The 288,358-nt window shown below is 38.4% G+C and overlaps 5 protein-coding genes, 2 long non-coding RNA genes and 2 pseudogenes across 29 annotated transcripts; 6 read left to right on the top strand and 3 right to left on the bottom strand.

Annotated features, from left to right (window-relative positions):
- Nucleotides 1-18,193: 18,193 nt before the first annotated feature.
- LOC119231412 (lupus La protein-like) lies at nucleotides 18,194-19,391 on the top strand (annotated as a pseudogene).
- Nucleotides 19,392-57,902: 38,511 nt separating this feature from the next.
- Nucleotides 57,903-76,574, bottom strand: RMI1 (RecQ mediated genome instability 1). Of its 7 annotated transcripts, XM_054689842.1 has the most exons (4): nucleotides 75,900-76,058; nucleotides 74,945-75,049; nucleotides 70,960-71,012; nucleotides 57,903-60,537 (listed from the first exon to the last, which is right to left on the bottom strand). In XM_054689842.1, exon 4 carries the CDS (start codon nucleotides 60,504-60,506, stop codon nucleotides 58,632-58,634), a length of 1,875 nt encoding a protein of 624 aa, XP_054545817.1. In that variant the 5' UTR covers nucleotides 60,507-60,537; nucleotides 70,960-71,012; nucleotides 74,945-75,049; nucleotides 75,900-76,058; the 3' UTR covers nucleotides 57,903-58,631. The 7 variants fall into 7 exon arrangements, with proteins under 7 accessions (XP_054545817.1, XP_054545818.1, XP_054545816.1 ...); XM_054689843.1 differs by lacking the exons at nucleotides 74,945-75,049; nucleotides 75,900-76,058 and adding an exon at nucleotides 76,419-76,574; XM_054689841.1 differs by lacking the exon at nucleotides 74,945-75,049.
- A 106-nt stretch (nucleotides 76,575-76,680) lies between these two features.
- HNRNPK (heterogeneous nuclear ribonucleoprotein K) lies at nucleotides 76,681-87,631 on the top strand. 7 transcript variants are annotated; one of them, XM_037495367.2, is made up of 17 exons: nucleotides 76,681-76,819; nucleotides 78,699-78,775; nucleotides 78,879-78,963; nucleotides 79,369-79,466; nucleotides 80,075-80,131; nucleotides 81,629-81,672; nucleotides 82,549-82,621; nucleotides 83,128-83,199; nucleotides 83,699-83,812; nucleotides 84,115-84,243; nucleotides 84,623-84,930; nucleotides 85,035-85,089; nucleotides 85,336-85,419; nucleotides 85,686-85,701; nucleotides 85,779-85,861; nucleotides 86,221-86,390; nucleotides 87,154-87,631. In XM_037495367.2, exons 3-17 carry the CDS (start codon nucleotides 78,906-78,908, stop codon nucleotides 87,182-87,184), a joined length of 1,392 nt encoding a protein of 463 aa, XP_037351264.1. In that variant the 5' UTR covers nucleotides 76,681-76,819; nucleotides 78,699-78,775; nucleotides 78,879-78,905; the 3' UTR covers nucleotides 87,185-87,631. The 7 variants fall into 7 exon arrangements, with proteins under 7 accessions (XP_037351264.1, XP_037351262.1, XP_037351265.1 ...); XM_037495365.2 differs by having other exon boundaries at nucleotides 87,094-87,631; XM_037495368.2 differs by lacking the exon at nucleotides 76,681-76,819 and adding an exon at nucleotides 77,099-77,177.
- Nucleotides 87,632-97,194: 9,563 nt separating this feature from the next.
- On the bottom strand, nucleotides 97,195-101,019 carry LOC129144935 (uncharacterized). Its single transcript, XR_008549778.1, has 3 exons — nucleotides 100,459-101,019; nucleotides 100,143-100,273; nucleotides 97,195-97,433 (listed from the first exon to the last, which is right to left on the bottom strand). It is a non-coding gene; the product is annotated as an uncharacterized LOC129144935 (long non-coding RNA).
- LOC119232345 (40S ribosomal protein S12-like) lies at nucleotides 99,530-99,895 on the top strand (annotated as a pseudogene).
- Nucleotides 101,020-101,567: 548 nt separating the features above from the next.
- On the top strand, nucleotides 101,568-117,186 carry QNG1 (Q-nucleotide N-glycosylase 1). Its single transcript, XM_037494116.2, has 4 exons — nucleotides 101,568-102,115; nucleotides 102,617-102,876; nucleotides 108,526-108,721; nucleotides 115,743-117,186. The coding sequence occupies exons 1-4, from the start codon at nucleotides 101,779-101,781 to the stop codon at nucleotides 115,973-115,975; spliced, it is 1,026 nt and encodes a 341-aa protein (XP_037350013.1). The 5' UTR covers nucleotides 101,568-101,778; the 3' UTR covers nucleotides 115,976-117,186.
- A 7,180-nt stretch (nucleotides 117,187-124,366) lies between these two features.
- On the top strand, nucleotides 124,367-205,550 carry KIF27 (kinesin family member 27). Of its 4 annotated transcripts, none has more exons than XM_054689534.1 (18): nucleotides 124,367-124,446; nucleotides 128,215-128,599; nucleotides 137,995-138,195; nucleotides 141,814-142,772; nucleotides 144,868-144,996; nucleotides 149,288-149,494; nucleotides 150,935-151,104; nucleotides 151,591-151,694; nucleotides 152,847-153,002; nucleotides 157,856-158,061; nucleotides 162,182-162,379; nucleotides 175,624-175,734; nucleotides 178,036-178,212; nucleotides 183,504-183,719; nucleotides 189,678-189,884; nucleotides 192,244-192,442; nucleotides 194,865-195,029; nucleotides 201,995-205,549. In XM_054689534.1, the coding sequence occupies exons 2-18, from the start codon at nucleotides 128,302-128,304 to the stop codon at nucleotides 202,477-202,479; spliced, it is 4,188 nt and encodes a 1,395-aa protein (XP_054545509.1). In that variant the 5' UTR covers nucleotides 124,367-124,446; nucleotides 128,215-128,301; the 3' UTR covers nucleotides 202,480-205,549. The 4 variants fall into 4 exon arrangements, with proteins under 4 accessions (XP_054545509.1, XP_037350809.1, XP_054545508.1 ...); XM_037494912.2 differs by having other exon boundaries at nucleotides 144,868-145,011; XM_054689533.1 differs by lacking the exon at nucleotides 124,367-124,446 and adding an exon at nucleotides 124,636-124,710 and having other exon boundaries at nucleotides 144,868-145,011.
- Nucleotides 181,661-216,326, bottom strand: LOC119232721 (uncharacterized). 7 transcript variants are annotated; one of them, XR_008549713.1, is made up of 7 exons: nucleotides 216,312-216,326; nucleotides 214,449-215,929; nucleotides 213,920-214,032; nucleotides 185,423-185,504; nucleotides 183,715-183,791; nucleotides 183,423-183,597; nucleotides 181,661-181,930 (listed from the first exon to the last, which is right to left on the bottom strand). It is a non-coding gene; the product is annotated as an uncharacterized LOC119232721 (long non-coding RNA). The 7 variants fall into 7 exon arrangements; XR_005122185.2 differs by lacking the exon at nucleotides 216,312-216,326 and adding an exon at nucleotides 201,507-201,784 and having other exon boundaries at nucleotides 181,714-181,930; nucleotides 214,449-216,142; XR_008549716.1 differs by lacking the exon at nucleotides 216,312-216,326 and adding an exon at nucleotides 201,507-201,784 and having other exon boundaries at nucleotides 181,714-181,930; nucleotides 213,977-214,032; nucleotides 214,449-216,142.
- Nucleotides 216,285-279,164, top strand: GKAP1 (G kinase anchoring protein 1). 2 transcript variants are annotated; one of them, XM_054689537.1, is made up of 13 exons: nucleotides 216,285-216,298; nucleotides 217,189-217,322; nucleotides 234,962-235,214; nucleotides 241,066-241,209; nucleotides 245,870-245,947; nucleotides 250,667-250,790; nucleotides 260,239-260,261; nucleotides 264,650-264,802; nucleotides 269,462-269,563; nucleotides 272,923-272,986; nucleotides 277,119-277,189; nucleotides 277,717-277,794; nucleotides 278,860-279,164. In XM_054689537.1, the coding sequence occupies exons 3-13, from the start codon at nucleotides 235,005-235,007 to the stop codon at nucleotides 278,905-278,907; spliced, it is 1,095 nt and encodes a 364-aa protein (XP_054545512.1). In that variant the 5' UTR covers nucleotides 216,285-216,298; nucleotides 217,189-217,322; nucleotides 234,962-235,004; the 3' UTR covers nucleotides 278,908-279,164. The 2 variants fall into 2 exon arrangements, with proteins under 2 accessions (XP_054545512.1, XP_037350807.1); XM_037494910.1 differs by lacking the exon at nucleotides 216,285-216,298 and adding an exon at nucleotides 216,595-216,744.
- The last annotated feature ends 9,194 nt before the right edge of the window (nucleotides 279,165-288,358 follow it).

Here is a 288,358-nt window from a genome sequence, read left to right as displayed (position 1 = left end):
GTGCAGCAGACCTCTCGTGTCTTTCCCGCTGCTCCCCTCAGCAGTGTATTTCAGTCAGTCTGCCTGTTCTGTTCCCCACTCTGTCTCTGGTGAATCCTCTCACACACACCCCGACCCCTGTGCCTCTGGCCTGTGCCCCAGTTTTTGTATGCATAATAAATAAGTCTCTAAAAAGAAGGAGCTCAGGGAAAAGTTACAAATGAAAAAGAGCAGAGGGAAACAAACCAAAATGCCTGATACTTTAACCAAATTAAGCAGCACCTAAATTCCTCAGGGAAATAGGCTCAAATAGTTGAGAAATGTCCATTCTAGAGTCATTAACAAAAATATCATAATTGGGACCTCCCCAATGGCACAGTGGGTTGAGCGCTGCCCTGTGAAGCTGTCCACAGCCTCTGCAGCGCGGGTTTGATTCCCAGCCAGCAAGGGAGATTCCCACATGGCGTGGCAGACCTCTCCTGTCTCGCCTGCTGCTCCTCGCAGCAGTGCTTTTGGTCTGTCTGCCTCATAATTTTCTAATTATGAGTAAAGGGATAAATTTTAAATAATCTACCTATTATGCACAACAAACAGACCAAAGTTAAATTAACCAATCTCAGAATTAAATTTCTAATCTGTGAAGTGTGGGTTAACAGTAGCAGAATGAAACCTATATGTAACAGTAGATCCTTCTCTGGTACAGTGGCAGTCACAGGAGCTGCAAGGTCAAGTTGAACAATGAACACAACTTTCTGTTTAGTCTCTTCCAAACCAGAGCACTACCACTGAGACAACATCTTGCACATAGTAAGCACTCAAATGTTTGCTGACAATAGCAATTACACAATAAATGTTTATATTCACTAATAAAAAAATATTTGTTTTGGAATCTTAGAGTTTAAAAGCACATTTGTTCTCTCCTGAGATATGCCCAGTAACTTTGTAAATACATTACTTAGCATAAACACTACCTTTTACAGCAGACGCAGCTGCCCCTCCTATTAGATAAGGGATTAGGATGGGGGAAGGAGCACTCAGACTCTTCCCTGGGTTCCTCTAGCTTCTGGTCTCAAACACGCATCTCCCTCATACCTCCTCATACATTATTCAATATTAATTTTACAATTTTATTTTCTTTTTATTTTCTGTATGAAGAGCCCGAGAATGATCTCTAACAACCACTACATTTTTCAAAATATACCCAGGTCAATTTTTATTAGAAAGAAATTTTCATTAGATGCCAAGAGAAACCTAAACAGAGGTTTCTGATCACAGTTGTGTGTGTGTATGCACATGCATGCACACGTGCACATGTGTGTATGTAGCAGGTCCAATAAAAGAAACCCAGATACTGCCTCATAGAGAAATCTGAGTAAGAAGATAGTTCTAATCATGTCACACATCGAAACGGCAACTAATTTCTGACTGAAACTCTTTGGATATTTGTTTCTACCTATTGCATGAATATAAAATCATCCTGGCACATTTCTTCCCTATCAGCATAGTCAATCATCTTTACTACCACACCCCAGAAAAAGAGTATCTTTCATCAAGTGAAAATAGCTATTCATTATTGGTTTTATAGAAGGGTTAATAAATGTCACATGTGGTATATATGTAAGGAAATATGTAGCAATACAGGCCCACATCAAGAAACAAGAAAGAGCCCAAATTAACAACCTTGTCTCTCATCTCCAGGAACTTGAAAAAGAAGAACAAAAAATATCCAAGAGTCAGTAAAGGAAGGAAATAATAAAAATGAAAGCATAAATAAATGATATAGAAATGAAAAAGACAGTTCAAAAGGTCAATGAAACTAAAAGCTGGTTTTTGAAAAAACAAAATAGACAAATCCTCTGCTAGGCTTGCTAAAAAAAAAAAAAGAGGGAGAAAACTCAAATAAATAGAATTAATAATGAAAGGGAGAAATTACAACAGATTGCAGAAATTCAGAAGGTAATCAGAGATACTATGAATATTTACATGCAAACAAGTTCGACAACTTAGACAAAATGGACAGATTTTTAGAATTATACAATCAACCATGATGAAATGGGGAACAAATAGAAACTATAATCAAAACAATCACAAGGAAGGATATTGAAACAGTAATCAAAACTTTCCCAAAAAACAAAAGTCCAGGTGAATTCTACCCAACAGTCAAAGATGAACTAATCCCTATCATGCACAGAGTCTTTCAAAAATTTGAGAAAGAAGAAAGACTTCCAAATGTATTTTATTTTTTTTTTAAGATTTATTTATTTATGCATACAAGAACTTGGGTACAGGCCAGAGGTGTGGTGGGTGAGAGGATTCACCAGAAACAGAGTGGGGAACAGGCAGATCGACAGAAATACACTGCTGAGGGGAGCAGTGGGTGAGGCAGGAGAGGTCTGCTGTACCATGTGGGTTGCTCCCTAGCCAGCAGGGGATCAAACTTGTGCTGCAGTGGCCATGGACAGCCTCATAGGTTGCATCTTAACCCCTTGCGCCACCAGGGAGGCCCCCAAATGCAACCAATATTACATTAATACCAAAACCAAACAAAGGCAATACAAAGAAAGAAAGAAACAAACTAATCTTCTTAATGAACACAGATGCAAAAATCCTCAATAAAATCTTAGCAAACTGAATCCAGCAGTACATTAAAAGGATTATACATCATGACCAAGAAGGATTTATACCAGGAATATAAAGATGGTTCAATATCCAAAAATCAATCAATGTAACTTAGCATATCAACAAAAAGAAATTAAAACCATATGATCATATCAGTAGATGTCGAGAAAGTATATGATAAGGTAAAACATTCATTTATGAGGAAAGCCCTTGAAAAAACTGGTGAAAATGGATCATATCAGCATAATAAAAGCCAAAAATAATAAACCCACAGTTAGTATCATTCTCAATGGTAAAAAACCTTAAAGTCTTTTCACTAAGATCAGGTACAATACAATGATGTCTTCTCTCACCACTACTATTCAACATGGCATTAGAAGTCCTAGCTAGAACAATTAAACAAGAGAATTCTGAAAAAGGATCCAAATTGGGAAGTAAGAAATAAAGCTATCATTATTTGCAGGCAATATGATAGTATACATAGAAAATCCAAAGACTCCATGAAAAAACTAATCAAAAACAATAAACCAGTTCAGCAAAGTGTCAGGATACAAAATCAACACACAAAAATCAGTTGCCATCATATATTCAGACAATGAGGTAAAAGAAGAATAAAATAGGAAAGCCATTCCATTTACAATTTCACCAAAAAATAATTAGATACCTGGGAATAAACTTAACAAAGGACATGAAGAACCTATACAAGGAAAACTATAAAACATTGTTGAAAGAAGTAGAAGACACAAACAGATGGGAAGATAATCCCTGTTCATGTATAGGAAGAATTAACATCGTCAAAATGATGTCCTATCCAAAGCAATTTACAGATTTATTGTAATTCCAATAAAAATCCCAATGGCATTCTTCAAAGAAATGGAATGACTATGAATGAAATTCATATGAAACCAGGAAAGACCCCAAATAGCCAAAGCTCTTGTCAAACAAAGGGGAAGGAGTATCACATTTCCAGACTTCAAGTATACTATAAACCCATAATATAAACACAGCATGAGACTGGAAGAAAGATAGACATACAAACCAATGGAATAGAATTGAGAGCCCAGAAATAAAACCACATATTTATAGAAGACTAATGTATAATAAAGGAGCAAAGTATATAGACTGGAACAAAAAAAATCTCTTCAATAAATGGTGTTGGGAAAACTGGACTGCCATATGCAGAAGAATGAAACTAGACCACTATCTCACACCATACATGAAAAATCAACTCAACAAATATAAAAGACTTGGATGTAAGACCTGAAACCATAAAATACATGGAAGAAAACATAGGCAAAATACTCCATGGCATAAACCTCAGAAATATCTTTGAAGATTTGTCTCTAGAAGCAAGGAAAACAAAGGATACTATAAACAGTTGGGACTATATCGAACTAAAAAGCTTCTGTACAGTAAAAGAGACAGCAACTGAAATGAAGAGACACCCATTGGGGAGGTGGGGGGCAGGAGGGGAGGGATTGGGGTCAGAATGGGGGGGGGTTGCAATTGTATGGGGAATATAAAAATAAAATTTATTATTTAAAAAAAAAGAGAGAGACACCCTACTGCGTGGGAAAAAATACTTGCACACCATACCGTTGATAAGGGACTGATAATAAAAGATTTACAAAGAGCTTACGTAACTCAAGAAAAACAAACAAACAATCCAATCAACAAATGGGCAGAAGAGCTAAAAGGATACTTCTCCAAAGAAGAAGTACAAATGTCCAATAGGCATATGAAAAAATGTTAAACATCATGTATCAGGGAAATGCAGATCAAAACCACAATGAGATACTGCTTTTCTCTCCCTTCTCTGTAACAGTCTATATTGATCTTGGACATCCAAGGGGCATACAAGTTTTGGCCCCAAGTCACAAGACTCTGAGTGTAGTGTCCCTCTCATTAACTGCTAGATGATTACCTTGGGAGTGAAGCAAGGAACCTCCTCTGATGCCATATTGGGAATAAAAATGCAATAGATAATGTCATTTGTAATGCTCTAATATTTTAGATTTGGGGGCAAATTTCTATCAAAAGAATGTGGTATTTTCGTTGAAACTGTCTAGTAACCTGACTTCCATTGATAGAGTAAATAAACCAGAAAAAGACCCAGTGCAAATGGAGCAGAAAAACACAGTCGTAGTCAAGAGCATATTTATTCAATGCATATTTTTTTAGTGAAATTTGTTTTCAGCCTATTATGTGTTTCTATGCAGGATGCTAGCCAGTCCAAGTTGAATTAGCCATGGGAAATAGAGAAAAATCAAACAGAAAAGAAGGAAAGTAAGCAAGAAGCAGCAAGTCTTGGGGGTAACAGAAGTAGCTTGACTTTGAAGAACTTGGAAAGAAATTCCTCGCAAATTATTTAACAATACAAATTAAAAGAGCAGACAGCAGGGCTTGCAGAACACAAAAGACAACCTGTGATTTTCTTTAAGAAGAAAATCAATCTAGAATAAAAGGGAAAAATACCTCCAGGATTGAAAGCTTTACTAATTTGGGGGCAAAAAAAGTATTGCATGACTGCTTTGTTGTTCACACTTGAGTTATTTACCAAGAGATGACGATAGTGAGTTCCATAGGTTTCTTTTAGCTGATTTGTAAATCTTTATTGTGTTTTGAGCAAAGCAATAATTTCCTTTCATTTAAGATCTCTTCAATGCCCGATACTGAATTGAGTTGCTTATTTTAAAAATAAGGTGAATCTTTTCTGCTCTCAGACCTCTAGTTTGAACAGGCATGTTGGGGATGTTAAGTGATGGGTGGTATTTGGTGTGTGTGCAATGAAAATATGAACAGTAAGTGGGAGCACATGTCTTGTGTCATGTGGACAAAATAATAATGTTTAGGATGGTGCTGACAAGACATGAGTCACTGAGTACACCTGGGAAGATAATAACTTTCTGGAGACAAGAAATCACTTGGGGGGAAAAACTGCTTCTGCCTTTGCTTTGTTAATTAGTTTGCTAGAAGGACAGGCACATCATCCAGCCCAGGGGTTGGACAGCTGTGCGTGTCTCACTCTACCTTCTGAGGAAGCAGCAAATGACCACAAGGCTGGATGACATCAGGGACTGGTCAAGAAAACAAGTTCTGGGGCCTTTGGGACCAGCACTCTGTTAGCTCCATTCCCCAAAGCTCACGTCTGGCATACACAGTACAACCCTGAATTAAGTTCTGGTTCTGAAAAAGGTCCTGAAATCCAAATAATAGGGCAGGACTCAGATTGTCCTGCAGGAACACAGTAAGTGCCTGATAGCCTATCTCTAGAAGAATGAGTTTATATATTTGTAAAAGAAAACAAAAAGAATCATTATTTAATCAACTTCCCCAAAAACCAATAGTTTTCTTTCTTTGTTTTCATTTTATTTTTTTCACATCTACCAAAAGATATATCATATTCACATTAATCATGGTAATTGTAAAGAGGGAAGGGAAGCTAAGTAGAGTGTGAAGAAGTCTTTCCCTCTGACACCCTTTCCCCTCCCACCCTCTCCCCACCACTAAGATTTACAGTTGTAAACCAAGCATCATTAAGCTTTTCATAAGGAGCCTGTCCATCCAAAGGAGTCAAGCTCTAACAGTAATTACATTTAATTCTGTGCCTTTAAAGGAGGCCCAAGAATGGGGTCACGTTGCTGGAGGAAAGGCACTCCCGGATATGAGAGCACAGCCTGAGAGGCCCACAGAGGGAAGCTCAGAGTTTGAAAGAGGCTCAGGAAAGAGTGAGGTTTTCTGAAGTTTGGAAGGGAGGTAATAAACTCAGTGCCACAGCACATTAGGAAGCCAATAGGCAGAGTTTGACTGCACTAAGGTAAGACATGGCCAAAATAATGTACTGCTTGAAGTAGACTTCCCCCAGAAAAACATAGGGGGAAAAGGGGGGCTTTTTTCATCATGAATAGTCTTGTCATGATGTGTCTACTCAGTTTAAGAATTCTTTAACTGTTAAAATTAACAGTTGACTGAAGTTAAAAAATGTCTGCTCCACGAAAGACAAAAGCAAGGCAAGCCACAGACCAGGAGAAAATACTGGCAAAAACCACCTCTGATAAGTTACTGCCATGCAAAATATATAAAAAAACTCATCAGTGAGAAAATAACCCAATTGAAAATGGTCCAAAGACCTTAACAGACACATCATTAACAGAGATACATAGATGACAAATGAACATATGAAAAGATGCTTGATATCATATGTCATCAGGGAAAGGCAAATTAAAACAATGAGATACCACCACATACATATTAGAATGGCCAAAGTCCAGAACACTGACAACATCAAATGCTGACAAGTACGTGGAACAATAGGAAATCTACTGTAAATATCAAATTATTCAAGAATTAAAAGTTTATTTTTGAATATTATGATTTGACACTTTTGGTGGCTAGGCAAAGTTATCTGAGAAAAACTAAGGAAAGTTCATTTCTAGTGTCCTAATTCTTATTTTCAATATTTTAAAGTGTTCTGGAATATTTGTACTAGAAATACAAAGCCAAGCATTTTATGTGAACCAAGATAAACTTCTCACCTCCATTGCTCCACTAAAATTCTAGAATTCTGTAGCAGACTCCAAAAATGGCCACAATTATTCACCCCTCCTTATATTTTTTTTGCAACACAACATAGCAAATACTACCATCAAAAATCTACTTTTCTACCCTGTGAATCAGTGTGGGAACTCATGACCTTCAATGAATGTGATATAAGGAAGGCACAATTTCTGATCCCAGGCTTTGAGAAACTTTCATATTCCCACTCTCACTGCTACCATCATTGGAAAAAATCCAAGCTCACTTACTGGGGGGTTGGAGATGACATGGAAAAGAGATGAGTCAACCAGTGGGACTTCCCTTAACAGGCCAACTGCCAGCCAAGCCAGCTGTTGCCCCCAGATAGTATGTGAGCCCAGCCAAGACTAGAGAACCATCCAGCTGATCTCTCTCTCTTTTTAGAGATTTATTTATTTATGCATACAAGAACTGGGGTACAAGCCAGAGGTGCAGGGGGTGAGAGGATTCACCAAAGATAGAGTAAGGAACAGAACAGGCAGACTGACTGAAATACACTGCTGAGGGGAGCATAGGCAAGATAGGAGAGGTCTGCTGCGCCATGTGGGTAGCTCCCTGACTGGCCAGGGATCCAACTTGTGCTGCAGAGGCTGTGGATAGCTGCACGGTGCTATGCTTAACCCCTTGTGCCACCAGGGAGGCCCCCATCCAGCTGATCTCAACCAAAAATGCCACCCTTAAGATTCATGAACAGGGCCTCCCCAGTGGCGCAGTGGGTTGAGCGCAGCACTGTGAAGCTGTCCACAGCCTCTGCAGTGCAGGTTCGATTCCCGGCCAGCCAGGGTGATACCCACATAGTACAGTAGACCCCTCCTGCCTTGCACACTACTACCCTCAGCAGTGTCTTTGGTCCGTCTGCCTGTTTTGCTCCCAACTCTGTCTCTGGTGAATCCTCTCACCCTCCCACACCTCTGGCCTGTACCCCAGTTCTTTTATAAATAAAAATAAATCTTAAAAAAAAAGATTCATGAACAATAATACCTGAGCACTATTTTAAGCCACTAAGTTTTGTTTTACAACTACATCTTACTAACACAACCTCACATACATTAGGGTTCCTACTGCTAAAAAACAAAAACAGAAATTAACAGGTATTGGCAAAAATGTGGATAAATTGGAACTTTGCATACTATTGTTACAGCCACTGTGGAAAGCAATATGGTTGTTGCTCAAAATATTAAAAATAGAATGACTACACAGGTTAGCAATTCCACTTTGGTATACACCCAAAAGAAGTGAAAGCAGGATTTAAAAGAAATATTTGTACATAGCAGCATTATTCACAATAGCGAAAAGGTGCAAGCAACCCAAGTCTCCACTGGCAGATGAATGGATAAACAAAATACAGTGTTCATGTAGACAATGGAATATTAATCAGTCTTTAAGAGGAAGGAAATTCTGACACATGCTACATCATGGATAAACCTTGGGGAATGGAGACAGAGGAAACTGTCCAGAGGCCAAGGCCATGGTTTTATTTTTTGAGTAGTGCAGTAACCCCATGTAACCTGACTGAAAGGGCTGATTCTAAGAAAAGGAACAGATCAGGAAATGACTAGAAATATTTGTTACATAGTTCTTGTGAACTAACATAGATGAGATTTATATTTAATGTTTCCTCCCAGAAAGCGCAGCTCTTAAAATTAAAGTCCAAATGAGTTCGACTCGGGCCTCCCCGGTGGCGCAGCGGTTGAGCGCTGGGTTGCGAAGCTGCCCGCGGCCTCTGCGGCGCCGGTTCGATCCCCGGCTGCTCCCCGGCCACCAGAGGAGGGTCCCACATGGCGTGCAGACCTCTCCTGCCGCCCGCTGCTCCCCTCAGCAGTGTACTTCGGTCCTTCTGCCTGCTCTGCTCCCCGCTCTGGCTCTGGTGAATTCTCTCACCCTCCCGCGCTTCTGACTGTACCCAGTGCATGTATAAACAAAACAAACAAACAAACCAGCAAACAAATAAATAAAGCATGCCTCTATAAAAAAAAAAAAAAAAAAAAATGAGTTCGACTCAAGGTGTTTTCAATGCAGCTAGATCTGACATTTCTCATCCCACACAGAAGAAAATGAATAGTGGAATCATCTTCATTCATAGAAACACCAATTTCCGGCACTCACTCTATTGGATGCCACCTTCTGATTACAACACACAGCCTCAACTCACAATCTGAGGAGAGGAGAAAATTCTATTTCCTGAAACACCTAAAGGGAAGAGAGAAAAATTCTCCTAGTACCTTATCTAACAAAGGAAAGGTCAGCTGTCTCCCAACACTTTGTAAGAAATGTTGGCTTCAATTATTAATTTCAATAATTCCTTAGCAGGTGATGTCTGCCAACTCTCCCATCCTGGCGCTCCAAACCTCCCTCTTAACCTCTTTGTATATACTCCAGTTACTGTGAATGGCTTACAGCCCCTTAGCCAGAGCACACCAGCCTATGTGCTCCCAATGAGCCCCATCCACCCTCCACAGCCAGAAATGGTCTGCGCTGCCCAATTACCTGGGGTGCCTTACAAATGTTACCTTTCTCTCAAGAATCATCACTTTGTAAAATTTAGAAAGTACTCCCCTTTGTATTTTGTTTGTTGACTCAACTGTCCTTTCTGCCTGGGAATCCTTTAATCTGTGACATTTCTACCCAATCTTTTCAGATTCGGATCTGAGCATCTGACTTCCTCCTGCATGAAGTCTTCTCACCTACTCCACCATTTGGTATATGTTAGGTACTTCCTTACCCTCTGAAATACCCTCTGGATCTAGTTTTCACATACACCATCTAATATTATATGCAGCCACTACTAAGTAGTTCACCCATTAGATCTTGATTTGATGACAAAGTGCTCGTAATTGCTATTCTACTCTTCAATGAAATTAGCACAAGTTTTGCAATAAGCTGCTATTAACCAAATCTGTCTCCGGCAAATCTCTTTTTCTTCAAGGCCCCTTTCAAGGTTTCACCATGGTGATATCCTCCCTGCCTTATAAAAGCTCTGGTGAGAGCACTCTACACATACTCCCTCATGACCCTACCTGCACTGTGGTCTGGCTCAGTGTGCCCATCTTCTCTGTCTCACTAGGCTGTACCTTCATTGGCACCAGAGCAAAATGTGACTTATATTTATATGTCTAACACGGACAATGCCTGAAACAGGCACCCTCCATTCCCTCAGTGAACATCTTTCTTCCCAAAAAGATGCACCATAATTCTAGATAAGTCACCCAGAAGTAAAGGTCTGTTGACATTTTTACTGCTTTTATAAACCTTTTTTTTAATGTTTTTAAGTTTCTTGCTCCATCCTCTAAACCAGTGCTTCTCAACCTTAGAATGCATCAGGGTCATTTGCACAGTTTGTTAAAACAGATTGCTGGGGCCTCTATGGGCAGGACTGGACAACCCGGAAAAAGAAAACGCCCCGGTACCCTCAAGAAGAGGAAACCCAGGTGGAGTCTGATGAGGACGACTTTGTTCTTGAAGCCCACATGGACCGGATGTCAAGAGTTTGCTTTGATCCTTTATGGAGTATTCCAACAAAGCAGCTAAAATTGCTGTTTAGTTATTCTGCCCTGTGATTTTATGCAAAAATAGGTAATACGGTTTAAAAGTAGATTTGGTTTGCAAGCTTTTGCTACGCTGTTGAAACAATTGAGATAAAGGTTGAGAGAACCTGTTTTTGTATAAGGTGAATCAATTTTAATATTTTTCCTGTGATTTGATACCTTTGCTGTTTTGCTTTGGCTAATGCCTCCAGATGGTTTTGTTTTGTTTTGTTGGGTTTTTTTTTTGGCTTGGACTGATAAACTATTTCCCAGGAATGGAGGACTTTTGCTTTCCACAATGGACAATAATACCTGGAGAGACTGGTTTGCTTTCCAATGGGAACCCTGAGAAAAATTTTCATCTGAGAGTGTACCCCAGCATCCATACATTTGATCTTCAACAACATGGAAATGGTGGCAAAAAGTGAAGCTAACTCCATACAGGCTTTGTGGATGCCACCCCCACTCCATCAAGACACCAGAAACTACAAATCCCAGGATTCCCAAAGGGAAGTGGCAAGAACTTAAGGGCGGAGTTAAGCAGCCATTTTCTCTGTTTGTGAATAAAAACCAGCCATGTTAATGAGGTCGGGCACACTTGGCTCCCTGCTCTTGGCCAGGCAGGTTTGGTCTCAGCGGGTCATTTGGGATTCCAGGTTGGTGGAATGGGTAGGACACATTTAAGAATTTATCTCCCTCTTTTCTCCCTGAGTTGTACATTTCTTCATTCCCCTTTCCTTGTAAATAAACTTTTTGTTAACCTTTAAAAAAATAAAAATAATATAAATAAAAAAAAATTTTAAAAAGACATAGTACAGGAAAAAGTACAAATGGCACCTAAAACATGAAAATATGTTCAGCCTCCTTCAGACAAATGTATTTATATCTGTCTCAGCAATCCAACTACCTCTGAGAATTTATTCCATAGGTACCCTTCTACCTTATGACTCTAAATATGCATATCACAGTATAGCACTGTTTGTATTAGCAAGAAATTAGTTATACCTGTTGAAGTGGTGGATACAAATATGGCAGATATTAAAAAGAATGAAAAATCTTCCGAGAGACTGAAATGAAAAGAACTGCCAGTTGCAGAACTATGCTATCTTTTTGTGTAAAACTAGGAAACTTAAAATATGTACTTTCTTTCCTTCCATTGTTATAAAGAAACTGAAATAAAAATATCACAATGTTAAAAAAAAAAAAAAAAAGATTGCTGGGTCATATGCCCAGACATTCTGATTCACAATCTGAAGCGGGCCCTAAGAGTTTGCATTCTAACAAGTTTTCAGATCATACTAATGCTACAAGTCCACAGATCATATTCAAAGCAGTCTTACACACTGCATGTCATTAGAAAACCCAAAATGATCTCTGCCAGATCCTTAATGAACAGTCATCTGACCCTGGACTGAATGCATAATCTTAAGGAGAAATGCACCATATAGTATATATATGTACAGGGTGAAAAAGAAAAAGCTCTCATTGTTTTGCACCAGCATTTTTATCAGTTTTTGTCACTGTTGTTTTTTTAAGATGACTCAAAGAGAGAAACAGTCAGTAAATACTATGAGAGACAGACCAGGTACAGAATTAAAGAGCACAGTCATTACTGGAGCCACACTTTCTGAAGTCAAATCCTGGCTCAGCTTAGTATCTGTGCTTCATTCTCTTCTATAAATTAGGAATAATGGTAAACCTCCTATGTATGGTTGCTGTGTAGCATCAAGAAACTGATATGTACAAAGTGCTTAGCACAGTGTCTGACACTTTTAAGTAATGCTCAAAAAGCATTAGCTTACATCACTATTAGTACTCTTAAACATTACTGTTTTCACACACACTGTCTAATTTAGTCTTCACTGCACTCTGTAAACAGCTTGTCTAAGGTGGGACAATTTTTAAAAAGCTGATGCTGGGATAGAAATCAAGGTTTGATTCCAAAATTCATGTTTCTCTTTCTAATCATTCACATATTTGAGGGTTTTTTAAAGGAATTTTTCCAAGTCCCAACCAATTGCCAAGATTCCTATCCCAATTCATTGGGAACCCAGAAATCTGCATTTTAAACTAAAATCTCAATTTATAAATACTTTATCTGATGTTCATGGTCTAGGGATCTTTCCCACACATTGTCTTAGAGGATAGATATTAGAATTAGTGAGAAGATTGTAGGACAGGGTTGTAGAAACTAAATACTACACAATTTTTTAAATTTCATTATTATGTTATTAATATTACATGTTATATATATTATTTTGTTATTATAGAAATAAGTCAAGCTAAATCAAAATCAGGGGAAAAAATGTGTTAGAACACAGATAAGAATTAAATTGCCCAGACTACACCTGAGGGGGTGGGGGGAAGCAAATATTGTTTAAAAATGAACAATGATGTAAAAAATAAAAAAGAATTAAATTGCTCTAGTTTATTCCAGTAAATGAAAGATAAAGTTCTCTCAAACCAACTGATTTTGCAAGGATGAAGAACTCAGTTTCTGGAGTCAGATATAATTAGTTTAGCTCCTATTATGTAATGATGAACAACTTATTTCATCTCTCTGAGCCTCAATTTGATCATTCTTAAATAAAAATGCCTACCTCGTAAGACTATTATAAATAGTAAATGAAATAATGCATGTAAAGTACTTGATACTGTGTTTGGAACAGAACATATACTCAGTATGTTTTGTGAGTATTCCTATTAATGCTAACAATCAGTTACAGAAGTTGCACCAAAAGGAAAGAAAGGAAGCAAGGGAGGAGTGAAGGGAGGGAAGGCAGGGAGGGAGGGAAAAGAAAGAAAAGAAAAAAGAGAAGGAGCTGAACTGGTTTTCTTTTTTTTCTTATTTAAGTGTATTTAGGAATTTTTGAGTTCTCACCATCATTGATAACAAACACATGTAAGTCTCAACATCATCAAATCTTTATAATACCTGTAGAAATGTGATGAGTGTGCGCACTAAATATTCCCTTCCTAAAAAGATTCCCTTCATGGTCCTCAGAATATACTGCAGAAACGGATGTGGGTACCTGCTCCGTAATTGCAGAGAAAAGAGAATCCTTCTCAGAATGCCTTTCCACTCACTATGGATTTCTTCTCACTGAAATCCTCTTCCTATGACCACTATCACAATTCATAAATACCCCATAAACCTTTGGGAAAAGCCTGCTACCCACCAGACTCCACTGTCCCCTGTCTTTGGGTACAGAGGAAAAAAACGTGAATAAAAGAACCCTTAAGCAAGAGAACTTACTACATCTATTTGGTTAACACTGCCTGCATGCAAATTCTGAGCCCAGGAGCGTGGTGTGTGCGTGTGTGTGTTACTATAGAAAACAAAAGTGTGAAGGTTAAAATTGATTCCAAATGCTTGAAAAGCATGAGCTGACGATTTTTAAATACTACACACTGCTGGCATGTCATCAAAGTGATCTGTCATGAAATATCCCATTGCAGGAAGAACAGAAATGTACTACTTCTCCAAAGACAAAGAATTGCTTTGTGAGATCACCCCATCTGTCAAGTGAGCTGGACTGCCCATTGGACACAAAAGACTCTGTTTACCCTAATATTCTAGAATTTTAAGTTCTTACTTGTTAATATTGAGAGAGAGAAGTATATATGGTACGCATATATATTTACACATGAAAATATATAAATTGTAATTGGCTCCATTCATATGACAGAATGCTATAGTACTATTTAAAACTCACCAAAACGCTCCCATTCTTAGCACAAAATGCCCTATTCTTAGCAGGAACCTCCTAGCAAATAGAAAAAGGAATTTATTCAAAAGTAAAAATCACCCGGAAGGAGCATTTTGGATTTTGTTAGGTTGAAACGCTAAGTTAAAATTCTGCAAGAGCTGCCATGAGGAACTTGAAAAATGTTATCCAGTTTTTGACTAAATGTCATATGCCATCTAATTTATTTACTTATATAACAAGTAGATTTTATTGTGATTTTTTTTTTTTTAAGGAAATGTCCCTCTTCTAAAAGCACAAACACATCTTAAACTGGAAGTGTCAGCGGGGCACTTTCCCAAAAGGCGCGCAGGCTGTCGATAAACCCCAGGTTGTCATTGCTTCCTAAAGGAGCTGCCGCGTCACCCGGGCCCACAAACCCAACCCCAACCTCAGTCTTCATTCAGTCTATCAAAGCAATTCTCTTTGCAACATGTGAAAGGGGCTGGGGAAGTGTTGGTGTTCCAGATTTCTCTTAGGGCTCCTGCCTGGTGGGGCTCGGACCTCTCCCGCACCCCGCGGCTGATACGCGCCAGAGAAGGGGATGCTTCTCCGTGCTTCTTCCCCTCTTCACTGTCTGCAATGATGGGGCATGAGTGGGGGACGGCACAAGGGTCCCCAGTGTGCAAGCTGTCCGTGGGCGCTTCTTTTCCTGGGCGCAGTGGCTGAAGGGCACGGTGGGAGCGCCAGGTCGGAGTCTGCCCAGTCACCTGCACTCCTGCGCGGGCAGGACAGGCATGCTGACCTGGGCTCGTTAAGGGCAGAAAGCTAGGAGCTCTTTGACTGGACGGATCGCGAGGTTGTTGTGCCTGAAGAACCCGAAACTGCCCGGTACAGTTCGTGGTTTCCAGAGCTGGTGGTTTCCAAGCTCCCAGAGCGTGGCTGCCTTTCCCGCGGTTTGCAATGTCCCGGCGGGTGCCCAGGTAGCAGGAGAGTCAAGCTGAGGCTGTTCCTACGGTCACGGCGCTTGCTGTCAGCGTGAGGGCTCACGAATCGCACCGTCAAGAAGCGCTTTCAACTCGCCCGGGTTCTGCGTGCTGCGGTCCATCATATCGTGGGACCTACGGTCCTCCTCACCCCAGCTAGCTCCCTCCTGGTGCAGTGAGTGTAAGAGGGGCTCCAAAATACTTCAAATAACTGCTTTATTTTTCAACTATCCCTGGAATAAATACAAAATAAATAAACTTATGTAGGGCTTGAGAGTGGGAGAGACTATTCTCAAAGCAAATGCTATTGTGCTTTTTCAATGATCTCTACCAAGCCTCTGACCTCTACAAATGCCTAAGCAATTGCTACCAGAGATTTTTTTTTCCCTGTGGAGAAAATGGAAGGAGAGAACCTAAAAAACAAATAAATGTTAGCTGTAGTTTCTCTTAGAAGATGACCAGCACAGAAATCTTTGTTTTCTGCACATTTTCCATAAGAGCGCTCATACCCTTCTGGCTCCCTTTCTCAGCAAACAAAACATTTGATCAAGGAGGCAAGAATGAACATTCGTTTCTTAGTGTGGGAAACCGGTTTTTCTTTATGAACAAGTGCACCACATCCTTGCCTGGGGGATGCTTAAATCTCTAATGTTTAATAAGAGTTACCCAGGGCTGAATTACATGCAAATAAAATAAGAACTCTGCATACACTCAGACTTAAAAAGGAAATGATAGGGGGAAAAAAAAACTATTATTGTTTTCCATATGGATTTGGGACTTCTTTCATTCCTGATTATCCACACTTTGTGTTTTCTAGAATATGTTTTGATACATGAGAGATATTTGCGAAATTTTATTAAATGTTAGCACTGAAAGGGACTCAAACAAGTCACTCATTTAGCTAAACTTCTCATCTTTGCAAACTTCCTTTCTTAGGGAACAGAGAATTTAAGAAATTGTGGATGAGAATGAAATTCAAAAAATATAAACAACCTTTGAAGATAAAGAAAGCAAGATACAAACATTCAGGCTGCCAAATTAAAATTCTCTAGGTAGCCCTGTTCCATGGAAAGGAATTAACCCAGGAGCCTAAGTCCCAATAAACCGTTGTGTTTAGAGTCCTTCCTCTTTCGTATTCCCATCTCCTGAGCACTGGCCCTACAGCTTTTTCTTAGGCCCATCTAGGAGAGTGGAGGACTAATGTAGTGGGATACCGTCCCTTAGTAGTCCCATATGCACAATGTCCACTTCAGCTAACCCTCTTAACTTGCAAGAGGTAGCGAGCTTTTCTTGAGTGTTAATAACATATGTGGCCCTGGTAATGAGAGCAGAACTGAGAAAGGGTAATGAAAAGCAATTTCAAATCAAAGCAAAAGCAGCCCTTTCACTCTCGAAAGGCTCAAACCAGGAAGTAGCCCCTGTTTGGAGGCAGGAGGAAAAATCAGGAAGAAAACACAAAAGGGAAAGCCTCTCTGATGGAGTTCTATTTATTTTTTACAAAGGTTAAAGGACTTCTTTTGAATGGGAACCTAGTATTTAAGCCCCTACCCCAAATAAGACATGATAGTCTCTGCAGACATGATCTAATCCTCCACTGTGTAATTAATATTCATTCAAAAGAGGGGGGATTTCTCTTAGAAGACTAATTCTTTAATATGTTTTAAACTTAGATGATTTTGGCAACTCTCCTGCCCACCTGTGACTACTCAGACACCTCTCTTTTTCCTTTCCCTTTTCCTAATAAAACTGCCCTTTTAAAATGTAAAAAAAATAAAATAAAATGAGATGATTTTGCTTTAGGTGAGAAGAATTAGAATGCATTAAAAATAATTGGTTTCAAGAAACTTTTTGTTTTCTTCTGCTAATATTTTAATATTTTTTTGCTCAGAAATTGGACTCCTTCTGCATAAGAGATCTTTGACTTTTGAGAAGCCGGTGTTTACCAGCTTTGGCACTACACAGTGAAGTCTTTTCTCAAATGAGACCAAGGTTTCTGAGCCTACAACACCTAGGTTTCCAGCAGACTGCCTGAATCTCTTTCCTTAAATCAAGTCAGCATGTTAAGGCCCAGCTTTTAAAGGTTTACTCCAGTAATTCATTATTGTACTACATTTAGAAGTGTAATTCATTTACTCACTTTTTTAAAATAACCAAGTGGGCTAATGGAGAGAGTGGAAATTAGTAAAATCTCCTGTGCGTCCCATCAGTTCTCTGCTAATCTATGCTTTATTTTTTTTATTATTATTTTTTTTAATAATAAATTTTATTTTTATATTCCCCATACAGTTGCAACCCCCCCTTTCTGATCCCAATCCCTCCCCTCCCGCCCCCACCCCCCAAAAGTGTCTCTGTTTCATAGTTTTTTGTTGATTCTGATTTTCACTTTCTTATAGTTATTCATTTTCCTGGTCCCTTATTTAAGTTCTCTAGATTCCTGCTATGAGTGAGACCATCCGGTATTTTTCTTTTTCTTTTTGGCTTATTTCGCTGAGCATGATCCCTTCCAGCGCCATCCATGTTGCTGCAAATTGCATGTGCTTATCTTTTTTGAATGCTGAGTAATATTCCATGGTGTATATGTACGACATCTTCTTGATCCAGTCATCTATTTTTGGGCATTTGGGTTGTTTCCAAAGCTTAGCTATTGTAAACAGTGCTGCTATAAACATAGGGGTGCAGGTGTTCTTTGGAATTGATGTTTAATCTATGCTTTAAAAAAAAAAAAAAAGTAAGAAGACGCTGGGAAGTGGAATTGTTGCTGTTGCTGTTGCTTTAGTGATCCCGGTGGCAGGGCCCCAGGGCACTGAGACCTGAGACCATTTCAATGGCTTAAAATGGTGATAATAAAAATACTGCTACTGCCCTAGAGGCCAAAATCTGTCAACAAATTGAGTATTATTTTGGTGATTCCAGTTTGCCATGCGACAAATTTTTTAAGGAACAGGTCAAACTGATGAAGGCTGATTTGGAGATGATAAAATTCAACAAGTTAAACCATCTAACAACAGACAATATAGTAGTAGAAGCACTGACCAAAAAAAGGAAATAAGTGAAGATAAAACAAAAATCAGAAGATCCCTAAGCAAACCCCTCCCTAAAGTGACTAATGAGTATAAAAAATGATGCAGAAACAGATCTGCTTATATTAAAGGTTTCCTATCTGGTAACCCTGATGACATAAAAGAACGGTTAGCAGATACAGGTCAGGTACTAATTATTCGCATGAGAACATTGCACAAAGCATCTGGGGATCAATATTTGCTGTGTGTGATAGCACTGAATCTGCCAAGAAGTTTGTTGAATTCCCTGGCCACAAGTACAAAGATAGGGACCTGCTGATACTTTGCTAGGAAGGTTGGTTGGCCAAAAAAAAAAAAAAAAAAAAGAAGAAGAAGAAAGCAAACTGGAAACCAAATCACAAGCCAAACAAAAGCAAAGAAAAATCAAACAGCTGAAATGAAATCTATTGGAGAAAAAAATTGAATGTTTGTTGAAATATTCCAGGGACTTAGATGATCAGACCTATAGAGAAGATTTTTGCACATGCTTTTTTCAAATCATGGTAAAATAAAATGGATAGATTTTGTCAGAGGAGCAACATAAAGAATAATTTTATTTAAAGAAAAAGCTAAGGAAGCAAAGGATAGAGGCAAAGATGCAAACAATGGTAACCTACAATTAAGGAACAAAAAGTGACATGGGAGCATTAAAAGGAAATGTGGAAAAGAAGCATTGAAAATAATCATAGGAGATCAACAAGAGTTCATAAACAAATGGAACTCAAAAGGCTGCCCATCTAAATGGAAATAAAGCTGCCCAAACTGGCTACTAACATACAATTTCAGGGCAAGAAAAGTAGATTTGATGTGAATGATGAGCATAATGAAAATGGTGCAGCTGGACCAGTAAAAAGAACAAGAGAAGAACTAGGCAAAGGCAGACCTGTATCAAAACAACAAAAAATGGTGCTAGAGATGAGTAAGTTTAGCAAACAGATTTTTTTAATTCATTTTAATATTTAGGTTTTAGGCTGCTTTTGTCTTTGAAGACTTTTAAAAAGAAAATTGAATCGGGTACACTTCAATGCCCATCTCTGAGAAAGGGAAAAAAATCTTTTGCTGCTTAACTTGTCTTTTTTGTTGTTATCTAAATGGGAGTCCTGTTTGTGTTATTTCAAATAAATGAAGATCAGGGCCTCCCTGGTGGCACAAGGGGTTAAGCACCGCACTATGAAGCAATCCGCAGCCTCTGCAGCACGAGCTTGATCCCCAGCCAGCCAGAGAGAGGCCCAAAGACACAGCAGACCTCTCCTGTCTCGCCCACTGCTTCCCTCAGCAGTGTGTTTCGGTCAGTCTGCCTGTTCTGTTCCCCACTCTGTCTCTGGTGAGTCCTCTCACCTCCTGCATCTATGGTCTGTACCCCAGCTCTTGTATGCAAAATAAATGAATCTTTCAAATAATTGAAGATCAAAAGAGAGTTTCTTCCCCCACTGAATTGTAATATGAGAAATGTATTACTACAAACCAATAAAATATACTCTATCTTAAAAGAAAAATGATAAAAAATAAGAACAACAAAGCTTCATCTAAGTACCCCAAAAGGTTACATCTTAGGGCAGAAACATTTAAAGCAGGAGCATTTATCAATCATGAGAATCATATACAAAGTTTCCAGAAAGTTCAAAATTAATAATGATCTATTTGCAAAACCAACCTCTCTTTTGAGCACCACAGTCAGAAGTGGTACATTTCTGATTTAGTTAATAAGAGTCCAATTATATTTGAAATGTAGATTAATTCTCCTAAAAGCATTAATCCATTTGGCAAGGACACCTCAATAGTAATGCAGTCTCTTTATTGCTTCCATAGTAAGATTATGCCCCCGTAATCGTAATCAGCTTATTGATATAAATACCTCTTCCATTCAGTTAATTCAAATAGAACATTTCATCGGTACTTTGAGCTGATGGGATGGCAAATAATTTTTAGACTAAAAGTTGAAGTGGATTGATTAGAAGCAATTTTTTCTGTTTTGCACAATAAAAAGATGAACTACATGGTTCACCAAACCAATTTGCAGAGCAACCTCTCCTCTCTAATTGCTGCCAGACTAATGTAGCAGAAGCCGAGGCCTAGGAAGTAGAGAAATCCATTTACCCAGCCATGACATTTAAGGAGCAAACACAAGTACTGGATTTTTCCATTACCCTTCATTTCAGCCCTGCTATGTTCCACCTGTGACCCTTATGTGACGAGGGCAATGTGCTTTCATACAATTTGGTAACTATAATAAAGGTCCACTTCAAAATGTTTGAGAGCAGAGACTAAAAACATTTTTTAGAAAAGCATAATTAAGTCCATAGCCCAATCTCACTAATTCCTGCTAATGTATTGGAAAATCAAATTATTTGATAAACAACCTTATAATGCACATTGTACCTGGCCAAGGGGAGGGAATAGCATATTTCCTCTATCACAGATAACACAGTGTTTATCACCAGCTTTGTATAGTGCTTTTACTCTATAGAAGACTTTATATCAGCAACAAGAAACAGGCAAGTCCCAAAAAATAACCTGTTGTGTATTTCACCAAAAAGAAATGGAGACGCACCTTCAAATAGATTTCACATTGAAACACAAGGCAAAGAAAAATGGAAGAACTCTGTACCTTACTTTTTCATGACTCTACTAAAACATTTTGATCTCAGCCATTTTCTTCAAATAAATTATCATCAAACTTACACAGAGAATTTCCCGGGGATTTGTCTTTCTGGGCCATGGTCACTATACTTCCTGATGCAGGATCAGTACCTGGAATGGAGAAGACACCCATAAATGTTTGCTGAATGAAGGGTGAATGTCTATAGGGTCCTTGAATGTGGAGGGTAGGGAGAAGACCAAAGTAATATATATATAATTTTTTTAATAGAGGCATGTTTTATTTATTTGTTTGTTTGTTTGTTTATACAAGCACTGGGTACAGTCAGAAGCACGGGAGGGTGAGAGAATTCACCAGAGCCAGAGTGGGGAGCAGAGCAGGCAGAAGGACCGAAGTACACTGCTGAGGGGAGCAGCGGGCGGCAGGAGAGGTCTGCGCGCCATGTGGGACCCTCCTCCGGTGGCCAGGGAGCAGCCGGGGATCGAACTGGCGCCGCAGAGGCCGCGGGCATCTTCGCAACCCAGCACTCAACCGCTGCGCCACCGGGGAGGCCCCAAAGTGATATTTTTTAATGGAGCAAAGTAAATCAGTTTTATTATGTTTTCTTTTTCCCCCAAAGGTTTACTTGTGACCTCCAAAAAAAAAGAAATAATAAAAGAGAATTTGGAATTTTTACCTCTGATTGAAGTTTCTTCAGTTAATTCATCAATATCACACTTGAAATCAAAGCATTCTTTTCAGGGTTGAATTCAGAAGCTGATTCTACAAAAAGTCAGCCTCAAGTATAACCTCTACTGCTTCAAGCAATTCTGTGCAGTACCTCAAAAAATAAAGGACAGTCCTTGCAGGATATGTTATCTGAAAACTTAAATGCTTTACCCTTTTCTTTATTTTTGCTGTTTACTTAAATTGCTTCGGTAAAAGATTTATCTGTTAGAACTCTTCCTACTACAAATTTAATAACCTAGATATCAAAGCCATCAAGTTCGAGGTTAGAGAGGAAAACACCAACCTTGATTCTTAATGACAGCTGTCCACCCAAACTTGCTTAAATATCAACAGTATCCTTGATGATTCAAAAGCAATTAGGTGTGCCAATCTCAAACTGAAAACAATTTTAAAATAACACAAGCATTAAGTCCCTGCTTCTTGACAAAGTAGTGATTTGTTCTGACATGATTTAGACACTGTGCATGATTTCTGCAAAGTAATTTCCATAAGGCAGGGGGACATAAGCTTAGGAAGATTCATATTACTGTAGCTTCCATTTTTTTCCTCCCCCATTAAAAAGTAAAACTGCATATAATTGACTCAGCTTTCAGTTTCTACCAAAACTTCACCACTGTAGGAAGCGTTGATATTACCAGCTATATGCTAAAAGTTAATATTTATTGGTCCTTGCTTCTGACTGTATTGATGTGGAATAGTGGAGAAGGGTAGGTAAAGAATTTATAGTGAGGAATTTTCCTCTGGGAGAGTACACTTAAATGGAGATTATGCTAAAGGTCAGAGATAGGGTCAAATACCAGTGAGACACCAGCAACTGTAATAGGGGAGAATGAGCAATAGCTAAACCCAGAATGAATTGGGAAGACAATGTCAAGGTTATTATCACCTGAACAGCTGTGCCTATGCGGTAGGGTGGGTTATAAGGTCCACCAAGTGGTCCATTCCATCCTAGAGCTCAGGGACAGCCCATGCCTGATTGAAGATCTGTATTTGAGGGAGCTCATTTAACACAGATAATACAAGGTAAGGAATGCAATGGCAAACAGGAAGGTGTGACTTTGGCTGAGGTGTTCCACAGACAGACCTTTCAGTCAAACTAAGACTATGTGGATGTAAAAGTAGCTCACGACTTTACACTTGTCTGGAATCAACATGTCTGGGCAATCATCAAAAGTTTGAGATTCTACATGTTTTCTCAAAACTGTAAGAAGAATACAACCCCTTTCTCAGATGGGATAATTTGACATTAACAAAATCCACTTTATTCACATTCAATGTAGACAATACTTCATGCTCTGACATACACTTTTTTTAAGATTTATGCATACAAGAACTGGGGTTTAGGCCAGAAGTGGGGGGGGGGCAAGGGAGGTGAGAGGATTCACCAGAGACAGAGTGGGGAGCAGAACAGGTAAGATCGACTGAAATACACTACTAAAGGGAGCAACTGGTGAGACTGGAGAGGTCTGCTGTGCCATGTGGGTCAGCTTCTTGGCCAGGGATCTAAGTCATGCCACAGCGACTGGCAGTAGCTTTACAGCACTGAGAATTTAACCCCTGTGCTACCAGGGCGGCCCATGGGATCCACTTTTTAAATGCCCTGTTGCTTTTTCTAAAAAGTAGTCATAGATATATAGCTTATCTTCATCAACAAAATCCGAAGCAGCAGGGTAAAGGTGTTAGAAGCATAGGCATCAGAGCCAGACAAGCTGGGTCCGAGTGATGCTTCTGTGCATACTAGCTATGTAACTTTGGGTAAGGCAATCAACCTCTCTGAACGTCATATGTAAACTAAGAACAAGTAGTTTGAGGATTAAATAAGATAAACTATGTTAGTATTTAGCACAGTACTGAACACTGTGGGTGATCCAGGAATGACTACTACTGTTGTTATTAGCAGGCAAAAAAGTGCTACACTGGACAGAGAACTTAAACCTTACATTTGGGCCTCAAAAGGTCTAGTGTTTCCAGTGTGAGCCACAGCTACGATTCTACCTCAAAAGTTTTTTGGACTACATTTAGCAAGATATAAATAAATAATTGAGTAAATGTTAAATTTTCTGATTCTGAACATATTTTATTTCCTTTTGGCTTCTGCCCATGTTCCAACTATTTCTAAATTGCCTCTCCTGGGCCTCCCTAGTGGCACAGTGGGTCAAGCGCAGCGCAGTGAAGCTGTCCGCAGCCTCTGCAGCGCGGGTTCAATTCCCGGCCAGCCAGGGAGATTCCCACATGGCGCAGCAGACCTCTTCTGTCGCACCCGAGGCTCCCCGCAGCAGTGTATTTCAGTCAATCTGCCTGTTCTGCTCCCTGCTCTGCCTCTGGTGAATCCTCTCACCCCCCGCCCCCGCCGGCACCTCTGGCCTGTACCCCAGCTCTTGTATAAAAATAAATAAATCTTTAAATAAATAAATAAATAAAAATAAATTTCCTCTCCTTAGAAGCAGTTTGATATATGTACTCTAGAGAAGAATTTAATAAATTGTTTTAACTTTTTTTGTTAAATAGTTAAAATAAATATTTAAATGAAAGTTCAAATCAAATATAATTAGTAAAATATGCTTCTGAGGGAAAAATTATCTCAGGTATTTCAATGCCAGCCATTTTCATTTTATTACTTTGGTTGATGCCTTCACCAGTTTATTGAAAAATAACTGCATGTTTAGCAGTGTATACATTCAGGAATTAAAATGAGTTTATTGTCCTTTCAAATGAGACAATGCCTGTCCCTTCAGGGAAAAGTTATTCCACCTCAAATACTCATTACTACTTTAATTTGGGTCTTTTTTTCCTCATGAGTTATAAAATTCATAAGTGCTGGTTCTATCAAAATGTGAGGTTTTGTCAGAGTAAGATGCTATATGTCTGGTGAAGTAAAATTTGTATGGGGAAAAAAGATCAGAAATAGAGAGAAAAGGGACAAGTAGAAAGAGAAATAGAAGGTGACAAATGATGGTTAGTCCTGACCATGGCTACAGCTAGAACAGGCAGCAAGCTACTGCCAGGCACACTTTAACAGGTAGCTGTCCTGGCTACTAAACAATGCTTAATAATATCTAGGAGGGAACATCAACATAAAATCCTTCCCAGACATCCAGATTGCAGGAAAGGGTTATTTCTTGAATGAGCCCTGAGATTCTAAGTTTAGGGAGAGTTCTCTGTTAATTATCCTAGATGTTGAATGTGTATTATGATTCCAGACTCTGAGTTTCATTCTCTTTGACTTTGACCTTGGTTCTTGGCTTTGTTGGTGTCCACCTTGGGAAAAAATGAACAGAGCTTGCTAGAGCTACAAAAGTGAGAGTATTAATAGTTGGAGTAAGAGAGTGAAGGGAAAAGTAATTTGGATACACTGTACACCAGCATTCAGAGACAAAGCTCTAGGTATGATTTTATCATCACACAATATTTTAATAAGTTTAGAAAAAAAGCTGTTTCAAGATCAGCACTATGGAAACACACCGAACTCTTCTCAGCGATGTGTCATACAGGTAGAGAGGACATCTATTTTTAAATGTTCGGCCACATAAATTAGTGTGGGTCCCAGACTAATTTTGAAAGAAAATTAGACTGGAACTAAATAATTAGAATACAAGTGGAGAAAACATTTTAATAAAATTCCATAATTTGACTCACTGTTCCTTGAGCCATTAGTACTCACTCTCATTAGCTACATGATTACCAAATGGTTGGTGAGTATCAGCTAATAATCTGAACATTTGTGGGGCCTTTTTACCTATGCAAAAGCTGATTATATTTATTAGAACTACTTTCATCCACCTTCCCCAATTTGAAGTGTTCATTCATCCTGTATGTCATTTCCTACATTTAAAAGTATTATTTTTATATTAGTACACATATCAAAAATAACAATACCATACATTTGTATGGTGTACTTCACAGAGGACTTTCACATCTACATTATGAAGCTTCAATTTTAAAATAAATATTTCATTGTAAATCACCAGAAAATAATGACTATGTAAATTCTCTTGGTATCATTTTTACGAAATAATGCTTTCTGATAATGATTTTTTTAAGATTTATTTATTTATGCATACAAGAGCTGGGGTACAGGTCAGAGATGCAGGGGTGAGAGGATTCACCAGAGACAGAGTGGGGAACAGAACAGGCAGACTGACTGAAATACACTGTTAAGGGGAGCAGTGGGCGATTCAGGAGAGGTCTGCTATGCCATGTGGGTTGCTCCCTGGTGGGTCAGGGATTGAGCTTGTGCTCCAGCGGCTGTGTATTGCTTCATAGTGAGGTGCTTAACCCCTTGCACAACCAGGGAGGCCCATGATAATGATGGTTTTTTAGGATAATGATGAGGTTGTTTTTTAAAAAATGCACCATAAACAAAGCCTTACCAACACTACTCACAATATAAATTTAAAGGACAATGACTTTTTCAATTTCATAGGAAAGAGTGGTTAATATTAAAGAAGACAGTGAATGAAACAGACCAAGGCAGCGGAGACTGTAAATTCTACACTTTAGATTTATTAACAAATTTAAATATTTTGATAAATACTTATTAGTTCTCTGGAAATTATTAGTTCAATGGAATCAACTTGCCTTGAAATTATTAAGAGATATTTAATTGAGCCAACTTGAACTAAGAGAACAAAGTTAAAACACTTCGCATTTAAAATAACTTGATGTTTTATAGCTTGAAAAAGAGGAAAATCATTTTAACCCTATTTGCCTGGTCAATAAAAGCTTCCTAAATAGATGAGACCAATTGGGAAAATCTGATTCAGCCCCTACTGCTGTTACCATATTTATTACCTTTGCAAACACTTAAAAGCTATACCAAATATACTAATCTCCCTAAGTGTGTACAAATGTTAAATTTTCATTTCTTTATAATTTTCATTTTCTTTGTAGGTGAAATAATCATTATATTCATGTTTAGGTTTCATATTTTAATTGTTTTTAAGATATATTTATTTATGTATACAATAGCTGGGGCACAGGCCAGAGATGCAGGGGATGAGAGGATTCACCAGAGACAGAGTGGGTTACAGAACAGGCAGACGGACTGAAATACACTGCTGAGGGGAGCAGCGGGCGAGACAGGAGAGGTCTGCTGTGCAATGTGGGTTGCTCCCTGGTGGGCTAAGGATCAAACTCATGCTGCAGAGGCTTTGTATTGCCTCAAAGTGCAGTGCTTCACCCATTGCACCATCAGGGAGGCCCATATTTTAATTTTTAAAATGGTAATATGTTCACATGGCTCAAGAATCAATTAAACTATCAGAGAAAAGGACAAGAATTTACTAAAGAATTAGCCTGTTTCACACTCACTATACATTTTTATGCAGAAGAAAACTAAATGGGAATATTTGTGAGCCTATGATAAGGCAGATTTTCTTAAACCAACAGTACAAAAACCGAAAAATTGGCAGATTTGTCTCATAAAAAAGAAAACCCAAAATAACAAAAAAAATATCATAAACAAAGTTTAAATGCAAATGAGAAGCAGGAAGAAAATATTTCTAACCTATAAAGCAAAATATTAACATGACAATACAATATACAAAATTTAGCAATGGCCAATAAATATAAATATCTGAAAAATGCTCAACCTCATGCTCAATCACAAAATGTACATTAAAACCAATGGGTTCTTTCATTCTTTCTCTCACTCTCTTTCTTTCATTCTCATCCTTTCTTTCATTCATTTTTTCTCTCATTCTTCCTAAAAAAGAAAAAAAACAAATGGATAACTTTTTTTACTCATCAGATTTATTTTTTGAAATTTTAATGTTTAAATTATTCAACAATCCCTCTTCTACATCTTAGAGAAATGCCTCCCAAAATGTTTGAAGTGGAATGAAGAATTTTGTTATACTATCATTTATAACAACAAAAAGCTGGAGACAATGTAAGTGCCCATAGAGAAAAGAATAGTTAAATAAACTCTAATATACCAATATAATGGAATATTACATAGCAATTTTTTAGGTAGATCTATATATACTCCACGGGGAATCCTCCAAATATATACTGAGTGAAAAAAGTAAGTCACAGCATAAGATATGCAGCATGATCCCATTTATATATATATATTCATATGTGATTTTTAAATGAATATTTATATTTCTGCAAGGATATACATCAACCTGACAGATGAGGCTTTTTTACCAAGAAGAAAGTAAAATGGTAATACAGAAGGAAATGTTAAAGGGGAACATTTTCCTTATATAATCTGTATTCTTTGAATTTTTATAGAAATATATACTGTATTAGTTATAAAATAAGAATTATGATGGAATTTTTTAGGAGTACAAATTAATAGCTTAACTTTTGGGTTCTGGTTCTGCATGTAAGGAGCTTGGAAGTCACCACTCCATTCTAACAAGTAAAGGTGGAGCAGAATGAAAAATTAACAACCTTCTGGGATCCCTAAGAAATCAGATCCACATAAAGAAAGGAAGATCATTGAAGAAGGAATAGTGAAGGTAAAATAAAAACATATTTTTCTTATTTTTAGTCTAACAGATAATAGTTTGCTTAAAATAAGAACAGCAAAGCATAGTTAATTTTCTGTTGACTGCAATTTGCTGTTTAGCAAAAGACAAGAGAATGAGAATACATGCCATAGTCTGGGAGAAAATATTTATTAAAAGACAATTATTGGGGCCTCCCTGGTGGCGCAAGGAGTTAAGACACAACCTATGAAGCAATCTGCAGCCTTTGCAGCACAAGCTAGATTCCGGGCCAGGGAGCTACCCACATGGTACAGCAGACCTCTGCTGACTCGCCCGTTGCTCCCCTCAGCAGTGTATTTCAGCAATCTGCCTGTTCCCCCACTCTATCTCTGGTGAATCCTTTCACCCTCCCACACTTCTGGCCTGTACCCCAGTTCTTGTATGTATAAATAAATAAATATTAAAAAAAAACCACAACTATTAAAGGACTGCTATCAAACATTAAAAAACAGGGCCTCCCCAGTGGCGCAGTGGTTGAGCGCTAGGTTGCAAAGCTGCCCACAGCCTCTGCGGCGCCGGTTCAATCCCCGGCTGCTCCCTGGTCCCGCATGGCACGCAGACCTCTCCTGCCGCCCGCTGCTCCCCTCAGCAGTGTACTTCGGTCCTTCTGCCTGCTATGCTCCCCACTCTGGCTCTGGTGAATTCTCTCACCCTCACGTGCCTCTGACTGTACCCAGTGCTTGTATATAAATAAATAAATAAATAAATCTTTTTAAAAAAAATTAAAAAACAGAACATTTAATCAATAAGGAAATCAACAACCTAATTTTAAAATGGCCCAAAGACCTTAATAGACACTGTACCAAAGAATATATACAGATAACAAAAAAGAGTATGAAAAATATGTTCCACATCATAGCTCTTTGGGAAGCGCAATGTAAAACAACAATGAGAGACCACTACATATATATGAGAATGGATAAATCCAGAACACTGACACCATTAAATTCTGGCAACAATGAGAGCACAGGGACCCTCATTCATTGCTGGTAGGAATACAAAATGGTATAGTCATTTTGGAAGACAGGTTAACAAATTTCACAAAACTAAACATACTTTTACCATATGATCTCATAATCATGCTTCTTAGTATTTATCCAGAGAAGATGAAAACTTCTATCCACAAAAAAACCTGCAGGTGGAGGTGTACAGAGGCTTTATTCATAATTGTCAAAACTTAGAAGCTACCATATGTCTTTCAGTAGGTAAGTGACTAAATAAACTGTGGTCACCTGAACAACAAAATATTACTCACCACTAAAAACAAATGAGAGACTAAGCACTCAACTGTTGGTGCCTCCCAGCAGACCAGTGTCTCAGCCTAGGCCTTGCAGGACCTTGCTCTACATCAGGGAACCTCAGCAACCATTCCGGTAAACACTCTTGAATCCAGCACCACCTGCTCCTTGAGAGCAGACATAGGCCTGAGTAATAACATTGCAGGGCCTAGCTATTCATTACAGGCCTATATCCACACTAGGAAGGGTATCCTATTCAGCGTTAAGCCACAGTGGGCCTGCTTCTATGTCAGGAATCCTCAGCAACCCTCTGCCCTCCTACCTTACAGAACAGGCCCTGTGCCACTGCTCCTGGGCAAGGCAAAGTCAACATTACTTTAATACCAAAACCAAAGAAAGACTGCACACACAAAAAGAAAACTACAGACCTAATGAACACTGATGGTAAAATCCTCAATAAGGGCCTCCCCTGGTGGCGCAGTGGTTCAGTGCTGGGCTGCGAAGCTGCCCGCAGCCTCTGCAGCGCCGGTTCAATCCCTGGCCTCTAGCGAGGGTCCCACATGGCGCACAGAGCTCTCCTGCAGCGCCCACTGCTCCCCTCAGCAGTGTACTTCATCAGTCTGCCTGTTCTGTTCCCCACTCTGGCTCTGGTGAATTCTCTCACCCTCCCACGCTTTTGACTGTACCCAGTGCTTGTATAAATAAATAAACCTAAAAAAAAAAAAAATTTAAAAAAAATCCTCAATAAAATCTTAGTAAACTAAATCCAACAATGCATCAGAAAAGATTGTATACCATGACCAAGTTGGATTTATTCCAGGGACACAAAAATGTTTCAACATCCAAGAATCAGTTAACATAATTTACCATATCTACAAAGAGAAAAAGAAAAACCTTACGGTCATATCAGTAGATGCTGAGAAATCATTTGATAAAGTTCAACATCCTTTTATGATGAAGTTGAAAAAGTTGACATAAAAGGAGCATATCTTAACATAATAAAAGCCATATATGACAGCTCACATCATTCTCCATTGAGAAAAACTGGAAACTGGAAGCATTAAGATCTGGAACAAGAGAAGTATGTCCACTCTCACCACTGCTTTTTAATATAATACTGGCAGTCCTAGCAGAGCAACTAGGCAAGAGAAAGACATAAAAGGAACCAAATCGGGAAACAAGATGTAAAACTATCATTATTTACAGATGATATAATATAGAGAGAACCTTAAAAAATTCACGGAAAAAATAATTAAAACAATAAACCAGTTCAATAAAATAGCAGGTTACAAAATCAATACACAAAAATCAGTAGCCTTCGTGCATGCATACAATCAGTCTAAAGAGGAATTCTGCCTTTCTAGTGCAGAGAGAGGGAAAACCAAAGAAAGTTCACACTGCAGTGGGCCTCCCTGGTGGCGCAAGGGGTTAAGCACCACACTATGAAGCAAACCGCAGCCTCTGCAGCATGAATTTGATCCCTGGCCAGGGAGAGACCAACATGGCAGGGCAGACCTCTCCTATCTTGCCCGCTGCTCCCCTCAGCAGTGTGCTTCAGTCAGTCTGCCTTTTCTGTTCCCCACTCTGTCTCTGGTGAATCTTCTCACCCTCTCGTCTCTGGCCTGTACATCAGCTCTTGTATGCATAAATAAATAAATCTTTAAAAAAAAAAAAAGAAAGTTCATACTGCAATGCATTTTAAAAAGAGAAATACAGAGTGGTATCCAGGAGAAATCAGATATGGGAGATTGACCGTACTCATAAACAGGGTCGATTTTTCTGTGTAGACTTGTACATTTATGGAGAGAATGTCATGCTGATGTCAATCTTTATTAAACCACTGATCAATTCTTTGCAGAAGCACATTTCTAAAAAATATTATTTCTATTGTTCACTTCTGCCTTACTCTAGTAAGACTATTTGCACACTGAGTGAGAGAAATAAAAGAACAGCTGAGTGAGAGAAATAAAAGAACATCTCTTAAACATGAACCCTAGTAGGCACCCATTTTACTAAAAAGAAGTCAGTTTTTAGTTTTACAAGAGAGAAAACCCATTTAAAAGGAAATTATTAAGAATGCCTATTTAAATGCAAATCTAATTACAGCATTTACATGGGTCAATTAAAGTCCCTAGAATAATTTTCTTAAAATAGTAACATTTGTTTGTGTGGATTTTTGTTTTAAAGAAAGAGATTCACAATTAAAAGTTGTTCTGAATATCAAAGGCAGTTGCTTGAAAGTAAATCATTACCTCTGTAATATTTTACATAAAGGATTGATTTAGTTTCCGCATGATAAACATGAGGTCTCTTAGCCCACCCAAGAAAGGTCAATTTTTACACCCCCTTAGTCAAAAGAACTAAGTGAGCAAAAGTGTATGCAAAATATATATCTAGGGCCTCCCCTGGTGGCGCAGTGGTTGAGCGCTGGGCTGCGAAGCTGCCCGCAGCCTCTGCATCGCAGTTTCGATCCCTGGCCACTGGCGAGGGTCCCACATGGCAGGCAGAGCTCTCCTGCAGCACCCGCTGCTCCCCTCAGCAGTGTATTTCGTCATTCTACCTGTTCTGTTCCTGGCTCTGGTGAATTCTCTCACCCTCCCGCACTTCTGACTGTACCCAGTGCTTGTGTAAATAAATAAATAAATAAATAAATAAATAAATCTTTAAAAAAAAAAGTTTCTTTAAAAAAATATATATATATCTAACAATAGTAGATTTTTCGGCAGATAATATTTTTATGTGAGAAGAGGAGGAAGGTTAGTAAATAACGGAACATTTTCTGCCACTGTTCAGATTTCTGCCAGCGCAATTTCCTTCTAGACTTAAACATAATAATCTTCTGAGCACAGCACTCTAATAATAGTTGACAAATGTGATTGTATCTGAATAAAGAGATGCAAGAATCATCCTGCATGAAGAGATGAGTGTCATGGGGCTACGGAATTTAGGTAAGGCTATGAAAAGGGGAGGCTGTGATCCCTATGCCACATTTGACCAACTTCTCAATTTTGCTTGGGATCAACTAGATTGACAACACTGCCCACAAAAGGCAAAACTTGGCAGGTATTGTAGAGGTACAAATGTAGTGGAGGGTAAGTAAGTGAGCTGCTTCTGTAATAGCCGAGATTTCCATTGCCATTGGAATAGAACCAGTAGGTCAAATGTGTTGCATATATTTACCACAAAAACTTTCATGGTAGTAAAGTTCCTGCCCTAGGATGCTGTAGATCAAGCTAAAAAGTTATATATAAGAGTTCCAACTCCAGATAAAATGGAATAAGCTCACTCCTTGCTATCTCAGTCAAAGAAAGTAGATATAAAGCCTGGACAGAATGCATAGAACAGCTATTTTGAGAATTCTGAAAATAGTAGTTGGCAGATGGGGCCGGGGGATGGAAAGATCAGAATCTGAAGGACCACCAGATCAGTAGGGGGAAGGCAGGAGAGTTTCTGCTTTTCCATGGGTATCTCTAAGCCCAGACAAAAAGCAGACCAAAACCCAGAAGTAGGTACCAGGGAAATAACAAAGACAACTCTAGGAGAAATTCTCTTAGCCTATGATCAAGGAATGGGAAAAGAGACCCTTAATACTTGGAGAGAATGGAAGAAATTCCCTATTCTTTTTTCTTTTCTAATCTCTAGTATATTATGTCCCAGCCTCCAGGCTATCCCACATTGATGATGGTGGTAGTGGTGGTAGTATCAACAGCACATAAAATTTGTGTCCACAAGCACATGGTATTCCCATAGAATGGAAACTTGCCCATCAGTGGAGTTGTTGTCCCAAAAGGATGGTTGAATTCCTATTGATAACTTTTGCTCTCTCTGTCCTCCTGATGGTTGGCCCCAGATATGGGTGTGATAATGAAAATGATATGGCATACAGTGCTAACAAAAGCTCCACATTTCTGGCTAGAGAAACAAAAAGCGGGCCAAGGAACTAGAAAGGACCAAAGACATTACAAATGGAAAGTATTTCAGGAAAGTGACCACATTGAGTTGGTTATGAACTTTTGGTCTTACCCCCAAACTATATAAAGCATATCATAGACTCTGAGAACTAAACTATGGGGGAGACCACCAACCAGCTCCCACATTGGCCACAGAATGTTGCATACATGACACACACCCAAATAACATTTCAAAGCCTTTGAAAACTGAACTAATATTGAAAACACAGAGGACAAGTCAAAATGTAGTCTAAGTCAGACGGTTGAGTGCCTACTATAACAAAAATACCAACATTTAAACAAGACCACGGATGTCATTCAAAATTTCAACTTCAAAATTTCCAAGATATGGTCCAAAGTTAGTTGGCATACAAGATTTCTGGACCTACTAAACATAGAGCTTCCATATGATCCAGCAATTCCACTCCTAAGTATTTACCCAAAGGACACAAAAACATTAATTCCAAAGGGCACCTGCACCCCTATGTTTATAGCACCACTGTTTACAATAGCTAAGCTTTGGACACAACCCAAATGCCCAAAAATAGATGACTGGATCAAGAAGGTGTGGTACATATACACCATGGAATATTACTCAGCATTCAAAAAAGATAAGCACATGCAATTTGCAGCAACATGGATGGCGCTGGAAGGGATCATGCTCAGCGAAATAAGCCAGAAAGAAAAAGAAAAATACCAGATGGTCTCACTCATAGCAGGAATCTAGAAAACTTAAATAAGGGACCAGGAAAATGAATAACTATAAGAAAGTGAAAATCAGAATCAACAAAAAACTATGAAACAGAGACACTTTGGGGGGGTGGGGGGCGGGAGGGGAGGGATTGGGATCAGAAAGGGGGGTTGCAATTGTATGGGGAATATAAAAATAAAATTTATTATTAAAAAAAAAAAAAAAGAAATCTCCACACAGCCCTCCATGGTGGTTGGACCAGTTTGCACTCCCACCAACAATGCAGGAGAGTTCCTTTTTCTCCACACCCTCGCCAACATTTGTTGTTGCTAGTTTTTTTAATATGTGCCATTCTCACTAGTGTAAGATGGTATCTCATTGTAGTTTTGATTTGCATTTCCCTGATTACAAGTGATGTTGAACATTTTTTCATATGCCTGTTGGCCATTTGCATTTCCTCTTCAGAGAAGTTTCTTTTTAGCTCTTCTGTCCATTTTTTCACTGGATTATTTTCTTTGTTTTTGTTGAGTCTCATCAGCTCTTTGTAGATTTTTGTGATCAGTCCTTTATCATTAGTGTTGTGTGCAAAAATATTCTCCCAGTCAGTGGGGTTTTCTTTGTTTTAGTTATTGTCTCTTTTGCTATGCACAAGCTCTTTAATTGATGTAGTCCCAACTGTTTATCTTTGCCTTCACTATCACTGCTTTGAGTGATGTGTCTGTAAAGATGTCTTTGATGTGTGTATCATGTAGTGTTTCGCCTATCTTTCTATGTATTTTATGGTTTCAAGGCTTATGTCTAGTTCTTTAATCCATTTTGAGTTGGTTTTTGTGCATAATGTTAGGTAGTAGTCAAGTTTCATTCTTTTGCACATAGCGACCCAGTTTTCCCAGCACCATTTATTGAACAAACTTTCTTTGCTCCAATGCATATTCTTTGCTCCCTTGTCAAAGATTAGTTGACCATAAATCTGTGGGTTTATTTCCGGATTTTCTATTTGATTCCATTGGTCTGTGTGTCTGTTCTTGTTCCAATACTATGCAGTTTTGATGATTATGGCTTTGTAGTATAGTTTGAAGTCTGGGAGTGTGATGCCTCCATTCCCTTCTTTTTTTTTCAGGAGAGCTTTGGCTATTCGGAATTTTTGGTGATTCCATATGAATTTCATCAATAATTGTTCTATTTCTTTGAAGAATGACATTGAAATTTTGATTGGAATGGCATTGAATCTGTATATTGCTTTTGGCAGGATGGCCTTTTTAATAATGTTTATTCTTTCAATCCATGAGCAGGGGATGTCTTTCCATTTCTTTGTGTCTTCTTCTATTTCTTTTATCAGTGTTTTATAGTTTTCTTTGTATAGGTCCTTTACCTCTTTTGTTAGATTTATTCCCAAGTATTCGATTTTTTTTTGTTTCGATAATAAAAGGGATGGTTTTTTTGATTTCTTCTTCTTCAGATTTATTGTTTGTGTATAGGAAGGCTACTGACTTTTGCGTGTTGATTTTATATCCTGCCACTTTACTGAACTGATTGATGAGTTGAATTAGTTTTTCTGTGGAGTTTTTGGGGTTCTCTATGCATATTATCATATCATCTGCAAATAGTGATAGTTTGACTTCTTCTTTTCCTATTTGGATTCCTTGGATGTCTTTCTCTTGTCTTATTGCTCTGGCTAGGACTTCCAGTATTATATTGAAAAGCAGTGGTGAGAGTGGACATCCTTGTTTTGTTCCAGATCTTAATGGAAATGCTTTCAGCTTTTCACCATTGAGAATGATACTGGCTGTTGGCTTGTGATATAGGGCCTTTATGATGTTGAGGTATGTTCCTTGTATCCCAAGAATTTCAAGGGCTTTTATCATGAATGGGTGTTGCACTTTGTCGAGAGCTTTCTCGGCATCTATTGATATTATCATATGGTTTTTATATTTCTTTTTGTTGATGTATTGGATAACATTGATTGATTTTCAGATGTTGAACCATCCTTGTGTCCCTGGAATGAATCCTACTTGGTCGTGGTGAATTATCTTATGGATACATTGTCGGATTCTGATAGCTAAAATTTTATTGAGGATTTTTGCATCAGTGTTCATTAGCAAGATTGGCCTGTAGTTTTCTTTTTTTGTGTTGTCCTTGTTCGGTTTTGGTATTAGTGTAATGTTGACTTCATAGAACGTGTTTGGTATTATCCCTTCCTTCTCAATTTTTTGGAAGAGTTTGTGAAGAATAAGCATTAATTAGTTTCTGAACGTTTGGTAGAATTCATTTGTAAATCCATCAGGTCCTGGGCTTTTGTTTTTGGGAAGGTTTTTGATTACCATTTCAATTTCGCTGCTTGTAATTGGTCTGTTTAGGTGTTCTATTTCTTCTTTATCTAGCTTTGGGTGATTGTAGAGTTGTAGGAATTTGTCCATCTCCTCTAGATTGTTGAACTTGTTTCCATATAACTCTTCATAGTAGTTTCTGATTATTCTTTTGATTTCTGCTGTTTCCGTTGTGATTTCTCCTCTTTCATTTGTGATCCTGTTTATTTGTGCTTTCTCCCTTTTTTCCTTTGTGAGCCTGGCTAGGGATTTGTCTATTTTATTTATTTTTTCAAAGAACCAGCTCTTGGTTTCATTGATCTTTTGGATTGTTTTTTTAGTTTCAATTTCATTTATTTCTGCTTTGGTTTTTATTATTTCTTTTCTTCTACTGGTTTTGGGTTTTTTTTGTTGTTGTTCTTTTTCTAGTTCTTTGAGCTTCGAGATTAGGTTGTTTCTTTGAGTTCTTTCTTGTTTCTTGATGTGAGTCTATATATATATTGCTATATATTTTCCTCTTATTATTGCTTTTGCTGCATCCCATACATTTAGGAAATTGGTGTCCTCCTTGTCATTCAATTCAAGGAATTTTTTAATTTCTTCTTTGATCTCCTCATTAGTCCAGTGGTCTTCCAGTAGTGTGGGTTTCAATCTCCATGAGGTAGGAGAGTTCCTTGCCTTCTTTTTATGGTTTATTTCTAGTTTGATGCCTTCATGGTCAGAAAAGATGCTTGGTATGATTTCAATCTTGGTGTATCTGTTGATGTTTGTCTTGTGTCCCAGTATGTGATCGATCCTGGAGAATGATCCGTGTGTGCTTGAGAAAAATGTGTACTCAGATTTTTTGGGTTTAGTGTTCTATAGATGTCTGTTAAGCCCAAGCGCTCTAGATCCTTATTTAGAGCTTTAGTGTCTTTACTTATTTTTTGTCTCGTTGATCTACCCATTGTTGATAGTGGTGTGTTGAAGTCTCCCACTACATATGTGTTTTCTCTGATGTCTGTTTTCAAAGATAACAATAGTTGTCTGATATATTTTGGTGCTCCTTCATTTGGTGAGTATATGTTAATGAGTGTTATTTCTTTTTGAAGTATTGTCCCCTTGATCATAATGTAGTGACCGTTGGGGTCTCTTTTTACCTTTTTGAGTTTGAAATCTGTTTTATCTGATATAAGTATAGCTGTTCCTGCTTTCTTTTTTGGTCCATTTGCTTGTAGGATTTAAACAATACAATTCTAAATAACCCATGGGCCAAAGAGGAAATCTCAAAGGAAATTTAAAAAATATTTTCAACTGAATTAAAATAAATATAAAACATATCAAAATTCATGGGATGAGGGTAAAGCCATGCTTAAGGAGAAATTCCACTCATCAAATGCTCAGATTAGAAGAGTCTTTAATTAATAATCTAAGTTTTTATCAGAAGAAGAAAATTTTAAAAGATTTAAAAGATTAATTTTACTGATCGAGTGAAACATAAATCCAATACACGTGGAGGGATAATAAAGAGAATAGAAGATGAATAAAATTGAAATATGTCTGGCAAGTCTAATGAAGAAGGTCAATAAAACTGATACATATCTATCAAGACTGACAAGGAAAAAAAAGTCACTAATTACCAATATCAGAAATGAAAAAAGGATACTACAGACTCTATGGAAATTAGAAGAAGTTATGATAAACAAGTCTATGCACAAAATTTCTACAATTTAGATAAAATGGAGCACTTCTACACAAACCGTAAGCCATCAAAACTCACCCCAGGTAAAACAGATAACCTGAATAGTCCCATAACTGTTAAATAAATTTAGTTAGTAGTCAAAAATCTTCTGAAAAAGAAATCTCTAGACTCAGATTTTCACTGATGAACTCTATTGAACAATTAAATAATACAAATTCTACACATTTTTCCAGAAAATAGAATAGGGAATACACTTCAACTCATTATATAAGGCCACCATTACCCTGATTCCAAAAACCAGACAAAGACATTAAAAGAAAATACTATACCTATAAATGAATATTTTTGCTAAAATAGTCATTAAAATGTTATCAAGTTGAAACCAACAATATATAAAAATATTAATATACCACACCTGGTTCTATGAAAAAAATGAAAGGAATCTTTTATTTTAATAATCTAAAGAAGAAAAATCATGTGACCATATCAACTTAGGCTAAAAAAAATCACTTGAGAAAATTCAACATTCACTCAACAAACTGAAATAGAATGAACTTTCTTTAACTTATAATAAAATGTACTGTTATAGGTTGAATTGTGCCTCCACCCCAAAATTTATAAGCTGTAGTCCTAACCCCCACTACCTCAGAATGTGATTGTATTTGGAGACAGAACCTTTAAAGAGGTAATTAAGTTAAATTGAGTCTCTAATCTAATCTGACTATGTGCTTATGAAAAGACAAAATTTGGACACATGGAGTCATACAACAGAGAGAAAAAACCACTGGACACAGCATGTGCAAACCAACAGCTTGATCTAGGACTTCCTAGCTCCAGAGCTACTAGAAATAAATTCCTGTTTTTTAAGTCACACAGTCTATGGTATTTTGTTACGGCAGCCCCACAGAATCAACAGATACCTACAAAACACAACTAATATCATAAATTTAAGTGTAAAAGATTCAGTGCTTCTCCCCATCCCCCATACCCTAAAGATCAGGAACAGGGCAAGAATGTCTACTCTCTCAGTCTAGGGCAAAAAGGCATAGAAAGAGAAGAGATTAGTGATTTGTCAAAATAACTCATTCTATAGATGTTTCTTATCTCCTCACCTCAATAACCCCACCAGAACAACTCCACCACCAACCAACTACACAGACATGTAGAGATAAACACACACAAACACAGAAAAATCACTGATTATCTGAATGTCTTTGTTAAAATTAATTTTCATCCAAATTACCAAATAGTTACCTCAATTAACTCTGAGTATATAGAAGCAAGCTTGGGCATAATGAGGGATGGGAACAGGGAATCAAATTAACAGCAACCACCTCCCTGGTGGCACAAGGGGTTAAGACGCATCACTGTGAAGCTATCTGTAGCCACTGCAGCAAGAGTTCAATCCCCAGCCAGGGAGTTACCCACATGGTGCAATAGACCTCTCCTGACTTGGCCCCTGCTCCCCTCAGCAGTCTATTTCAGTCAATCCACCTATTCTGTTCACACTCTGTCTCTGGTGACTGCTCTCAACCCCCCCATACCTCTGGCTTGTACAAATATGCATAAATGAATAAATCTTTAAAAAAAAAGATTATGAGAGCTACATAAAGGAATATTCAAAAAAGAAAAGAGAAGTTCTAGCTCATATGTGAAAAGTACAATCTATACACCCCTGTCATTTTATGAAGAATCGGGATACATTTGATGGACATGCTAACACCATTGTGTTCTCTGGTCATTTGTAATATCTGTGTCCTAATTAAAGAGGAATAAAATATGATAATTTTAAAAAGCATACAGCTTCTTAGGAACCTCTATTTATGATAGTTACTTAGGGTTTATTTTCTACCCACATTTAATGTACCAGAGCAATTTAGAACTGCATCTAATAAGCCTCACTTCATGACAACTCTTGAAAGAAAATGTAGAAATTGCAACTGGCAACATTATGTATAGACCTATGCTGGGGGAGAAGGACATGGAAAAAAGTTGTTAAAGGAAAATACAGATTATGATCTGAGGTTGTGTTTTTCCCTGGGGCTCTTTAAACAATGCCTTTTCTGTCCCCTGTTTTCCAATTGTCTTTTCCAACTGATATGGCAAATAATTTAGCAGTATTATGTGCTGTCTGTCACTTCTGCATTAGTAAACACCAGGACTTACTGAGTAATTACAGAATAACCTCATAATGAAATGCAGTAAAGAGTTCTAATTAAATTTTAATGTTGCTTAACAGCTATTCTACTTTAAAATGAGAAATTTCCAGCCATGTATCCTAATGAGTTATCAGCATATATTACCACACACACAAAAAAAGAAGAAACTGCAAATGAGAAGGTAAACATAGAATATTACCACCAGTGAGAATGTGTGTGGGAACATTTATAATCAAAATTAATATACTGCATTACAAATGATTAATAATAGCACCTCAAATGGTATAACAACTATGAGGCAGGATTTTTTTGAAAGTTCATCTTTCACTCTGAAGGGGATGGGAAGAAGTGCTATTGATACATTATCCTCCAACAGAAGAGTTAAGCTGTCTTCTTCTGAACATGGGACTAGCATAAGTCAAACTACAAATGTCCATACCTTCTTATAAAATCAGACATAAAAAAAAAAAAGTTCATTATGGAAACAAGGTCTTTCATTTATTTTATTCTTTTAAAAATCTGCCTAGAAGTGATACCCCTCCCAATTCTATTGATCTGTCTTCATATATACAAAGTCCTTCTGAGCATTTATGTAAAATCCTTTTGATACTGACATGTATTATGTGGACATGTGATATGGTGAAAATCTGTTACCTACTATTAAAGACTTCTGACAAGTATCCCACTTAGATCTCACTACTTAACAATTGAAAATTCAGGTAGAAAGTCTTCTTTGTTGACTTTTCCTGTTTCTGCCCATTTCCATCCATTCATTATGACCACTCTAAGACTAACTGCTAAAAACTTGACCTAAAGGGTCTCCCTGGTGGCACAAGGGGTTAAGTCTCAGCAACATGAAGTTGTCCGCAGCCACTGCAGCAAGAGTTCAATCCCCGGCCAGGGAGCTGACCACATGGCGCAGCAGACCTCTTCTGTCTAGTAATTACATACTATATTCTTTATACTATGTTCTTTTATAATGTATGCCTTTTTATACACATAATGTTGGTATTTGGGTATTTTTTTAAAGATTATTTACTTATGCATATAAGAGCTGGGGTGTAGGCCAGAGGTGTAGGGGGTGAGAGGATTTACTGACAAAGAGTGGGGAGCAGAGCAGGCAGAGGTACTGAAATACACTGTTCACGGGAACAGTGAGCAAGAAAGGAGAGGCCTGCTGTGCCATGTGGGTCAGTTCCCTGGCCGGGGATCAAACTCATGTTGTAGTGGCTGGTGATAGTTTGATAGTGCTATCTTTAACTCCTGCAGCACCAGGGAGGCCCTGGGTATTTTTTAAAATTTTGAATTTATTCTAAGATTTACCCAGAGAATTATATGTTACATTAAAATAACTCCAGTCGAGAAGTATTTATTTAAAAATGTTTTCTAGGGCCTCCCTGGTGGCGCAAGGGGTTAAGAAGCAACCTATGAAGCTGACCGCAGCAACTGCAGCACAAGTTCGATCCCCAGCCAGGGATCAATCCAGATGGCGCAGCAGACATCTCCTGACTCACCCGCTGCTCCCCTCAGCAGTGTGTTTCAGTCAGTCTGCCTGTTCTGTTTCCCTCTGTCTCTGGTGAATCCGCTCACCCCTTGCACCTCTTGTATGCATAAATAAATAAATCTTCAAAAAAATAAAATAAAATAAAAATGTTTTCTAATCATATTTACACATACACACCCCTCCATTTATGACCCATAATCAATTATCTAACTATTGTTTTCCCGTTTTTCTGGCTTTCTAATGAAAGTAAAACAACTTTTCTTATGACATTAGTCATTTATATTTGTCCCAACAATCTGTCACAGTCACTGGGGATAAATGGCAGAGAGTGTGGGTAGGAGGAAATTCTGGAGGAGAGTGATTGAAGGAAGAAGGTTGCTAGGATGACCCTCAGCCCCTGGCTTAGAACCCGGCTGCCTGTTTCTCCCAGGTGTGACTGCTTTGTTTGCACTTCCCTCTCTTTCTCCAGGGCGAGACTCCACCTTTCATAAGATGGTGTTACTTTTTTAACTAAGACCTTCTCAATAATTCAATCTAGAGTTACAGGTTTTCCTTGCTATCTGAAACTAGAACATTGCAATTTGGTAAATTATTTGGTGGAGGAAAGTGGGTTTTTGAATGCTCAGAAATGTTTCCATTTAAATTAATGGTAACATGGGGCCTCCCTGGTAGCACAGAGGGTTGAGCGCCACGCTATGAAGCTGTTCGCAGCCTCTGCAGCATGGGTTCAGTTCCCAACCAGCCAGGGAGAAACCCACATGGCAAGGCAGACCTCTCCTGTCTCACCCGCTGCTCCCCTCAGCAGTGCTTTCATCAGTCTGCCTGTTCTGCTCCCCACTCTGTCTCTGGTGAATTCTCTCACCCTCCCATGCTTCTCACTGTACCCTACTTCTTGTATAAATAAATAAATCTTAATAAAAAATTAAACAATTAATGGTAACAGAGTCCTTTGACCCCTCCCAAAATAACTTATCAAATAGAAAAGTTTTACTTTCAGATAGAAGGGGAAACCTATACCTAAACCAGAAGGGCAAAAGATCCATAGTCACAACCCTGACCCACACACATACAAAACAACACCTGGGTACAAAGCATATTGTTAAATAAAATACAGAAATTTCTGGTTACATGAAATCAATACACAAATTACCATTATTATCAATTAACTTTGATGTTTGCAGTTATTAACCAGGGCTTTTGCTGAGAACTTTACTTGCATTAGTTATTTGAGTCCGCATGGAAAAAAGTACTGAATAATTGCTATGTGATTTAGCAATGGAAAAGAGTAGAAAGTTACTGGTCAAAACCTCATCTTTTCCTGAATTTCCTTGATTTAAGTGAGAACACTTGTATTTGAAAATTCAGTACTGATTGATCCTAGACTTCTTTTCCTTCCTGCAGTCACACAAGAATCACAGAAATTTTTGAGATTCTAAGAAAATATAAATAATCCTCACCTTTAGAACAAAGTGGTCATTGCTTCTATCTCCAGGTTCACCTGCTCAAAGATAGACAGTTTCCATGCCAAGCTTGGGTATTCTGAGGGCCCGTTAGCATTTGGTCTTGAGATGCCATGCACTTGCCTCTGATGTCTCCCCCAGGTCTTAGGTCCCCTCTGGGAGGAAGCAATGAAAGAGTCGCAATTTAGAGCATAGGCCAAAATCTGGCCCACTGGAGGCTCAGTCCTGGCTTTATACCTTGCTGGTTATGTGACCTTGGGCAAGCAGCTTTACCTGTCCACAGTTCAGTTTCCTCATTTGAAAACTGTTGAACAGGGCCGCCCTGGTGGCGCAAGGGGTTAAGTCTCAGTGCAATCAAGCTATCTGCAGCATGAGTTCGACCCCCAGCCAGGAAGCCAAGATATATGGCACAGCAGTCCTCTCCTGTCTCACCTGTTGCTCCCCTTAGCAGTGTATTTCAGAAGAGTCACCTGTTCTGCTCCCCACTCTGTCTCTGGTGAATCCTCTCACCTCCCCATATCTCTCGCCTATACCCCAGTTCTTCTATGCATAAATAGATAAAAATAAATCTTTTTAAAAAAAGAAAACTGTTGAATAAAAAACAGTCCTTGTTTCATTAGTAATACTGATATTTTCCCATTTAATAACTACAATAAATCTTATGTTTCAGATGAGAAAAATAAAGCTTTTTTCTGAGATCCACAACCTGGTTAGTAACAAAACTAGGATTCATACCTAACTCTTGACAATTAGAACCTTACGGAGCCAATAAAAATCACTAAGTTGATCTAAAAGTTGTTCAGCATAGTCTTTCTGTTTTTGCATAATGTAATTTTTTTACTGGGCCATGAAAATCTGTAGTAATGACAAATTTCAAGAAATGTATGCCAAATATTTACTGTAAACATATGATCATATTGACCTGGTCCGAGCAGTGGACAAGCCCAGTAGGCTATCTGGGATGGTCCTTTCTGACTCTGTAAGGGTGGTTGCTGCCTGGGCTTCCAGAGACACTCTTAGGTTCTAGAGATATAAAGTAACCATCAGTATTAAGAGATTTGCCTAGTCAGGCTCTTAACCAAGAATTTAACCCAAATCCCTTAATCACAAATCTTTCTACTACATCCAAGAGTGACCAACACATGCTGATTTGTCTGGGGCTGTCCTACATCCTAGGGTACTCCTCATTCCTGGGCACACAAGGATAGTTGATCAACCCTTAGTCCCTCATATTCAGGAGAGAGCAGACGATCAGAGACAGGTGGATCAAGAGAGAGAGAGAGCAAATGACTATTTTGTTCATAAAGGCTGGGTCACATTTGAGAAATTCTGAGATTGTCTCCATTCTAATCAGTGCAAAGAAGCAAATATATTATGAAATCCATGGATGTTAATTTTACAATTTAGTAGCTGGTGAGAAAGTGAGACCAAACATTAGAAAAACAAGAACTCTAGCTTTACTCTAGGAAAAGGCAAGAAAAAGGCAGCGGGCAGTTAAAGAGAAGAGAATTTTATTCTGTCCTCACACCTCCAAACAGAACAGACCTTGTTGTCCTGCTGCCTTTTGAACACTGTACTCCATGACCATACCTGAAAATTTTTTATTGAACTTGCAGGCACGCTTCTTGTTTGTGTTGGATCTGTCCAACATTTATAAAACACCACTGAATATTTTGTATGAATTCAACTTAACAAATTTTTGTTGAAAGTTTTGGGACTAATGAGAGTGGCAGAGTGGTATTATATAATCTCTGCCTCCTAGGAATTCTTGTCTACTAAAGAGATCAGATTTGCATATACATGAAAAGATTAATAATAGATTATATGTAAAGCAATACATTGAATGTGTCAAGGGCACAGAAAATAAATGACGATACCCTTGATTATCATTCTCTTATCTGTTTCCCATTATACTGTGAGTACCTGAGGATATATTATTTGTAACCTCAGTATCTGCTTTTCTTTTTTCTGTTTGCTCTCTTAAATACAGAATTTTTATTGTATTCCTTTTATTGCGGTAACAATGATTTATAACATTGTATATAATTTAGGAATATAGGTTCACCCTTCTTCAGGTTATATCCACCACCAAAGCACCTGCTTTTCAAGAGACATTTGATTTTTATTTTTTTTTAAAGTTATTTTTATTTACTCATGCCTACAAGAACTGGGGTGTAGGCCAGAGGTGTGGGGGGTGAGAGGATTCACCAGAGACAGAGTGGGGAGCAGAACAGGTGGATCTACTAAAAGACACTGCTGTCGGGAGCAGGAAGCGAAACAGGAGATGTCTGCTGCGCCTTGTGGGTTAGCTCCCTGCCCGGGGATTGAACTCATGCTGCAGATAGCTTGCTAGCGCTGCCTTTAACCCCTCTCCATTAAAGAGGCCCAAGAGACATTTGATTTTTAACTTCCAAGGTGATTCTGATGTACACCGAACTTTAAGAATCAGTATCATAGACAATTCAGAGGGACTGAGGAATTTGGAGCAAGAGAGCATCATGATACAAGCGTCTGGTGAAGAGTCTTCTAGTAGAGTGTAAGATGGAAAAGGGCATAAACTATGTGGGGGCAGAGTATAAGCTGCTGCTTTTTTTCATGCATGAGATCATAAAAACTAGAAACATGAGGAATAGCATGAAAGAAAAAGGCAGGGGTAGGCCTGGAAAACACTGAGCAGGAAGAATCACCAAACTTGGTGACTGAGTGTTTGTGAAAGAAGGGGAATGAAAAAATAACAATATCTCTAACTTAAGGAACTGGAATGAAAATAACAAGTGAAATGCATTCATCACTGCAGCAGTCACTATGGCATGGCTACCTCAACTACCATGTCCAGCCCTCTCCTTTCTTGCTCATCTCCCACTACAGAGGCTGGAAAACTAGATAGTCACTTTCCTAGTCGCTTTCAAAGACAAGGGTGGACATATGAATAAATCTTGGCAATCAGATGTAGAAAGAAGTCTTTTGGAAGGCTTTTAGGGAACTTTTTTTTTTCCTTACAAAAGGAACAGATGATGTTGGCCCTGACCTTCTCTCTTTCTACCTTGAATTTGGATATGATGCCTGCAGCTGCAATTGCCTGGTGACCATAAAGTGATAACCATGAAAATGAAAAGCCAACATATGAAAGGTGGCAGAGGGCAAAGATAAAAAGAAATGGGATCTTTATGGTACCAGTGAAGTGCTTGCTGCATCAGACCTGGAACTGCCCATCTCCAGAATTCTAGTTATATAAGATAATTAAAAGGATTTATTGCCTGTGATATTGTTAACTGTTGTTTTCTTACTTGAAGCCTAATACAATCAAACTGAAGCAAACAGTGATCATCTGTTAGGGTCTGGTCTAAGCAATTTAACTCGGCGTTCACACCTTGATGAGGGATGTGCTACTATTATCCCAACTACACTGATGAGGTAATTGAGGCACTGAAAAGCTGAACAATTTATCCAAGTGTGCACACCTAGTAAGTAGTAAGTACTACTTACTTATTAGGTGTGTCCAAGTAGCAGAGATTTGAAACCAGGCAGTCAGCCTCTCAAGTCCTCAGTCTTAACCACTACAGATTCAGTCTCTCAATAATGGTAATGGCATTGATTGCAATAAGGAAGTTGGGAACAGATGTTAACAGCTAGAAATCCCAGAGGAAATATCCATTTGGTAGAAATGCAGGATCTGAAGCACAAGAATACAAAGGATATTATCTACAACAAAGAGTTGAAGCAGGGCTATGTAGGTACTATATACCATCCAAGGACAGTGCCTAATAGAGGACAGGTCACTCACTGTCTATGGGTTCTTTACCAGCCTGCACAATTGCAAGATCACTCAGGTTCAGGAAACAACTCCGTTTATTCAACAAACGGAGCAAACAAAGAGTTACTAAGACCACAAGTGGCTGGCTATCTCACTTTAGTGTTCACAGTGTCCAGAAGTCCCAAACAAAAGGCAGCTTCTCTAAGATGGCGCCATCACGCCAATGAGGGCCTGGTGTGCAAGGCAGCCAGAGGCAGCTAACGGAGCTCAGTTCATGGTGGCAGCTCACAAGCGGGACTGCTGAGATTACACTGCAGCAGCCTGCCGCACAGTCTAAGGTCCAGCTGAATAGCACCGGATGCTGGAACAGACAACAGCAAAGGCAGCAGCACCAAAAAGCAATGGGCCACTGTCGCCACTATCGGATCCGAGACTCCAGAGGCCAGCTTTCAGTGCTCTTTCCAGGCAATTGCAGGAGAAAGACCAGAGGCAGTTTCAGGCGCCCGGTTACCTGCAAAACTTCTCTGCTTTTCTCCACGAAGTCAGCCACCAAGACTTCTTCCTTCTTTCTTCTTCTCTGAGGTCAGGTACAGAGTACAGCGAGCCCAGGCTGCCAGTTAGGGACTAGGGAACCCAGGGACCACTGCAGCATTTCCTTCTTCAAGGCCTCCCCCAACCCTTGATATCACTTCTAGGATTTCCCCCACCCTCGATACCTTCTGATTGGACCAGTCACCCAGGGTGGCGCCAAAGGGAGGGGCTGCCCACAGGCAGAAAGTTCAGGTTCAACGGGAAAACCCGCCAGTTTTGCCCCTCAGTTTTCGCTCCAGTGTGCCAGTTACAGAGTCATTTTCATGCATATAAGTTGACTTAGAAGTTAAAGAAGTTCCATATCTACAAGGTGAATTGAACAAAACCAAATACATAGCAACTCTAGCCTGGCCAAATACTGATTCTTTGTTGACAGCATGCCTTTGACTATCCAAAAGTTGACTCTTGTTAGTAAGGCATCTAAGTTCTGGCTTGTGAGGGCATCGATTAAAGGACTGTTGTAAAGTGGGCTGCTCCAGGGTTACTCTTCACTCCTCACTGCCAGGGAAGGTAACTGGTACGCAGAGAAATTCCCCAGTGTAGGCTAGTACAGAACTTGACCTCAATCTTCCAGGCAGCTGCCACTTTTCAAGGCTGTGCTGACCTATCTAAATTACCTAGAATCTGGAGTAAGGCTTCCAGGACTGCTGACTGTGTCCTATACCTTCAACACCAGGGCAGCACATCTTTAGAAAATGAATGTGGTTTACCTTCATATCACTTTGATTCAGAAGGGCAGATGCTCATGAAGATTCAAGTAGGAGAAGTATATGGGTGACATTCATTCCAAATAATAAAAATAATGGCAATCAGAGTTTGCTTTTATTGTACACTGGCCTGTGCTGAGTGCCTTTCATGCATTATCTCACTTGAAAGAAGATAATCAAGCTAAGCTTATATATTATAGAATCACAAAGTGTCTAAAGAAATTTGTTGTTAATCATTGAAGATACCTGGCACTTGCCAGTTTGGTTTGATTTTATTTTCCAACTTCTCTCAAAGGTCTTACAAAGATCAGCAGGAACATTCTACTGATGCCATTGATACTGTGATAATTCTCATGCAAGGCTGACAACCAGAGCAATAGATCAGTCCTGTTGAAGATATAGTGTCCTGTCCGGGGCAACTGAGAGGTCACTAATATGAAAAACATGCATCTAGGAACTGCCTATCACCACTTTTGAAAGATTGTTATTTACATGGCCCTAGAAATGGAGCCAACCTAATAATTACTGATTCAATGTAAGATTATTAATGTTCTGCTGCATTGGGAAAGGTCTAAAGAAGAGGAAGATGTCTGTTATACAGGCCAGGTATTGGTCAGAACGTTTAGTCCTTTCCTTAGTGAAGAGCGTCAATTAACCCAATTCTGATCTGGATGTGCTAATCTTCATCATAAATCAGAGATGATATTGGAACAATTTCACTGTTTTTAAATACTTAAATGATGTTACAATCACTTAAGCAACTAGAGTACACGTATTAAAGCTTTAATTGATAATCCTTTTGCCAAAGCACTTCTGTTAAAATTTAATTTGCTTCTCTAGACTCGCCACCCAAATCCAATCATATCAATTAATTCCAATCTCCTAAATCAAGGACACATGACTGTATTTATTCTCTCTACAAGTAACGGAGATTATAAATGGTCGAACAGCATTACTGCTCATGATTGTGATCAGTTGTTCCCAGGTCCCAAGTCTGGGACCATTTGCCTTGGAAAGGCTATTTGAAAGCTAAACAACTCTATATTCAGCTACTAACAATAACCCAAGATTTTTAAAAATACTCATGGAGCTTATTACAGAGATAAGAATGAGACAGGCTGAGTCACCACTGAAGGGGTCAGTAGACTAAACCACACATGCCTCATGACTGAAAGCCTCAAAGTGTTCCTCTGCCAAGTCCATTGCCAGAGGGCAAGGGGTCAGAACAGCAGCGCTCTCTTGGAGAAGTGGCTCAGTCTGCATCAGTAGCTAAGTCTAGGCAGACCAAAATAACACCTGCCAGCAAGATCTGATCTAGTATGTAAAAGCACACAGTCAGGAAAGCAGTTAGCAAGCCCTCTCACAATTCCATAAAAGTTGACTTTTTTGGTTTCAAAAGAGAATGAAGGGGAAATTAATTCCCTCCTCAAGGACTTCAGACTCCTTGAGGATAAATATATAATTGGAGTATCTGGCACACAATAGGAGATTAATGAAAGTTTGTTGGAACTGAAATTAACTGACCTATCACTGCATAACTACCTAAATATGTGTTGTTGTCCCTATTTTACTATGAAGAAATTGAGAAAGATCAATGTAGAAAACTGCTAAAAAGGTATAAAGTCGGGACTCAAACTCAGTCTCTCTGGCTCCAAAGTTACTATTCTTTCCATTACATCATGATGCTGCCAACAACGTGTTGTAGTAAATTAACAAAACCCTTCCACATTCCTAATTATAAACTTTATAAAACTGTCCTATAAATGTAAAATCCACTTCTATTCTATCTTCTTATTCTCTATGGATGATCTCCTCCTATCCCAAATAGCTAAAGCAATTCTGACAAAAAAGAATAATGGAGGTGGCCTCCCCGGTGGTGCAGCGGGTTGAGCAAAGCGCTTTGAAGCTGTCCGCAGCCTCTGCAGCATGGGTTCAATTGCCCGGCCAGCCAGGGAGATACCCACATGACACGGCAGACCTCTCTGTCTCACCCGCTGCTCCCCTCAGCAGTGTCTTCGGTTGTCTGTCTGTTCTGCTCTCCACTCTGTCTCTGGTGAATTCTCTCACCCTCCCGTGCCTCTGGCCTGTACCCCAGTTCTTCTTTTTTAAGATTTATTTATTTATACAAGAACTGGAATATAAGCCCGGCTGCTCCCCTGCCATCGGTGGAGAGTCCCGCATGGCGCGCAGACCTCTCCTGCCGCCCGCTGCTCCCCTCAGCAGTGTACTTCGGTCCTTTTGCCTGCTCTGCTCCCCGCTCTGGCTCTGGTGAATTCTCTCACCTCCCGCCCTCCTGACCGTACCCAGTTCTTGTAAAAATAAATAAATAAATCTTTAAATATATATAGTGTGGACTAGGGAATGGGCAATCGGGAGGGGAGAGGCCTCACCAAAAGTTCATCACTTTCTAAAACTCTCTGGAAAATTCATATGAATTTGAGAAATGAGAACCCAATTTTTTGTGATTGAGTTTTCTAATGCCCAAGAAGGATAAGAAGTTAAAGGCAAATTAAAGATATAGGAGAAATTCTGTACAATAGAAAACTGTCTTGTTTTGAGAGTCCCCCTCTTGGTTATCTGATTCTGATCCTATGGAGATTTTGCAACTCTAAGTTGTAGATAGCTGATAGCAATGCACATCAATTGTCCACATACATGCAAATTCTGTCCTCATAAGTTGTTATAGATACACCTTGTGGAGAGGAAATACAATTTTCCCCATCCCCACTTACATGCAGTTACCTTGCTATGAAGTGTATTTCCCAAGCAGGGGAGCTACTGTAAACTACGGGCAAGTGAACCTATATAACACAGAAGTCAGGTTTATGTCAATAACTCAGAATTAACTGCTGCAGCATATCCAACACAGAACATTTAAAGGTCAGTGTCTCTCTCTCCCACTACTTCAGTGCTACTTGGTACGAACATGCTGGCTGAAAAACAATGGCAAGGAGCCAGTAGAATGGAAAATCTATTAGAAAAGGTATTACCTGAGCATCTTTGATCAAAGATGTTGATGGAGAGAAGTGACTTTATTGGAGATATGTTAAAGAGGCAATAAATAACGTTGTCTTTTATCAACCACTGGCATATATACATAGTTTGTTTACTTAGTAGCTATCCTTCACCTCTCCCCTTTAAAAACATTTTAATTGTGAGAAGAAATAATAACTGTTCTTAACCCATGTATTGGTCAGAACTGGTCAAGAATGCAGAACTTCATGACAAGTAGAGATTTAATGTGGAGAACTAGCTACACAGGAGATGAAAATACCCAAAAGCCTAAGAGGGAATCTGGGAGAAACCCAGAGATGACCGACAGGAAGCTGCTAACACACCAGAGCAAGAGAGGACAAGACAGGAATAACCTAACTGAAAGTAGATGGCAAAGGGGACAATTCATTTCCTACTGCCATGTACAAATTAACACAAACTTAGTGTGTTAGAAACTATATTACCTTGGCCCTCCCTGGTGGTGCAAGGGGTTAAGACAGCACTATGAAGCAATCCACAGCTACTACAATAGGAGTTCAATCCCCAGCCAGGGAGGTGACTCACATGGCAAGCAGACCTCGCCTGTCTCGCCTGCTACTCCCCTCAGCAGTGTATTTCAGTCAGTCTGCCTGTTCTGTTCCCCACTCTGTCTCTGGTGAATCCTCTCACCCCCGACACCTCTGGCCTGTACCCCAGTTCTTGTATGCATAAATAAATCTAAAAAAAAATATATCTATTACCTCAAAGTTTCTGTGGGTAAGGAGTCAGACACAAATTAAAGGAAGGTATCCTATGCTTAGGCTCATAAGGCTACAATCAAGGTGCTGGCCAGGACTTCTGTCTCATTTGAGGCTTAACTAGTGAAGAGTCATTTTGCTGTTTAAAAAAAAAAAATTACCCAAACTCCTGGCAAAAGTGGAATGAAGTCTGAGATAGTAGTAATTTAACAATTTTATTTCCTTATTTTGATGACTATGTACATTTATAAACGTAGGAAATACATGCTAAATAATTCAGGGTGATATAGCTATAAAGTTTGCATTTCCTTATCAATTTTTTCACAATCACCCATAAAATGTTTTAATGAGAAAATATAACAAATAAACATGTTTTCTAATTGAAACATCGCATTGTAACAAAGTTTCAGGTGTCATTAAAATCAGTATCTGTCTGTACTATATGAAGTTCATGAATTAAAGTCCAATTCTATCCCTCACCATGCAATTGACCCCTTTGACCCAATTTACTCACCCCCACTCCCCTTCCCTTCTAATAACCATTTATGGGTCTTAAAAATTTTAAAAGTTTATTTTTATTTAGCTCATTCATTTGTTTTCTCTATATATCCTATGAGTAAACTCACAGAGTATTTGTCTTTCTCCATCCAACTTACAGGAAGCATAATGCCCTCAAGGTCCTATCATATTGTTACAAATAGCAGGATTTCACTTTTTATCACTGCGTATTCTACTGTGTATGTATACATCTTTATCCCATTGTTTCCTGTCTGTGAGCACTTAAGTTGTTACCAACTCTTGATCATTGAGGAGGCACATATGGTTTCAAGTTTGCATTCTACAGGTATATACCCAGAAGTGGGATAACTGGCGCAAAATAATTTCTACTTTTAATTTCCTAAGGAATCTCCATACTGCTTTCCATAGTGGCTACACCAATGTACAAATTCCTAACAACAAAGTACAAAAATTACCTGCTCTTCACATACTCTCCCAAATTTGTCATTTATTATCATTTGGGTAATAGCCATTCTTACAAGTGAGGTGACATCACCAGACAATATTGTATCATAATTATCAAATTTACTACAAGCTTAGAACTAAATTATTCCAACTACTCTTTAAAAAGGACAATTGCCTAATATGACAGAAGTGCCTACAGTGGAATCATATTACAATATATAAATATATTAACATGTACACCTTAAATTTATACAATATCAAATATATTACAATAAAAATAAAAGTGGTATCTGATATTCTTATGCAATTGTAAATAGTTGTTTCACTTTTCATTTTGTCTGTTGTTGGTATATAAAACACAACTGAATTTTTTTTTTTTTAAAGAGGCATGTATTTTTATTTATTTATTTGTTTGTTTGTTTGTTTATACAAGCACTGGGTACAGTCAGAAGCGCGGGAGGGTGAGAGAATTCACCAGAGCCAGGGCGGGGAGCAGAGCAGGCAGAAGGACTGAAGTACACTGCTGAGGGGAGCAGCGGGTGGCAGGAGAGGTCTGCGTGCCATGTGGGACCCTCCTCCGGTGGCCGGGGAGCAGCCGGGGATCGAACTGGCGCCGCAGAGGCTGCGGGCAGTTTCGCAACCCAAGCGCTCAACCGCTGCGCCACCGGGGAGGCCCACAACTGAATTTTTTTATATTATCGCATATTCAGGAACCCTGCCGATCATACTTATTACTTCTCATAGTTCACAGACTTGGGAGTTTCTACATAGGCAAATAATAAGGCTATTTCTTCCTCCCCGACATTAGCTTTTGTTTTTTATTACCTGGTTTATCACCAATTTCAAGTGTGATGTCTGCTGTAGATTTTATGTACTCTTTTTTTTAAAAAAAACTTTTTTTTTAAGAGTTATTTATTTATTTATACAAGCACTGGGTACAGTCAGAAGCGCGGGAGGGTGAGAGAATTCGCCAGAGCCAGAGCAGGGAGCAGAGCAGGCAGAAGGACCGAAGTACACTGCTGAGGGGAGCAGCGGGCGGCAGGAGAGGTCTGCGCGCCATGTGGGACACTCCCCCGGTGACGGAGGAGCAGCCTGGGATGAACCGGCGCCGCAGAGGCTACGGGCAGCTTTGCAACCCAGCGCTCAACCGCTGCGCCACCGGGGAGGCCCCCTTATGTACTCTTTATTGAAGTAAAAATGCTCCCTCTTATTCTATTTGGTAGGGTTCTTTTTATAAATTTTATCAAGTTATTTTTTGTGTGTATTGGAATGGTCTTACAGTTTTTATCTTTTAATGTTATTTATATGATTGATTAAACTCTCCTTGAAATAAACTTGTGTTATTGTAACAGGGTGGTCCCCAGGAAAGGGGGAGGTTCCAGGTTTCCCGCCCCACCCAAAAGGAGGGTGGAGCTGAGCAGGGAGAGAAGAAGCTATAGAAGGGATGGAGGAAGGAAGGAAGCAGGATGTAGAGCCAGGAGACCTGGAGGAAGCACATGGAGCCAAGACACACATGAAGAAACTGCGCTTGCCTTTTGGTCGTGGGCTGGTTGAAACAGATGTGGGCTAAGAGACCCATGGGGAGGTGACAATGGCGGTTTTTGTCTTGATTTTGATTTTGCTCTTTTCCTTCCATACTTGTCTGGTTGTTCCTGATCCTTTTCTGTGGGTCCCCACTGGAAGATGGCAGGCTTTGGGGCCTTGCTCTGGGCCAATCCTGCTTGGGTGGACTTTTACCCATGAGGGGACGGGTAACTTTGGGTACTTGATTTAGAAAGTATTTTCTTTGCCTTTCCTGTATTGTTTCCTAATTGTATTAAAGTTCCTTCCCATTAAAGTCTCATATGTTTTGTGTTGATGTGGCGGATGGCAGAACCCATTTAGAGCAGGCAGGTTTGCGGGGTCTGGGGTGTCCCTCTCCCTGCCCTATAACATTGATATATTCTTTTTATATTTTCAAATTTAAGTTGCCAATATTGTGTTAAGGATGGATTTATATTTTGTTATTCTATTCATGAAAAGATGTGGAATTCTTTCAATTTCCAATGCATGTTCAAAGTTGTGTCAGCCTAACAGTATGGAAATGGTCTCTTGTCCAGTCTCTGGAAGAATTTATGTAGTGACATTATTCTTAATGCTTGAAAGAATTCAGGAGTGAATTCTGGAGTAGGCCTCGAAATGTGGGAAACTTAAATAATGGATTTATTTTTGTGTTTTATTTTTTAAAGATTGATTTATTTATTTATACAAGCACTAGGTACAGTCAGAAGCGAGGGAGGGTGAGAGAATTCACCAGAGCCAGAGCAGGGAACAGAACAGGCAGACTGAGGAAACACACTGCTGAGGGGAGCAGTGGGCGTGGCAGGAGAGGTCTGTCATGCCATGTGGGACCCTCGCTGGCAGCTGGGGATTGAACTGGCGCTGCAGAGGCTGCGGGCAGCTTTGCAGCCCAGCGCTCAACCGCTGCGCCACCAGGGGAGGCCCTATTTTTGTGTTTTATACACCATAAAATCCACCCTTTTAAAGTGTGCAACTGAATGGTTCTTAGTATATTCATAAAGCTGTGCAACCATTACCACAATCAATTCCAGAAAATTTAAATCATCCCCAAAAGAAACCACAAACCCATTAGCAGTAACTATAGTCCCTGGTAAAAACGAACTCCTGTTGCCATACATTTAACTATGATGGTTATTTCACATAAGGGGGATCAAACACTATGTGGTCTTCTGTGGTGTGTCTTTGAATTTATAATGTTTTTCAAGATTCATGCAGTGTGCATGTACTTCATTCCTTTTTGTGCATGAATAATATTCCATTGTATGTATGTACCACATGTTGTCCATTTATCAGTTAATGGAATTTTAGGTTGTTTCCATTTTTGGTTATTATGAATAAATTCTGCCATGAACAAGTCTTTGTGTAAGCATATGCTCTCAATTCTCTTGGGTAAGAACATAATTACTGAATTATACAGTAACTCCATGTTAACTTTTTGAGGACTACTTCACAAAGTGGCTGCACCATCTTACAATCACCTCAGCAACATGAGGGTTCCAATTTCTCCACATCCTCACCAACTGTCACTTTTTCTAATATTTTTCTAATTATTACTAATAACCTAGTGGTTAGGGAGTATCTCATTATAGTTTACAGTTGCAGTTGTTTTCCTATCACTTTGAAGATTCCTTTACCTTCTTTCACTGCTTTATTGTGCCACTTCATGAAAAAAATTTTGAAGTGATGTGACATTTTTCTCACCACTCTAGACCCTTTTTAAAAAATTTTCAATAATATTGGTAATATTTGCATAGGTATGATTTTCTCTAAATATATTTTACTTGTGGGGGCCTCCCTGGTGCCATAGGAGTTAAGTCTCAGAGCTATCATTTCTGAGTTTGAGCCCCAACCAGGTAGCTAACCCACACATGGCACAACAGACCTCTCCTGTCTCACTCACTGCTTCCCTTAGCCGTGTATTTCATTAGATCTGTCTGTTCTGCTCCCCACTGTCTCTGGTGAATTCTCTTACCCTCTGCACCTCTGGCCTACACCCCAGTTCTTATATGCCTAAATAAATTATAAGGGGTTTGAAAACTGTTACTTGATAATTTTCCCAAGTTTTAGGAAATTTTTAAGCATTCACTCCAAGTATTTTCTATTTCTTCTCTTTCTGCAACTACAGGTGTATTAATGTTAGCCCTTCTCTATATTACATTGTTTTCTGATTCATTCCTATTCTTCTATGCATCATTCTTTTCTCACCAAATTTCTTCCTTTAGGCCTGTTTCTTCTGGTGTTAAACTTACTCACTAAATTCTTAAATTTCATCCATCATATTCTCTTAGTTTAATTCCCAACTCTCTATTAAAACTTTCAATCTCTTCTTTTTCTCCCGAGAGCGGAACACATGGCATTTTTAAACCTAAACATGTCTAAGTGCTCCACACAGTGCCTTCTAACTCCAGAATTGGATAGACTTACCCTTCCCAGTCACAAGCAGTGCTGGATCAGGGTAAAGAAGTAGTAAAGAATATGCACACTATGAAAGCAGAGTCACTCCCAACATAAGTGATTATTCTTTTCCATTTCTTTCTGCCGGTTGCCTGTAGGATCACTTTTTTATATTAAATTCTCAGTTGGAAAATAAGGTAAAAGTGTCTGCCCAGTCTCACATAAGAGAACTAGAGTTACAAATTCTCAGGAAAAAACCGACAATTTCCAATGACTAAAATTTACAGGCACACTAGGCAGATAGGGAAAATGGCAAAATGAGGATAAAAAGGAAGGGAAGAGACATTACAAAAGACCTAACTAGATAAAGAGTTTATACTTCATCCTGTAAGTAATTAGGAGGAGGTTGATAATTAAGGTTAATGATGAGAAACAAGATGAAATCCATTCTAGAAAGAAAATGCAGATAAATTATGAAAAAGATTTGAGGACAAAATAAGGCAAAGACCAGTTAGAATAATCTAGGCCAGGGAAGACCAGAGTCACAACCAAAGCACCAAGATAAAGAATGCATTTTATCTGTAAAGTCATATATCTTGTCTTTAGCTAATGACTATGACAAGAAAATGAAATTTAATCCCAGCTTTCAAGCACTACTAATAGAGTATAGCACCCAAACATTTCAAAGACAGACAATAAAAGGTAGTATCTCATTTATATATCTGGTAGTAAAAAGCTAGGCAACTATATTGAAGAGGTTACAATTAAAGAGTATGTATCAGCAAAATTCACTTTGTAACTTGAACTTTGATTATTATCACCCATCAAAGAACAATGGCAAAAGATTTTAAAAATATTTTTCAATGATATCATTTTAATATGTAATTATCTTCTAGATATTTTCCTATTTTAACTAAAGTAAGACACAAAAATGACTTCATTTTATTATTTAATATTTTTAAATTTAAGACTACTTCAATTTAGGTTTCTTAAATACAAAATTTAATGAAAATAATTTTACCTCTCAATCATAGCTTCTTAATACAAAGTGGAAAAGTGGCAGTCTTCCTTAAAAAAATAAAATCAGCATTTCCAACAAAACTAAGTGGGTTTATATGTAGCTAGCTCAGAAAGGGATATAATACCTAAAGACAGGGATAAATACCTATTTTTAACCCGCCCAAATGAAATATTTACTAGAGTTTAATGTTTTAAATATGCCATTTAAAATAAATTATCCTTGAAAAATAAGGTTTTTAACCACTTAATACAATCTCTGAAATGGTATCTAGGTAATAGAATATCTGCCTTAAATGCATTAGGCAAATATTTACAATCAGCAAAATAAAAACCAGCAAAGCAATCTGCACCTGAATACATTAATAATTATTAACATTTCAACAATGACTCACTATATGATCCATCAGTAAACACCAATACAATGCTTTAGCAATTATTTAATGTGAATGACAAGAGGTGAACGAATTTCTCAGTAATAGTGGCTCACCAAATTCTTTCTTGCAACAGGTACTACCAAAGTTAATTTGTTTAAAAAAATCTAAATACACAAACACAAGTAAACTTTTTAAACTAAAAGTTATAAAACCTCCCTTTCCCCAATTACAAAGTTTCAAAAACAAAATAACAAATTTAGTTCTAAATGTTTCCTGTTTTGTTTTCTTACAGTTTTTATAAACTATTCAATCTCTTCTTCAGATTCTCAAGGTGTTCCGCATTCACATCCTGTAATGCCAATACCATTGCTTTAGACAAGGAGGGATTGAATGAAATAGTCATTAGACAGCACAAATCTATTAGATCTCTTTGACATTTCTGCAAACCCTCCAGAAACTTCTGGTATTGAAGAGGGTTCTTTTTTAACTGTTTCATTTCTGATACTGAAAACCCTATCAGACTAGTAAGTATTTCATCTACAAAATCTACATCTAGATATGCAGTACCATCAGAAATTTTTGCTGTTATACTCCAAATGCCACCAGAACTTGAGAGATTTCCAGTTAAGGTTACAATGAAAGCTTTGACTGTCACCGTTGTTACTTCTTTTGGCTTGTTAGCCATTAAAACAGACAAATACGTAAACGGTGGAGAATATAAATCCATGGCGATAGAATGATTAGTGCTATTCTCTGATGATCTTAAAGAACAAGTCTGTAAATTGGGATCACTTTCATTAGAAACTTGTAAACTGCTTTTTGGAACATAATTGATCAACTCTCTATTTAGTCTTTCATTTTTTAAGGACTGTCCATCTGAAATGTTGATGGCTTGTTTTATTTTATTATCTATCTCTGAGTTCTTATCTTTGTTTATAAAATCATAAGATGGAGGCACATTATGAAGTGAAAAAACACTGTTTTGGTCTCCAGCAGTTGGACAACTAAAAGAGTTGTCTTCATGAGACATTTGTTCAGATATTTTCTCCTTCCCATTATCACTTCCATTTTTGCAAAACAAAGAAACATTATTCAGAGTATTAGGTTTACATGAAAATCTCTCTATATTTGCATCTGTGTTTCTGTTTAAAGTCAAAGGCTGCAATTCTTTGGTCTCCATTTGTTCTTTCTGAACAGTTTCTTCTAAAAGCAAGGCCTCTTCCAGAGAAAAGTCATCTAATTCCCCATCAGTGAACTGCATACACTGATTTGGTAGTTTCTTCATTGGTATTGGAGAAATAACAAATCCTCGCTCAACACCTGACTCTTTTGGGGGAACAGTATTTGAGGCACTACCTATGCTGCAGTATCTTTCCAAAGAGGCATCATTATTTGCTGCAAGCTCATCATTTTCTTCAAGACTTGCCAAGAGTTCTTCATCAGAAGGCCCCAACGCAGGATCTAGAACATCTGCATTTCTGGAGATGCTTTGGTTAGAAATACTTGGTATGACTGAAACTATGGGATCAGGCTCCCCAATTAATCTTGCAAGTATTTTTTCTTGGGCATAGTCCTCTAAAAGAGCATCTACTTCTCCTCCCAATACCTTCACATTTTCTGGTTTCAGTAAGAGAACACCAAGTCGGAAAGAAATATTTCCATAAATCAAAATTTTTGTACCTGGAGGAAGATTACAATGAAGACCTGGAATAGACTGATATTCCATTCCCTGCATTTGTACAACTCCATCAGTTAGCTGTAACATCAACATTCGTGAAGGTTTTGCTTCCCAAGGTTTTTGGGTTACTTGTATATCAGCTGTAATTAGGTCATTCGTTGTATTCTTTCCTCTCAACTTTTGTATCTGGGAATATGCAGGTTGACTTACATCGACCAGTGAATTAATCTGCAGCGCAAAAAACCCATTCAGTTCTCCTTTTGGAACTTCCAAAATGCCATCAGGTAAAAGAGGATACTCCAAATCTCTTAGATCAGTAAGGAGCCATTGCTCAAACACTTGTTTATTCATTTGTGCCTGATTCATTTGTATATTATCATTTTCTTCTTGGATCCAGTTAATACAAGCTTCCAGCCACGTTAGAGGAACTTTCACATGCCATGTAGCTAAAAGCCACGTCTCAACTCTCAATGCAATACTAGTTATACTCATTTCTTTTTAGTAAATACTACGCATCTATTACCTGAAAACAAAACAAAACAAGAAATCAGTACACTTAAATATAGTTTTTGTAATTCTCTACAATGCACACACAGGCATAATCGAACCCTTTAGATTTTTTTTCTTTTCAGCATCTTAAAGTTCATTGACTTTCCATGTAGCCAAAATTCAAATACTACCAAAATCAGGGCCTCCACGGTGGCACAGCGGTTGAGTGCTGGGCTGCGAAGCTGCCCGCAGCCTCTGCAGCGCCGGTTCAATCCCCAGCTGCCAGGCGAGGGTCCCACATGGTACGTAGACCTCTCCTGCAGCCCGCTGCTCCCCTCAGCAGTGTACTTCATCAGTCTGCCTGTTCTGCTCTCCGCTCTGGCTTGGGTGAATTCTCTCACCCTCCCACACTTCTGACTGTACCCAGTGCTTGTATAAATAAAATAAATATCTTTAAAAAAAAATCGACTAATTCTCAACAGCAAGGACTGCTCAGCAAGTCCTACAGGGCCTGCCTGGTGGCGCAAGGGATTAAGACGCAACCTATGAAGCAATCTGCAGCCACTGCAGCATGAGTTCAATCCCCAGGCCGGCCAGGGAGAAACCCACATGGCGCAGCAGACCTCTCCTGACTCGCCCACTGCTCCCCTCAGCAGTGTATTTCAATCACTCTGCCTGTTCTGCTACCCGCTCTGTCTCTGGTGAATCCTCACCGCCCCCACCTCTGGCCCGTACCCTGGTTCTTGTATATGCATAAATAAAATAAATCTTTAAAAAAAAAAAAAAACAAAAACCAAGTCCTACAGGTAAATATACTTCTGATTTTCTCAGTATGGCAAAACACTAATGGCAATCACTAACTCTAACCCTATATTCACAAAAGTGTATCATTACCTTTCACTGATGAAGATACTTAAGAGCTAAAATTTATAAAAAGTTTTAATATGTTCCTAAGAAAACATGCCACTTGGGGCCTCCCTGGTGACACAAGGGGTTAAGATGCAGCACTATCTATCTGCAGCCACTGCAGTAGGAGTTCGATCCCCAGACAGGGAGGTGACCCACATGGTGTAGCAGACCTCTGCTGACCTGCCCTGTTGCTCCCCTCAGCAGTGTATTTCAGTCAGTCTGCCCATTCTGTCTTTGGTGAATCCTCTCACACACACCCCATACCTCTGGCCTGTACCCCAGTTCTTGTATGCATAAATAAATAAATCTTTAAAAAAAAAGAAAGAAAGAAAACATGCCTCTTGGAACAAGAGCATAAGATTTGATAAAAAGATTTGGAAATGGGGCCTCCCCGGTGGCGCAGCGGTTGAGTGCAGGGTTGCGAGGTTGGCCGCGGCCTCTGCAGCGCCGGTTCGATCCCCGGCTGCTCCCCGGCCACCAGAGGAGGGTCCCACATGGGCGCAGACCTCTCCTGCCGCCCGCTGCTCCCCTCAGCAGTGTACCTTGGTCCTTCGGCCTGTTCTGCTCCCTGCTCTGGCTCTGGTGAATTCTCTCACCCTCCCACGCTTCTGACTGTACCCAGTGCTTGTATAAATAAATAAATAAATCTTAAAAAAAAAAAAAAAAAAAAAAAAAAGATTTGGAAATGGTTGCTCAGTAAAGTACTTGCAAACTCTACTGCACAGAAATGGCCCTGGGCATTAAGACAAGAAACATTAAGGGTTATAAGAGGAAGCTGCAAAAAGATTCAATGCCCTATTTTAAAAAATACAAGAGTTTGATGGTACGACTTTATTATCAATCAGGATAGAGTAAAAACATGAGGGTAAGACAGAAACAAGTGACCATGAGAAACTGACACACTCGAAGCCTGTATCCTTATCTATATATTTACCTCACAGGACTAATGTGAAAATTAAGGAATACAGGGGAGAACCACAGGCAGGAGACAATCATAAGGACAGATGTTGGAAGGCTGTGTCAGCTGACCCAAGAGCAATCTAGCTCACTTAAGTAACTCACCCGAGCCTCAGTCACCATCACCATGGCCAGTCGGTCACAGAGCAATGAAGCAGATGCAGCAGGCCAAGAAGTGGGTGACCAAGGTATCTGAGGCCCAAAAGGGAAAAAGAACTGGAGGCTTAAGAAAGCCCAGGTAACTGAGGCTGAAGCTCCATTTATACTGCCTACAAATGGAGAGTGTTCATGGCCAAAGAAGCTGTTGTGGGAATCTACTATAGGGGTACCACTGAGGTGTCAGAAAAAAATCATGCTTCAGATCTACTTCAGAACAGGGATGAAGTAGTCCTGGATAATCTCTTGTGCTTTTTCCGCAACATTCAACAGAAATCCATGAAAATTACCTCACAAATGAATAGGGGAATAAGAAAGAAGTGCCTGTCCAGAGATGAGCATTTTTGATGTCTTCATGGAACACGAAACTTTAGCAAAGCTTGAGTTATACTCTTATGAAAAGGCATTACAGGGCCTCCCCGGTGGCGCAGCGGTTGAGCGCTGGGTTGCGAAGCTGCCATTAGCCTCTGCAATGCCGGTTCAATCCCCGGCTGCTCCCCGGCCACCGGAGGAGGGTCCCACTTGGAGCACAGACCTCTCCTGCCGCCCGCTGCTCCCCTCAGCAGTGTACTTCGCTCCTTCTGCCTGTTCTGCTCCCCGCTCTGGCTCTGGTGAATTCTCTTACCCTCCCGTGCTTCTGACTGTACCCAGTGCTTATATAAATAATAAATAAATAAATAAATCTTAAAAAAAAAAAAAGGCATTACATTACTTCTGTGCATTACAGAGTAGGTCCCATCATTTGGAGAAAAGCAAATATTACTTCTTGGTACAAACTTAAAGTTCATCCAAAAATTTCATTCCCCCCCACCCCCGATATTTCTTAGAAATTTAATGGTATATTGTCTAGTTTCCTATATTTTTTAGCTCAAGCAACACACATATATGTTAATATATGCCTATATATCTTTATTAGATAGAGTAAAAAATATATATCATTATATATAGTAAAAAAATATTCTTTTTAAAAGAGGTTAAATTTTTTTTGTCTAAAGTTTTCTTAAAGGTTAGGGCTTTTATCTATCAAAAAACAGTAAATAATCATTTGTAATCTGTGTTACACAACAGCCAACCTTAAAATAGTCCTTTCTAGCTAAGGGTTAGTTAGGATAATGAATACTACACCTACTAAAATGGTTTAGGCTGCTTTTAGATTCCCTTAATCAAAACTACTACATGATAGAATCAAGACCTTGTTGCATGTTATTGCTTGGCATAGTGATAAAGACTCTTTTTATCATGTGAAAAAATAAAGCAGTTAGGACAGCCAGTATATAATCTAATGATTCAGAGTAAAATCTGGTACCAAATTATCTTCCACTCACAAACTATGTCCCTAAACAAGTAGTCATATTATTAATTTAATGAATGGTTAAAATTTAAAGGAGGAATTATATCTATTGTGAAAGTTACATGAATATTTTAAACAAGGAGTTAAGAAGGTCATTATAATTATATATATACAGGTGACTCTTTATATTGAAGAACATGACTGAGTATAGTTTTTTTTTTAATTAGAGATGAAAAACAATGAAAAATTCAAAAGCAGAAAGTACCTGCAAAGGGAGGGGAAATAATCATGGAGAAAATTTTAAAAATTAAAGAAATAAAGAAAAATTTCCAGTATTCAGATGGAAAGAACCTAGCACAATGAATAAAAATAGATATACAACAAAGCTTATATTTATGAAACTTTAGATACAGGGACAAAGACTCTGCAAGCATCCAGAGAGGGAAAGCAAACAACAAACAGGTCACATTCAGAATATCACAAATGAAAATGTCTTCACATTTCAGTGTACACTAGGAGGAAAAATGATCAATTCATTCAAATTTCTGAATGAAAATTTTTCCAACCTATATTTACCCAAGCAACATATAGATCTAGTATGAAATGTAGTGAAATAAAAATATTTTCAAGATAAGCACTGTCTAAAACAATACTGTCTAACATAACAGCAGAATACACCAAGAAAAAAGGAAAACATGATAGCCCAGATCTTACATAGAAGAAAGGCAAAACATCACAGTTAAGAGTATTTACAGGATGTTAAAGGTAACCATCCAGAAGCCCTGAGGAGAAATCATTATCCAAGAAGATGAAACTGTGTAAAATCACTGTGTCCAGGACTTCACCTCTTCTCTTTCTTGGCTTATACCTCTACACCTTAGTTGGGGCACTGATATGTATCTCAATGTAGAGCAGAAATTTAAATAACTTGTAGAGTTGAGTTAAAATGATGAAAATATATACAAAAAAAGAATTCAGAAGGAAACAAAATGTTATACAGGATAAGTTTTTGTTTTTTATTTTCTTAAAAAGAACTGGGGTGTAGATCAGAGGATTCATCAGAAACAGAGTGTGAAGCAGAAGAAGCAGATTTATTGAAATACACTGCTAAGGAGAACAGCATGAGAGACAGAAAAGGTCTGCTGTGCCATATGTGTATTAGCAACCTGGTCAGGATCCAACTCAGGCAGTTGCAGTGGTAGTACTGAGACTTAACCCCTGAGGCCACAAGGGAGGCACTGAAAAAATAGTATTTGTATACTACATGGCTTAGTTGTAAATAATGCATATATAGTCATGGCAATACAGTAACAAGATAGCAAAATACGTGTGTGGGGATGGGGGTGAGAAAGGTAAATATAGGAGAGCTAATTCCTATCTCCATTGTGAAAGTCAACAGAATGCCTAAACAAAAACAACAAAAAAAATCTAACAGCGTATCTGTGTACAGGTGTCCAGAGATACAGATGTAAATATTAAAAAAAAAAAAATCAGCTATAAAAGTTGCTTCTGGAGAACAGGAACAAAGGGGAGGCAGGGGAGTCCTATTTTTCAAAAAAAAGTTTTAACATTTGAGACTTTATATGAACAAAATTTTTATTTGATTTTCTATATTTCAGTGATTTCTCTGTACTGATAACTAACTTCTGGGGAAGATTTTTCTTAACTTTAACTTCTCCTCTGCAGGAGTATTATTCAGAAATTGGAACCACTACTGAATTTTTCATTTCTGCTACTAATAATGAACAAATAGTATAAGAATATGTATAGTTTAGCACAGCAGACCTCTCCTGTCCTGCCTGCTGCTTCCCTTGGCAGTGTATTTTCAGTAAATCCATGTGTTCTGCTCCTCATTCTGTGTCTGGTAAATCCTCTCACACTACCCCTCTTCCCCACACCTCTGCCCTACACCCTATTTCTTCTATGCAAAAAAAAAAAAGAATATGTTTAAAATAAAAGATGTAGAAAACAAAATGCTTTCCCCTTAAGATAAATAAGGCAAAGACATCATTCAACACTTCCACATTGTACAGTAGGCCCTCGGCAGTACATCAAGACAAGAAATTAAAGTTACAGAGGTTAAAACAGAAAAAATACCATGTAAACAGACATACAAACCTATGAATAGAAAGCCCAGAAATAAACCCTCACATATATGGTCAAATGATCTTTGACAAGAATGACAAGATTACACAATAGGGAAAGAATAGTCCCTCCAACAAATGGTGTTAAGAAAACTTGATAGCTGGGCCTCCCCTGGTGGCGCAGCGGTTGAGCGCTGGGTTGCGAAGCTGCCCGCAGCCTCTGCAGTGCTGGTTCGATCCCCGGCTGCTCCCTGGCCACAGGAGGAGGGTCCCACAAGGCGCACAGACCTCTCCTGCCGCCTGCTGCTCCCCTCAGCAGTGTACTTTGGTCCTTCTGCCTGCTCTGCTCCCTGCTCTGGCTCTGGTGAATTTTCTCACCCTCCCGTGCTTCTGACTATATACCCAGTGCTTGTATGAATAAATAAATAAATCTTAAAAAAAAAAAAAAACTTGATAGCTACATGCAAAAGAATGAAGATGGATCCTTATTTTAAACCATACTCCACAATTAATGTAAGACTTAAAACTATACAATTCCTAGAAGGAAAGTTTCATGACATTGTAATGGGTATTGATTTCTTGGATAGGGAACCAAAAGCATGGGTAATAAAAACAAAAAGTTTAACAAACTTTAAAATTTCTGTGCAACAAAGGAAATGAGAGAAAAAGCAACCTACAGAATGGGCAAAGAAATTGAAAAGGCATTTTTCCAAAGAAAATACATATAGAGGGCCTCCCTGGTGGCAAAAGGGTTAAGCACTGCACTGCAAAGCAATCCGCACCTTCTGCAGCACGAGTTCGATCCCCGGCTGGCCTGGGAGCAAGCCACATGGCGAGGCAGACCTCTCTTGACTTGCCTGCTGCTCCCCTCAGCAGTGTATTTCAGTTAGTCGGTCTGCCTGTTCTGTACCCCATTCTGTCTCTGGTGAATCCCCCACCCCCTGCATCTCTGGCCTGTGCCCCAGCTCTTGTATGCATAAATCTTAAAAAATATAAATAAAAACTTTAAAAAGTCTTAAAAAAAATACATTTAGAATACAAAAAAATAACAATAAAAGCAAAGCCCAAAACTAAACAGCTGAAAACCTTCCTTATTGGCTTCATATTGGATAATAAAGTAAGGTTGTTTTTCTCAAAAATTTAGATAAACAATTTCAAGAAAAAAAAATTACTGTATACAAATGGCCAAAAACCATATGAAAACATGTCCACCTCCACTAAGCAGAAGAGAAATGCAAATCAAAAGCAAAATAAGATCTCATTTCACAAAAAAAAAAAAAAAAAAAAAAAAGCCCAAATATGGGCAAAGATGTGGCAAAAGAAACCTTTGTGAATTGTTATTCAATCCCTAGCACCTAGGGAAAACAATATTGAGGGACCTCAAAAAATGAAAAATAGAACTATCATACGACCCAGCAATCCTACCTCTGGGTGTATATATCCAAAGAACTGAAAATAGAATCTCAAAGAGCTATTTGCATATGCATCTTCACTACAGTTTAGTTCACACTGATAAGATGTGGGAGCACTCTAAATATCCACTGACAAAATGGGTAAGTAAAAAGTGGTATATACAAAGGAAGGATTATTATTCTTTTTTTTAAAAAAAAAAGGAAATTTCACCATATGCTATAGGGTGGCTCTTACCAACATTGTGCTAATCACAAAATATGAGCTATCTAAACTAATCAAAATTGAAAATGGAATTGTGGTTGGCAGAGGCTGAGAAGGAAAAACATAAAGTTGTTGAATGGATACAGAATTTCATTCATGTAAGATGAAAAACTTCAGAGATCTGTTGTAAAACAATCTGTATGTAGTTAACACCATAATGTATACTTAAAAATTGCTAAGAGAGGGCCTCCCTGGTGGCGCAGCGGGTTAAGCGCAGCGTTGTGAGGCTGTCTGCAGCCTCTGCAGTGCGGGTTCCATTCCTGGCCAGCCAAGGAGATTCCCACATGGCACGGCAGATCTCTCCTGTCGCACCCGCTGCTCCCCTCAGCAGTGTATGTAGGTCATCTGCCTGTTCTGCTCCCTACTCTGCCTCTGGTGAATGCTCTTACCCTCCCCAGTACCCTCCCCTATACCCCAGCTCTTGTATAAAAATAAATAAATCTTTTAAAAAAAATTGCTAACAGGATAAATTTAATGTTATGTACAATTAAAAAGACACAGATCAAGAGGACAAAAAATTAAATTATTCCAATTTGCAGATTACATGAATGTTTTATGAACAAAATACCAGAGAATCTACCCAAAATATTTTATCACTTGATAACTGAGTCAGCAAATTGTATCTTTTTTGTGCTCTATTTAGCACCATGTTTTTCACACTTTGGTGCTTTTTGTTGGTAATTTAACTGCTTAAAATGGTCTCCAAACATAATGGTGAAATGCTATCTTCTGTTCCTAAGTGCAAGAAAGCTGTGATGTGTCACATGGAAAAAAATACATGTGTAAGATTAAGCTTCATTCAGGCTGAGTCATAGTATCACTGATCATAAATTCAATGTTAATAAATCTTCAACACATATTGAATAAAGTGTCTTTAAACAAAATACATGTAAAAAATGGTTATATAAAGACTGGTTCATGAAAATGTGGTAAGAGGTTTATGAGAATCTTACACTGTTTCCCCTATGAGCAATGGTTCAGTATTTCTTTTTTTTTTAAAAAAGATTTATTTATTGGGCCTCCCCGGTGGCGCAGCAGTTGAGCGCTTGGGTTGCGAAGCTGCCCGCGGCCTCTGCGGCGCCGGTTTGATCCCCGGCTGCTCCCCGGCCACCAGAGGAGGGTCCCACATGGCGTGCAGACCTCTCCTGCTGCCCGCTGCTCCCCTCAGCAGTGTACTTCGGTCCTTCTGCCTGCTCTGCTCCCCACTCTGGCTCTGGTGAATTCTCTCACCCTCCCGCGCTTCTGACTGTACCCAGTGCATGTATAAACAAACAAACAAAACAAAATAAATAAATAAATAAAAACATGCCTCTATTAAAAAAAAATTTAAAAAAAAAAAAAGATTTATTTATTTATTTATTTATTTATACAAGCACTGGGCACAGTCAGAAGCACGGGAGGGTAAGAGAATTCACCAGAGCCACAGCAGGGAACAGAACAGGCAGAGTGACGAAATACACTGCTTAGGGGAGCAGTGGGTGTGGCAGGAGAGGTCTGTCGCGCCATCGAACCAGTGCTGCAGAGGCCGCAGGCAGTTTCACAGTCCAGCACTCAACCGCTGCTCCACCAGGGGAGGCCCTGGTTCAGTATTTCTTAATTAAGTGTTAACTGTAAGTTCACAGAACATAACTACCATGAAGAACAGACTCAATTATAGTAGCAGTTAACAAGCAGTGCAATTTATAATAGCATCAAAACCTTAACAAAGTATGTATAGACTATGTACCCTGAAAACAACAATCAGTGATGAAAGAAATCAAAGACAACATAAACAAAGGCCATGTTGTAGACTCTAATCTATTAAGGCTTCAGTTCTCTCCAAACTTACCGATAGATTCACTATAATTTCATTCAAAAGTCCAGCAATCTTTTTTTGTCAAAAATATAAGGCTCACAATTTGATTTTAAGACTTAACATAAAAATATAGTAAGGTGGAGGGCATCCCCGATGGTGCAGTGGGTTGGGCGCAGCGCTGTGAAGCTGTCTGCTGCCTCTGCTGCATGGGTTCGATTCCCGACCGGCCAGGGAGATTCCCATATGGCGTGGCAGACCTCTCCTGTCGCGCCCACTGCCCCCCTTAGCAGTGTATTTAGGCCGTCTGCCTATTCTGCTCCCTGCTCTGTCTCTGGTGAATCCTCTCACCCTCCTGTGCCTCTGGCCTATACCCCAGCTCTTGTATAAAAATAATAAATCTTTTTCTTTAAAAAAAAATATATATATGTAGTAAGGTGGAGCATCTCTGATGGCGCAGGGGTTAAGTCTCAGTGCCAGCACTGTGAAGGAAGGCCCACTGCTTTGGCCTGAGTTGGATTCCTGGCCAGGGAGCTGACCCACATGGTGCAGCAGACCTCTCCTATCTCACCTTCTGCTCCCCTCAGCAGTGTATTTCAGTAGATCTGCCTGTTTTGCTCCCCACTCTGTCTCTGGTGAATCCTCTCACCCCACCTATACCTCTGGCCTATACTTCAGTTCTTCTATACAAAATAAATAAAAATCTTAAAAAAAAAAAAAAAAGTAAAAAGACAAGCCATATACACATGTACAGAAGATAAACTATACATTTTCAAGAGAAATGAAAACGTACACTAATTAAAAATCTGTATGTGAGCTTTATAATAATCAAAACAACCCACACTGACTTCAATCTGAGTGGCTAAATGGTGGTACAGCATTACAACTGAGCACTCCTTTGTAATAAAAAGGAATAAACAGTCTAAACAAGTACAATAACTATAGACTGTCAATTCGCACCCATTTTATATTGAAATTTTAATATCTAATGTAATATTAAGACGTGGGGTCTTTGAAACTACTTTAGGTATTGAGATGAAAGGAATTAGGTCTCTTATAAAAGAGACTCTTCTCACTTACAGAGTTACTTTATCCTTTCCTCATCGTTGGTTATAATGAAAAAGCAGCCACTCATGTACCAGGAAGCAGATACTCACCAGACACTAAATTTGCCTATACCAGACATTATACCTGTATCTTGGATTTAAATTAAACACAAATTAAAAAACCTAAAGGCAAGCACCAAAGTGGAAATATAATATCTAGCAGCTCTTCTGCTGGCCTGTGACTATGCAAGTGTTTCTTTTCACAGAAACTTTGCCTTTGCATAGCAGCAGTGGCAGTGCTCCTGCCCTCCTGTCACTGTGCTGGTGCCTTTTTCTCCTTTTCCTAATAAACCTGTCCTTTTAAATGTAAAAAGAAGAAGAAATATATTAACTAACTTTCAAACCTGAAAACATGAAAAAAATCCATGAAAAGAAAAAAATCCAAAAGGCACAAAAGGAGCAGGCAGGTACTATAAATAGAAATAATGTTAGAGATAAGTCTAAACATTAAATCCATCAGCAACATAATGAAAAAAGATTTACTCACCCTTTAAAAGATAATCTCAAATATACCAAAATCCAGCTATGTTTGAGACAGACCTAAAACAAAATAACATCAAAATATGAAAATTAAAAGAAAGGTATGTTAAAACTTCCAAGTATGATTCCATGAGGCCACACTTAGTGAAATCTTGTCCTCGAGACTGCAAAATCTCTATTAACGTATTCTTAGATTTTTAAATGCTATTTTCACTGCATCTGCTGTTAAGCTCAAAAATTATGACAGATCTATAGCTTAGCTATGTTCATTCGATAAGTTACTTATTTCCTCCACTAAAATCTAAACATTACAGAGCTGGCAAATAGACCTAGTATAATATGCAAAGGTGTTGTAGAAATATGATGACAGTCATTAAGTAAACAGAAATTAGGACAAACTGTACTTCCGGTAAAGTTATAAACTCTTGTCTCAGTGAATTATTGAGGATAAATGTCACAATTACAATTAAAGTTGTTTGCAGGATGCTTTATATTATAAAATCACTCTGGATACATTCCCCTAAGGGTTATATTATTAAATCCAGTCCTATAATACAAATGCTATTTTCTACTGGAACCTGTTAAATATTAGTAAATAAAATTGCTGATACTCCTAGGAAACCACCAGTAAGAAAGTAAGACTGGTTGCGAACTGACTATTTTTAAGATTTTAAATTTTTTTCATAATACTTTTACATTTGCACTATTATCTAAATATCAAAAGAACTTATGATAAAAAGGGTAGTTACTATCATCTATTTGAGAAAAAATAAAATGGAGACATACAAATTAAGACAAAGATCATACCTATTAGCAGACCCAGAACTACAGGATAAATTCTACTAATCTTCCTGTTCCTTTTTCTAGACCTTGTTAACTTGCATGTAGCCAGTCCCTCATTTACATAAGTTACTCACATATTAAGTCCACTTATAAATGGTCATTTTATAAGAGCACTACAATGCTATTGCAATAAACTAATTGCAAATCCTATTTAAATAAACTCATCTATTGGTTTCTAAATTTCATTTACAAAGTCAAATTAAAGAAAAACACCACCACCAAGTGCATCTATGTTAGTAACTGCTTCAATGTTATTTCCTTTTGCTATAACTCTACTAAAATAACACATAATTTTAATTTTTTTTAAAGTTATGCATACAAGAGCTGGGGTACAGGCCAGAAATGTGGGGGGTGAGGGGATTCACCAGATAAACAGTGGGGAACAGAACAGGCAGACTGAAATACACTGCTGAGGGGAACAATGGGCGAGACAGGAGAGGTCTGCCATGCCATGTGGGTTGCTGCCCCGCCGGCCAGGGATCAAACTTGTGCTGCAGAGGCTGCGGATTGCTTCATAGTGTGGTGCCTAACCCCTTGCACCACCAGGGAGGCACAATAATTTTCATTTTTAAATATTACAAATTGAGGGCCTCCCTGGTGGCCCAAGGGGTTAAGTCTCAGCACTATAAAAGCTATCAGCAGTCACTGCAGCACTAGTTCCAATCCCCTATCCCCAGGGAGCTATCCCACATGGCACAGCAGACCTCTCTGATCTCACCCACTGCTCCCCTCAGCAATCTATTTCAGTAAACCACCTTTTCTGCTCCCCACTCTGTCTCTGGTGAATCCTCTCACCACCACCCCCCCACACCTATGGCCTACACCCGAGCTCTTATGTGCATAAATAAATAAATCTTAAAAAAAAATAAATATTACAAATTGATATTTTAAGACTTGCAGCATTGTATTGTTACTTAATTTTTTATTTACTTCTAACACACTTTTCCTTATTTGTGTTGTTGAACATGGCAAGTGACAAAATTTTCAAATGACAGTTGGAACAAATTCTGAAAAACACTGCCACACAAAATGCAACTATTCTAATGTGTGGGTAGTCCTAATTAATAATTCTCTCAAGTACTATCTCCACTTTTGGAGCTAACTGACATACTGTAATTTTACAATAATGTTATTATAACTAGGCAGAGAAAACAATTCTAGTGACTAATCCCCTCATCACCAAATGTTTTGAAACACTTGCACAAGCATTCAAATACAGCTATTCTCAAATATTTTACCAAAAAGTCAACAAATGTGACTGCTATATGCATATTTGTTAAACAGAATTTATTTGACAGAAAAACAAGTGGAGGATATATTGATCTGAGACAGATACAGTTGCCACAACTGCATGTTATAATAATTATAACTAAAACATGATTCCTCTAAGAGGCTTTTTTTTCCTACAGGTTAGAAAAATTAAAAACTCATATGGAAAAAAACATTATCATCTGGAATCTACATAATAAAGTTGACACTGGCTTTCAATAATCAAGAGCCTTAAAAATTTAGTAAATTGTATTATTTGTATCTACCACTTCAGAAAATTCCTAAGGTTTCCTTCCTTCCTTTCTTGACAAACTGAATAACCATAGTCACTGCAGGTAAAAGCAATTTAGAGGGGAAGTGTTAGCTAGGCTTCTACAACTCCCCATCTGCTCATACACAAAGAACAGCCTCTCATTCTCAAGTATATCACTGTCCAAGAAAATAAAAATGATATGCTTTTTAGATTATACTTTTAAAAAGGTTCATACCATATAATCCATTTATCACAAAATGAATCAAGACCACCAGAAATGAGGGCAAAGATTTATCAAGTGTTGATCATTATATTTTTATAGTGTAGAAAAAAATAGCAATCTAAATGTTAAAAAATGGGAGGGGAAAGAAATATAGTAGATTCATGAAAGGAAAAATGATAGCCTTTAAAACCGCTGCTCCTCTTAGTAGTGTATTTCAGTAAATCCACCTGCTCTGCTCCCCTCTGTGTCTCTGGTGAATCCTCTTAGCACCTTCTGCACCTCTGGCCTACACCCCAGTGCTACTATGCAAAAATAACTATTTTTTAAATAAGCAAATAAGAAAAAGGGACAGGGGTATGTGTATCATCCTATTAGACACTATGTCTATAGCTGAAACAAAGTGCTAATACTTAAATTATAACCTATTTGAATCATAACAACGCCATGCTTCCACTATTGTCACCTAGAAAATAAGGGTAAGTCTGTGAATTGGCTCATTGGGGGTGACTTCAAGGTAATCCCAGAATTTTGAGATGGTATTCTTTGAAAATTAAGGCAAAAAGTTTTATTTAATAACTGAAATCAGAAAGAAATCATCAGTGTGCTGTTTATTGATCCTCTGCTATGTGAGATACATATTTCTTAACTTCTTTTAATTTTAATGTCTTCAAAGACACAGAGTCTGGAATATAGTGGGAAACTCAAGAACTGGTAGATAATATTTAAAGCTAATACCAGGGCCTCCCCGGTGGCGCAGCGTTTGGGTGCTGGGTTGCGAAGCTGCCCGCAGCCTCTGCGGAGCTGGTTCGATCCCCGGCTGCTCCCCGGCCACCGAAGGAGGGTCCCACATGGCGCGCAGGCCTCTCCTGCCGCCCGCTGCTCCCCTCAGCAGTGTACTTCGGTCCTTCTGCCTGCTCTGCTCCCCACTCTGGCTCTGGTGAATTCTCTCACCCTCCCGCGCTTCTGACTGTACCCAGTGCATGTACAAACAAATGAATAAATAAATAATAAATAAATAAATAAATAAATACATGCCTCTTTAAGAAAAAAAAAAAAAATAAAGCTAATACCAGTTCTAAATTCATTAGGAGTCCAAAATGACCACACAACTAACTACACCCAAAACAGGAGTCGCTAAATGTTTCAATTAAATTGGCAAGTCTTTAAATGAGCACAAATATGAGTTTGGTTGAAAACAAGAGATTAAAAGATGGTGAAAAATAGACTTAACTTATTTAAAGAATAAACCTAGAGGAAAGCATATTTTAAAAGGAAGGAAACAGGTGGGAAAAGAGTAAGAGAAAATCCAACAATGGCATCTAGAAAAGGTAAAACCTTTCTTTCACCAGAGATGAGTCAGAAGACAATGAAACAGGGAGGGAAGAAGTTTCTAGACAGGCTTACTTGGCATCCCTGCTCATCACTCATTACGAATAGTCAAGGCGGAATAGGACGGAGGCAACTAAAACACCGGCTTGAAAGAAAGCATCATTAATACAGGACCCATATCTATGGAGTGAGTGAAACATTCCAGGTTTTAAAAGACAGATTCAATTAAATGTTACAAATCCAGACGGGCAGATTAAATCTTCATAATCCAAGTATCCCAGCATTTACGTAAATTCGTAAATTCTTGAACATTTACGAAAAAGGTGAACGATGTCTCATAAACCCAAAACCTAAGTTTTTGCTCGCCAACATGATACTCTTCATGATGTGTGCCCTATATGTGTGTGTACATCCATTTAAATAGGCCTTTTATAAACTCCACAATCCCAGACGATACTTGTTAAATATCTTCTTCATCAGTGACTTGGTGATTCAGTAAGTTCTTAGTTTCCCCCTAAACAAATTTTCTTTAATCAGGCAAATAAAAGATGGCTGGACAGACGTAATCATAGCCATTTAAAAGATGCTAGTGACATGTTTTGCAAATTATCCAAAAATGACAATAGAATGAATCGGTACAAATACATTATTACAGCAGATATGTCCGCATTCTGTTAGTTAGGGTGAATTAACTTTACACGTAAATTATAACACGTTTGGAATTATGGTGGATGGTTGAAGAGTCAGGATATGAATACTGGGCACCGCCAGGCCTGGGGATTTCCCGGGTTTGTCTCCAATTCGGAACGACCTTAGAACTGCCTTAACAAAAGAAATCAAAGCTTGACACAGAGGCCTTAGGCACATGTTAGCAAACGCAAAGCCAGTGTAAGCTGAATTAAGCCCAAACAGTAACCCATTTGAGGGCAAGGTCGTGGCTCTGTTTTAACCACTGCTGCAGCTTGAGACGTACGCTTTAAAGAGCTGAAAGAACAAAAGGCGGAGGGGCTACGAGTATTTTGCGATTTACATTCATTTCCGATCAATGCAATTCTTCCAGAAACTTCTCAACGATCAAATGCAGCGACACTAACAAAAATTCCTATCACCGGCGCCCGTGGCTCAAAGAATGCGACGAGAGGTAGGAAAGGTGTCCTCCGCTCGGTGAGCCCTGCAGAGACGCCCGGCCTCTCACCCGCCTGCAGGCTCAGAACCGACTCCCACAAAAACCGCTGGGCTCTGAGGGGCGCCCCGTCCTAGCCCGGCCAACCCGGCCGCGTTTCCCGGGTTCCCGCCCGAGCGGACGGCGGGGCGCGAACCGCCGGCTGCGGCCTGGGCCCGGCTCCTCGGCCGAGCGCCGCGGCCCGTTACAAGCAGCGGCGTCCTCCGCGGGGCCCGGCCGGGGGCGGGCGGGCTGCACTTACCCACGCGCAGCTCGCCCCGCACCGCGCGCCCGGGCGGGAAGGGGCGGGAGGGGGGAACTAAGAGGGCGGGAACGCGAGTGTGGACTGTAGAAATGCCGGGGCGTCCGCCTGGACCTAGCACCGACCTGGGTGTCCCGCCTTCCCCTCGCGCAACCGCGGCTGCCGAGCCACGCGACAGTAAGAACCGGAACTGTCGCGGCGCGAGCCCTAATCCCTTTTTTGCCTCTTCCCGCCGGAATTGCCGCGCGCGCACGCACGCACGCCCGGCCTCCAAACCCCACAGACGCCTCTTGCGCGAGGAAACGCTCCGCGCCGCCGCCCCCCCGCCCCCACCGTGCGGGTGCACTAGGGACTCAGTTCTCGCGAGAAGTTTTCTCCCCAATCCCCTCCCCCTCGGTAGTTGGTGCGCGGACGAGAAAGGAGGAGGGCGCTCCAGGCGAAAGCACTGCAGACGCCATTATTCTCTGTTTCTCTGCTGCACCCACCTCGACGTCTTGCCTACGTCCCGCTTGTTGGCGGCCTATAGGTAACTGGAGTTATTGGGTTTGGGTAATATGGATTCAGGCCGGAGTTTGGTCCCCCTAAAGGCTGCGTTGAATTTTTCCAAGCTCGATTTTTCTCGGGCCCTTAGCGGCCTTAACAGCCTGAAGGGAGGCGCCGGCGGGAGGCGGGGCAGTCGCCGCCTCCGACGCCTTGATTGACTCGGCCTTAGGCCAATCGCTTCGCCCTCGCGCCACCGCTGAAGCCCGGGCCGCCAATCGGGCGCGACGGCGGAGTAGGAGAGCGCGGAGAGGTGGGGAGGGTGGCGGGGGCCTGCGCCCGTTCTCTGTCGAGCTGTGACCGGCTGAGACGGCGCATCGGCGAAAGGACGGCGGCTTCGCGCGGTGAGGAGCGGGGCTGGACGAGTGGCGCACGGGGGTGAGGGTCGGGAAGCTGTTTTTCCGCTTGGGGGAGGCGTTTTCGGGGCGGCTGGGGGGTTGGCTGGCTCTCGGTGAGGGAACGTGGCCCGGTTTCCCCTCCCCCCACCTCCGCCATTTCCCTGAGCGTAGCCCGCAGTCCGCTTAGTGGCCTTAGAGACTTAAGGGATGGTTGGGCCTGCGCCTGTCGGATGAGTCGGGGGTCTTGTGGTATCGGGGATTAGGCACACGGAGTGGGAAGGTGAAGGGGCCGGCGGGCGGGACTGGGAAGAACTGCCTCTCTTTGTGCCGGTCCCGCCACCCTTCAGCTTGCGGGGCTGGGAGCGGGGAGCTGGAACGCCCGGGGCTGCCTCCGTTGCTTTGTCTCTCCCGCGGTGGGGGGAGGGGCGGGGGACGAGCTCGCGGGACCGCGTGGTGGGTGGGGGAGGGGGCTCGCGCTCGGCTCCGCCTAGTAGCACGTAGTCGCCATTACGCGGGCCGCCATTTCCTGTCGGATCCGGGGCAGGCGAGGTGCGGCGCTTCGGTTCTCGCCCCAGGCTTTTTCTACTGCTGTTACTCCGTTGTCGCCGTACCCGGTATCGGGCTTGGGGAGAGGAAGGAAAGGGGGGCCAGGTTTGCGCCTGACTGGGACTGGTCGAGCGAGATTGAGCGCTGTTCTCGGTCCGAGAAAGGGTGACTAGAGGATCCGAAGGGTGAATCTCGGCGACGGTCTCCCCTACAGAATAGTTCCTGCTCTAGAATTCAAACAACTTGATCCAAATCTTCCGCCGCGCCTTAGTACTTCGCTGGGTGACGGGCCACAAGACTGTCTTTTCGGTCAGTCGTTGGTAGACGAGGTTAGCGACACATGAGACTGGAAGGCATAAATGTTGCCCCTTTTTTAGTTGTAGCCTGGCCATCATCCTTCTTTAGCTGGGGCCCCCGTTCGCCTCCTGCCAGTCCTGAGATGGGAGCTTGTGTCGCATCACTCGTCGGGTATTACATTGTTAGGTTACACGGTTTTTATAACCTGTTTTGAAATAGCCCGTTAGTGACGGTGTTAGTGTTCAAGGGCTCCTAGCCGCAGCGTAATCTGGTAGTTTGGGTCTGTGTATCGGGTTTTGAAGTATATCCCACGGCAATTTGACCTGATAGTTGCGTTTGCCCTGTATTGGTAAAAACGAGAATTCAGAAAATAGCATGGCAAGTAATGGGGAAAAACCAAAAACAGTTTAAAATTACAATGTGAAACTAGTTCTGTGTAGCTCTGTATGTTTTCGGGGATAAAATTTGGATTCGTGGATTTGTATGTCGATGTTGGAGCCTGTAGTTTGAAAATACGTGTTCGGTGTTGGTCTGAAGCAAAAAAAAAAATAATCAAGTAAGGTTTGTGTTTTTAAGTCCCCCAAATGAAAAAGTCAAGTACTAGAGAAAGTAGCTCTTCGATTTTATTCTTAAAATTCCATGAGAAACCAAAAAAAACCCTCTGATTTATGTCGATTTTTATAGGCTACTGAATCAGCACTTGTCACTTGGTCCCGCCCAGAACACTTCAGTTCTCCTCTGCAAGGATATATAAGTAACTGGTACGTTTTAGAAGCCTGGTCATTTCTTAGCCGCTTTTAATTTTTAGCAATGCACAGCTTACTTTCCTAGCCAAATGCACTAGCTTTTTCTACTTTTCTACAGATTGGTGTATCCATTTAATACAAGAAAATGGAAACTGAACAGCCGGAGGAAACCTTCCCCAACACCGAAACCAATGGTGAATTTGGTGAGAAGATACTGTACAAACTTGCTCTCTGTTCTGTTAATTTCATTATTTTGTGATCATATGTTTAGTCTGAAATACTTGTCAGCTGCATCTTGGCTTTTATTTATGGACTAGAATTTGTATGGGAAACTAAGCCAAAAAGGGGGCCCAGAAAATATTAAAAAGCTTTTCCGTGTATTGTAGAATTTTTAATCCTTCCAAGTATTTTGTCCTGGTATCTTATATCAGGAACATGCTTTGAGTCTCATAAAAGTCCAAGGGAATTGGTTATTTATAAATACGCTTGTTACCCAAAACAGTATGCAGTTGCTTTTTCTAACTATGGGTTAAAACTAAAATGAAAGTAAAAGTGCATTTTCTAAAGATGCTGGTGCCTCCTCTAAAATCTAAACCCTTAATTTCTAGGTAAGCGCCCAGCAGAAGACATGGAAGAGGAACAAGCTTTTAAGAGATCTAGAAACACTGATGAGATGGTTGAATTACGAATTCTGCTTCAGAGCAAGGTAGGTGTTTTCTTTAAAATTTGAAGGTGGTTTTAAAGTAGAAATTAAAAGTTCTGCTTTGACCCCCTAAGAAAACCTTCAAAGCGTAAAGGTTGAAGAGTTAAGATTTGTGTGATTCTTTCTAAACAGACTAAAAGGGCATCTGACTTTGCTCAGCTAATAACTGAAATGAAGGCTTTTAATACAGTAAGCTTCACCCAGGATGGGTCAAAATAAAAGGGTTTATGTGATTTTTAAAGCACTGGATTAAGGATAATCTTTTATATTGTGAGCCCATTAGACAACATCCTGTCGTGTAGGCAGTTTACTTGGTAACATAGCACAGAACAAGTGTACCTGCTAATTTGTTCTATAGACGGGTACTGTGAAATTAGCACTAAAATACATTACACTAAATATTTCTGGTATTCTGAGATTTCCAAAACTCAGTAGTGTTGACTCCTAAATCACTTGGATTTTTTTAGATTTTGGGTTTATTTGACCTGGTGTTTTTTATAACTCCAAAATAGATTCAGACTAACAAAAAAGAGGTTAGAGGGTGTTTTGTCGTTGTCGTTTTGGCTTAAAACATAGGAAGACAACATTAATAAGTTTGTTTTTACCTTCAGAATGCCGGCGCAGTGATTGGAAAGGGAGGCAAGAATATTAAGGCTCTCCGTACAGACGTAAGTATTAGAGAGTTTAAACTAAAAAACTGGACGCTTCGATTTATGTGTTTGTAGAAATTTAACAATTTGTATCAGAAATCATTTATAGGCTAGATACAAGCCATTTGTAGTAATTGACTACGTAGATGATTTCAGGTTTATGATTCCTGATTTAACAAAGCCCAGATTAAGTCTGGGGGGTGGTGAGCTATATTAAACCTCTTCACTTTCTAATAATTTTCCACCAAATTATTCACTTTGAGATAACATCTTAATTAGAAGTAGCAACAAAGTAATTAAAAAAAAACCCTTAATTGCACCATTTCCCATCTGTAGATCAATTATAGTATTGAAAACCGTTGCAGGTGGCTGATTAAATCCAGGAATTTTATTTCTTTTCCTTTTTTTTTTTTTTTTTAAGTTTGTCCATCTGTTCTTTAATGGCTTGCACGTGGAGCACAAAGAAAATGTTATGGTTGCATGATTTAAATATGGGTAAAGACTAGAATAGGCATTTAATCTTATGACTGGGAAACCATTTGTCAATGCCTATGATTTGTTAGAGTCTTCATATTTGATAGTGGGTTGACTCTTGTGATTAGACACATTAAATGTTGGTATCACCAGAAGTGTGAGCATATTTATAGGACTTGTTTACACCAAAATTTCTAAATTTTTTCCTCATAGTGTGCATACTCTTAATGTTTCCTTGCTAAAGTTGAGACAAATAATAACTCTGTGTTGAATACTTATTTGACAGTATATTTCATTTCTCTCTTGGTCGCAGATCTTTGTATGTTCCTCTTGATTACTGTAAACTGAACTTGAAAATTTGTTTAAAAATTTACAAACTCGCCTGTTAGGATCTAAGAATGCATTTTAAACCTCCAGGAAACCAAACTAGTCTTAAGAAATAGGGTTTTCGGTGGTGTGGGAATTTTTGTTTTGTCTTTTATAAACCTCTCTCCTCTTAATCCAGATGTTCTGTATAAATTATCTGGGTTAATGTCCCCATTTCCTCAAGAATATCAGTAAACTAAGTCAAGACAGGTTTTGTGTCTACCCTCATGAGCCAGCCTGCTACTGAAACATCAGTTGTTTCTTTTCTTTTTTTTTCTTTTTAAAGCTAATACCATCATTTAAGGTCCTTAAATGTTAAGCCACGGTCAGATATAGAGAAGTCCATTATTGTGTTAGTCTTCAGAACAACTTAAGCTTGTTTCATTAATTGAGAGTATGAGTATAGTTTGTATTAAATTAAAATTTATTGCTTTTCCCCCTTTTCCCTCTCCTTGTTTTTTTGGCCATATATCTCCGTTGCCCATGTACTGGATCGACTTACCCCTGCGTTGCCCACCATGACGTTGGCCCATCCGCCCCTGAACGCCCATGTGAAAACCCTGGTTGGCTATGCCCAAAAATGTGCTCGTTGCCAAACGGGTACCATACTTGACAACTTCTGATTGAATGCCCATGCCCAATGCCAACATCCACGAACGCCAATGACCAATGCAGTACAATGCCAGTGTTTCAGTCCCAGACAGCAGTGGCCCCGAGCGGTATGTCCCAACAGTTTATGCCTCACTGCCTGATTAGAAAGAGAGAAATGTATTTTATTACCTGCCTTTTATATAATTAAATAGTATCCCCTTTAGACGGTGTATTGTTTTTCAAGTTTCTGTCTTATTTTCCCCATTAAGTCTTTTTGTCACTGAACTTTTACCGTGAGTTGCCCACCCAAACGATCCACTAATTTTATTTCGATGGAAGGAGCACAGCTTCAAGTGTTGCATATTTGCTGCATTGTAAATCAAATTGTTTACCAAAATAGTCTCTCGCTCTGTCTTTGTGGCCCACCTTGCTTCCCAACATTGCCTGTTCATAATTTTTTCTGATGAAATGCTAACTCTGGTTCACTTTCCTTCACTTCTCATTTGTGTTGTCTTTGTTTTGTCTTGCATTTGTATTTGTTTTCTTGCAGAGCCCATTAGTGATCTAATTTCTAACTGGTATCCATAACCTTACTCCAGATACAATGTTCACCACTTGCATATCCCCCCACTTTGCCTAAGAGAAGGTGTGCCAGTTTTACCAATGTAACAGCGAGGGTATCCTTAACTTAGTGGTGGCGGGGAACATAAATATTCAACTCTGCTTCAGTTCTGGTCAGTTTATTGCCCACTTAATCTGAGCCCTTCCAAAAGCCCATTCTTTCTGTCTCTCTGCAAGTCTCCTAATATTGTTACCATGTCTGTATTGGGCATAAAACAAAATGCATGTGAAAAAATCTATAAATAGGTTACTTTAAATGGGGAATATTGAATAATTGTATGTTACTTCTCTGTAAAAGTTTGTGTGAGTACTGGTGACGGACACAAAACTCATTTTTTCTTTTCCACCTTTTTTGTACTATCTGGTATTGTGATGTTTGACAGCATATTGAGTATCAGTGCTGATATTGAAACAATTGGAGAAATTCTGAAGAAAATCATCCCTACCTTGGAAGAGGTAGGCTCATTTTTTTATGTATTTAGCACTTGAGGGGGGTGTTTAAACTCTGTTCTACTGGGGGTGTTTTGGGGGAGGCGGAGAGACAGAGGGTTTAAGTTTGTAGTAGCATTTTATGGCCTAATGTAATGTTCAGGGTTAACGTATCTACATTTAAAATACAGCCTGGCCACTTCGGAGTAAATATGAACTACCTGTGGTCATCGGCATTTTCATGGGTTCAGCATGTATTTATGGGTATTAGTTTTAGGGGAATTGGTATTTTAAGAAAGAATGTCAATTGTGGGAGCTATGTTGGAAAGGAATATTTGAATGGAGTTTGACAATTTTAAAGTTTCATGTAATATACTAGGTGGAGGAAAGTATTTTATATTCTTAGTGTAGATACTCAGTTTTTTGTTAATATTATAGATGTGAAATGTGTTGTAGTAGCTTTACCAATATATGCGACAATAGCCTGATCACAGTAGACACTTAACCTATTACTCTTATTTTTCTACTTTCAGGGCCTGCAGTTGCCATCACCCACTGCAACCAGCCAGCTCCCGCTCGAATCTGATGCTGTGGAATGCTTAAATGTATGTCATAGTGCCATTGAACCCCACTGAAGTATGGAGCCTGGCCCATAGGATCAATTTTATTTTTACCATAGTGTGCTTTTCCCGTCTCTATAGAAAAAGGCTTAAAAACATGATAAATGAATGGTCTTACAACTCACTGTTGACCCTGCTCCATGCTGCAGTGGGAAATAACTACATTTGCAAAGTGCTTTGCAGTCATTTTTTATTATGGTGTTATTTGAATGTTAATAATAATTTTGTGGTAACAGCGACATGCTAAATGGCTGCAGTGTGGGTATGGTGTTGCAGGACCTGAAAATAAAATAGTTTTTTAAGGTGGTGCAGAATGTCCTTTTTGGGCCTGGCTATTGAGGATAATAAGCACATAACTGGTAAAGTTATTGAAATATAAATTCAGGTTGCTCACTGCAACAGTATATTGTTACGCTTATAGCAGATAAGTGTATTTAGAGAATCCTTGACTTGAAACTAAAATTTTGTAACTCTCCCTCTGCAGTACCAGCACTATAAAGGAAGCGACTTTGACTGCGAATTGAGACTGTTGATTCATCAGAGTCTGGCAGGAGGAATTATTGGGGTCAAAGGTGCTAAAATCAAAGAACTTCGAGAGGTAAAGGCGTTGTTTCTATCTCTCTGTTTGTTATATTATTGGAAAATACTTTTTACATAGACTACAAGTGGGCTTCTCTTCCCCATTTTGAGTTCCTTTCATAAGATGCCTCATCACTTCTGTAACTATTTTATCATTAAAACAAATTGAATCAGTTGTTTTGCCAAATGCATTTTTATCATTGCAAAGTTCTGAAGTTACTAAGGTTTGTAAATTGGGAAATTTTTGTTGGATGTAAATTTAACTGAATTTTTGGGAAGGGAGCATTGTTTTGATTAATTCATTCATTCTTTTTACTACAGAACACTCAGACTACAATCAAGCTTTTCCAGGAATGCTGTCCTCATTCCACTGACAGAGTTGTTCTTATTGGAGGAAAACCAGATAGGGTTGTAGAATGCATAAAGATCATCCTTGATCTTATATCAGAGGTACTTTCATTTTTCTTTGCATTTAATTTCATAAAATACGGATGTTTATTGAAAGGTTGGTTCTTCAAATGACGATTCTGTAGTTGCTCTATGGTACTATGTTGCACAACTTCCCAACTGGTATGCCTCATGATGGTCACTTTTAATAGACTCCACTGTGATGTGAAACATGTTTCAGTCTTTTTTGTTTAGGACTCAGTACTGAAGCTTTTTGTGTTTTGTGTTTTTTGTTTTTAATCCTTAACCTTCTTCTCTTTACCTATATTGTCCCTATCTCAAGTACGTCAAAAAAAAAAAAGGAACTATTTTGTTAAAAGATGGTTGGTGTATGAATCAAGGCTCTCTTTCCATCTATAACAGTGCCGTATTTTTGTTTTAGTCTCCCATCAAAGGACGTGCCCAGCCTTACGATCCCAATTTTTATGATGAAACCTATGATTATGGTGGTTTCACAATGATGTTTGATGACCGCCGTGGACGTCCCGTTGGATTTCCTATGCGGGGAAGAGGTGGTTTTGACAGAATGCCTCCTGGTCGGGGTGGGCGTCCTATGCCGCCATCTAGAAGAGATTATGATGATATGAGCCCTCGTCGAGGACCTCCTCCCCCTCCTCCTGGACGAGGTGGCCGTGGTGGTAGCAGAGCCCGGAATCTTCCTCTTCCTCCTCCACCACCACCCAGAGGAGGGTAAGTTGCTACTATATTTGGGTGTGGAAAGAGTCGGGTCTTTTTTCATTTGATTGTATGACATCTCAACACAGCTGAACTGACAAAAAATACTATGCTTACAGAGATCTTATGGCCTATGACAGAAGAGGAAGACCTGGAGACCGTTACGATGGCATGGTAAGAACTTTATGGCTTTAAGTTAACATGTTACTGAAGATTAATTGAAAGATTTTCTTACAAATGAAGTTCAAATTTAGGTAATGAACTTCAACCATTTCAGTTTACTGAAACTTCATTTACTGAGTCTTCATTGCCAGAGTGGTTTCCCCCAAAATGTGACTGCTGCTGATTTTTAGTTTAGTGTTGTGAGATAAGAATTGGGCAATATATCACAAGTTTGTGGTAATTCTGTCTCTAACACAGGTTGGTTTCAGTGCTGATGAAACTTGGGACTCTGCAATAGATACATGGAGCCCATCAGAGTGGCAGATGGCTTATGAACCACAGGTTGAGTATTAAGGGTTTGCATTCGTTATGGTAGTAGTTCAAGATGCTAGCTTATTCACTGACATGTTTCATTTCCCCTTATGTCATATTTTTGGTTCTTGATCACCCAAGTGATTTCCTTCCCTAAGGATTGCCCTGTAATTATAAGCAATAAATGGGGAAGATGAGGGAGGGCTTTAATTCCAAAAGTTGAGGGATTTTAGGATATTAAAATGTGGAAGTAGTTTTGAAAACAATGTAATTTTTTCCCCCCTTTCTACCTTTAGGGTGGCTCTGGATATGGTAAGTTTTCTTCTTTGTGATATCAAACTTTATTATCATGCTTTCTAAATGAACTTAATGCTCACTATTTAAATCAGATTATTCCTATGCAGGGGGTCGTGGCTCATATGGTGATCTTGGTGGACCTATTATTACTACACAAGTAACTATTCCCAAAGATGTGAGTATTTTTATTATTACAAGGAACATTAATAAGGCATTTTTTGGGTTTTGGTGAAATCTTTTAACAAGAATACCCCATTTTAGCATTGTTAAGGACTTTAGTGAGGTATTTTTCTCCAGTTTGAATGACATTCAGTACTACTAGAAAGAGTTCAGAGGGTTTTGAGCCCTCCCCTCCTCATATTTTTTAAAAGAAATGTTGGTGTGTGATATAAAGATAATCCAAATCTTAACTAGTTAGGAAGAGTTAAATAATCAGAATAAATAGTTCATTATTTTAGTGTCATTGGAAATATAGATGATATGGTTTCTTTTAAAGTGTATCATAAATACTTGTTTTTTGAAAAATCTTTTCAGTTGGCTGGATCTATTATTGGCAAAGGCGGTCAGCGGATTAAACAAATTCGCCATGAATCAGGAGCTTCGATCAAAATTGATGAGCCTTTAGAAGGATCTGAAGATCGGATCATTACCATTACAGGAACACAGGACCAGATACAGAATGCACAGTATTTGCTGCAGAACAGGTCAGTTTTAAGTTTAGCTTTGTGTACTACACATACTAAAACTTTAAAAAGCTTTTCTTCTCAATTGGTTTTTCTTTTAGAAGCCATGGTGTCTCAACCTTTTGGGGACCTAACTTCTAAACATTCTAATAGCTTTGCTTTAATTTTCTTCTGCTTTCTGACTAAAAATGAAGACATTCAATACTAATCTTGCTGGAAGAAGCCTTAACCAAGCAAACTTCTTATTTCTCTGGTGAAAACTGCTGCCAAAACCACTTGTTTATAAATTATACAGAGCCTGTAGAAAATATAGAAGAATCAGTGGATGTTGGTCTAGTTCTGTGTGGAAGACTAGTGATTTTGTTGTTTTTAGATAACTAAATTGACAACAAATCACAGTCTGCCATATGGCACAGGCCATGCCTCTACAGGACAAATGATTGGTGCTGTAAAAATGCAGCATTTCACACCTTACTGGCATTTCTTTGTCTTTTCTACCAAATAATAACTTGGTTTCACTTTCTTAATTCTGCTCTACTAATGTCTGGTTTACTATTACTCACTTTTCCTTGATTTTTTACATTGCTCTAATTTGTAATCGCTTATGTTTTAATTCTAATTGTAATGGACATGTTTATCATTTAGCATTGAAATTGTCTTAATGTTGATTAAGATGTTACGAACAAAAATTCTAATTCGCACTTTTTTTTCTTTTCTTTTATAGTGTGAAGCAGTATGCAGATGTTGAAGGATTCTAATGCAAGATATTTTTTCTTTTTTATAGTGTGAAGCAGTATTCTGGAAAGTTTTTCTAAGACTAGTGAAGAACTGAAGGAGTCCTGCATCTTTTTTTTTTTATCTGCTTCTGTTTAAAAAGCCAACATTCCTCTGCTTCATAGGTGTTCTGCATTTGAGGTGTAGTGAAATCTTTGCTGTTCACCAGATGTAATGTTTTAGTTCCTTACAAAAAGGGTGGGGGGGGAGGGTGTGCAAAAACTAACATTGAAATTTTGAAACAGCAGCAGAGTGAGTGAATTTTAATTTTTGTTCTTCGTTGATGGTTTAAAAGAAATAATTCCCCCCATGTAATTATTGTGAACACCTTGCCTTGTGGTCACTGTAACGTTTGGGGGGTGGGGGGCTATAGAGGAAACAAAACCGAGGCCTACATTTCCCTGGCATCTATTCAGAGCAGTGTGCAGAATGTAATGCTCTTTTGTAAGAAACGTTTTATGATTTTTAAAATAAATTTAGTGAACCTATTTTTGGTGGTCCTTTTTTTTTTTTTTTTTGAGACAGTCATTTTTCAAATGACTGCATTCCACAGCCCACCCCCAAACTAAACACTAAGTTTGATTTTCAGCTCCTCTGTTGGATGTTAATGCATCTCTTCTTGGACATAGGCAAAATAATCTTGGCAAATTCAATTCTGGTGATTTCTTGATTTGAAAATCCATTGCCTGGGGAGGAAATGTCATCATACATACTTAATGCATATAAAATAAGCTGAGGCGGGGAATTGTTTTTGCAAATGCTTGCCCCTACTTGACAACAGTTTTTCTATGTTAGCAGTTGTGAATAAGAACCAAGGGCGGGGAACAATACTACAAATTGAGTAACGGTAAAAGTATATACCCAGAAGCCTAATGAGCAACAAGTTTTATCCAGAATATTGCTTGGTTATGGAAGTGACTGATGCTAAATAAATTCTTATTATTTTTTACTAGATAATTTCTCACGTATAGACTTAAACTGTCGGCCTGTTAGTGTCTTATTAGTTACTTTGTAAAATATATATATACTTGTTTTTCCATTGTATGCAAATTGAAAGAAAAAGATGTACCATTTTTCTGTTGTATGTTGGATTGTGTAGGAAATGTTTGTGAACGATTCAAAAGATGAAAAAATAGTTCCTGTGGATGTTTTGTGTAGTATCTTGGCATTTGTATTAATAGTTAAAAAGTTCACTTCCAAATAAAACTCCCTTAATACTAGATTCAGTGTGTGCCCAATTTCAACAAAGGTTGATTGACACCTGTAAGATTTGTTAAAACGTTCCTCTTGTTAGGAAATACAGTAATCTTAAATTACATATTTTTTTGTGTGAAGTGTTTTTCTAGCATAAATGTAATTGTGGGGGTTGTAAATTTGAAATTTCAGTAGTTTGATTTGCTAAATAGAAAGTCTAACATAATCCGTTAGTTTTAAGTTCTATTTCTCATTGCCTATGGAAAATTTTGAGTTTCTTAGGTTTCTAATTTTAGAATAGCTTTAGTCTGATGTTTTGGGAGTATTGACAGATGATGTCAATTTAAGCCCAGGGTATGTTCTCACTTATTAGAACCTTAAAGTACTGACATGTTAAAAACCAATTGTGCTTTTAAGGATTATGCAGAAAGGGATTCTTGGGGCCTCCCTGGTGGCTCAGGGGTTAAGTCTCAGCACTATTAAACTATATGGACAGCCACTGAGGCATGAGTGCCAACTCACATGGCACAGCAGACCCCTCCTTTCTCACCCATTGGTACCCTCAGCAGTGTATTTCAGTATACGTGCCTGTTTTCCCCACTCTGTCTCCGGTGAATCCTCTCACCACCCACTGCCCTGGCCTATGTTCCAGTTCTTGTATGCATAAAAAAATAAAAGTAAATCTTTTTAAAAAAAAAAAGGATTCTTGGGGCACAATTCTACTTTTTGATCTTTAGGAAAATTAAAACGAAATGTCAGTTTGGGGGGCTGATATACAGAAGGTGCATGTGCAAATGACATTTAAGGTAATTGAATTTTGGTGGCACTCCTTTTTACATAGGGAGAGGAGATGGTGTTCTTGGTGTGGCAGCATTACTTAAAATCTTATGTTGATTGTGATATGGTTTCCCCAAAGACAAAATTAGGCTGAATTGTTGCCATGTGGGTGTTTAATAGCTTCCCCCATGGGTAGTTTAAATAAGGTGAGTTGGGGTTGCTTGTGTTACAATGAACCCTTCCCCTAGAGAAAAATTAACCATAAAGATATTTCAGTCAAATTGTTATTCCTACTGGAGAAAAGTATCCCTGGGGAGGACACTTAGCTTTCAAAGCTTTGGTCACTTAAAAATTAGTTGTGTGAATACATGACTTTTAAGTTCTAATTTTACAGATCACTCACCCTACTAAAGATTAAATATTGGTGGGAAATAGGTTGACAATTAACCTGGCATTGATATTTTGGGAGGGAGAGACCTTTTCAGCATTGCTGCCACTGGTAAACCATGTTTAAAATGACCTGAGGGAATTCCCTTAAACATCACTGGGCCTTCTTGGTGGCACATGGAGTTAAGTCTCAGCCACTGCAGCACAGGTTCCATGCAGGCCCAGGGGGCCACCCACATGGCACAGCAGACCCCTTTTGTGTCGCCTGCTACTCCCCTCAGCAGTGTATTTTAGTACATCCACCTGTTCTCCCCACTGTCCCTGGTGAATCCTCTAACCCATGCACCTCTGGCATATACCCCAGCTCTTCTATGCAAAAGTGAAAATTAAAAAGATATCTGGGCCTCCCTGTTGGTGGAAGAGGTTAAGCATAGCACTGAAGCTATTAGCAGCCTCTGCAGCAGGAATTTGATACCTAGCTGACAAGGGAGTTACCCACATGGTGCAGTGGGCCCCTCCTGTCTCACCCACTGCTCCCTTCAGCAATGTATTTATGTCAGTCTGCCTGTTCAGTTCCCACTTCGGTGAATCATCTCACCCCCACACCTCTGGCCTGTGCCCCAGTTCTTTTTTTTTTTGAAAAGTTTCAAGATAACTATTAAAACAAAAAAGATACCTATTAGAAAGGGTTCAATCTTGATGGTGGCTACGTGTAAGTAAAATCAATCTAAATGCTGTATCATGCTGCCCTTTACAGCCTTGAAGTAAAACACCCAATTTCTTGATCGTGGCACTTCAGAACTTTCTAAGACAAGTTCAAAATCAATGGTGTTGGTTAAACATGCAAATTCTGGACCACAGCTCAGTCCTGAATCTCTAGAGGTGCCAAAAAATCCCTTCTAAGTTAACAGCTGAAAGACCATTGTAATATAGCAACGATTAGTAAGAACCACAAATTACATAACTTCATTAATTCATCAAATTCCAAGTGTACAGGTACTTGGCAGGTTCTAAGGATGTAGTGGTTAGCAAAAACAGGCTATTTGGAGAGATAATACAATACTTAAGGAAAAAGTACAGTGTGGTATGTTTAGAAAACCACCATACATATGTGTATATTACTTTAATACACATTCACAAGGATGTACTTGAAAAAGCTCTCTAGTTCAACTAGGAAAATCCCAATGCATTATTCAAAATTCTGCCCTCTGCTTTTAGATTAAACAAAAAGTCTGAACTTGTATACACTGATGGACATCATACACCCAAGCCAACCATTAGCATTACCAATTGGGATCTGACCTGCAGGAAAGGAAGGAATTACCTGGAAGAGTAAACCCAGGGCAGTTAGATGTTTGTATTTAAAATGAGTTAATTTGCTGAGTCAAGGTGGTTGGATATACAAATACACGTTGGAAAATGTAAGATACAAATGTGTGTGATTGGGGTCCCTTGTTTGCCAAATGAGTAGCAGCTAGGAGAAAAGGTTTGGGGTGTAAGATAGACTGGCTATCCTAAAACCTCATACCTTTTTTATCCTCCACCTCATTTTTGTCCAGAACCTATGGTTTTCTGTCCTCCCATTCAACAATTCCCCTATTTTCTCCTGCTTCCCTAAACTTAGACCTTTAACCCCTAGACCTGTAATTGGCCGGGGGAGGGGGAAGATACCAACAAAACCAAAACTCAATACCTTTTATAATCCTTTCAGAAATACTTTCCTCATGGTCATCTATCACCCTCTTACCCCCTTTTTACCCTGAAATCTTTTACCATAAGGGCAGGCTTCATGGAATGGAGGAGCCAGTTTGCCTAGAACAAAAAAAAAAAAAAAAAAGTATTTAAGAGAAGGGGATAGCATACGACAGCTACTTATATTAGACCGAAAGGGAATGGATGGTGTAGGGGAAGGGCTCATTTTGATAGGAGAAATTTGGCATGTAGAGAGCAGAAGATGCCACATAGGTCTCTGAGACCTCCCTAGGATTCAACCTGGGATTAGGGAAGTGAAGGTTGATTAGTGAGAGCTGTAATTTTGGATAGGTTAAATAGGAAGTCAATAGCAGAGAGCAAGGTTGAAGCCCCACTTCTATTTGGAACCCTGCAAAGTGTTCCTATAACCACATTGAGACATATTTCAGGAAAAACCCTGAGATTTTTACATATACATACTCCACGGAACATGCCTTGATTCCCATTTAACCTGAGACACGCGTTGAGTGCTAACAAGCTTACCATGGAGGTCACCATGGTGCAGAGGATGGTTACTGCATAGGAGAAACTATACAGCACAGCCAGCAGCTGAATGTAGACACAGCACAATCTCAAGATTATCAACTCCAGTGAAAGCAGAAGTAAATCTAAGTAAGCCAAGGAAAGAGACTGGTTTCAATGGTAAGAAACCAGACCACTAGTTAAACTAGCTTTGGTCATTCAGTGGTAACTCTAGGGAGACTGTAGTCCAAAATTCAGACATAGAGCAGACTACATCTCAGCCGGAAGTCAGAGGGAGCCTCCTAACAAAGGCTCTTTCCTCCATTATCAAAACACCTTAATGCTTTTGCTCCCAGAAGACATCTTGAAAAAACAGATGTCACTTAAAAGACATTTCTCCAAAGAGGAAATGCAAATGGCCAACAGGCATATGAAAAAATGTTCAACATCCCTTATCAGGGAAATGCAAATTAAAACCACACTGAGATACCACCTTACACCAGTAAGAATGGCACATACCAAAAAAAAAAAAAAAAAAAAAAAACAAATGTTGGCAAGGATGAGGATGTGGTGAAAAAGGAACTCTCCTACATTGCTGGTGGGAGTGCAAACTGGTCCAACCACCACAGAAAGCTGTCTGGAGGTTCCTCAGTCTACTAAAATTGGAGCTACCATACAACCCAGCAATTCCAATACTAGGGATCTACCCAAAGTACACAAAAAATTGATTCAAAAGAACACCTGTACACCTATGTTTATTGCAGCACTATTTACAATAGGTAAAACCTGGAAACAACCCAAATGCCCAAAAATAGATGACTGGATCAAGAAGATGTGGCATATATACACAATGGAATATTACTCAGCAATCAAAAAAGATAAACTCATGCCATTCGCAGCAATGTGGATGGAACTAGAAGGAATTATGCTCAGTGAAGTAAGCCAGAAGGAAAAAGAAAAATATCAGATGGTTTCAGCGGTTGAGCACTGGGTTGCGAAGCTGCCCGCAGCCTCTGCAGTGCCAGTTTGATCTCCAGCTGCACCCCGGCCAGGCCACCGGAGGAGGGTCCCATATGGCGCATAGACCTCTCCTGCCACCCGCTGCTCCCCTCAGCAGTGTACTTCGGTCCTTCTGCCTGCTCTGCTCCCTGCTCTGGTGAATTCTCTCACCCTCCCGCGCTTCTGACTCTACCCAGTGCTTGTATAAATAAATAAATAAATAAATAAATAAATAAATAAATAATTCTTTAAAAAAAAAAAAAAGACATCAGTGTAAAAAAATAACAGTATAAAACACAACAAAGCAAAAATGGACAATTATAAACCAGAGACATCCTGCAGGGGAGGAGGAGGGAGAGGGATCAGAGGGAGGGAGGGAGTAGCACAGGGGACTGAGGTGATGGTGCACAGGCTCATTGGGGAAGGAAACAATGGGGACTACACCTGAGGGGGTGGGGGGAAGCAAATATTGTTTAAAAAGGAACAATGATGTAAAAAATGAAAAATAAATATTTATTTATGCATACAAGAGCAGGGGTACAGGCCAGAGGTGAGGGGGTTGAGAGAATTCACCAGAGACAAAGTGGGGAGCAGAACAGGCAAATTGACAGAAGTACACTGCTGAGGGGAGTAGATGGCGAGTCAGGAGAGGTCTGCTGTGCCATGTGGGTCAGCTTCCTGGCCCAGGCTGGGGATTAAACTCATGCTGCAGAGGCTACCACAGCTTCACAGGCTGCATCTAAACCCTTGCACCACCAGGGAGGCCCTCAAAGATCTTTTTTGAGAAAACAGTCTTAATAAAGGGTCTGACCTTTAAGTTAACTTAATAATTATTTCCCTTAAGTGGACTGTTTAAAACTTGGAAGAGACCAACTTACTTTTACTTGGCAAGTAAAAATTAAAATTATAACCTTTGTTTTTTCTACCATGAATGGGAATGGGAACTCGTGAGAAAGTTCAAGGGTGTGCAGGAATTTGGGAACCCTGAAAGTCCCCATAAAAGCAGAATAGTGAGGGCCTCCCTGGTGGCGCAAAGTGTCAAGTCTCAGCATTATGAAGCTATCTGCAGCCGCTGCAGCATGAGTTTCATTCCCCCACAGGGAGCTACCCACCTGATGCAGCAGACCTCTCCTATCTGCCCACTGCTCCCCTCAGCAGTGTATTTCAGTGGATCTGCCTGTTCTGCTCCCCACTCTGTCTTTGATGAATTCTCTCACCCCACCCCCCACCCTGTACCTCTGGTCTACACCCCAGCTCTTCTATGCAAAAATAAATTTTAAAAAAAAGCAGAAGAGGTGAAGTTAACATGATTAAACTGTAAATCCTAGGTGTAGGTGGCTCTAGTTGGGTTGCAGCCTTCATAAGGTAGAACAGGTAGCTCTTTTATCTAGGTCATCGATTCATGCTTGTATCTCAAACTGGCACCAATTCTGTGTACAGATCAGACTGAAGAACTACTTGTGCAATCAAGTTTATACTAATCTCCAGTTGAGACCAAATCATTTCTTTTTTTTTTTTCCTTTTTTTTTTTCTTTTTCTTTTTTTTTTTTTTTTTGATAGAGGCATGCTTTATTTATTTGTTTGCTGGTTTGTTTGTTTGTTTTGTTTATACATGCACTGGGTACAGTCAGAAGCGCAGGAGGGTGAGAGAATTCACCAGAGCCAGAGCGGGGAGCAGAGCAGACAGAAGGACCGAAGTACACTGCTGAGGGGAGCAGCGGGCGGCAGGAGAGGTCTGCGCGCCATGTGGGACCCTCCTCCAGTGGCCGGGGAGCAGCCGGGGATCGAACCGGCGCCGCAGAGGCCGCGGGCAGCTTCGCAACCCAGCGCTCAACCGCTGCGCCACCGGGGAGGCCCGACCAAATCATTTCTTTATAAACTCCCTGCCCTATCCAGCTTCCCTCACTCTTCACCTGAGGGCGCTCCCCCAGTCAATCAATAGTACATAGAATCTGTGCTCAGTCTCTGCTTCTATGAATCTGACCTACAATAGTTAAGCTGGAACTACAGCAGAAATTTGTTACCCACACATCCTTCACTTAGATTTTGATGCAATAAGCAATGAGACTTTGAGTTACCTCCTGAAAAAGTGGTGCAGTTTTAAGAGGAATTACTGCAGTACACTGGCAGGAAATTTTGGGTTTTTTCCCTCGATTTTATTGAGATATAAAAGACATGCAGCATTGTGTAAGTCTAAGATACATACAGAGTGTTTCTGAAAGTGTTTGTATGGGAAGAGAACTGTTTGGATGCTGAAAAGTCATGTGATGAATTATAACCTTTTGTTAACATAGCACTCATTTCCACTTTCTAATAATACCCAGTTTTCCTTTTGGAGTTTTTCTTGCCTAGTTGTTTGTACACTTGATGAGATAGAAATCCTAGTCCCCAGAGATTATTCACCACCCAAGAGGGTGGGTATTTGACCCAGACTTGGCCAATCAGACTCTTTGTCTGGGAATTTGACTCTTAAGTAAAATGATGCAAGCAAATTGCAATGACTATAGTTAACTTTTTCAGCAGCACCCCTAGAAGAGAACTTTGGGCAGATTCTATTCTCAATACTCTCTAGAACAGTTTCTGTTTACAGGTCTAGAATCCCAGTGTTTCCTTCTACCATATGAGCTTCTTAATAACTTTTAAAAAATATTTAAATTAGCTAGTCACTAGTAAATGCAACCCCTCCATGGGAGAGACTTATGCAGGCAGCATTGTTAATTTCAGGGAAAGCAGTAACGAAATGTAGGTGACAGCTGCTTTCTCCACGTTGAGTGCCAGTTAAAGTTACTTGGGCTTTCACAATTATGCCATCTGGGGCATAAATTATTTATTTTCTAGGGACGTGCCAGGCTCTATCTCAAGGCTACTACTGAACATGGAAGGCAATCAGTACACGTCCAGTTTCTAGCTTTTTGTCTTCTTTTCCCAATTTCAGCTTTTTATCTCCTCTTTCCAAATGCTATACCTCACAGGCAAGGGATCTGATTTCCTGAGCAGCCACTAAAATGATTGAATGATGCAACCTAAATAGCGGAGAGTCAACATCCAGTGGGGAAAAACTCTTACCAAAGGGAATAAATGGGAGAGACGGACCACCCCCACCACGGGACCTCTCTGACTCCCAGGCCTCCTGAGGCAGGCAGCCAAGGCTGTCATGCTCAGTGTTGTTAAAGATACAAAAAAAGAAGTATAAGACTACAAAAGAACTGCATTGGTGTTTTTGAAATGAGCCACAAGTCATCAGCTTTCACTAAGATTAATAGCACAGGGTCTCCCTGGTTGCATAGGGGTTAAGTCTTGGCGCTATTATCACTACAGCCTGAGTTCTATGCAAGGCCAGGGAGCTAACCCGCATATGGAGCAGCAGACCTCTCCTGTCTTGCCCACTGCTCCCCTTAGCAGTGTATTTCAGTAGATCTGCCAGTTCTGCTCTCCACTGCTCTGCTCTCCACTGCTCTGCCAGTTCTGCTCTCCACTGCTCCAGTGCTCTCCACTGTTTCTGATGAATCCTCTCACCCCTTCCGCACCTCTGGCCTACACTCCAGCCTTACACACACACACACACACACACACACACACACACACACACACACACACAATTAATAACACAGACAATCTTGTGTGGGAATTGTTAGCTGTTCCAGATGACTACAAGGGGATTTCTGAGCAAAGAGTTGGATCATTAAGCATTTCAGTGCTGCCCCTTAAGCCAGATTGACCTGAAAGTCGGCAGGTGTGCCAACTGTGTGGTCACAGGAGTTTCAGCTAAAGCTGCAGAAGACACCAAAAAGTTTGGGATTGTGGAAGTTATCAATGAAAATTCCAGATCCTGGGTCTTCCCTGGTGGTGCAAGGGGTTAAGACGCAACCTACGAAGCTATCCAAAGCCACTGCAGCATGTGTTCAATCCCCAGCCAAGGAGCTACCCACATGGAGCAGCAGACCTCTCCTGTCTCACCCGCTGCTCCCCTCAGCAGTGTATTTCAGTCAGTCTGCCTGTTCTGTTCCCCACTCTGTCTCTGGTGAATCCTCTCACCCCCACATCTGTGGCCTGTACCCCAGTTCTTATATGCATAAATATATAAATCTTTAAAAAAAAGGAAAAAGAAGAAAAAATTCCAGATCCGGACCTCCCAGGTGGCACAGGGGGATAAGACACAACCTATGAGGCTGTCTGCAGCCTCTGCAGAACAAATTCGATCCCCACCCCGGAAGCGACCCACATAGTACATCAGACCTTTCGTAACTCACCCACTGCTCCCCTTAGCAGTGCATTTCAGTCAGTTTGCCTGTTCTGTTCCCCACTCTGTCTCTGATGAATCCTCTTGCCCCGGCACCTCTGGCCTATACCCCAGTTCTTGTATGCATAAATAAATCTTTAAAAAAAAGAAAAAAGAAAATTCCAGATCCAGGTCCCTAGAAGCTCAGCCCACACACCTCTTATGAGTAGTACAGCACAAAAGAGACTGCTTTGAATGGAGTTAGATTTTATGCCTGACACAAGGGAGTGGTGCTGGTTTGTGAGCAGTCAGTCGGTGTTTCCAAGTGTGGTGTGAGTTTTGCTGGCATCCAGAACATTGGCTCTAAAGGTTTCACAGTGGTGATCATCTAGGATGACCTGCTGGGGTTCATGCTCAGAAAGTGCTCCCAGGTGGTGCAGGTCAGGAACAATTTGTTGAACACAACTTAAAGCTTCAGCATTTATGCCATGGGTTTGATCCTGGAATGAATTAAGAACAGTGGTGAAGGACCTCCCCGGTGGCGCAGCGGGTTGAACACAGCGCTATGAAGCTGTCCGCAGCCTCTGCAGCACGGGTTGGATTCCTGGCCAGCCAGGGAGATTCCCACATGGTGCAGCAGACCTCTCCTGCCTCGCCCGCTGCTCCCCTCAGCAGTGTCTTTGGTCATCTGCCTGTTCTGCTCCCCACTCTGTCTCTGGTGAATGCTCTCAACCTCCCGTGCCTCTGGCCTGTACCCCAGCTATTGTATAAATAAAAAAAAATCGTTTTTAAAAAAAAAGAAGAGTGGTGAAGCAGCCATGAAGAGGCTTAGTTTCATCAAACCTCAGATGACATTGATAACTCACAAGAATTCTATGCAATGTCCAGTGAATCCCAGAACAGAAGCAGGACAAATATTCCATTCTATACTGTCAACACCAAAGGAGATAGTGCTTTAAAAAAAAGATTTCTTGATAAAGCTCTTGAACTCACTATCATCTTGAAAAGGCATGGGTCTGTGGGAGGCATAAGGTCTTCTCTGTAATGCTAGCACCATAGAGAAGTGCTGGCAAATATCATGAAAAATTCCTTGAAGATGCATCAGCTATGAGCACATTCTAAGCAGAAAGACCTCAAAATTCTATCCAAGAGTGTGAAATATCAATTCAAAAAACTATATGCTTTACAATGTTTATTGCAATAAAGCCTGCAATACTTGACACCAAAGCAACCTAAATACTCATTGATAGATGATTGGGTCAACAGGATATGCTATGTCAATGTTATGGAATACTATTCCATAAGGAAAGACAAAATGTTCACAGCATAAAATGGAAGGAATTTGAGCGAATTATATGTAGTAAAGCAAATTAGAATGACAATGACAAATATTGAACATTTACAAAGTAGATGATTTGACAAAGTAAAACACTTTTTTTTTAAAAGATGTATTTACATGTGTGTATAAGAACTGGGGTGTAGGCCAGAAGTGTGGGGAGGGTAAGAGGATTCACTAGAGACAGAGTGGGGAGTAGAACAGGTGGATCTACTGAAATACACTACTGAGGGGAGCAGTGGGCCAGACAGGAGACGTCTGCTGCACCATATGAGTTGGATCACTGGCTGGGGATAGGGTATTGAACCCTGCAGTGGCTGTGGATTGCTTCATAGTGCTCATATGCAACCCCTTGTGCCACTAGGGAGGACTAAAGTAAAACACTTTAAAAAAAATAGTGGACATTAAAAAATGAAGTAAAGTTTCTGAGATTAAGAGGAAGGGCAGGGGAGGAGGAGGGAGTAGGATCAGAGGGAATGAGGAAGGATCACAGGGGGCTGAGGTGATGGTGCATGGGTGCACTGCGGAAGAAGAAAATTCTATGGAGACTACACCTGAGGGGTGGGGCAGCAACTATTGTTTAGAAATGAACAATGATGGGGCCTCCCCTGGTGGCACAGGCGCTTGAGCGCAGCACTGTGAGGCTGTCTGCAGCCTCTGCAGAGCCGGTTCGATCCCCGCAGGCCAGGGTCCCACATGGTGTGGCAGACCTCTCCTGTCTCATCCACTGCTCCCCTCAGCAGTGTATTTTGTTAGTCTGCCTATTCTGTTCCCCATTCTGTCCCTAGTGAATCCTCTCACCCTCCCGTGTATCTGGCCTATACCCCATTTCATGTATAAATAAATAAATATTTTTTAAAAAAAAAACAATGACGTAAAAACTTAAAAAAAGTTTAAAAAAAGAGAAAGGTCAGAGGGAGAAAGGATCAAAGGGGATACAAAGGATGTAAATAAGTCAAATAAATAAATGCAAGTTATGGTTAAAAAACTATAACTAGTTTTGAACTACAGTGATAATGTTAATTTTATATAATGGAAACAATGTATTTATTTAATTGTAACTATTTTAAATTAGAAATTGCGATATTTAAGGTCAGTTTTCTCCAGAAAGAGTCCATTTTGTCCTTAAGTCGTAGCCCGTAGAAGGAACATTTTACAGGCAGTAGGAAGCTAGCCACAATCTCTTTCCTCATCACCACCAAGTGGCACAAAAGTAGAGTAGTTGCATTCAAGATATGCCTTCACCAGTAATCCACCACCATGGCCCAGGAAGGCATTGCTGCTGAAAGTATGATGGGTGTCAATATTACTTTAAAAAGGTGTGAAGACTTCCCTTATTACTAGCACAAGGAATTTGAAAAGCTGCCAAAGCCCCAGATACCTACCAAGTCCATTTGTGTGTTTGCATCTTGCTGTGATGAACCTATGTATGTCAAGTTGGTAGGGGCCCTTTGTGCTAAACATCAATCTAACTAGGTTGATGACAAGAAACTATGGGAATGGGGAGGCCTCCGTAAAATTGACAGAGATAGGAAATCCTGTAAACGGTTGGTTGCAGTTGTGTGGTAGTTAAGGACTATGGTAGAGTCTCAGGCCAAGGATGTCATCGAGTGATACTTCAAATGAATAAATACAAAATTTGATTCTTAAAAAAAAAAGCCTCTAATGGTGTTAAGAAAATTAGGAAAATAAAGCATTAAAAGCCAAAAAATGAATTTCAAGGAGCTGATCAAACATAAAATGCTAAACATGGGGCCTCCCTGGTGGCGCAAGGGGTTATTATTAAGTCTCAGCACTATCAAGATAAAGGCAGCCACTGCAGCAGGAGTTAGAGCACCCTCCCCCCCTACTCCCTGACAGGGAGCTAACTCACCTGGTGCAGCAGACCTCTCCTCTGGCCCACTGCTCCCCTCAGCAGTTATTTTAGTAGATCTGCCTCTTCTGCTCCCCACTGTCTCTGGCGAATCCTCTCACCTCGTGCACCTCTGGCCTGCACCCCAGTTCCTGTATGCATACATAAATAAAAATAAATCTTAAAAAAAAAAAAAGACTTAGAAGTGCTAGGGAGGACAGGAGAAACCCAGAGTCAACCGATTTACATTTGTTCAACAACTGTATTAGGATCTTGCCTACGAACCTTTTCTGGAAAAGCAAATCATAGCGCTGAGTCCTTAAAGTGGAAAACTTACCAAAAAAGGAATTGGAGAATAAAGATGGTCCCTTCTGTAGGGGTCCAGCTGCCACTTATCCAAATCCTCCAAAAATTCCGAGATTCTTTATTGTCAATGACTAGTGGTGATTACTGATGTTATTTTCAATAGTTGAGTTTCAAAAGGTGTGACTATGTCATATTATTCATGGAGGTTTCCGAAGGAGGAAAAAAATGTTTCTATAAAATTTCATCACCAGGCAAATTTGGACACTAAACTGACTCCTGTCCTTCTCTCCTAATCCTATTTAAAATATCTTAAAATTTGGGGCTAAGGAGTGATACTGATTTCCTTCATTTATTAATGTCTCTACATCAGGGTCATTGACTTAGTACTTGACAAGTAGACCACATGGCACTGGTGAGCTTGGCTCCGAAAGTGTCCTAGACTTGGGGATCAGACAAAAATCTTCTAATCTCGGTCCATACCACAGCCGCGTGCAGGGGTTAATCACTGAACCACTCTGCTTCGTTTGCAACATGGGGATTGCAGTCGTCGCTTTGGTCACGACCAAAACTAAATGAGATCCAGTAAACACAATTCCGGGTGCACAATGTTAATTTAAACGTGTTTCATCATCCATTTCTCCAAATGTTCTAATACTTTAGTTCACTCGGACTCCACACGGACCAGAAATTTTAAAGAAAAAAGGGGGGCTGCTGGGGGTGAGGTGGGGGTGGGAAGACCGCCGCCCCGGGTGGCAGTCTGGGGTGGTACAGCCCTCTGCCCCGCTGAGCCCCAAGGCTGGCCGCGGCGCACGGACCCGGGTGTGGGGTGTCTCCGAAGGCGTTCGGGGCGGACTTCGCCCTCCAGGGAGGGGAGGGGGGGCTGAAGCCCAGAGAGCCCGCGTTCGGAGTCCTCGAGACCCACCACGGCGGAACCGCAGCGCCCCCTGCCCGCAGAAACTAGGGGCGCAGGGCTAAAATGGCGGAGCCGCGGGTCTCAGAGCGGGCGACCCCCGACCCCCGCAGACGATTTCCCGACCCTCGGAACCGGCCGGAAGCGGGTCCCGTCTCGTCCGGCGGGGGTGGGCGGGGCCGCTCTCCCGGAAGTGCCCGCGGGGTTGGCTGCGCGCGCGGCTTCGCCGAGTCCACGGCGGGAGGGCGCGGGCGGGAGGTCAGGCCTAGCGGCGCTCTCGGTGTTCTAGGCGGGCAGGACCCTGTGAGGGCCGCTCTCCCACGGAAGGCAGGAGGGGGTGTCGGAGGGGACCCCCTGACGTGCACAGCTCGAAGAAGGAAGAGAGTTTTGACTAGCCCGCGGGCGAAGGCTGCTTCTCCCTGGCTCTGAGAGAAGGGCGGGATGGACGGGCTCCTAACTCCCCGGGAGTCCGCAAAATTCATTGCGGAGAACAGTCGGCAGGTGTTCATTGATGGCGGAGGCGTGCGGCGGGTGGCCGAGCTGCTGCTCCCACAGGTGTCGCGCCCGGAGCTGCGCGTGGAGGGCTGGAAGGCCCTGCACGAACTGAACCCCAGGGTGGCCGACGAGGCCGCGATCAACTGGGTATTCGTGGTGGACACGCTCAATTTCTCCTTCTGGTCGGAGCAGGCCGACCACAAATGTTTAGTGGGGTACGGGGGGAAAACGTACAGTGGCTACTGGTCTCTCTGCGCCGCGGTCAACCGAGCCCTGGACGAAGGTTTGTGGCCCTTCAACCGGTTAGAGTCGGCGGGCGGCCTTGCAGGTTTCAGTTTACTGGGAGGTCCCAGGGAGTGTGAGGGAGATGGAATAAAGCACTTATATGGGAACTTGAAGTTCTCCCTTGCCGGTCCCTCTGCTTAGAATGAGGGTGAGAAGCTGACATGTAATCCTATTCAGTGAGAGGTGATCCTAATATATCATTCCTGCAGCTTAAAAGTCAGTCAGTCTTCTAAAGAGCTCCACTTGGAGGACGCCTGAGGTGCAAAGGGACAGATTTCAAGGGCAAAATACGTCAGATTAGCATTGCAATCGTTAGAAAAGAGTGAATAAATACAAGCAAATAGAAAACGGATTCTGCTGATTTTTTTTTTAACGATCCATTTTTAGTGCATCCTTTTAATACGCGTTAGATTTCATATCAATTGCATGGTGTAAAAGCAAGGATCTAATGACTAAGAGAGTTTGACTTTGTTCCTCTGGATTTTGTTTTCTCCCTAAGGCATACCAATAACTAGTGCTTCATACTATGCCACGGTGACTCTGGATCAGGTTCGTCATATACTCCGTTCTGACACAGACGTTGCCATGCCTTTGATAGAGGAGAGGCATCGGATTCTCAATGAAACTGGGAAAATTCTGCTTGAGAAGTTTGAAGGCTCTTTTCTTAATTGTGTCCGGAAAAGTGAAAAAAGTGCACAGAAGCTATTGCACCTGGTAGTTGAAAACTTTCCTTCATACAGAGATGTGACTCATTTTGAGGTGAGTTGCTGCTCTTGGGGATTGTAGAATTTTTAATCCTCTTTTTTTCTTTTTTATTTCCAGAACTGTGTTTGAGAATAAAAACTTTAGAAGTTCGTTCCCTATGGACAGGGGACAGTAAAAAAAAAATTTATGTTTCAAAGACATTACTTTAGTAAGTCTTCCTATTAAAGTGTCCTTTTTTGTAGTTTTGTCCTTTTTCTCTGTCCTTTTACAGTTTCAAACCTAAAAAAAGACCTACAAAAAATTCATTGCATGAAAGTCAGCTCAATTCTCTACTAAAACGTATTTTCTGCAGAGTTCTAATCATGTGTACTATGTTTCTTTTTCATACACAATGTAGGTTAGCAGTGATTTTTGCTTTATGCTACAAAAATGTTAATAGATATCTTTTTAAAATGGTGAACATTTTGTATACCTTCCCAGTATGTACCTGGATTTTACTTTAAAAACATTTTTTAGAATCCTTTGTCACTATATATTTTAACTGTGATAAAATTGGAAGCAACTTCAGAGAAATCACATAATAAAAATATATTGAATAAGTTAATACATTAATTGAAATTTTATACCAGTCCTTTTGTAATCACACACAGTTCAACAACTAAAACTAACAATGTTTAAGTTAATTTTTGTGTTTACAAGGTGATTGTGCATACAGTATTGTTTGATCCACAAAACAGCTCTGTGGCCTGAGTACTGGAACACTATTGTCCTGTTTGCAGACTAGGAACCAAAGTCTGAAAGAAAGATTTAACATTTTACTGTAGGTCATTTTGTCAAGAAATAGCCAACATTTAGATTTTAATATGAAAGGAGAGATGTCTGATTATGTAGATTACGATTATTTTAATTGCAAGTGACACAGTGCCACACAACTAGAAAAAATCATAAGCAGAAAGAATTTTTGGATGGGTATCAGGAATACTTGGATCAGTAACACAGTGCCATCAGGATTCAGTCTTTCTTCTTTGCTTTTTTTGGCTCCATTTTTCTCTTACTGCAGACTTACTTTCTCCACCAGTTTTGTATCTTTTGCTTGAGACTCTTTCAGTTCCCTTTCTAAAACTCCTGGGCAAGAACATGACTGAGCATGGATTATGACCAAGTGTGCTTATGGAGTAGGGATGGGGCAGAGACAGTTCTTAGAAAAGAGGCCCTTGACTGTTGTTGAATTTTTAAATGTGTGCCAGAATATAAATTAACTTTAAGGCTGCTATATCCTTGGACGGAAATTAGTATCTGAAACATTTCCCATGATTGCACATTTTTCTCAAATTCATTTTTAGAGAAAAATCCCAAAGTGTTACAAAAATCATACTTAAGGGAGGCTGAAATGGATAACGGGGCATTTATGTGGTGGTGCATGGAAACTAAACTTTTAATGGTGATAATGATATAGTGTATACAGATGCGAAATAATAATGCTATACACTGTACACTGAAAAAAAAACTTAACATATTCTTAAAGGAGTGTTATACTTTTTTCCTTTACTTTTCTTATGAGGTTATCATTAGTGTTACCCAAATGCACTTTATGTCTGTAACCCCTATATCATCTAACATAATACTGGGTAACATGTTATTGACATAATATTAGCATACATAATGGGTGCTCAGTGCTTTGATTATTCAATTATTGTATTTCCATTTAAAAGACACATAAATAATGGAAGTAGCACTTGGTACAGTTAATTCCAAATCTGGAGGAATTCTAATGAAACTTTGGAGCAGCTTTTGAAATCTAGAACATATTAAAATGAAATATATCTTCTAATTCATATTGTAAATCTTTCTAACTGCAAAACTAGAATATATTAATTATAGAATTTGGGAAGTATAGGAAAACAGTTTCTATTCTACCAGGAGGTAACTGCTGTTGACAGCTTGATCTTTTTCTCTGTGTGGATGTATTTTGTGTGTGTGTGTGTGTGTGTATGTACATATGGAGAATTAGGACCATGCTATAAAACACTTTTAGAATTTAACAAATTATGAATACTTTGCAATAAATATTCTTTCACAGAACAGTTGGTTTTTTTCATAGTGCTGTATTTTGACAGTGTTCCACTGTATGGATGTGCAATCCTTTAATTATTTATCCAAGCTATTTTACCACAATAATTGTGTTTGGTACACAGTTTTGTTTTTTAAATTGAATTTTTTTGCCTTGTTTTATGTGATTATAAATAATACTGCTTAATAATTTAACATCCACAACTATTTTTTTTTTAATGGATTCCTGTTAGTGGAGTTGCTGAGTCACAGCATGGCCAGAATTTTCAGTCTTCTAATGCATAAAAATGGACTGTTCTCCAGAAAGATGGCAACAAAGATGATTAACAGCAGCAAATGAGAGTGCCTTTTTTCTAACCCTTCATAACATGGTTATGATACAGGTTACTATATTTTTTTATTTTTTGATAAGTTGCATAAAATAGTGAAAAAAATTATTTAAGATTTATTTTCTTATACAAGAACCGGGGTATAGGCCAGAGGCGCAGGAGGGTGAGCAAGATTCACCAGAGACAGAGTGGGGAGCAGAACCAACAGATCTATTGAAATACACTACTGAGGGGAGCAGTGGGCAAGACAGGAGAGGTCTGCCACGCCATGTGGGTATCTCCCTGGCTGGCCGGGAATTGAATCTGCACTGCAGAGGCTGTGGACGGCTCCACAGTGCTGCGCTCAACTCACTCTGCCACTGGGGAGGCCCAAAAATTATTTTTAATATGTACTTATTCACTGAGATTGTCATTCAGTTTTAGACATTTATAAACAAATGAATAAAGTGAGAAAATATTATTTTAGACTGATTTATATTAGTGATCTACCAATCTGACTGTGGCCTAAAATGAGTGATGAAGCTTTAAAATACAAATATAATTCCAAAATGCTAACCTCAAAGCTTTTGATCAATAGATAAAAGAAGGAGGGCTATTTTTTTTTTTAAACTCTGCAACTGACTCTGATTTAGAGTATGAGTCTAAATCAGCTAAACTTTTATGAGTCCTAATAAATCAGCTTCTGAAGGCTATTGTATCTGATATATTGATAAATGTACATCATAAACATACATATCAATATCTGACATACTGATGAATATACATGGAAAACATGAGCTTTTTTGGTACTTTTATCAATAACATTTTATGTTACTCTTAAGCATTTATAATTCTGATTTGTTCATGGTAAATTTGTTGAAGAAAATCAGCTTAAGGGTAGAGGTTTTCTTTGATAATTATTTTATAAAGGTAGTATTTTGAAATTTTTTTTTCCACAAAGCAATATTATGAAACATAGAAGTTGTTATTTTGGGATTTACTTGTATTTTCAGTGATACCAGTTAGTATTTTAAAGACATAAAATTTGATTACTAAAATCATTTGCATGTAAAACTACATAAGCATATGAAGAAAATGTTTTATATGTTTTGAATTTACTTTGATTCCTCACTTGAATCTTATTATAAATATTTTTCATTTTAAGGGTATTATAATTTTGTACTAATTGGCTACCATGGAAACAATGGTCATGATGTGACAATTTATGTTTTGTTAGATACTAGATTTTGTTATATACTTCAGGTTTTTCCAGTTTCCTCTGTGAATCTTTTTTTTTTTTTTAAAGATTTATTTATTTATACAAGAGCTGGGGTCCAGGCCAGAGGCACAGGAAGGTGAGAGGATTCACCAGAGACAGAGTGGGGAGTAGAATAGGCAGACGGACCGAAATACACTGCTGAGGGGAGCAGCGGGCAAGAAAAGAGAGGTCTGCTGTGCCATGTGGGTATCTCCCAGGCCAGCTGGGACTTGAACCTGTGTTGCACAGTCTGTGGACAGCTTCATAGCGCTGCGCTCAACCCACTGCGCCACCAGGGAGGCCCTGCTCTGTGAATTTTATTAAAAGTACCAGATAGGGGGCCTCCCTGATAGTGAAGGGGTTAAGTCTCAGCACTATGAAGCTATCAGCAGCCACTGGAGTTTTATCCCCAGCCAGGGAGCTAACCCACATGGTGTGGCAGACCTCTCCTATCTCAACCGCTGCTCCTCTCAGCAGTGTATTTCAGTAGATCTGCCTGTTCTGCTCCCCACTCTGTCTCTGGTGAATCCTCTAACCCCTCGCACCTCTGGTCTAAAACCCAGGTCTTTTTTTTTTTTTTTTAAGATTGATTTATTTATGTATACAAGAACTGGGATACAGGGCAGAGACGGGGGGTGAGAGGATTCACCAGAGACAGAGTGGGGAACAGAACAGGCGGATCTACTGAAATACTGCTGAGGGGAGCAATGGGCGAGCCAGGAGAGGTCTACTGCGCCATGTGAGTTTCTCCCTGGCTGGCTGGGGATCGAACTCGTACTGCAGTGGCTGCAGTCAGCTTCATAGGTTACGTCTTAACCCCTTGCGCCACCCGGGAGGCCCAATGTTTGGTTAAATTTCTTTCGTTCATATGTAATGTAATTGATTAGCTTGTTACATGGACTTCATAATTGAATTTGACTATTTCTACAAATAGTAGACTTGATAAACTCTGTTAGTCAGTTATGTTTTTATCCTTGAAATAAATTAATCATTTTACCTGAAAGGAAAGTTAAAAAATGAATGCTGTGATTCTCTTTAGAGATGAGTCTATTGTTTTTTCCTCTTCTCCTGCAGAGATTAGTTTAATGGTGATTATTTTCTTCTTTATACTCTTCTGTATTTTATACAATTAATGTGAATTATGTTACAATCAGGAAAACACACACATATTTTAATTTAATAAACTCTCTAAAGGAAAAATATCTGGCCACCACAAGTAATAAGCAATGGGTTACAGTGATACAGAAGTATGTGTATGAAATAATGCCATTGGGAAAAAACTCAAAATACCATGATTCTGTAAATTGTATTTTATTTATTTGTGTATTAAAAAAATGTATATACACTTCTTTTTTGTACAATGTATGCTTTCTCCTCTCAGGTGTAGTCCCCATATAATTCCCACCACCAGTTCACCCATGCACCATCACCATAGTCCCTTGTGCTCTTCCCTCCTGCTCTGATCCGTCTCCCTACCCATCCTCTGCAGTGTCTCTGATTTATAGTTGCTTGTTAAGTTTGTTTTTTAATTTATTATATATAAATTGTATTTTATATGCCTTAAAAATACAGGAAGTGGGCCTCCCCGGTGGCGCAGCGGTTGAGCGCTGGGTTGCGAAGCTGCCCGCAGCCTCTGCGGCGCCGGTTCGATCCCCGGCTGCTCCCCGGCCACCGGAGGAGAATCCCACATGGTGCGCAGACCTCTCCTGCTGCCCGCTGCTCCCCTCAGCAGTGTACTTCGGTCCTTCTGCCTGCTCTGCTCCCCACTCTGGCTCTGGTGAATTCTCTCACCCTCCCGCGCTTCTGACTGTACCCAGTGCATGTATAAACAAAACAAACAAACAAATAAAATAAAAAACAAAAAAACAAAAAAAATGCCTCTATAAAAAAAAAATACAGGAAGTAAGTCTGGAGTGATAAAGATAACTGAATAGCCATTAGAACTTCCTTTTTTCCTGTAAAAGGTTTTAAATTCTTACCAATTGAGTAATGTAATGTGCTTTTTTTTTATAGCATGCACAAAACTCAAATCACACAGGTAACATTTATATTCTCTTCATTCATCAGGGGAAAAGAGTTTCCTTTTACAAACGGGCCCAAATCCTTGTGGCGGATACATGGAGTGTATTAGAGGGAAAAGGAGATGGCTGCTTTAAGGACATCTCCAGTATCACCATGTTTGCTGACTATAGAGTACCTCAGATTCTTGCTCACCTGGGAGCTCTGAAATACTCTGAGGAACTGCTGGAGAAACTTCACAAAGGTTTGCCATTCAAATTGTCATTCTTTGTTGTACTATCAATTATTAAGTCCCTGTCTAGTTTCTTTCACCAAAGGTCTCCTTTGTTTAGAAAGCACTATTTGTTGGTAAAAGCATATGGAAAGAAAAATGCAAGAGCAATTCAGCTATAGAGAAAATTGCCTTTTATTTTTATTTTTTTTGCTGTAGTATATGGATATGGTGGGAAATTACACATATGGACATTATAATTTCAGAACCTCATAATAAATAAAATGAAACCTAAATCTATGTTAAATGAAGGTGTGCAACACTGAGAGAGTCCATCAGGTATAGCATTTGAATTGTGTTAAACAGAAGAATACACTGCACTGTGGCCTAAAAGGGGAGCTGAGAGGTAATATGTGCTGGATTTTAAATTACAAGTTTCTAAGACATGCCCCTGGGTTGTCTTACACAAGTCACTTTTCATTATTACATTCAGATTATTGCCCCTCAAGAGTGGAAACCTTATTATAATATATGAGTATAGATAGTTATGTTCGTGTGGAAATTAACTTTTTGTTTTTTTAAACATTTCTTTGCATAAGAAAAATAATTACATTGCATGCTTTTCATGTTAATTTCTGGAGTGCCTTATTTTCAGCTTTTTCTTTTTTTAAAAAAGAAGGAAGTTGTTTTCATTGAATTTTCTCTTGTGAAATAATCATTCAAAATAAGAATAACACCTAGGGCATCTCTGGTGGTGCAAGGGGTTAATTAAGTCTCAGCACTCTGAAGCTATCCACAGCCACTGCAGCACAAGTTCAATCTCCGGCCAGGGAGCTACCCACCTGGTGCAGCAGACCTCTCCTGTCTTGCCTGCTGCTTCCCTCAGCAGTGTATTTCAGTCAGTCTGCCTGTTCTGTTCCCCACTCTGTCGCTGGTAAATCCTCTCATCCCTCCCTCCCCACCTCTGCCTTATACCCCAGTTCTTGTATACATAAATAAATCTTTAAAAAAGAAAAACAAAATAAGAATAACACAGAATAAAAAGTACCATTATTTCTATGATTGCTTCTACCAGGTCTCTATGCTGCCTTGGGTAATCCATTTTGTCCCTATTTCCTGACTTGAAAAATAACAAACTATTTTATGTTTTAGTACTCATGTCGGGTATTAATTGTTGTATGTCTTTTTAAAATATTTTTTTGGTTAAAGTAACATTGGTTTATATCATTGTACATGACTCTGAAATAAAGGATCCTGCCTCTTCAAATGTGTGTTACCACACCACACCCACTGCCAAGGCTCCAAAGGGACAACAGTTAGCAGTCATATATATATATATATATAATAAATGTATATTTAGCCATATTCAGCTGATCCTTTTTTTTCTTAAATATTTATTTATTTATACAAGCACTGGGTACAGTCAGAAGCACGGGAGGGTACAGTCAGAAGCACGAGAGAATTCACCAGAGCTAGAGCGGGGAGCAGCACAGGCAGAAGGACCAAAGTACACGAGGTCTGCGCGCCATGTGGGACCCTCCTCCCGTGGCCAGGTAGCAGCCGGGGATAGGTCTGCGCGCCATGTGGGACCCTCCTCCCGTGGCCAGGGAGCAGCCGGGGATCGAACTGGCGCTGCAGAGGCTGTGGTCAGTTTCGCAACCCAGCGCTTAACCGCTGCGCCACTGGGGAGGCCCCTCAGCTGATCCTTTTTTTTGGCTAATATATACACTGCTCATTTCTTTCTTTCTTTCTTTTTTTTTTAAAGATTTATTTATTTATGCATACAAGAACTGGGGTACAGGCCAGAGGTGCGGGGGGTGATTCACCAGAGATGGAGTGGGGAACAGGCGGATTGACTAAAATATACTGCTGAGGGGAGCAGTGGGCAAGTCAGGAGAGGTCTACTGCGCCATGTGGCTGCTCCCTGGCCAGGGATCGAACTGCTGCAGCAGCTGCGGATAGTTCCATAGGTTGTGTCTTAACCCCTTGCACCACCAAGGAGGCCCTACACTGCTCATTTCTATCTCTAATCATTTTTTTGCCTGGTATCCTTCACCCAAATCTTTTTTTTTTTTTTAACTCACATCCTATATATATCTGCTAAGGCTTATCTAAAATGCTACCTCTTCCAAATAGCTTTTCCTGACTGTTCATGATTTGTCCATTTCCTCCTGAATTTTTATAGCACGTAATTGTCTCTGCCACTGTGAGAAAAATCCTGGTAAGAAAGGATCCTCTAGTATATTTATAGAGTTGTCTGAATTTTCTTTTTCCATTCATTCAATGGCAGCGGCTTTTTCCCAGATGTCCAATTGCAGCTGTTAACTGCCTCCATTTATGTCCAGCTTCTAAAAATGGCATTCTGCCATTCTTTTTTTTTTTAAAGATTTATTTATTATTTATGCATACAAGAACTGGGGTACAGGCCAGAGGTGCGGGGGATGAGAGGATTCACCAGAGACAGAGTGGGGAACAGAACAGGCAGACTGACTGAAATACACTGCTGAAGAGAGCAGCGGGCGAGCCAGGAGAGGTCTGCTGTGCCATGTGGGTAGCTCCCTGGCCGAGGATTGAACTCGTGCTGCAGTGGCTGCGGATCGCTTCATAGGTTGCGTCTTAACCCCTTGCGCCACCAGGGAGGTCCTGCATTCTGCCATTCTTAGCTAGTTTTACATAGGGTGAGGAAATTCCTTTGCCTCTTAGTTTATTTAAGTAAAATTGCCACCCCCACCCCACCACAAAAATACTTTACTAGTAAACTAAAGGAGACACAAAAACTATAAATCTAAAGCAGCATATATATATATATATATATATATATATATATATATTTTGTTTGTTTGTTTGTTTGTTTTGTTTGTGGGACCCTCACCGGCGGCCGGGGAACGAACCGGCGCTGCAGAGGCTACAGGCAGCCTCGCAGGCCAGCATTCAACCGCTGCGCCACCAGGGAAAGCCCTTTTTATATATATATATATATATATATATATATATATATATATATATATATAAATTATATATATAATTTATTATATATATTTATATATAATTTATTATATATATTATGTATATAAATTATATATATAATTTATTTTTTTAAGAATTTTTTTTTTTAATAGAGGCATGTTTTATTTATTTGTTTGTTTGTTTGTTTGTTTGTTTTGTTTATACATGCACTGGGCACAGTCAGAAGCGCGGGAGGGTGAGAGAACTCCCCAGAGCCAGAGCGGGGAGCAGAGCAGGCAGAAGGACCGAAGTACACTGCAGAGGGGAACAGCGGGCGGCAGGAGAGGTCTGCATGCCATTTGGGACCCTCCTCCGGTGGCCGGGGAGCAGCCGGGGATCGAACAGGCGCCGCAGAGGCCACGGGCAGCCTCGCAACCCAGCGCTCAACCGCTGCGCCACCAGGGAGGCCCTATATATATATTTTAAATAAATGTCCTATGTGATTTCTGAAATCAGGTTGGCATATTTAGATGAGTTAAAACCTTTATTAACTGGCTTCCAAAAATACTTCTTCCAAACACGAGGCTGTACTACACTTATATTCCTTTCCCTTTCCCCTCTTCAGGGATATTTTGGGAATAGCTCTTGGAGGGCCTACCCAGGTTTCTCTCCACTTTATTTATATTTTGGAATTTTAGTGGACATTTATCCCAAATCCTTGACATAAGAAATTGGTTTAGTTTGTTGCATATTGAATATCCTGAGATAACTTTTTGTTTTTGCTTCTTCATGCTTTCTTTTTTAGCTGTCACCATTGTCAGTATGCTTGTAGGATATTAACATATTCCCCTTAATTTTTTAACTCATCTGCTCATTAAAGGCATATTCCTTAGCCTTTAATAAAAGACTGATGGGCATCCCTGGTGGTGCAAGGGCTTAAGTCTTGGCACTGTCAAGCTATCAGCAGCCACTGCATCATGAGTTCGATTCTTGGCCAGGGAGCTAACCCACATCATGGGGCAGCAGACCTCTCCTGTCTCGCCTGCTGCTCCCCTCAGCAGTGTATTTTAGTCAGTCCGTCTGTTCTACTTCCCACTCTGTCTCTGGTGAATTCTGTCACCCTTCCACACCTCTGGCCTACACCCCAGCTCTTGTATGCATAAATAAATAAAATAAATCTTTAAAAAAAACAACAACAAAATACTGACAATGTAGTATTACTAATGTAGATTTTCGCTGTGATTCTAAGGCTGACTTTTGGGCCCAATCTTCTCTGACTCTAATCTATGTTTGTTAGTCCTCTCATTTGGTTTCAGTCTTTTTGTTTCAAATTCCATGCTCTATTCCATTATGTAAGTTGCTGTCTTAATTTTATTTGTTTCTTAAGGCTAACATAAGGAATTATCATAAACTGGGTGGCTGAAAAGCCACAGAAATTTATTCTCTCACAGTTCTGGTGACTAGAATCTGAAAGCAAGGTGTTGGCAGGACCATGCTCCCTTTGGAGGGTCTTGGGAAGAATCCTTCCTTTCTTCTTTGTAGCTTCTGGTGGTTCCTTGCCTTAAGCAAATCCTTGCCTTATAGCTGCATCACCCCATCCTTCTCTAACTATGGCTGTGTGTCTCTTCTGTCTCTCTTTGCACCTTCGCCTTTTCTTATGATGATACTAGTTATGGATTTTAAGGCCCACTCTAATCTAATGTGACTATTTCTTAGTTTGATTATGTCTGCAAAGGTCCATATTTACAAATAATGTCACATTCACAAGTCCTAGCAATTAGGATTTGAATGTATCTTTTTGAGGGACACAGTTCAACACTATAGATATTTATTGCTGTGTAACAAGTTAAAGGCTAAAATTTAAAGGCTTAAAGCAAATATTTATGATCTTACAGTTTTTATGGGTCAGGAATCTAGGTGCTGCTTGACTGGTGTCTCTGGCTCAGGGTGGCCATCAAGGTGTCAGTGGGGGCAGTGGTCTCAGCTAATGACTCTACTTGAGTGGTAATAAATGCTCCCAAGGTCACTGTTGTAGTTAACTTGGTTATTCTGGCAAGTTTGGAGGCATTGATTGACAAAAGAACTAGAGGATTTGCATGCTAACTTCTGGGGCAAAGTAAGAAGATGGAGGGATATGGTGTCTAGTGTCTGTTCTTTCACCTGCCTAAGTGACCAGTGGCCTAGCGCTAGGGAGAGGTGGATGAGAGTACCTGTGGGACTGGGGCATTTCAGTGGATCATAGGGCCTCTTTGTTACAGTGAGGTTCTAAGTAGGTTGGTATACTTGTTGGTCTGAGGCCAAGTATAACCAGCAAATGTGTTTTGCTTGGCCCCCACAGGACTTTAAGCAACTTTTAAGTAGTTATCAACACTTGACAATTAGAATATTTTACATGAAAATCAAACTTTGACTTCTCTTACAAAAATAGAGAAATATGGGGACCTTGGGTCTACCTTTATAAAGGGCAGCTCATAATGCTTTAGCTCACCACAGTTTGCATCTGCCTGATCATTTATAGGCAATTGAGTTGATGAGCCCATCTTGTCTTAATGGCAAAGCACAGTCGGTGCCCACTTTGTAGAACCAGATATATCCTAGAGATGCGCACCAAATAGACTGTGGGTCCTACAGGGGCTCTCAGCTCCATATTTAGGCAGCGCTGACTAAAGGATCCTAATCCAAAGAAAGATCATGGAACTCCTTGCTCAAGTTAACCACTTGATTTCCTAGGTTCTCCCTGATGCACTTAGGGTTTGTCCAAGACAATGTTCAGTTTTCAAGTGGGGAAGGAGGTACTGATTATTTGAGCCCCCAGGAGTCCTCCAAATTTGCATTGACATATTCTATTCTGGTATCAAACCTAATTTTAAATCCTTTGAAGAATAATTTAAAAGTTTTTTTAGCCTCCCGGTGGCGCAGCGGGTTGAGCACGGTGCTGTGAAGCTGTCCACAGTCTCTGCAGCATGGGTTCAATTACCAGCTGGCCAGGGAGCAACCCACATGGCGCCGCAGATCTCTCCTGCCTTGCCTTCTGCTCCCCTCAGCAGTGTCTTCGGTCAGCTGCTTGTTCTGCTCCCCGCTCTGTTTCTGGTGAATTCTCTCATCCTCCCTTGCCTCTGGCCTGTACCCCAGTTCTTATATAAATAAATAACTTTTTTTTTTTTAAAATTTGTACAAGCACTGGGTACAGTCAGAAGCGCGGGAGGGTCAGAGAATTCACCAGAGCCAGAGTGGGGAGCAGAACAGGCAGACTGATGAAATATACTGCTGAGGGGAACAGCGGGTGCGGCAGGAGAGGTCTGTCACACCATGTGGGACCCTTGCCGGCAGCCAGGGATCGAACCGGTGCTGCAGAGGGGCTTCGCAGCCCAGCGCTCAACCGCTGTGCCACCAGGGGAGGCCCATAAATAAATAAATCTTTAAAAAAAAAAGACTTGGGAAAAAAATGAAAGTTTTTACTATTGTATAAATTTATGGTTACCACATATTCATTTATTGGGGCGTTAGTATATTTAAGGTGCTATGTTATGTCTTAGGGTGATTGAAACAAATAACCAGACAGGATCCCTGCCCTTATGAAATTCAGCTTGCAATTGGGATTTAAAGCCTGAGTTTAGGGCCTCCCCAGTGGCGCAGCGGTTGAGCGCTGGGTTGCGAAGCTGCCCGCAGCCTCTGCGGCACCGGTTCGATCCCTGGCTGCTCCCCGGCCACTGGAGGAGGGTCCCACATGGCGCGCAGACCTCTCCTGCCGCCCGCTGCTCCCCTCAGCAGTGTACTTCAGTCCTTCTGCCTGCTCTGCTCCCCGCTCTAGCTCTGGTGAATTCTCTCACCCTCCCGCGCTTCTGACTATACCCAGTGCTTGTATAAATAAATAAATAAATCTTAAAAAAAAAAAAAAGAAATAATGTAGACCCAAATTCATAAAAAAATAAAAAAAAATAAAAAAAAATAAAGCCTGAGTTTAGAAATGGTTTAAAAAAAAAGTGTAGTATAAGGCTTATAATTTTAAAATGAATACTATTTAAATACTTTTGTTCTGCAGTAAAGTTATGAGTAGATTTTATATCACTGGCTCTTAATGTTTCTTGCTCTTTTTTTCCTTTTGCAGGGGAAATGCTCTCCTATGGAAGTAAGCCAGAGGTGGAAATCAGAGGGTGCTCACTTTGGTGTGTTGAGCTAATCCGGGATTGTCTTCTTGAGCTTATTGAGAAAAAAGGTGAAAAACCTGGTGAAGAGATCAATTCCATTCTTCTTGATTATTACTTATGGGACTATGCACGTGATCATAGGGAAGATATGAAAGAAATTCCATTTCATCGCACACGTTGCATATATTATTGACCCAAAATGTAAACTGATCCAAAGAAAACCCTTTGCATTTTTTTCATACAGTAATTAATTTTTGTACAGTACTTGATTTCTCCCCTTAGGTATAGTTGCCGTAATTATCATACCATCATATCACCCATGATCCATTATCACAATCCCTGTGCTCTTCTGTGCCCTGATTTGGTCCCCCTCCTGTGCTGTTTGCCTGATATCTGTGGTCAGCTTGAAAGTTTTGTCTTTTCTCCTGTCCCTTTGTTTGGTTTCTCTAGATGCAACATGTAAGTGAAAACATCTGGTATTTTCTTTCTTCTTCTGGCTCGCTTCGCTTAGAATAATTCTTTCTAGCTCCATCCATGTCGCTGCATATGGCATGAGTTTATCTTTTTTGATTACTCATTAGTGTTTCACTGTGTATATATACCACATCTTGATCCAGGGCATTTATGTTGTTTTCATATCTTAGTTATTGTAAATTATGCTGCTGTAATCATAGGAGTGCAGGTTTCCTTTCAAATTAGTGTTTTTTGTATCTTTTGGGTATATTCCTAGGAGTGGAATCAATGGATCATATGGTGGATTCACTTTTAGTGTTCTGAGGAACCTACACACAGTTTTCCTTAGTGGCTGGGCCAATTTGCATTCCCACCAACATTGTAAGAACCTCTCTGCATTTTTATATCACATAATCATTTATACAGTTTTGCTTTGCTGTTAAGAGGTTACAAGAACAAGAAAATTTTTGGTGGAACAAGAAAATTTTGGAGGAACAAGAAAATAGATTACTCACACGCATTTAAAAGTTTTTTTCCCAACATATCATTGTGTATCTCTAACTTTATTCTTTGGCTGCTTGTTTACTTTTAACTTGAGTGATTTAAGTCTCAGATTACTTAAAATCAATCATGCCTTATGTGATTAGCCTTAAGTATATTTTATCCATTCAGTTGGTATATTGCAGGGTGTAGGAATTTTCTACATACCTTACTCTTTTAATATAAAAGGGGGGGGGCAAGGCTTTTATTATATGAATGCTGTTACTTTTGTAAAAATCATGACAACTTGCTTTAAATTTTTTATTAGTAGTGATAGTTTCATACATGATGATTTTCAATTTAGGGTATCTGTTTAGTGCTTATTTTTCAGAGTAACTACAATGAAATTGAATAAATTAAAAACCTTTCTTAAACTTGAGTGGATTATTTAATTAAAACAATGTACCAATATAAAATATAATGGTTGTTTATTAATTTTTTTAAAGATTTATTTATTTATTCATATAAGAGCTGGGATATAGGCCAGAGGTACAGGGAGGTAAGAGGATTCACCAGAGACAAAGTAGGGAGCAGAACAGGCAGATCTGTTGAAACACACTGCTGAGGGGAGCAGCAGGCAAGACAGGAGAGTTTGCTGCACATGTGGGTCAGCCCCCTGACCAGGCATTGAACTTGTGCTGCAGTGCCTGTGGGTAGCTTGATAGTGCTGAGACTTAACTCCTTGTGCTACCAGGGAGGCCCTGTTTATTAATTATTGAGGTAGCATGTTTTATCTGTTTTTTAAATATTTTTTTATGTCATTATTTACTTTTGTACAATATTTGATTTCTCTCCTCATGTAGTCCCCATAATTCTCCCACCACCGGGGCACCATGACCATCATCATAGTCCCTTGTGTCCTCCCCTCCCCTGTTTTAACCCCGTTCTTTCTCCCCCTTCCTGAGGTAACATATTTTATGTCACTATATGTTTTAGGAGTAAAGGTTCATAACAAATTATCATATATAATTTTAAAAGGTTTATAAAAATTTGATTATTTTACATTGCACACTCCTCATTACCCACCAAGTACTCACCTCCGGCCTCATTCCCACCTTCCTTCTAATAGAATCTTGACTTTAATATTTACTTTGTTGACTTTCTGTGAATCGGAAAAAGACCTTCTTTCCCTAAGCTCTTTACTGCCATCTGCTGGAAGTTGTCATGATAACCTTACAAATGACAACTGTGACTCTGAATGGGATCCTCTGGAGTTGTGCCATCATAAATAGTGATCCTGTATCTGCAAATGTGACTCATGGGAAAGTGATCCTCTCCGCAGTTCCAGAGGTAGATCTGAGTTAATATGAATGGTTTATTTTAGTCATGATAATCCTCTCTGCCTGTGATTGCTTTAGTAATGGGTATATATATTTGAGTGTCACTTAACAGGCATGTTATAAGAAATGTGTCATTAGGCAATTCTGTCATTATGTAAATGTCAGAGTATAAGTACACAGACCTAGACGGTATCACCTACTGTACATCTGGCCTATATGAATAGCCCGTGGGGACCAACATTCTATATGCAGTCTGTTGCTGACCTAAACATCCTTAAGTGACACATGACTAATCTCGTTCTAGTGTGTGACAGTGGAGGGGAAGTCTGCAGGAGGCTTCTGAAAAAGACTTCTTCACTTTAAGAGACACAGGAAAAGTTATTTTCACTGAACAACATTCTAACTGAAGGTGACTCCTGAAGCTGTAGTAGTCATGGTGTGGAGCCAAAGCTCTGCCACACCTGCCCAGGCTGGTCCGAGCTCATCCTAGCCGTGGACTTCGTTCCTAAGATAATAAACATTACCTTATTTCATTCATTTCAAGTTAATTTTCTGTAACTTGTAGTAGAAAATGTCATAATTGTTTTCAATAAACCCACTCTCCTGAGGATCCAGGAAGCAGAAGGAAAATGGTCACTAGACCTCAGGCCTTTCCCTGTTCCTCCCCACCCATTCCCTTTCTTCACCCTCTGTTTTTCTTCTTTTACCCCAACTACCCCATCCCTCTTCATTTTTCCTCCTCCCCCTCTTCCCTCATACCTCTTTTCTCCCCTCTCACCCTCCTCCAGGCTCAGCAGGCTCTGCACTTACTGTTTCCCTTGCAATTTACCTCTGTGTTGTGTAAAAGACAGGAAAGATGGTCCAGGGCTATATGGTGGTCTTGAGGTATGAAGCCCAGTTTTCTTTTCTCATATGCCACTGAGCATAATCTGAACTCAGGACCCAAGATGTCTATTCTAATCTACACAGCAAGATTGAAGAAGCATGAAGTTGAAGAGTACGAGGATTGACAGGAAGGCTCTAGCAAACGGCACATGCATTTTTACTTTCATTTCACAAGAATTTAGTCATGTGGCCATGACTAAGGGCCAAGGAGGCTAGAAAAGTACTCTCGTGTGGGCACTGGGTAACAGCTGCACTATAAAGAAGTATGGATGGATATTAGGTAACACAAGTTTTTACCACCAGTATTTGGATCTTAAAATTTTCCTATCTGAAACAGAATAAGAATTTAAATAACATTTCAGTGGGTTTATTGAAAACTATTAATTATGACATTTTCTACTACAATAATAATTTTAACAGACATGGTCATTTTCCAGATACATTATTTCATTGGGTTTGTAAAGTGGTAAAGTTCTAATTCTAGTGTTCTTGGATTTGTGGGCCTTGTGCAGGGACAACTCTCTTGATGGATCTCGGGGTAGTTTGGACAATGTAACAAACAGTGCCAGCTCCTAAAGTTTGGAAGATGAGAATGTAGAAATAGGATCTGAAAAGTTTTTGATTGTGTTGATTCAGTCTTCATACTCTCTTGAAGACAAATAATGAAAATGCACAGCCCCTGAGACCCTCTGATAACAGCCCTCCATTCAGAGAAGACCTTTGTTTACCTTCCCTAACCAAATTCCCTTGCACAGATTAAATACCACTTCTAAATCCTTGGTGACTTCATTTCCTTTAATACCCCTTGCTTTGCAAGCAATTCAAAACCAATTTGGTTTTAAAAATATTTTTAATCTCATTAGTAATTTTTTTTTTTCCTAAAGATTTATTTATTTATTCATATAAGCATTGGGTACAGTCAGAAGCGCGGGAGGGTGAGAGAATTCACCAGAGCCAGAGCAGGGAGCAGAGCAGGCAGAGGGACCGAAGTACACTGCTGAGGGGAGCAGCGGGCGGCAGGAGAGGTCTGCGCGCCATGTGGGACCCTCCTCTGGTGGCCGGGGAGCAGCCGGGGATCGAACCGGTGCTGCAGAGGCTGCGGGCAGCTTCGCAACCCAGCACTCAACCGCTGCGCCACCGGGGAGGCCCTCATTAGTAATTCTTAAGCGGTCACCTGAAGAACTTAAGTCATTTAGCCAAGGTACTAAGTGAGTGTCCTCCAAAATAAACAGGTTGAGTCAATTACTTGTTGCAGCTTAGGGTCTCTCAGCAGGAGGATGACTGGGGGAAGATCCTAAGGAAGTGGGGTTCTCTGTAAATTGGATGCTTAAACATGGGAAAATCTACCATCGGTTATTTCAATGAATTTTATAGATCACCCTGGAACAAGAAAAAAATCCTGAAACTGGTAAAGAAGAAGCAGTTGCTGATTTTAGCCAAGTTAGAAAGGTGTTTTTTCTTTGTTGGAAAAAATGACTCTGACTGCTAGTGACTGGGCAACAAAAGACAAATTTTTGCTAACAGCTTAAGTAAAAATTCTGGGATGTGGCTAATGAAACTCCCAGAGTCTCAGCACAGCTTCCCTATTCCCATCCCAACAGCCTCCGCCTCTCTGCTCTTCTGTGCCCTGGGGCAAGGCACAAGTGATCCCCTTAACTACCAGGTGGAGCAAGGACACCTCCTGGAAAAGAAAAAGTATGGTAGGCGGCCAAAAATCTTGTCTTCTATTAATATATCTTTGTATGTTCATAATTCTTTAGCAGGTAGGGATCGTTTCAATTTGGAGACTTGAGGTAGAACAGTTAAGGTTAAGGCAACATTCTCAGTTGGTTCGAGGAAGGAACTAATCCAATTTCCTGTCTGAAGGTGAGAAAAACCTAATAACTCCTTCTACAATCCCCTTTTCAACATTCTGAGGATAGACAGAGGATTGGTTGGCATATCATTATCATTTATTTGGTCGCAGAAGTGGAATTCAATTATTAAGGCTCAATGACTTTGATGAAGCTTGAGCTGAAGTGAAAATAAGTCACAATGGTATTAAATAAGAAGCCTAGAAATAATTTGAGGAGTGAAATTGGTATTTGGGAAGAAAGTAAGTTCCTGATTACCAACTCCAAAAAAGAAACCCTGTTTGGTCAAATTAATTGATTGGTAGGGACCAATTTATTATTCTCAAGCTCTATAAATAAAGTTCAAGCATGTATCCTGTCATTTCTTTACTCTTTCAGGCTAACCTAACAGAGGGAAAGCTTTATTTCATAGAAAAATTCCAGCTAATAAATGCAAAAATGAATATGAGATTTAGGGAATTTACAATCCTTAAGTAAATTATAGATCTAGAAAATGTTCTGGGCCTCCCTGGTGGCGCAACGGTTGAGCGCTGGGCTGCGAAGCTGCTCACAACCTCTGCAGCACTGGTTCGACCCCCGGCCGCTGTGAGAGGGTCCCACATGGCACGCAGACCTCTCCTGCCGCCCGCTGCTCCCCTCAGCAGTGTATTTCGTCAGTCTGTCTGTTCTGTTCCCTGCTGTGGCTCTGGTGAATTCTCTCACCCTCCCGCAGTGTTTGTATAAATAAATAAATAAATAAATAATTTTTTTTTTTTAAAGTAAACTTAAAAAAAAAAAAAAGAAAAAAAGAAAATGTGCTTCCATGAACACCAGTGGTTAAAACCGCTGGTAAAAGGTTGATGGGGAACTTTTTTTTTTTTTGAAGATTTATTTATTTATGCATACAAGAACTGGGGTACAGGCCAGAGATGCAGGGGGTGAGAGGATTTACCAGAGACAGAGTGGGGAACGGAACAGACAGACTGACCAAAACACACTGCTGAGGGGAGCAGCGGGCAAGGCAGGAGAGGTCTGCTTTACCATGTGGGTTGCTCCCTGGCCGGCTGGGGATTGAACTCGTGCTGCAGAGGCTGTGGATTGCTTCATAGTGCGGTGCTTAACCCCTTGTGCCACTAGGGAGGCCCGATGGGGAACTTTTTTAATGGCAGGATTAGGCAGCAAACACCTGAATTTACTAATAATTTTACCAATTTTAATAATTTTGCTAAAACTAGAATAGGCAGGCATAATGTGCTTCCTGGTGTGTTGTAATAGGAAGTACACAGCCCTGTCTATGAATTATTCTTGCCAGAAAATGTGAACATGAGTCTAATCAAGAACCTAGATCTAACTACTAGTTACAGGAAATGTCAGAAATAGAGGAACAAGTTAAATGGCAACACAAAGATGTAATCTCTAAATCTAGAATGTGAGACTTTCCAAAGAGGACAAATTTTAAAAAGCAAGGAGATTGATGAGGATGCAGAAAAAAATCATCCCAGGCTGCTGTGGTAGGAATATAAAATGGTGCAGTTGCTATGGAAAACAGTATGGCAGTTCCTCAAAAAATAAAATATATGGGGCCTCCCCGGTGGCGCAGCGGTTGAGCGCTGGGTTGCGAAGCTGACCGCAGCCTCTGCAGCGCCGGTTCGATCCCCAGCTGCTCCCCGGCCACCGGAGGAGGGTCCCACATGGCGCGCAGACCTCTCCTGCCGCCCGCTGCTCCCCTCAGCAGTGTACCTCGGTCCTTCTGCCTGCTCTGCTCCCCGCTCTGGCTCTGGTGAATTCTCTCACCCTCCCGCGCTTCTGACTGTACCCAGTGCATGTATAAACAAAACAAACAAATAAATAAATAAATGAAAGCATGCCTCTATTAAAAAAAAATAAATAAATAAAATATATGATTAGAAATTCCACTTTTGGGCATATACCCACAATAATTGAAAGAGGGATCTTGGAGAGATATTTATACTCCCTTGTTCATAGCAGCAGCATTTGTAATAGCAAAAAGTTGGAAACGACCCAAGCGTGCACGCAACAACAGATAAGTGGAAAAACAAAATGTGCTATATACATATAATGGAATATTATTCAGTGTTAAAAAGGAAGGAAATTCGGACACATGCTACAAGGTGGGTGAAACTTGCGGGCCTTATGCTATGTGAAATAATCTAGGGATAATAGGACAAATGCTGTATAATTTCACTTAATGTGAAGTACTTAGGACAGTCCAATTCAGAGAGATAGAAAGTAGAATGGTATTGCTGTGAAGTGCCAGGGCACGAGGGAAAAGGGGGAAGATTTTTTTTTAATGATAGATTTTTTTCTTAAGATTTATTTATTTTATTTATACAAGCACTGGGTACAGTCAGAAGCGCAGGAGGGTGAGAGAATTCACCAGAGCCAAAGTGGAGAGTAGAACCGGCAGACTGACGAAATACGCCGCTGAGGGGAGTAGCGGGTTCAGCAGGAGAGGTCTGCGCGCCATGTGGGACCCTCGCCGGCGGTCGGGGATCGAACCAGCGCTGCAGAGGCTGCAGCGCAGGACCTCAGCTTCACAGCTTCAAAGCCCAGCGCTCAACTGCTGCGCCACCAGGGGAGGCCCCTACACTGCATTCTTAAAATGGTTAACATGGTGAATTTTATGTGTATTTCACATCTTTGTGTTGCCATTTAAACTTGTTCCTCTATTTCTGACATTTCCTTCAAAGGTGGAGGAATAACTTATTGACTAAAATAGAATTAAGAGTCAGGTAAAAGTTATGTATATCATGTTTGGGTCCTGACTTAAGCAATAAATCAGGAGGGGAGAGAGAGATGGGGAGAGACAGAGGCAGAGAAGGTGGGGGTGGGGGAGAGAGATATTATGTAGAAAGAAAGCTATATAGGGCCTCCCTGGTGGTGCAAGGGGTTAAGTTGCAGCACTATGAAGTTATCTGCAGCCATGGCAGCACAATTCTGATCCCCAGCCTGACAGCTAACCCACATGGCGCAGCAGACCCCTTTGACTAGCCCACTGCTCCCCTCAGCAGTGTATTTCAGTCAGTCTGCCTGTTCTGTTCCCCAATCTGTCTCTGGTGAGTCCTCTCACCCCCCACATCTCTGGCCAGCTCTTGTATGCATAAACAAATAAATAAATCTTTAAAGAAAAGTTAATGTCTTAAAGAAGTACACTTTAAAAGTTCATTTTATGTTATGTGACCCTTACTTCAATAAAAATTAATGAAAATAAACAGAATTACTTGCTAAACTATAAAAACATAATATGTAAGTCGTTGTCACAAACCCGTGCATAGTCACTTTGGCTCATCACTCCAATTTCACCTCTGGGTGTATTTTTTTTTTTTTTTTTTTTTTTTGTGGTACCTTCGCCGGAGGCCAGGGAACGAACCGGCGCTGCGGAGGCTGCGGGCAGCCTCGTAGCCCAGCGCTCAACCGCTGCGCCACCGGGGGAGGATCCTCTGGGTGTATTTTGTGGGAATTCCCAGCGTCTGGCTCTGGTGGAGAGTAGGCCCCGCCCCGCGGGAGGGGACGCGTCACGCGAGGGCTTCGCTGGTTGCCGGGAGAACCCACGACAACAAAAGGCGCGGGCGGCGGCAGCTGCGGCGCGGCGGAGCTGAGCCAAATAGTCCTGCGCTGCGCTCGCCGCTGGAGACCCGGGCTTTCTCTCGCCGGTCAGTGCGCCCGGGGCTGGCCCGGCCGGGCTGGGCTGCTGGTCCCGAGAGTGGTGCGGCACCTTCCTGGCCTCCCATGCAGGGCGCCGGGTCCCCGGCCCGCCGTTGGGAGGAGGGGGTGCCGGCTAGGGGGCTTGGGGCTGTCGCGGGTTGGGCTCCGGGGCGGTTGGAACGCCGGGGAGACCGAGGAGGACGCCGGAAGGGGCCCGGATCCCCACCGGGCGTCCGGGGAAGTTGGGGCTCCAATTGATGGAAAAGTGCCCGGTAATAGGGACGCCCCGGAAGGCGGAACCGATCCCGCACTTGAGTCAGATCCCGAGTGTTTCTCGGTTTCTCTTTTCAGATGCGGGATCTGAAAGGGTTGGGGAGGCCCCCCCACCCCGACTTTGGGGATTTCGTTTGATCACCGGTTTCTCCTTTTTTCCTCTGCGGATATTGAAACTTTGTTGTTTTCTAAGCTATAGAAGTTTGAAAGCCTCTTACCTCAGAGGAAGATGATATTGAGAAAGAGAAATGGTGCCCACATGCTTTCTTTTAAACACCCTTTTAGTAGCACAGCCCCTCTCTTAAGTTTTTAAATCATTGTTTTTTCCTCTTTACTTTCTGTCTTCTCCATATAGTTCTTTGTGCGGTTGGGCCCTTTTCAGAGAGCTTAAATAATTCATTCTGTATTTGCTGGGAAGTTTTTGATGAAAATACTAACTAGTTGCACTTTCTAGACAATCACTACTTCTGAAAAACGAAGGCACAGGATGGCACCCTTTTTGGAAATACTTATTTCTGGTTAATGGCACGGCAAAAATGATAAAATATTTCTCTTAACCTTTCCAGATTTCAAAAATTAATCGAACATGTATGCTTAAGTATATGTAATGCCTAATGTGTTTGCTAAGCCCATCAAATTCCACCTTTCTTTATATTTATTGGTGACATAATACATTTGCTTCTGATAATTGTAATTGATGGGAGTCTGAAGCAGTATAAGTACTGTGGATTTTTTTTTTTTTTTACAAGCCATGTGTTTATGAGCTTTCAATGCCCATAATGGTTAGAATAGGTGAAGGCATATTGTTTATAGACAGACATAGGCATATTGTTTATAGATGTTCCCATTATAAAAGCGAGAATGTGAAACTATCCCAATTACACTTGGCACCTCTTATTAGCAATTTGGTTAGGCGTGGCTAAACATAGACTGACTTTTGTTTTAATGTGATAGCATAAAAAGGTGTTTAGAGACATTTGAAAGAACCAATTCCTATAGTATTTTTTGCAGGTTTTTGGAAAAGTTTCCAGTACAAAATGATATAGAGTAGTTTAGGATCCAAGAAAGGATTGATCATATGTATGTCTTTATTTTTCCAGTACAGAATTGCATTAGAATGTTGAAAAATGCCAAGGATAGGTGCATCTTTTTGTTTTGGCCATTAAAGATGGTTTGTTGACTCTGTTTTGGGATTTTACAGCCCAGGGGAGCTGATATTTTTTTTTTACTCTCAGTGGGCTCTTCGTAAAGTGATGTAAATGTTTTTTTTTTTTAATTATTATGATCTTTCCCCGACTATCCAGTCACAAAATTATAAGTGCACAGTCCTGCTACAGAGTTGTGCTGCAGTTAAAAAAATTCTAGTGGATATTATATGTCATAATTGCAATTTTCATAACAAGCAGTGCTGAAATTTTTATTTTAATGCATTAGACAGCTAGGTTACTTAATGGTAGTGTTCAAGATGTGCCTTCTCTAAAGATCACAGGGTCTCCCTCGCCCCCCCCCATTTTTTTCATAATCTAACCTAGCCATTATCATAGAAGACTTGTCACATTTTTTTTTTAAGATTTTATGTAGTGTAAGCTTTTTCTTTCTAAGACTGAACATTCATACACAAGTTTTTATGTGAACGTATTTTCATGCTGAAGAGTGGAATTGCTGGGTCACATAATAACTGTGTTCCTTTTTTTGAGGAACTGATGGACTGTTTTCCAAAGCAGTTGCATCATTTTACATTTCCATCAAGAGTGTATGAGTGTTCCATATTCTCTGCATTCTTTCCAAAACATGTTAAGGTCTTTTTGATGATAACCATGTTAGTGGGAGTGAAATGAATCTCATTGTGGATTTAATTGTATTTCCTTGGTCGCCAATAGTATTGATCATCTTTATATATGCTAACTGGTCATTTTTAGTATGTTCTTTGAAGAACTATCTTCAGATCCTTTGCCTATTTTTAAATTGGTTTGTCTTTGTCTTTTTTACTGAGTTGTAATAGTTCTCTTCATATTCTAGACACAAATCTTTATGCATGAATTGTAAATGTGTTCTCCCACTTAATGAGTTGTCTTTTCACTTTTTGATGGTGTCCTTTTAAGTTTGATTAAGTCCTTTTAATCTATTTTTCATTTCATTGCTTATTGCTTTTGGTGTTATATTTGAGAAACCATTTCCAAATCCAAGATTTACTGTTGCACTTTCTTTTTATAGTTTTATAGTTTCAGCTATGATCTGAATTATTTTTTTGTATGTGATGTGAAGTAGGTGTCCAACTTCATTGTTATGTCTGTGGATATCCAGTTGCTCCGTTACTATTTGTTGAAAGGACTATTCTTTACTCCATTGAATTGTCTGGTTACTTTTGTCAAAAACCATTGTCCTTAAATGGAGAGTTTATTTCGATAATAGATTGTCAGTTATTTCCCATTATTTTAAAGTCTGTTTTATGCCAGTGCCACATTGTCTTGTTGACTGTTGCTTTTTTCCCCCCAGCTGGACCAGTGTATTCTTCAACTTTGTTCTTTTTGATATTATTTTGACTATTCTCTGTTCCTTGAATTTCTATATGAATTTTAGGATCAGCTTGTCACTTTCTGCAAGGAAGTTGGCTGGGATTTTGATAGGAGTTGTGCTGAGTCTATAGATCAGTTGGTGGAATACTGACACCGTAACACTATTATGTTTTCCAATCCATGAATATGAGCCGTTTTCCCATTTATTTAGATTTTCTTTACTTTCTTGCAACAGTATTTTGTAGTTTTCAGGGCTTAAGTTTTGTACATCTTTTATTTGATTTTTTCCTCCTAACTATTTTATTTATTCCCCTAAGTATTTTAGTCTTTACGTTGTTGTAAGTGGAATTATTTTTTACATTCATTTCTCAGGTTATTCCTTGCAAGTGTAGCTATCAATTTATTTTTTAACATATTAATACTGTTAGAGATCTTCAGAAATAAGTATAACACAATGTCGGTGTGATAAGGTAGTTTTCCTGCTAGTTTATTTTTGAATAAAAATTTTGGTTTTAAATTTTTATTGAGTTAAAGAAATCCTTACAACTATGTTCGTGGCTTTATTTCTAATATTTTTAGCAAAGATCATATGCCATTTTTCAACATATAACTATAAAATCTAGGACAAGGGTTTGTTTTTAGCATCTGTACAATTACCCAATAATTTTAGAACTCCCCAGTTACTCAATATTTTGATTAATGACTAGGAAACATGATCACTATAGAGACAATAGCACAGTGGAATCCTGTGTATTTATCACTTAGCTTCATCATTTACCAACTCATGGCCCCCAACCCCCAGATGATTTTGCAGCAAATCTAGACATATCATTTCATTTATAAATTATAAATGTACTTTTACAAGACAGATTTACTCTGTCTAGTGTCTTGGGACAAAACCTGCTGTAATTGACTTTGCTTTAGAAGATGCTTAGTGTGTTAGGATAGAGTCAATAATTAAATTCTGTTTTTTATTTTGATACACAGGAGTCCAGATCATACATAAAATGGATGTTTCTCACACTAGATACTGAATATTAAGTATAAAATCTATTTAGTAAAATCTAATCTACCATGGAAGAAATACCAGTAAAAGTTGCTGTAAGAATTAGACCTCTGCTGTGCAAAGAAGTTCTTCATAATCATCAAACTTGTGTGAGAGCTATTCCAAACACCCAGCAAATTATCATTGGGAGAGATAGAGTTTTTACTTTTGATTTTGTTTTTGGCAAAAATTCCACTCAAGATGAAGTTTATAATGCATGTATAAAGCCACTAGTGTTGTCACTCATTGAGGGCTATAATGCAACTGTTTTTGCCTATGGACAAACTGGATCTGGGAAGACTTACACCATTGGAGGAGGCCATGTTGGTAAGATTCTCATACTCTTTGACTTTTGTTTGAGACGCTAGAAAGAAGCTAAATATAACAATAGCTGGCATATAGTAGGTGGTCAGCATATTGTTTGAAAGAAATAATAGGATTACTCAGATATGTTTATAAGATTATTGTTGAAAGATTGGTTTTAAATATTGAAGTTTGATTTATGACTATTTGAGGAAAGAAGTTTAATACAATGCTCAGTGTTTACCCCTTTGTCATTTTGAATGGAATTCAAATAAAGATAAATGAGTTCACATGCAGATTTTGCATCCTTTAACAGTCCACTTATAAATAAGAGTCCTGCAACCAGAACTTAGAGGTGGTAGGAGAAACGTATAATGCCTCTAGCCAGATTTCCATTTTAAAATACCACCTTAAGGAGCATTGCCTCCTGCTTTAATTCTGGTTTGGAAAAAAATGGAAGCATAGAAATTCCTTTAGAACTGGAAGGAATCTCGAAAATAATTTCTCTTCATTTATCACTGGGGAACTCCATCCATAGAATGATGAACTTGTTCAAGTTAGTGGCTAGTGACAAGTAAGCAGGTAGTGACAGAGTTGAGAGTGATGCCAAATCCTTTTTTGAGACTATTTACTGCATTGGTATTTTTTTCTACTAAAAGAAGACTTGAAAGTTGTACATATATGTCATTGTCTAAAAGTTATTGCTAACATTCTATATGTGTAATCAGGATGATAGCTTTTTTAAAAAATATTTTATTTATACATATAAGAATTGGGGTACAGGCCAGAGGTATGGGGGTGAGAGGATTCACCAGAGACAGAGTGGAAACAGAACAGGCAGACTGACTGAAATACACTAATGAGGGGAGCAGCGGGTGAGACAGGATAGGTTTGCCTCGCCATGTGGGTCTCTCCCTGGCCAGGGATCAAATTCATGCTGCAGAGGCTGCAGATAGCTTCACAGTGCTGTGCTTAACCCTTTGCACCACCAGGGAGGCCCGATAGCTTTTTTTTTAATTGCCTTGTGTGTGTGTGTGTGTGTGTGTGTGACCCTCACCGGCAGCCGGGGAACTAACCAGCGCTGCAGAGGCTGCGGGCAGCCTCACAGCCCAGCGATCAACAGCTGTACCACCAGGGCAGGCCCTTGATTGCCATTTTTTAATGATGTTAAAGACTCATGTGCTTTATTCTTTTAGGAGTTAGAAAACATTCTAATTTTGTTAACAATTGTTTTTTATTAAGAGGTCATGACTACAATTTTAATTCTTTAGGGGACAAAGTTATAAAAGTTCCTATAGTCGTAAAATATTTTAACTGCTTTAAGGTGCCTGATACCGGAAGAAATAGACACCATTTGGAACCATTGTTTAGTGGTGTTTTTTACCTAGTTAAAAAAAAAATCTTCATTGTAAAGAATTGCAATAGATGCTTTAGAAATTAAATTAAGCAATTGAAAGCTCTCATTCCAGGAAAGAGCAGGGTTGATGTATACCATTCTAAAGTCCTGTAGACATTTTTCTAGGCATATCACAATACTTATGCATACAGTTTTGGTTGCTTAGTAAGATATTATACCTGTGATATATTATACCTTAGCTTTCTTTTTGTGTTTGACATGAAATATTTCTTTTTTTCCCATCTGAATCATAGAAGTTTGCCTCATTTTTTTGGTTATACAACATTTATTTCATTGTTTGAATGGATAATAATTCATTTCAATATTACTGGACATTTAAGTTGTTTCTCATATGTATTGTTATAAGAAATTGCATTGTATAGTTTTGTACACTGAACTTCGTACCCATGTATTAATATTTCAGTAGAATAGAGTTCTAGAAGTGGGTTAGTTAAGTCACATTTGAAATGTGGGTATATAATTTTAAAAAGTTGTGCCGGTATGTATTCTTACCACCAGTACGGGAAAGTTATTTGTTCATATCTTTGCCACTTGCTGGATATTATAAAATATATATATATATATATTTATGTATATATTGCCCCCGATAGATGCAAATTGTATTGTTGTTTGAAGTTAATTTCTTTTTTTTTAAAGATTTATTTATTTATGCATAGGAGAACTGGGGTACAGGCCAGAGGTGTGGGGGGTGAGAGGATTCACCCGAGACAGAGTGGTCGAAATACACTGCTGAGGGGAGCAGTGGGCGAGTCAGGAGAAGTCTGCTGCGCCATGTGGGTTGCTCCCTGGTAATCTAATTCATGCTGCAGTGGCTGCGGCAGCTTCATAGGTTGAGTCTTAACCCCTTGTGCCACCAGGGAGGCCCTGAAGTTAAATTTCTTGGTGTACTGATGATAATTGGTGAGCATTTTTGATTTCTGGACTCTCTCTCCTGATAGGACAGCATTTCTGTTAGTCACCTGCTATTTAACTATTGGTCTTGCAAAATAATGTCCTCTTTCCTCCCTATACCTATTTAAAGACTCATTTGCTTTATAGTGATAGGGAAACATTATTGGAGGGAATAGCATTATTGCACATTTGCAGTGTCTGGAGTACCATGCTACTATGCCTGAATGAAAATCTCTTATTTTTCAATATAATGCTATTTAAACTGATACTCATTTTTCTGCTTTTCAAAAGTTTGGATTTAATTTCATTCATTAATTAATTTATTAAAGATTTATTTTTTATTTATACAATAGCTGGGGTACAGGCCAGAGGCATGGGAGGATGAGAGGATTCACCAGCGACAGAGTGGGGAGCAGAACAGGCAGACAGACCGAAAGCACTGCTGAGGGGGGCAGCAGATGTGACAGGAGAGGTCTGCCGTGCCATGTGGGAATCTCCCTGGCCGGCCAAGAATCGAACCCTTGCTGCAGAGGCTGCAGACAACACAGCGCTGTGCTCAACCCACTGCGCCACCGGGGAGACCCTTAATTTATTTTAAACAAAGCATAATCTTCTCTAAAAACTTTTATTCATGTACTCTTTAAATAACCTTATAGCTAAATGATGACTGTTGAGGTATAAAAATTTACAGGTTCTCTCAGAAGTCATCTATTTTAGGGATAAAATCTTAACATTGAAATGTGCTACTTAGGTTACCAAAATACACACTGAAGCTTTTTTTTTTTTTTTAAAGATTTATTTTTATTTATTTATACAAGCACTGGGTACAGTCAGAAGTGCGGGAGGGTGAGAGAATTCACCAGAGCCAGAGCGGGGAGCAGAGCAGGCAGAAGGACCAAAGTACACTGCTGAGGGGAGCAGCGGGCGGCAGGAGAGGTCTGCGCGCCATGTGGGACCCTCACCTGGTGGCCGGGGATGGAACCGGCGCTGCAGAGGCTGCGGGCAGCTTCGCAACCCAGCGCTCAACCACTGCACCACCAGGGAGGCCCTCACACTGAAGCTTTTAAAATAAGTATTAATTGAAATTCAGATTTTTGACAAGTCTTTTGAATTATTGTGCTTTTTTATCTGTTGAAGTGGGAAATGAATGAATTATTTCTGATCACCTGTATAGTGTGGCTAACTTAGAATGCCTACATATATTACGGATTATAGATATTTCCATTGGCTAGTTCCTGAAAGCTCTCAAAAGGGAGTTGTTGCTTCCTTTGTATTGGAAAACCTACAGCTTCTTTTACTAGCCACATGATGGCAGTCTTGTATCTTAAGTTAGGTGAAAAACAATCCAAGTTAATAGAGATTCCGATTTTTCAGGATGATTATTATAAAAAAAATGTAAACATCAACAATGCTGTTAAAATTTCATTCATAGGCCAACTTCTGTTGCTTGACTATTTTCCATGGAACAGTGGGCAGTTTTTTAAATTGGCCGACAGAAACTTACTTAACTTGAAGTCCTAGTATATTCTATCACTTATTTTAAATTTTATTTTGTACATCCTTAAGAAAAAGTTATTTAAAAATTGTGGCATAGGGCCTCCCCGGTGGCGCAGCGGTTGAGCACTGGGTTGCGAAGCTGCCCGCAGTCTCTGCAGCGCCGGTTCGATCCCCGGCTGCTCCCCGGCCACCGGAGGAGGGTCCCACATGGCGCGCAGACCTCTCCTGCCGCCCGCTGCTCCCCTCAGCAGTGTACTTCGGTCCTTCTGCCTGCTCTGCTCCCTGCTCTGACTCTGGTGAATTCTCTCACCCTCCCGCACTTCTGACTGTACCCAGTGCTTGTATAAACAAACAAACAAATAATAAATAAAAAAAAAATAAATCTTTAAAAAAAAAAAAAAAAATTGTGGCATATATGTATGTTACAACAAAATTTACCACTTTTAAATTTATACTTCTGTTCATTAAGCACATTCATGGTGTTTTGCAACCAAACTTCTATTTCCAAAATTGTTCACCCCAAACAGAAGCTTTGTACCCACTAAGCCATAACTGCTGTCACCTGTCCCCTGCTAACCTCCAGTCTGCTTTCTATCTATATGAATTTGTCTATGCTAGATATTTTAGATAAGTGGAATAGAACAGAATATTTGCCCATCTATTCTGGCTTCTTTCACTTAGCATAATGGTTTTAAGGATCATCCTCTGTGTTGCAGCATATAACAGAATGTCATTCCCTTTTTATAACTGATTAATATCCTTTGGATAATACTTTGTTATCCATTCATTTGTTGATGGACACTCCCTTTTGGCTATTGTGAATGACCTTGCAGACATTGGTGTATAATTTCCCAAGTCCCTTGTATGCATTTCTGTAAAGATGCTTTAACTCCTTTAAGAAATAAGATGGGGCATCTACAAGTGTTCATGCATGTTATTGTGTTCAACTCTGATTTGTAGAAGTGATGTTTAGGCCTGGACAGGATTGGCCTCTCTGCCCTTCTACACATGTCCTCCATCTCGACTCTAGCTTGCACCTGTGTCCATTTCTATCCTCAAGTCACCTGTGCCTTTCCACCCCACCCATCAATCTCAAACATGCTCTTGGCTAAATGCAAAGAGATAATGATTCAAGGATTTTTTTTTTTAAGTTTTAACAATCCTGTTTTTTTTTTTTAGAAGACTTATTTATTTATACAAGAACTGGGGTACAGGTCAGAGGCCAGAAGGGTGAGAGAATTCACCAGAGACAGCGGGGAGCAGAACAGGCAGACGAACCAAAGACACTGCTGAGGGGAGCAGCAGGCAAGACAGGAGAGGTCTACCACGCCATGTGGGTTTCTCCCTGGCCGGCCGGTAATCGAACCTGCTCTTCAGAGGCTGCGGACAGCTTCACAGCTCAGCGCTCAACCTGCTGCACCACCGGGGAGGCCATTCTGTTATTTTTTTTTTTAAAGATTTATTTATTTATGCATGCAAGAGTCTCAGGAATGCAAAGGCATAAGTAGCACCAGGGAAGTTCAGAGATGAGGGGGTTGAGAGGATTCACCAGAGACAGAGTGGGGAACAGAACAGGAAGATCAACTGAAATACACTGCTGAGGGGAGCAGCGGATGAGTCAGGAGAGGTCTGCTGTGCCATGTGGGTTGCTCCCTGGCCGACGGGATTGAACTTGTGCTGCAGAGGCTGCAGATTGCTTCACAGTGCAATGCTTAACCCCTTGCACCACCAGGGAGGCCTGATTTAAGGACTTTTAAAAGAGTTTTGCAAATATTTATTTTATAAAACATTTTTATAAAATTTTTAAATTTTTAAAAATTTTTAAATTTTTAAAAATTTTTAAATTTTTATTCAAGTAATGTTGGTTTATACAAAGTTTTCCCAAAAAGAATTTTTGCTAAGAGGTTGTGCTTCAGTGATTGGCATTCCACCCTGGCCATAATAAGTGGCCTAAAGAGAAAGACATTTTAGTGCAAAGGACTGTGAAATAAGTTGATCCTTCCTGTGGTCAGTTCCCTGCCCTTTCATAGCTTTTTCTGCCTCAGACAATACATGTTGCTTAGAAGCTCAAAATTTTTATTACAGTGATTTTCACTAGTAGTGGCATCACTAGTGAATTCTGCAGGGGTGGGAGTAGATTTGGCAGGAGCATTGAACTTCCCTGGTGCTACTTATGCCTTTGCATTCCTGAGACTTTGCATTAAAATATTTTCTTACTAAATTTTTAATTTTTATTTATTTATTTGTTTATTTTTAAGATTTATTTATTTATGCATACAAGAATGGGGGTACAGGCCAGAGGTGCAGGAAGTGAGAGGATTCACCAGAGACAGAGGGGAACAGAACAGGCAGATTGACTGAAATACACTGCTGAGGGGAGCAGCAGGAGAGCCAGGAGCAGTCTGCTGTGCCATGTGGGTTGCTCCCTAGCCAGGGATCGAACTCTTGCTGCAGTGACTGCGGATTGCTTCATAGGTTGCGTCTTAACCCCTTCCGCCACCAGGGAGGCCCAAATTTTTTATTTTCAAACTGTTGTATATGTATTTTTGTTGTCATGTCATTTGATTGTAAGTCTCTTTGTTTTTATGCTCCTTCCAGTTCTATACAGCATATTTACTTACCTTTGTTTGAACTATATTTAAATCTTTTTTTAAAATCATAGATATATGTTGGAAAATTGTTTCTACTGGTAAGAATTCAAATATTACTACTGTAAGATAAGAAGTAAAAGTTTTCCTTTCTTTTTTCTCCCTATCTAATTCCCCAGAAGTTGCCATTGTTAACTATTGTATATTTTTTGCTAGATGGACTGTGGTGGAGGACTCTGGGTGCTTGGTGGTGGGTGTACTAGGGTAACTACACCTGAGGGGGGAAATCCTATACTGTCAAAATATCAGCAAAGAGGTAAAACAATGGTACTTCAATAACAATACATACTTTTTTTAAATAAAGAATTCATTGCGTAGATATATATGATTTCTTTTACCCAAATGAGATGTGTGCTGTAATTACTTTTATAAAAATTTCTTATGTCCTAGACATTTGTTTAACAGTAGGTGTATAGTATACCATTGTTAATAAGCCATTCTCCTCCTAATGGATTTATTAGATTGCTCAGATCTTTTTCACAGTTACTAGCATTCTTTTTTCTTTAAGATTTATTTTTATTTCTTTATGCATACAAGAACTGGGGTACAGGCCAGAGGTGTGGGATGTGAGAAGATTCACCAGAGACAGAGGGGGGACCAGAACAGGAGGATCTACTGAAGTACTCTGCTGAGGGGAGCAGCAGCAGAGACAGGAGAGGTCTGCTGAGCCATGTGGGTTAGCTCCCTGGCCAGGATCCAACTCATGCTGCAGTGGCTGGCAATAGCTTGATAGTGCTGAGTCTTTAACCCCTGTGCCGCCAGGAAGGCCCAGTTACAAGCAGTCTTCGCAAATCTTATACATCATCTTTGCATACATGTATCTCTTTAGGGCTATATCAAAGGGAAATGATAGTTAAACTTGTGATATGATACTAACAGTTCTCCAAAAGACTTTACCAATTTACATTCCCATAGTGTATTAGAGAATGTTTGCTCATTATTTGCTTGCATAGTATTTAACAAATGAATAATCATAAATTGTGGTCAGGATATTGTGAACATAATTTATCATAAATTAAATGATATAATTTTAATAGTATTTTGGTGTTAATGGTTGAGTAAACTTTTACTGTTTCTTTTTTTTTAGAGCTTATTTCTTTTTTTCAAGATTTATTTATTTATTTATACAAGCACTGGGTACAGTCAGAAGTGCGAGAGGGTGAGAGAATTCACCAGAGCCAGAGCGGGGAGCAGAGCAGGCAGAGGGACCGAAGCCCACTGCTGGGGGGAGCAGCGGGTGGCAGGAGGGGTCTGCGCACCATGTGGGACCCCCCTCCGGTGGCCGGGGAGCAGCCGGGGATTGAACCGGCGCTGCAGAGGCCGCAGGCAGCTTCGCAACCCAGCGCTCAACAGCTGCGCCACCGGGGAGGCCTCTTTTACTGTTTCTTGAAACAATTAACAACCTTTCTTTACTCACTTTCTCTGTCATCTTCCATCCTTTTCTCAGTTTCCTGTAGCAGAATGTTGAATGCATCATTTGTGACTCACTGTGTCATTTCTTTTCCCCATTGAAACTGCATTTTTTAAGATAAAAATAAAATAACAAGTCACCTTTATTTTACTAATTCAGTGTTTGGTTCTCATTTCCCATCTTACTGACCTGTTTGCAGATTTGATGCACCTTCTGCACTTGGTTTCCAGGCCACCATGCTCTTGATTTTCCTCCCACTTAAATAGTTGCCCCTCAGGCTCTATGACTGGTTCCTTACAAGTAAGCCAGCAGTTGAAATAGCCAAGGCTCAGTCTCTAGTGCTCTTATCTTCTGACTCTGCTTTTTACCCTGATCTCATCTAACCTTACAACATTAAATACCCACTATTTGTAATTGACTTCCAGGGGTTTTTTTTGCCTTTAGTCCACACAATTGTCTTGACTCTGAACTGTTATCCAGCTGCCCATTCAACCTTCACAATCAGATGCCCAATGATGTATCAAATTTAATAGGTCAGGAAATGCCATTTCCCCTTTAAACCACCTCAGTACCTATTCCTCCTCATATTGGTTGATGGCAACTGCAGGGTTCAAGACAAAAACCATGAAGTCATCCTTGATTCATTGATTTTTCTTATATTCCACTTAAAATCTGCTGGGAAGTCTTAATAACTCTCCAACATCAATCTGGCTACCTCTCACCTTTCTCTGCTACCATCCTATATAAGCCACCATTGTGTTTAATCCTAACATCCTAAACTCCCAGGTTACTTCATGGGGTTCCTAAGTGGTCTCCCCACTTTCACACTTCCCCTTCTGTGGTATAAATATGCAAAACACAGCAGCCACAGTGACCTCTTAAAATCCCAAGTTACTGCTCTGCTCCAGTGGCTCTCATCTCATAATAAAACTCAGTCCGCAACGGTCTATAAAGACCTATATGATCTAACTTCTGTCCCCTCTGACCTTATGCCCTGTCACTCTTCTCTCATTTCCTCTGCTCCAACCACACTGACCTCCTTGCTTATGGATCACATCAGTTTACCTGTTCACACTTCTTAATGTTGCCTCATGTGACTCTAGTATTTAAAGTTGCAAGCCCCTCCCACCTAAAATACTCACACTTCCAGTCCCCTTTACCTCGCAATTTTTTCCTCCAGGCCTATTTTCACCATTAATATACCATATAATTAATTTCTCACTTACTTTTTACTATTGTCTGTCTTTCCTCAGTACAATGACATAAGGGCAGGGTTATTTTTCTTCCTGTTTTGTTCGTTGATGGTTCCCAGGGTCCTAGAATACTGCCTGGCACATTGTAGGTACTAAATACTTGTTGGATGAATGTATGGATGAATTTTGAACAAGGGCATGCATGTGAAAACTTTTATCGCTGCATTTTATTATGTAGTTTAAATTTTTTTTAATTTTTATAATATAGAGAAATGTTAGAAAATTCAGTTACTTATTTACTACTTATTTTGGGCTGTAACTTTTCTTATAAAGTTTCAGGATTTCTTTTTCTAAATTTTCAGCTTCAGTTGTGGAGGGTCAAAAGGGTATCATTCCTCGAGCTATCCAAGAAATATTTCAAAATATCTGTGAAAATCCTAGCATTGACTTTAATATCAAAGTATCTTATATAGAAGTATACAAGGAAGACTTAAGAGATCTTCTAGAATTGGAGACATCTATGAAGGATCTTCACATCCGGGAAGATGAAAAAGGAAACACAGGTAAAGTTGCCTACTTAATTGATTGCCTTCATTAGCAAACAGATATGATTAATGCAGTTTCTGGATATATGCCAAAGAATCTTTAAAAACAGACACGGAAACAAATTAAATCTGTTTTTATTTTAAAATTCAACAGCTTATTGATCGTCAACATTAAATCACCCTGGTAAAAAGAAGTTCAGATTGGTCAGTAAGGTGAATTTAGTAATTTATAATTCAAGATACTAATTTTCTATAAATGCCCCCACAACTCCCCTCACCATAAGAAAGTATGTGAAATAGGCTAAATTTACCTTTTTTCCCTCCCAGAGCAATCCTGGAATTGGGGTTGGCCTCTGTTCTGTGTTTATCCAAGTTGATCAGAACTCTCCTTTCTTCCTCTTTGATTTTTGTCCCAGCATACCTATTGCTCCCTCTTTTTTCCATTTTTTAATTTAGAGAATTTATGTGTTCGCATCTACATTGTCCTTTTGCTTTTTTTTTTAAAGATTTATTTACCCATGCATGCCAGAACTGGGGCACAGGCCAAAGATGCGGGGATGGTGCTGAGGACTCACCAGAGACAGAGCAGGGAACAGAACAGGCAGACTGACTGAAATATACTGCTGAGGGGAGCAGCGGGAGAGACAGGAGAGGTCTGCTTCACCATGTGGGTAGCTCCCTGGCTGGCCCCGAGGATCGAACTTGTGCTGCAGAGGCTGTGGACAGCTTTGTAGTGCTGTGCTTTAACCCCCCTGCGACATGTGGAAGGCCCTACATTGTCCTTTTTTGTGTCCCTCAAGGACTGACTTTCTGTGCTAGCAACCTTTTTTTTTTTTTAAAGATTTATTTATTTATGCATACAAGAGCTCTGGTACCGGTCAGAGATGTGGGAGGGTGAGAAGATTCACCAGAGACAGAGTGGGAAACAGAACAGGCAGACTGACTGAAATACACTGCTGAGGGGAGCAGCAGGTGAGTCAGGAGAGGTCTGACTCACCACGTGGGTTGCTCCCTGGCTGGCCGGGGATCGAACTCATGCTGCAAAGGCTGCAGATTGCTTCGTAGTGCAGGGCTTAACCCCTTGTGCCACCTGGGAGGACCCTGTGATAACAACCTATTAATCTCATTAAATATCCACTTGTTTGGGAATGGGACATTAGAATAGGAGGGTCAAAATGTAGAATGTTTCTGCTTTTTGGATTTAAAAAGTAATACGTTCATCATAAAACATTTTAAAAATAGGGGGAAGTAGAGGAAAGTTAGAGATCCCAGGACCCAGCTATAGCATCTTCCTCTTTTTGGTGTGCTTCCTTCCAGGTTTCTTTTTCTATGTACATAATTTTTTTTTTTTTTAAATATACTTGCAACCTCACATACAGTATTGCATCTTTTTTCTTTTTTTAAAAAGATTTACTTATTTATGCATACAAGAGCTAGGGTATAGGCCAGAGGTGTGGGGGGTGAGAGGATTCACCAGAGACAGAGTGGGGAACAGAACAGGCAGATTGACTGAAGTACACTGCTGAGGGGAGAGGTGGCCATCAGGAGAGGTCTGCTGCACCATGTGGGTAGCTCCTTGGCCTGCCAGGGATCGAACTCATGCTGTAGAGGCTTCAGACAACTTCATAGGTTGCGTCTTAACCCCTTGAAACACCAGGGAGGCCTTGCATCTTATTTTTTCAATTAATATTTATATTGTGAGCATTTTCATATGTCATGAATTATTTTCCTTATTTATACCTCATTATGGACATGCAGTAACTTCTGAATATATTACAATTCATTTTTTTTAACATGCCATTGTAGGAAATTTAGACTATTTCCAGATTTTCACTATTTTTAATAATATTGTAATGATCATTCTTGGATGTCTTTCTCTCTTAGAATTAGTAGAACCTTCTTGGGGAAAAGGGTCCTGCCAGAGGAATGACTCCTTGGGGGAATTTCCTAGCAGTTAGGGAAGTACTATGGCTGTGGACATTCAAATAGCAGTCTGTAGGGGGCAGTAAAGCTCTCCTCCCCTTAGGTCCTGTTCTGGCCTTGCATCCTGAATGCTTGACGAAATTGAGTTTTGTTTTTCAGAAAGAAAGCGTACATACTTTGTTATGGTCTTATTATATAACTTAGGATGGTTTATCTTTTCTGGATAGAATTAAGACTGATGTTTTGGAATGCTAACTGTTGAATGTTTTTATCTTTTATTAAAATTTACAAAAATAATGCATACTTACAGTAAAATAGTCTCCCAATACAAAAGTATACACTATCACTGCTGATGAACTTAAGATCAAAATTATCTGTAGCTTAAAAAAAATTCTATAGCTGATTCAATCCTGCAAAATTTGCAGGATGTAGCAAATTATCCTGTATATCTCATATAATGTCATAAATAAATGACAAATTGCCATATATCTTATATAATGTCCCACGCGACCAAAAATTATTTGATATAATTATTTAGTTGTTGTCCAGTGGTTGGTATCCAACCTCGAAGCTGCTCAACAAGTATCCAGGAAGCTTTTTAAGAAATTCTAATTTCTGGGCCCCACTTTTCAAAGATTCTGATGAATTCATGTGGTTGTGGGGCCTGGGCACTGGTACTTTCTTTTTTCATAAAGCTCCCAGGTGATTTGCAGCTGAGATTGAGAACCATAGACAGTTCTAAGATAAAAGCCTAACATTAGAAAAAATTTATGAAAATCACTATGATTTACAGTTTTCATATTTTATAATTACTGATATTTTAGCACTGCCTGTTTGTAGTACAGTACAATTTAGAACTTTAAATGAAGGTTGTTAAGGTGTCAAGGTGGAACTAATGCAAGCAAAATGATTATTTTTCAAAGAAACAGTAGCACAACAGGATCCTATTAATAAGGAAGAAGCACAGCACTATAATTTGAGCTCAGAATCAGGAGTTTTCCTGTCAATTTTAAACCCCAAGTCCACCTATTCCTTTATGAAATATTTTTGGATGGGACACATAATGTGGGTAGTAAGTTTAGGTTATTTTTGGTTCTTGCTCTGCTATTGAAATAGAATTTTGTTTGCTTTTTTGAATTATCATCTAGTTTACTTTGCACTCGTATATAGGGCATGCTAGTTTTTAAAATATATAACTGACTTTATTTATACTGAATTTTCTTTTATCATTGGTTATGAATCCATAGTACCAAAAAACCTTAAAGATGGCTTGAATATTAACAAAACTTAAAAAATTCATTTCTTTAATCTACTACAGATTAATTCTTTTGAATTATATATTTATTCTATTAACGAGGTTTCATTAATAAACTGTATAAATTAAAATAATTGAATAGAATTTTTTCTTTTGTCAACCATTTAAAGAATGTGTGACTCCAAAGAGACCAGATTGTTAAAATTGTTTAAAATGTATATATTACATCTTTTAGAATTTAAGCAGTGCATGAGTGCTGTTTATTAAAATAGTTTCTTTAGGAGGATATCTAAAATTATTTAGTAGTGTTGCTATTGTTACTATTGCTTGAAATGCTATTAATTTGTTTAAAGAGACTGTTTTAGCTGGGTTGCTTAACAAATGATAACTGTTGTGTAATTAACTCTACTGGATTTTGTTTAAAACTTGCTTTTAAAACTTACTATTGCTATTTTAAGTCATTGTTGGGGCCAAGGAATGCCAGGTGGAGAGTGCAGATGAAGTGATGAGTCTTCTGGAGATGGGGAATGCAGCCAGGCACACAGGTACCACCCAGATGAATGAGCACTCCAGTAGATCACACGCGATTTTTACCATCAGCATTTGTCAAGCTGGAAAAAATATAGATGCAGCTGAAGATGGAGACTGGTATTCCCATCGGCATATTGTCTCAAAGTTCCACTTTGTGGATTTGGCTGGATCAGAAAGAGTAACGAAAACAGGGAATACTGGTGAACGGTTTAAAGAATCCATTCAAATCAACAGTGGGCTGCTGGCTTTAGGGAACGTGATAAGCGCTCTAGGGGATCCACGCAAGAAGAGTTCACATATTCCTTACAGGGATGCTAAAATTACCCGACTTCTGAAAGATTCCCTGGGAGGCAGTGCCAAGACTGTCATGATCACGTGTGTCAGCCCATCCTCCTCAGATTTCGATGAGTCCTTAAACTCTCTCAAATACGCCAACAGAGCACGCAACATTAGAAATAAACCTATCTTAAACTTCAGCCCTGAGTCAGACCGCATGGACGAAATGGAATTTGAGATTAAGTTGCTTCGAGAAGCTTTGCAAAGCCAGCAGGCTAGTAGTATCAGCCAAACTAGCCAAACCCGGGAGGGAACTCCTGATAAAAATAGAATCCATTCTCTTGAGGAACAAGTGGCTCAGCTACAAGGAGAATGTTTGGGTTACCAAAATTGTTTAGAGGAAGCTTTTACCTTCCTAGTGGAGTTAAAAGATGCTGTCAGACTGACCCAGAAACAGCAACACAAGCTGCAGGAGTGGTTTAACATGACACAGGAGGTCAGGAAGGCAATTCTCACCTCATTCAGAGGAAGCAGAGGTTCCAGTAACCTGGAAGAAGGACCACAGGACATTACAGTTCTCCAGCTCAAGCGAGAACTTAAGAAATGCCAGGTACTTAGACACCATTTTTATAAGTAACTTGTTTGAGGGCTAAATTAAGTAAGAGTCGTTGTGGAAAGTAAGTATATAGGATTATAGAGACCATCAGGATCATGCCCATCCTCATTTGATCATTTGAGGGAGGATTCTAGCAGAGAAAAGAAAGGACTTGTCCAAAGTCAGGGCGCCCAGTGCAGGACCCCTCCACCTTCCAGCTGCTGCCTGGAAGTACTGCACTTCATCCATTTTGTGTATTAAACTTTATTTGTAAAATGAACAACTTTTTGTTAAATCATCTCCTCATTCTTATCTTTTCTTGAGGAAATAACACAATCTTTGGATCCAGACAGGCCTGGCATTGAATGTTAAGAGTTTGGTTTGCCCATTATGTCTGCTTGGAAGGAAGTTTTAATCTCACTGCACCTTTGTTTCTTCATGAAAGAAATCATGTCTATTTAGTGAGAGATTTTTTAAATGCTAAGTCACTGGCATAAAGTAGACCTTTGGCAAATGTCTACTTTAAAAATTGTTTTGAAAGTATTATTACTTTAAAAATAATTTTAAATTATTATTTTTTTTTAAGTTTGTAGGATTTTTTTTTAAAGATTTATTGATTTTTATACAAGAGCTGGGGTACAGGCCAGAGGCACCGAGGGTTAGAGGATTCACCAGAGACAGAGCAGGGAACAGAACAGGCAGACAACCGAAATATACTGCTGAGGGGAGCAGCGGGCGAGACAGGAGAGGTGTGCTGCACCATGTGGGTTGCTCCCTGGCCAGCCTGGAATTGAACCTGCTCTGCAGAGGCTGCAGACAGCTTCACAGCACTGCACTCAACCCACTGCGCCACCGGGGAGGCCCAATTTTAAAGTTTAAATAACTTTAAAATATTTTAGACATCTTCATGTGAAAGTGTACAAAATTGACACATATTTTTTAATATACATTCAAATCAATTTTTTAAAAAGATTTATTTATTTATACAAGCACTGAGTACAGTTAGAAGCGCGGGAGGGTGAGACAATTCACCAGAGCCAGAGCAGGGAGCAGAGCAGGCAGAAGGACCGAAGCACACTGCTGAGGGGAGCAGCGGGCGGCAGGAGAGGTCTGCGCGCCATGCGGGACCCTCCTCTGGTGGCCGGGGAGCAGCTGGGGATCGAACCGGCGCTGCAGAGGCTGTGGGCAGCTTCGCAACCCAGCGTTCAACCGCTGCACCACTGGGGAGGCCCCTCAAATCAATTCTTATACCTTATAGGTCAGTTTGAAAATTGTAACCTCTTTGATTTTTAAAAACCCACACTAAAAGTTCATGGTAATTAGAGAAAATTTATAAAGTTCTTATAGAATATACTTTATTTTTTAATTTTTTTAAGATTTATTTATTTATGCATACAAGAGCTGGGGTATAAGCCAGAGATACGGGGGGTGAGAGGACCCACCAGAGACAGAGTGGGGAACAGAACAGGCAGACTGACTGAAGTACACTGCTGAGGGGAGCAGAGGGCAAGACAGGAGAGGTCTGCTGTGACATGTGGGACGCCCTAGAATATACTTTAGAATCTGGAATAACTAGCTTTCATTTTTACAATGCAGGAAATAAAAATCAGAAAATCTTCCTATTTTATGCTAATTAATTCTTACATGATGACTGTGATAGATCACAACAGTTCCTTATTAAGAAACCAGAAAAAAAGGTAAAAAACAAACAGGATAAGGGCCTCCCTGGTGGTGCAAGGGGTTAAGCACCGCACTATGAAGCAATCCGCAGCCCCTGCAATACGAGTTGATCACTGGCCGGCCAGGGAACAATCCACATTGTGCAGCAGACCTCCTGTCTCACCTGCTGCTCCCCTCAACAGTGTATTTTGGTCAGTCTACCTGTTCTGCTCCCCACTCTGTCTCTGGTGAGTCCTCTCATCCCCTGCATCTCTGGCCTGTACCCCAGCTCTGTATGCATAAATAAATAAATCTTAAAAAAAAAAAAAAAGAACAGGATAAGAAAAATTTTAAGAGAACTCAAGCTGTCATATTATTGGTTTTGTGATATTATGTGGACTCTCGAGTATTTTCCATGGTGAATCTCTCTTGTGCTTTCTTCTCCTCCCAGTGTGCTCTTGCTGCTGATGAAGTAGTATTTAATCAGAAGGAAGTAGAGATGAAGGAACTAAAGAATCAAGTGCAAGCCATGGTACAAGAAAACAAAGGATATGTTGTATCCTTGAAAGAAGCACAGAAAGTAAATAAATTTCAGGTAGTTTTTTAATATATTCAATATCTGGTTCTGTAGATTTAGTTGAAATAGTAACTAAAAATCATTTTAAATGATAAATGGGAATATTTACATAAATAGTTTTTTGTGGAAGAATTCTGAACACAGGCACCTAAGAGATTTACTTAAAGTTTTTTCCTTAAAGGGAAAATGCTTTTTTTAATACAGCTTATATTTCATAAATATAAAAATGATGCAGGGAACTCGCTTTGCAAATCATGTTATCTTTTCTCGATACTTTCTCCTTCCAATTGTTTCTTTAAGTATAAAAGGGATCATGTGATGTTAAGGGTTGGAGTCTAAGCACATAATTTGAATTTTTTAATTTATTAGATTATCCTTTTATACTCTATAATTTACCTTTTTAACTTCGGCAATATCTTTCAATTTTCTATCTTAATTTTTACCTACTATCCATGAACATTATAGTTTAGTTTTTGGAAAATTTATAAATTTAATCATTCAGAATACTTTAGTATTTGGCAGCATCTATTGACCATTTTGTTCTAATTTCACCCATGTTGTTATGTATACCTATAAATTGTTTTATAACAATATGGAACTTCTCTCTGCTAATATAGTACAATAAATTTTTCTGTTCTATTGTTGATGGACATTTGTTTTTTCTATGAATTTTCTTATAAATGCCTGTTGGTGTGTATGTATATGTGCATATGTGTGCTTGTGTGTGCTCGCACATACACGCATATTTCTTTTGGATTTGTTAATTATAGTCCTGGGTGATATGGTAGGCAAACTTCAATGTTAGTAAATAATGCTAAACATTTTGTAACTTACACTATACCAGCATACTATGGGTGTTCCTCCAGCTTTAGGTGCTTGCCAATAATTTGTTACTATCAAAAAAAAAATTTTGTTACTATTTTTAAGTCTTAGATTAAGTTTATAGTGTTATTTTATTGTGATTATAATTTGCACTTCCCTAATTATTAATTTTTTATAAATTTAAAAAATTAATTTTTTAAAAATTTTTATTTATTTTTGCATAGAAGAGCTGGGATGTAGGCCAGAAGTGGGGGAGGCGGGCTGAGAGAATTCACCAGAGAGAGAGGGAGAGCAGTACAGGCATATTTACTGAAATATACTGCTAGGGGGAGCAGTGGGTGAGAAACGAGAGGTCTGCTGTGACAGATGTGGGTTAGCTCCCTAGCCAGGGATCAAACTCAGGACTTAATTGTGATAATGCTGAGACTTAACCCCTAGGCCACCAGGGTGGCCCTGAAGTTGATTTGTTCTTTTGAATGTGTTGAAATTTGCCTTATGGCTCAGTATGAGGCCAATTTCTGTAAATATTAAAAGTGTGCTGGAAAAGAAGTACATTCTGCAATCATTAACTGTTAATCCTATTATTCATTTCTATATTTTTTACTAATCTTAATGAAATCTTTCTGTTATGTAGGAATTTTGAATGACATTAAAATCTTCCACTATGATTTTTTTTTTAAGATTTGTTTATTTATGCATATAAGAGCTGGGTTGTAGGTCAGAGGTGCAGGGGGTGAGAGGATTCACCAGAGACAGATTGGGGAGCTGAACTGAAATACACTGCTGAGGGGAGCTGCAGGTGAAACAGGAGAGGTCTGCTGTGTCATGTGGGTCAGCTCCCTGGTGGGCCAGGGATCAAACTCGTGCCATTCTGCAGTGGCTGCGGATAGCTTCATAGTGCTGAGACTTAAACCCTTGTGCCACCAGGGAGGCCCCAAAATCTCCCACTATGATTTTAGATTTATCTTCTCCATGAAATACGGACAATTTTTGCATTATGTATATATTGAAGCTGTGCCATTTAGTCCATTCACCCTGGTGAATTGATCATTTTATCATTTTTACTTTTTATCCATTTTAGTGGTTTTTACTTAAAATTTGCTTTTGATATTAATAAAGCTATACCAGCTTTCTTTTGATTAATATTTACAATTTAATTTCCATATTATTCTATTTTTTGCTTTTTCTTTTAAAGATTTATTTATGCATACAAGAATTGGGGTGCAATATACACAATGGAATATTACTCAGCATTCAAAAAAAGATAAAGTCATGCAATTTGCAGCAACATGAATGGAGCTGAAAGGGATCATGCTCAGTGAAATAAGCCAGAAAGAAAAAGAAAAATACCAGAGGTCTCACTCATAGCAAGAATTTAGAAACCTAAATCAGGGGCCAGGAAAAAGACTAATTAATACAAAGTAAAAATCAAAATCAACAAACAACTATAAACCAGAGACATACTACAGTGGTAGGGAGGAGGGAGTAGGATCAAAAAAGGGGGATGGGAATTGTATGGGGACTATAACCAAGATGAAAGTGCATGCATTGTGCAAAAATGAAAAATGATATAAAAAATATATTAAAAATAAATAAATAAAAGTTCTTATACAAAAAAAATAAATAAAAATGAGTAGGAGTGGCAAACATAAAAAAAAAAAGAACTGGGGTACAGGTCAGAGGTGTTGGGGTGAGAGGATTCACCAGAGACAGAGTGGGGAACAGAACAGGTGGATTGACTGAAATACACTGCTGAGGGGAACAGCAGGTGAGTCAGGAGAGGTCTGCTGCACCACTTCGGTGGCTCCCTGGCTGGGGATCAAACTCATCTTGCAGTGGCTGCAGATAGCTTCGTAGGTTGCGTCTTAACCCCTTGTGCTACCAGGGAGGCCCCCACATTATTCTGTTTTCAGTTTTAAATCTTTCCACATCTGTTTCAGTTGTGTGTCTTGTGAGCAGATTAGATAATTTTACAATTATCTCTGACAGTCTCATTTCATTTATGAATTTCATTATGAATTTATATTTAGGTGAAAATGCCCACCATTGTGCTCTTTATGGAATACTTTTATGTATTTTTTATATTTACTTCATTAGTGTAGTAGTGGTATTTTTTTTTTGTAGTGCTTATCCTGGAGAGTTTACCATACATCCTTCACTTAATGAAAATGAATATTAATTAATACTTTTATCCTTTTTATAGATAATGAAGGGACTCTATTTAATACTTCCCAAATTTATATGCTGTTGATGATGTATTTTTATTTTATTTATTTTATTTTTTAAAGATTTATTTATTTATTTATACAAGAACCGGGGTACAGGCCAGATGTACGGGAGGGTGAGAGAATTCACCAGAGATAGAGCGAGGAACAGAACAGGCAGACAGACCAAAGACACTGCTGAGGGGAAGAGCGGACGCGACAGGAGAGGTCTGCAGCGCCTTGTGGGACCCTCCCAGGCTGGCTGGGTATCTAACCGGCGCTGCAGAGACTGCAGACAGCTTCACAGCGTGGCGCTCAACCGCCTGCACCACCAGGGGAGGCCCTGGTGTTGTATTTTTAATATTTCATTTTTATAGCTCAGTATCAACACAGTGAAACTTTATGACTTTTTTCTTATTAAAATGTTGTAGTACAGGCCTCCCCGGTGGCACAGCGGGTTGAACGCAGTGCTGTGAAGCTGTGCACGGCCTCTACAGTGATGGTTTGATCCCTGCCGGCAGCAGAGATGCCCACATGGTGAGGCAGATCTCTCCTGTCTCGCCCGCTGCTCCCCTCAGCAGTGTATTTCGTCAGTCTGCCTGTTCTGTTCCCCGCTCTATCTCTGGTGAATCCTCTCACCCTCCCGCACATCTGGCCTGTACCCCGTTCTTGTATAAATAAATAAATCTTTAAAAAAAAAAGGCCAACTACTTCCTTCCCCATTGGCAACTTCCCCCATATCCAACCCCCACTGCTGACATACAATTTGTTCTGCCTGTTTTCCAAGTTCCCCTTTTTCCCAGGCTCTCTTTAGCTCTGTGCTTTTTGCTTTGTTTTTCACGGAATAAAGGCCTTCACTTCCCTGCACCTATTACCACTTTTTGTTTCCTTTGTTGTTTGCAGTTCTTTCTTGTTTTTTCCACTTTGTCTCTTGTTCCTTCTTGGATTTCACTCAGAAAGCCCAAACTTTTATAAAAATCAGCTAATCAGCATGCTTCAGATTGGCACAGTAACCAATCAGTGTGTGGAGCATTATCTTTAGATGAGTATTTAACACTTTAAACTGTATTTGTTGCTGCTTATTCTTCAGAAGTTTTTCCCTTTGAGAATATCCTAGATTATTGTGAACTCTTGGAGGCTAGCCTTTGGCTAAATAGATTTTACTGTACTGTTAAAGTAGTTGCAGTTGGTCAATGTACAATTTATTTATCATCTATATATATGCTGAGGTTCTCTAGTTTTAAAATTCTCATCTTTCTTCTACAAAGAATGAAAAAATAATAGAACAACAACTTCTTGTGGATCAACTGAGTGAAGAACTAACAAAACTTAACCTGTCAATGACTTCTTCAGCTAAGGAAGTTTGTGGAGATGGGCCAGATGTCAGGACACCTGAAAAGAGACCATATACTGTACCATTTGATAATCATTTGGGGCATTGTATTTATATCCCAGCAAGATCAGATTCCAGGAAGGTAAAGTCTAAACATTAATTAATATATTTCTTACTTTGAGATTTGAAAAGCTAATATATATAATATTACACTGTATTTTTACAGTCTCAACAGGTTTTTTCTTGGTTTCATGGACCTTTGTGTATATTTTTTCTTTTAGACATGCTTGAGGTTAAAAGTTATTTAGTTTGATTTAGTCTATTTTCAGAATGACATTTATGTTTTATTCAGTCTTTTTTTTTTTTTTTTTAAAGATTTATTTATTTATTCATACAAGCACTGGGTACAGTCAGAAGCGCGGGAGGGTGAGAGAATTCACCAGAGCCAGAGCGGGAGCAGAGCAGGCAGAAGGACCGAAGTACACTGCTGAGGGGAGCAGCGGGCGGCAGGAGAGGTCTGCGCGCCATGTGGGACCCTCCTCCGGTGGCTGGGGAGAGGGAATTGAACCGGCGCTGCAGAGGCTGCAGGCAGCTTCGCAACCCAGCGCTCAACCGCTGCGCCACCGGGGAGGCCCTGTTTTATTCAGTCTTAAGCTTACTTAAGACTGCATAAAAATCAGTATAAAGTTTAGTTTTAATTTTTATTTATAAATGCATGTGTGGGTTAGTAAATACACACACACACACACACAAAATTTCATCAAAAGTTATCAAAGAACCTCTACTGTGGAAAAGACTAATTAGTAGATTAATGAATTTTGGTTTCTACTTAATTTTATGAAGGAATGTGAGATAAGTGAGATCTATGTGATGGTTACAGTCAGAGGGATAAGAAATACCAGAGGCAGGCTTGGGGGTGCACTAACAATGTTGTATAGTCCTGGATGTATGGCTATACCTGTGTGAGCCCCAACTTCCCTATCTGTCAGAATGGGAGTCACATGGGGTTCCCTACAGGGCCAGTTCATCACCTTAAGGTGAGACAGACAGTTGCTATCCTGCTCTATAGAGTTTTCAATTTTGAGTAGTTGGATTTTAAATTTTAAATCACTGTTGTTATTAATTTCAGTTTTACTTTGTAGTCTTTATGGTTGAACATAGTAAATTTTCATAGCATTTGGGAAAGAAGAAATTCAGGATTGAACTTTGATATCAATTACTTCAACTTAATTTTATATCACATCTTCTATACTAAAATGTTTCTTTTACTGTTGCGTAGTACTGTGAAAGAACTTCTTTTTCTGTCCATTCTTTTATTTATTTTTTCATGTTATATTAGTTTTTTCTCCTGATTATAAGTTATATATATATACACACACACACAGATATACTGATCTCTTTTTCCTATTTATTTGACTTACATGCGTACTCTTTGAATAGACAGAACTCTGTGGCCACTAATGGTTTGGCCCTTAAATTAAGTTCTTATTTATCATGTTAAGGAAATGGAAATCCTTAGTAGGATAAAAATAGACATCTTAAAAAAATCACTTTTTTGTTGTTGGGGGGGTATCCATGTAAGGTCTACACAAGCCCTTCTGTGTGCTCCCTGGATCGAGTAGTTGCCGAATTTCGATCACGAAGTCAGATGCTGCTGGGTCATATAGAAGAACAAGATGAAGTCCTCCACACTCAGTTTTCTGATAATAGTGATGATGAAGAATCAGAAGGCCAAGAGAAATCTGAAATTAAGTATGTTAAATATATACTGATTTAATATACTTATAATGTAAAATATATGTGTATATATACACACATACGTAAGATTTTTTACATTGAAGGTGCATTTTTATTTAATGTTAAATAGTTCTTGCTAACTGTACTGTCAGCTAATGTGTTATATGTTATTAAGCCAGTGGTCAAGCACAAGTCATCAGACTTACAATTGAAAAATAATTTGCATTTTATAACTTTCATAGTTACTGCATTTTAATTTTCAGAATTTTTTTGGATTTCCTATTCCTCTGCCACCGTGGCAGCAAACATGAATTTTCTGTTGGGTCCTCACATGGTAGAAGGGAGCCTTTTATTTTGAGGAATGTTAGTAAAATTCTGTTTTTTTTGGTACAATTAATAATTTTTTTAACATTAATGTCTCTTTTGGGGGAAACTTATTTGAGGGAAAATTGGAAAACACCAACAGACAAGTGACTATTGATACTGATTTTTTTTTTTTAGATGTAGCAGTCGTTCATGGATTCAAAAACCAAGCTCTGTTTGTTCTCTTGTTGAACTGGATGATATTCAGGAACAAACACAAAAGTCCAATTTGGGGAATGAAGGTACTAAGACTTTCTTAAGTAATTAGACCTAATGTTTGTAAGACACTTCTTTTTTTCTTCAGTTGATAATTTAAGAAGCATCTAAGAATTCTCAAAGATGGGAACTTGTCAGGATTGCTTTCCTGGTTGGTAGAACTTTCCTTATGTTTTCTATTTTACCTCTAATTTTTTGCTCTTTTTACTTCTTAATAACATTTCTGTTGGTCACTTCTGGCTAGAGTAATAGGCTAAATCTCACAGAATTTAGGACTTTATAGTCAAACCTGAGTTAATGTGCATTGTACTTTGACTGCTTTAAAAAAAACATCTTAAGTAAGTTTTAGGTGTCTGCTTCAGTCATTCACAGTACTGAGTCAGTAGTGATTACTGCCTATCCTTGACAACGTATTTGTCATCGAGCCAAATCAGTGTACTGAGAGCTTGTAATATTCTAGTACACAATAGATGTGAATTTTTATACAGTGAATAACAGTGTGAAAAATGTTTATTGCCCAAAACTATAGTATAGTAGGAGATTTTAACTTATTTCTCTTGATCTTTGAGTGGTAAAACACAAGAAGTATGAGTATGGAGAATATAAATAAACCTTACACTTAGAGAATAAAGATAATTTTTTAAGGAGCCTATGCTTATAATAAAAATTTGACTATGTCCCAAATAACACTGAAATAAATTTGAAAAATAGTATGGATAAGTGCTATTCAAATAGCCATCCTGAATTTTTGGTTACTGGAACTGCACTAAGTAGTCTATTGGAGACTGCATTCTCTGATTACAATAAAACTGGAAGTTAGTAGGAAAAAAAAACAAAAACAATACCACCTGGATGGAGATTTTGCACTGTTATTAAGCAAGAGATTAAAGAAAAACTCAAATTGCACAATATCTATAGGCAATGAAATACTATATCAGAACCTATGGGATATTATTAAAGCATCTTTGTCTCTCTTTTTAGGAAAGAAAATCTCTTACTGTAAGTTAGAAAGCTTAAGTCCCAATTGACATGTGTTATCACCTTCTTTCTCTGTGTGACCTTTCTCTGCTATCTCTGCTACTCAGAGTGCTGCTGTGTCTGCTTTCTTTTTAAACTCTTTTTCTGTTGAATATTATATAAGTAGATAGTTCATCAGTTCTGTTTCTTTTATTTTAAAGATTTGAAGATTGAATGTCTCCAGGAGAGCCAAGACTTGAATTTGCAAAAATTAAGGAATTCAGAGCTCATGCTTACTGAAGCTAAACAAAAAATGAGAGAACTTACAATTAACATCAAGATGAAGGAAGATCTGATTAAAGAATTAATAAAAACAGGTAATGCTATACCATGAACCAGTTCATATCAGAAAAAATGCTTCTGAAATTGCTTCTGATGTTGTAACATTTACTTCAGTTTTTGACACTCAGGACTACCCATTGTAACTTAAAGCTTAATATAAAAAGATGTATTTTAGAGCTAATATATGAAGAAGTTTAGCTATTCAAAGAACTTTGTTATATTGGAATTTCATCTATGAATTGTTCTAACTGGTATGCATTGTATTGTGTTAAAACTCTACAGCACTTAATGTTTTTTGCTACTTTGAACAATTCTTTCTTAAACATTTATTTTCATAGGAAAAATTAGAGATTTTTAATTTTCATCAATAAAAGAATACCCAAAATATTAACATTTTCATGAAATATATCACATAGCCATAAAAATTAACATCTTGGGCATTTACACTTCATATAATTATAAATTTCAGATGATTTCAGATATCTTATTTCCCTACATATTGACCTAACTTGTCAATATTCCTTTAGTCTCTTTAGTTGACTTACTTTTTTTGATCTTTTCTCTCTCAAGTTTTATTGATTTGTCACTCATTTATGTAACTATATATTTTGGGAACACAACATCATACCTCCATATATGTACCTGCCTCACTCATCCTCCACCAAAATCTCTAGCCACAGTTCAGTCACCTCTCCTCTCCCATCCTCTTCTCTCTCTACCCCCAGTGCCTCTCATTCCTCTGGTAATCACTATATTTTCACAGTCTATGAATATTCTTGTCATTTGTCAGTTTGTTTTCTTTGGTTATTTACATTCTGCAAATGAGTGAAACCATCCTGTAATTATCTTTTACTGTCTGATTTATTTCAATAGCATATTCATCTCAAAGTCTATTCATTCTGCTCCAAAAGGCACTGTTTTTTATCTTTTTAAATAACTGAATCATATGTTATTGAGTATATATTCCAAAATTTTCTTTATGTGCTAATCTGTCAGTAGGCATTTAGGTTGGTTCCATGACTTGGCTATTGTGGATAATGTTGCTGTGAATAAGGAGTGTGTAAATCTTTCAATATTAGTGTTTTCATACTCTTTGGATAAATACCTGGAAGTGGTATTGCTGGTCATATGGTATTTCCATTTTTATTTTTTAATGTATTTCCATAGAGTCTGCTCTAAATTGCATTCCCACCAAAGGTAATTGAGTGTTCCTTTTTCTCTACATCCTTGCCAATGTTTATTATTTCTATTCTTTTTGGTATAGGTCATTCTTACAGGGGTGAGGTGGTATTGCTGTTTTGATTTGCATTTCCCTTAATAATAAGTGGTTTTGAATAATTGTTCACATGCCTATAGGCCATCTGACATCTGCATGTCTTCTTTGGAGATGTGCCTATTTAACTCATGTCTTCATTTTTAAAACTTTTTTTTATTGAGGTAGCATTGGTTTATAACATTGTATATGATTTAGAAATATAGAATCATGTCCTTAAGGTATTTGTTACCACACCACACCCACCACCAAGGCACATGCAGTCCTCCACCATAGCGCATTGTTTCCTCACCTCTCTTCCCTCCCTTCTGGTAGCTTCAATTCTGTAGTCAGATTTCTAGGTTTTGTTTTTATTTGTTTGGTTTTACCTGACTGTTTGTTTTGTTTCTCTGTATTCCCCATACAAATATGATACCATCTGATATTTGTTTTTCTCCTTCTGACTTATTTCACTTAGCGTAATCTCTGGTTTCATCCATGTTGTCACAATGGCAAGACTTTATTTTTTTTATAGCTGAGTAGTATTCCATTGTGTATATATATAACACATCTTCCAAATTCATCGATCTGTATTTGAGTATTTATTGTTGTTTCCATGACTTGGCATGATTTTTTGTTATTGTGTTATTTACTGTTTATTGAGTGTTATGAGTTCTTGGATATTAGCCCCTTGGTTCTTATCCCTTGTCATATGTACGAATTGCAAATATTTTGTCCCATGTAGTAGGATGTCTTTTTGTTCTAGTGATAGTTTCATTCACTGTGCAGAAGCTTTTTAGTTTGATATAGTCCCAATTGTTTATGTTTCCCCCCCCTTTTTAAAAAATATTTATTTATGCATAAGAGTTGGGGTACAGGCCAGAGGTGTGGAGGGTGAGAGGATTCACCAGAAACAGTGTGGGGAACAGAACAGGTAGATTGAAATACACTGCTGAGGGGAGCAGCAGGTGAGACAGGAGAGGTCTGCTGCACCATGTGGGTAACTCCTGGCCGGCTGGGGATCGAACTTGTGCTGCAGAGGCTTTGGACAGCTTCTTAGGTTGTGTCTTAACCCCTTGTACCACCAGGGAGGCCCCTGTTTATGTTCCCTTGTGATTTTCTTGTTGTTGGTGATGAATTACAATATATCACTGAAGGTCTTCTGTCCATTTTGTTTGGGTTATTTTTGTTGTTGTTGGATTATATAGTACTTTATATATTTTTGGAAATTAGGTTGCCATAGCTTGCCATTCTGTATGAATTTAGTTTCATTTTTTTTTTTCATGTTTCCCAGTACCATTTGTTGAAGAGGCATTCTTTTTTCCATTTAATTGTTATGGCCCCTTTGTCAAAGATTAATGGTCAGTATTTTTGTGGGTTTGTTTCTGAGCTTTCTGTACCATTGGTCTGTATTTTTTTCGAATACCATACTGTTTTGGTTACTGTTGCTATGTAGTATAGTTGCAGTCAGGAAAAGTAATACCTCCATTTTATTCTTTTCTTTCAGGATTGTTTTGGCTGTTTGGCACCTTTTATTTCATAAAAATGTCATAATTATTTATTCCATTTCTAATTCTTTTCATTTGGGTTTTTTCCTCATCTTTGTGAACCTATAATAGTTTTATCAACTTTGTTTATCCTTGCAAGAATTAGCTCTTGGTTTCATTTATCTTTTGTGTTGTCTTTTGCTTTTTATTTCACTTATTTCTGCTATAATTTTTAATATTTCTTTTTTAGAGTTTGGCTTTATTTATTCATCTTTTTTCTAGTTTGTTCAGATGAAGAGTTAGATTGATTATTTGAGACTTTGCTCGTTTATTGCTGTGGGCCTGTGTTGCTGTTTATTTCCCTCTCGGTACTGCTTTTAGAGTATACCATAAGATCTAATAGCTTGTCTCTTTCATTTTTGTGAGTCTCCAGATAATTTTTTGTTTCTCCTTTGATTTCTTCATTATTCACAAGCTCTTTGTTTAGTATCCACATTTGAACTTTTCCTGTTTTTTTTTCTTTAAAAAAATATTTATTTATTTATACAAGCACTGGGTACAGTCAGAAGTGCGGGAGGGTGAGAATTCACCAGAGCCAGAGCGGGGAGCAGAGCAGGCACAAGGACCGAAGTACACTGCTGAGGGGAGCAGCGAGCGGCAGGAGAGGTCTGCGAGCCATGTGGGACCCTCCTCCTGTGGCCCGGGAGCAGCTGGAGATGGAACCGGCTCTGCAGAAGCTGCGGGCAGCTTCTCAACCCAGCGCTCAACCGCTGTGCCAGCGGGGAGGCCCCTTTTCCTGGTTTCTTTTTGTAACTGATTAGAGTGGATTCAGAAGATGTGGTATATGTTTACACAGTGGAATATTACTCAGCTATGAAAAGCAGGTAAACTCTTGTCATTTGCGGCAACATGGTTGAAACTGAATATTAGGAAATAAATCAAAAGGAAAAAGACAAATAGTGGATGGTGTCACTTATATATGGAATATAGAAAAACCAAGCCAAACAAATAACAAACCTTTGAAATATGTAGAATTGGGTCTTCCAGAGGCATATAGGGAGCAAAATGTGGAGAGGACACGCAGACTGTGGTGGAGGACTATGGCTGCATTGGTGGTGGGAATGATGTAGTAACATTCATCCAAAGAGGTGTGATGATATACTTCTAAGTCATGTTATAAACCAGTGTCACCTCGATAAAAAAAATATATTTCAAGTTCAATGGAATAAAAAAGGAAGAAGCCAATTCTAGATTAAAAGACTCTTACTAGACATAATTCTGGGCCTAGTTTGGATCCTGATTAAAACAAACTAATTATAAAAAACAAGTTAACACAATTGGGGATGTGAGAGTAGGGACAGTTGGCTATTAATATTTTTTAGGTATGACAGCGACTGTTTTGCTTCTACCCATATTTTGTGTAGGTGCTTATTAAAGTGTGTATAGGTGGGGCCTCCCTGGTGGTGCAAGGAGTTAAGACACAAACTATGAAGCAATCTGCAGCCACTGGAGCATGAGTTCAATCCCCACCCAGGGAGCTACCCATGTGGTGCAGCAGACCTCTCCTGACTCGCCCACTGCTCCCCTCAGCAGTGTATATCAGTCATTCTGCCTGTTCTGTTCCCCACTCTGTCTCTGGTGAATCCTGTCACCCCCCGCATCTCTGGCCTATACCCCATTTCTTATATGCATAAATAAATAAATCTTTAAAAAAAAGTGTGTATAGGTAACATGACATGACATCTGGGATTACTTTATAATTTTTAAGGAAATTAAAAGAAAATTGGCACAAATGAAGCAATTGAGGCAAAATCTTAATAATTCTTGAGTCTGGGTAATAGGAGTTCATTGTGTTATTTCCCTACTCTTGATATGTTTAAATTTTTTCATAATAGTTTAAAAAAAAAAGGGGGAACCAGAGGATTGAATGGGGCCAGATGGGAACAATTATTGAGGAACTAGTTATTAAGAGACCAGGTAGGAAGTTGTGTTTGGTGGGGCTGAGTGGGGAAAATGGACTTTTAATTCTTTATTAGTTACATTACCCACTTGTTTTTTAAGAGCAAAGCATTTTTATGTTTTTGATGTTTGACTTTGTTTTTTAAAATAATTATTTAGTAACAACTATATTATCATTTTTATGGTAAAGGTAAGGATGCCAAGTCTGTAAGCAAACAGTATTCTCTGAAAGTAACAAAACTTGAGCACGAAGCAGAACAGGCAAAAGTGGAATTATCTGAAACACAAAAGAGGCTACAGGAACTGGAAAACAAACATCTTTCTGATATTGCTTTGAAGGTAAAATTACAGAAGGAGTTCCGTAAAAAGATGGATGCTGCAAAGCTTAGAGTCCAGGTAATTTTCAAAATATAATTGAGAAAACTTACGTAAGGCCCCTGGCATTTGAATACTCTTATGCTTAGTTAGGGAAGTAAGTTTCTGTTTTTGCCAGCGAAGATACTGAATAGCAACTTTTCAGTAGTGCTGGTAGGTTTACATAATTTATAATCTGGGTACTACATTTCTTCCCTCAAAAAATACATTATTTTCATCCTTTTTTCCATAACCACATGGTAAAAATATTGAGAACCACAGAAATAATGTCCTTTTCTGAAGGACAAAAGATTACTAATTAGGGGCCTCCCTGGTGGCGCAAGGGTTAAGACTCAACCTATGAAGCTATCCACAGTCACTGCAGCAAGAGATTGATTCCCGGCTAGCCAAGGAGCAACCCACACGGCGCAGCAGAACCTCTCCTGACTCGCCCCGCTACTCCCCTTAGCAGTGTACTTGGGTCAGTCTGCCTGTTCTGTTCCCCACTCTGTCTCTGGTGAATCCTTCCCCCGCCACCCCCATCTCTGGCCTGTACCCCAGTTCTTATATGCATAAATAAATAAATCTTTTAAAAAAAGATTACTAATTAACACATATAAAAACATCTAGTATCTGTATGGCATTTTGCACACTCAACAAATGATAACTATTTCAAGACTGTTTCTGAAACCATAACAGTTCAAAAATTTTATTCTGCGAGAAATCTTCCATTACAGAGAGATTTTGTGTAAAGAAACCATTTCCAGGTTTGAACTGTTTACAGGACTACTTGCTAGTTTTATATATCATACTTTCCACTTTCCTTGAGAATACTTATTTTCAGAATCCATATTTTCACTTGGTGATTTACCTCAGAGTCTGGGATCAATCCTTTTTTATTACTTTTTTTTTAAGATTTATTTATTTATGCATACAAGAACTGGGGTCTAAGCTAAGGGGATAGGGGTTTGTGTGTGTGAGAGGATTCACCAGAGACAGAATAGAGAGCAGAACAGGTGTTATCTACTGAAGTACACTGCTGAGGGGAGCAGTGGGCGAGACAGGAAAGGTCTGCTGTGCCATGTGGGTTAGCTCCCAGCAGGGGATGGATCTTATGCTGCAGTGACTGGCAATAGCTTGATAGTGCTGAAACTTTACCTCCTGTGCCACCAGGGAGGCTGCCCTTTTTTATTACTTGACCCTCTAAGACCACTTAGTGCCTAAAAAAGTACTCAGTTTTTTTTTTTCAAAGTACTAATTTTAACAAAACATTATTAGAACAAAGCAATAAGTTTTTTTCTTTTTGTTTGTTATGAAATTTTATTTATAGTTTCATAGGTTTATGTCATAGCTTCAATTCTGATCATAATTCTCTTATTCAACATTAATAGTAATCAGAATTACTGATTTTCTAAAGAGTTTATATTTATCATATGCATTATTGTTTAAAACCTCCTTTGTGGATCTAGCAAAGTTTATTGTTTTTGTATCTCACAACTAAAATATTGAGATTAAAAGATTAAGTGAAAGATTATTTAGTAGGGTATGTGGATTATGATGTTCTTACTGTTTTCCGTTTTTCTTGCTGCATATCCTTTTTTGCTAGGGATTCTGATATGGAAAAAAGGACACAACCAATGTTACCTCAATTAAATGATTTACACAAAAACAATAAAAGTATTCTAGTTCCAATAATAATAATAAGAAGAAACAGAACTTAATTAAGCTCAAAAGAGAAATTTCATACAGCAGAGAATTGAAACAGGATTCACAGGTAGTTTTAGAAATTTCTGTGCCTTTGACATATCCATGCACGATTGATAGGCATGGGATGATGAAGGTGATGAAGTTGGTAGTGGGGATAGGAAAGGAAATAATAGTTACCATTTCTTAAGTGTCTACAAACTGCTCTATACATACTAGATGTTTTATGTGTATTATTTAGTCTTTATTTAATCCTTTGCAGTGGCTAGATTTACTCCATTTTACAAATGAGGAAACTAAGGTGTAGAGAGGTAATTCATTCAGTCACATATGTGTGATGACAATACTATTTTTCAGTACTAGTACATCTCATACCATTTAAAAATGTTGAAATACTGTGTTTTTGTTGGTATAATGAAGTTGTGTCCATTTTTTAAAGTTAAAGTTGTCTTTGATTAGAAAAATATAAAATCTGTATTCTTTATGTCTTTAGGTATAGAGAGTTATGTGCTGCATTAATATTTTAATGCAAATGAAGATACTCTTTTGACTCTGTGGAATAAGTGCAAATTGTTATCTATTACTTTAAAATAAGATTATCAGTATTTATACCAATATTTCCAGTATTATATGAAAAGTATTCTAAAATGCTTTTGGATTATCATTTTTGCTTCAGTGTTGTAATTACTGTCAAAAATAAATGGCAAATTGGTGCCCAAGTCCAGGTATGGGAATCTGTGGAGGCTCATGGCCTCTACCAGTGATACTCAAAGTATCCCTCTATAGATTGCTCCTTATTGGTCTACCATAATATAAAGGTAAGTGGGAGCCCAGCTTTCTCCTTCAATGGTCTTTACAAAAATGTCAGCTGGATCTAATAGTGTTCTTAGTCGTGCAGGCTGACAACAATAGTCTGTGACTAGCACCGGTCCCCAGATAGTGCTTTGAGTAGCTCTGCTCTAAGCTATTGTACCTCTGAATAGTTTAAAAATTAAAACAAAATGTGTTTAGATTAAAAATTTGTTGCCATTATAAATGAAGTAATTCATTGTAGTTTACATAATTTACAAATGACCCAACTTAACTTTTTTATATCACCTAAGAGGTACTTAGTACAATTCTACAACACATAATACAAGTCTGATATGATTGTGTCTTTGATCAGGATTTAATAAGAACACTCTATTATTTTTACCTGAAGTGGTAAACCTTTGAAAATGTTCACAAATTTTTAATACTGTCTGTAGGTAATTTCAGCTAAATAAGGGGAAGCTTAAGTTGATTAAAATAATAATTATAATGGATGGTCACTCCTAGGGAAAGTGGTATCAATTTCAATCACCTGAACTCAGTCATTAATGGTTTGGGTATAGCTGGGTATGAAAGAAAAGCAGTGGAAATATTGTGCAGTCACACAGAAAGAACAAATCTTGTGAAAACATCTCTAAAATAAGTAGGAAAAAGGGCCTTCCTGGTTGCACAGGGTTTAATGTCTCAGCACTATCAAGCTATCACCAGCCACTGCAGCATGAGTTCAATCCCTGACCAGGGAGCTAACCCACATGGCACAGCAGACCTCTCCTGTCTTGTCCACTGCTCCCCTCAGGAGTATATGTCCGTGGATCTGTCTGTTCTGCTCCCCACTCTGTCTCTGGTGAATCCTCTCACCTCCTGCACCTCTGGCCTAGACCCCTGTTCTTGTATGCATAATAAATAAATAAATCTTTAAAAAAATAAGTAGGAAAAAAAGGAGGTGGAGAATAGTCTGTCTTGTACACATATAAAGTTATCTGCATATAAATTATTTTTGGATGATAATTAATAAAATGCTTGATTTTGTGTTGGGAAACAAGACAGGAAGATTAGATATAAGAGTTTTAAAAAATGAAAGTTTAGGTTTGTGTTGTTTTATTATTTACATATTATAAATTTTTTTTTTAAGATTTATTTATTTATTCATACAAGCACCGGGTACAGTCAGAAGTGCGGGAGGGTGAGAGAATTCACCAGAGCCAGAGCGGAGAGTAGAACAGGCAGAGTGATGAAGTACACTGCTGAGGGGAGCAGCAGGCGGCAGGAGAGGTCTGCACGCCATGCGGGACCCTCGCCGGTGGCGGGGATTGAACCGGTGCTACAGAGGCTGCGGGCAGCTTCGCAACCCAGCGCTTAACCACTGAGCCACCGGGGAGGCCCTACAAATTATAATTTTTAATTAAAGCATTCATATAAGAGCAAAGTGACCAATTCTGTTGTTTGGTTGTCAGCATCAAAGTGTCATCATTCTTTATATCTGGTGAAAAGTTTGATGGTCACCCAATTGTAAAATTAGTAATAGAGAAAACAAGTATGAACATATTTCAAATCTAGGCAAAATGCTTACCCTTGCCATTGAATGAAAAGTTTACTTGAGGTTTATGAGATGCAGTTTTTCATTTTGAAATATTTCATATGATTACAGGTCTTACAGAAGAAGCAACAAAGTAGTAAGAAATTGGCATCATTGTCCATTCAAAATGAGAAACGTGCTAATGAACTAGAGCAGAATGTAGATCATATGAAATATCAAAAGGTACAGCTACAAAAAAGGCTTCGAGAAGAAAATGAAAAAAGGAAGCAACTGGATGCAGAAATTAAGCGGGATCAACAAAAAATCAAAGTAATATTGTCATACTTTCCTGCTAAACATAATGTGAAATGTTAAATGGCTCAGAGATAATGAAGCCCAAGGTCTTGATTCACTTGGCTTTGGAGATATCTAGCCTTGGCCTGTCCTTGCTGTCCTCATTCAATTTAAAGCTCTGTTCATTTACATAGTAAAAGCTATTTATTGAATACTGAGTATTGTCTTGAAGGCTTTGATGTCACAAAAGAAAGTATAGTCACACAGTTTCTCTAGTAGGCCTTACCTTTAGTTGAATCTGTCAAAAAACAAAAGTATGATAAAGCCAACTTTCTAAATAAAAGCTAACATTTGAATAGGACTTCCCATATTCATAGTGCTTTGACATGGATTGTCCATGTGCTTGCATGAAAAAAAATGTACCACGTTATAGTGAGCAGAAGAGTGATCAGACCTGTATGCCTGGCAGCTCTGTGGAATAGCTGACTGGGGAGGAAATACTAGCTTCTGCCTGGGCTCTAGCGCCAGGCTAGCATAGCACTCTCATTTCCTACCTGGATCATTTATTGGTAAAATTGTTTACCCTCTATCTCATCTAAAAATGTTATAGGGCCTCCCCGGTGGCGCAGCGGTTGAGCGCTGGGTTGCGAAGCTGCCCGCGGCCTCTGCGGCGCTGGTTCGATCCCCGGCTGCTCCCCGGCCACCGGAGGAGGATTCCACATGGTGCGCAGACCTCTCCTGCCACCCGCTGCTCCCCTCAGCAGTGTACTTCAGCCCTTCTGCCTGCTCTGCTCCCCGCTCTGGCTCTGGTGAATTCTCTCACCCTCCCGCGCTTCTGACTGTACCCAGTGCATGTATAAACAAAACAAACAAATATAATAAATAAATAAAAACATGCCTCTATTAAAAAAAAAATGTTATTAATCATAATAAGGCCCTTGCTTTTTAGGGCTTTTTTGAAGAAGGCATGGTTGCTAATAATTGAAATGTTAAGCTGAGCCCGAGATATAGAACATAGAGAAATCCTAAATTAAAAATTTTAGAATATAATCTTTTCTCACACCTTAAGAAAAAAAAAAAATCACAGAATTTGGTAATGGAAGGGAACCCAAAGACTATTTAAGCCAAGTCACTCCTTTTTTTTTTTTTTTCCTCAAATTACATTTATTGGGGTAATGTTGGTTTACATCATTGTATCTGCTTTGGGGATTATAGGTTTAAACCTTTACAAATACGTATTTTTACACTATGCCCACCACCAGAGCCCCAGTAATCCTTCACCATGTTCCACTGGGCCCCTTTCTTCCCCCACTCCCACTCTGCTGCCTTCCCCTTCTGGTTGCCTTAATTTTGCAGTTAGATATTCTTTTTATATTTTTAAACAGCTTTATTAAGATACTTCACAAACCATGAAATTCACCCACTTAAAGTATATAATTCAGTGGGTTTTGGTATATTACATAATTAATTTTTATAAGCTGTGGCAAAACATATCACATGAAATTTACCATTTTAACCATGGTTATGTGTACAGTTCAGTGGCCTTAATTACTTTCACAATGTTGTGTAACTCATCACCATCATCTATTTATAAAACATTTTCATCACTTTAACAGGTATTCTGTAAGCATTAAACAAAAACTGCTCATTCCCTTCCCTCCCTCCCCCCAGTTCCAGGCAACCTTTAATCTACTCTATTTATTTGCCTGTTCTAGATATTTCATAAAAGTGAAATTGTACAGTATTCATCCAGTGTCTGACTTATTTCACTTGGCATAATGGTTTTCAAGGATCATACGTTGTAGCTCGTATCAGAACTTCACTCATTTTAAGGTAGAATAATATTCCATATATGCATATACTACATTTTGTTTATTCATTAATCTATTGACAGACACTTGGCTTGTTTCCACCTTTTGAATATTGCTGTGATAAACATTGGAATACAAGTACCTGTTCAAAACCCTGCTTTCGAAATACCTAGGAATGGAATTGCTGGGTCATATGGTAATTCTGTTTTTAGCTTTTTGAGGAAATACTAACTGTTTTTAATACTGGCAGCACCATTTTCACCAGCAATGTATGAATGTTCCAGATTTCTTCACATCTTTACCAACACTTGTTATATTCTCCTTTTTTATTATAGTCATCCAAATACATGTGAAGGGCTATCTCATTTGGTTGTAATTTGCATTTCCCTGGTGACAGCTGTTGTTGAGTATCTCTTCCTCTGCTGATTGGCTATTTATATATCTTCTTTGGAGAAATGTCTATTCAAGTCATTTACTTTTTAATTGGATTGTTTGTCTTTTTATTGTGGGGTTCTATGAGTTCTCTATATACTCTGGACATTAAACTCTACCTACATATAACTTGCAGGTATTTTTTACTATGCTGCAGGTAGTCTTTAAACTTACGAGATAATATTTTTGATGTACCAAAGTTTATAATTTCTATGAAGTCGTTATTTTTTTGTTGTTGTTGCATTTGCTTTTGGTTTTATAGCTAAGAATCCATTTTCAAATCTAAGGTCACAAAGATTTATTGGTATGTTTTCTCCTAAGAATTTTTGGTTTTAGCTCATATTAAGGCCACTGATCCATTTTGAGTTAATTTTTGTATTTGGTGTGAGGTAGAGTTCCTTTTGCATATAGAAATTCACTTGTCCCAGCACCATCTGTTAAAGAGACTATTCTTTTCCCACTGAATATTCTTGGTGCCCTTGCCAAAAATCAATTTGCTATAGATTTGTGGATTTATTTGTAAACTCTTAATTTTATTCCATTTTTCTATGTTTATTCTCAGGCAGTACCATACTGTCTGGAATACTATAAAACTTGGGTAGTAAGTTTAGAAATTGGGAAGTAAGTCCTCCAATTTTCTTCTTTTTTGAGATTGTTTTGGCTATTTGAGCCCCCTTGCAATTACATATGAATTTAAGGATCAATTTTTCCATTTTTGTTAGAAAGGTCATTGTATTTTGATGTGAGTTGCATTAGATATGTAGATCTCTCAGAATGCTGTTGACATCGTGACAATATTAAGTCCTCTCCATCAACATGGGAGTATTTCAATTTATTAAGGTTTTTATTTAATTTCTTCAGGTCTTATTTAATTTCTTCCAGCAATGTTTTATAATTTTTACTGTATGAGTGTTTAACCTCTTTGGTTAAAATTATTCCAAATATTTTATTGTTTTAGATGTTACTGTGAGTGGAATTGCTTTCATAACTATAGAAGTAGTCAGCATTATTTATCTTCAGTCAATACTATGCTAAGCATTTAAGTTATCCCATCTAATTCTTTTTTGTCCTATATTTCCAATTTTTTTTCTCTTAGGTTCTTTGAACATCTTAAGATTTTTCCTTCATCCTAAAATTATCCTTCTTTAACCTATTTTCCCTTCAGTTACTCTTTTTTCACCTCCCAGATTATAAACAAACTTCTCGGAAAAGTTTATTGCATTCACTTCTGTTTCCTCTGCTCGCCTCGCCCTCTTTTCCTCTTCAGTCTGGTGTCTGTCTCCTGACCATGAACTTCAAAGCTCTTTAGAAGTTCAATGCTCTGTAACTAAAGCCCTTACCATAACACCTCAGTTGCATCCAGCATAGTTCATCACTCCCTCCATCTTGAAATATTTTCAAGTGAAATTACACTTTCTCTATTTGATTGCTTGTTCTCCATCTTTGCTAGCTTATCCTGCGCTACCATTCTGTTACACCTGGGAATTCTGCTCTCCCTTGTCTACCTTTCCCTGATGATTCCTATAAAGCCCATGACTGGTATAGTTCGTAGTCTGGTCTTGCTTTTAGCTTAGAGCATGGAAGTATTTTGGCTTTTTCTCTTCTATTGGCATTCTAAATCCCTGTTCTAGCCTGTGCCCTCTACTCTGTCCTCAGTGATTTCATCTTTTTGTCCATGGCTACAGTTAAATGCTGACAACTCTCAGATTTAATCCTTAATTATAAATTTGCCCTTGGAGCTTTGAATTCTTATATCCAGCCACTTATGTCTTCATTGGGCTGTCTTATAGATGATCTACCTATTTACAGCCCCACTAACCCCCTTCCATGCTCCCTTCATAGGGGAGAAAATTGGAAAACTTTCTAATGTGCATTTCATTCTATTCATTTGGGTACTGTCCTCTTTGCCTCTGCCCTCTGCCCTCTTTTTCATCTCATATCCAGTGAATGAACCACTAATTCCTATAGATTATATTGATATCTTCTTGATTGTGTATAATTCATATTTGTACTGTCAATAACATAGTATCTTTGTCACAGTCTTTCCTCCAACATTTTGAGGTCTTTGAATGTCAGCTTCTCATCTCTCATTGAATATGCCTTAAACTGTCATTGTACTCTTCAAATCTATGCTTATGAAAAAAAATTTGGTCAAATTACATAGGAATTTGAATGCTGAAATGGAACTCTACCTATAACTTAAACTTTTTGCACTCCTATCTAGGGCGATTTGTTCCTTCTAGATATAGCTCACATCTTAGAGAAATGACCCATTAAAAGTAGAGAATGAGAATTTCAGAAATTTATTATAACAAATTTCAGATTGTTATCTGCCCCAGAGATAAATTGAAGATTCCACTACTTCATGCAAAAACAAAAATGCTCATAAACCCTAAAGGGCATCTTGTCCTCTATTTGAGACTAACTTTCTGGCACTGTTAACCCATTTTTCACTTGACTAGGCCATTCCCAGGGAATACTATGACTTCTGCATAGGCTGTCCTTAGAGCAGCAGTTCTTTTTTTTTTTTTTTTTTTTTAAATATTGAATTTTATTTTATATTCCCCATACAATTGCAAACGCCCCATTCTGACCCATCCTTTCCCTCCCGCCCCCAGCCCCAAAAAGTGTCTCTGGTTCATAGTTTTTTGTTGATTTTGATTTTTCACTTTCTTATATTCATTTTCCTGGTCCCTTATTTAAGTTTTCTAGATTCCTGCTATGAGTGAGACCATCCGGTATTTTTCTTTTTCTTTTGGCTTATTTCGCTGAGCATGATCCCTTCCAGTGCCATCCATGTTGCTGCAAATTGCATGTGTTTATCTTTTTTGAATGCTGAGTAATATTCCATGGTATATATGTACCACATCTTCTTGATCCAGTCATCTATTTTTGGGCATTTGGGCTGTTTCCAAAGCTTAGCTATTGTAAACAGTGCTGCTATAACATAGGAGTGCAGGTGCTCTTTGGAATTGATGTTTCTGTGTCCTTTGGGTAAATACCTAGGAGTGGAATTGCTGGATCATATGGAAGCTCTATGTTTAGTAGGTCCAGAAATCTCCACACAGCTCTCCATAGTGGTTTGGACCAGTTTGCACTCCCACCACAGTGCAGGAGAGTTCCTTTTCTCCACTCCTCGCCAAATTGGTGTTGCTAGTTTTTTTAATATGTGCCATTCTCACTGGTGTGAGATGGTATCTCATGGTAGTTTGATTTGCATTTCCTGATTACAAGTGATGTGAACATTTTTTCATATGTCTGTTGGCCATTTGCATTTCCTCTTCAGAGAAGTTTCTTTTAGCTTTTGCCCATTTTTTGACTGGATTATTTTCTTTGTTGTTGCTGAGTCTCATCAGCTCTTTGCAGATTTTTGTGATCAGTCCTTTATCATTAGTGTTGGGTGCAAAAATGTTCTCCCAGTTGGTGGGGTTTCTCTTTGTTTTTGTTATTGTCTCTTTTGCTGTGCAGAAGCTCTTTAATTTGATGTAGTCCCAGCTGTTTATCTTTGCCTTCACTATCACTGCTTTGGGTGATGTGTCTGTAAAGATGTCTTTGATGTGCAAATCCCGTAGTGTTTGCCTATTTTCCTTCTATGTATTTTATGGTTTCAGGTCTTATGTCTGGTCTTTTAATCCATTTTGAGTTGATTTTTGTGTATGTGTGAGGTAGTGGTCAAGCTTCATTCTTTTGCATGTAGCGACCCAGTTTTTCCCAGCACCATTTATTGAACAAACTTTCTTTGCTCCAATGCATAGTCTTTGCTCCTTTGTCAAAGATTAGTTGACCATAAATCTGTGGGTTTATTTCTGGATTTTCTATTTGATTCCATTGGTCTGTATGTCTGTTCTTGTTCCAATACCATGCAGTTTTGATGATTATGGCTTTGTAGTATAGTTTGAAGTCTGGGAGTGTGATGCCTCCATTTCCTTCTTTTTTTTTCAGTAGAGCTTTGGCTATTCGGGGTTTTTGGTGATTCCATATGAATTTCATCATAATTGTTCTATTTCTTTGAAGAATGCCATTGAGATTTTGATTGGAATAGCATTGAATCTGTATATTGCTTTTGGTAGGATGGCCATTTTAATAATGTTTATTCTTCCAATCCATGAGCAGGGGATGTCTTTCCATTTCTTTGTGTCTTCTTCTATTTTCTTTAACAGTGTTTTATAGTTTTCTTTGTATAGGTCCTTTACCTCTTTTGTTAGATTTATTCCAATATTTGATTTTTTTTGTTTCGATAATAAGGGGTGGTTTTTTTGATTTCTTCTTCTTCAGATTTATTGTTTGTGTATAGGAAGGCTACTGACTTTTGCGTGTTGATTTTGTATCCTGCCACTTTACTGAATTGATTGATGAGTTGAATTAGTTTTTTCTGTGAGATTTTGGGGTTTCTATGTATATTATCATATCATCTGCAAATAGTGATAGTTTGACTTCTTCTTTTCCTATTTGGATTCCTTGGTGTCTTTCTCTTGTCTTATTGCTCTGGCTAGGACTTCCAGTATTATATTGAAAAGCAGTGGTGAGAGTGGACATCCTTGTCTTGTTCCAGATCTTAATGGAATTGCTTTCAGCTTTTCACCATTGAGAATGATACTGGCTGTTGGCTTGTCATAGATGGCCTTTATGATGTTGAGGTATGTTCCTTGTATCCCAGAATTTCAAGGGCTTTTTATCATGAATGGGTGTTGCACTTTGTCGAAAGCTTTCTCAGCATCTATTGATATTATCATATGGTTTTTTATATTTCTTTTGTTGATGTGTTGGATAACGTTGATTGATTTTCGGATGTTAAACCATCCTTGTGCCCCTGGAATGAATCCAACTTGGTCGTGGTGAATTATTTCTATGGATACATTGTTGGATTCTGATAGCTAAAATTTTATTGAGGATTTTTGCATCATGTGTTCATTAGGGAGATTGGCCTATAGTTTTCCTTTTTTGTGTTGTCCTTATTCGGTTTTGGTATTAGTGTAATGTTGGCTTCATAGAACGTGTTTGTATTGTCCCTTCCTTCTCAATTTTTTGGAAGAGTTTGTGAACAGATAGGCACTAATTCGTCTCTGAATGTTTGGTAGAATTCATTTGTAAATCCATCAGGTCCTGGGCTTTTGTTTGGGGAGGTTTTAATTACCATTTTCAATTTCGCTGCTTGTAATTGGTCTGTTTAGGTGTTATTTTTCTTTATCTAGCTTTGGGTGATTGTAGAGTTGTAGGAATTTGTCCATCTCCTCTAGATTGTTGAACTTGTTTCCATATAACTGTTCATAGTAGTTACTGATTATCTTTGATTTCTGCTGTGTCCGTTGTGATTTCTCCTCTTCATTTATGATTCTGTGTATTTGTGCTTTCTCCCTTTTTTCCTTTGTGAGCCTGGCTAGGGGTTTGTCTATTTTATTTATTTTCAACAGAACCAGCTCTTGGTTTCATTGATCTTTTGGATTGTTTTTTTAGTTTCAAATTCATTTATTTCTGCTTTGGTTTTTATTATTTCTTTTCTTCTACTGGTTCTGGGGTTTTTTTGTTGTTCTTTTTCTAGATCTTTGAGCTTCGAGATTAGGTTGTTTTCTTTGAGTTCTTTCTTGTTTTTTGATGTGAGCTTCTATTGCTATATTTTTCCTCTTATACTACTGCTTTTGCTGCATCCCATACATTTAGGATATTGGTGTCCTCCTTGTCATTCATTAAAGAATTTTTTAATTTCTTCTTTGATCTCCTCGTTAGTCCAGTGGTCTTCCAGTAATGTGGCTTTTAATCTCCATGAGGTAGGATAGTTCCTTGCCTTCTTTTTATGATTTATTTCTAGTTTGATGCCTTCGTGGTCAGAAAAGATGGTTGGTATGATTTCAATCTTGGTGTATCTGTTGATGTTTGTCTTGTGCCCCAGTATGTGATCGATCCTGGAGAATGATCCGTGTGCGCTTGAGAAAAATGTGTACTCCGTTTTTTTTGGGTTTAGTGTTCTATAGATGTCTGTTAAGCCCAAATGCTCTAGGTCCTTATTTTAGAGCTTTAGTTTCTTTACTTATTTTTTGTCTTGTTGATCTATCCATTGTTGATAGTGGTGTGTTGAAGTCTCCCACTACATATGTGTTTTCTCTGATGTCTGTTTTCAGAGAGGACAACAGTTGTCTGATATATTTTGGTGCTCTTTCGTTTGGTGAGTATATGTTAATGAGTGTTATTTCTTCTTGAATTATTGTCCCCTTAATCATAATGTAGTGACCATTGGGGTCTCTTTTTATTTTTTTGAGTTTGAAGTCTGTTTATCTGATATAAGTATAGCTGTTCCTGCTTTCTTTTTTGGCCCATTTGCTTGTAGGATTGTTTTCCATCCTTTGACTTTGAGCCTATTTTTCTTTTGTAGCTAAATGTGTTTTCCTGGAGACAGCAAAAGGTTGGGTTTTGTTTCTTAATCCAGGCTGCAACTGTGTCTTTTTATTGAAGAGTTTAGTCCATTTACATTTAGAGTTAATATTGATATGTTAGCATCTGTATTTGCCATTATGTTTGTCTTTCCTTTGATTTTATTTATTTATTCTTTTAATAACTTTTTTTTTTTTTTGGTCTTCTTTCGTTGTTATTCGTCCCTCTGAGGTTCTGGCTTTAGGATTCCTTGTAGTATTTTTTGGAGTGGGGGTTTAGTCGCAATGAAATTCCGGAGTTTCTCTTTGTCTGGGAAGGTCCATATTCTTTCTTCATGGAGGAAAGAGAGCTTTGCGGGATAGAGTATTCTTGGTTGGCATCTGTTTTCTTGGAGTCTGTTGACTATGTCCCTCCACTCTCTCCTTGCCCGTAGTGTTTCTTCAGAGAAGTCTGATGTCAGCCTGATTGGTTTTCCTTTGAATGTTATCTGTTTCTTCCCTCTTGTCAGCTTCATTATTTTTTCCTTGTCCTGGATTCTTGGAGAGCTTTACTATTATGTGTCTTGCTGTGTTTTTTTTCCTTTCGTCGTGGAAGTTTGGTGTTCTTCTTGCTTCTTGTATATCAATTTCAGCTCCTTCTTCTCATTTGGGAAGTTCTCTTCAATTATATCCATAAATATTTTCTCTGTTCCTACATCTCTCTCCTCTCCTTCTGGAATTCCTATAACTCTTATATTTCCTTTCCTCATGGAGTCAGATAGTTCCCGAAGTCTTTCTTCATTCTTTTCCTTCGTACTTCTCTTCCTTTTCTGTTTGGTTCTTTTTATTTTCTGTGTCTTCAAGATTACTTATTCGTTCTTCCATTTCATCTATTCTGCTTTCATTGCTTTTCCCAGAGTTCTTTAGTTCCTCCATTAATTCTTTGATCTCCTGCATTTCTCTTACTTCCCTCTTTAGGGACTCAATTTCCTTCTTCTGATCTATCACTTTTTAATCATGGCAATTTTAAATTCTCTTTCTGGAAGGCTCAGAAGTTCTTCCAAGTTGCTGTCGTTGCAATCTGGGGAGTGGTTTTCTTTTTGTGGTGTGCTTCTTTCCTGAGGAGTTTTTTAGGTTGCGTGTGGTTCTTCTACTCCCTACTGTCTGTTTTCTAATTTGTCGTATGCGTTGGGACACTGTGTTGCTCGGACTGACTGACATCTTGGGTGAACTTCTCCGCTCCCCTCTGGCTCTTCCAGGAGCCATCTCTGTCTTCTGGGGAGCTTTCTGCTGGTTTTAGGCAGTTTTTACTGAGAAATATCCCTGTTCTCAAATGGCGAAGCGGGATGCAGTCCCTGCGCCCGGTTTCAGGCACACTCTTCTGCGCGCACCCGTCTGCCCCGGACGTGGGTGCCTGCTCCCTCTGTGGGCTCAGACTGCTGGTCGGAAGGGGCCTGGCGTGGAATAACTTCCCGGCTGGCCACTGGGTCCTCCAGAAACCTGCCCTTTTCAAGCAGTCTTAAGAAATGTCCTGTTTTATAGGGTGTTAGTGACTTTTTTTTTTCCTGGTCGCTAGGTGGCGCCAGAGATCTCTCCTATTGTCCTTGGGGGCTGTTTCGCCTCCCCCACCCCGTGGGACAGAGAACAGAGCGGGAATGGTAGGGTAACACCTCAACAGCTTTGGGGTGCTGTGTCTGCCTTGTGCCCCACCGTCGTGGAGAAACCACGCCCCGAATTTTCGTGCCCCGGGTCTCAGTTCAAAGCCCTCAGTTCCAGGACGCGGGCTGTAGCCCAGTTCAGTGGCGCGGGAATGGCGCCTTTTGCACCGCTCCGTACCTGGGCACCTGGTTCCTGCTTCACTCAGGGAGGGACCTTCATCAGTGAGGACCTCCTCGCGTCTCCCCGCAAGCCTAGGTCGCAGGCGCGGGGACCTGGGCAGCCGCGATCCAGGTCTGCACTTGCTTTTCAAGCGCGCCGAGCGAGCCGCTTTCCCGCGCCAGCTTACCGGCAGCCCGGGCTGTGTGCGCGTCTCCCGGGGTCTTTGTTCTTTCTAATGGCGCCCGGAGCCGTTCGCTCGCTGGCGCGGCGAATCCTGCAGGGTTCGCCTCAGCTCCCGTTCACGGGGTGTGGTGGCTGCAATAGTTCCTTTCCACTCACAGTCCCGCTTGCTGCGTCGTTTGTTCTTGTGGGCCGTTTTGGTTTGTTGTTTCCTCCTCTCTGCTGGTCGGAGAGTGCCGCCTCTGTGGGCGGGGGAGGGGAGCAGGGTTCTGCGCTTCCTCCCTTCTAGTCCTCTTTTATTGAAGATTCCACTACTTCATGCAAAAACAAAAATGCTCAAAAAAAAAAAAATGCTAAACAAAATGCTCAAACAAAAAAAAAAAAAAAAATGCTCAAACAAAAAAACCCTAAAGGGCATCTTGTCCTCTATTGAGACTAACTTTCTGGCACTGTTAACCCATTTTTCACTTGACTAGGCCATTCCAGGGAATACTATGACTTCTGCATAGGCTGTCCTTAGAGCAGCAGTTCTTAACTCAAGTCCATTGATGAGCTATGAAGAAAAAGTATGGAAACCTTTGAAATTGTGGGCCATGCGGTGATCTTGCAATTTTACTTCTTAAGCACCAATTTCCTCATTTATAAAGTGGTATATATACTAGCTCTTCTCTCACAGGATTACTGTGAAGATTAAATAGGGTAAAAAAAATGATAAAGACAAAATGTCTAAAGCAACATGTAAAAGAGGGGATTAGACTTACTGCATTATACTTTTAAGGAATATATGGAAAACAGGAATAGTAGAGTCAGCTCCAAGTATAAAGTGTTTTTATTTCAGCATCCTGAAGTTCTGAGACTATGATGGATTAAAGTAGAACTATGAGCTAGAACTAAGGAGACATGAAAAGTTAATGGGTAGTAAATATAATAGAGTCCAAACTTGCTCAAAATACAACTCAGATGGGCATAGAAAATGTATTTAGCCTATCGCAGACTGGTTTCTTCATTATTACTCCCACTCTATGTCCTTTCCCAGTACATGTCATAATTGGTAGAAATATGGTGGGAACTAACCAAATGCCCAGTCTGTTAAAACCTTATTCTGATAATTTGAACATTCCCTTTGAATAATTAGTTCTTCTGTATAAGAATACTTAAGCTCTTAGCCACTTCCTTCCTGTGGTTCTCTAAGACAGAATCCGGTATATGGATTAGTTGGGTGCATAGCTCTTATTGCATCATGGGAGTTAAAGGAGAAGGGATCTCCTGAGTTTTAGTTGACTCATGGATATGATCTATTAGAATCTGCTCTCCCTTGTCTGCCTTTCCCTGGTGATGCCTATAAAGCCCATGACTGGTATAATTCATAGTCTGGTCTTGCTTTTAGCTTAGAGCATGGTGGTATTTTGACTTTATCTCTTCTATTGGCGTTCTAAAGCCCTGTAGAAGCTAATAGGCCTTTCCTCTAGCTTGCTAGTTCAGTTGCCAGTCTTCCAGTTTTGATGTTAATTCCCATGATAACTGATTTCCTATTGCTCTAAACTCAAGGTGCGCGTCTCCTGAGGCTGAGGGGTTCAGTTAGTCTCTTTCTGGACTCTGCTTCTCTGCTCTATGAGCAAAGCTGGGCAGCCCCATGTGAGTGTGGGGCCTCTGCGCTGCAGTCTGTATTCACTCTGCCTTCAGTGATCCCTTCACTTAACACATCCTTTATGGGCCAGAGCTCAAGAGGGAAATTGAGCACACATCTTTCTTACTGTTTATTTTCTCCTTTCTGCCATTTCCAGGACTGGAAAATGGTTGCCTTTCCTTTTTACCTGTGGGGAGAGTATAGTTTTCACTTTATGACTCCGGAAATTACCTGTGGGGAAGGTATAGTTTTCACTTTATAACTAATATGTGATAGCCTAGTATATTTGTAAAACATAATTAGTAGAAAAATGAAATAAAAAATTAAAATTTGCAATAAAAATAAAAATCCGTCTTTTAATTATTAGATTCAATGGACATAAAATTATTCTATCAAATTGCTATAGACATTTCCAAGCACTTTAAATTTCCCTGTTTATACCATCATGGACCACTAAAAGGTGATATATGGACTGGCCCATTTTTGATTCATGGCCTCCTTGCTGATTCCTACTAAGCCATAGTGTTTAACAGTGGCATCTTCTTTGAATCCCAAGGAGCACTATGAGCATTGGAATGGGCACTCTTAACTGTTACTATGTGTATGGAAATCAAAAGGATCTGAAAAATACTCTTCATAGGACCATGATCTGCCTTGTGAGGCTATTCTCATATGACAAAAATCTGATTTTTAAATGTCAGAAACAGCAATACTTTTCTTCTTGCATTTCTATTAAATTCTAATATCCCCATGGCAGATGGGTACCTTAGGTGAACTGTGAAGGTAATGAGCTCAGAAAGGCAGAAAAGAAAAGCACATTTATAATTACAGCTCCTTACCCATTTTATGCTAATTTGTACACTGGCAAACATTGAGAAAATCACTCCATTTTGTTAGAGTTTTGCTGTGATTTTTTTGTTTGTTTGTTTTATTTTCTTGTCAGATATGGCACCAACCTTCTTGGCAACTAAGAGAGTAAATGTTAAGAAAGTGATTATTCTATGTAAGTATTTAATCAAGGTCAGATAGTAAAAATGATAAGGTGTGTTTCATTTCCATTTTCTATAGGAGCTAAAGTTAAAAACGGAACAGGAAGATCACAAAGTGAAAACTGAAGATTTTGATGTAGTTAAGGTGAAAAGGAGAAACGGCTCACTGGGAAGTATAGACCAGCTCCAGGTTTGTTGATTTTATTTAGTGTCTCTGGGTTTCTTTTCAGTTTGGTGCTTGTCCTTTTAAAGGTAAAAAAGTTGTGAACTCTGAATAAAATCTTTTAAATACTAGACTGTATTTACCATGATAGTGCAAAATTTCTAATATGTCTTCTGAAACCATTCTGTTATTAAAAAAATGACTTGTCCAGAAATGTGCTGTATTCTTATTTCAACAAAAATGGGTTTAGTGGAATGTAAACATGAAATTCATGTTCACTAAATTGTATTTATTCTCACGTAAAGACTGGTTTATTCCCAAGAAAATATATTTCTATAAATAAGAATTCTTCATTCAAACATAACTTAATTGTATATGCACCACCTGTAATATATTTAAAAGCTATTTATTTAATGCCACGTTTAATGAAATCTATAAAAATATAGTTTAAAGAAACAAAATTTCAATTTTATGTAATTTTTCAAATTCTTACGGAAACATTGCATTCAAAATTTAAAAATAATATTCAAATGCAAATATGTCACCTTCATTCTGAAAATTTTTAGAACTTTCTAAGATATAGTGAATTGCACAAATCATATCTTTTATCATCTCAAATGCAGAAAAATCCATTTATTGTTTAGCCTCACACCTGGATTATGCTAGCAGACTCCTTCCCATTCTGAAAGCACATCTAAACCATTACCTACTCTGTGAGATTAGCACTGACATTTCCCACTTCCCAGACAGAACCCATTCTACCTTCTGTTTTTTTCTTACACATACTTAGGAGTTATATGTACACAGCATTACCAGCAATCATAATTTTTTTGGTTTCCTTTCTGTTGTATGGAACTTACAAAGAATCTGTGAATCATCTTGCAAACTTTACACACAGTCAAGAAATGTTTGTAGAACATGTTGAATATTGCTGGACTTTATAGGGTCTCCTATATGACTTTTTTCTAGAGATTTATTTATTTATGCATACAAGAACGGGGGTACAGGCCAGAGGAGTGGGGAAGTGAGAGGATTCACCAGAGACAGTGGGGAACAGAGCAGGCAGATTGATTGAAATACACTGCTGAGAGGAGCAGCGGGCGAGACAGGAGAGGTCCGCTGCACCATGTGGGTGGTTCCCTGGCTAGCCGGGTATCGAACTCGTGCTGCAGTGTCTGTGGAGAGCTTCACAGTGCTTTGCCTTAACTCCTTGCGCCACCAGGGAGGCCCCTCCTGTATGACTTTTTAAGGTATAATTTGAAATAACAAAACTAAAGTATTTCTTTAATTATTCTGGTATATTCTACCTGTTTCTCATAAATGTAAAGCTTTAGAATAAATAATTTTTGATGTCAATATTATTTGGATCTGATAGTTCTTTATAGGACCATATTATCCTAGGCCTGGATGGAAGGTTGCATAGTTCTAGATCTACTTGCCTTGGCCATCTTGGTCTCTTTTTCTCATGCACATTCACTGTCTTAATGTCTTGGTATAGATTTGTAGCAATTGTCTTTTATCAAGTTTGAGAAGGACTGGAAAATAATATTGATTTGTTTTCCAACTGTTTGGATGGCTGTGTCTATAGTGCAATGGGTAGAGTTCATTTTGGATAGTTATATTACACTCATATTTTTGTTTGTGCTTGTTTTTGAGTTTTCTTAATTCAAGAGAATACAAATATGCTTGTTTTGGAACTCTCTCCAGCTCTCTACTTATTATAATTTATTATACTCATTCGATGATGGCAGGCTAGAATGCAGATTGTATTTCCTTGCTCCATTATCAATCTTACACTGTGTGTATTCATATATTCACATCATTGATTAATTAATTGAATCAGGTACTCATTCACTCATTCAACATTTTATGGAAGGCCAGTCACCAGGCAGTGGGGAGAGAAAAGTGAAAAGCACAGTCCCTGCAACCAATCTAGGAGCACAAGTGGGAGAGCCAAGTAGTAGGATAAGTAGCAGTATAAGTGCTATGAGGGTGTTATGCTGCTCGGTGACAGAGAAAAAGGTCACCAGCATGCTCTCAGAACTAACCCTTAAAGAATATTGTCAGCGCTTTCTTTGTCAGCCTAAAAATATTCCAGAATCTCTAACACATTCAGGAGTAAATTTTAATTTCTTATAAAACAGTTCATCCATGTGCTACTAGAACTACTGCTTAATGTTTTGGGATGGAAACACTATTATGTTGTTCTCAATGATAGTTGTCAAATGCTCATGTAAAGTGTTTCAGCCAGTCTGAAATTATATTATTACCACATAAAGTTTTTGGCAGTAGGAAAAATAAGTAACTTTTGTTTGAATTTAATTATAGAAACTGGATGAGCAAAAGAAATGGTTAGATGAAGAAGTAGAGAAAGTTCTGAACCAACGTCAGGAACTGGAGGAGCTTGAGGAAGACTTAAGAAAGCGGGAGGCTGTCCTCTCTAAGAAGGAGGCCCTGTTACAGGAGAAGAGCCACCTGGAAAATAAGAAGCTGCGGTCTAGTCAGGTATTCTATTTAATTTGTGTTTGATTTTGATTAAAACTTATCCTTTAGGATTTTCTTTCTCTAAGAAATCATGCCATTATGAAATTAGAAGCCAAAAGAAAATTCTTCTGGTGTTCAGTGTCCTTTGTTTATTACTGCTTATCAAGTCACCATTGCTAAAATGTATTGCAATTTTGAAGTAAAATACTCTGCCAACTATGACTTATTTATAAACTTTTTAAAGGATATTTTTAATTGTAGTGAGATATGCATAACAGAAAATTTACCATTTTGACCATCCAATTGTTAAGTGTACAGTTCAGTGGCATTAATTACATTCACAGTGTTAAACAACCATCCCTACTGTTTCCAAAATGTCTTTATTACCCCAAAGGGAAACTTTGTAACCATTAAGATATAACTCCTTACTCCCCCTGGCAACTTTAGTGGATATTTGAAAAATAAATTTTAACATTTGATTCTGTATAATGAGTGAACGTTGGAAAAACAGACTTGAAAACTATCTAAATTAGGGATTGGCAGGGTCCCATAAAAGAAAGATTTTATGGGGGCCTCCCTGGTGGCACAAGGGGTTAAGACGCAACCTATGAGGCTAGTCACAGCCACTGCTGCATGAGTTCAGTCCCCAGCCAGGGAGCTACCCACGTGGCACAGCAGACCTCCCTAACTTGCCCACTGCTCCCCTCAGCAGTGTATTTCAGTCAATCTGCCTGTTCTGTTCCCCACTCTGTCTCTGGGGAATCCTCTCACCCCTCCCCCCACACCTCTGGCCTGTACCCCAGTTCTTGTATGCATAAATAAATAAATCTTTTAAAAAAAAAGAAATATTTTATGTAATGGAGATACATTTATATTTCAAATTATAAAGACTTGGTACATTACCAAAAAAATTGCCAGAAGACTTGGTAAAACTATTCAAGGAAATTGTTTTACCATGGCATTTAACTCAATTTAAAATTTTGAGAAAGGAATGATTGTGAAAGAAGTAGAAGAATCAGGAAATACTTTTTAAAAAATATATACATATTTTCAACAAAAATTTTCTACTCAGACCTTTGTCTCCAACAGGCCTTGGGTCTAAGGTCGTGGAACAGAGAAGACCAGTGACCTACCTTTTAGCCAACTTCTATACCGGTGGGATTTGATTATTGGTTGATGTTCTTAACCACTCCTCCTCTAACAAGTAAACAGGCATGGGGACCCATACTTACTTCTTCTTTGTCCTCAGTTCCCCAGTCACATTGTAATAGCTTTTAGCACTAGGCTGATGAACAGAAGCATAGGGACAGTTCCTCCAACCAATTTAGTTGCTTCTGTTATATCCAAGAATGTTGCTATCAGGGTCATGTTTTAAAAGATGCTTCTCAATACATGCAAACAATAGCAAATGAAATTAAAATATCAAGTGAGTAAATAGAAAACAGTAACCCAAGATCTACATAATATGTTCTGTATCACAAAAGGAGACAAAAGAGAGGGAGAAGTAAAAGGAATGAAGAGGAATTTTTTTCTTGAAATAAGTTTACTTCATAATACCAAAAACAGACAAACAAAAAACACTTTTTTAGTTTGAAAAGATATAATATTTAGGAAGCATGAACATGCTAAGTAGGGAGTACAAATAAATGAAACCTATAATAGATCAAAGCAAAATTGATCTGTCTGAAAGTTGTCTTAATAAAACAGAAAAGCAATTTGAGACTATTATACTGCTGGATTCTATTCTCAATAAAAAGCATTAAAGACTACTTTTTTTTAGCGTTAAAGAAATATGTGGATGACTCAATCATGTGTACTTCGTATGATATAAAAAACTATTCAAACCATATGCAAACTTAACTCAAAATGAATCAAAGACCTAAATGTAAGCACTAAAATTATAGAACTTTTAGAAAAAGAAATAGGAATAATCTTCATGATTTGGTTTAAGTAATGGTTTCTTGGATATTGCTCCTAAGACAAAAACAATAAAAGAAATATCAGAATAAGTTGAGCTTCAAAAAGTAAAAACACTTGTTATGCAAAGGACACTCCCAAGAAAATGAAAAGGCAGCCCACAGATTGGGGGGGAAATAAAGAACTCTTACAACCTAAGAGTTCTTGGGTAAAATATTGTAAGAATTGAGTAAGACAACCCAATTAAAGAATGGACAAATGATCTAACATATTTTTCCAAATATATACTAATAGTCAGTAAGTATTTTGCTCAACATCATTAGCTACTAGGGAAATGCAAATCAAAACCTAAGTGAGATACTGTATCACAGCAACTAGGATGGCTATAATCAGAAAAATAGCAAGTGTTGGTGAGGATATGAAGGAACTGAAACTTTCATGTACAGCTGGTAGGTAAAATGGTGTAGTTGTTTTGGAGGTCATCAAAAATTTCAGCATTGGATTACTATTTGACCCAGCAATTCCATGTCTAGGTATATGTGAAAAACGTATGTCCACACAAAACTTGTACATGAGTGTTCATAACATTATTCATAATAGCCAAAAAAAGAAAACACAAATGTATATCAACTGGTGGATAAACACAATTGGTATATCCATACAATGGAATATTATTCCAAAACAGAAAGGAATAAAGTATTGATATCTACTACCACATGAATGAAGGCTGAAAACATGTTAAATCAAAGCAGCCAATTATGTAAGACCATACATTACATGATTCGATTCTATGATTCAATGTCCAGGATGGGCAACCCCATAGAGATGGAAAATAGAATAGTGACTACTTAGGGAAGGATGGAATTTGGGGGAAGAAATGGTAGTGGATAAGGGGTTTCATTTTCTGGGGTTATGAAAATGTTCTAAAATTGATTGTGCTGATAGTTGCACAACTCTGAATACACTGGAACCCACCAAATTATTCATTTTAAATAGGCAAATAGTTTTGCATGTGAATTATATCTCAATAAAGCTATTACTGAAAAACTAGAAAGGGGATGAAACAGCAGCAGAGGCTACAGAAGACAAAAGGTTACCAAAAAAATGTTTGCACACTGGAAAGCAAATAGATGAGTGGTTACTGACTTAGTAGGAGAGCAAACGCTCTTATCCAAGTGCCTAGAGAGAGAGATACCAATGAAAGCCAAGAATTTAACTTTTTAAAAAAATAACAGCTTTCTGGGGCCTCCCTGGTGGCGCAAGGGGTTACGATGCAACCTGTGAAGCTATCTGCAGCCACTGCAGCACAAGTTCGATCCCACATGGCGCAGCAGATCTCTCCTGACCCGCCCGCTGTTCCCCTCAGCAGTGTATTTCAGTCAATCTGCCTGTTCTATTTCCCACTCTGTCTCTGGTGAATCCTCTCACCTCCCCACTCCTCTGGCCTGTACCCCACTTCTTGTGTGCATAAATAAATAAATCTTTAAAAAAAGAAAAAAATAACAGCTTTTTGAGATATAATTCACATAGAACATGAAAAGGACTCAGAAATGAAGGGCCCAAGATCTTCATAAGATAGGAGTGAGTCATAAGGATGACAATGGGGCATAAATAGGAAACCATCCTTTTCTGACTTGGAACTAGATGGTTTATTTTCTGAAGATTGAACCAGAAAGCAGAGGGTCAGAGAACTCAAAACAGGTAATAAATGATACTCTCTACATATGAGCCCTAACACAACCATTTCCTATTTGGATCCCAGATGCTGGCAGTCAGATTTATACTTCCCAGCAGGAGGCAGGCAGGTTTGCTGGAAAAATTCCTGAAGAGAAAAAATAGTAGAAACATTACATTTTGGTAATCCCAACTGAATGGCCAGATCCCAAATATATCCTATAGTGACAAATCATACCCACCACACAGCTTCCCCCCCTTTTTTCCCCCAGCTTAATTGAGAAATAGTTGACATCCACTATTGTGTAAAAGTTTAAGGTATACAGCATGATAGTTTGATTTAGATATATTGGGAAATAATTATCTTTTTTTAATATGTGATTTTTAAGTCATAAGTGTGATGAATGTATCACAATACTACTGACATGAAAGGAAACAGAACAAAAGGGAAAGAGGAACTTTGAGAAATATAAGATACAGCAAGGAACTGGATATAAAATGCTCAAAATAACCTTAATGGTAAAAGATAGGACAATATAGTTCTATCTGTAGAACAAAAGCTGTAGGCTATTAAAAACATGAAAGAACTCTTAAAATGAAATAGGTGGGAGAATCATCCTATTGAGGAAATATCCTTGAAAGTGAAAGCTAAATAGAAAACAGGATAAAAAAATTTAATTGGCAGTTAAATCCTTAAAATTCAAGTAATGGGAGTTTCAGAAAGCTGCAATAGAGAAAAATGGAAGGAAGGAGATCATCAAAGACATTATACAAAAAATTTTCCCAACACTGGAGACAATGAGAATCTGGATTAAAATAGCTCATTGAGGGACCAGCAACATGAGTGCTCACACTATGTTACTGCAGAAAAAGAAATATCCTGAAAAGCTTCCAGATAGAAAGAATAGTCCCTTGTAAATATCAAGAATGAGAATGGCATTGGACTTTTCAGCCTTCTTTATTAGAAGCTTAAAGACCTGAAACAGGAAAAAAAAAAAAAAAAGAACTGAAACAGTTTTCATAACCTTAAGGAAAATTATTTCCCAACAAGAATTCTCTTTTCACCCAAACTCTCAACCAGATGTGAAGAGAGACTAGGCATTTTCAGGTAAAAGAATTGAATCTCCCAACTAGCTTATCTGAGAAAAATACTAGAGGATATGTTTCACAAAAATGAGGGCATATAGTATGAAAGTATCAGATGGAACCATGATCATCTTATACTAGATAGTGTAGCTATGAATAATAGTGTCAGTTTATAGTCATGTAAACTAAATATCAATTTAATGAAAAACTGTAATATATATTGAGAAAGTAGAAAAAGAGGAGACAGAAGATGGCTTATCTTCCAATAATAGTCAGTAGACAATATCAGAAATTGATAGTTATTTTGAAATGTAGACTTAAGTACTCGAGAAATAGCTAGCAGGGTTGAAGATGGTTGTTACTGGGAAGCAGGACTCAGGTGAAAGAGTGGGGGTAGGGGCTGCTTTTTTTAAAATTATAAACCTTATGGCAGTATATACAGATAATTGATGAAAAAAATTTTTTTAATTATCTTAAATCATAATGAAAATCTCCATAAAACTAACTGGCCTTATTTTCTGATAGAATAAGATTAGAAACATATATCCACTTACTAATTTTCTCTGTTTTTCTTAGTTCACATGCAGATGGGTTTCTGATTGTTTTGGGTTATCTGGTTGGTTGTATCTTTGTAGGTCTTAAACACAGATAGTTTGAAAATATCAACTCGCCTGAGCTTGCTGGACAAAGAATTATCTGAAAAGAATGTACAGCTTCAAAACAGCACAGCTGAGGAGAAAATAAAGATTTCAGCACAAGTTCAAGCTCTCCAGAAAGAAAAGGACCAGCTACAGAGACAAAGAAACTGTGTGGATGAGAAACTTAAAAATGGTAGCATGTTATCACCTGAAGTAAGTCAGTATTCTTTGGAACTGGAAGTGCTGTATGATGAATCACTTGGATGATACCTCCACCTTTTTCACCTAAACATAAAAATGATAAATCTGGTAAACTTTGTTTCCTTGAGAGTTCATCAGAACGTAATGAGTTTATCTGGCGCCTTTTAGGCGTCATAAGCCATGCTTGACTAGATCCTGTCATGGTCTCACTTGAGGTCCGTGAGACTGGGAGACTTAACACTTGCCTTAAGTATGACCTTTCTCATCTCGGGTTTCTCATCTGAAATCACAGAAACTAAAAATGATTTGAGAGTCTCTCTTCAGTTCTTCCCACAGGCTACCTTTCCTCAATACATTTTTCTTGAATGATACTAGGTATTTAATTATATACAGTGGATGTCTAGGGCGATAGGGTTCACAATTTCATGGAATCTCGAAAGAAAGCCAAAGGGATGCATAAAATTAAAATCCCAATAAAAATACCTCTAAGAGTTTTCATTTAGGGGAGTATATGGTTCCTCTCACATCTATTTATTTTTTAACTGTGTAAGAGAGGTTTCATTTACTAGCCATCAAATTGTCCTAGATAATGTCTTTTTTCAAAATTTTACTTCAGTTGGCAATGACACCTATACCTTACTTTATAAAAGATGAATTTCTGACCCTGACATTTACCTGCAAGTATTCATTCTTGATGTCCTGTCATTACCAAAGCATGGAAAAATTGCTAAGAGGAAATGAGTTGCTGGAAGTCATGCACTTAGTTTAATTTGTGGTGTTTTAGATTGGAGCAAGTATGAGAGGAGGATAAAGGGATTGGGCTAAGAAGGAACAAGAAGAATAATTTCATGAAATTAGTCTATTGCTCATTGAGTTGATGAAAAGAATTGAAGATTAACTTGATTGGGGCTGTATGACACTGTAAGCTTCTATTGCCTTGTTTTATAATGTGGTAACTGTGCAAAGGATCACAGAACCAGGCTGTTAAATTGAATTCTAAGCTTATAGGTTTGAAGGTATAAGAGCCTAAAATACAGCATAACATGTATGTATTTAAGGGGTTTTTGCCTGCCCAGGACTGTTTCTGTGAAAGAAACAAAAAAGTAGAAAGCATTGTTCACTTACAAAACTCATAGTTTATCTGGGGGTAAAAGAGAAATATAAAAAACCATTATATTCTGAAGAACACAAAACATTAATTTTACAAATATTTCAGATAATGAATAAAACTATACTTATTACATTATTTTATGCAAAGCAATGCAGTGATTATTTGGAAGAATCCTTTATGGATTGGAATCCTTAAGATGGATTATGAAAAACATAATATATTGATCAGTGTAAGAAGGCTATTTTAGATAGAACACTTAAAGAATAAAGATGGAAATGGTCATACTATGTTTTCAGAAGGGCAGAGGGTCCATTATCATCAAGAAACATTTAAGTTTCTATTTCACATAGCATTCTGTTTCACATAGCATTACTTAGGGTTTAGTAGTGAAAATATAGCACCCTGCATGATACCTATTTAGCATCCACTATGGATTGGTTTGAGGGAACGACGAGCCTTCTACAATTGGTGGAGATCCATTTAGTTGTGAGCTTCTCTGCAGCCTTCTTCTGTATTATGGTGAGTCTTTTTTTTAAATTATAACATCATTTAAGTTTCAGGTGTGCAGCACTAAAAGTCAACACATGTATGTATGCCACATTACCTTCAACACTAAAAGTCTAATTCTATCCTTCACCATACAGTGGTTCTTCTTAGTGTAGCTCCAAAGTGGGTTCTTCTCTCACCTGTTTTCAAGCCAAGATTAATATTACTTGTCAATAGCAAATCATGAGGAACACCAGATCCTGATGTGATTACAAGACACAGATAAAATCTAGGTGGAATGGGTTGCAATTTTGAAGACTTTAAACTTGGTAGGAATTATTTTCTCTTTTCCATCAAAAATTAAATATTTTTGCTAATTGTATTATTTCATGGGAAATGAAAGATTTTGGATCACTATACTAGTACAGAATTACCCAGCAGTTTATTTTTTTTATTTTATGGGGGTTTTTTTTAGCCAGCAATTTATTTTTTTTTGAATAATAAGCATCCCTTATTTGCTGACGCCATTACAAAAACTGATTACATTAGCAACAAAAAAGTGTTCTCTTGAGTTGTAGTCAGAGCAGTTACTCCTCAAAATGTTAAGTAAAACAGTGTACAACATCAGTAATAAAATGTTAGATTTTACATTGTTTTTACCACCTTTGATCTTCTGAACAATTTCACTGAGCGAAATAAAAGATTACATGTTTATTTTATCTTCAGGAATGTAAAGGTCTAATTATTCAAACAGTTTTATTATAAAGCTAAACTCTGAAGGTGTCTACAGAGTTGTTAGCCAGCAATTTAATACTATGCAAGTCACCTCCCTCTTTTGCATAAAATAAAGAAACTAAACAAAAATATAACTTTAAATCTATTTTACTAATAATGATGAACAGTTGCCCAGCAAGTGAAATATGGAAAGTAAATATAAGTATTATAATATCTGTGTTTGTCTTTTTTTTAATTTTTATTTTCATGTTTTAAGATTAGCAATGTAGGCAGCTTATTGAAAAATATACATGTATGTGGTGCTTGCTCAAAAGTCTTTGTTAGTTTAGTTTTTGTACTAATTGGGATGTATATTCTAAAATGTTTGGAGAGTATTGCCTTAGCTACCATCAGCATCACCTGGGAGCTTGTTAGAACTATAGAGCTTCCAGCCCTCCCAGACCAGCTGAATTAGAAACATGCCCCAAGGAGCACACTAAAGTTTGAAAAGCAGGGCTCTATGATAAAGCACAGTCAAACTTTTGGGAGGGTTTGAGTTGCGGAAAATTTTCCTTCTGAGACAACTTCCCACGCCTCTTATCTTGTCAACCTACATCTACCGCTGTTAGAGGGGACCATAAACATTTTATGCACGGAAGCCCCACTAGAGCTGGCTAACCTCAGGGTTCTGGGGTCATATTACCTTTTATTATCTTAGTGAAACTAAATTTGTACCAAATTGTTCCTAGTCAACATACCAAAGTATCAACTGTTGCCAGCGCTCATTTAGAGCTTCTTTCCAAAACCTCTCACATAGCAAAGCAAGTATCTTGGAAAAACTCATATGCCTGAGTCTTGTTTAGAATGTATAAAGGCTGTTTCCATATTTGTTCTTAGAAAAGTATGATCACAGTGAGCATTCAGAAGTCAAATATGTACTTTGCATAACTATTTTCTGTTTTCTCTTTTTCATTTACCTAAGTACCATTTTCAGGATTTAAATTTGTTTTCCTTTAAAAGGTAAACATTTTCTTCCTTTTGGAGTGATTATCAAAGCAATTGTTCAGCCTCCCACTAGAACAAGTTATTACATACCTATTCCCTGAATTTCAGAAAAGAATTTCTGGAAGTCACCCTAACTATTCTTCAGGTAGATCATAAATATTGATAATTATCTTCCTTTGAAATTCTGGGGGAAAGAGTGGAGAGAAACACTTGGGTCATGTAACTAAGACATTTGAAAATATTTTTTTCCCTTCTTCATTAACTCATTCAGCAGACACTCAGTTTAAACTGTGCTAGGCAGTAGAATACTGTGCTAGGCATACTGTGCTAGGCAGTAGAATATGAATATAGCAAGACACTGCCCTCAAGGATTTTAAAGTTGAGATAACCACCACTACATGTGCAGGTATACAGGAATATATGTCCCAGTCTCAGTAAGTCTGAAATAATTTCTTACCAGAGCTTCAGATTCCCCCTACATCTACAAATGACATGTCACTCAGTTCAAAGAACTGCTAGGTTTTCAAACATGGATTTCATCAGATTTTTTTTTCTACAAAGGAAATCTGGCATATGAAAAAAATGTTATGCTGTCACCATTGTTAATGTCTATAATTTCCCTCTAATGACATTTAATAGGAACCTTATGAAATGTGTCATGTTCTTTTTTTTTTTTTTAATAGAGGCATGTTTTATTTATTTATTTGTTTGTTTTGTTTATACATGCACTGGGTACAGTCAGAAGCGTGGGAGGGTGAGAGAATTCACCAGAGCCAGAGCGGGGTGCAGAGCAGGCAGAAGGACCGAAGTACACTGCTGAGGGAAGCAGCGGGCAGCAGGAGAGGTCTGCGCGCCATGTGGGACCCTCCTCCGGTGGCCGGGGAGCAGCCGGGGATCGAACCGGCGCCGCAGAGGCCGCGGGCAGCTTCGCAACCCAGCGCTCAACCGCTGCGCCACCGGGGAGGCCCTGAAATGTGTCATGTTCTTAAATCCTTACTATGTTTTTTTTTTTCTTTTGTTTTTTAAATTTTATTTTTATATTCCCCATATAATTGCAACCCCCTTATTTTGACCCCAATCCCTCCTTCCCCCCCCCATAGTGTGTCTCTAGTTCATAGTTGTTTGTTGATTTTGATTTTTTCTTTCTTATAGCTATTTTTCCTGGTCCCTTATTTAGGTTTTCTAGATTCCTGCTATGAGTGAGACCATCCGGTATTTTTCTTTTTCTTTCTGGCTTATTTTGCTGAGCATGATCCCTTACAGCTCCATCCATGTTGCTGAAAATTGCATGTGTTATCTTTTTTGAATGCTGAGTAATATTCCATGGTATATATGTACCACATCTTCTTGATCCAGTCATCTATTTTTGGGCATTTGGGTTGTTTCCAAAGCTTAGCTATTGTCCTTTGGGTAAATACCTAGGAGTGGAATTGCTGGATCATATGGAAGCTCTATGTTTAGTAGGTCAAGAAATCTCCACACAGCTTTGCATAGTGGTTGGACCAGTTTGCACTCCCACCAGTAATGCAGGAGTGTTCCTTTTTCCCCACATCCTTGCCAACATTTGTGTTGCTAGTTTTTTAATATGTGGCATTCTCACTGGTGTGAGATGGTATCTCATTGTAGTTTTGATTTGCATTTCCCTGATTACAAGTGATGTTGAACATTTTTTCATATGCCTGTTGGCCATTTGTATTTCCTCTTTGGAGAAGTTTCTTTTTAGCTCTTCTGCCCATTTTTTGACTGGATTATTTTCTTTGTTTTTGTTGAGTCTCGTCAGCTCTGTAGATTTTTGTGATCAGTCCTTTATCATTAGTGTTGCGTGCAAAAATTTTCTCCCAGTCACTGGGTCGCTACATGCAAAAGAATGAAACTTGACTACTACCTCACCCCATGCACAAAAACCAACTCAAAATGGATTAAAGAAACCATAAAATATATAGAAGGAAATACAGGTGAAACACTACATGACATGCACCTCAAAGACATCTTTACAGACACATCGCCCAAAGCAGTGATAGTGAAGGCAAAGATAAACAGCTGGGACTACATTAAATTAAAGAGCTTCTGCACAGCAAAAGAGACAATAACCAAAACAAAGAGAAATCCTTACTATGTTTTTATGCCATACTTTGCTTTTTCCATAGACTCTCCTTGAGTTACCAGTTCTTAATAACTTACCCAAAATCTATTTCTTCCTTCCCTCCTAGCAATATATTGCTTTTGATAGACCCTTGAAGGGACACTAGGGGATGTTCAGACCTGAAGATATGCTTCACTGCATATCTGTAGCAACAATGGACACTACTGCCAATCCTGCGGGCTGAGACTTTATCCAAGCATATTCATTAATAGTCAGCATTTGCCGTATGACCTTGGGACATTTCACATGCAACTGAGCTGCTGCTCTTCCTTTTTACTTATTACATAAGGTTTATTGCAAGGATTCAATAGCTATATATGCTTTTTTAATGTGTGTGTGTGTATGTATATGTGCTTTGTGTAGTAGCGAGGCAAGCATTCAAATGTTTTCTTAAAATTTAGAGGAATAATGTCCATCAGATTGAAATAGCATATTGAGATCTTAATATGTGATAAAGTTCAAGTTATACTATTTCATTTAAAATGCTTGATTTCAATTATATTATTTCTAGGAAGAACATGTTCTTTTCCAACTTGAAGAAGGAATTGAAGCTTTGGAAGCTGCAATTGAATACAAAAATGAAAGTATCAACAGTCGCCAGCGCTCACTTAGAGTTTCATTACAAAACCTCTCTCATAGTGAAGCAAATATCTTGGAAAAACTCACTTGCCTGAGTCCTGTTGAGATTAGAGCTATTCTTTTTAGATATTTCAATAAGGTTTGTTTTTGAGAAATAAGATTATATTTTCTTATAAAGAAGGGATTAAATTGCTTACATGCGCATTTATTTGGAATTCTTTTTAAGATTTATTTATTTATGCATACAAGAACTGGGGTACAGGTCAGAGGTGTGAGAGGTGAGAGGATTCACCAGAGACAGTGGGGAGCAGAACAGGCGGATCTACTGAGATACACTGCTGAGGGGAGCAGCGGGCAAGACAGGAGAGGTCCACTGTGCCATGTGGGTCACCTCCCTGGCCAGGCGTCGAACTCGTGCTGCAGTGGCTACAGATAGCTTCGTAGTACTGATGCTTAACCCCTTGTGCCACCAGGGAGGCCCCTATTTGGAATTTTTTAAGAAATGAAAAGACCTAAGGCCTAAAGATTTGATGGTAATAACTACAGAATTAAGCAGGAATCTTTTTACAGTACTGAATGTCATCTGATGCTTAGTGATTATCCAAACACATAGGCCTAACTTTGTGGGGTTCTGGAAGTCGAAGGGCCTTTTAAAAGAAGGGCCTTTCAAAAAGAGCTCTTTGAAATAGTTTTAAAAGCTTAAGAATTTAAGTTATATTCCTCTGTCAGTATTTCTTGGTTTTCTAGATTTGGATGTTGTTACTCAGCATTTATAAAATAATCCAGGTCTCTCTAAGATTGGATTTCCTCTCCTTCACTGCCCTAGGCTAGGGGAACCTGTACTTTCTTATTATAACCTTCAAATTAAAATTGAGATGCAGTGATTCACCAGTGTCAAAGATAGTTCTAGATTTTAGCATTAACTCAAATATGCTGAATAGCAATTAAAATATTTCATTTTATACAGATATCACAATTTACTAATTCAGAGACGTTTCAACTTCCCTCTCTTTTTTTCTTTTATTTTTAAAATATTGATTTTTTTTTGAAAGATTTATTTATTTTTTCAAGAACTGGGGTATAGGTCAGAGGCGCAGGAGGGTGAGAGAATTCACCAGAGACAGACCAGGGAGCAGAACAGGCAGACGGACCTAAGACACTGCTGAGGGGAGCAGCGGGCAAGACAGGAGAGGTCTGCTGCATCATGTGGGTTTCTCTCTGGCCAGCAGGCTGGGAATTGAACCTGCACTGCAGAGAATCGAATCCATGCTGCAGAGGCTGCGGACATCTTCACAGCGGCGCTCAACCCGCTGTGCCACCAGGGAGACCCCCTAATATCTTTTCTAATGTCTTAAGATCTAGATTGTGAAGTTTAAAGCAAGTAGATAACTTTCTTCTCTGTGAAATATATTTAAGAGGATATCTGACAGTGAAAAATAAAACTGAAATTTTAAAATAAATTTCTAATTCTATTAGACAAGTGAAATAAAGATTGAAAATGTTATACACATTATCCTCTTGAGTAATTACTATCATTAGTAAACTACTGTTATTGATGAGTACATTCTATCACTGGATATGTGGAAGGCAGAAAATTGTAGAGAACTGTCTGAGGCTTTGATATAGAGAACTCTTTTGTGGTCCTCTTAGAACAAGGGCCTCAACCCAAGCACCCAGGCCAAGCTCAGTGGATTTTCTGATCCTTAGATCCTGTTATTGAATTGAGTTTTTCTGGAGACAAGGTAATTACATCATTAAATTCTGTAATACAGACATTGTCTGAATTATTTTTATTTCATATTAGTGCAGAGAAGAATCCATGGACTGAATGTATGATTTGAAACTGAACTCTATAGTTTAAAAAAAATGTCACTTTATAACATCGATTTTGGAGATAAACTGGGAATTATCAATATTTTACAAGTCTTCAGCTTCTTTATATCTTTTTTAGACCAGAGAAATAAAGAATTATAAGTGTAAGCAACTGAGATCATGTCTAAGAAATGATGAAGAGGTAATTATCATAGCAATATTATATTTTAAATGAAATTACTAGCAATTCAGAATCTCAACAAATTCCAAAGGCTGTTTAGATTTGTGGGTATTTGCCTAGTTATATACCATGAGGATTCAGGAAGTTCATCTTATGTAACCTAAGGGAAGTAGATTATTAGGGTAAGACACACTTAAAGGTCAAAAAATATATTTTTTAGGGCCTCCCCGGTGGCTCAGGTTGAGCGCTGGGTTGCGAAGCTGCCCGCAGCCTCTGCAGCGCCGGTTCGATTCCCCGCTGCTCCCCGGCCACCGGAGGAGGGTCCCACATGGCGTGCAGACCTCTTCTGCCGCCCGCTGCTCCCCTCAGCAGTGTACTTCGGTCCTTCTGCCTGCTCTGCTCCCCGCTCTGGCTCTGGTGAATTCTCTCACCCTCCCGCGCTTATGACTGTACCCAGTGCTTGTATAAATAAATAAATCTTTTTTAAAAAAATGTATTTTTTTAGGTAGTTAATTTGCGAGAAGCTGAACGGAAACTTCAACTACAGAATGAAGAAATTAAAATGAAGGTTCTGGAACAGAATAATATGGTTCGTGAGCTGGAATCTGCACTGGAACATCTGAAATCGCAATGTGACCGGAGACTAACCCTCCAGCAAAAGGAACATGAGCAAAAAATGCAGCTATTGTTACATCATTTCAAAGGTATCTGCTCCTTCTTGTCAGTTGTGTAAAGGTGATGTGCAGGAGGAAGATTGAAGAAGGAATCTAGGACAAAATTTGATCACTTAAAAGCCCACATGAATAAAGTGTTATTGACACGGGTTTGGTGATTTACATGTTTTGGTTACATGTTGGGATAGGTGAGTTTGAGGTATGGCTATTCATATTTGAAATGCCATCCCTTCTCTCTGTCCCCAGCACACATATAAGAAATGCTGCAATTCTGTTTGTTGTTGGTCAAACTTGTATGTAGAAATGTGGGATGACTTGTGGTTTGTGTTATACAGCTGAAAACTTCTGTCACCCAAGCCTATGATACTGTGATATTTAAATTACTTTCCCTTTACAAAATTAAAGTACGAGGCTATCAGATTTCTAGTTATAGTTTTCAGTTGATTATAAATTTTATTCATTAAAGTTACATGTTAGGGCAAAATTACTCTACCATTGGTGGGCATAGACTGTTAACAGTTTCCAGTAGAACTCTGGTGTGGAAAGAGCTGTTAAAATAGTGATCTGGGATTATGGCTTAACATAACCAGCTGTTATGGCAACACAATCCCTGCCAGGCTATATAGGTATTACTTTAGTCCATGCTGCTTAGTCTTGATTCTTAGGATTGTATAGCTGAAATTGAGTTAAAAGGGATCTGGAAGAAGCAACCTGAGTAAGCAGAAAATTAGTAATGAATTTGAGTGTTCATTTGAGTGTTGAAGCAATTTGCCTCTAAATTAATTCAATAATTAACTAATTAGCAACCATTTGCATGATGATAGGATTTCCTTGACAAGCCTCCATATCATTTCATTCAAATATGATCTATTACCTTACCTCATGTCTGTCATTAAGTCTGTAAATTGATGTTTTAATAGAATTTGTAATGTATTTTTGAAAGTGACTGGTGTTGTATCACAATAGCTCAATAACCCAAATGAGAATTTTTTAAAAAAATTATTCATTTCTGTAGCTATATGTGTTTTTCATAGAGTTGTAACTGAAAATGTTAATGATGAATTTTCTAATTTCAGTTAAATATGGGACATAAAATTAAGTTGATTTATATAATATACTTTTTGGGGATTCTCATTTATGATTCATTAATTTTAACTATTTTTATAAACAAGATGATAGATTTAAAACATGCAAATATACTTAGATAAAATTTTACAGAACAGCCAGTTATAACAAGAAAATCACAAACCCGTTGGACCATTTTATAAATTTACCAAATAGGAAAGAGTAGGTTTTAAAGTGTATGATATTTTCAGGAGGTCAATAAACTGGGGGCCTCCTGATGGCCTAGGGGTTAAGTTTCAGCACTATCACCAGGATAGCCTGAGTTTGATCCCTAGCCAGGGAGCTGACCCACATATGGCAGAACAGACTTCTCTTGTCACGTCCACTGCTCCCCTTAGCAGTGTATTTCAGTAGATCCCCTGTTCTGCTCCCCTCTCTGTTTCTGGTGAATCCTCTTACCCCCCACACCTCTGGCCTAAACCCCAGTTCTTCTACACAAAACAAAAATCTTTTTTAAAAAGGGTGGAGGCTAAGTTTTCTTTTTTTAAAGATTTATTTATTTATTTATTTATTTATACAAGAACCAGGGTACAGGCCAGAGGCACAGGAGGGCGAGAGGATTCACCAGAGACAAAGCGGGGAACTGAACAGGCAGACTGACGAAATACACTGCTGAGGGAAGCAGCGGGCGAGACAGAAGAGGTCTGCCCTCGCTGGCTGGCCGGGATCAAGCCTGTGCTGCAGAGGCTGCAGAGAGCTTCACAGTGCTGTGCTCAACCGCCTGCGCCACCAGCGAGGCCCAAAGTCTTAGCGCTATCAACCAGAAAGTCAACAAACTGGATTTGTTGTTGTTTCAAGGACATATCTAAATGGGAATAGTGTTAGATATTCAAAAATATTAATTAGTTATTTTGTAGCATAAACTAGAACTTTACTTACACTATTTTCCTCTTACCCTTTTTTCCCCTCGGTAATTTAATCTTTCCAGCTTCTTTTGACAGGTTTTTGTTTTGGGGCTTTTTTTTTTTTTTTTTGGGCTGTGTCCTTCTTGGACCTGTACTTTTCCATATATCCAGTTTCTGATATAAGCTTTAAGAAGATACTAATGCAGCTGGTGAATAGAGTTACAAACATGAACTTTTTAGAGAAAACATCTTCTAAGTATAAAGCTAGTCAGTAGCTAGATGGGATAGAGAAGGTGACTAAGGGCTCCATCGTACAATGAAAAATTGTACAGGAAGAAGAAACCAAATTCTAGCTGAAAACAAATCTAATCAAAATGTGTTTAATTAACCTTCGATCTTTAAAGTATATTTGGGGACTGGTAGAACATAATTTTCATTTATTTATTTAAGACTGCATTTAAATGTAAATTTCTGTTTTGTAGAGCAAGATGGGGAAGGCATTATGGAAACTTTAAAAACATATGAAGATAAAATCCAGCAATTGGAAAAAGATCTTTATTTCTATAAGAAAACCAGCAGAGATCTGAAGAAGAAACTTAAGGAACTAGTAGGGGAAGCAATTCGGAGGCAAATAGTACCATCTGAATGTAAGACTTTTGGTGTTATTTGTCAGGCTAACGGCTTCTCTATCATTCGCCTGGTTTGTAGTATAGTCTTTCACCCTTTGAGTTCTTTAGGATTAGATTTTTTAACTCAAATTTTGTTGATTTACCATTCATTTACATAACTATAATTTTGGGATTATACCTCATATCTCAACATGTGCGCATGCTTCACTCACCTTCCACCAAAGCTCCATTGTTACTACCTGGCACATACCTCTCTTCTGTCCTCCCTCCTGCCTTCCCTCTAATAACCACCATATTTTTCAGAGTCTAAAGTTATTTTTGTTGTCTTATTTAACTTGTGTTTATATATTTTTTTGATTTTTTTTTTAAATAATAAATTTTATTTTTATATTCCCCCATACAACTGCACATGCCCCATTCTGACCCCAATCCCTCCCCTCCCAGCCCCCACCCCCAAAAAGTATCTCTGGTTCATAGTTTTTTGTTGATTTTGATTTTCACTTTCTTATAGTTATTCATTTTCCTGATCCCTTATTTAAGTTTTCTAGATTCCTACTATGAGTGAGACCATCCGGTATTTTTCTTTTTCTTTTTGGCTTATTTCGCTGAGCATGATCCCTTCCAGCGCCATCCATGTTGCTGCAAATTGCATGTGTTTATCTTTTTTGAATGCTGAGTAATATTCCATGGTATATATGTACCACATCTTCTTGATCCAGTCATCTATTTTTGGGCATTTGGGCTGTTTCCAAAGCTTAGCTATTGTAAATAGTGCTGCTATAAACATAGGGGTGCAGGTGTTCTTTGGAATTGATGTTTCTGTGTCCTTTGGGTAAATACCTAGGAGTGGAATTGCTGGATCATATGGAAGCTCTATGTTTAGTAGGTCCAGAAATCTCCACACAGCTCTCCATAGTGGTTGGACCAGTTTGCATTCCCACCAACAGTGCAGGAGAGTTCCTTTTTCTCCACAACCTTGCCAACATTTGTTGTTGCTAGTTTTTTTAATATGTGCCATTCTCACTGTTGTAAGATGGTATCTCATGGTAGTTTTGATTTGCATTTCCCTGATTACAAGTGATGTTGAACATTTTTTCATATGGGGGCCTCCCCGGTGGCGCAGCGGTTGAGCGCTGGTTGCGAAGCTGCCCGCGGCCTCTGCGGCGCCGGTTCGATCCCCGGCTGCTCCCCGGCCACCGGAGGAGGGTCCCACATGGCGCGCAGACCTCTCCTGCCGCCCGCTGCTCCCTCAGCAGTGTACTTCGGTCCTTCTGCCTGCTCTGCTCCCCGCTCTGGCTCTGGTGAATTCTCTCGCCCTCCGCGCTTCTGACTGTACCCAGTGCATGTATAAAACGAAAACAAACAAACAAACAAATAAATAAATAAATAAAACATGCCTCTATAAAAAAAAAAATTTAAAAAAAAAAAAAAAAAAAAAAAAAGAACATTTTTTCATATGTCTGTTGGCCATTTGCATTTCCTCTTCAGAGAAGTTTCTTTTTAGCTCTTCTGCCCATTTTTTGACTGGGTTATTTTCTTTGTTGTTGTTGAGTCTCATCAGCTCTTTGCAGATTTTTGTGATCAGTCCTTTATCATTAGTGTTGGGTGCAAAAATGTTCTCCCAGTTGGTGGGGTTTCTCTTTGTTTTTGTTATTGTCTCTTTTGCTGTGCAGAAGCTCTTTAATTTGATGCAGTCCCAGCTGTTTATCTTTGCCTTCACTATCACTGCTTTGGGTGATGTGTCTGTAAAGATGTCTTTGATATGCAAATCACGTAGTGTTTCACCTATATTTCCTTCTATGTATTTTATGGTTTCAGGTCTTATGTCTAGTTCTTTAATCCATTTTGAGTTGATTTTTGTGTATGGTGTGAGGTAGAGGTCAAGCTTCATTCTTTTGCATGTAGCAACCCAGTTTTCCCAGCACCATTTATTGAACAAACTTTCTTTGCTCCAATGCATAGTCTTTGCTCCTTTGTCAAAGATTAGTTGACCATAAATCTGTGGGTTTATTTCTGGATTTTCTATTCGATTCCATTGGTCTGTATGTCTGTTCTTGTTCCAATACCATGCAGTTTTGATGATTATGGCTTTGTAGTATAGTTTGAAGTCTGGGAGTGTGATGCCTCCATTTCCTTCTTTTTTTTTCAGTAGAGCTTTGGCTATTCGGGGTTTTTGGTGATTCCATATGAATTTCATCAATAATTGTTCTATTTCTTTGAAGAATGACATTGAAATTTTGATTGGAATAGCATTGAATCAGTATATTGCTTTTGGTAGGATGGCCATTTTAATAATGTTTATTCTTCCAATCCATGAGCAGGGGATGTCTTTCCATTTCTTTGTGTCTTCTTCTATTTCTTTTAACAGTGTTTTATAATTTTCTTTGTATAGGTCCTTTACCTCTTTTGTTAGATTTATTCCCAAATATTTGATTTTTTTTGTTTCGATAATAAAAGGGATGGTTTTTTTATTTCTTCTTCTTCAGATTTATTGTTTGTGTATAGGAAGGCTACTGACTTTTGCGTGTTGATTTTGTATCCTGCCTTAACTTGTGTTTATAAACAAAAAGTTGTCTATGTATAAGACAGAAAGAACCATACAAAAAAGTGAAGGAATAAACAAATGTATATTTGTGCAGGAAACTATTTATTGTCTACCATATGCTACGTGCTTGTATTCCTTCACTAACTTAGTCCTTAAATAACACTATAATCTAAGATAATTGTTATTTTCCTATTTTATAGTAAATTAAGTCTTTTGATTATCATAAAAATATGTAAATTGAGAATAATAAAAGTAAAGGTAAAATAATGTGTTTCTAAGATAAATCAGGTCTTTAGATTTCATAACCTCTGGAAATGAAAAAATATAGTAAAACAATGGTGTATAGACAAGGATAATTTCTTGTATAATTATGTGTAGATATATAGAAGTTGCAAATTCCTAAATGAATGATGAAACAATAAAATACTTTTGCAAAAGCAAAAAATTTTCATGAATATAATATAGCACTATGATTAAAAATATACTTCCTTTCAGTCAGCTAAGTAGAGAGGAATCAATATTTCTAAAATAAAATAGCCTTCCATGAGAGAAAACATTCTAAAGTATCAAAAGCTGACTTTACAATCTTTTAGGAACATACATATTTTGTGCTTAAAGTGTGGTTATAACAAGATGTAAAGAAATCAGTGAAAAATGTACAATGAAAAGAAAAATTCTAAACATATAATCATAATTAACATAGTTTAAAATTTATAAACTCAGTAATATTTTAAAAAAGTATTTCTAATGCTACCTTTTATTTATATTTGTTATTTATAGACCTTTAACTCTCAAACTCAGGATAGGCCTTAGTGTGTGTCTGCTAACCCTATTTTTAGGTGAAGGAAATGAAGGCCAGAGAATTCAGGTAATTTACAAACAGAACAGTAGTTAGAACATGGACTAAGGTTCCTTGTCCTCATTCTGGTCCAGTGTTCTAGGATAAAAATTTCCTAGGGTAAAGATATGATATGAACATAGAAAATCATGTCAAAGACACTAACCTTTCTGATTCTCGTTGTAGTAATGCTAAGGTTCTTACTGATACAACAAAACATTTACTTGAAATACTGTCTGCAGTATATAACCAAGCCTTTTACATGAATCACTACTTGTTAAAAAAATTTAAGAGTAATCAAGTACTAAGGAGAAAATAGAACAATTAGATAAGGCCATTTTAGTCTTTTGAAAAATCCTTCTTTCAATTTTGAGATATCTGGAATAAGATATCTAGTGCTTATATGGCCCATGTTTAAACATATCTATAATGCTGAGTCTATTAGACATCTCTTAAAATGACTGGTATGGTGGTGTAGAGGTTTAGAAACAGAATCCTGGGCTTCCCTGGTGACGCAAGGGGTTAAGATGCAACCTATGAAGCTATCCACAGCCGCTGCAGCACGAGTTCAATCTCCTGCCAGGGAGCAATCCACATAGCATAGCAGACCTCTCCTGACTGGCCCACTGCTCCCATCGGCAGTATATATCAGTCAGTTGGCCTGTTCTGTTCCGCGCTCTGTCTCTGGTGAATCCTCTCACCACCCCACACCTCTGGCCTGTATCCCAGTTCTTGTATGCATAAATAAATAAATCTTAAAAAAAAAAAAAAGGGTCTCCCCTGGTGGCACAGACGGTTGAGCGCAGCGCTGTGAAGCTGTACGCAGCCTCTGTAGAACCGGTTTAATCCTGGCCAGCCAGCCTGCCAGGGTCCCACATGGCACGGGAGACCTCTCCTGTCTAGCCTGCTGCTCCCCTCAGCAGTGTATTTTGTCAGTCTGCCTGTTCTGTACCCCGCTTTGTCTCTGGTGAATCCTCTTACCCTCCCCACGCATCTGGCCTGTACCCCAGTTCTTGTATAAATAAATAAATAAATAAATCTTAAAAAAAAAAAGAAAGAAATAGAATCCTCATCTGGATATTTTGCTCTTTAATAAAATAAACACAAAGAGCCTTTGAAAAGTTAAATAATCTTAGACATGTATAAAAGGAGGATAACACTTATCTGACCAATATGCCTGGAAGTTGAATCTTGATAGTAATCTTAAAGATCAGCTAATTTGCCTAGAGATATTTTAAAAACATTTTTTTGGGGGGGCTATAAAAGGCAATGAATGCTCAATTATAGAAAATTTTGAAATAAGGAAACAATCACATAATCCAAACCATGCTTTAAAAAATACATTTGCAATTATAAAAGACTATAGTTTGTATTAATATTATATCCTATCCCAAAACACTACTCTCATATGATATTAAATAAGATTTGTTTGAATTATAAAATATAGCAATTTAAATGTATTTAATTCTGAGTTCCCTAAAATATATTACTAACTTGAATAAGTATTCTAGTTAATGTGTAACTGTCTTGGTATTTAAAGTAATTTTTTCATTATTTACCCTAGCAGACTTGTATTTATCCTCTTTGAATATTTTTAGCATTTTCAAATAGCAGAAAAATATCTTTTGACTAAAATATCATAGTTCTTGGTTATGCTCTGCTAATGCATCTGTTTTCTAACTTTTCTTTGGTTTCATTTTTTCAAACAAATTTTTATTGGTTTACCATTAGTTTTCAATTCTATGTAAATGATGTACCACTTCACACCTCCACATACTTATTAGCCTCACTGCTCCCACCACAAAAGTCCTAGTGCCATTCCCATTATCATATTGACCCATCTACCCTTTCCTTACCCTCTCTCTTTGATAACCATTGTAATTATTTGGAGAGTCTAAGAGTTTAACATACATGTGACATGCAGTCTACGTTTTTAAGTATTTAAAATTCTATCCTTATATCAATTTAAATCATACAAAACTCTATGTGAGGAAACTAGAGAAGGACACTAGAGTCAAAAAACATAGCTGGAATCCTCACTTTCACTTTCTAGAGTTTTCCCTTCTATGGTAAAATTCTGGAAGAGGAAAACTTTCTATTGTGAAGAAGCCAGGTGGGCTTAGGAATGAGCCTCTCCAATGAGCCCTCTCTGCCTGTTCATTTAAGATCTTTAAAAAATAAGCTGCCTGACTCCCTCCCCCCAGACACTGGAACTGCTAATGTGCAGCCAGGTTTGGGAGTCACTGTCTATGATCAACTTTGTGAGTATCTGCTAGTTTCATGTGGGGATCTATGTCATTTGCTATTTAGGTTTTTCTTTGTGACAGAATTTTAAAAGCTAGAGAATCAGGAATCTTTATTTTTTTTTTCAAAGATTTATTCATTTATTTATACAAGCACTGGGTACAGTCAGAAGTGCGGGAGGGTGAGAGAACTCACCAGAGCCAGAGCGGGGAACTGAACAGGCAGAAGGACCGAAGCACACTGCTGAGGGGAGCAGGAGAGGTCTGCATGCCATGTGGGATCCTCACCCGGAGACCGGGTATCGAACCGGCGCTGCAGGGGCTGCGGGCAGCCTCGCAACCCAGTACTCAACCACTGCGCCACTGGGGAGGCCCCGAGAATCAGGAATCTTTAAACTAGGTGTCACAAACTAAAATGCCCGCAGGAACCAGGAAAGCCAAAGTGAGCCTTGGGAATAGCAGCAGTTGATAAATGAATTGGAGTGACTCTGCTCCAGCTGCTGTTGCCAGGCAGAAACTGTCAGTTCTTCTCATTTTTCTATAAAAGTTGGAGATAAATATTTTTATATGAAACTTTACACTTTAAAAATTGGGCGGTCAAATATCTTACAGGCTAAGTAAAAAGTCTGCAGGCAGGGTGAAGCTTCGCTTTTTCAATGTGGTGTTTGCAGGCAAAGAAATAAACTAATCACACAGATTGACAAATGCTAAAAGGTGACATTTTTCATCATATTAAGTCTAGTACTTACATGGACTTCCTTAAGCAAGTTTTTGTCTTTGATATTAGATAATTTTATGATTGAAGGATCTTTGATGTCCTTACTGCAATCACTCAATTCATTAGGGTGTCTTCCACTGAGGGTCCATACCTTAAAGTAGATTCAGAGAGCAGAACCCTTGCTTTCATTTGAGGAGCACCAACCAAGACTAGATTTCCACATGTATAATGCCAGGTCCCAGAAGATTCCCTGAAGAAGTGGGGCAGTGCCAGTATTCTCATGTGCTGGCTTCTTTTAACGAGAATGTGGAATGTGATTCACCAGTGGCAAGCCCAGGGGAGGGCAGGTATGAAAGGCACCAGAGAGGCCCAAGGCACTCCTGTGTTTCCAGGGAATATCAAAATCTCTAGATTCTTCTCAACTTTGTTCTGTGAATTAAAAGTGCTTAGTTATTCATGTGCAAGACACAGCTAAGTAAAATTCATGTTCATATTTTTATTTGTCTAAAATAAGTCATTTAACAAGAAAATCTGGAAGAACTTTCATAGAATGATAATAATGTACTTATGCTGATATCATGATCAAAATAATGGTTTTTAAGGAAATGTAACTTTTTCTTCTTTTTGGATTATTTTTAGATCATGATGCTGGAGATGGAGTCTTGAACATAGAAGAAGCAGGCCTGGTTTCAGAAGAATTAAAATGGGCATCCAGAACTGGAAGTATGAAGTTAAATGGAAAGGAGAGAGAATTAGACTGTTCAGCAAGCTGCTTAAGAACACAACCAAATCCTCAGAAACTCTGTGAAGATGGACCAGAAATATCTCCAGTTGATAGCTCTTTAGCACCCACTAGTGGGCATTTGTTAAGCAATGAGGATAAAACAGAAATAGATGAAAATCAATTCATAAAATCTCACAGTCAACCCTCAGTCCAAATTCAGCCAGTGGGAAATGTGGGACAGCTTCATGGTGTCACACCTGTAAAGGTGTGTCGTAAAGAATTACGTCAGATTTCTGCCTTGGAACTATCATTACGACGCTCCAGTCTTGGAGTTGGGGTTGGATCTGTGACTGCTGATTCCATTGACGTAGCCAGGAAACTGAGTGATTTGAAAACTTAAGTGTTTAATTATAGAATATTTAATTAAGTAGATGTATAAAAAGGTTCCTTTTTCTAACTTTTAAAGCTTAAGCTTACTAGCTTTTCTCTCAAGAGAAAGGAAGAAGGGGAAGAAGGACTGCCTAAATCCTTTTGTATACTATAGATATGTACACCTCTTATAGTATGTTTGGGGAGTTTTAATTTTTTTGTCCATAATAACTAAAGAAACATATTTTCCAGTACTGTTAAGTAGTGGAACTTTTAAATGTTTCTACATAAAAATTTGCTTGGATTTTTTTTTCCAGGCATATTTGAGAATAGAACTAAGTAGAATTATAAATTAAAATACCCACCAAATGTATATTATTATATAGTGAAAATGTATATTACAAAATATGTTATAATAATTATAATATTTTATATGTTCATATTGTTTTTTCTTAGAAGTACAGTTGGTTCTTGAACAACCTGGGTTTAAATTACAAGGCTCCACTAATAATGTGGATTTTTTTTCTATCAGCAGTTTCCACATTCATGGATTCAACCAACTACCGACGTCAGTAGGTTGAATCTCTTTATGTGAAACCCATGTATATGGAGGGCCAACTATAAATTATATGCCTCTTTTCAACTGCATGGGGGTTGGTTCCCCAAACCCCTAAATTGTTTAGGAGTAAACTGTGTATATTTATTTTTGTTAAATATTACTCGTATCAGAGGGATAGTAACCTGCTTCATGTGTTTTGGAGTCTGGGCTCCAAGATTCAGTCTGGGCTAAAGAAACTGGCTAAGTTGGGGTATGGATTAGGATAATTTATGGTCAGTCTTAATTTTGTAAACATGATCTTTCTTTTTTGGATTTTTTTTATTTAGTATTTTCATTAAATTATATTAAATATGAAATTATAGCTTAATTATAAAACCATAATATTATTTATTTAGAAAATATTAGAAGTTTGCTATTATTATGGGATATAAGTTTTCATATCTCTCCTGCCCTATCCCAATGTCCTTTCTCATTATGCTACTAAATTGGGATAAATGGATGCAATTTCATGTAACAGGGAAACAACGATAGAATAACACTAAAGCATTCTAACATTTCAAGGAAAAGATACCTGGTCATGTGGCACATGATTCTATAATGTGAAGTCAAACCAGAGGATCTTTAGCTAATAGTCTAATGGACTTAATCTGAGATTTTTTTTCTCTACAAACTGCTCAGTGACCCCTTGAAAACAGGGAGACCATATTGTATCAAGACAGTAAATAGATAAATGAAAACATTTCTTGAATATATTTTTGGTCTGCATCTTCCATATTATAAACTTCAGTTTGGGGCCTCCCCGGTTGAGCGCTGGGTTGCGAAGCTGCCCGCGGCCTCTGCGGCGCCGGTTCGATCCCCGGCTGCTCCCCAGCCACCAGAGGAGGGTCCCACATGGCGCGCAGACCTCTCCTGCCGCCTGCTGCTCCCCTCAGCTGTGTACTTCGGTCCTTCTGCCTGCTCTGCTCCCCGCTCTGGCTCTGGTGGATTCTCTCACCCTCCCAACCTTCTGGCTGTACCCAGTGCATGTATAAACAAACAAACAAACAAACAAATAAATAAATAAATAAATAAATAAAACACTTCAGTTTGGAATTAAGTAAACATTGATTTACAAATACAACCTGTACTTTATGATACTGTTCAATTACAGCAAATATCCCAGTGTAATGACCAGTTATTATTTTTTTTACTTGAACAAAATTTTACTTGTAAAATAAAGTTGAGTTTCTTTAATGAATGTTTGGAAGGTACAGTAGCAAAACCACCCTCACTTATGGGTATCTCCTCAATTAGAGTCACCCACTCTCTTGCTAAGTCCTTTTATTAAATCTAATATGCCACTGATTTTTTTCTTTTGTCCTTTTCTCTGTTATAGTGGATCATGACCACCTTATCTAAGATCTAAACTGATTCTGTACTCAAAGACTAAAGGTTTTCTTTTTCTAGTTTCTAGCACTAAAGGAATAAGTTTCCATAGTCCCATTGCTAAAAACCAGCGCCCCCAGGAAAAGAGCCATGGTTTCTCTCTCTCTTAAGCATGGTACTAAGATTCCTTTAAATTTTGACTGGGGTAGACTTCTGTGGATTTACCTGGGAACTGAACCACAACTTAAAACATTGGCCCAATGAGAAACTGCTTCAGGCAACTAATTTACAAACAAACTTGGAAATGTTAACGGGTAAGATTTTAAGTCAGATTCCAGTTTTAAGCTAATAGTCTCTTCTTTTGGCCTTTGTTTAATGATACCTACTTAATATATTAATGTATATGTATAATGGCAAAAGAGCTGTGCTTTCAAAGCACAACAATCATTTACTTATTAACAAGTGAGTATTTATAATGAAGATCCTAATTACATAATAAATTCCTTATCCTAGTAAATAATAATTTAGAAATAATTCATGTAATAATGTATTCTGACACTGGAATCCTGCTTGGCCAAGAAATTGACACACAATTGTTTACCTGTGGAAACGGAAACAATTTCTAAAAGCAAGAAAACTTTTATCAAACAAATGATAAGATTTGATGATACAAATTTGAACTGACTTCTAAATTACAAATATGCATTTTCCCCCTTTTGATTAAACACATATCTTTTATATGCTATGATAGATTTCACATACACACAAATAATGTCCTGAATATATATTCTGGAAATGAATTTATTGTCATTCTAGTGTAGTCATTGCCCTCACAAAGGAGAGAAAAAATAAGGTACCTCCCCCAAGGCAAGTAAAATAATTCTTTTACCTCTACTAATACCAAATTTTCCTCTGTTTCACATGTTTTCCTTAGTTTAAACATTTTGCCATTGTATTTGCCTTTTTACATGTGTATAAAATAAGTGTGAAGGTTTTGGGAGCTTCATTTTTTTTCTCCACATTTAACAAAGTATTTGAAATAGAAACATTTGCCCAGTAAAGTACTAGTTCCTTCCCTAATTCCAGAGTGTTAGAGATGACAGAGTTGGAGAAATCTTAAGTATGGGAATGATGAGTGACAAGAACATCAATAAAGATGATTTTATGTTTGTTATGCTAATTTTTTTGTCTCTCAGTTCTTCATATATTCATTAGGCTCAAAAGAGTCAACAACAATACATATGCTCCTCAATAATGTGTGCTTTATTGCCACTAGCCATTGTCCTGTTTGTATTACTGTAGGCCAGTAAAGTGATAAATCCTTATTTAACAGTGGCTGTGTTAGATGGAAGGGTGAAAAGGTCTTCACTAAATCTTAGAATGAGTTGTAACAGAGTCCGATCCTTAATGGGAGTTTGGTCGTATAGTCAACACAAATTTCATGCATAAATTACAATTCTGACATATTTTGCTCTTTGATTTTGTGACTTTTAAAACACTGGTATATCAATATTTGAAAGCTCAGTGTCCACTCCTGTCCACAATTCTCAACATCACTAGAATTTAAAAAAATATTGTGTGTATTATAACAGACTACAGGCTGCCTTCATGAGTACTAAAAATACCTTCTACATTTATATTTTTAAATTCGGGGAGAAAAGGTGGGAAAGGGATCCTTCTGCAACAAATATCTCAGATGCATTGTGTAGGTGTTATTTTTAGCTCATAGAAGCAGTAGTATTTGAAGAGTGGGGTAGTGGAAGCATCTGCTAATGGGGAGGGATATTTTATCACTGTCATTATTTACCTTGATGCTAATTGATTTTCACAGGGTTTGTCTTTAAATTCTCTACAAACAATGCACCCCTCACTGCTTGCATCAGGGGTGACTGCTTCCATTCCATGTTTTTAGGATGTAGTGCATACCTGGCACCAAATGCTGAAATAGTGTTTGATTTCTATAATAGCTTCAGGTTGACCCCAACCATACCCCAACATGGAATTAATTAGAATAAGAGAAATTATAAAAAGAAAGCTCAGTAAAACTTGCCATTTCCTAGGAATTTTCATAGTGAATCAACAGAATCGCCACTATTTGAAATGCTAGCAGTATAATTAAACTGAAGCCAAATATACCAACAGACTTAGGTATTAAGTTCCACTGGTTAATTACTACAAACAGCACTACTGCGCTACCTCTACAGTACTTTAAAAAGAGAAAAATACTACAGTATCAGAGACTGTTATAGTGAGCAAGAATCCTTACATTCCCAAGGAATAAAACCATTCACATCAGAAGAGTAAAAAGCTACATATTTTTAAAAACATTAAAAAAACAAGAACATACTGGGCCTCCCTGGTGGCACAAGGGGTTCAGACGCAACCTATGAAGCTATTCACAACCTCTGCAACACGAGTTCGATCCCTGGCCATGTTGCTAACTCACATGGCACAGCAGACCTCTCCTGACTTGCCCACTGCTCCCCTCAGCAGTGTACTTCAGTCAATCTGCCTGTTCTGTTCCCCACTCTGTCACTGGTGAATCTTCTCACCCTCTACACCTCTGGCCTGTACCCCAGTTCTTGTATGCATAAATAAATAAATCTTTAAAAAAAAAAAGAACATACTTAGGACTTCAAAATTTTAAAACTCAAGTTAACGTGTAACTCAAGTAGAGTGAGAGATGTGTTATGTTTTTAAGCTGATTACAGTATATACAAAGTAAGCTATTTTCCAAACCTGAAGTGTAAATATTGTTAGAATTTATTTAAGTGGAGTGGTTTAATTATTTTTAAAAAAAGATTTATTTTATCATGCATACAAAAACTGGAGTAAGGCCAGAGGTGTGGTGGGTGAGAGGATTCACCAGAGACAGAGTGGGGAACAGAACAAGCAGACTGACCGAAATACACTGCTGAGGGGAGTATCAGGTGAGTCAGGAGAGGTCTGCTGTGCCATGTGGGTCGCTCCCTGGCAAGCCGGGGATCTAACTCATGCAGCAGTGGCTGCAGATAGCTTCATAGGTTGTGTCTTAACTCCTTGCACCACCAGGGAGGCCCGGGTCTTACTTTTAAAAGATTCACTTCTTGGACCCTATTCCATCTTCCCCAATTACCAACAATAATTTATAGGCAAATTATAGCTTACTTACCCCTCCCTTACAAGCTTCCAGGATTCAAATAATTGATAAGAATAAGATAAAAAGAAGTTTATTTTAAAGCATTCCATACACCAGCAAAGAATATATTTATAATTATTTTATAAATATGATCTTTTATAAAATTTTTTTGGCAACAACACTGAAATTTAACTTCAATTTTTGGCTCTCTAAACCCTAAAGAATACTCCTAGTTATATACTGAATTTGTCATTTGAAAATAAACACCCCAGTTTTTATACTGGTTCTTTTCCTATGGTTACTATTAATTCAAGATTGTATGAAAAGAAGCCTAAAATTTGAATGGAAATTGTGGAGCCATTCAATATAGAATTATAAGAAACAGCAGTTTTGGATAAATTCCAGCAGCCATAACATAACCAAAGAAAATATTAGAAACTTAAATAATTTTACCATTAAAAAACTATGAATAGTAAGTATGTCAAAACATTTGCTTGTAGGACAAACAGCATTTATGTTTTATAAAATGATAAGCAACAATTTTGCTTAAATTTTCTCTGCAAAATATGCCTGAGTTTTTCTATTGAAAAATCCATGGATAGATGATTTCCATTCGTGACTACACATCAGCAGCTATTGGCTTGCCTTGTGAGGCTGAATTGATATTACTCACTTTTATTTGTGACCTGAAATGAGATTTCACTATCCACCATTAAAAGGAGTGATAAATTAATCTGAACTTTACTAGTTTGTAATTTTGATAATTTTTAAGCGTTAAAATTGTTAGTCTTGTTGCTTTGTAGCATGATTTTTTTTTTCTAGATGGGAAAAGCAGAAACAGAAAAGTATTTTTTTTTTTTTTTATAGAGGCATGTTTTATTTATTTATTTTATTTGTTTGTTTTTGTTTATACATGCACTGGGTACAGTCAGAAGCGCGGGAGGGTGAGAGAATTCACCAGAGTCAGAGTGGAGAGCAGAGCAGGCAGAAGGACCGAAGTACACTGCTGAGGGGAGCAGCGGGCGGCAGGAGAGGTCTGCGCGCCAAGTGGGACCCTCCTCCAGTGGCCGGGGAGCAGCCGGGGATCGAACCGGCGCCTCAGAGGCCGCGGGCAGCTTCGCAACCCAGCGCTCAACCGCTGCGCCACCGGGGAGGCCCCAGAAAAGTATTTTTATACTAAGGAACAAAACACCTTTTGAAATTCCCATCATCTGGGGGTTGAATAGCACTCAGTTGTTCCATTGGAAGCAAATGGAAACTAATCCTGTTTCACTGGACATTTTCCTAGTTAGGTACCAGATGCCACTGGTTATAAGCTACTACCAGAATGACCCAAGTTGCAACCTTATTAATGGTGTACGTCAAATAACGATATCGTCTAAAACATGAAACAATCTTCTATTTAAAAAAGCAATTTGTATGTTGTTTCTTTATGTTTAAAACCAAAATCATGTTGGGCCTCCCTGGTGGCATAAGGGGTTAAGCACCACACTATGAAGCAATCCACAGCCTCTGCAGCACGAGTTCAATCCCCGGCTGGCCAGAGAGAAACTTACAAGGCGAAGCAGACCTCTCCTGTTTTGCAAAACAGACTTCTCCTGTCTTGCCCTCAGCAGTGTCTTTCAGTCAGTCTGCCTGTTCTGTTCCCCACTCTGTCTCTGGTGAATCCTCTTACCTGCCCCCTCATCTCTGGCCTGTACCCTGGCTCTTGCATGCATAAATAAATAAATCTTAAAAAAAAATAACCACCAAAATCTTCCTTTTCAAATCCAACTCAAAGTAACTATTTAATAAATTGGAAAGGAAACTGCTATTTTTACTATAGGGTGACTCATCTGTTGCTTTATCAATACATGAAAGCACTTTGAAAGCTAAAGCATCATACATGTTTATGATGAATTATCAGGTTTTCAATAGAGTTGGTTGTCAAAATGGGATAACTTTTCAACACAAATGTGGTTATTTTTATATTTATATACATAATGGTGATTATATGTATAATATATATATAATATGGATGTATATAATGTTGCTTGTGTCTATAATAAAATTATCAGAGTTGGGCCTCCCTGGTGGCACAGCTGTTGAGCGCTGGGTTGCGAAGCTGCCCGCAGCCTCTCCATCCCCGGTTCATTCCCCAGCCGCTGGGTGAGGGTCCCGCATGGCGCGCAGACCTCTCCTGTCGCCTGCTGCTCCCCTCAGCAGTGTACTTCGTCAGTCTGCCTGCTCTGCTCTCCGCTCTGACTCTGGTGAATTCTCTCACCCTCCCATGCTTCTGACTATACCCAGTGCTTGTATAAATAAATAAATAAATCTTTAAAAAAATCAGAAAACTTTAAAAAAAATTATCAGAGTTTTAGATATATATGTTAGCAGCAATAGAAATAATAGTATTCTTTGGAAAATTTAATGTGGGTTCTATTCTCAAAAATACTTTAGGGCCTCCCCGGTGGCGCAGCGGTTGAGAACTGGGTTGCGAAGCTGCCCGCAGCCTATGCAGCGCCGGTTCGATCCCCGGCTGCTCCCCGGCCACCAGAGGAGGGTCCCACATGGCGCGCAGACCTCTCCTGCCGCCCGCTGCTCCCCTCAGCAGTGTACTTCGGTCCTTCTGCCTGCTCTGCTCCCCGCTCTGGCTCTGGTGAATTCTCTCACCCTCCCGCGCTTCTGACTGTACCCAGTGCTTGTATAAATAAATACAATAAATAAATAAATCTTTAAAAAAAAAAATACTTTAAAGACTTGGCTGAGTATTTTTATAGGTTTAAAAAGTGCTTCATAGCTATGTGATTTATGGTTGAAATAATATGGCTTTAGGTTTTTAATTACCAGTATTTGACTATTTCTTATTTAGCAAGTTATGTGACTTACTGGTAACATCTGGCTAGAAAATGACTTTTCCTAAAACTGAGAATCGTTTTTATTTGGTAATCACAAAAATATCTTAAACTGTAAAATAATTAATTTTTGGTATATGTATATAGGTATGATATCAAATTAACAGCAATCAGTATTCAGCATTTGATACTCTCAGCTACTACATACAAGCAGCATATTAGAATTAAATCTGACATTGCCATGGTGGTCTCTCCTTTATGAGCATTCTGAGGGAATTTTGTTCCCCTTAGTGTGCAAGTATCTGCCAATGTTAAGGATAATTTGTCTCTATTAGGTCAAAGCACCCATGACCTGAGCAACCAAGTAGCTGAAGAGAAACCAAGACTTTAAGGGAAATGGAACCTACAATCAGTAGTATTCTAGCTGATTGTGAACAAATGGGAGAGGAAGAATAGTAACATACACTTTCTTGGTAGAGTTACCTTCAGCAATACTGAGGTCTTAGGTTTACTACAAAGTTCACTGTCACGCCAGAAGGGAACTTCCCTTCACTTTCATTGGGGAATTCTGTTTCCTGCTTTCTTGGAATTCCTGTTTACTAGGTCCCATGTGTGCCTCTTTTGTGGTTTACCTCTTTATTTTCATAGGGTACCTCCCTCTAGTAGCTTCCTGGGTATATAGTAGTTAACATTTTTTTTAAAGATTTATTTATTTATACAAGAACTGGGGTACAGACCAAGAGCACGGGGGGGGGGGGGGGGGCGGGAGGATGGTGAAAGGATTCACCAGAGACAAAGAGGGGAGCAGAACAGGCAGACTGACTGAAATACACTGCTGAGGGGAGCGTGGGCTAGTCAGGAGAGGTTTGCTTCGCCATGTGGGCAGCTCCCTGGCCGGCTGGGGAATCGAACTTGTGCAGCAGAGGTTGTGGATTGGAGGGATCAAACTCATGTTGCAGAGGTTGCAGATTACTTCATAGTGTGGTACTTAACCCCTTGCGCCATGAGGGAGGTCCTAATTCTGCTTTTCTGTGGAGTGAGTTGTTCTTTTCTTAGTACTGCCTCATGTCCAGAGTTGCTCTGAGCCAACCTCTCCAGAAAGTGAACCTACCTTCTGCTGAATAAGGCATCAAGGGGTGGAATAGGAATTAGAGGGATGGATGCCACTTCTAGTTATGAAATTTTCATAATGAAGTCTGGTTTTCAGTCCCACTTTGCCTCTGCTGTCAGCTGTATGGCAGCTCTAGTTTCAGAACCTTTCCAGTGACTTCTCACTGGTTCTTCCCCTCTCAAAATCTTAAGATAAGTCAGTTATCACTCATCTATCTGCTTTCTATGTGCCTAAGTTTTGCTAACATCCTTTTTTGGCAGGGAACACTTTTCCCATTTGCTTTGTATTTATGGGTTTATACCACTTACATTTATTCACTGTCTTTTTAGTGAGGTCTCTGGAGTGGGTGGAGAAAAACAAGTTTGTTTGATGCACCATATTTAACCAAAAGTTTCCTTACCACTAAGTCTTAACATGTATTGATATAATGAATCTATTTTCTAAATAGGAAAAATCCAAGTAGGGCAATTCCACAAGAATTAAACATAAGTAAAGTAATAGAATAACTATATCAATATTTTATAGAATGCTTATATGTGCTAAGTAATTGTTTAAAGTGCTCGCATGTATTATATATATATTACATGTGTTACCCTCCCTATTACCCCACGAGGTGGTTGTTTTATGAATCACTCCCATGAGAGAAGTGATTCACCCCCAGAAGTCTCAAACTGGAGCCCCTATGCTTTACAAAATGGTACCTCATTTTCTAAGTTACAGGTGATCTTTTTTTCAATTTGTCAAATCTCCAATGAATACTTATTTGTTGTTAACTTAAGTTATACCTAAAGTTTTTCATGTAGATTTTGAATATTTATGGCACTTTATTTAATATGGCAAATCTGCCATCACTTTTGAGGTATCTATTTGAGGATACATGATGGAAGTAGAACAGAGTAGTCTATGACACATTTTAAATCATAGTCATTTAAGGGGGCCTGGCATGTATTCGTTTTACAATACAGGGTGGTGGACATTTCCTCTTGAAGAGTGCAGTTACCATTAATAATTTGAGAGGTCAAGAGAAACAATTTGAAATCTCACTTTAAACACATATAACTTAAAAACTTAAGTATTAAACTCCATTATGCTTAAATAATCACAAAAGTGCCTCTTTAAAGGAAACATGATATCTAGAAGATTTTCACATTTTAAATCACTGATGACCTTGAACATCCTAAGAAAATTCAACTCCACATTATTTGACAGCTCACCATTACTCTCTAAGGTTATGCATCTGTTACTATCATTTCTATGGATAATTCTTTGTGAGATAAATATATATATATGATTAGACAAATATAAAGTATGTTGTATAGTATAGCTGAGAGAAGTGAATACACACACACACAAAAACGTGTACATAAATGTTCACAGCAGCTTCATTTACAATAACCAAAAAGTAGAAACACCCAGTGTCCACCAGTTGATACATGGATAAACAAAATGTAATCAATTCACACAATAACAAAAGCAAAGTTTACTGCCTCTCAATTCCTTGACCAGCTTTTTTCAAACAATGAGATAATCTTGAGCCTTCTACCATCCCAGCTACCTCCTCCCATGATCATTCCTGACACCTTGATATTGCTGACAGCCACAGCTCCAGTTTTTTCTTTCTTAAAGAACTTTTTAAATTTTTATTTATCTTATTTTAAGATTTTATTTATTTTCACATAGAAGAACTGGGGTGGAGGCCAGAGGTGTGGGGGGAGGTGAGTGGATTCACCAGAGACAGAGTGGGGAGCAGAAAAGGCAGATCTACAGAAATACACTGCAAAGGGGAGCAGCAGGAGAGACAGGAGAAGTCTGCTGCACCATATGTGGGTTAGTTCCATGGCTAGGGACTGGACTCAGTCCTTAGTGGTGATGGTGACAGTATTGAGACTTAACCCCTAAGCCACCACAGAGGCCCCACTTCTAATTTTAATTTCAAGCCTCCTCCTCTCTAACCCATCTCTTATCTTTTCAGATTATTCCCTATAGTACCAAAAATTCAACAATTCTTCAACCTGATTGGAAACACCAATCTATTCACTCTACTATTTTTTTCACCATTCCCCACCCTTTATTGCCACATCTGATGTTATGTATTCTTTGCTTCTCCCTCAACTGCTTTACCCATCTTTCCCTATATTTGCCTGACCAAACCTCATCCCTGGTTAATTCAAAAGTGCCTACTCAGTGCCTGCACATGAGCAACTGAACATGAATGGAGAAAAATGTATAATTATATTGACTGGTCTCATTGTAAGTTCATGACCACTCACTCAGGTGAGCTCTTAGTAGTGCCAGGAAACATTACAATGCTTCTCTAGTCCATTCCCCCTCCCACACTCAGACTATTTCACTTCTTTTTTCTCCACACCCAATCTTTCCCCCTTATTTCAATTAACTGCTCTATTAATGTAAGTAGATTAAACTGCTATAACAAATACACCCCAAAATGTTATGACTCCACTCAACAGAAATTATGTAGCTCACATCATAATCAGGAGTGGGTGTTCCAGGTCAGTGGGCAGCTCTCCTTTATCTATGTACCTTTGTTCATGTGGCACTGTCAACCCCGGGGACTTGTGGTCGTCTGCATAGTCCAGCTGGCAGAAAGGAAAAATATGTTAAGGAGGAACAGTGGTCTGGGCAGTGGCAGACATCATTTTCTGCTCATATTCCACAAGCAACAATTGAACACTAGACCACTTCTAACCAAAAGAGAGGCTGAGAAAAAAATCTGTGTGTCTAGGAAGAAGGGGAGGATAACTGTGATGGACAATTAGTAGTCTGCCAATTAGTTATCTGACAAAATATTGAATAGAAGCAACTGGAAAAGAACTTCTACTATGGCCTGCTGTCAAGTCGTAAGCGTACTGCAATATCTCCCATATACATGGGAGCAGGGGTAGATTATATTTCTAGGCAATCTCCAGTCATATCGGGACAGTTGCCAAGTTTTCGAGTAGAATAACATGATATTCTAATGACCACACTACCTAATCACAAAATTCAAACATACCTTCTTTCCTTGTGTCTCTTAACCTCTATGGCTTGAGATATTGTTGATCAACATCCCCTTCCTGCCCCTGCCTTGTTGAAACTCCAATGTATCTTGTTTTGATGATTCTGTATTACTTTCGTTCCCTTTCTTCCTCCTTTCTCTTTCTCTGCTAGCTTTTCTCATTTAGAGTAGATCCCCTTTGTTTTCTCTCATCTAGGTCAGAGCTCTCAAGCTTTTATATGATCCATTTCACGGTGTTCTTGTGAAGTGGAAGATACTGATTCAACTGGGAAGGAGGGTCTACTTTTCTAACAAACTCCCTGGTGACACCAGTACTCATGAGTCATTGACCATACTTCGTGTAGCAAGGTTCTAAAGAGTATGTTCTCCAAGATTCTGCCTTTTGTTTTCTTCTTTTCTCTCAGTGATATCACTACTAGGTTAGTAACTTCTCAATCTATTTTCTGGTTCAATCATATTTTCCATATATCAAAACCTTTTTGTTTAGCTTCCTAGTGTTCTACCTCTCACTGTCTTGACAATTTTCAAACTCATAAGATGTCCACATCTAAACAGACTTCTCAAAAAGCAGCTTTTACTAGCTGTTGTTTTCTCTTCTTGCTATAATTATCTAGAAACGCAAAACCTCTACTTTGATTTCTCTCCTCCTCCTTTAGACATTCATCTTCATTTATGTTCTCAGGCTATTCCCTTTCTTGTAACACCAATCAATCGCCAAATCTGTAATTCTGCTTCTACATCATCTTTCAACCGTGCTATTTTAATTCTTCCTGACCCAACTTTATCTAGACACTTCATTTCCTTTTACTTGACCTGTTATACGTCTACCTGGCAGTTTCCCCACCTCCACTCTCTGCATCCATTCACAAAAAACCCTTGTTTTCTATTCCAAAATTTTAAGCCAGAAAACTAAAAGTGCTGAATTAAATATAGATTCTTCCATTTGTCACCCCAGACACCCTCCTCCTTTGCCTATGCTACTTATCAACATGCTCTAGAATCTTACCATGTTTTTTTTTTTTTTTTCCCCCTGAGGACTTTCATCGATTCACCTTTGTATATGTTCTCCTGTTATCCCTTCTTGCTGTAAAACCTTCCACCCATCGTCTTCAAGGTCAATCCCAACGTGCCTTCTCTATGCTGTCTTTCTTTTCTTATCTCCCAGACAGATAGGAGCAACTCCTTGATCTTCAGCAGTACTCTGTATTTTCACACAGCACCTGCCATGGTTTGTCTTTCATCATAACTTTCATCATTGTCTTATTCCTTACTCTCTGAAGACTAGGAGGACATCTTCAACTCCCTCCAGTAACCCAGTAACAGTACACTTTTGGGGCGTGTGTGGCTCTATTATTAGTTGCATCTAAGGGATTTAGGTGGACACTGTGATGCCGAGGTAAGTAGCCCAAACTATGAAGTCAGTGCAGCGGATCCCGGCTCTGCCACCGATTGTGAGGTTTTGGGTTAGGTCACCCGGTCTGCAAAATGAGAATATTGCTCCCGGATGGGGAGTCAAGGGAGATAACGTGAAAGTGCTGTGATGGACAGAGACCTGAGCTCTACAGAGAAGCCTCGTTATTTTCCTTGCAGACATCTCTCAGCTGCAGCCTTGCTCTTCAAAGCTCGCTCTGCAGCATCGCCCCTACTTTACTAATCGGACGTCGGGACCCGAGTGTGGCTGGGCCCCCGGGCCACCAGGTTCCAGGGCTCTCTTCCCTTCCCGGGGTCCCGAAGCGCTCCCCGCCCCACGCAGGTGGAGCCGCCGCGTCGCGGGGAACGGCCGGGAGCCCTGTTCCCTCGGGAGGCCTCCCTCCTTCCAGCGCTCGGGGCCAGCCCTGCTCGGCCCGGTAACCCCCAGACCTCGGCGCCGCCGCCTACGTGAGACGTTTGGACCCTGCCCGGCCCCCGTAGCTCCCCTTCTCCAGCAGGTGGTTCTGGTCTTCTCCCCCTAGTCAGGGCGCTCACGTCACCGGCGAACCTCGACCCACGCGCCAGCGCCACCACCCCCCCGAGAAAATAAACAAACCCCCGCGCGCGGCGGGCGCGCCAGGCCCCTCCCCGCTCCGCCCGCGGCTCTCACGCCGCCCCTCGGCCGGGACTTCCCTCCGGCCCCCGGCCTGCCGCCGCGCTCCCCGCCCCTCCCGGCCGCCGCGCGACCCCCGCGGCGCGCGCCCGCCCCCGCCCCCCGCCCCTTGACCCGGCCCGGCCCAACGCCCAGTGCGGCCGCCCGGGAGCGGCTGCGGCGGCGCGGGGGAGGCGGGCGAGGAGGGCCGGCCGCGGCCGCCCAGGCCCGGTGAGTACGCGGAGGGCGGGCCCGCCGCTCGGGGGTCCGCCGCGGCGCCCCGAAGGCGGAGTGGCGCCCCGACCGTGCCCCTCCAGCAGCCCGGGGCGCGGCGGTTGGAGACTCTCTGGGCCGGAGGCGACGGGCCCCGCGGGCCGGAGCCGCGGGGCAGAGGGCGCGGGCGAGACGCTCCTCGGGCCGGGCCGCGGCCCGGACGCCCGGCGCTCGCTGCGGGGCTGAGGGGAGAGAGCCCCGCGCCCGCCCCAGGCCCCGGCGCCCGGGCCCCGCGGCGCCCCCTGACACCCGGAGAGGGCTGGGGGCTCCCGGGGGCGCCGGGCCGCCGGTGACAGGTGCCGCTGCCCCCTCTCCGCCGCGGGCTCCGCGCTGGGTCCCCGGGCGCCCGGCGCTCGGAAATTTCTGGAGCGTTGACCTGACTCGCGGTGTTCTTGCTTTCAGGTCTGGAAGCCGCTTCGCCGCCCGAGTTGGGTCTTGTCCGGCCCGGTTTCTTGCTCGGTGTACTTTGTGCGGATAAGTTTTGGAGATTCGGTTCCCAGCCTCTGGGTGAAATTCTGCTTTCATTCATGAACAAGGTAGCGTGAATTACTTTCTGACTAAAGTGCTCCTCCTCCGCCCCGCTCGCGCTCGGAAAGTAGACGGGGAAGGTTTTGGATTTTGGTGTGGTTTGCTCTGGGCTGAGGTTGTGGAGAACTCGCAGTCTTTGCGAATGTTTCGCAGCTCTCTCGCCTCTAGGGTAGGTATTGAACCGTGATGACAGGAAGGGCTTATTAAATTGTCTTTTCTCGCCAGCTTCTTTGGGATAGTTCTTTCTTACCTTAACCGGATTTTACAGTTGAGCAGGTGCTCAGGCTGGCGTTCATTAAAAGCACTCGTGAAGGATCGTCATGACTGAAAAGCCAGCGGGTTTTTTTTTTTTTTTTTGCCCTCCTCGTTCAGCCTTGTCTGCTTTCTGCAGAAAATGTGCTCGCGGTGGTAACCTGAATCATCAGTTTAATAAATTGGACTATAAGAGCAGTAGAGAAACTTTATACAAATTAAAATATTAAAAATCTTTGCTCTAAAGAAATCTCGATTTTTTTTTCCCTCAACAGGTTTATAGCACTATAGGTTGGTATTGATCAAGTCCTAACTAATGGAAGATACTGTTAATTGTCGTAAATGGTTACAATAAACTGTCTGTAGGATACCAATGTAATGGCTTCACTTTGTGGACTAAGAACAAGAACCTAGAAGTTAACCAAGAGAACACTGGGGCAAATGAAATACTTGTGCTTTATTAATGGGAGTAGCCTTTAGGCTCTCACTCAGTGCCTACTTTTATTTTCTGCTTCGATTTTTCAGGTTACAGAAATTAAGAGCTGCAGATTGGTGAGAGGGGGCAGTAGGTAACTATGGGGGAAAAAAAAGAAATTTAGGGCCTAGCTGTTAAGTTTATGTGGTTTGCAAGGAGCATGTTAAGAGCAAAGTTTTGGTATACTCTTGACACTTGTTGGCAGTGAACCTTATAAAAAGCCAGAGTGAAAGATATTGCATAGTTTATTTGAGGAATAGAACAAGAAATAATACAATTAAGACATTTTATCAGGTATTAAACCATTGACATTAGTGTCATTTTATTTTTTTGCTAAATTTGTTTTTTATTTTTAAGCATAAGTTACCTTTCAGTGAGGCCATACTAATTGACATCTACTTTGTGCTAATTTTTTTAAATCAGGTTAACTGATAGAGTTAATGAAAGATGGCTGTCATTCATTGTATAGAAATATATATTTGGTTGTTTCTGATTGAGAATTACATCCACATATCAGTCTGAAGTGCCCAATCAGTACCATCTTTCTTGACCCTAGAGAAGTCATAGTACAGAGAGATGAGGTCACAGTGGCGGAGGCTCTCAGAACCCTTTTGGGAGAGGAACTCAGGAGTAGCAGCCATTTAGAAATCTTACTGCCTGCAGTTTAAGCTATTCATTTAAAAAATGTTTAAGTGGGACTCCCCTGGTGGTGCAGCGGTTGTCCCTGGCCACTGGGCAAGGGTCCCACATGCGTGCAGACCTCTCCTGCTGCGCCTGCTGCTCCCCTCAGCAGTGTATTTTGTCAGTCTGCCTGTTCTGTTCCCCGCTCTGGTGAATTCTCTCACCATCCCACGCTTCTGACTGTATCCAGTGCTTGTATAAATAAATAATCTTAAAAAAAAAAAAAGTTTAAGCACCTGATGAATCATAATTCGTTCTAATCAGCATTTTTTTTTTAAAGATTTATTTATTTATTTATTTATTTATACAAGCACTGGGTACAGTCAGAAGTATGGGAGGGTGAGAGAATTCACCAGAGCCAGAGTGGGGAGCAGACCAGGCAGAAGGACCGAAGTACACTGCTGAGGGGAGCAGCGGGCGTGGCAGGAGAGGTCTGCACGCCATGCGGGACCCTCCTCCGGTGGCCAGGGAGCAGCCGGGGATCGGGATCGAACAGGCACTGCAGAGGCTGCCGGCAGCTTTGCAACCTAGCGCTCAACCGCTGCGCCACCGGGGAGGCCCCTAATCAGCATTTTAATACCAATTATGTTCCCCGAACAAAATTATTTCTGGTAGTGATTAGAGTGGCACTTACACTGAAACAACTTTGAACTGCTCATTGATCATTGTTAATTCACTTGTGTTATTGGAATTGGGAATTATTTATGGGGCATTTTGCATTTCTTTTTGCTTTCTTTCCTACTGTACTAAGTACGCAGCATAGATAACTATGTCCTTGGAGAATGTAAAGGCAACAACAAAAAGCAAAATTGAATAAATTTATCTTTCATGTGTCAGGTCCTGTTTTATATTTTAGGGATAGAAAGTACAGGCCCTTGTCTTTCAGGATGTTGAAATCAGGACTATAGGGGCATGCATATAGACATTAACAGTAAACATAATTTTAATGGGTGGCTATTCAATGATAAAGGTAAATATAAAATAGCAAAAAATATAATAATACAATGGAAGGAATGATTAATTTTGGGGAGCAGGTCAGAGAAAATGTGATAGAGATGCCAGCACCCTGTCAGCAGTTTGAGGATTGAATACAGGTTTTTTTGGGTAAAGATTTATTTATTTATGCATACAAGAACTGAGATACAGGCCAGAGGTGTGGGGAGGTGAGAGGATTCACCAGAGACATTGGGGAACAGAACAGGCAGATTGACTGAAATACACTGCTGAGGTGAGCAGCGGGAGAGTCAGGAGAGGTCTGCTGCGCTATGTGGGGAGCTCTCTGGCCAGGAATCAAACTCATGCTGCGGTGGCTGCGGATAGCTTTATAGGTTGTGTCTTCACCCCTTGTGCCACCAGGGAGGCCCTGAATACAGTTGTTGTTTTTTTTTAAGATTTTATTTATTTATGCAAGAACCGGGGTACAGGCCAGATGCGCGGAAGGGTGAGAGGATTCACCAGAGACAGAACGGGGAACAGAATAGGCAGACTGCTGAGGGGAGCAGCGGACGAGGCAGGAGAGGTCTGCTTTGCTGTGTGGGATTCTTGCTCAGCCGGCCAGGAATCGAACCTGTGCTGCAGAGGCTGTGGACAGCTTCACAGTGCCGCGCCACCAGGGAGGCCCCTGAATATAGTTTTTAAGTGGAAGAGATGAAGGGTATTTTAGGCAAAAGAAATCCATAAAGATATGAATAATTGAAGCTAAAGGTGTGTTCAGTAAATTTTAGGTAGATTTTTTTTTTTTCTGGAGTACAAAATCTAAGGATAGTTGCAATAGGAACTCTTAACATATTAATACTTAATAAGTAAAGTAATTGGCTTGTTGAGTATATATAAAATGGAGACTACTAATTTGACATTGCTTCGATCTCAATTATAGAGGATTTATTTGTTTTATACTAATGGCAGTCATTAAGAAAATACAGATTATACTTATATGTGATGAGCTGCCTGCATATTTATATTTGTGAACTTATTTGTGTTTTTTTAGCATTTTGACCTGAAATATTTATTCATTCTGTGAATTTGCTTTTCCTTCACCTACTTAAATTTGCCTTAAAATTATTTTTTTAAAAGACCATGGGAAAGAAAGAAAATTGGAGAAATAGCAGGGGAGGAAGAAAAGCTCTATATCAATTGTTTATCTTGTAGATAGGAAGATACTTAGGACACAAGACTGAGAGACTTTGAACCCTAGCCGTGTACTTAATAGTATTTTTAAAAAGCCCAGCGTTCTTGTGGTCCGCCTATTTATCTCCTTTCCTTTTCAAGATGTAAGAAAAATGTTACAAGTAAGTTCCCTTTTTTTTTTTTGCAAATTCCAAAAAATTTGTTAATGAAGGTAATGTTTTCTTAAAAACATGCAGCATAATCAATCTATGACAGTTGCTTTCTGTCATTTGTCTTCTGATTCACTAACATCAAGGACCAGCAGCATTTCATTGTCATTTACGACTTGTAGTTTTACTTTGTTTGTTTTAACACATGGCAGAAGTATCAATAACTCATTGGTTATATTACACTGACCTCTTGGAATGTGTGTACATATGACCATTTTCTCTTTTCACAATGAGGTATTTTTTTTCTTATGGAAGAAATATAGTCACTATAGAATATTTGGGGAGAGTTACATGTGAATGATCAATGTAGAAAGGAAAATGAGCATAACGAGTAGTCTTGTGCATTTTCTTCTATGTATATAAACAGTGCACAGATTTATAGGTTCGGGTTATTTTTAATGCCTTTTATCTAAAATTTACATTTCCCACCTTTTCTACTTCTGAAAGTAGTGGTTAGTGTACTTTTTGACACAGTACATAGATTTGTCTTATGGGTATTGAAGTAGACGATGTGATGGTTATTTTTCATATGCAGCATGTGGCGCAGGTGATTGAGCCCTTTCAGTTGTCCCATCTCCTTACCCATTCAGCTGATGACAAAGTAGAGCTGTTTTTTCCTTTAGTATTTGCTCTTATGTAAAATACAGTGCAAGCGGCCTCCTCTTTCTCTTTTGTTTTCCTGTGCTTACCAAACAAGAGATCATTGTAGTTGAACATTTACCCCTTTCAATTCTACCTTTTCATAAGTTAAAGAAGCATTTTTAAAATACATGGGTTGCTAAAGCTCAGAAAAATAATCATTTTGTCTTTTGACAAAGTTAACTCTTCTAATGCTTTCTTTACTGTGTCTTTTATGGTTTCTTTTCATTCATTCAGGAAATGTTGTTTGTTTACTGTATGTCCCTGACTGACATATCACTGTGATTGTTGGCTCTCAGACATATTGGTCTTTTCCTTTTGCAGTATGTTAGGTACCGTCTTTAGGTCTTTGACTCTTTTCAGTGACTGAATGCTCAACTACTACTTCTCAATCCTAAAATCTTTTTCTATTTATTTTAAAGATCAAAGCCTTAGTTTTGAGAAGATATTGATTTAAGTTTCAAAACACTTCTTGAAATGGAGGCAGACATGCTTAGCCAAAATTTTAAGTAGCTATGCCAGTTCTCCAGTGCCTTACAGGACTCCACAAATTTCAGTCAACAGTAAGAATAGGGTCTCTCCGGTGGCGCAGTTGGTTGAGCGTAGCGCTGTGAAGCTGTCAACAGCCTCTGCAGCACGGGTTTGATTCCCGGCCAGCCAGGGAGAAACTCAGATGGCGTGGCAGACTTCTCCTGTCTCGCCCTCTGTTCCCCTCAGCAGTGTATTTCGGTTGTCTGCCTGTTCTGCTCCCCACTCTGTCTCTGGTGAATCCTCTCACCCTCCCCGCCTCTGACCTGTACCCCAGTTCTTGTATAAATAAATAAAAATCTTTAAAAAAAATAGTAAGAATACCAGCAGACGTTCATATTTGAGTGCTTCTGTTGTATTGGCTATTGTCCTAAGCATATCACATATATTAACTTATTTAATCTTTACAACAAACCAGTGAGCTAGTCATTCTTGTTCTTGTTTCTGATTAGGAAACAGATCAAGTAGGTTGCTCAGGGATGCACCATAAGCAGCAAGGTAGGTTTGATAAGGCATTCTTGCCCCTGATCAGCATTCTTGTACCAGCACTTTCTTTCCATTTTACTTTGGCATTTCTAACATGAAAGATCAGAGGCGTCCATTGTCCCAAAACTGGGAGGACATCTACAGTGTCTGTGTAGAAGAAAGGGTAGCTGGGTAGAAGAAAAGGTGGGTAGGAGAAAAGGTGTTGCATTTTCTTTACATGATTAAGTAAGTGAAGCAAAATAGAAAGTTTTGGGAAAGATACTAGATGATGAATTTATGTAAAACTTCAAAATCTTTTCAGGATTTCTTTTCTTTTCTTCATGCATACAAGAACCGGGGTACAGGCCGTACAGGCCAGATGTGGAGGAGGGTGAGAGGATTCACCAGAGACAGAGCAGGGAGCAGAACAAGCAGACCGACTGAAATACACTGCTGAGGGGAGCAGTGGGCGCAACAGGAGAGGTCTGATGCGCCATGTGGGATTCTCGCCGGGATCGAACCAGCGCTGCAGAGGCTGCTGACAGCTTCACAACGCTGTGCTCAACCACCTGAGCCACCAGGGGAGGCCCTTTTTCAGGATTTCTAATGAGAAAATTATGCTTGCTTCTGTGAACATGATTGTTTAATAGCAGGTTTACGCATGAAATAAGAATATGCAATTCATGATTGAGACTTTTATTTATATTTTTTACTGAAGTAACATGTTTACATTACAGTGTTTACAGCACTGTAATAAAATTTAGGGGAATGGATGCATGTTACCACACCATGTGCAGCCTCTAAGCACCCATACATAGTCCTTTACTCTGAATCACTGGGCCCACCCCCCCCCCTTTTATTTCTGCCTTCATCTCCCTCTCCCTCTCATAGCCTCCATTCTGTAGTCATATTTCTTGAGTTTGTTTTGGTTTAGTTTTGTCAGTTCCTTTGTTTTGTTTCTGTATATTCCACATAAGAGTAAAAACATCATGTATTTGTATTTTTTCTAATGATTTTTTCACTTAGCATAATCCTTTCTGGTTCCATCCATGATGTTGGAAATGGCAACAGTCTCCCCCCCCCCCCACCCCAGTAGCTGCTTAGGATTCTAGCATGTGTATATACTCTTTCTTCTTATCCATTCATCTGTTCTTGAGGACTGAGGTTGTTTCCATAACTTGGTTATTGTAAGTAATGCTTCGATGAACACAGGAGTACATATCCCTTCAAATACATGTTTTTGTATTCTTTGAGTAGATACCTAGGAGTGGAATTTCTGGGTCATAAGGTATATATAGCGTGTGTGTGTGTGTGTAATAGTTTGTGGAACATCCATATTTCACATATGGGCTGGACCAGTCTGTATTCCCACCAACAGTGTAAAAGGGTTCCTTCTCCACAACCCTGCCAACATTTGTTGTTCCTGATTTTTTTTTTTTTTTTTTTTGGTTTGGGCCATTCTCATAGGAGTGAGGTGGTGTCTCATTGTGGTTTTGATTTGCATGTGATCCAGACTTTTAAATTATAATTTTGTCGAATTGAGTCTCTGTTGAAATTTTTTTCAGGTGAGTAGGTAATAAAGTCAAACCATTCAATAATTTATAACCATTCAATAATTTATAACAGTTGAAATTATTTTTTAAAGACTCTAAAAGCTTTTCTCATTGAAAATTTAAAAACTTCTGTGATCAAAATAAAAGTTCAAATTCAACTAGACTTTATAATTTCAAGTGCTTAAAATAATGATGAAGATCTAATTTGCAAAAAGCATACGTATTACTCAAGCAGTCCCCTACCTGGTAGCTTTATACCATTAGAAAGGCATATCTCTGGCAAATGGCAGGAAATATGTATTTGTGATTATAGATACCTCAGGGATTGCTTTGAACCTAACTCACCGCAAGATTTTGTTCTTCCCTATTCCTGATAGCAACTCCTACTTGCTGTATGGCCTTGTATTTTGGTCACTTGGAACAGAAATTCTTCCAACATTTCTATGGGCCTATCTACCATGATGGGCAGCAGTACATCCTACAGTTATCTGATAAAGTATATTTCTAGGAGCTTGAGCAGTTCCTTTGTCACATTTGAGAAATAACTGCAAAGCAGCGTATGTGGCAACTGTCCTCTGGGGAGCACCAGGTGAGGCTGTTTATATCTCCTGAATTCTCCCAAGTTTTCTTGGCTGCCCTAAGACTAAGTGAAACTTTATCTGAGGATGTACTGGTAAGAAAGCTCCGTTCTGTTTTGCAGAAAGAAAATTTCTGTGAACTTTGGAGAGATGTTTTGGAACAGACACTTGTTGAATGTTTAACTCATGCTGAACAATCTGCATATGAAATTCACAGTTTTGATATCAGTCCTAGAATGGAAAAGAAATTTTTGTAAGATACTAGTCATGATAAAGCTGCAATAACAGCCTGAAAAAAATCTTTGTTTAAAGCAAGAAGTTGCTTTCTTTCTCAAGCTAGATACCCATTACAGGTTAGAGAATTTGTTCCTTGTAGTTTCAGCCTTTATCAGACCTGATTGATAGGGACCATATCTCTACATACCCTTCCACAGCAAAACTTGCCAAGGTCAAAGAACCAATAAGAGATAGAGGAAGCAGGGAAAAGAGATCATGGTGAATAATGTTCCTGCTTTTAAAGATTTAATTTAAAGCTTATATTTCACTGGCTAAAGTAAGTTGTGTGTTCATGCCTGCATTCAACAAGAAAGTCATACATAATTCTTTGGTGTGGGGGAGTGCATATTTGTGAATAGCTACTACATGCAATCTATAGTTTCAGCAGTTAAAATAGAATATAATAATAGTGTTGAGCAGCTGTGTAGGATTATTGTTCCCAAAGTGCTCAAAGCAAATGAAACATGGGATTTTAACATGGCATGTTGAGGTTGAAACAGAGTTAATGTTTCCCATAATATTTTTGAGCCTGGAACTATTTTTCCATTTTGCATTGTTTTCTCCCTTGTAATAACTTTAAAAACCTTAATTCTCATGCTTGCAGCAAAGAAGTAAACCTAAAAATGTAACAACTTAAAACTGTGATATCATCTTTGTGTGGAATTTTATATTGATTTGCATATTTCTAAGCATAGCAAATTAGTCTTAACACGTAAAAGGCCTTTGAAATAACTACAGGCACACCACATTTTAATGTGCTCCATTTTATTGCTCTCCTCAGATAATGTATTTTCACAAATTGTAGATTTTGGGTCAAGCCTGTGTTGAGCAATTCTATTTTTCCAATAGCATGTGCTCACTTCATGTTTCTCTGTCACATTTTGGTAATTCTCACAATACTTAAAGCTTTTTCATTATTGTTGTATCTGTTAGCGTGGTCTGCGATCAGTGATCTTTGCTGTTATAATATTGATTGTTTTTTGGGGCACGAGAAATCATGCTCACATAGGAGAGCGAACTTAATAAATGTTGTGTCTATTCTGACTATTTCACCAACTGCCTGCCATTCTCCCATCTACTCCTTGGGCCTTCCTATTCCCTGAGACACAGTATTAAAATTAGTCAGTTAATAACCCAACAATGGCCTCTTAAGTGTTCAAGTGAAAGAAAGAATTGCCCATATGTCACTTTAAATCAAAAACTGAAAAGGATTAAGCTTAGTGAGGCAGGCATGTCTCACTAAGATAGGCTGAAAGATAAGCCTCTTGTGTTAGTCAAGTTGTAAATGCAAAGGAAAAGTTCTTGAAGTTAACACATGAGAGATAAGAAATTGAAATAGCCTTATTTCTTATGTGAAGAAAGTTAATGATTTGGATAGAAGATCAAATCAGCCATAAAATTCCTGTAAGCCAAATTCTAATCCAGAGCAAGATCCTTACACTCTTCAATTATGTGCAGGCTAAGAGAGGTGAGGAAGCTGTGAAGAAAAGTTCGAAGGTTGTAGAGTTTGGTTCATGAGACATAAGGAAAGAAGTCATGTCCCTACCATAAAAATACAAGGTGTCAAACAAATGCTCTTATAAAAGTTGTAGCAAATAACTTTTCTGCATAACGCAGGAAATCTAGCTAAGATCATTGATGAAGGTGGTTACTAACCAGTAGGTTTTCAATGTAGGTAAAATAGGCTATATTGAAAGAAGACACCATCTAGGACACTAAGAGCTAGAGAGGAGAAGACAATGTCTAGTTTCAAAGCTTCAAAGGACAGGCTGGCTCTCTTCTTAGGGACTCACACTAACTAGTGATTTTAAATTGAAGCCATGCTCATTTACCATTCTGCAGGTACTAGGACCCCTATGAATTATTTGAAATCTACTCTATCTGTGCTGTATAAATGGAACAATAAAGCCTGGATGACAGCACATATTTGCAAGGTTTATTGAATATTGAAAGTCCATGTTAACACCTACTGCTCAGGAAAAAAAATTCAAAATATTATTATTCCTTGACAACGTACTTGTTCACCCAAGAGCTCTGATTGAGATGTAAAGGAGATTAATAATGTTTCTTTTTTTTTTTTTTTTTTTAATATTAAATTTTATTTTTATATTCCCCCATACAATTGCAAACGCCCCATTCTGACACCAATCCTTCCCTCCGCCCCACCCCCAAAAAGTGTTCTCTTGGTTCATAGTTTTCTGTTGATTTGATTTTCACTTTCTTATATTCATTTCCTGGTCCCTTATTTAAGTTTTCTAATTCCTGCTATGAGTGAGACCATCCGGTATTTTTCTTTTTCTTTCTGGCTTATTTCGCTGAGCATGATCCCCTCCAGCGCCATCCATGTTGCTGCAAATTGCATGTGTTTATCTTTTTTGAATGCTGAGTAATATTCCATGGTATATATGTACCACATCTTCTTGATCCAGTCATCTATTTTTGGCATTTGGGTTGTTTCCAAAGCTTAGCTATTGTAACAGTGTGCTATAAACATAGAGTGCAGGTGCTCTTTGGAATTGATGTTCTGTGTCCTTTGGGTAAATACCTAGGAGTGGAATTGCTGGATCATATGGAAGCCATGTTCAGTAGGTCCAGAAATCTCCACACAGCTCTCCATAGTGGTTGACCAGTTTGCACTCCCACAACAGTGCAAAGAGTTCCTTTTTCTCCACATCCTCGCCAACATTTGTTGTTGCTAGTTTTTTTAAATGTGCCATTCTCACTGGTGTAGATGGTATTCTCATGGTAGTTTTGATTTGCATTTCCCTGATGACAAGTGAATGTTGAACATTTTTTTCATATTCTGTTGGCCATTTGCATTTCCTCTTCAGAGAAGTTTCTTTTTAGCTCTTCTGCCCATTTTTTGACTGGATTATTTTTCTTTGTGTTGCTGAGTCCTCATCAGCTCTTTGCAGATTTTTGTGATCAGTCCTTTATCATTAGTGTTGGGTGCAAAAATGTTCTCCCAGTTGGTGGGGTTTCTCTTTGTTTTGTTATTGTCTCTTTTGCTGTGCAGAAGCTCTTTAATTGATGTAGTCCCAGGTGTTTATCTTTGTCTTCACTATCACTGCTTTGGGTGATGTGTCTGTAAAGATGTCTTTGATGTGCAAATCCCGTAGTGTTTCGCCTATATTTCCTTCATATGTTTTATGGTTTCAGGTCTTATGTCTAGTTCTTTAATCCATTTGAGTTGATTTTTGTGTATGGTGTGAGGTAGTGTTCAAGCTTCATTCTTTTGCATGTAGCGACCCAGTTTCCCAGCACCATTATTGAACAAACTTTCTTTGCTCCATGCATAGTCTTCGCTCCTTTGTCAAAGATTAGTTGACCAAATCTGTGGGTTTATTTCTGGATTTTCTATTCGATTCCATTGTCTGTATGTCTGTTCTTGTCCAATACCATGCAGTTTTGATGATTATTGGCTTTGTAGTATAGTTTGAAGTCTGGGAGTGTGATGCTCCATTTCCTTCTTTTTTTCAGTAGAGCTTTGGCTATTCGGGGTTTTTGGTGATTCCCATATGAATTCATCAATAATTGTTCTATTTCTTGAGAATGCAATTGAGATTTTGATTGGAATAGCATTGAATCTGTATATTGCTTTTGGTAGGATGGCCATTTATAATGTTTATTCTTCCCAATCCATGAGCAGGGTGTCTTTCCATTCTTTGTGTCTTCTTCTATTTCTTTTAACAGCTGTTTATAGTTTTCTTTGTATAGGTCCTTTACCTCTTTTGTTAGATTTTTCCCAAAATTTGATTTTTTTTGTTTCGATAATAAAGGGGTGTTTTTTGATTTCTTCTTCTTCAGATTTATTGTTTGGTATAAGGAAGGCTACTGACTTTTGCGTGTTGATTTTGTATCCTGCCACTTTACTGAATTGATTGATGATGAATTAGTTTTTCTGTGGAGATTTTGGGGTCTCTATGTATATTATCATATCATCTGCAAAAGTGATAGTTTTGACTTCTTCTTTTCCTATTGATCCTTGGATGTCTTTCTCTTGTCTTATTGCTCTGGCTAGGACTTCCAGTATTATATTGAAAAAGCAGTGGTGAGAGTGGACATCCGTCTTGTTCCAGATCTTAATGGAATTGCTTTCAGCTTTTCACCATTGAGAATGATACTGGCTGTTGGCTTGTCATAGATGGCCTTTATGATGTTGGTATGTTCCTTGTATCCAAGAATTTCAAGGGCTTTTATCATGAATGGGTGTTGCACTTTGTCGAAAGCTTTCTCAGCATCTATTGATATTATCATATGGTTTTTATATTTCTTTTTGTTGATGTGTTGGATAACGTTGATTGATTTTCGGATGTTAAACCATCCTTGTGCCCCTGGAATGAATCCAACTTGGTCGTGGTGAATTATCTTATGGATACATTGTTGGATTCTGATAGCTAAAATTTTATTGAGGATTTTTGCATCAGTGTTCATTAGGGAGATTGGCCTATAGTTTTCCTTTTTTGTGTTGTCCTTATTCGGTTTTGTATTAGTGTAATGTTGGCTTCATAGAACGTGTTTGGTATTGTCCCTTCCTTCTCAATTTTTTGGAAGAGTTTGTGAAGGATAGGCACTAAATTCGTCTCTGAATGTTTGGTAGAATTCATTTGTAAATCCATCAGGTCCTGGGCTTTTGTTTTGGGGAGGTTTTTAATTACCATTTCAATTTCGCTGCTTGTAATTGGTCTGTTTAGGTGTTCTATTTCTTCTTTATCTAGCTTTGGGTGATTGTAGAGTTGTAGGAATTTGTCCATCTCCTCTAGATTGTTGAACTTGTTTCCATATAACTGTTCATAGTAGTTACTGATTATTCTTTTGATTTCTGCTGTGTCCGTTGTGATTTCTCCTCTTTCATTTATGATTCTGTGTATTTGTGCTTTCTCCCTTTTTTCCTTTGTGAGCCTGGCTAGGGGTTTGTCTATTTTTATTTATTTTTTCAAAGAACCAGCTCTTGGTTTCATTGATCTTTTGGATTGTTTTTTTAGTTTTCAATTTCATTTATTTCTGCTTTGGTTTTATATTATTTCTTTTCTTCTACTGGTTCTGGGGTTTTTTGTTGTTCTTTTTCTAGATCTTTGAGCTTCGAGATTAGGTTGTTTCTTTGAGTTCTTTAGATGTGAGTTCTATTGCTATATATTTTCCTCTTTACTGCCTTTTGCTGCATCCCATACATTTAGGATATTGGTGTCCTCCTTGTCATTCAATTCAAAGAATTTTTAATTTCTTCTTTGATCTCTCGTTAGTCCAGTGGTCTTCCAGTAGTGTGGCTTTTAATCTCCATGAGGTAGGATATCCTTGCCTTCTTTTTATGAATTTCTAGTTTGATGCCTTCGTGGTCAGAAAAGATGGTTGGTATGATTTCAATCTTGGTGTATCTGTTGATGTTTGTCTTGTGCCCCAGTATGTGATCGATCCTGGAGAATGATCCGTGTGCGCTTGAGAAAATGTGTACTCCGTTTTTTTTGGGTTTAGTGTTCTATAGATGTCTGTTAAGCCAAATGCTCTAGGTCCTTATTTAGAGCTTTAGTTTCTTTACTTATTTTTGTCTTGTTGATCTATCCATTGTTGATAGTGGTGTGTTGAAGTCTCCCACTACATATGTGTTTTCTCTGATGTCTGTTTTCAGAGAGGACAACAGTTGTCTGATATATTTTGGTGCTCTTTTCGTTGGTGAGTATATGTTAATGAGTGTTATTTCTTCTTGAAGTATTGTCCCTTAATCATAATTGTGACCATTGGGGTCTCTTTTTATTTTTTGAGTTTGAAGTCTGTTTTATCTGATATAAGTATAGCTGTTTCCTGCTTTCTTTTTGGCCCATTTGCTTGTAGGATTGTTTTCCATCCTTTGACTTTGAGCCTATTTTTATCTTTTGTAGCTAAATGTGTTCCTGAGACAGCAAAAGGTTGGGTTTTGTTTCTTAATCCAGGCTGCAACTCTGTGTCTTTTTATTGAAGAGTTTAGTCCATTTACATTTAGAGTTAATATTGATATGTTAGCATCTGGTATTTGCCAATTATGTTTGTCTTCCTTTGATTTTATTTATTTATTCTTTTAATAACTTTTTTTTTTTTTTTGGTCTTCTTTCGTTGTTATTCGTCCCTCTGAGGTTCTGGCTTTAGGATTCCTTGTAGTATTTTTTGGAGTGGGGGTTTAGTCGCAATGAAATTCCGGAGTTTCTCTTTGTCTGGGAAGTCCATATTCTTTCTTCATGGAGGAAAGAGAGCTTTGCGGGATAGAGTATTCTTGGTTGGCATCTGTTTTCTTGGAGTCTGTTGACTATGTCCCTCCACTCTCTCCTTGCCCGTAGTGTTTCTTCAGAGAAGTCTGATGTCAGCCTGATTGGTTTTCCTTTGAATGTTATCTGTTTCTTCCCTCTTGTCAGCTTCATTATTTTTTCCTTGTCCTGGATTCTTGGGAGCTTTACTATTATGTGTCTTGCTGTGTTTTTCCTTTCGTCGTGGAAGTTTGGTGTTCTTCTTGCTTCTTGTATATCAATTTTCAGCTCCTTCTTCTCATTTGGGAAGTTCTCTTCAATTATATCCATGAATATTTTCTCTGTTCCTACATCTCTCTCCTCTCCTTCTGGAATTCCTATAACTCTTATATTTCCTTTCCTCATGGAGTCAGATAGTTCCCGAAGTCTTTCTTCATTCTTTTTCCTTCGTACTTCTCTTTCCTTTTCTGTTTTGGTTCTTTTTATTTCTGTGTCTTCAAGATACTTATTCGTTCTTCCATTTCATCTATTCTGCTTTCATTGCTTTTCCCAGAGTTCTTTAGTTCCTCCATTAATCTTTGATCTCCTGCATTTCTCTTACTTCCCTCTTTAGGGACTCAATTTCCTTCTTCTGATCTATCACTTTTTTAATCATGGCAATTTTAAATTCTCTTTCTGGAAGGCTCAGAAGTTCTTCCAAGTTGCTGTCGTTGCAATCTCGGGAGTGTTTTCTTTTTGTGGTGTGCTTCTTTCCTGAGTTTTTAGGTTGCGTGTGGTTCTTCTACTCCCTACTGTCTGTTTTCTAATTTGTCGTATGCGTGGGACACTGTGTTGCTCGGACTGATGACATCTTGGGTGGAAACTTCTCGCTCCCCTCTGGCTCTTCCAGGAGCCATCTCTGTCTTCTGGGGGAGCTTTCTGCTGGTTTTAGGCAGTTTTTACTGAAGAAATGTCCCTGTTCTCAAATGGCGAAGCGGGATGCAGTCCCTGCGCCTCTGGTTTCAGGCACACTCTTCTGCGCACCCGGTCTGCCCCGGACGTGGGTGCCTGCTCCCTCTGTGGGCTCAGACTGCTGGTCGGAAGGGGCCTGGCGTGGGATAACTTCCCGGCTGGCCACTGGGTCCTCCAGAAAACCTTCTGCCCTTTTCAAGCAGTCTTAAGAAATGTCCTGTTTTATAGGGTGTTAGTGACTTTTTTTTTCCTGGTCGCTAGGTGGCGCCAGAGATCTCTCCTATTGTCCTTGGGGGGCTGTTTTTCGCCTCCCCCCACCCCGTGGGACAGAGAACAGAGCGGGAATGGTAGGGTACACCTCAACAGCTTTGGGGTGCTGTGTCTGCCTTGTGCCCCACCGTCGTGGAGAAACCACGCCCCGAATTTTCGTGCCCCGGGTCTCAGTTCAAAGCCCTCAGTTCCAGGACGCGGGCTGTAGCCCAGTTCAGTGGCGCGGGAATGGCGCCTTTTGCACAGCTCCCGTGCCTGGCGCCTGGTTCCTGCTCACTCAGGGAGGGACCTTCACCTCAGTGAGGACCTCCGCGCGTCTCCCCGCAAGCCTAGGTCGTCTCCCCGCAAGCCTAGGTCGCAGGCGCGGGGACCTGGGCAGCCGCGATCCAGGTCTGCACTTGCTTTTCAAGCGCGCCGCTTTTCCGCGCCAGCTTACCGGCAGCCCGGGCTGTGTGCGCGTCTCCCGGAGTCTTTGTTCTTCTCTAATGGCGCCCGGAGCCGTTCCCTCACCGCCGCGGCGGATCCTGCAGGGTTCGCCTCAGCTCCCATTCACGGGGTGTGGTGGCTGCAATAGTTCCTTTCCACTACAGTCCCGCTTGCCTGCTCGTTTGTTTTTGTTGCCGTTTTGGTTTGTTGTTTCCCTCCTCTCTGCCGGTCGGAGAGTGCCGCCTCTGTGGGCGGGGGAGGGGAGCAGGGTTCTGCGCTTCCCTCCCTTCTGGTCCTCTTTTATGGCCACTTTCTTCTTCGGGCAGTTCGCTGGAGTCACCCGTTTATCTTCCGTGTCCCGGTTCTCACTGGGACCTGCCGCTTTTCCTCCCTATTCACTTTTTTTAATGGGAGATCTTACTCGCAGCGTCTCCTCGCCGCCATGTTGCTCCGCCCCCCTCAGATTAATAATGTTTCTATGCCTACTAACAAAAAATCCATTCTGCAACTCATAGATCAAAGAGTAATTTCAACTTTCAGGTTTCATTGTTTAAGAAATAAATTTCATAAGGCTGTAGCTGCCATATGTAGTGATTTTTCTGATGGATCTGGGCAAAGTAGATTGAAAACCCTATGGAAGGTATTCACCATTTTAGGTTGCATTAGGAACATTCATGATTCATGGTAGGATACAATATCAACATTAAGAGAGATTTGAAAGTTGATTCCAACCTTCGTGGCTGACTTTGAGGGATTTAGAACTTCAGTGGAGGAAGTAACATAACATATGGTGGAAATAACAACAAAGTTAGAAATGGATCCTGAAGGTGTGACTGAATTGCTGCAGTCTCATGATGACTTTAACTGATAAGGAATTTCTTCTTGGAAGAGCAAAGTGGTTTCTTGAGATGGAATCTCTTCCTGGTGAAGATGTTGTGAACATTATTGAAATGACAACAAAGTCAGTCCTGTATAATAATCTTAGTTGATAAAGCAGCAGCAGGCTTTGAGAGGATAGATTATAATTTTGAAAGAAGTTCTACTCTGGGTAAAATTGTATCCTACAGCATCATGTTATAGAGAAATCTTTCATGAAAGGAAGAGTCAATTGATGTGGCAAATTTCATTGTCTTATTTTAAGAAATCCCAACAGTCATCCCAGCCTTCAGCAGCCCAGCTGCCATTGGTATTGAGACAACACCACCAAGCAAAAAGATTGCATCTTCCTGAAGGCTCAGATGATGGTTAGCATTTTTTGGCAATACAGTATTTTTAAATTAACATATTAAGACATAAATTTAGTTCTCAATAGACAGCAGTATAGTGTAAATATAACATTTATATGCTCTAGGAAACCAGAAAATTAGTGTGACATGCTGTATTGCAATAGTTTATTGTGGTAGTCTGGAACCAAACTCTCAGTATTTTCCTGTACTATATGACATCTTTAAGCATCTCATTTTGATTTATCAAAAAAAAATAAAAATATTTTCAAATGATTTTTTTATTCTTAGGTTAAGATGGAAGACTGAACGTGTATCTCATTTTTGTTCTCTCTTTAAAACAGATTCTATGTGTGGTTAGGCTTTAGAATGAACCTCACCTAATACTCAAACTTTTGTATGGTCCCATCCCACCCTGAATAGGGTGGACTTGTGTAAACAATTGGATATTATGGAAATGACAGGAGCTAAATATGACCACTGTGATTAAATAGATATAAATTTATATAAAAATAGCAGGAATAAGTAACAAAAATCAGGGTAATAGTTATTTCTGACAGAGAACAATGGATGTGCTATAATGGAGAGGCACAGGTTAGATTCATGTGTTAATTTCAATGTTCTGGGTACTTGCTGTTGCGAGTAGGACTGTGTTATGAATCCAAGAATTACTAACTTCATTGTCTGGGGAAATGTATATATATAACATTGTTCTAGAATCTCGAACAAATTTTACTGAGTGTATTTACTCATCTGCCTCCTCATCTCCCTTCCCACAGGGATTATTCTTGAAAGAAGTCTTGTAAAAGAGAATTCTTAACAATGGCTTCAGCAGTGCTTAGTTCTGTTCCCACTACTGCTTCTCGTTTTGCCCTGTTGCAAGTGGATAGTGGCAGTGGTTCTGATTCTGAGCCTGGAAAAGGCAAAGGTCAGAATACTGGAAAGTCTCAAACAAGCAAATCAACTACAAATGAGAAAAAGAGAGAGAAAAGGAGAAAAAAGAAAGAACAACAACAGAGTGAAGCAAATGAGGTAACACTTTTAATTATGTGTTTTTCTAATAGACTGTAAGCATGTTGTGGACAGGTCCTGCTGTCTCATTGACCCATGTATATATTATACCTGGTCCATAGATATTTGACTTGAAGGAATGGATGTAACTTTGTGTGTGTGTAAATTGAAATGTAAAGAACGTTTTTTAAATGCCTTTATTTTTTTCTAATTATGGAAGCTTATATGGTCATTTTAAAAAGTTTCTAAAGAACAAAAGTCTTAAGAGGAAACAAAATGATATATAAATACAACTAGAGATATAACCAATTAATATTTTGGTATATGTTTTCTGTAAAACTGTATAAGTTTATATGAATGTATAGATATACATATATTCATATTATATGTTAACAAAAATGTGATTATAGAATAGATTTTTATAACTGACTTAAAAATTATCTATGAATAGTTTTCCATAGGAGTAAATAAAGATCTACATTATTTTAAATGACTCTACATTATTTTAATTCATATGGTGATAAGCCTTTAGATCCTCCCTTTTTTTTTAACTAAAATGGACAATAATTATATGACTAGCCTGGAAAATACATTTTTTATGCATTTAATGGTTATTTCTTTCTTAACAGTAATAAATGCTTGGCAGGCGCTTCTCCTCTGGACATTCTAAGCATGAGTTATATGGCCAATATTTACATCACTAGTGCTTTTTTTTTTTTTTTAAAGATTTATTTATTTATGCATACAAGAACTGGCGTACAGGCCAGAGGGGCAGGGGGTGCGAGGTTTCACCAGAGAGAGAGTGGGGGTGGGGAACAGAACAGGCAGACTGACTGAACTACACTGCTGAGGGGAGCAGCGGGCGAGACAGGAGAGGTCTGCTGCACCATGTGGGTTTTTCTCTGGCTGGTTGAGGATCGAACTTGTGCTGCAGAGGTTGTGGACAGCTTCACAGTATGGTGCTTAACCCCTTGAGCCACCAGGGAGGCCCACCAGTGCTTTCTAAATACCACATCAAAAAATACTACCACATGGGGCCTCCCCAGTGGCGCAGCGGTTGAGCGCAGGGTTGCAAAGCTGCCCGCAGCATCTGCAGCGCTGGTTCGATCCCCAGCTGCTCCCCGGCCACCGGAGGAGGGTCCCACATGGCACGCAGATCTCTCCTGCTGCCCGCTCCTCCCTTCAGCAGTGTACTTCGGTCCTTCTGCCTGCTCTGCTCCCTGCTCTGGCTCTGGTGAATTCTCTCACCCTCCTGCGCTTCTGACTGTACCCAGTGCTTGTATAAATACATAAATAATAAACAAATCTTAAAAAAAAAAAGTCTTCTAAAAAAAAATGCTACCTATGTCCATGTTAAGAAAGCATTTGGTAAATTCAACATCCATTTATGATAAAAATACTCAAAAAATTGGGGGTAGAAGGAACATACCTAAACACAATAAAAGCCATGTATAACAAATCTACAGCTAATATCACACTCAGTGTTGAAAAACTGAAAACTTCTTCTGAAGTCAGATGCAAGACAAAATGTCCACTTTCACCTCTGCTATTAGTATTGGAAGTCCTAGCTAGAGCAATCAGGTGGCAGAAAAATATAAAAGGAATCCAATTTGGGAAAGAAGTGAAACTAAATTGCAGAAGACATAATAATATAAATATAAAACCCTAATGATTCCATTGAAAAACTATTAGAAACAATAAATCAGTATAATAAAGTGGCAGGTTACAAAATCAGTCTATAAAACCACTTGTGTATCTATATGCAAACAGTGAACTAGAAGAGAAAGAAATCAAGAAAACAATCCCTTTTTATATCACTTCAAAAAGTATTAAATACCTGTGAGTAAATTTAACACAGGAGGTGAAGGATCTATAAAATGAATACTGTAAGACATTGTTAAAAGAAATAGAAAATACTAAGAAGTGGGAAGATACTCTCTGTTTATGGTTTGCAAGACCCAACATTGCTAAGATGCCATCTTGCCCAAAGCACTATATAAATTCAGAGCAACCCTCTCAAAGCATCAATAACATTATTCAAATAAATAGATCAAACATTACTGAAATTTATATGGAACCACAACGAGCTATGAGTAGCCAAAAAAATCCTGACAAAAAAGAAGAATGCAGGTATCACATTCCAGAGTTTGAATTATACTACAAATCTCTAGTAATCAAAACAGTATGGTACTGTAATAAAAATAGACACACAGACCAATAGAATAAAATGAGATCCTAGCAATAAACTCATATGGATTGTTATTCTACAACAAATTAGCTAATAGTATACATTAGAGAAAGGAAAGGAAAGTCTCTTCAGTAAGCAGGGCTGGGAAAACTGTATAGCCATTTGCAAAGTAAAGAAACTGGACCACTATCTCACACCATAAACAAAAATTAACTCAAAATGGATTAAAGACTTAGATATAAGACCTGAAACTAAAATACATTAAAGAAAACAGGCAAAACAATCCATGATGTTTGCCTCAGTGATATATTTGTGACTTCTGCTGTACTGGAAACAAAAGTGAAAATAAGCAAATGAGACTACATCAAACTAAAAAACTTCTGCACATGGAAAAAAACTACCATTAAAATGAAAAGCACTCTAGTTAATGGCAGAAAATATTAATTGGGCTAATGTCCAAGATCCAAAAAGACACAGTTTAACAAAATGAAAACAAATAGCCTAATCCAAAAAAATGGACAAAGGAGCTAAATAGACACTTCCCTAAATAAGACATACAGATGGCCAACAGGCACATGAAAAAATGCTCATCATCACTTATTAGAGGAATGCAAATAAAACCACAGTGAGATACCATCTCGCATCTGTGAAAACAGCCCCTATCAAAAAGTTCAGAAACAACAAGTGTTGAAAAAGGAACCCTCTTGTACACCCACCAGCAGTACAGGAGAGATCCTTTTTCTCCACATCCTCGCCAACATTTGTTGTTGCTAGTTTTTTTAATATGTGCCGTTCTCACTGGTGTGAGATGGTATCTCATGGTAGTTTTGATTTGCATTTCCCTGATTGCAAGTGATGTTGAACATTTTTTCATATGCCTGTTGGCCATTTGTATTTCCTCTTTGGGGAAGTTTCTTTTTAGCTCTTCTGCCCATATTTTGACTGGATTATTTTCTTTGTTTTTGTTGAGTCTCGTCAGCTCTGTAGATTTTTGTGATCAGTCCTTTATCATTAGTGTTGTGCGCAAAAATTTTCTCCCAGTTGGTGGGGTTTCTCTTTGTTTTGGTTATTGTCTCTTTTGCTGTGCAGAAGAGTGCAAACTGGTCCAACCACTATGGAAAGCTGTGTGGAGATTCCTCAGTCTACTAAAGATAGAGCTTCCATATGATCCAGCAATTCCACTCCTAGGTATTTACCCAAAGGACACAGAAACATTAATTACAAAGGGCACCTGAACCCCTATGTTTATAGCAGCACTATTTACAATAGCTAAGCTTTGGAAACAACCCAAATGCCCCAAAATAGATGACTGGATCAAGAAGATGTGGTGCATATACACAATGGAATATTATTCAGCAATCAAAAAAGATAAACACATGCAATATGCAGCAACATGGATGGAGCTGTAAGGGATCATGCTCAGCGAAATAAGCCAGAAAGAAAAAGAAAAATACCAGATGGTCTCACTCGTAGCAGGAATCTAGAAAACCTAAATAAGGGACCAGGAAAAAGAGTAACTATACGAAAGGAAAAATCAAAATCAACAAACAACTATGAACCAGAGACACACTATGGGGGGTGGGGGAAGGAGGGATTGGGGTCAAAATAAGGGGGTTGCAATTGTATGGGGAATATAAAAATAAAATTAAAAAGAAAAAGGAACCCTCTTGTGCTGTTATTGGGAATGTAGACTGGTCCAGATTTCTCAAAATGTTAAAAATAGATCTACCATGTATATTACCCAGCAATTCTACTTCTGATATCTCTTTGAAGAATGCAAAAACATTAATTTGAAGGGAAATAACACACACTCCTATGCTTATTGCAACATTATTTACAACAACCAACTTATGGACACAACCTAAGTGCCCAGGTAGAGATGAATAGATTAAGGTGATGTGTTCCATACACAATGGAATACTACTCAACAATCAAATTGATGAACTCTTACCATTTCCAACAGAGTGGGTGGAACTGGAGGGCGTGATGCTAAGCAAAATAAATCAAAAAGGAAAAGACAGTTACTGGATGGTTTCACTTACATGTGGAATATAGAAAAACAGAACTGACGAAAACAAGCACTAGAAATCTATCACACTGAGGCTACCAGTGGGAAATGGAGAGTAAAGATGGGAGTGGAGTGTAAAAGTGGGACTGGGCACACTGTACTATGGTAGAGGACTATTAGCGCTTTGTTTGTGGGTGTGGTGACATAACATACATCTGAAGAGGTGGGATCCATCTGTGTAAACTAATGTTACCTTAAAAAAAAGATTAAAAAGAAAAAAATGCTGTCAAATGGAGAGTAACTTTGAAAGACTTTTTTCCCCACCATATAACCTTTCAGAAGTTCAGTCTTTCAGAACTTTTGATTGCCTACCATTTCATTTTCTTTTTGGAATTGATGATGTGAGGGAAGTGAAAATAAAGTAATAGTGGAGTTTATGTTAGAGAATAAGAAAACATGTTAATGAGAATGAGCCTGAGGATCCTCCCTTTGTCATGTCCACGGCTACAGTTGTATCAGTCTTTACTTTCTATTAAATAAAGCAGTAATCTACCTGCTATGCTACATCTCCACAGCATCTTTTTTCTATGTCCTTTCAGCTAACAAAAACCAGCTGTTTAACATGGCATTTGTATCTTGTCACTCCCTTTTTTAGGACAATTTATTAGCAGTTAAAATTGTTGATCCTTATTTAAAGCCGCTAACATAGACCTGCTGTAACGTAGTACCACAAACTAAGTGGCTTAAAACAATAGAATGTTTTCTTTCATAATTCTAAACGCTGGAAGTACAAACCAAGGTGTCAAGAGCAGTGCTCTCTCTGAGACAGAATAGAATCCTTCCTGACCTTTTCCTAGCTACTGGTAGTGACCATCAATCTTTGGCATTTCTTTGCTTGTGCCTACATCATTCTGGTTTTTGTCTGTATTACATGGCATTCTCTCTGTGTATCTTTGTCTTCACCTCTTAGAAGCATACCAGTTATATTAGATTAAAACCCACCCTAACATAGTATGACCTCATCTTAACTTGATTACATATACAAAGCCCCTTTTTCCAAATAAGATCATATTGACAGACACTGAGGGTTAGAGTTATAGTGTGTTCATTGGGGATAATATAATTTAATCCATAACAGTCTTTCAATATTTTTCTCTCTCCTTTCAACTGCTGTGTCTCAGATTATTCTTACTGTTTGGAAGTGCCTTGTCCAGTGCTGTTTTACTTTATTTTGTTGCTTTAAGGCCTAAGTTGTATATTTTTTAGAATTAACAAAGTAGTTACTTAAATTAGCTTCTGTTTACTATATAAACTTTTAAATTTGTAAGCAATTAAACCTTAATCTCTTTGGATTTGTGCATTTGTTATCCTGTTTTAAAAGCACACTTGTTATCCTATTTTCTACTCCTGTAAACTTCTTTAGTAAAACAATCATTAAAATGGTAGTATAATAGAGTGTAACTCATTTTCACTTACAAATCATTCATCTATAAATCTACCATTAGTTCAAATACTGGCAAAATTATTACAAAAAGCAACTGATGACTGTGAGTTAGCACAATGAATATTTGGCATAGTACTTAGAAGTATTAAAATAGTCTTGATTTCTTAGTTTATGAAAATCATTAGTGTCACAGGATTTCTAAATTGAATTGAATTTATTTTTTGTTTTATAGCTTAGGAATCTTGCTTTTAAGAAAATACCCCAGAAGTCCTCCCATGCAATTTGCAACACGCAACACGAACTTTCATTGTCAAATCCAGTACAGAAGGATTCACGAGAAGAAAATTGGCAAGAGTGGAGGCAAAGAGATGAGCAGGTACAACTAAGTAAATGAAATTGTGTTTCTATGACTCTCAGTATTTTTAAGATGACAGTGCATTTGAATTCATTGACTCACTCAGAACCACAATTCTGAGGAGTTTTATATTGAATTAATTAACTTATTCTCTTTTTAGTATCTGCTAAAAGAGCCCATTGATACGTCTGTTATTTTTGTTAGTTTTGGCAATTCTAAGTTATTTGTGAGTTTTCACTTCATTTGCTTTTTTTTTTTTTTCAACAAATGAGGGGGAGAGAGGGAAGATAGAACAACAACAGATTTAAATTTCAAGTGAAAAAATTACATTGTAGGATTAAAAGTCTCTTAATATTTATTTTTTGGATTAAAAGTCTCATTAAAAGTACACAGTGATAGTTTTGCTTAAAATTAGTTTATGATGGTTTTTGCTTCTTTAACCTATTGATATTTGGTCACCTGTGCCTTTATTTTAAAAGTATTAAAAACCAAATCAAACATAATTTATTAAAACCAGTCATTTTTTTATGTGTGGGATCCAGGAAAATAACATATTAAGCATGGAATGTATACTATAGAGATGCTGTAGGTATAGGGAATGAATAGTTTTGCTTATCTGTGAAATTGTTGTTTGATTTATTGGGAATAGTACATTCTTGATGATCTTGGGATTATAGAGCGACTGTACTTGTTATGCTTGGGTTACTGGTTTTAAAAGAATTAACTACACTGTACTGTGCTCTTAAATGATTTGATTATTACATTTTCTTTAGCATTTGTAGTGCCTCAAGCTCATTATGAGCTTGTAAAAAATGCTGTATATCGGGGCCTCCCCGGTGGCGCAGCGGTTGAGCGCTGGGTTGCGAAGCTGCCCGCAGTGTCTGCGGCGCCGGCTCGATCCCCTGGCTGCTCCCCGGCCACCAGAGGAGGGTCCCACATGGCGCGCAGACCTCTCCTGCCGCCCGCTGCTCCCCTCAGCAGTGTACTTCGGTCCTTCTGCCTGCTCTGCTCCCCGCTCTGGCTCTGGTGAATTCTCTCACCCTCCCATGCTTCTGACTGTACCCAGTGCATGTATAAACAAAACAAACAAACAAATAAACAAACAAACAAATAAATAAAGCATGCCTCTATTAAAAAAAAATTAAAAAAAAAATGCTGTATAAAAATATTTTCAAGCATTGGCATACTGGATAAGTCACCTTGTATTAGTCTAGGGGATTTTATATGAATTTTTTTTCTTCTATAACATTCTTTATGACAGTTTTCTGGTTTGCAAGTATAAATATTGTAATGGTCTACTTGTTTGGACAGCAATAGAATTTACCAGAGAGAATTTTTCCAGTGTCCCCAGTGGAAAATTAATGGAGAAAAACTTCTCAGATTTGTGCCCAAATAAATTCTGTGCAGTATGGGAACTTGAGCACAGATAATTTGATTGACTTTACTCCTGCCCCACTGATGGCTGCTAAAATAATCAGGTAATAATGAAAAGTAGTAGCCCCTGGCCCTATTATAATAACTTAATCAACCAAGACTCAGGAACTTTGAGGAATTTCTACTGGATATAGTACTGATGGTTCACTTAGGAAAACTTGGTACCTTACTTAGAAGTCTCACTTGTAGGAAAATAAGAAAATCATGAGAAGTAGAGTGCATCCTGGGATAATTACATTGGTGAGTGAAGAAGAAATAAGGACTAGCCTTGGACAGATGGACATTGTACCACTTGGGATCTATTGATATCTTGCTATGTGGAACAATAGATTGTAAAATAGCAACCAGGCATTGATTATACCAGTCAGAAAGCATTACGGTATGGTGGGTATTCTTACAGACACAGTTGGGAAACGTATGAGAAATTCTAGATATTAAGAACTCAGACAAATAAATTCTGGATATGGAAATCTTGCCAAGTGACTGCTTATTTCAAACAAAAAAGAAAATATGCTAAGACAAAGTTCCTATTCCTAAAACACCAAACTGATAATGTAAATTTATTTATAGCCACTAAACTTCAGCATAATATCCAAGAGTAAATAAATAGTAAAGCATTCACTCCACCAATTTATTCTTACATATTGATCTCATGTCAACTGAATAGTTCCTGACATACAAGGAAAAAAACATTGTACTTAGTGTCCAAAGTGAGAGCATACTTTGAAAACATTTCTCTACTTGGAATAGAAGTTAGTTTTAGAGATCACCTCTTTTTTTCTTTAATAAAAACTGAGCGATTGATCCTTTGTAAAAGTCAAGGGGATAGTGACAGTAATGTTAGATGCTGTATAATAATATTGTATATTATATATTATATAGTAAGTGAGATAGTAGACTGAGATGAAAAAGTAGCTAACTGAAATGAAAAAGAAACAGAAATTGAAAGGGAGCAGTGTGAAATAAATTTGGGAAGTAAATTCATAGCAAAATTGAAAGCAGTAGAAGAACTAAAGAACTCTCTGCACTGAAGAATACTGAGCAAATTTTGTGTAGGAAATTTTTATTTAGGTAAATTTTACAAATGCATTTCACATGTTAGATTAAAATATAGACATAATTAGCGTCCCTCTAAGAAGCAGAACAGAGGAAGTCAGTAGAGATAATGACAAAAATTTTCTTAAGCTAAAATAGAGCTTGAAAAAACTGAATCCTTTAGTTGAAACCTTTTAAAAAATCTTCAATTTTTTTTTTTTTAATTTTAAGAATGAGAAGCAAGGAAATAATACCACAGATAGTCATGGGAGAAAACAGGTTGCCTACTAAAGTTGAAAAATCAGAATGACTACTGCCAGGATTGAAATGTTAGGCCCAAGAATTCTATATCTAGCAAAAATGTCAGTTGAGAGAATGCTAAAGAAATGCATTCTCAGTATGCAAGGGAAAGAATACCACTATTACCTTTCTATATATTTTTCTGAGATGTGCGCCTGCAATTAAAAGGCAGATCTAGATAAGAGTACAGCAATTGGGCCTCCCCCGTGGCGCAGCGGTTGAGCAATGGGTTGCGAAGCTGCCCGCAGCCTCTGCAGCGCCAGTTCGATCCCCGGCTGCTCCCCGGCCATCTGAGGAGGGTCCCACATGGCGCGCAGACCTCTCCTGCCGCCCGCTGCTCCCCTCAGCAGTGTACTTCGGTCCTTCTGCCTGCTCTGCTCCCTGCTCTGACTCTGGTGAATTCTCTCACCCTCCTGCGCTTCTGACTATACCCAGTGCTTGTATAAATAAATAAATAATAAATAAATAAATCTTTAAAAAAAAAAAAGAAAAAGAAATACAAGGAGGCAAAAATGATTTAAATTCCAACTTAAATCTATTGGCAAGGACTTACTGTGCCAGCCATGAAGTTAATGACAACAATCAGACTCACAAACAAAATGTTGAAACCCTTGTCCCCATCCTGTTCTTGGATGTTTGTTTTGGTATTGTAGTGGGTGGTAGACAGGAATGTGTGATGGCCTACCCTGCTAGGATCATAGGATATTGGAATGAAGTGCAATTATTCAAAGAAATACAGAAAGGGATTCTGAGCAGGAAAAAAAAAAGCCAGGAAATGAATTTACAATGTGAATGATGATAAACTTACGCTTTCCTCATCACAATATGTTTATTTATTTTTTTTAAAGATTTATTTTTATATTTTTATTTATTTATGCAAGCACTGGGTACAGTCAGAAGCGCGGGAGGGCGAGAGAATTCTCCAGAGCCAGAGCAGGGAGCAGAGCAGGCAGAAGGACCGAGGTACACTGCTGAGGGGAGCAGCGGGCCGCAGGAGAGGTCTGCGCGCCATGTGGGACCCTCCCTGGTGGCCGGGGAGCAGCCGGGGATCAAACGGGTGCTGCAGAGGCTGCGGGCAGCTTCGCAACCCAGCGCTCAACTGCTGTGCCACTGGGGAGGCCCTCATCACAATATGTTTAGATTGATACATGTACACAGATAAGATGTTTACTCTTAAAATATTATCACTAACCTGTTCAGCTGAAGACATCTCTTACCAAATGATGAACAACCAAAAGTTCCATCCATCTATTGTAGAAGTTATGTTTGGCAATCACAGTTCTTGGAGAGTAATTTGGTTGAAGGGTGGTAGAAGCTAGATTTTAAGAAGTTAAGGTGAAATTAAGTGGTGAGAAAGAGGAACCAAGAGGTACATTTCACAAAGAATCATTTTACAATATTATTAGATGACTTTAAATGTAGGGTAGCCATATGAAAAGAATGAAAGGATAGGAGTAGAAGAATGCACTGTAACTATTGTGTAACATCAGGTCTATACCAGACATTTTGTCACCTTATTTAAAGGATCTGTACCAGTGAGTTAGTCTATAATATGGGAACGACATGTTTTGTAATGCTTCAGTATTACTGTATTTTTGAGTAATAATCTCTTACAGTTTTCTGTGTCCTAAACAGGGTATTGACATATTACACTGTCAATTTCTTTTTAAGATTGTTTTATAAAGGCAAAAAGATCATGTGATATAAGATGACTTACAGTAAACAGAGATATAATAATCTCAAAATTATATGTTTTTGCTTTGGTATATTTAATAAAATAGAGTTCCCTGCTTTGGCATAGATAAATAACTTTGGGGAACCCAGGTTGTTTCTAATGTATTTGTTTTCTTTTTCTGTTGTGGCTATTTTGTTGATATGGTATAATCTGTTTCTTGTGAAACTTTCTTTTCAGCTTACATCCGAAATGTTCGAAGCAGATCTTGAGAAGGCATTGTTGCTAAGTAAATTAGAATATGAAGAACACAAGAAGGTATTTGCTCATTTATTGATTTAGATATTTTAGATGTTTAGTTGGTCATAGGTTAGGATTGACCTTCCTGAATCTCCTTTAAAGTTTGTCTTCAAACATCAGTGTAAAAAAGTAATAACAGTACAAAACACAACAAAGCAAACCCGGACAATTATAAATCAGAGACATACTGCAGGGGAGGAGGAGGGAGAGGGATCAGAGAGAGGGAGGGAGGAGTACAGGGGACTGTGGTGATGGTGCACAGGTGCATTGGTAAAGAAAACTATATGGGGACTACACCTGAGGGGGTAGGAGGAAGCAAATATTGTTTAAAAATGAACAATGATGTAAAAAATTTAAAAAATAATATTTAAAAAATTAATAATTTAACATGTTAACTTATTTTAACATGTATTTAACATGTTAAAAAATAAAAATAAGGGCCTCCCCGGTGGCGCAGTGGTTGAGCGCAGGGTTGAGAAGCTGCCCACAGCCTCTGCAGCGCCGGTTTGATCCCCGGCTGCTCCCCGGCCACCAGAGGAGGGTCCCACATGGCGCGCAGACCTCTCCTGCCGCCCGCTGCTCCCCTCAGCAGTGTACTTCGGTCCTTCTGCCTGTTCTGTTCCCCGCTCTGGCTCTGGTGAATTCTCTCACCCTCCCATGCTTCTGACTGTACCCAGTGCATGTATAAACAAAAAGCAAACAAACAAATAAATAAATAAATAACATGCCTCTATTAAAAAAAAAAAAAAAAAGGTTTAAAAAAAAATAAAAATAAAACTTGCTGGAAAAAAATGAAAAAAAAATAAAGTTTATCTTCAAAATTCCTCACTGAAACAAAATACTAGCAGAAAGTTTTTATAATAAGATTTCTCATCAAGTTTTGAGAGATGTGTGCTAAATTTTGTGATTTGGAATGTTTAGTTTAGGAATTCCTTTACTTACCCAAGATGAAGAGAGGAAATGCAATTAACAACAAATGATTTCTTTTACATGAACATAGAAAATAAGTAGATTTCTGCATACAGGGGCACCAATTAAGAACCTCTGCTGGAGTGTCTATAATTAAAGTAAACAGGGGGCCATTTTTGATATTTTTGCCTTGTGAACTCAGCATTTGTTACTAAGCTGTGATATTGGCTGTGTACTGCTACGTATTCTATAGCTTAGAACCAAAGGAACATTCATGTAAAAAGCAGTGTTAGCTCCTAGTTTCTGTATTTAAAATAAGCATTTATTAAGTTCATATTATGTAACATTTTAGTCCTTTACATGTATTGGGATTTTTTTTTAGTCTATAAATGTTGTTCGACTTGTCATTATTCAGTGGTTAGTCATAAGTGGCCTCTGGTCATCCTCAACTGTCTTTAAATTGTGCCATTGTGTAGTAGCGCTTTCATTCAAAGTGAAGGAGAGAAGAAAGCAAAATCAATTAGAAGTAGAAAGACAAATACCCTTTATGGTTTCATTCATGTGGAATGTAGAGGAACGAAGGGATAGACAAAACCAAATAAAAACAAACCCTATAGTCAGAAGTCTGACTATAGAATTGAGGCTACTAGATGGGGTGTATGGGAGCAGAATGCAATGGGAACCAACGGACTGTGGTGGAGGATTATGGGTGTCATGGTGGTGGTGTGTGGTAACACATATGAAGAGGTGTGAATCTACGTCTCTGAATTATAGTATTATAAACCAGTGTTACCCCAATAAAAATAATACAAAAAGTATGCTAAGTAAAATTAAAAAATTTTTTTTACAGCAAACTACTTTGCTATTTATTTACTTGTTTTTGTTTTTAAACATCCTTGTTTGTTTTTTCGGAATATAGAATTTCTTCCTTAAAGTGTGGTCACCACAGTTTTCCCAACCACCAACGTGTCACAGTCCTCTGTTACCTCCCACTGATTTTTTCCTCCCTCCTCCTTTTACACCTGTTCTTTGCTCTCCCCCTCTCCCTCCTCCTTCACCTCTCCTCCTGAGTGTCTCAGATCTACAGTCTACTTTCAAGGGCCAGCCTTACAGTTTGTCTGATCCTTTGTTTCTTTTCTCTAGATTCTACATATAAGTGAAACCATGTTGTTTATCTTTCTTCTTCTGGCTCACTTTGCTTAGAATAATCCCTTCTAGTATAACCCATGTTTCTGTCAATGGCATGCGTTTATCTTTTTTGATCACTAGTAGTATTTCACTGTGTGTGTATATATATACCACATCTTGATCCACTCATCTGTTTAGATTGTTTGGCTGCTGTAAATAGTGCTGCTATAGTCATAGGAGTGCAGATTTCCTTTCAAATTAGTAATTTTGTGCTCCTTGGATAGATACCTAGGAGTGGAATTGCTGGGTCATATGGCAAAGCCATTTTTAGTCTTTTAAGAAATCTCCCCATTTCTTTCGATTGGGGCTGGACCAGTCTACATTCCTACCAACAGTGGAATAGTGTTCCCTTTTCTCCACACTCTCCAGCACTTGTTGTTTGTGGTTTTTGGATATAGGCCATTCTCACAGGTGTGAGGTGTGTGGCTTTGATCTACATTTCCCTGATGATAAGTGTTGATGAACATTTTTTGTTATGTCTGTTGTTGAGGGTCTGTGACATAGAGCTGGTCTGGGGCACTATTCTTCTCAGAGGTGCTGATGGTGAGTGGGATGCACATCTCCTACCTTGCTATTTGTTGATAGTTTTGTTTTTTTTTTAAGATTTATTTATGCATACAAGAGCCAGGATGCAGGCCAGAGATGTGGGGGGTAAGAGGATTCACCAGAGACAGAATGGGGAGCAGACCAGGCAGGTCTACTAAAATACACTGCTGAGAGGAGCAGCTGGCAAGACAGGAGAGGTCTGCTACACCATGTGGGTCACCTCCCTGGCCGGGCATTGAACTCATGATGCATTGGCTGCAGATAGCTTCATAGTGCTGCGTCTTAACTCCTTGCACCACCAGGGAGGCCCCTGTTAATAGTTATTTAGTAGATTAAAGGATGAAAAGGATGAAAGTTGTCAGCAAGTTGAATTTACCAATTCTGAAGATAAAAAGAGAGAAGGAAGTAGATGGTTTTGATAAAATATACTTTAGTCAGTGTTCTTGGAATAGTAGTCTTTTTTTTTTTTTATTCCCCGCCCACCTCCCTCCCTCCATAGGAACAGTAGTCTTAATACCCAAAAGCATTGGTTTTATCAGGCTTTTATAGGTTTTATAATGACTCTTAGAAAATGGAGGAACTCCTTTCATACACAGTGATTGGCTTGATGTCATCATATTGATGTAGTCATTGTGTCTTAAGTCAAAATTATATTAAGTTATTTTAGCAGAAGGATTTTTATAGTATCTAGAGTTCAGGTTGGCATTTTCTGTTCTATTACTCATGCACCAAATATTTTTTTGAAAATTCAAAATGTGCTAAGCTCCCATCCCTTGAGTTTAGTGGAGGGAGTCATGCACATAGAGTATAATATTGAGAGATGTATGTTCTCAGTGCATAGGAATTTAGAAAGATAGAATGATTTTCTGTGCTTTTGATACGAATGTGGGTTTAGGAGAGGATTCTTAAATAGGAGTTTTCCTAGATGTAGAAATTCACAGAGTAGGCAGGAGGCAAGGTGGCATTCTCAGGGAAGGAGTGGCAAGTATATAAGGTATATATATACATGTGAGAAAGTGTAGTATGTTTGAAAACGTAATTTAGGGACCTAAATTTGCTGGAGATATTACCAGAAGAATAGACTATGAAGATCCTCATGTATCAGATTGGGTATATGAGGCTAAGGAGATTGGGTTTTATACATTTTGGCAGATAGCTATTGAATATTTTAACTTTTAGATTGATTTCAAGTTTTCATTTTAGAAACTCATGCTGTAGCAGTATAGAAGATGTATTGAGAGGCTAATATTAGAGGATGTTATAATGTCAAAAGAATAGAGTATGAAGAGGAGAAAATAGATTTTAGAGATCTTTAGGGGTTGAACATAACAAGATGTAGTGAGTAATTTGGATATAATGTGTATAGGAAAGTGGGCAAGGATGACTCTTGAGTTTTCTAGCCTAGATGGCTGTGTAGATGATGGTAGTAATATTTAACAGGGTACTTATCCCTACTCAAGTAGGGATGGCAAGAGTGAACACAATTTGTTTGAAGATGTTTATTGAACATTCCAGTTCTGCATGTACAGAAATCCTCAGTGTATATATAAGACTTTAACCTTTGAGTCTGAAGAACTATGGGTATAAAGTATAAGAATAGGTTATGAATGGAATGATGGTTAATAGTAGTTATATATTTAAGAAGAGAGTTGGGAAAAAGAAACCAGTGAAGGCGATTTAAGAGTAGTCAGGAATATATTGAGATATCCAAAAAATACTTGAAAAATTAATGTCTTTGGATTTGGCATTTAAAAGGAGTTTAACTTTAATTTTAGGTAAGAGAACAATGTAAGCCAGATTTCAGGGGAATAAGAAAAAAACTGAATGTAGATCTTTATATTAGATTTGGTCTTGAAATGAAGAAGGTGGCAAAAAGGATTTATAACCAAGATACAGCTTTTTATTTTTATTTTAATATTTAAGAGGCAATAGATTGAGTGTGTAAATAAGAAGGTATCCTTTTATACAATTTGACTGGCCTAAGTTTAGAATTTTATTTGCCTTTTATCTTTTAAAAAATAAAACTTTAAGACATTGGTGAGTTGATTTTACTAATGCATACCAACTTTAATTAATTTTGTAAATTTTTTTTAGGAGTATGAACATATTGAAAATGCTTCAACTCAGTCAAAGGTTATGAATAAAAAAGATAAAAGAAAGAACCATCAGGGAAAAGACAGACCTCTTACGGTATCTCTAAAAGATTTTCAATCGGAAGGTAATAATGTACAAAATTTATTATGCTAGAAAAACTAGTCCAGTTCTTTGCATATTTAAGTTATAAGTACCTTTCTAATTTTTTTAAGAGTATAATTGTTTTGTTAATGTATTACTTTGGAATCTAAAAAATGTAGACTTATTTGGAATAAGCAAGCCTATAGAGGTTAAAATAACTTTAAGGCAATTAAACTTCAGTCAGAATTTATCTTTTTGTACTTCTGGATTTGTTTCTTTTCTAAAAATAAAAAATGACTTTTGTAGCTTTTGAGTCAACTTGAACCATATTGTCCTTATACATGAAGTTATTTGGCTTACACTAGACCAGGAATATTATCTTCATACTTGGTCAGCCTTTTCAAGTTTATAACTACATCTTAGAAAATTAAAATACAAATTTTTAGAATGGGACTTACCAGAAAATTCTTTATAATATCATTTGTATATTTTTATTGAACAGAAAAAGCAGAAGGAAATTATATCATTCACCAAACTTTTTAGATATATCACTATTAAGTAACAGAAATCTAACTAAGTTGATTTTAATGTCTGATTGGCTTTATTAAGTAATTCATGAATTGGATAATAACATACTATCTAGCAAGTAGAAATATCCTCTGAAAAGCTATTCAAAAGGAAAGGTTTCTATAGGTAGAAAAGGGCAAGGTGAGGAGAGCTTTTTTTTTTTTTTCTTCAGGCTTCCGTAGCCTGCCTTTGAAGAATGGATAAGTGTCATGTCACAGATTACCTCATATTTGTTGGGGAATGGAAAAGATTACTTCATTGGTGGTGATCAAAAAATTCCCTCATCAGTTAGTTAGGACTGCATCCTGGGGAAGGCTGCCCTCAGCTGGGGGGTTAAGCAGCTCTTAGATTTGGTATTAAGTCTTGGTGAAATTAGCACAAGTGCCTCCATTTGGGGCCTCTCATCTTCTTTTTCTAACTCCACAAGGCACATTATTTTTGAATAATGTGGGAAATGGTGAAAACCCTAAATCCATGCTGTATAATAGGCTAGCCATTATTCGTGTGTGACATCTTAATTATAGATAAAGTGAACTAAAAAGAGGGACAGAGCCAAGACATAGCAAAATGGCTGTGCTGGCAAGCTTCTTCATCAGTTATAACTTAAAAAACAACCATCACATACACATAGTTCACCAGCTAATTGCCAGCATCCGTGGATGAATTCATGCGTCTTTCTCCCTGAGGTGTGTGCTTTGTTACTCACTAAGGCTTGGAACAAGAAGAGGTAAGGGGAACTTTGCACGTTTCCATTTTTGGTGGGTGGACAAACTTGGGGAGGCATAGGCTCTGGTTTGCCCAGACTGACACAAGGAAACTACAGTTGAGTGTGCTTTCTCACTGAGCTCTGGGACAGACAACGCCTTGATCTGTCACAAAGAGCATTGGTTTGCTTATAATGTGATCAGTGCCAGAGCATTCTGCTGTGAACTGCAGAGTCCTCTGATAGTGAGATAGGGACATGGGAGAAGGCTCAGGGCATGGAATTGAGCGTGGTCTGATGGTGGAGAGAGAAAAAGCAGCATAGGCCTCTTAGCCCTAGTGGACCTAGCCCAGTGAGACTGTGAACATTTATTCCAGGCATCTGGGCTCCTACTTCCCCACATGCCTCCCTCCTATCACTTGATAAAAAATGAGGATCCTAAAAGTAAAGCCACAACATCACCTATTGGGGGTAAAAATGAAAAGGGCAACACCCATATGAAAAAAGAAGCAACCCAGAGAACGCGACATGGAACAAGATAATGGCGCTGAATCCAAGCTTTATGACTCGAAATTCCAGGGCAGCAGAGAGTTCAAAGAACAGTCATTAATAAGCTCAACAAAGTTTGAGACTCAAACACAGAGAAGCAGAGTCAGGGCATTGCAGAAGGTCCTCAGAAACAAGAAGCTTCATCAGAAAAGATCGAAACTATTAAAGAAATACCCAAGCAGAAATAATGGTTATGATTACTATAATGAAAGAATTTAAAACAGCCATGGAAGGCCTAGTAGGTAGACTTAATCATGATGCAAGTAGAATTTCAGAAATGGAAGATAAAACATTCAAAGAGCTGAAGTGGAAGAGGACAGAGAATGGTTTAGGAAATACGAAGAAACTATAAAATATCAGGCATACTTGGGAGAGGAAACATGATGGTATCCTGAGGGTGAAGAAAGCAGAGTGCTGCTTTCTTCACAAAGAAAGTGGGTGCTGTAGTGACTGCCCCTGAGAGGGACATCCTATACTTTCAAAACACTAGCAAGGGTATAGAGCAATGGTACTTCAGTAAAAAAGCAAACAAAACAAAGAAATAATAGCCGCAGACTTTCCAGACTGACGGAAAGAACGAATCATAGAAGACCAGGAAGCAGAACATCTAAATTTCTAAATGCGAAATGACCCACACCAAAGCACATCATTATTATATTATCAAAAGTCACCATAAACACAAAATATTAAAGGCTACTAGAGGGAAAAAGCATGTGACTTACAAAGATGCTTTGATCAGGCTCTCATCAGATTTTTCAGTTTCAACTAGTTAGAATTGAATGGAATCATATTCACAATTCTGAAAAGTAAAAATTGTCAGCCAAGAATACTGTCCCACAAAATTACTCAAATATGATGGAGAAATGAAGGCTTTCCCAGACAAAAAGAATAGCTAATGGAAAGTTACTACTACCAAACCTGCCCTATAAGAAATGCTGCAAGGTGTCCTTTTATATGAAAGGAAAAAACAAACGTGAGACCGTGAGTGAGGTGATAAATAGAATTACAGTGTCTGAAACAAGCAAGAACAATTTGGGACAACAACACATTAAAGGGGAAGAAGAAAAGAACAGAGTATGTATAGTTAAATAACTGCAAGGCAATACCAGCACAAAAAAAAGACTATTCTAGATAATAGGAAGTTTAAGATAACCCTCATGGTAACCATAAAACAAATACCTGGAGCAGAGACACTTAAAAGAGGAAATGAAGAAGTAGAGCCACCAGGGAAAGCCATCCAAATAAAAAGGCAGATAGAAACATATGGAAAAAGAAACAGAATGGTAAAACAACAACAACAAAAAAACCAAAAAGAATGGCTATAAATAAACCTCATACAATATATTAATATATTGATATCAATAACCACCTTATAGTGTGAATGGTCAACTCACTAATTAAGAGACACAGAATGACAGGTTGGATAGAAAACCTAATCCATCTGTATTGTGCAAACTAGAGTCTCATATTAGATCTAAAGGTACACACAGATGTAAAGTGAAAGGCTGCAGCAAGTTATTTCAAGCCAGCCATACAGAAAAAAAAGCAAGAATTGCTGTTCTCATATCATTCAGCTAGAAAAGGTAATTAGTGGCTAAGCCAGACACTACATAATGATCAAGGTGGCAATCTATCAAAATTTATAACTGTAAACAGTATTTATGTACAAAACACAAGCGCACCCAAATATTAATATATCAATATTAACTAGCTATTAAAACAGCACATTGACAGCAACACAATAGTAGGAGATCTCAGCATACCACTTACATCAGTAGAAAGCAAATAAGGAAATAATGGTCTTAAATGAAGTAAAGGATTGCATAGATTTAATATATATAAACAGATTTCCATCCCCCCAAAAATGAATATATATTCTTCTGAAGTGCACACAAAACATCATCAAGGATAGATCATATACTAGGACATTAAACAAGCCTCAAAAATATCTGAAAATCAAAATTTTATCAAGCATCTTCTTTGATCAGAATGGGATAAAGCTAGAAATCAACCCCAAGAAGAAACTTAAAAAAAAAACAAAAAACAAGCCACCAAACATCCAAACATGTGGAGACTAAACAAAATGATTTTGAATAAATATTGAGTCAAAGGAGAATTTTAAAAAAATGAAAATGAAAACATGAGCTACCAGACCCTATGAAATGCAGCGGAAGTGTTATAAGAACAAGCACATAGGGCCTCCCTGGTGGTGCAAGGAGTTAAGATGCAACCTATGAAGCTATTTGCAGCCACTGCTGCATGAGTTCAATCCCTGGCCATGGAGATACCCACATGGTGCAGCAGACCTCTCCTGACATGCCCGCTGCTCCCGTCATCAGTGTATTTCAGTTGGTCTGCCGGTTCTGTTCCCCACTCTGTCTCTGGTGAATCCACTCGCCTCCCACACCTCTGGCCTGTACCCCAGTTCTTGTATGCATAAATAAATCTTAAAAAAAAAGAACAAGCACATAACCCACATAACTAAACAAGAGTAATACCAACTAAATTAATTTTACATCTGAAGGAAGTAGAACAACAAATCTCACACACACACACACACACACACACACACACACACATATATGCAAAAAGAAATAATGAGGATCAGGATGGAAATCACAACAGTACTCTAGAAATAATACAAAGGAGAAGAGATTACTATGAACATCTATATGCAAACAAATTGAACAACCCAGAAGAAATGGGCAAATTTTTAGAATTATGCAACCTTCCAAGCCTGAACAAGGATGAAATAGTGTGAATAGACCAATCTCAAGCACAGATACCAAGAGTCCTCAAGTCTCTTAACAGCAAAAGCCCAGGACAAGATGGCTTCACTAGTGAATTCTAAACATTCAAAGAATATCTAAAACCTATCCTTCTCAAAGTATTCTAAAAAATGGAAGCAGGAAACTTTATGAGGCCAACATTACCTTGATCCCAAAACTGAATAAGGACAGCACAGTAAAAGAAAACTATAGATCAGCATTTATATGAATATAAATGTAAAAATCATTAATGAAGTCTTGGCAAATTGAATCCAGCTATGCCAGGTTCATTTACATATTGCAAATAAATCACAGCAACAAAAATAAGAATAAAATTTTCATGATCACTTCAGTAGATGGTGAGAAAACATTTGACAAATCCAAAACCCATTTAAGGTTTAAAAAAAAAAAAAACTTCCCAGTAAGATGGGAATAAAAGGAGCATGTCTCAACATAGTAACAGCCAGATACAACAAACTCATAGCTACCATCATACTCAGTGGTGAAAAATTAAAAACATTTCCTCTAAGATCAGAAACAAGATAAGAATGTCCACTTGACTAGCATTGTTAAAACATGGTATTTGAAGTCCTAGCTAGAGTAATTAGGCAAGGAAAAAAGAAAAGGAATCCAAATTGGAAAAGAAGATATACAGTTATCACTAGTTGGCAGAGGACATACCTAGAAAGACATCCCAAAACTACTAGAAATAATAAATGAATGAAATAAAATGGATACACAAAAAATCTTGGATTTTATAAACAATCAAAGGAAAGATATTTAAAACATGCTCCCATTTATAGTTGCACTGAAAAGGAAGAAGTACCTGGAAATAAACTTAAAAGAGGTAAAGGACCCAGACATTAAAAACTATAAGACATTGTCAAAAGAAATAAGACATAAAGAAATGGAAAGATATTCCTTGTACATAGGTTGGAACAATACATGCTATTATAATGGCCATATTACCTAAAGCAGTTTATAGATTCAATGCAATAGCTATCAAAATCCCAATGATATTTTTTTCAAGAAAATGCAATACAAATATAAAATTTGTTTGGATCCACAAAAGTCCTTGACTAGCTAAAGCAGTCCTGAAAGAAAAGAGAAATAGAGCTGTCACACTCCCTGACATCAAACTATAGCACACAGCAATCAAAACAATACAGTACTAAAACAAAAAAAATACAGAACAAAGGGATAGAATACAGAACCTAGGAATAAACCCACATAAATATGGACAGTTAACTTTTGACAAAAGAGCTATGGCCATACAATGGAGAAAGTTGTCTCCATGACAAATGGTGCTGGGAAATCTGGACATCCACCTGCAAAAGAATGAAATTCAATAATTACTTAACCTGATACACAAAAAGCAATTCAAAATAGATTAAAGTCTGAATATATGGCCCCAAACTACAAAATACATATAAAAAAACATTGGTGATATTCTCCTAGATATTAGCTACAGATATATTTGGGGACACAAACTGAAGGCAAGGGAAACGAAAGCAAAAATAAACAAATGGGACAACATTAACTGAAAACTTTTTTTTTAATTTATTTATTTATGCATACAAGAGCTGGGGCACAGGCCAGAGATGCAGGGCGTGAGAGCATTCACCAGAGACACAGTGGGGAACAGAACAGGCAGACTGACCGAAGAACACTGCTGAGGGAAGCAGCGGGTGAGTCAGGAGAGGTCTGCTGCGCCATGTGGGTTGCTCCCTGGCTGGCCAGGGATCGAACTCATGCTGCAGAGGCTGCAAATTGTATCATGGTGCGGTGCTTAACTACTTGCGCCACTAGGGAGGCCCCTGAAAACCTTTTGTACCATGAAAGACACTACTACAAAAACAAAAGGGCAACCTGTGGACTGAGATAGTATTTGTACATTATGTGTCCAACACGGGGTTAATTTTCAAAATATGTAAAGAACACAGACATTAACAAAAAGGCAAACCCAATCAAAAAATTAGGAAAAGATAAATTCTTCAGACACAATGACCTACAGACATATGAAAAAATGTTCAACATCACAAGAGAAATGCAAATTAAAAGCACAATGAGGTATCATCTCATCCCTGTAAGAGTGATCTCTCTCAAAAAGACTAGAAATTTCTATTGGCAAGGATGTGGAGAAAAAGGCACACTCATTCACTGTTGGTGAAGTCTATATGAAAGATGGTATTAAGATTCCTCAAAGAACTAAAAAAGGAAATCCCATATGATTCTGTAATGCCTTTTCTAGGTATTTACCCAAAGAATATGAGAACACTAATATGGAAAGATTTATTTACCCCTATGTTCATAGCAGCATTACTCATAATAGCCAAATCATGGAGTCAACCTAAATGACCATCAACTGATGACTGGATAACAAAATAGCGGTTTATATACTAAATGGAATACTATTCAGCTATTTGAAAAGATGAAATAGTATCTTTTGGGACAAAATAGATGGGTCTAGACATGATTATGCTAAGTGAAATAAGCTAGAATTTGAAAGACAATTATCAATTGTGGAATATAAATACTAAAGGGAAAAAAACCTTGGGAAAACACAACAAAAATAACTCTTAGCCAAAGGGGAGGAGGGAGAAGAATGGGGAGGTTAGGATACATAAGCTAGTGTATTGGCACTTGAAGCTTTGATAGATGAGTGAATCATGTGCACATGTTGGGGTATAAAATTGTGCTCCCCAAATTACATATTTATCTAAACTAAAGACAAATTCTTAAAACATGTTTTTAAAAAATGAACTAAAACCAAAAACTCTTACTTGCTTTAGCTACATCTCAAGTGCTTGGTGGCTGCATTTGCATAGTGGCTTCTATATTAGACAGCACACATGTAGAACATTGCTATCATAACAAAGTTTTATTGAGCAGCATGTGCTTATACCACTTAGAGTAGTTGCTGACCAAATTAACAGCTTTTTGTACATTAAGCAGCCTGTTTGATTCATATGAATTTAGACTTACTATGCTGGCCATTTGTTCTGTGAAGATTAAGAATACCATACTAATGTCCCTCCTCACAACCTAAATATTTTAGAGAAAAGCCTATCTGTAAAGTTAGAAATAAATTTAGAGGATTATATTGCCTGCCTTTTAAAAACCAGGAGAGTTTTTCCTATAGTCTGCCTTTCTGATTAAGTTGCTTTGTTTGGGGGATGTAGAAGAACAGCTAAATTTCTAACTTTAGTAAATAAATTTTACTTACTTTAATAAATTTTTCTAACTTTAGTAAATAAATTTTACATAAGAAATATATTTCATTAAAACTAGCTAGAAACATGAAAGAGTGCTTTTTATAATGCCTTAATTTATTTTCCGTATATTTGATTTATTAAGTATTATGCAAATTTACTTGGTGAACTGAGAAAGACATCAATAAAATACTGCCTTGTGATGCACAACCATCACAAGACATCACTAACACTGTTGTGATTCTTCCTTGGGTTCTGGCATCAACTTGTATGCTAAGGAGAATGTGCTAAAAGAATGACAGTAACCTACCAAGATATAGTAGTTTGATCTGACACTTGTGATCTTGACTTTGACCATGTTTAATGGACTCTGTTCTGATCAGTGAATAATGTGAATATGTTTATGAAAGCTTTAAAGGACAATTATTTTACTTTTTATTCTACAAAGGCAGTGGTTGTATGGTTATCGTTACAGTATTCTGTGATTTGATTTTAGATATATTTGTTTCCCCCCCAAAAAACTTAATGTGAAACCAAAAACCTAAATTACATGGAATTCGGTTTAACTTTAAGATTCTTCCTGGTGGTGCAGGGGTTAAAATCTCATCACTATCAAATTATTGCCAGCTACTGCAGCCAGGGAGTTAGCCCACATGGCACAGCAGACCTCTCCTGTCTCGCCTGCGGCTCCCCTCACTAGTGTATTTCAGTAGATCTGCCTGTTCTGCTACCTACTCTGTCTATGGTGAATCCTCTCACTCCCCACACCTGTGGCCTATATCCCAGTTCTTTTATGCATAAATAAATAAAAATAAATCCTTAAAAAAAGAGTTAAGAGAATATTATGAACAACTTTAAAATAGCTAGACAAATTATCTTACCAAATTAAAAAACCTCTCAATTGTAATTAATGTATTCTATTAAATTATTTTTAGTGTTTGAGAATGGAAATATTCCTCTGTACACAAGAAGCTTTGTTAAATATTAGGTATCCTTATCATTTCCAGTTTAAACCCTTGTTCTCTATTTGTATTTTAGTTTCCACTTTATTTCTGTGTTGATTTCCTTTTTGTCTTCCTTTCCCTCATTCTGTAAATCCTCCCATAAATAATGTTACTAATTCAATGGTTTGTTTAACCTAGATGTATTTGTGATACCTTCTTTTTTGTATTAAGTCTAAATATATATTAATTTTTAGGATTTTTTTCATGGTGTTATCAAATCATGGTAAAGTAAATATTTAAAATAAAATAGCTGATAGTTTTAAAGGACAATTATTTTACTTTTTGTTCTTCACACCAGTGATTGCATGGTTTTTGCAGTTATAGTACTCTGTGATTTGATTTTGGATGTATTTGTTTCCCCCAAAAACTTAATGTGAAACCAAAAACCTAAATTACATGGAATTCAAATGTCTAAAATTTAATCATATCCCTTGATATGAATGGTATTTACAGTAAATACAGTTATTTAAAATCTAGTTTCTGATCTGAGCAAATTAGTAATTACATGTTGAAGTTTACCATCTTAGTCCTAGTAAGGTAAATTTATGATTATTAGACAATCCCCAAATGAGTTCTGTAAATCTGTTATAATTTTGAAATTCAATTATTTTGTTTAAATATTTTATACAGATCAAAATCTTTTTATATGTTAATGTCTTTCAGTGAAGTCTCTCTTTTTCATTTGCAGATCACATTAGTAAAAAGACTGAGGTAAGTGTTAATTGTAGCCATCTTTATGGTTTCTTACATGAAATCTTTCTAGAAAACATGATGATATTAAAAATAATACTTTAATAATACTTTTTGGAAACAGCCATTTAAGGACAGCAGAGGTTTGTTATGAGTAAACGCAATCATATTTCTGTCAATTTTAAGGACGTAAAATATGACAGAATTAAAAGAATAGCATTATTTAGTTGAAGTATAATATCTTGGCACTAATATCTGAATTTGTGGTGAGTCATAAGGTTACAACATGTTAACCTAAAATTTTAGGGTTAAGGGGTATAACACTCTTAAGTCTTTATTTTAATCTTTAGTAAATAAATATCTTGGCACTAACATCTGAATTTGTGTGTGAGTGAGTTATAAGGTTACAACATGTTAACCTAAAATTTTAGGGGTAAGTGGCATAACACTCTCAAGTCTTTATTTTAATCTTTAGTAAAAACACCCTGAAACCATGTTTTAAGATGTTTTGAAAATTGTGAGGTAAGGTGTGTTTCCTTCACTTAAACCTCAAAGATTAATATAAACCATGTATTTCTCTTATCCTTAATTACAGTAGTGGTGCCTATAGATAACTTCTTAGGGTTATTGTTTGCTTTTTTTTTTTTTTAAGACTCCAGTACATCCACTAAAAACTTTTTTATAAAATATTTTTGAATTTTGAGGAAGGTACTAATAAAATGTTAAGATTTCTTTTAACTTCTTTAGGTAATAGTTTGAAAGCTTCATTATATTTTTCATATATTTTTGTTAGTAATTTCATTAATGAATTTTTTTAAGTCATGCGTTCCTTGATATCACTTTAGAATGCATAAATGATTTTTGACCATTTTTGTTGTTGTTTCAGGCATTTGCTTGACAGGTGAAGGGAATGAAATCCATCTTTAAGAAAACCACATTTCAATAACTGTGATTATATTAGTAAAAAAGTGCTGAACTGTGCACACAAATACAAAATTGATACTGTTGTTAAAAGAAATGGTAGGAATTTTTTTTTAACAAACTGCTAGAACCAGTTCTCAGATAAAATTTAAGTGAACACATATATACATTGAGTATTAATTTTACGTTTGTAAGTAGAAAACATGTACATTTGGACTGATTCTAATTTTTCTTTTTAATCCACTGAGTTATGTGGAAGTTAGTTTTATGCAAATGAGAAAGCAGGTTCAAATGGTACAACCTATTCCTGAGACTACCAGCAATGTCAGTGAAATAAAAAATAATTTTTATAAATTTTCCTGCTTGCTTTTTCTTCTTTATTGATTTGAAAGAAGAAAAAAAAAAGGCAGACTGATAGAGTATCACCTATTTAATATATTCAGTTTGAATTGTATTGACACAGTCATATGTATGTAACCTAACATATATTTTGTCTTCATTATAATTTTAGAACTAATTTCTATTTGTCTATTATAAGTAATTTGATGTCATAAAATTTGAACTATCCTGACAAAACATTTTCTACATTTATAAAAACAGCCTAATTAAAATTTATTTTCTACATAACCATTTAAATAAATTGGTCAGGACCGCCCCTGGTGGCGCAGTGGTTGAGTGCTGGGCTGCGAAGCTGCCTGCAGCCTCTGCAGCACCAGTTCCATCTCCGGCCACTGGTGAGGGTCCCACATGGCACAACAGATCTCTCCTGCCATGCCTGCTACTCCCCTCAGCAGTGTATTTCATCAGTCTGCCTGTTCTGTTCCCCGCTCTGGCTCTGGTGAATTCTCTCACCCTCCCGTGCTTCTGACTGTACCCAGTGCTTGTATAAATAAATAAATCTAAAAAATAAATAAAACAAACAAATAAATAAATAAATAGGTCAGAAGAACATGTGATTAACATTATCTTTTGACACTTGTTGAAAGTATACCAAAATTATGTTCTGTTTCATTAGAGGTATTACTTTCTGAGGCTTGAATATTTAAATGTAGAAATTGTTATGCTGTTGCTCAAGGAATTTAGGAAAGGCTTTATTTTTGAAATAGTCTTTAAAGAAGTCTGAAAAAAATTCCAAGTTCTGCTTTAAAAAAAGATGTGCTTTCTACTCCAGAAAATATACTAGTCTTTGTATGCTCAATAGCTGATTTAATTATTTCCATCTTTAACATGTTATATATACCAAGAGATTTTTTTCCCTAAAATTCTAACTTCTGTAGTGAACCTTATACATCTCAGCTCTCCTTTTTTAAAAATCATATATTTATTGGATAAAATTCAAAGGAGAAAAGATTTTTTAGTTTATTGCTGAGTGATAAAGAGTACTTGAACCACCTGTATATTCCTGTAGCAGCTAGCTAAACTTGTTCTCAGGTTAGTTTCATCATTCCTTTTTTTATTTATGTGTTCTTAATCTTGGTGCTTTCTTCCAGTCCCAATTCTTTGTAGTCGCTCTCATGCTGAAACAATTAGAATGCAAATGACACTTGTAGGAGTGGAGAATGGGAATAATTAATTTTTCTTCATTAAATGTCCAGGAGACGTTGGTTGCCATTGCTATGCCAGTTCCTTGCCCATCCTTCTTCTCTACAGTGTGGTCAAAACATCCCAAGAGAATTCTAATCAAGCAATATGAATAATAGATAGTACTTATACATACTCCTTAAAACCTCAACTAATTACACCTGCCAAGGAACATTATTTGTTCCTTAATGTTGTTTCCTTTGTTTTAAATTTTAGTGTGTTGCCTTTGTAAATACCAGTGCTTCTAGATGGAGTATCTCATAGCTGTTTCTTTTTCTTTAGTCCCATTTTTATCTGGCCTTCCTCCTAGTATCATTCAGTAGATTTCAAAATTTTAATGATCATCATATCTTGAAGTCTAAAAGTTCAAATCTTCAATATACTGGGAAAGACATACTCAAGAAGAGTACCCACAAAGTTGTAAAAGTGGTTACCAAATAGTAGAGATGAAGAGGTTGTCGGCTAGGGGCAGGAGAAAGGGTTAATTTTCATAATATAAATTTTAGATTTTATATCATGTGTATGTACTGCCTATTTGAGATCTATGATAGAAAAGACTGAGGCTTGCCCACATTAGAACTCAATGAAAAACCATAACGTGATAGCTCAATTTCACCCTGCAGTTGGGATATCTAGGGCATCATGCCAAGCCTGTAGAAGGGACATGTGGACCTAACAGCAACTGGACAACCGGGGGATATGCTTTAAATTTGACAGAAGCCTGCACATAGCCTCACCAGACAGCAGAAACTCCCAGCTGCCCACCTGTGAACAGGATGGTCCAGTGTTGTCTGGAGACACATCAAAAAGTTAAACAGAGTTACTGTATGTCCCAGCAATTCTACTTCCAGGTTTATTAAGAGAATTGGAAACATTTCCATACAAACACTTGTGCATGAATGTTTATGGCAGCATTATTCATAATAGCCAAAAGGGTAGAAACAACTCAAATGTCTTATCAGCTGATGGAGAAAATAAAATGTGGAGTTTCCGTGAATGCTGTATTATTTGCAGTAAGTAATGAAGTACTGATACGTGCTGTAATATGAAGCTTGAAAACATTTTACTAAGTGAACGAAGCTAGTCACAAAAGACCATATATCCGTTCATTTCAGGTACCAGAATAGAAAAATTTAAACATATAGAAAGTAATTTACCCTAGGGACAGCTGAGGGGGAGATTTTAGGAAAGAAATAGGGAATGACTAGTACTAGATTCAGAGTTTATTGGAGAGGGGAGGAGTGATGAAACTGTTAAAAAATCACGGCTATGGCTGTACAGTTGTGTGAATATATTAAAAACTTTGAATTGTGTACATTATTTTTTTTTTTTTTTATAGAGGCATGTTTATTTATTTATTTATTTTATTTGTTTGTTTGTTTGTTTTGTCTATACATGCACTGGGTACAGTCAGAAGTGGGGGAGGGTGAGAGAATTCACCAGAGCCAGAGCGGGAAGCAGAGCAGGCAGAAGGACCGAAGTACACTGCTGAGGGGAGCAGCGGGCGGCAGGAGAGGTCTGCGCGCCATGTGGGACCCTCCTCTGGTGGCCGGGGAGCAGCCGGGGATCGAACCGGCGCCGCAGAGGACGCGGGCAGCTTCGCAACCCAGCGCTCAACCGCTGCGCCACCGGGGAGGCCCTGAATTGTGTACATTAAATGGGTGAATTCTAGGATATTAGGTAAAAAACCTTTTCAGTCAGCAATATCCAATTCAAAATATGAAGAAGTAAAGGACACAAGAAAATATGGCTATACTCTTTATCTTCTGGAGATGGGTAAAGATCAGATGATTGTCTCTTAGTTTCCATTTTTCCTTCATTTTCTATCCCTCTAATAGCTGACTAGGTTTGTTAAATGCTTAAATGTTTGTGTTGAATAATAGTAAATAATAATTCATTTTTGACAGGACTTGAGTTCTTCCCAGACTTTATCATCTGATGGAGGATTCTTCAATAGACTGGAAGATGATGTTCATAAAATACTTATTAGAGAAAAAAGAAGAGAACAGCTTTCAGAATATAATGGAACAGATAATTGTGCACCTCACGAACACAACCAGGCATGTACAATAGAAATTCTCTTAAAGTTACAGTGAAATTAAAATGCAACAAAAAAGTAAGAAGTAGAATTCAATTATGATTATATAGCACATTAGAATATTTTTAGTCATTCTCATGTATATAAGTATGTGTATTAAAAAGTATGAAGTACTTCATTGATGAATATTTATTGAACATATGCTATATGCTAGATTCTGTTGGATACCAGTGTGGGGAGAGGGAATCAGACCATCTTACCCTTAGATATTCAGAGTAGTGGGGATAGGAGGGCATAGACCTGTAAAGTGAATATCATTCAGCATAATGAAGACTTTAAAAGATAGAATAATAAAGATTTTTGAGCAGAAAGAGTAATATACTACTCTTTAAGTAACTTTCAAAGGTTATTTTTGTGATGGATTTTGAATGATGAATAACTGTGAAGTGATAAATGCATGTAGACTTTACAACCTACGGGAAGTGAAAGAATAAAGACCCTGAGTTATGAAAGCCCTTATGACTGAGTATCCACGTAAAGAATTAGATGAATGTGGAGTAGGTTGGATTTAGACTATAAACTTTTCTTTGTAAAATTAAGAAAGTAGAATTTTATTCTATAGACCAGTGTAAACTATTGCAAACTATTGTTCTCTTGTTATAAGGCCCAAGAGCAAAGAATAATAATCACATTTGAAAATATTGTTTAAAAGATCTCATTATATAGAAACCTGTGAGTCCGTGTATATTTTTCTCACCAAAGCCACTAGTCTTCTGTCTTATTTTGTCTTAAACTATAAACCTGTTCTTTACCTGATAGTGACTTTCATTTTGTTAGTAGCTTTATTATCCCAGTCTGAATTGTGTAAATAATTTCAGCAGTGTCCAGTACTGTTTTTCCCTTACTTACTTGACTTTCTGTTACTCCCTGCTTGTCAGTTCACAGCACTGGCTATCACAGCATTTATTGTCTACCTTCTTTATTCTAATTTAATTTCTAGACTGCCAGGTATTGCTGGAAAAATATTTTTAAAAACAGTGCTAACATTCTTTTCTGAAGGTCCGTGCTATGTAAATTTTTCCATATCATTGCTATTCAACAGTCCTTTGATTCCTTTCTTCTTGACTGACAAATTACTGCATTGGCTATTTCAAATTCTAAAACCATATTTCCCATCATTTTATTCTCTTTAGTGGGCATTATCTCTGACAAATTTAATACTTCAACAAATTAAACACTGTGTTGTATTATATAGAACACAAAAAAACTCACATCTTAAGACATTTTATTCCAGTGCACTAGTGAGACTGGTTTATAAATAATATTATTCCACATAAAAATCCTTGCTTTTTCTGGCACTGAAAAATTTAACATTTTTCTGGCTTGTCCTAAATATCAACTTTTTGTGCAGTTCAGGTAACCTTGTTGACATTTATGGTTAGCATATTTGCTTCCTCTTTTTTCACTCATTATGATTTTCCCCTTTGTAGCTCATATATTCTTATTTTTTAAACAAGATAATTTTTGGAAAGAGAGAATATTAATATATTTCAGCAAATAATTAGAGGCCTCAAATTCTTGGTAAAATAGTTGGGCATATACAAGTTTAGTTAAATGATTAAGTAGTATTAATGACCTTACTAAAGTGACTGCAGAATAGTAGAGAGCAGTCTTTGAAATACAAAAACTTTGTAACAAAATGTAGCTCTGCAGCATATCAGCTGTGTTTCATTGGCATGAAATTATTTGCTTTTCATGCACTATTAGGAAAACATAATTATGAGTTAAAATGTTTAGCAGAGCATGTTGTACACAGTATTCATGTAATAATTATTTTTGTACAAGGTAGACAGTTTTAAGTCCAATAAAGGATGTACCGATAAAGTGTCATGGTAATTCACGGAAATGGTAGGAATAAGAGATGACTTCCATATTAGTAGAAAATAGCTATTGAGTTGGAAGAAAGTAGTAGAATTTGAACATGCAGAGGTGAGAATGAAGAAATAGAATATCTGGAATAAGAGAAAGGATGCAGTGAAGTATAAACCAATTAAAACAAAATGTTCACAGAGAAGGATAGTCTAAGATTGGTAAAAGGTTGGAAAGAATTGTGGAGGATTTAAAGACCTGACTTATGATTCAGTTGGTAGATAATAAAGAATTTTTTTGAAGATTTATTTATTCATGCATACAAGAACCGGGGTACAGACCAGATGTGCAGGAGGGTGAGAGGATTCACCAGAGACAGAGCGGGGAACAGAACAGGCAGATTGATTGAAATACATTGCTGAGGGGAGCAGCAGGCGAGACAGGAGAGGTCTGCCTCGCCATGTGAGTATCTTGCCTGCTAGCCGGAATCGAACCTGCACTGCAGAGGCTCCAGACAGCTTCCCAGCGCTCCGCTCAACTGGCGGAGCCACCCGGGGAGGCCCCAATAAAGAATTTTTTAATGCTTTTGAGCAGAGAACAAAGTTTTACACACTCCTTGATTTACAGTGATTCAGCACAATTTTTCAACTTTAAGATAGTTGAAAAGCAATATGCATACATTGGAAACCATAATTTGAATTTTTAATGCTAAAATGTGGCAGTGAGCCATAGCTCTCAGTCAGCCATGCTGTCATAATGGTAAACAGCTGATACTCTGTGGACTGTTTTTTACATTTCAGTACAGTATTTAATAAATTATATGAGATATTCAACAAGTATAAAATAGCTTTGGTGAAATTATTTTGTATAACTGTAGGCTAATGTAAGTGTTCTGAGCACATTTAAGTTAGGCTAGGCTACACTCTGATATTTGATAGATTAGGTACATAAATATGTTTTCAGTTTAGGATATTGTCTTTAAATTTTTTTTTTCTTATGCCATTGTTACATTTTATACAGTGTTAGTTACATTTTGTACTGTGGATGTAGTCCCAGTTGTTCCACCACCACAGCACCTCTGATTCATTACCACAGTCCCTTGTACTCTATCCTTCCCTGTTTTGACCCCTTTACTGTCCCCACCCCTACTGTATACCTCAGATTTATAGTCAGCTTGCAGGTTTTACAGTTTAGGGCATTTTCAAATTATAATTGTTTTATTGGGATGTCACTTCATCATAAGTTAAGTAAGATCTGTATATGGTAATATTAATTTCATTCATTGTCTACAAAAATACTGAAGGAAGGTGAAGGCTAATGATTGGAATTAGACAATACAAATTATTGGTAAAGACATAGAATACTGGTAACTCTACTAGCAGTAATACAAATTGTTATAACCACTTTGGAAAACAATTTGTTATTAACTGTTAAAGTTGAAGATAGTCAGAGACTGTATATTCTGTAAATCCTAACCTAGATTAAACCTTCGAGACATGTTCAAGAAGAATATTCAAAACTCATTTGTTTGGCCTCCCTTGGTGGCACAGGCAGTTGAGCACAGTGCTGTGAAGCTGTCCGCAGTGAGATACCCACATGGCGAGGCAGACCTCTCCAGTCTTGCCCACTGCTCCCCTCAGTAGTGTATTTCAATCAGTCTGATTGTTCTATTCCCTGCTCTGTCTCTGGTGAATCCTCTCACTCTCGTGCACATCTGGCCTGTACCCTGGTTCTTGTATGCATGAATAAATAAATCTCTAAAAAAAACTCATTTGTCTGGAGCAATGAAATCAATAGGAGAAATGAATGAGTTACAGTTATATGTAGCAATATTGAATATAAAAAATATAGTGAACTAAGTTAGGAAAGCACTCGTTTCACAGAATATTGGCTCTTTCCTAGACCTTTGCTCAAAGTTCATTTCACATGCCATGTCCTCCCTCAACCACCAAAAACAGAATGCCTGGATGTGATCTTTCCTTTATTTTCTATAGCTCATAGTATTGTATTTACATTGTAGTGTATTTCACATAGCACATTCTTAAATCTCTTCCTGGTCTTTCTTTTCTACTACATTGCTTTTGTTAAGCTAGGTGCCATGACCATTCTATTTTAATTATTTTTGCTGTATGCTATATAATTATTTGGTAGGCAAATCCCTCTTCATTGCATTAATTTTTTTTCACCCTGTATTCTTCAGATGAATGACTATCTTGCTTAAATCCTATTGGAATTTGAGGGGAATTTGATTGAATTTACAGGTTAATATTTACTAATATTTACTCTTCCCATTACAAATGTAACTTTGTTCTGTTATTTTCAATATTGTACAGTTTCCCCTAGGGTTCCTGAAATTTTCTGAGTTTTAGTCTTAGTGATTTTTTTTTATTGCTATTGGGAGGATATGATTTTTCTAGTTAGAATTTTTACCTGTTAATTGCTGATACAAAGAAGAAATATTTTTGGTTTTTTGTTATTTGTTTTTTTCTCACTAGGTTTTCAGTTCTTTTGGGGTTTGAAGATAGACCAGTAGCTTGTCACAGAACACTTTTAATATGCTTATTCCTGTACAGAAATATCAATTTTCAAGTCCTGATATTGTTCTAGGTTATTTTTGTAGTTTGAGATTAATCTGCTTGTATTGTACACAATTGTGATTATATAAAATTGAAGTGGAAATGTAGTCAACTGTTTAAGGTTGCTTTACAAAATGAATTAAAATCAGATTTTTTCCTCTTAGACTTTTCACTATTGTAAGCCACAATTGACAGAAGTAGCTTAGTTCTAAAATTGTGTGTTTTTCTCTGTTTAGGAAGTAGTTCTGAAAGATGGAAGAATTGAAAGATTAAAGTTAGAACTTGAAAGGAAAGATGCTGAAATCCAGAAGCTGAAAAATGTGATCACTCAATGGGAGGTTTGTATTTATTTACTGTTAAATTTAAATCTACATATTTGTGTATTTTCTGTTTTTCTCTTATGTAAATATGTTTACTATATGAGTTCTGCTATTTAGGTTTTTCAATTTATTAATGAAATAAAATCTGAATAATGATTTATGATATGGTATACAACACTAAATTTATAATATACAACACTAAATTTGCCTTTTTAGCCATGTTTTAGTATGTAATTTAATGGCATTGTTACCTTTACAAGGTTGTGTAGCCACCACCAAAACGTTTTTATCGCCATAAACAAACTCCCTATCCATTAAACAATTACTTGTTTCCTCTTAGGCCCTGATAACCTCTAATCTCTATGAATTTACTTTTTCTAGTGGGACCAAAGAATATTTTTCTTTGTGTGTCCATTTTATTTCACTTAGTATGATGTTTCCCAAGTTCATCTTATTTTAGCAGATGTTTATGGTTGAATAATACTCCATTGTATGTCTGTTCTACATCTTGTTTATCCATTCATGTCCTCATCACTCGAATTGTTTCCACCTTTGAGCTATGATGAATGTTGCTGTGAACATTGTTGCTCAGGTATCTTGAAGTCCCTGCTCTCAGTTCTATGGGGTTTATGTCTAAGAGTGGACTTGCTGGATCATATAATAATTCTATGTTAAACTTTTTGAGGAACTGCCAAATTTTTTTTCATAGCAACTGTACTATTTTACAGTCCCAACAGCAATTCACAGAAGTTCCATTTTCTCCACAATGGAGAAACAATGTTAACACTTGTTATGTACACATAGATTTTAAGCATAAACCTACTTAATCCTTCTCTTCCTTCCTGAGGGTTAAAAGGAATCCCCTAAATTTCAAGCATTTTTCTTTTTTGACTAATATTTATTGCTCATCAATATTTTTTGAGTGTCTTATCTTAGATAATTTCCTGGGTCCTGTATATGTAATAGTGGAAAAAAATAAATCAAGTTCCAACCCTGATGTTTAGTACATTTCTCTTCCTCTTCTGCTCATATCTTCAGAATCGTCCCTACTAAAACATTGTTGGGACATACCCACACACATGCTTTAGGTTTCTTTGTCATTTACATTTTCATTTGCTTTTTGTTGGGCACTTACCATATGTAGGCACAGGGAGTACAAAGTTAACTTAGCAATAAATTCATGGTCTAATAGAGAAGGTAAATATTTAAATTGCAGGTACAATGTAGAATTGAGATTTCACAGTGTTCCAGAAACACAGAAACAGGAATGAATAAGTTGTTCTTCTAAACTGGTAAGTATTTCATAGAAAAGATAGTGTTTCTAGGGACAGAGAGCAGCATATATATATTAGTAGGAAAAGGCATTGTTACTAACATTTAAAGAAATTATAGGTGAGATTGGAGATGTTATCTGGGGTTAGAATTTGAAGACTTTTAGATTATTTTAGACAGAGGTCTTTAGAAGGGAAGTGACCTGAGAATTGTTTCATGGGATGGTAATGACCATAACTGGGGCCTAAAGTGAATGAACATAGTCTGGTAAAACACCTGACAGGTATATTGAGTGTGAGAGGAAGAGCATGTTTAGAACTGTTTTGAGGAAATGGTAACTAATAGATTTCATCTTGGACATGATGAATTTGAAATGGCTGTGATGAAAGCATAGATATTCAGGATGCAATTGGACATGGTGGAGTCACTGCATAGGTATATTTAACTTAAAGTGCTCTCTTTTTCATGAAGTTAAAAATACTAATAAGGGCACTCTGATTTGTGTTGTTTATTACAAATTGCCTGTATTACAAATTACCTAGTATCCTATACATTTATGTTTTATAGATACAATTACTATTCAGAATTGTATATCCAAAATTATATATGGTATTTTTATGGGCAATATAAAGAATTTTCAGGGGCCTCCCCAGTGGCGCAGCATGTTGAGCGCCACGCTGTGAAGCTGTCCGCAGCCTCCATAGCGCAAGTTTAATTCCTGGCCGGCCAGGGAGAATCCCACATGGTGAGGCAGACCCCTCCTGTCTCGCAGGCTGCTCCCCTCAGCAGTGCCTTCCGTCCCTCTGCCTGTCCTGCTCCCCGCTCTGTCTCTGGTGAATCCTCTACCCTCCTGCGACTCTGCCTGTACCGCAGCTCCTGTATAAATAAAAATAAATCTTTCAAAAAAAATAAAGAATTTTCACAGGTAATTTTGCCCATTTGCAATTTTTGTTTCATATACTGACTTTAGATCCTAAAGTTTAGCATAGGAGCTGCCACCATGTACGTTGACATAAGTCTTGGATGAAAGGTTTTGAGCTAGAGATAGAGCTTTGTGGATGTAAACAAAGTGGCAAAATACAACAAAAGTAACTGAAATATGGTGGTTGCCTGAGGGAGATGGGTGGGAGATGTGATAGTGTACTGGTATTTGGGGCTTTGGTAGAGGTGAGTGAAATATGTGAACATGTTGAGGTGGAAAATAGTACTCCCAAAATTAATTATGCAAATGAATAGCCAAGTATTAAAATTTTAATTAAAAATATTTAGTTAATGAAATAACAAATTGGTAAAGCCTTAACTAAGATAAAGAAATGTGTTGTACAATTTACTAACTGCTGTATGTGTTTACCTAAATTAAAAGTTAAATAAAATTTAACATTCATTTTCTTAGTCACCAGTCACATTTCTAGTCAGTTTGTAACCACATGTTGCACAGTGACAGTTATAGGACAAATAGAAAAATTCTAGTATAATTTTGGACAACCTTAGTATAGAGCTATACCAGGACCTTTTTTTTTTCCATCCAATTATTTTGAGTTGTATAAGGATTTTGAGAAAGAAAAGAGAAAGGCACATGAGGAAAATTTAGTATTATGCTGAGTTTTCTCCACTTTTTGTCATTCCTTTGTTTTCAACCTCCTATAATATATTTTTTTAAAGATTTATTTATTTATACAAGTCCTGGGATACAGGCCAGAGGCGGGAAGGTGAGAGAATCCACCAGAGACAGAGCAGGGAGCAGAATAGGCAGAAGGACCGAAATAAACTGCTGAGGGGGAGTAGCAGGGGAGAGGTCTGTTGCTCCATGTGGGACTCTCCCTGACCGGGCGTGAATCGAACCCATGCAGCAGCACTGGGCTCAACCCACTGTGCCACCTCCTATAATAGGTGGTGGGAGGCCCAACCTCCTATAATATTATTTTCTGTAATTATACCAGGGATTTAATATAAGTAGTAGATTGTTATGAATATGTTTTCCTCCATTCTTTTTCTTTCAAAAGTAATTTGTCTTTAAACAAGCCTAGAATTCATAACTTCATGAATTGTTAGTAAATCATAAACTATATACTTTTTAAAAATTAATTTTTTTCTTTGATCCTTAGGCAAAATATAAAGAAGTAAAAGCAAGAAATGCACAGTTACTGAAAATGCTTCAAGAAGGTGAAAGTAAGTGATTTATGTTTTTAGAATAAAAAACTTTCTGAAAAAAAATTTGAACATAATTTTTCAAGGTATGTGATTTATCAAGTTAACAAAATAAAAAGGGTTCCCAAAGTGATACAAACTGGATTGTTGCTGGTAATTTTATCATTACAAGTCACTCTTACAGCACCTTTATATGATACAAGTTCATGACTTAGGATTTATTTATGAATATTCAAGAGAAACTCTTGAAATTTTAATTCTTATAAATTATTAGAGGAAATTCTTTTTTTAAAAAAAAGATTTGTTAGTTACCATACTAAGAGGGTGTAGGCTAGAGGTATTGGTGGGGAGGTGAGAGGATTCACCAGAGGCAGACTGGGGAGCAGACTTGGTGGCTCTACTGAAATACACTGCTGAGGGGAGTAGCAGGCGAGATAGGAGAGGTCTGCTGCACCATGTGGGTCAGCTCCCCCACCTCCACTTAGAGCTGCAGTGACTGCTAATAGCTTGATAGTGCTGAGACTTAACCCCTTGCGCCACCAGGGAGGCCCCCGTATTAGAGGAAATTCTTATAAATTATTTAGAGGGAAAACAAAACAAATACCTAAAATTCATAATTATCAGAAAGGTTTGTAATTATTTAGATTTTCCTTCTCTCATCTTGTCTGCTCTTCATACTTTTGCTAAACTTTTTACAATAAGTCACAAGCAGAATACCAGAGTAATTACTAAAAAATTATTAGTTATTAAATTTACATTTTAAGGCCCCCCCACCAAATCAACTGCATTCCTGAATATGTACACCTAGTGAGGCTTACTATGACAGTTCCATGAAAAATTTCCATTCATAACAGCAAAGGAAGTATATATTAATTTTTTTTTAAGATTTATTTATTTATTTATACAAGCACTGGGTACAGTCAGAAGCGCGGGAGGGTGAGAGAATTCACCAGAGCAAGAGCAGGGAGCAGAGCAGGCAGAAGGACCGAAATACACTGCTGAAGGGAGCAGCGGGCAGCAGGAGAGGTCTGCGCGCCATGTGGGACCCTCCTCTGGTGGCCGGGGAGCAGCCGGGGATCGAACCAGCGCTGCAGAGGCTGCAGGCAGCTTCGCAACCCAGTGCTCAACCGCTGTGCCACCGGGGAGGCCCGTATATATTAATTTTTAATATAACATTTACACAAAGGAAATTATAAACCATGAAAGATAAAGATATAGGGCCTTCCCAGTGGTGCAGCGGGTTGAGCCCAGTGTTGTGAAGCTGTCCGCAGCCTCTACAGTGCAGGTTCATTCCCGGCTGGCCAGAGAGACACCCACATGGCACAGCAGACCTCTCCTGTCGCACCCGCTGCTCCCCTCAGCAATGTGTTTTGGTCCATCTGCCTGTTCTGCTCCCCGCTCTGTCTCTGGTGAATCCTCTCACCCTCCCGCATCTCTGGCCTGTACCCCAGCTCTTGAATGAATAAATCTTTTTTTAAAAAGGTAAAGATATAAATGAGAAAGTCTTCTGAATAGACAAAATTTAGTGTACTAAATCATTCTCCATTAATAAATATTAATCAAATCCCAAATATAGTGCTTCATTGCATTAAAAAATGGTGAAACTTACCTTCAAGAGTAAGTAAACAACAACCAAAATTATTTCAAATGTGAAGATTACTGGAAATGGAATTATCCTACCAAAATGTAAAATATATTTTAATAGTTATCAAGTAATATGAGTAAAAACCAGAAATCATGTCATTGAACAAAAAATAGTCTTGAAGTAGAGTCAAATGTTTTTTAATAACTTTGTTATACTTTATAGTTATATCTTTATTGTACAGCTTAACTATTAAAAAACAAAACAAAATTATAAAAATGAAATAATTATTTACAAGATGTCTTTCTAATTGAAGAATTTAAAGGTTCACTGGAGATTGGATGAGTGATTTTCAAATATGTCAGAATAAATGTTTCTTAAGGAATAAAAAGTAAGAAAAATTGATTTAAATTGGTTACCATTAAGTAATATTAGTTACCATAGTATAATATTTCAGTTAGGAGAATTTTATGTAGGAACATTACATGAAAAATACTCACAGTACGTTAGAGTATACATATGCTGGCATTATAATGTCAGTGTACCTAGTCAGTTCTGTCATAATGTATGTTACTAAAAATCACCAATCTCTGCAAAATCCCATATTCACAAATTCTATAGGGAGAGGGATGAATAGCAAACAACACTCAAAAACTTCATAGTTGGGCCTCCCCGCTGGAGCAGCGGTTGAGCGCTGGGCTGCGAAGCTGCCAGCAGCCTCTGCAGCGCCAGTTCAATCCCCAGCCACTGGCAAGGATCCCACATGGCGCGTGGACCTCTCCTGCCATGCCCGCTGCTCCCCTCAGCAGTGTACTTAGTCAGTCTGCCTGTTCTGCTCCCCGCTCTGGCTCAGTGAATTCTCTCACCCTCCCGCGCTTCTGACTGTATCCAGTGCTTGTATAAATAAATAAATCTTTAAAAAAAAACAAAAAAACTTCATAGTGACACATTAGAGATGGGCAACTAATATAACTAGTAAAGTTTAATACATGTTAAAATGCTTAAACATATAAATACTGTAATAAACATGACCCTTTATCTTGAAGACAAAGTTTGCTTGTAAAAATAGGCTTCAGAGGGCCTCCCCAGTGGTGCAGCAGGTGAGCGCAGTGCTGGGAAGCTGTCCGCAGCCTCTGCAGTGTGGGTTCGATTCCTAGCTGGCAAGGGAGATACCCACATGGTGCGGCAGGCCTCTCCTGTCTTGCCCGCTGCTCCCCTCAGCAGTGCTTTCAGTCCGTCTGCCTGTTCTGTTCCCCACTCTGTCTTCTGGTGAGTCCTCTCGCCCTCCTGTGCCTCTGGCCTTTACCCCAGCTCTGGTATAAATAAATAAATCTTTAAAAAAGGCCTCCCTGGTTGTGCAGTGGGTTGAGTGCAGCGCTGTGAAGTTGTCTGCAGCCTCTGCAGCGCAGGTTCAATTCCCAGCCAGCCAGGGAGATTCCCACAAGGTGTGGCAGAACTCTCCTCTTGTGCCCGCTGCTCCTCTAGGCAGTGTATTTCAGTCGTCTGCCTGTTCTGCTCCCCACTCTGTCTCTGGTGAATCCTCTCACCCTCCCACGTCTCGGCCTTTACCCCAGCTCTTGTATAAAAATAAATAAATCTTTTAAAATATATAAATAAATAAATAAAAAGGTTTCAGAAGAGTTGCAGCTTGTATGTTACTGTGAAGTGATGAAAGGATGGAAATTTGGCGTGGTTCTTTAACACACATGAACTGAGATAGTTGGTAGATACATGAGGTGTGTGTATGGGTACAGTTTTCTTTATTTATGAAATTCTACTTTAGCAAATGCAAAATTCAAGTATTATCAATCTTGTTGCAACAAATTCATGTTTTCAAAAGGATTATAGAAGAACTGACTGTAATTGAAATATTACATAACTATTAAAAATCACTTGTTCTCACTGAGTATGTATAATTCTGGGAATGGAGGAGTAACAAATATAAATTGTAAATGTTCCCAAGTTGATTCCAGGGAAATGTGATTTGTTTCATGACAGCATTTCACCTTATGGCACATCATATTAAATTTCAAAAAAAATAAATTTAAATTACAGCATTATATTGGTAGTGCTGTGGTGTTATCAGTACTCATATATTTGAACATTTCCTCCTTTACTAATTTTATTATATTTTTGTCTCCAATTTTTCCTAGCTTATTTTCAAAGTTGAAGAATTAGTTTTTTGTATATCAGTCATTACCATGAGTCAAGGAAGGTTTTTCCCTATGTGAAATTCTTTTTCTTGTGTCTTTGACCTCTCTAGTATAAATGGAAAGTACTATCTTTCATCATATCTGTATAATTACTTTGTCAGCATATCTGTATAATTATTTTGTCATGTAAAATACAAAATTTCCAACAAAAACTGCTATGGTGATGATAATAAAAGTAAGAATTTGCTAGTGAAAAATAAGAGCTAAATAGGGTCAACAAATACACTTAATTAAGTATGAGGAGGACCATCAATCTTTGCCTAGCTGCACCTGTGTCTTAATTCACTAAAGTATTGTTAAAGAATTTGAGTGAAAAGTCTAATACTGTTGTTTCTCTCTCTTTTTTTTTTTTTGTCAGTGAAAGATAAAGCAGAAATACTTCTACAAGTTGATGAATCACAGAGTATCAAAAATGAGCTAACTATACAGGTAAGGATAACTGAAGTATACCTACAATCCTGATTTTCCTAAGCTATTTAGTCTTGAATCACAAAGCTTGACTGAACAAAAAATATAGCCCAAAAAGCATTGAATGAAAGTGATAAAATTTATAATACTTCATTATTATTGTAGGTAACTAATGAATGAAGATTCTATTTACTGTGCTAAGGGAGGGAAGTATGTCCTGAAAAATGAGGGCCGATAAGGTTATGTTTTAGTTGACAAGGACTATAAATATAGAAATAGGACAGATAGAATTTATTTTATTCATGGACTTGATTTTCTCCCCCCCATCCTTATTTTGTTGTCTTGTCTTTGAACTGCAGGCATGTTCTGTCTATAATATACGGCTGAGTAAAATGCCTAATTTAACTTGTGTATATGGGTCAAGGGGGAGTTCTCTTCTGATGTTTTCATCTAGTTTTCAAAAATAATCATTGAGAATAAGTGTTAAGAATCAAAACTTTTTGCCTTAAATGACCAAGAAAGTCTTTTAATTGAGTGTTTGGTTACAGGTGTCCTCACTTCATGCTGCATTAGAACAAGAAAGATCTAAAGTGAAAGTATTACAAGCAGAGTTAGCCAAATACCAGGTATGCTTTTATAATTTTGAAAGTGTTTTTAATCACAAGCAGTACATTTGTATTAGATACAATGTGAGAATAAATGCTCTATTTTATTCTTAGGCAAAAATTTATTCACTAAACACACTGATCATTTCATTAACATACGTTATAGAAAATGTTGAGGTTATTTTAGAAAATGTTAAGGATATTGCTATATAATTAATTTAGAAAATTCCTTGATACTACATAGATAATGTGGTGTGTGTGCTACTGAATCACATCCAGAGAAGCCACATGACATTTGTCCCATTATATAACTTGTGTATAGCAGTATCTCCTAGATATCTTCATTGTCAAGCTATATTTCTCCTTAGTAGTTAATAGATACTAATGTGTGAAGTGAAGGTTATGTGAGTGTCCTTTCCTTTTCACCCAAAAGTTTAGTATTCATTCATGATCTTTGTATCTGTTATTATCTTGGTGGTTAGAAAATAGTAATTTTTTTTTCTAATTCTGTTATTTCATCTGCATTTGCAAGCTGGCATTCAGATTTTTTCAAATGGAGCAGTTAAAAAAACATCTGTTTTGTTTCAACATATGTATACGTGTTTGTATAGATATACACACATAAATGGATTTGTATGTACATATGAATGTGTATCTATGTCATAATATAAAACTGCATTCATTAATGTGGTATCAGAGTCAAAAATGTTTGAAAGCCACTGGTAAAAGTTGGTTAGCACTAGCTTTAACCTCTCATCAAGATAAATCACTTTCTGCCTGGGAGACTTTGGAAAGGATGCCTGTATTTTGTTTTAATTTTTTGTTAAATAGCAAGTTAATAGTTTTAAACTATTAACATTTGTACCTGTCTATAGTGGTAAATACTAAGTAAATGTTTTCTATAACTTTAATATTTGTAAAAATTATTCAGTAGTATGCACAAATTTGCAACAAACTCAAAAAAGACATTTCTTTCTTTTTATAACCCAAAATACCTTTATTCTCATATATTCTTAAAATGAAAATGTGCATAAAATATTTCCTAAATAATTTGTTTACCCTGTTTTTTTTTTTTTTTTTAAACAGGGTGGCAGAAAAGGGAAAAGAAACTCTGAATCTGACCAGTGTAGGTGATTACATTCGCCTGAAAATTCTAAATTTTCAGGGTTTTACAAAAATGTATATATAAAATGCTGTGCAACTGCTAAACTATGCAGTTTTTGTTGAAGAAATTTAAAACATTTGGCTCACTAACAGTCTATAATTTTATGTTATTTTGGCTTGAAGTGAAAAGAGAAATAGAATTCCAGCAGAACTAAATGATTATTGTTTGCCGTCCATACTTCTTATCACTTTAGTTTTTCATCAGTCAATAAAATTAATTTACTCTTTTATTAATGTTTGATTTTTTAAGTTCAGAAACAAAGTGAAAGCTTTATTTTTGCTTATTGCACAATCAGTTGGGTCATTTCAGTTCAGTAAATACTTACTCAGCACTTTCTGCATGCTAAACGCTATGGCACATACAACATGTGTGAAAAATGGTTAATATTGTAAAGTTAGCTCAGGGGCACTGTGGGGAGTGAGAATATGCTCTATTATAATAATTAAAGACAACACCAAAAATAATTATCATACATATAAGAGTGTGATATCCCATAGTTTGGGATTTGAGAAAACTTTCCTGAGATAGTTTTTGGCGATATATACCTTTTCTATAAATTTTTGAGAGACATGCTATGCAGAGGGAACAATATCTGGGCTGGAATATTTGTTTAAAGAATATTTTGGCTTACAGACAGAAACATGACACAGTAAGAATAAAAAGTGCTGATGTGAGGGAGGAAGGAGTGAGAGTTTTCACTGGCATAATCAATGACTAGAGTAGTTTATGGTATACATTTTTTAATTGTAGTAAGTGAAATACAGCTATGATTTATTAAAATACAGGGTTTTTTTTAAATAAAAAGGATAAACACATAAATTCTGGTCTTGGCCACCAAAGCCAGCATTATATTATATGAACGATTCCACTTCATGACATCTTTGAAGAAAAAGTACTTAATGTCATCATTGCCTTTATGTCTGGATTCTTTCACGACCTTACCTGAAATTTGCAGAATTGTGACTGATCATTCCCTGGATTCTCAGTGTTTAGTCTTTTATACAACACAGAGTAGATGTTAAAGAATTATTTGTTTTATTAAGTGGTAAAAATTTCATGGATAGCTTTTATCTAATTTTACCTTTAACAGTAAATACCATCGGGCCTCCCCGGTGGCGCAGCGGTTGAGCGCTGGGTTGCGAAGCTGCCCGCGTCCTCTGTGGCGCCGTTTCGATCCCCGGCTGCTCCCCAGCCACCGGAGGAGGATCCCACATGGCGCGCAGACCTCTCCTGCCGCCCGCTGCTCCCCTCAGCAGTGTACTTCGGTCCTTCTGCCTGCTCTGCTCCCCACTCTGGCTCTGGTGAATTCTCTCACCCTCCCGTGCTTCTGACTGTACCCAGTGCATGTATAAACAAAACAAACAAACAAATAAAATAAATAAATAAAAAATAAAAAACATGCCTCTATAAAAAAAAAACAGTAAATACCATCAATACCTAATTGATTCATAAAACATATATGGTAGTATTTGATAATATATTTTTCAACCCAGAGATGAACAAAATCAAATTTCTAATGCTATCTTGTTTGAACAAACTAGACAGAACTTGAGTAGCATAGTTTCATTTATAATTGATTTACCAAAGCACACTGTTTCACGTGCTTTTGATTATCTACCTACACATTATTCGTCAGGTACAGTATCTAGTACCTGACCTGGCACATAGGAGACACTCAACAAATGTGCCATTTTCTACTAGTGTGCAGTGACTTAAAATCACACAGAAACTTCATTTATCATCCCTTTTTTGTGTTGGATATTCTCCAGAGTATATTATTCAGAGTTCTGTTTCTCCCTTTGAATTTTTTCCCCTTAATTAATGTATCTACTACTATGGCTTAATCTATCAACTCTACGCCAATATACAGGATTCACCATCAAAAGCTTTATCAAGTAAGGCAGAAAAGATGATCAGTGACCAATTGGTGATTTCTTCCATTCTAGTAAATTGATTTCTCAGGCATTCAGTTTCCTGAATGTTCAACAAATTATTGATGGTTTATTATGTGTTAGGCATTTGTGCTAAGTATAAGAGAAGCAAATATGTTCATAATAAATTGGAGGAAAACAGAAATGTAAAGTATTCCAATAAATAATAATGCTGATATATTAAAATTGCTCTTGGAGAACAGAAAAAAATACATATTATTTTAAAGGGGCATCTTAGGCCATTTATTTCAGTTATTTCAAACTCTGTTAATTATTTCAAATTCCAAACAAAGTAACTATGGTGATATAGCCAGTAAATTAGATTAAGCAAATATTTTTGACATATTCAGTAGTATGTTAGTACAGCCACAGGAAATAGAGCTCTGTTTAAATCCCATTTCTATTACTTATTAGTTGTATGACATTGGCTCATACTAATTTACCAATAAATGATTAAACAGAGAAATTGGGTATCAAACAATAACAGCTTGTGAAACTATTGGATAAAAAATGATGTAAGATACAATCTCTGTTGGGCCTCCCCTGGTGGTGCAGCGGTTGAGCGCTGGGCTGCAAGGCTGCCCGCAGCCTCTGCAGCGCCGGTTCGTTCCCATCGCCGGAGAGGGTCCCACCAAAAAAAAAAAAAAAAAAAAAAAGTTTAAATCTCTGTTTTCAAATTATTTGCAGTCTAATAAGGAATAAAATACCACAGCACATAAGCAATTAAAATTCAAGATAGAGGGCCTCCCCGGTGGCGCAGCAGTTGAGTGCTGGACTGCAAAGCTGCCCGCATGGGCCTCTGCAGCACTGGTTCGATCCCTGGCCGCCGGCGAGGGTCCCACATGGTGTGCAGACCTCTCCTGCCGCGCCCGCTGCTCCCCTCAGCAGTGTATTTCTTCGTCAGTCTGCCCGTTCTCCCCGCTCTGGCTCTGGTGAATTCTCTCACCCTCCCGTGCTTCTGACTGTACCCAATGCTTTTATAAATTAAATAAATAAATAAATAAATAATTCAAGATAGAATACAGTGATTCCATAACAACTTCATGGATGTAAGTATAGTTGTTTAGGAAAGTCAGATCTTATTTAAGAAAAAATAATAATTTAAAATTGGTTCCTAAAGGATAGGCAGCTCTTCACAAATTTTAGAAGGGGAAGACAAAAAAATAATAATAAAGTGAAGAAGGAAAAACAATAGCTATGTTCCAGGAGCAGAAAGATAAGCAAAGAATGTATTGAGGAAACAGTGTCTTTATTTTGTCTGGCGCTTAGAACAATAATGAGATGGCCAGAAAGGTTGTTTGGGGATAGCTATCAATCTTCAGTTTCATATTAAGAAGTCTATACATAATTTTGTACATGTGGAGAAACCATTAAAAGTTTTTGGGCAGAGTGATATAATGAGGGACCTCCCTGGCGAGCAGGGGTTAAGACACAGCCTATGAAGCTGTCCACAGCCACCATAGCACCAGTTCGATCCCCGGCCAGAGAGCAACCCACATGGCCAGCAGATTTCTCCTGTCTCGCCGGTTGCTCAAGTCAGCAGTGTTATTTCAGTCAATCTGCCTGCTCTGTTCCCCACTCTGTCTCTGGTGAATCCTCTCACCCCCCACACCTCTGGCCTGTACCCCAGTTCTTGTATGCATAAATAAATAAATCTTTAAAAAAAGTGATATAATGGGCCTCCCCGGTGGCGCAGCGGTTGAGCGCTGGGTTGTAAAGCTGACCGCAGCCTCTGCAGCGCCGGTTTGATCTCTGGCCACCGGGTGAGGGTCCCACATGGCACGCAGACCTCTCCTGCCGCCCGCTGCTCCCCTCAGCAGTGTATCTCATCAGTTTGTCTGTTCTGCTCCCTGCTCTGGCTCTGGTGAATTCTCTTACCCTCCTGCGCTTCTGACTGTACCCAGTGCTTGTATAAATAATAAAAAAAAAGTGATATAATGAAAGTTGTCCTTTAAGAATATTGAAATGGCAGTGATATAATAGAAAGTTCTATAAGAAATTGGTTTGGGAGAATGTCATACTTTTATAATTGTAGGTATATGAGGAAAAGAAGATCTGAACTAGGAAAGTGGCAGAGGGATTCAGAAAATTAAAAAAAATGTTCCAGGGTGGACTCTAACCAACTTAGGTAGATTATCTCTCAGTCCTCAAGATTTTAAACCTAAATGAGAGTAAGAATGATAGTGACATTAGTAGGATAAACTGATGGAGGAATTAAGGTGGGAGAGTTGAACAAAATTAACTTCTCACTTGTTCAACTAATTTGTCCACAGAACATCTAACAAGCTCATCAAGTTGGAAATACAAATCTGATCTTTTTTTTTTATTTATTTTATTTTTTTAATTTTTATTTTTTTTAATTTTATTTTTATATTCCCCATACAATTGCAACTCCCTTATTTTGACCCCAATCCCTCCTTTCCCTGCCCCCCAACCCCCATAGAGTGTCTCTGGTTCATAGTTGTTTGTTGATTTTTACTTTCTTATAGTTATTCTTTTTCCTGGTCCCTTATTTAAGTTTTCTAGATTCCTGCTATGAGTGAGACCATCTGGTATTTTTCTTTTTCTTTCTGGCTTATTTCGCTGAGCATGATCCCTTCCAGCGCCATCCATATTGCTGCAAATTGCATGTGTTTATCTTTTTTGAATGCTGAGTAATATTCCATGGTGTATATGTACCACATCTTCTTGATCCAGTCATCTATTATGGGCATTTGGGTTGTTTCCAAAGCTTAGCTATTGTAAACAGTGCTGCTATAAACATAGGGGTGCAGGTGCTCTTTGTAATTGATGTTTCTGTGTCATTTGGGTAAATACCTAGGAGTGGAATTGCTGGATCATACGGAAGCTCTAAGTTTAGTAGGTCAAGAAATCTCCACACAGCTCTCCATAGTGGTTGGACAGTTTGCACTCCCACCAGCAGTGCAGGAGAGTTCATTTTTCTCCACAACCTCGCCAACAACAAATCTGATCTTTTAAGGAAAGGCTGGAATTACAAATTTCAGATACATCTATTATAAAATTAAATTGTATGAATAGTTGACATACCCAAGGGAAAGTTTTTGAAGGAAAATATTGCTGAGGACAGATTTTGGGAATAGTAGAAAGCAAAAAGAAAGGTGGTAGGCATGGTTATGAATGTTGTAGAAAGTTGAGCCTAAAGAAACACTATTGGATTTAATATCTAAGGGACATAATGACCTTCAAAATAGCGTTTTCAATGGCACAAGAGCGAGGCATTAAAGAAAAAGTTAAACTGAACATGTTTGGCAGTTAAAAAGGCAAGTCCCAAGTCCTTAAATGTGCCACAGGATTAAGGTAAGGGTTGATTTGATTTTAGTTAGGCCCAAGATGACCTTTACAATGTTCTTGGCAGAAAGAAGCCAGTTAAGAAAACAGAGATGGGGCATACAGGGATGAGTGATTGACTTGAGAGCCTACCAAATAGTTATTTACTGCCAGCCAATTTGGTTGCCTGTCAGTTCTCTCTAGTTTGTGGTTGAATTCTAAATTAAGATGCTGTCTGTTGATGAAATTATAGTCCTTTCTGTATAATTAAATAAGCAGAACTTACGGATTATAAAAGAAATATAAAGTTTTTATTATTTAGACTTTGTAAGCTTTTATGATTTAGTAATTATACATACTATGGGAGGAAAAATTCCCTGAAACAACATACAAGGTGGTAAGTGACAGATAGCCTGAGATTTTTCAAAGCCTGTAAATCATTGATGAATTGTCCTGGGGTAAATTTTATGAATTAAAAATGTTACTTATTTAAATGTTAAGACTCACTACTAGGGTAGTTGTTATGAAGTAGATTCCCATATGCACTATTAGTGATACTATACTTTGGTTACTGCCTTTTGGAAATTAACTACGATAATATGTGTCAAAAGCCAGAAAAAGATTTATACCCACTAATCCCAGTTTTGAATAATTTATCCTAAGAAAATAATTTGAAAAAAAATTAAACTTAAAAGATCTGCACAGTTAAAATAATAAGCATAATAGGGCACCATGAAATAATCTAAATGTCGGATGTCTAACTCAAATGTCCAGTTTGAATGACTAATTAATATAATACATCTGTGGGAACTGCTATGCAACTCTAAAAAGGTATAGTTTTTAGATGACTGTATACAGATACAGAGTATATTGAATAAATTTAAATACAAAATACAGATTTGTATATTGATTATAGCTGTTTGAAAACATGCATATGGATAAAATGATTATTTCAAAATAAAATTGTTGGGGCAGAGAGTTATGGGGGATTCCAGATTTTCCCCGCAAATTTTATCTAAAGTGCTGGGTTTTTTTAAATGAAAGGGAAAACACTACTAAGATTTATGTTAAGTAATTTGCTGTCACGGGAGTGGGTTGTACTAATTTACTCTTTTTATTGATGTTCTACTGAATTGTGTTAATTATTGTGGGAACTCTCCTGGACATGGAAGCATTTTCCTTTTAAATCTAGAACTGTTCACTATAATAGAGCTGAATCAAGGAAGGTAGTAGCATTGTGAATCAAAATGACTATATGGCTGCAGGGAAAGTTGTAAGGCTTTAGTCAACTATTGATAGCTTGACATTTCCCTGGTCTTACTTCATATTTTAAAAATTTAAAACTTAGAAATTTTACTACTATTAACTATCTCATTCTAATAACACCTATTCAAAATTAACTTCTTTGATATACATACTATAAGATGTGAATGAGTTGTAATTTTTATTAAGTACATTATGCTCCCCATTGTGAATTTGATAATTTTCTCTTCCATATCTCAATATATATGAGTTCTGATTGTATTAACTTTTACAAAACTAGTTTTTTTGAAACTATTCAGATATAATTGACATTCAGATATAGTTGACATCCCCACATAATACATGGGGATTAATGAACATGCTTTGTGATTTCAGTCCTTTTAAAATATGAGATTCTTTATGTACCAATATGTAATTTCCCTAAAATTGTGAGCAGTGGACTTAAAAAGAACATGTGTTCTGCACTCATTGGGTGAGGTATTCTATTTATGTCCAATTAGATTGTTTCTTCAAATCTATCCTTAATCATTTTCTGTTCTCTGGCAGTTACTGAGAGAAATATGATAAAATTTTTATAATTGTGAATTTTTTCTACTCTCCCCCCCCTACTTTTGAAGTACATAACCTCAATGAAAATTATTCTACCTGGTTATTTTATTTTTATGAAGTTACTATTGCAAGTATGTTTTTTATTTTAAAAGTCTGTTTCAAGATGGCAGCAAAGTGAAGATGCCAGATTCGCCTCCTGCAGATACAACTAAACTTCAGTAAAACAAAGCCAAAAAAATAAAACACCTGAGGGAAAAACCGACTACTACAGCGCACATGGAGCAACGATCCAGCAGAAAGGGGTAGGAAAATCTTTCAGTGAACTTTGCTTAGAGTGATAATGGGGCAGTACAACCCTCAAGAGCTGTTTCTGAGTAGAGCCCCTTACACCAGTTGACTTGGGCACACACCAAAAATAGGGCTCCTGAAACTTAGGACTGCAGGGCCTAAGGGGCTGCACTGTTGGAGAGCTGCAGGGGTGGGGATACCGAGCAAGGACTACTGGCTTCATCTGGAAGCTCTAAATATAAAACAGCTGGAGCCTGAATTAGAGAGGAACAGCTGGGTCTCCTTACAGAAGAAGCTACTACATGAAGCCCAGGCTGAGATATTCAAAACACTTGCCATGACCAACGCAGGCAGGCACATGTTTCCTAATTTATTCATTGGGTTGTAATCGATTACTTTGCTGCTCAAATTGTCCCTAGGTAGTTATTGGGACCCTCTTCACACTGACTGTTGTGTTTTTTGACAAATCCCATCATCCTTTTTGGCTTTCTGGAACACATAATAAATGTACATTTTCTACTGCAACCCTGTGAAACAGTCATTCTCCCGAGAACCCTGTGAGTCAGCCATTCTCCAGGGAACCCTGGTTCCTTTTATAAGAGAGGAAGAAAACAAAGGTCTCTCTTCTAGGTTTGCTTCTAACTATTGTAAAATTGCTACTTCTAGGCCTTTTGGTGGAGAGAGTTAGGAATACACACACACACTTCCATCTTAATCATAACTATATTCATTTTTGAAAACTATGAGTTGCAACCGATTCCAATTCAATATCATAAACTTCATTTTTTATTTTCTTACCATATTTATAATCCTTTCTCTAAAGGTAAGGAACCCAGCTCCTATTATTAATATATTTATAATTGAATCCCATTACTCACAGTAGTTATGATTTGTAAAGTCACCACAAACAATGAATTAGCAAATAATGAACTAGGGGAAATAGAAGGTCAGATTCCCATGAGCCTCTTATCACAACATTTTGATCAACTGTTTTCATTTATTATTTTCTGTTTCATTTTAAGAACATTTTCTATATATATTTTGATTCATTAACATTCATTCATCAACAACACTATTAACATGAGCAATGGAGCTTATTTAACACATGTATTTTCTCTATAAGGTTATCATAATCTTTCCTTAGAAACGCTCGACAGCACTTCAGCACTATGCTGGAGGGCTATTTTAAACAGTGAAATCATCCAAAGAAAGCACAAAAATATTAACATGGCACTAACTAGATTGGGAAAGGATGCTTATTTACAGTGTGTGAGGTGAAGTGAGAAGGCAGAGTGTGACCCTGTTTGATTTCAGTAGGGCATGAGTGTCTCAAATGTCTGTTTTTGTTCCTGTTCTATGCATGTCTACAAATAATTTGCATGTCATAAATATTGATTTTGAGATTACAAACTTTAACAAATGGGTAAATTCACAAATATGGAATTAATGAATAATGAGGATTGACTTTATTTACTTGATCAATTTCTCTGCCTCTAACAAATCTCTCATTGATGCTGCCACCCTGTGGGAATGCCCTCCTCACCCTGCTCAGACTGATACCCAGCTCTGTGTTATGATGCCTACCACCTTACTCCTCTGACTTCTCCCCTTCTCTCACACCCACCTCCTGACTTTCGGACTCTTTGAGGAAGAGAAGGAGGAAGGTAATACTTCATTTGAAAGGGTTTAAAAGAATCTATAGGACACCCCGCACCTTCTACACAAAAACTCAACTGGATACTCTTCAAACAGCTCACTTTTTAAACAACTTTATTTTCACATAATTGCATAGTAGTATGAGGTTTCCAAACCAGCCCCAAGAGCTCCTGTGGGCCCTTCCTCCAATATTTCCAGATGTTTGCCACCTCTATTCCGATGCTGATACTCTCCCATCTTGGGGAACAGGTACTTACCAATAAATAAAAAGTTACCATCTCTATATAATTGAATTCTTGCAAATTTATGACCATCTTATTCTTTTGAGCAGCATGGGCCAAATCTGGCATATACCTGTTTTTTTTTTTTCATTCTGTGAGTTAATGATGGTTTTTACATTTTTAATAGATAAAAAAAAACAACAGGAATATTTTATGATATAAAT

The sequence above is a fragment of the Talpa occidentalis genome, unplaced genomic scaffold, assembly GCF_014898055.3.
Source record: "Talpa occidentalis isolate TD23 unplaced genomic scaffold, MPIMG_talOcc4v2.1 talOcc4.7, whole genome shotgun sequence".
Classification (NCBI taxonomy): Eukaryota; Metazoa; Chordata; class Mammalia; order Eulipotyphla; family Talpidae; genus Talpa; species Talpa occidentalis.
The sequence above is the reverse complement of the archived record's forward strand: the minus strand, read 5'-3'. Positions and strand labels throughout refer to the sequence as shown.

Bases quoted from the DNA above. Each gene is read 5' to 3' on its own strand.
- HNRNPK (XM_037495365.2), top strand. From the start codon at position 78,906: ATGGAAACTGAACAGCCGGAGGAAACCTTCCCCAACACCGAAACCAAT. The intron at 78,964-79,368 runs GTGAGAAGATAC...CTTAATTTCTAG, and splicing joins CGAAACCAATGGTGAATTTG to GTAAGCGCCCAGCAGAAGAC. The intron at 84,931-85,034 runs GTAAGTTGCTAC...CTATGCTTACAG, and splicing joins CCACCACCACCCAGAGGAGG to AGATCTTATGGCCTATGACA.
- QNG1 (XM_037494116.2), top strand. From the start codon at position 101,779: ATGGACGGGCTCCTAACTCCCCGGGAGTCCGCAAAATTCATTGCGGAG. The intron at 102,116-102,616 runs GTTTGTGGCCCT...TTTCTCCCTAAG, and splicing joins CAACCGAGCCCTGGACGAAG to GCATACCAATAACTAGTGCT. The intron at 108,722-115,742 runs GTTTGCCATTCA...TTCCTTTTGCAG, and splicing joins GCTGGAGAAACTTCACAAAG to GGGAAATGCTCTCCTATGGA.
- GKAP1 (XM_054689537.1), top strand. From the start codon at position 235,005: ATGGCTTCAGCAGTGCTTAGTTCTGTTCCCACTACTGCTTCTCGTTTT. The intron at 241,210-245,869 runs GTACAACTAAGT...CTTTCTTTTCAG, and splicing joins GGAGGCAAAGAGATGAGCAG to CTTACATCCGAAATGTTCGA. The intron at 250,791-260,238 runs GTAATAATGTAC...TTTCATTTGCAG, and splicing joins AAAAGATTTTCAATCGGAAG to ATCACATTAGTAAAAAGACT.
- KIF27 (XM_037494912.2), top strand. From the start codon at position 128,302: ATGGAAGAAATACCAGTAAAAGTTGCTGTAAGAATTAGACCTCTGCTG. The intron at 151,105-151,590 runs GTATGTTAAATA...TTTTTTTTTTAG, and splicing joins CAAGAGAAATCTGAAATTAA to ATGTAGCAGTCGTTCATGGA. The intron at 162,380-175,623 runs GTAATATTGTCA...CATTTTCTATAG, and splicing joins GGGATCAACAAAAAATCAAA to GAGCTAAAGTTAAAAACGGA.
- RMI1 (XM_054689843.1), bottom strand. From the start codon at position 60,506: ATGAGTATAACTAGTATTGCATTGAGAGTTGAGACGTGGCTTTTAGCT.